This window comes from Pleurodeles waltl, chromosome 6, assembly GCF_031143425.1.
Source record: "Pleurodeles waltl isolate 20211129_DDA chromosome 6, aPleWal1.hap1.20221129, whole genome shotgun sequence".
NCBI classification, from domain to species: domain Eukaryota; kingdom Metazoa; phylum Chordata; class Amphibia; order Caudata; family Salamandridae; genus Pleurodeles; species Pleurodeles waltl.
Window position 1 is genome coordinate 171909445 of NC_090445.1, and position 256728 is coordinate 172166172.

The window sequence follows — 256728 nt, forward strand, 5'->3', positions numbered from 1 at the left end:
CTGGGATTCCTCACTGGGGTCAGTAGCCATGACAGGTTGGGGTAAGCAGAGTCACCTGCAAATGGCGAGGGACAACTGTTAGACACACACTAACCTGTAGGGATATCCCCAGACAACCATTCCCACTGACTTGCTTCCAGGTGCTCACCTAATAGCCACACACAGTGCCTCTGGAGTTGACCCATCACATAAGGGATGCTACTATTCCGCAGGATGTAAGTGTCATGCACTGAGCCAGGGAATTTGGCATTCACATGGAAGATGTACTGGTCTGCCAAACACACCGTCTACATATTCATCGAATGATAACTCTTCCGGTTTCTGTACACCTGTTCACTCCTGCGGGGTGTACCAAAGCCACATGTGTCCCATCAGTGGCACCTATGATGTTGGGGATATGTCCCAGGGCATAGAAATCACCTTTCACTGTAGGCAAATCCTCCACCTGAGGGACAACGATGTAGCTCCGCATATGTTTCAGCAGGGCAGACAACACTCTGGACAACACGTTGGAAAACATAGGCTGGGACATCCCTGATGCTATGGCCACTGTTGTTTGAAATGCCCTACTTGCAAGGAAACGGAGTACTGACAGCACCTGCACTAGAGGAGGGATTCCTGTGGGATGGCAGATAGCTGACATCAGGTCTGGCTCCAGCTGGGCACACAGTTCCAGGATTGTGGCACGATCAAGCCTGTAGGTGATGATCACATATCTTTCCTCCATTGTCGACAGGCCCACCAGCAGTCTGTACATCGGAGGATGCCACCATCTCCTGCCATGTCCCGGCGGACTGTGCCTATGAAGGACAACATCGAGCACAGAGTCAACCAACTCAGAGGTACGTACCCACAGCTTACACAGAACACGAATCATAATCTGAAATTTGGCCTGTATGAGTGTTGAGGCAAGGCCTAGGTATGTGTGACGCAGTTAAAACTTAAGCCATGTGGGCCCCTGAAATGGCGGCTGCCTAACCTGTAAAGTGGGACAATGGGATGTGAGGTAACTGCGCTGGCGTTGTACACCGTTGTGGTAGGCGGTCGAAGACCGCGGCGTAATTCTGCATTGGTTAACATTGGACCCTATGGGTTCCAGGAGCCAATAACGATGTACGCCGGTGGTGACGGTACGCACCGCCGTGGGCGTGACCGCTATTTTCTATCTGTTCAATCACTCGATACCTGATCTTCGACAGGAGAGGACCTACACTGCAAGTGCTGCTGTGACCTCAGTCTGGAAGAGACAATGGCTCGTCCGTCTGGGGAAAGGGCCCCTGCCTTCACATCGGAGGAGTTGGAGAAACTCATGGATGGGGTCCTCCCCCAGTACACGCTACTGTAACCCCGCGCTCTGACGCGGCGTCTCTTTCTGTCCTCGCGGGTGGACCGAGCTACCGATATTCGGAGCGCCGTTCCCCGCGTTTTTTGACTATGCTTTCTGGGAAGCATATATTTCGCTCCCGGTCGCGCTACACTTACTAGTAGCCTTTTTTCTTCTTTTGTTGTTGGTGGTGGGTTTTTTGTTGGTCCTTTTGCCTGTCTCTATCCATGTTGTGTCCATCTTGTCTTCTTCGTGTTTTTGTCCCAGCATGCTCTGTTTTTCTTTTATACTACTTTCTTTTTCCTATACTGGTCGATGGGCTTTTCCCAATCCAAGATGGTCTTACTTCCCTCTCCTGTGATGTCACTTCCCTTTTCTCAGTATATAAGTCAGTCAGTCTTGTTCCTCCTTGCGTTGCAAACACTTCCTTCTGGTTGTGCTGTTCGCTCCTGTTCTTTGTTCCTGTTTTTTGCCTTGGGAGATTTTTGCCTGTTCTTTGTTCCTGCTTTTGCCTTAGGAGATTTTTGCCTGTTCTTTGTTCCTGCTTTTGCCTTGGGATATTTTTGCCTGTTCCTTTTTTCCTGCCTTTTACCCTGGATATTGCCTATTTTTGTTTCCTGTTGTCAAGTCCTGTTTTTTCTTGTTTTCCTTCAGGAGTTCCTGTTAGAAGTTTTTTCCCCAGTGTTGGGGTTTTTTTCCCTCTGGGACTCCTTCTGGAGGGTACGGTCTGCTTTGGCTTAGCCTGTCAGAAGACTTGGTGTATTCGCCAATCCAAAATCCAGAGGTGAGAAGTCCAGCACAGTACGTGACAGATTGCAACGCCAAAAGATTCTTCATTGCGAGAGAGCCATGGAAGATCCACAGGGAGAGGCGTCAGAAAATGCTCAAGCTATGTTACAGACTATCCAACAACAAGCCCAAGAGTTACAACAGTTACGGGCAGAGAACACTGCGCTACGACAGGTCTTGTCTTCCTGATCTCTGGTTTCTGCAGATGACCCAGTCCTGGCTAACTATTCCGCTTTCCTGACTGTTTTCAAACAAATGTTTGAGAGACCTGGGGTAGAAGCAGCAGCTGAAGAAGCCTTATGTGACATTCAGCAGGGTAATCAGGATGTACTGCAGTATATAACCCGCTTCAAACAGCTGGCAGCTGAAACCTCCTGGGTAAAACGCACCTTCGTAACCCTTTTCCGCCGAGGCCTGCGTGAAGAAATTAAAGATGAGCTTGTACACTCTTCTCCAGCTTGTTCTTTGAAAGAATTAATGGATCAATCTATGAACATCGAGTATAGACTTCGAGAGCGCAAGATGGAAAGACGTAGAACTAGAGCTCCATACCAGTCCGGTACCTTCCGTGCTAGCAGTCGGCGAACGGAAGATAGTCCATCTGAAGCCTCTCCACCTCCCCATGAAGAGCCCATGTAGATAGATCTGGTTCGTGGGCCATTGACGGAGTCAGAAAGGGAGGAACGACGACGAAGGGGACTTTGCCTATACTGTGGTAAGGCTGGCCACCTGATCCGTAGTTGTTCGGTACGTCCCTCAAGGCCTTGGATGCCATTCAAGGAGCCTAGATATTTACTAAATTAGACTTACGGGGTGCCTATCATCTCCTTCGGATCAAGGAAGGAGATGAATTGAAGACAGCTTTCCGTACCCCTTTTGGGCACTATGAGTATCGTGTTATGCCCTTTGGACTGACCAACGCCCCTTCTGTTTTTCAACGATTTATGGATTCAGTGTTCTCTGATGTACTCAATCAATATGTAGTCATCTATTTGGATGATATCTTGATATATTCCCGTGATCCTGAGCACCATGTAGATCATGTCCTGCAAGTCCTGGAAAGACTCAAGAAAAAACAATTGTTTTGTAAACCTGAGAAGTGTGAGTTCCATAAATCTGAAGTAAGGTATCTCGGGTTTTGTATTAATCAACACGGAATATCCATGGATCCTGACAAGGTCAGTGCCATATTAGATTGGCCTTCTCCAACGTCCATTAAAGAAACGCAATGTTTTCTTGGTTTATCAAACTTTTATCATCAGTTTATTCAGAACTTTGCCCACCTACAAAGTTTCATAATACAAACAATTGAGAAAGAGAACCTGAAGAAGGGTTTCATTTGGACCAAGGAGGCTGAACGTGCGTTTCAAGAATTAAAGACAGCCTTTACCCAAGCACCCGTGTTGCGCCATCCTGACAATACCAAGAAATTTTTCGTCGTGACTGATGCCTCAGACAGAGCTATTGGAGCAGTTCTGCTGCAGAAGCAAGACAATGATGGATTGGAACATCCTATCTTTTATCTGTCTCATATTCTATCAGAGGCTGAACAAAATTATTCTGTACTGGAACGAGAACTACTCGCTCTCAAAGTAGCTTGTAAGGAATGGAAGCATTTCCTGATGGGTTCCAGAGAGCTTTTTGAAGCTAGGACTGATCACCGTAATCTCCAGTGTCTTCGGAGCTTTCAGTGTCGCAACAGTCGCCAGGCTCGATGGGCTTTCTTCTTTAGCCAGTACGATTTCGTGATCACGTACATACCTGGTTCCCAGAATTTAGTGGCAGATGCCTTATCCCGCAGATATCCTGACATAGCCCAGAACTCCTCTCCACATCTTATTGAGTCTAGCAGGATCATCGGAGCTACTCAATCTTTTCAAGAACGCATTCAATCCGAGTACCAGTTTCTGTCTGCTTCAGAATGGGATAGAGTGACTCCTTTTTTTGCAGAAGAAGGACAACTACTTCTATCATCAACATGCTCTTTTCCTACCTACCAAGAAAATACAGACAGAAGCCCTGCAAATGTTCCATGATTCTCCTATAGCCGGTCATCGAGGTATAAGGAAGACCCAGGAGCTGCTTCAGCGATCTTTTTGGTGGCCTTCGCTAAAGACAGACACTGAAACCTATGTGTCATCATGCCCAGTCTGTGCCCAGAATAAGACACCCCGAACTAAGGTGGCAGGTTTATTAAGACCTTTACCGGTTCCTTCTGCTCCTTGGTGTACTCTATCCACGGATTTCATATGCTCTTTACCTTCCTCCTCTGGTAACCAAGTAATCATGGTGACCGTAGATTCATTCACCAAGATGGCCCATTTTTCTGCCTTGAAGAAACTACCAACGGCCCCAGAAATGAGTCGCATTTTTCTACGGGATATTTTTCGCCTCCATGGTCTTCCTCAAGAGGTCATTTCGGACAGAGGGCCTCAATATGTATCACGTTTCTGGAGAGCCTTTTGTGCCTTCTTTAACATTGAGATTTCTTTATCCTCGGGTTTCCATCCAAAAACGAATGGGCAAACTGAACGAGTGAATCAAGAACTTCAGCAGTATCTGAGATGGTACTGTAATGCCACACAAAGCAATTGGTCGGAATATCTTGCTCTTGCCGAGTTCTCCTATAGCAACACAATACATAGTGTGACCAAGACCACACCCTTTTATTGTACTTATGGATTTCATCCGAGGACTTTCACTACTGTTTCTCGAACATCCTCTTCTGTGCCTGCAGTCACTTCTTTTTCACGACAGATCTGTCGAATCCAGGGCCTACTTCACACAACTCTCCTAGCTTCGAAACAAGCTATGAAGCGAAAGGCGGATCGTTATCGGCAAGCCGCACCTTTGTATCAAGTGGGCCACAAGGTATAGCTCTCTTCCAGATTTCTACCATCCCGGTTTTCCACCAATAAGTTCAAACCACGTTTTTATGGACCCTTTTGAATTTCGCACATCCAGAATCCTGTAGTTGTGCGTCTCTGCTTACCTCATACCTGGAGGGTTCATCCTGTTTTCCATGTGTCCCAGTTAAAACCCTTTGTTCCTGATCCTTACCATCGCCAGTTCCAACATCCACCTCCTCTTTCTATCAACGGACAGCCTGAGTATGAAGTCCAGGAGATCTGTGATTCCACAATTTTTCGACGCAAACGACAGTTTTTGGTCCATTGGAAAGGATACCCCCTCAGTGACTGTTCTTGGGAGGATGCTTCCTCCGTCCATGCTCCCCGTTTGGATCGCCTTTTTTTTTACAATCATCCTGACAAACCTGGTGCCTCGGAGAGGGGACCTACTGTAACGCCGCGCTCTGACGCGGCGTCTCTTTCTGTCCTCGCGGGTGGACCGCTCTACCGATATCCGGAGCGCCGTTCCCCGCGTTTTTTGACTATGCTTTCTGGGAAGCATATATTTCGCTCCCGGTCGCGCTACACTTACTTGTAGCCTTTTCTCTTCCTTTGTTGTTGGTGGTGGGTTTTTTGTTGGTCCTTTTGCCTGTCTCTATCCATGTTGTGTCCATCTTGTCTTCTTCGTGTTTTTGTCCCAGCATGCTCTGTTTTTCTTTTATACTACTTTCTTTTTCCTATACTGGTCTATGGACTTTTCTCAATCCAAGATGGTGTTACTTCCCCTTTCCTGTGATGTCACTTCCCTTTTCTCAGTATATAAGTCAGTCAGTCTTGTTCCTCCTTGCGTTGCAAACACTTCCTTCTGGTTGTGCTGTTCGCTCCTGTTCTTTGTTCCTGTTTTTTGCCTTGGGAGATTTTTGCCTGTTCTTTGTTCCTGCTTTTGCCTTAGGAGATTTTTGCCTGTTCTTTGTTCCTGCTTTTGCCTTGGGATATTTTTGCCTGTTCCTTTTTTCCTGCCTTTTACCCTGGATATTGCCTATTTTTGTTTCCTGTTGTCAAGTCCTGTTTTTTCTTGTTTTCCTTCAGGAGTTCCTGTTAGAGGTTTTTTCCCCAATGTTGTTTTTTTTTCCCTCTGGGACTCCTTCTGGAGGGTGTGGTCTGCTTTGGCGTAGCCTGTCAAGCGGCACCGTGGCTACTAGAAGGGGTCGCCCTTATCTGGGAGTATCCAGGACCTGTAGAAGACTTGGTGTATTCGCCAATCCGAAATCCAGAGGTGAAAAGTCCAGCGCAGTACGTGACAGATACTCTACGGTCCTCCAGACAAACAGGTAAGTACACTGGGAGCATGCTGTATGGGCTATGCCTGTGTGGAGTGGGGTTTGATGAAAGATGGGGGGGAGATTGAGGCGTTCATGAAATGACGGTGAGTGCATGTGCCACATGGCAAGGGTAGGGATGGGGGCCAATGACTGTGACGGTGCAGTTGGTAATAACTTTCCTTTTTCCCCTGTACAATTCATGTAGGTCAGCGCCCACCAGAAGATGGACATCTGGCGTGCCATCGCCAAGGACGTCCGGACCCTGGGGGTCTATCACAGACGGAGCACCCACTGCAGTAAGAGATGGGAGGACATTCGCCGCTGGAGCAAGAAGATGGCGGAGGCCCAGCTGGTGATGGCCTCCCAACGTGGGAGGGGTGCCCGTCGCACCATGACCCCCCTGATGTTCAGGATCCTGGCAGTGGCGTACCCGGAGTTGGATGTGTGCTTGAGGGCATCACAGCAACCACAAGGGGGTGAGTACACTCTCATTCAGCTGATTTTGTGCGCAGTAGAGGTATCTGTGGGGGGAAGGTGGGCTGTGGGTTTCCCTAGGCCAGGGCAAGTGTGCTAGTTAGGTACCCTTGCTCTGGCAGACCCTGTGGCACCCCACCCCACCTGTGTACAGTGCCAAGTACACCTAGCCAGGCTCCTGTGACATCCATGTGTGCAGATGTCAGCTATAGCCTTGTAGGCCATGTCCCAGGGATTGAACAGTGGACCCCAATTGCGTGGCGTAGTGCAGGGGGCTTCTGTGTCTGTCGTGTCCACCAACGGTAGTGGTAATGCATGCACTCAACATGTCTTTCTTCTGTCCTTCCCCCCCCTTTTTGTGGTCTCCATGTTCTTGTGTGCATTAGCATCATCAGGCGGAGGAGCAGTGGCACCAGAGCAGGAGGGAGCTGTATCCCACATGGCCCTGGAGGGCGAGTCTATGGACTCGGAATTCACCAGTGGGGCGGAGGGCGAGGGGAGCTCCACGGCGGGGACAGGAGCTAACACCAGTGATACAGACTTGTCTTCTGATGGGAGCTCCCTTGTGGTGGTGGTGACATCTGTGACCCCCGCATCTACAGATACAGCCGCCACCCACCTTACCAGCACCGCCCTCCTAGCAGCCCCTCAGCCTTTGCCCCGTGCCCGCTCACCCAGGAGGGTGGGCATCACCTTCGCCCCAGGCACCTCAGGCCATGCCCCAGTCACCCCTGCTGCCCTCAGTGAGGAGGCCATTGACCTCCTCAGGTCCCTCACTGTTGGGCAGTCTACCATTTTGAATGCCATCCAGGGTGTAGAGAGGCAGTTGCAACAAACAAATGCATTCCTGGAGGGCATTCATTCTGGTCAGGCGGCCCTTCGGCGAGCTTTTCAGACTCTGGCCTCAGCACTGATGGCAGCTATTGTCCCTGTCTCTAGCCTCCCCCTCCAACTTCCTCCACCTAGACCCAATCCCCTGTAGCTCAGCCTATCCCAAGCTCACCATCAGACCAGCATGCACACACGTCAACACACAAGGGAAGCTCCGTCAAACATAAGCACCACACATCACACAGGCACTCTTGCAAGCATCACACACATGCAGACACACCAACATCCACTGCCTCCACTGTGTCCCCCTCCTTCTCGTCTCCCTCCTCCCTCCCAGTCTCGTCTCCACTCACACCTACATGCACTACATCTACAGCCACCACTTCCATCACCAGCAAACACACCACCACACCCCACTCACGTGCAGTCACCAACCCCATTACCATTCACACGTCCCCTGTGTCCTCTCCCAGTGTGTCTGTGACGCCACCTCCCAAGATACACAAACGCAGGCACACACCCAACCAACAGCCATCCACCTCACGACAGCCTACAGCGCATGCACCTTCACCCAAAGTCACCAAACGAACACCTCCTACAACCACAACCTCTTCCTCCACTCCCAAACACCCTCCAGCTACCCGTCCCAGTGTTCCCAAGAAACTTTTCCTGGCCACCCTTGACCTCTTTCCCTCACCTCCCCCACCCCGACTCTCCAGGTTCCAACCTAGCACCTCAGCCACAACATCTCCGGGACCAGTGGTGCCTGTAGTCACCGGATTCTGGAGTGCACCAGGCAGCAGGGCAGCCAGTGTGGCACGGAGCCACAGCACGGACAGTCCCCCACCTGTCAAGCATCAAAAGTTGGCCAGTGCCCGGCGGGAGAGGGGGAAGACTCCAGCCACCAAAGCCGCTCCCAGGGGTACAGGTGGGATTGTGGAGTCAGCTGCGACACCTTCCAAGGTGGGGAAGGGGCACAAGAAACTCAGTAAGTCTGTGAAGAGCAGCACGGCGGAGAAGACCGCCATCATCCCCACTGCCCAGGAGGCCACCGCCATCAGACCCGCTGCCCAGGAGGCCACAGCCAACACCAGCCCGGCTGCCCAGGAGGCCACCGCCAGCACCGGCCCCACTGCCCAGGAGGCCACTGCCATCATCCCCGATGCCGAGGAGGCCACCGCCATCATCACCGCTGCCTAGGAGGCCACCGCCACCGCCAGCACCAGCCCCGCTGCCCAGGAGGCCACCGCCATCATCCCCGCTGCCTAGGAGGCCACCGCCAGCGCCAGCACCAGCCCCGCTGCCCAGGAGGCCACCGCCATCATCCCCGCTGCCCAGGAGGCCACCGCCAGCACCAGCCCAGCTGCCCAGGAGGCCACTGCCAGCATCATCCCCGCTGCCCAGGAGGCAATCCGCCAGCATCATCCCTGCTGCCCAGGAGGCCACTGCCAGCACCAGCCCCGCTGGGCCAGACAGGACCGCCAGCACCAGCCCCGCTGGGCCATAAAGGACGGTCAGCACCAGCCCTGCTGGGCCAGACAGGACATTGCCGCCACAAGCACCGCTGAACAGGACACTGCCGCCACAAGCACCGCTGAACAGGACACTGCCGCACAAGCACCGCTGAACAGGACACCGCCGCCACAAGCACCGCTGCCAAGGACACCGCCGCAACAAGCACCGCTGAACAGGACACTGCCGCCACAAGCACCGCTGAACAGGACACCGCCGCCACAAGCGCCGCTGCCAAGGACACCGCCGCAACAAGCACCGCTGGCCCATGAGCGCCAAGGGCACTGACGCTACTGAGTCCGTCACAAGCAGGATGAAGCACTCTGGGCACAAAGCCCCCTCCAGAACCAGTGGAGAGATACATCCACTACCTCAGTCCTTGGCAGGATGAAGCACTCTGGGCACAAGGCCCCCTCCAGAACCAGTGGAGATTTATATCCACTACCTCAGTCCTTGGCAGGATAAAGCACTCTGGGCACCAGGCCCCCTCCAGAACCAGTGGAGTGAGGCATCCACTACCTCAGTCCTTGGCAGGATGAAGCACTCTGGGCCCAAAGCCCCCTCCAGAACCAGTGGAGAGATACATCCACTACCTCCGTCCTTGGCAGGATGAAGCACTCTGGGCACAAGGCCCCCTCCAGAACCAGTGGAGATTTACATCCACTACCTCAGTCCTTGGCAGGATGAAGCACTCTGGGCACAAAGCCCCCTCCAGAACCAGTGGAGAAAGACATCCACTACCTCAGTCCTTGGCAGGATGAAGCACTCTGGGCACAAAGCCCCCTCCAGAACCAGTGGAGAGATACATCCACTACCTCCGCCCTTGGCAGGATGAAGCACTCTGGGCACAAAGCCCCCTCCAGAACCAGTGGAGAAAGACATCCACTACCTCAGTCCTTGGCAGGATGAAGCACTCTGGGCACCAGGCCCCCTCCAGAACCAGTGGAGTAAGGCATCCACTACCTCAGTCCTTGGCAGGATGAAGCACTCTGGGCACAAAGCCCCCTCCAGAACCAGTGGAGAAAGACATCCACTACCTCAGTCCTTGGCAGGATGAAGCACTCTGGGCATCAGGCCCCCTCCAGAACCAGTGGAGTAAGGCATCCACTACCTCAGTCCTTGGCAGGATGAAGCACTCTGGGCACAAGGCCCCCTCCAGAACCAGTGGAGCCTGTTATCCACTTGAGAGACTGTGGCTTTGCACACCCCTGGATTGAACAGTGGGCAAACCACCCACTGTAGAGACTTGAGAGACTGTGGCTTTGCACTCCCCAGGATTGAACAGTGGGCAAACCACGCACTGTAGAGACTTGAGAGACTGTGGCTTTGCACTCCCCAGGATGGAACAGTGGGCAACCCACCCACTGTAGAGACTTGAGAGACTGTGGCTTTGCACTCCCCAGGATGGAACAGTGGGCAAACCACCCACTGTAGAGACTTGAGAGACTGTGGCTTTGCACTCCCCAGGATTGAACAGTGGTCATGTGGCCCCCTCGTGGATTTGGTGTCATGCACTCAACCGGCTGAGGTGCCCCCCCTTTCCCTTCCCCCTGAGGTGCCTGTTTTATTGCTATCTGATTCCCCTGCAGTGTTCTCTCCGTCATGTTCGGGGATTGAGTGTGGGCCTCGCCCATGCCGTGTGGGCCCAGTGTTCCACGGACTTCAATGGAGCACTACCTGGACTACTATTCTTGGTGTATATATTTGTTAGTAATGTATATATATTTTTGCGTACTGGATTTTAATATATTACAATGGTTACACTCATTTCCTTTTGTCTTTGCATTCTTACGGGGGATTTGGGGGGTGTAACTGTAATGTATCATGATGTATTAGTGTGTGTGTTGTAGTGGGTGAGGGTGTTGCGTGTGTCTCTCCCTGTTTTTCCCTCCCCCTCCCCTGTGTCGTAGGTGCAGTACTCACTGTGGTCTTCGCCGCCGGCATTCGTGCTCCTGGTAGAGGAGCAAGAAGATAAAGGCTGGCAGGATCTGGAGCTCAGGTTCCATGGTGTCCTGATTCCTCGTGGGGTGTGTAGAGGTGAGCGTTTTCCCTTCGAAGTTTCCGCTGTGTTTTTGTTCGTGGTGAATCCACCCCGGAAAAGGTGACGGATTGGTAGGTTGTGATACTGTGGGTGGTACATTGTCCTCCGCCTGTCTGTTGGCGGTGACCGCCATGCTGTTTGTTTGTACCGCCATGGCGGTCGGAGTGTTAAAGTGGCTGTCTATGCTGGCGGTTTCCGCCACGTTCGTGATTCCATTTTTTTTTCCGCCGGCCTCTTGGCGGTCTTACCGCCGCTTTAACACCGACCGCCAGGGTTGTAATGACCACCTATATATTGCTAAAAGGGGGCCTTCTGATTTGGGGTGGCATGATCAAGGAAACGTAAACATGAGGTTAAATCCTAACAGTTGGGAGCCTGTAATGATTGTTGATGATAATGAAGAAGTAGGAAACAGGATGATAGAAAAATATCCTAAGGTTTTCTCAAGAAAATTTACGGAGTTTGTGCATCACATTGTGTTAAAGGATGATGCACATCCAAAAATTCTCAAAGTTAGAAACATTCCTATTTTTTTAAGGGAGGAAGCACAAAATGAGTTTGATAAATTGTTAAAGGCTTACAAAATAAAAGAAATAGAGGCGTCTGAATGGATTTCACCTGTAGTTATTGCCAGATGCAATAATGGCAAAATCAGTTTATGAATTGATCTGTGCTTTCTCAATAATAATTGTGGTTGACAAGTTTCCACTTTCAAAAATCTCTGAAATGTTTGCTTTAGTTAATGATTGAAGAGGCCCAGGGAGAGGGAAGAAGAAGGGAGTAAGCTGGAAACCAAGAGAGGAACAATTGGACAGCGAAATACCCAGCACAGGCCAAATCTAACAGTCAGATCAACCACAGTGATTAACCTAAGTCAAAGAACATTAAAGGCCACTGAACAAAAGGCCCTGGAGAAGGGCCTTGGTTTTGTTCCCACACCAAAACTAGATATCTTTAAATGGAAAATCAGACTTAAGACCTTCTTCCTAGAATATCCTGTTGCCAACACAGGACAAGAGAGAAGTACTGGGCTACGACCTAAATCAAGATTCACCCCTCCTAGTCACCAAATGCCGCCGGAGGTGCTTGGCTTCGAGAAATCAGTGAGTCGAAAAATCGACAACGTACGACAGAATCCCACAGATGTCTTCCAAAATATAAGTACCCAGGAACTAGCAGCCCTACGAGAACTTACTAATGACACCTCGATAACAGTCAAACCAACAAACAAAGGAGGTGCCACGGTGATAATACCAACGGCCATGTACAATGAAGAGTGCTTACGTCTACTAGAGAACACTCTGGATTATAAAAATCTGTCTAGAGACACAACACAGGAGATCAAAGAAGAAATAGCCTTCTTAATAACTAAAGGCTTAGACAATGGATGGCTCACTAAGCATGAGGCAGCCTTCCTTAACCAAGAGAACCCCAAAATACCATATTTCTACATTCTACTGAAAATACATAAAAACAAGCACCCCCCCAGGGAGGCGAATAGTATCCGGGATTGAATCTGTCCTCGAGCCCCTCGCAATTCTGCGACTGGTTTCTGCAACCATATGTAAAACAAATACCAACATACCTAAAGGATACCAAAGATGTACTTAATTTATTAAACAGCCTAGAATTTAACAAAGAAAATGAATATTTGATAACTCTAGACGACGAGTCCCTGTACACGAACATTCCTCAGGAAGCCACCCTTGAAGTCATCTGCAATCTTTTGAATAACAGTGCTTGGGACTATATACCACCCCCAGAGTTTGTTTTAGATCTTGCACATACAGCACACACAAGAAACTTTTTTGAATTCGACAAGAATTTCTATCTCCAGGTACATGGGACCTCGATGGGCAGCACCTTTGCCCTGAGTCTAGCCTGCCTGTATGTAGGCCACTTTGAGAGAGAATTCGTTTTGACTGAAGAAAACCCATACTATGACCAAATCAGGATATGGAAACGTTACATTGATGACATTTTCCTGATCTGGAAAGGCACAAAAGAAGAAGAAACTACTTTTGTGACTTGGCTAAATGCTTTAAATCAGTTTTTGAGATTCACATCAACAAAAGGTGACCCAGAGATTTCCTTCCTTGATCTCCTCATCTCTGAAAAAGACGTCTTCCTAAAGATGGATGTTTTTTACAAACCAACTGATAGGAACAACTTACTACAATTCCAAAGTTTCCATCCGCACTCTCTACAAGAGAACCTACCAGTGGGCCAATTCCTGTTCCTACGGCGTAATTGTACAGAAATGACAGACTACAATAAACACGCCAAGAAACTTACCAATAAGCTATTGGCTAAAGAATATCCCGCCCATCTCATGAGAAGAGCCGAAAAAAGAGCCTCTGTAAGAACCAACAAAAAGGATAGTATAATCTGTGTAACAACCTTCAGTCCTGTACCTAACACAGTGAAAAAGATAATCAAAGAAGATTGGAAAACCCTAACTTCAGGAGGCCCTCCCTTCGAACCCCTTCTCAACGCTTTCAAAAAAGGCAAAAGCATTCACAACATGATTATCCATACTTGACCACTAGACAGGCCCCCTGTTAACAAACAAGGGACCCTATGGCACTTACCACCACCGAAAGGACACTTTTCTGGCGGCAAGTGTAGTGTCTGTCAATTTACAAAGAAGACCCTCAAAGTAGAATTGGTCCTACAGACACCATGGGAATTGAGGAACCTCACCAACTGCAACAGCAAAAATGTCATCTATATGATTAGGTGCCCGTGACGACTCATGTATATTGGCATGACCACCAGGAGAGTGGGTACACGCATCTGCGAACATCGAAGCACTCAGATGCAAATGGGATGCCACCCGCCTAACAGAACATTACATCACCAATAACCACAATCCTGATGACATGGAGTGGTTTGTCATCGATAAACTTAACCATCTGATCATGAACTTGAAGCAAAAATTGCTGTTCTTTGAACAGAGATGGGTGTGGAGCCTACATACAGACACCATGGGTCTGAATGATAACATTCAATGGTCTGCTTTGTGAAACCCCTAGGTTCTCCTTGCCAAAGTCTTCTCCCCCTTCCATTATCTCCCTTTTCTTTCTTTTCTTGCTCTATTACCCACTCTCTCTCTCTTCCCCCTTTCCCTCTCTCCTCCTTCTCCCCCCCGTTTTTCTTCTCTCTCCCCCTCCCACCTTTCCCCCCAACTCCCCCTTTCCCTTTCCCCCTTTTCCGCCCTCTATTCCTTTTTCTCTTGTTTTAGGGTCCGTTCTGTTTCTTCCTTTTCCTTCTGCCCTTAAAATTTCTACGTTCTCTCCTTTTTCCTTTCATTCATTTTTCTTTCTTCTTTCTCGTGCCTTCCTTGTCTGTTTCCTCTTCCTCCCCGCTTCCTTCCCACCTACCTGTCCCACCCTGCAGATAATTTCCTCTTTCTCTTTCTTTTTTCTTTCTTTTTTTCCCCGTCCCACTTTCCCCCCCCTCTCACTGGCTGTCTCCGTTCAACGGAGCTCGAGCGTGTATGCCTGGTCACGTGACTCAGATGCTTCAGAAGTAGGGCGTGTGATCGGCTCGGTGGCTATGGCAACTGCGAGGCAAGCAAGCCTCGGAAGGCAGGTACTACGTTTCCCAGCACTCCGAGGCCCGGTTGGACGCATCTCGTCTTTCAGCCATTTCCGGTCCCTCAGCCATACACGGCAACAGGACGTCCGTCCTGCGGGGCACCTGGAAACAATACTTGTTGTTACGAGCGCGACTAAGTAGCACCAATTAGGTTTATTTGCCTTAAATAACCGGCGCACCCGCACTGCAGCACTTGAGCGGCTGGAACACGGACCGCAGGTGCATCTACCGGTTGAGTCCTTTGGAGTTGTAAGTTCTTTTATTCCCCCAGGGGGGCCCCCTTTGACATTTCCACCCTAGAATGGCTTTTCCTGACCTGAGGTAAGCACCCTAGTATGCTCACTTCATGCGTTTGTTTTCTATTTTAGACTTGTAAAATTTCAGCATAACACAAAGTGAATCAAATCAAATCAAATCATTAGCATTTATAAAGCGCGCTACTCACCCGTGCGGGTCTCAAGGCGCTAGGGACAAAGGGGGTGGTTATCGCTGCTCGAACAGCCAGGTCTTTAGGAGTCTCCGGAAAGCGGAGTGGTCCTGGGTGGTCCTGAGGCTGGTGGGGAGGGAGTTCCAGGTCTTGGCCGCCAGGAAGGAGAAAGATCTCCCACCCGCCGTGGAGCGTCGGATGCGAGGGACGGCGGCGAGTGCTAGGCCAGAGGAGCGGAGGGGGCGGGTGTGGACGTAGAAGTTGAGGCGTCTGTTGAGGTATTCCGGTCCCTTGTCGTGGAGGGCTTTGTGTGCGTGGGTGAGAAGTCGGAAGGTGATCCTTTTGCTGACTGGGAGCCAATGCAGGTGTCTCAGGTGTGCGGAGATGTGGCTGTTGCGGGGTACGTCGAGGATGAGGCGGGCTGTGACCCGGAAAAGTGACCCTTTTCCTCTAATGACGGTGCATACATTTTCTCCCTATTTTACTAACTAATTTGCGAACCTGCAATGGCCTACCCTTAGCTCTTTGCCCTTTTATGTTTTATGTTCAAAAGCTCCATTTACCAACCATCTGGACCCTGCTCCGTCTTTCCCACAGAGTGTGACTATAAGGGGTAACCCCCCTCCGTTAAATTCCAGACCAGAGGCTAACCCCCTTTTTCTCGCAGGGTAAGTCCACACCTATAGGCCCCCTGCCCCTAGGTCCCTCAGTTTCTCCTGCTTGTGTATGTGTCTATTATCCATGGCATGTCTCTGACACCTTTAGTGTGCGGTGGTTTGGATTGAAGTGGCACTATTACCTCACAACTATTTACCTTTTTCTTTTTCCTCTTAGGCCTCCCACAAAAGTATTCAGGTAGGCCCCATAAATATATATTTTTTGAGCACTTACCATATCATTGAGCATGTAATCTTGCTCTCCATGCTGTAGGGATCACCGACCCTGATGAATGCCCAAGACCTTCCAGCTCTTAGAGCGGGCAGAAACATGTTGGTCCCCTATTTTTAGACCCCTTGAGTCATCATTCTCAATGGAGTCTCTACCCTTGTTTTTATTCTTACCTACAGACACCTACATTAAAAAATCCTCAAACAAAACAGGTGATTTGTAAGGTAATTTTATTATTATTCACAAATCTTTATCTGGATCCCTTGTATTATCCAGCTAGATCAAGTCTCAGCACTCCCTCTGCGGTTCTTTTAACAACGAGGTTGAGTCCGCCCAGCTAGTATCATCTTACCTGGGTGGGGCTAGGTGGTCATATGATGAAGCATGACACTATAATGTGTGTGAGACCACCTAGTCCGTATAGGGAACTCCCTCAAAGGTACAGCCACTCTTCACACTCATACCTTTCCTTTAGATTATGCGCCCAACTATCGCTTCCTGAACAGGGCCATAAAAGTCCACTTCTCTCTATCAGCACCCCACACCTTTTGTGTGTTTACACCTTAATGGTTCACATCAATTGATTTATCTGCAGCTTATCATCAAATATCCCTTCATGAAAATAACAGGAACTTTACCACTTTTATTACTCCTATGGTATGCTATCAATACAAAAGAATGCCTTTTGGATTAGCATCTGCTGCAGCATGTTTCAGAGATTAATGCATCATTATTTGGTAAAATGAAAAATGTAAAATGTTTTCAGTACAATATTCTAATTTAGGGCAAGAAACGACAAGAACATGATGCCATTTTAGATAATGTATTGAGAATCTTAAGTGACAGGAATGTAACTGTTGAATTGTCTAAATGCATGTTTGCTGTAATTTCGGTGACAAATCTAGGCCATGTTTTGATTGAGGAAGGTATTTCACCAAAACCTGAATTGATTGAAGCTGTTAGCAATGCCCCTGCACCAATGGACATAGAAGAATTGAGATCTTTCCTAAATGAGGTGGAATTTTGTTCAAAATTTGTCAAGAATTTTTCAGGGATGAAATGGCCGTCAACCCGCCTGCCTCACCCACACCCCACAACATCATATTACGACATTCCTGCCAGTCAGCCCGGCGGGAACAATGCTACATTATTGGTCTCGGCTCCGAGGCCAATACCGTAGCACACCAGCACCCTTGAAATGCGCACTGTTTGCAAAGAAGGTTGTGCTCGTTGCGAGGGTGAAGGGCAGGGGGGACCCTGCACTGCCCATGCCATGGACAGTGCAGGGGCCTCCTGTGGCCTCCGGCACAGCCTTTCCACCAGCCTTTTCATGGAGGCTGAGCTGCCATGAAAAGGCTGACGGAAAAGGGACTTGTGGTCAGCATGGCAGTGCTGAACTCAGCACCGCTGTGGCTGAGCACAAGTCCGATTGCCGTCAGCTTGTCAAGGACCATGTTCCTAGCGGGGACGGCGGTGCCATGGAGGTTGTAATGTGGCAGTTAGACCTCCTGGTGTTCGGCTGTATGACTGCCACTACAAGTCTGGCGGTCCTTGGACTGCCAGACTCGTAATGAGGCCTACGTTTTTCTGCTCTCCAGATAGTCAGAATGAATTTGAGTACATCAGGAATGCTATTGTCCAACCTCAGGCTTTGAAAAATGTTGACTTTGGAGAACCTAATTACAGTGGATGTTAGTAACAAATGTTTAGGGGGACTGCTCACAAGAAGATTCTAAAGGCATAGAAATGACAATAGCTTATGCGTCTAGAGCATTGTCACCATTGAAAGAAAAGTTCTCAGTCATAGAGAAAGATACACTTGATTGTGTATGGGTATTAGAACATTTCAGGTCTTTTTATTTGGGGCAAATCTTACACTGTCAAAACTGATCACAAACTGTTGGTTAAGGTACTAACAATGGATGGAATATTTATGGTTTATACATGGATAGCGGAAATGTCCAAGAGATTGAAAGATGTCATTTATAGATGTATGTACATGGCAAAAGCAACTTTATAGTAGATTTTTTAATCAGATTGCATTGGATATTAAAGAATGTGAAAAACAGGAATTAAATGATTTCCGCATGGCGTTGGTTCACGTTCAAGGTGTAACTGGCATTAAGGAAGAAGAATGGAAATAGACGAGTTCATCAGAGATACCTTATTGAAAAGGTTAACACAATTTGTGGAACAAGGTTAGCCAAAGAAAGCAGCTTTACTTACAGAATCAAGACATTTTTGGGAAGTTAAGGATGAATTAAGTGTGGAAATTAAAATTATGTAAACAGGAGATAGAGTGGTTCAGCCAGATACTTTGAGGTAGACAATTGTAACCTTGAGTTGGGAAGGTACCTGAGGGATTGTCAAAACTATGCAAATTGTTAAAGGATGGCATTGGTGGTCAGGGTTAGGTGTGTTTGTGGAGTGAATGGTTAGAGAATGCATTGCTTGTTCCAACTCTAATAAATCTTTAAGAACTCTTTTACCTGAATGTGTGAACCAATTGTTTCAAACAATCCTTGGGATACGCTGGCTATAGCTATCATGGGTCCTATTGGAGAGAGGTGGAAATATGCTATTGCCTTAAATTATATTTTCTCAAGATGTCCAATTATGAAATTAGTGGTAAGGATTGACACTGAAGGTGTTTAACATTTTAGATGAATTCTTCTTGAATGAATGGTTACTGATTCAAATAATTAGTGACAATGGTGTTCAATTCATGTCTAACAAAGTACAAAACTATTTTGACAACATGGGAATAAAACATAGAACCACTTCACTTTATAATCCTAGTGGAAACTGAATGATTGAATGCTTCAAAAGAGTGATAAAGAATACTCTTCAATTGGCTGTCAAACCTGGAAGTGATTGGGAAATTCAGGGTTTTAAAACCATTTGGATGTACAGAACTGCAGTTTGCGAGGCTCTTGGTGGTACCACTTTTTGCAGTCATACAAGGTAGAGAGGCCAGAAATAAAGGAAATCTGGAATGGTTAGCATGTTCTTCCACAGGGGAGTTTTCCTTGGAAAACATTAGAAAGAAAATTGGTGAAACCCATTAAATGTACAAAAAAATAATATGATTTAAGGAAGAACACTGAAGATACTATGGTTGAAGTGGGAATGATGGTTAAGGTAAAGAAACTTTGGAAAGTTAAGAAAGGTGAAAGTCAATTTACTGAACCTTTGAAAGTCATCAAAGGGTTACATAATGCTGTCATGCTGAGTGATGGCAAAGTTTTTAAATCTGAAGAGAAGAGCAGTGCTTAAAGGTGAAATTGTAAATAATGAAAGTGTCCCCAATAATGATGCTAGATTGGATTGGGAATTTGAAAAACAAGATATTGTTTCCAAAAGAAGAAGGATAGTCAAGAGGGACAAGCTGAAAAACAAGTGGATACAGTGGGTAAGATTGAGGAAAGAGAAGAAATGAGAAGGCAGGATGGAAATATGACCTATCATAGTCAAGAAGGGGAAAGTCATGAAGGAGATACTATTGATAATAGTGAAGTAGACAGAGATGGCAGGACTGATTAGGACAATGGAAGAATGGTTGAATCTAGTGTGATTTATAAGGAAACACAAGTAAGGAATAAACCCAAATGGTAAGTGGATTATGAAATGATGTAAAAAGTTATCATGCTTTTGTGTTCTTTTATTATTATTATTTCGGCGATGTTGCAGTTCTTCTATAGTAGAGTGTACATAGTTAGTTTTGTTTTTGATGAAAATGTGTTTTATTTTTGTTCGTTTGTAAAGGAGAAATATGTGTTATGTCATTCTTATTTTTGTATTATGGCTCGTGCTCTGTAGTGTTGCTGTCCCCTTGACAACTAGGATTCTAGACTCAGAAGTGAGAGAAGAAACCAGCCAAACAGAGGTTGTTATCTTCTTAGGTGCTCCTAACTACAATAAATCGACAGCAATCCTTCCTGTTACGAGTATGCTTTACCAGGGGACTTCAGCTGGCGTGTGACCAGAGATACCAGTATATCAACCAGGTTGTGCTTGCGTCAGGAAGGTACTGAACGTTTCCAACATGGGTCTTTGATGCAAGATGCCATTCAAATACGCTCGGCCATTGTCTGACTGCCTGGAGCGGTCTATCCAACTTTAAGAGTAATTTTTATAAAAGAATGGTACAGATTAAAAATAATTGTTTCCCGTTCCCGGCATGTGCTACTGGTCGCTAAAGTGATTCCAGAGCTTTAAATGGGAATATAGAAGTGCAGGTACTCACTATTTAGAGTACTTGATTACTCCTGAGAAGTGCCACTACACTCCTATTGTGTTACAGCAGTGCTGAGAAGTGCAGATACTCTCCCTTTGAAATGAAAGTGCAGGTACTCAGTACCAGAGAATACTTCCCCATTCAAAGCATAGGTGATTCAAGGTTATCACAGAGTGGTTCTCTGCACCCCCGTAAAATAGAGACAAATCCTGACAGATGGGGAAAAAACTCATCCAAATGTGTCACCACCAAATCTGGAAGCAATCAGGAAGACTTTATTTTGTATTTTCTTCGTGGGCATGTGCTATAATGCTATTCATTACGAAAACACTTGAGGGTAAAATTGGTAGACTGCTATATTGTCATAAAACTTTGCACCTCAAGTCTAAGAGCCTCACGTTGCGAGGTTAGCGTTCTGAAACAACAACAAATGGCCAGTCGCAAAATCAGTGGAAATCATTTTTTTCTGTTTACAAATTAAACTTTGGTGCACGCCAACTTCTGTGCCCCCCCTCAGGGGCTCGAGCACCCTTCACGTGCTTCTGCCGCGTACACTCTGAAAAGAAAGCTCGCTGAGCTCCCCGGACAGAAAATATATTATCGTAGCAAGGTTTGTGGGAAGGAGGGAGGAGACAGCGATTATCTCCAGCCCACAAGCGTGTTTCAGTTTTACAATCGAAACAGAAAGTAAATCGAGTTCAGCCTAGAGGGCGAGGCACAACAGGAAAAGTACAGACGAAGCGAACCCACCAGAGGCAACACACGGTAAGGCAAAATTAGGAGATTCCGCACTATGATTGGGTGGGGCAACAGGGTGCGGGTTCCTCAGTTCAAATGGAAACTTTTAACTCTGAAAAAAACGTTTTCCCAGCTCCAGCTCGTTTACATTTTTGTGTCGTATTTGTATTTCCTCCGCGTCTATTGTTATCGTTAATTGTCATTTATATGGAAGCGGTGTCTGTAATCTGGGAATGTTGAAGATTACATGTAGATATCCTTTTAGGGCAACGCCTCGAGATTCAGTTTTGGATGGTACACATATTTTCTAAAAACATAGTTTAGAATAGGTTTGCTCATCAAAGCTTTGTGCAACTAGGTAAAAACCAATCACGCGAAACAAACAAAGTTAAGTGGGGAGTCGGAGTCCAGGAAAAAGCAAAGGTTTCGCGACTCGATCATTTCAACCTTTTCAGTGTGTTCCTTCTTAGTAGGAGTAAGACCAGTCCTCTGTTTTGTGTGTGAAATATTTGCAGTTTTGAATTAATGACGGGAAAGAAATCCATAACATTATGCAAACACAGTGTTATCAACTACTTAGTTCATCTGGCTTGGGAGAACTAAAATGCCTGTGGTGTGTGTGTGACAGATTTTATAACCGTAACCTATGCTTTCTTGCGACTTTAATGACGCGCAGGTAGGTAGTCTTTCCATGACTGACATCCTGTGTGTCTTTTTTCACTTGCTTGTGGAGGGGTCCAGGGCTGCGGCAGTGTGGCCAGGGCCCTATGTGCCCTCTCAAATATGAAGAATTTTGAGAGCCTTTCAGGGAGGACCTTTGTAATTCAGTGTTAAAGAACATTTCAGTGGATTGTCCCTCCGCCCTCTCTGGAAACCCCATGAATCATAGGTTATTCTGGCGGGAACGCTCTTTTGCATCCTCCACTCAGTCATCTAGGCGACCGCTTAAGTCAGTTCGTAGCAGGGTGACAATATATCTAACATTTCATCTTGGGAACTCTGGATCGCCACCATGAGGTCCACCAATTACAGGGACAAGAGCAACATTCCCCCACCCACAATCCCCCCCCCCCACTCCTGTGTGGGATGGTTGTACAGACTGGCTCATCCCTCCTTCCTCTCAGTGCGGCCCTTCTGAGGATACGGGGTGTGTGTATTTGACAATTTTGACAATCTTATTGGTTTGAGCAAATTTGGGTGCTTTGTCTTTCACCTGGTTACAATAGTCTGTCCACAGGTTCAGTGACCATGCCTTACACACATACATGGGGGGGCATTGTGTAGGTGAGCTCCATTTGCACACAGAGATAAGGAGAGGGCCAAGGCCACTGCTCACGTTGTCCATGGGGTCAGCAGAGCGAGTCGTTGGGAAACCACCAGGTTCCAGCCCCTCCAAGAGTCGGGTATAATGTCTCAGTCCACTTTTTGGAGGAGTTACGAACAAATATGTCCCTAGGTTCAGTGCCAGGCAGGTCACTGCCACCTCAGTGTGATGCAGCGCAAATGGAGAGGGCCGGAGAGAATGGGTCAAGTTCCAACAGGTAACCCTCCCCCCCCCCCCCCACAGGGAAGGCACCATTCCTCTAAGCCGCATTGGGGACAGTGCCCTCCTCAGCTCCCCACATCCGCTAGCAACCCATGGGGGTCTGCATGCTGTCACCAAGGCCCCAGGCAGGGACCTCAGGGGCTGGGCCTCTGTGAACATACATGGCACCCCCACAGAACAGGGACAACGTAGGCAGGGTCTCTTAGGCCTCCCATGGAAAGTCTAGCATGCCCCCAAGCACTATTGCAGGTTACCTGTAGATGAGTTATGGTGAGTCCCTGGTGCTTCCTGCAGGGCATCTATTTGGGGGAATGATCATTGGATGGCTCGGGCCCCAGCTGCAGCCATCCCGTGGTGTCCAAAGGCATAGGCAGTCCCTGCAGGACCAGGGTGAGGCAGATACCACCCTGTGCAGGGCAGACAGACGGCCAGCAACAAGTGACATGCACCGCAGGATAATGGCACCAGAGGAACCATACATGCACTCCCCGGGCGGTGCGCAGCTCCCCAGTCTGCAGCTAATCTAGGGGTCAGTGGGCCTGCCAGTTATCCGCTGCCCCAGAAGGTCTTATAAAAAGTCCTGGTGGCTCCTGTGCAGGACCCTGTACCGGGCTGTTTCTCCCAGAGCTCACAGCCGTAACCGGCCTTTGATCCATAAAGAGCCTTGCTGGAACAAGCCCCAAAGGGCTCCAACACCCCTCTGGGGATCGCTAAACAAGCATCATCATCAGGGAGGGGGCCCTATACCATGGGGCCACCTCTCACCTCTGGAGTGTCTCGTAGTCTCCCAGGCCGGAGTGGAAATAGACCAATGGCGCCGTGTCTCTCAGCCGCAAGGCCACCCCTCTGCAGTCAGTTGCTCCAGCCGGCCCGGGATTTGCACTCTACTGTGGGCATGGGGTTATGCACCATGGCCAGGGAAGGTCACAGCTGCAGGATGGTTAGGGATTGCGGCAGGATATCTTCGGCTCCGGCAGGAGCACTGGTAGGCACGTTTACATGGCCATCTTGCTTGGCCACACCCCCAGCTCCCATCTTTTACGTCACAAGGGGCTTCCACCAGCCACTTACGTCAGGTCCTAAATTATTGCAGCCTAATTAAATTATTGCAGTGCAGTTCATTTAGCACCTGGGTTTGGCCGCTGGCTTGAGAGTAAATTTAATCCAGTGCCTTCTGGTAAAGGGGACCTCTTTATTGTTTATTTTGAATGAAAGTGTTTGTAATCTTTATTATGTTTGTGACAGCACATTGATTGTGAAACGTTTTGGTGTGTGAGCTCAAGGTAAGATGTGATGTGGGTAATGGCAACAGAAAACAAGCCATCCAATCCCCAGTTCCTCCTCCTCTTCCAGGGCTGGGAAGGGGTGTACAGAACTGGAAAGGAGATGTGCCCTAGCGGCTAGAGCTGCCGACTGCTGAGGATGGAATCCTGGCCTCAGCTCAACATCTTTCGACTCTGGATAAATGACTTAATCTACCTATGGCCAAAAAAATGTATTTTAGTCTGGTTCTCTTTTAAAGTGATGTATGTCCTTGGGCTAAGTTTACATTATATCAAAACTTAAAACAAAAAGAAAATAGTCAAGGAGTGTTGCTTACAACTTTAGAATTTGTGAAGGAGCTTAACAGTCATTTAGTTCTTCTCATATGTTTCAACTTCAGTTCTAGGAGGTAAGACTCCTCAAGAATCTCACAAAGTAGATAACTTGGCTATCCTTATTTCTTTTGTTTAACCTTTGCTGACATAGATTCTACTCCCACCTGTAGTGGTAGTAAACTTCTCAATAGTTCTACTGTAATCGAAGAAGTGAACATTACCTGTAAGTAATTGGAAAGTTTATACATAAGTCCCTTGTACATATATTCTGCTGACTGAGTCTACACTAGCACTGAGAATGCCTTACTTCTTCTAGCACATAAAACTGCTAATCTCAAATTTGCCTATCTCATCCATGCAAAATAATTTGACAACAGAGATATTTTCAAAGAACAAATCTAATCTGTAGAAATATATGCCATATTTTTTGCACAAAAGTAATATGTTCATCATGCACGTATAGGGCAAATCTCTGTTTGAGAATGCCACAAAAAAATAAAAACTGCATTTTTAATATATTTCTCTAGAAAATGTTAACTTTCAGCAACAATGTCCACCTAGTGTGACGGTCTGCAATCTATGAGCTAAGGCATCCGTTTTCTTTTGTTGATCGCTCATTGGGTGGCATTTGGTTCCTCCTGACTTGTCAGTAAAGAATCCATTGATGGTTTCTTCATGTCTAGTTCAGCATTGTCATGTTACCACCAAACCAACACAATTGTAATAGCAAAGTAAGGTATACTGTGTTCTGGGTAGGAAGCCTAGTGGAGGAGGAAATCTGTAGTGACCAATTGCGGAGAAGGTTACACTGGCATAGAAGGTGCAAGATTAGGTGACATTGAACTGGCCAAGCAAGCAGCAACACACAGTGTGACGAAATGAGAGAATTTGGACTGTGACGGGACCTATAAGGGTCTAAAAAGGTCTGGGACTGAATAAATCAAATCATAAACATTTATAAAGTGTGCTACTCACCCGTGCTGGTCTCAAGGCGCTAGGGGGATGGGGTTACTGCTGCTCGAAGAGCCAGGTCTTGAGTTGCCTCCGGAATGCGGAGTGGTCCTGGGTGGTCCTGAGGTTGGTGGGGAGGGAATTCCATGTCTTGGCCGCCAGGTAGGAGAAGGACCTCCCACCTGCCGTGGTGCGGCGGATGCGAGGGACGGCGGCGAGAGCGAGGTTGGCGGAGCGAAGTTGACGGGTGGGTGTGTAGAAACTGAGGCGGCGGTTGAGGTATTCGGGTCCCTTGTTGTGGAGGGCTTTGTGTGCGTGGGTGAGGAGTCGGAAGGTGATCCTTTTGTTGACGGAAGCCAGTGCAGGTGTCTCAGGTGGGCGGAGATGTGGCTGTTGCGGGGTATGTTGAGGATGAGGCGGGCGGAGGCGTTTTGAATTTGTTGCAGACGTTTCTGGAGTTTAGCAGTGGTTCCTGCGTATAGGGTGTTGCCGTAGTCTAGACGGCTCGTGACGAGGGCGTGGCTCACGGTCTTTCTGGTGTCGGCAGGGATCCAACGGAAGATCTTTCGGAGCATGCGGAGGGTGAAATAAAGAAACTAAAGAAACCTACGGCTGACCCAAGCGACCTGAAAAACTTCCGCCCCATCTCTCTTCTACCTTTCCCAGCCAAGGTAATAGAAAAGACCGTCAACAAACAGCTGACCACCTTCCTGGAAGACAACAACCTGCTCGACCCTTCACAAACCGGATTCCGAACCAACCACAGCACGGAAACCGCCCTCATCTCAGTCACAGACGACATCAGAACCCTGATGGACAACGGTGAAACAGTCGCCCTCATTCTCCTCGACCTCTCGGCTGCCTTTGACACCGTCTGTCACCGCACCCTAATCACCCGCCTACGCTCCACCGGGATCCAAGGCCAGGCCCTGGACTGGATCGCCTCCTTCCTCGCTAACCGCTCCCAAAGAGTTTTCCTCCTTCCGTTTCGCTCAGAACCCACCAAGATCATCTGCGGCGTACCTCAAGGCTCATCGCTCAGCCCGACACTCTTCAATGTCTACATGAGCCCCCTCGCCGACATCGTACGCAAGCACGACATCATCATCACCTCCTACGCCGACGACACCCAACTTGTACTCTCCCTCACCAAGGACCCCGCCAGCGCCAAGACCAACCTACAAGAGGGTATGAAGGACGTCGCAGATTGGATGAGGCTCAGCCGCCTAAAGCTGAACTCTGAAAAAACGGAAGTCCTCATCCTCGGCAACACCCCGTCCGCCTGGGACGACTCCTGGTGGCCCACGGCCCTCGGCACCGCACCGACCCCCGCAGACCACGCCCGCAACCTCGGCTTCATCTTGGACCCTCTTCTCACCATGACCAAGCAAGTCAACGCCGTGTCCTCCGCCTGCTTCCTCACTCTCCGCATGCTCCGTAAGATCTTCCGCTGGATCCCCGCCGACACCAGAAAAACCGTGACCCACGCCCTCGTCACGAGCCGCCTGGACTACGGCAACACCCTCTACGCCGGGACCACAGCCAAACTCCAAAACCGCCTGCAACGCATCCAAAACGCCTCGGCCCGCCTCATCCTCGACGTACCCCGCAACAGCCACATCTCCGCACACCTGAGACACCTGCATTGGCTCCCAGTCAGCAAAAGGATCACCTTCCGTCTTCTCACCCACGCACACAAAGCCCTCCACAACAAGGGACCGGAATACCTCAACAGACGCCTCAGCTTCTACGTCCCCACCCGCCCCCTCCGCTCCGCTGGCCTCGCACTTGCTGCCGTCCCTCGCACCCGCCGCTCCACGGCGGGTGGGAGATCTTTCTCCTTCCTGGCGGCCAAGACCTGGAACTCCCTCCCCACCAGCCTCAGGACCACCCAGGACCACTCCGCTTTCCGGAGACTCCTAAAGACTTGGCTGTTCGAGCAGCGATAACCCCCCCTTTCCCCCCTAGCGCCTTGAGACCCGCACGGGTGAGTAGCGCGCTTTATAAATGTTAATGATTTTGATTTTTTTTTGAGGAAGCAGGAGGATGATACGGCGTTGACTTGTTTGGTCGGTGAGAGGTGGGTCCAGGATGAAACCGAGGTTGCGTGCGTGGTATGAGGGGGTTGGTGCAGTGCCAAGGGCCTTGGGCCACCAGGAGTCGTCCCAGGCGGTCGGGGTGTTTCCGAGGATGAGGACTTCCGTTTTGTCTGAGTTCAGTTTCAGACGGCTGAGTTTCATCCAATCTGCGACGTCTTTCATTCCATCTTGCAGGTTGGTCTTGGCGCTGGTGGGGTCCTTGGTGAGGGAAAGTATCAGCTGAGTGTCGTCGGCGTAGGAGGTGATGATGATGCTGTGTTTGCATACGATGTCGGCGAGGGGGCAATACAGTAGTTTGCATGGCTCTGAATTTAGTAATATGTTCTTAGGGGTAGTTTGTTAGTATCTGGGTAGATGGAGCCAAGCCAGCAAAGTCAAAAAAGGCTGTACCCAACCAGCAACCTCAGTTGGTTTTGCTCAGGGACAAGCAGGCAAAGGTACAGACAGCTTGCCATTTTTATTTGCTAGAACTTGATAACAATGATGCACAAAAGACAGGTATTACTTAAATGTCTATAACCTTGCATATTTTGTTTCATTGTCCAGTTAATGCATCTTCTTGTGTTTTGTTTCAGGTCATAAGTCAAACATGGAGGATATGGGTGAGGTAAGCATTTATGATCAGCTTGCTTGATGTGTACATGAAGACAGAAAGTCTTCCACTTATGTAAATAGAGATATTTTGATGCCCTGCGACACTACTGGAAAAACATGTACTAGACTAGGGCAGCTAGTGGCTGGGCCCAGGCTACAGCATGTGTGTATTTTAAAGATGGTCTGCTGGAATACTTTGCACAGCAGTAATTTATCTACCAGGTAAGTGTGAGTAGCCTTCATTTTCCATGATCCATGATGATGACACTGTTTTTACCTTCTAATAAGCAGCAGAGCACTGAACATTCAGTTGATAATGAATTAAACAAATGGTGTGTTGTTATCCTCTGGCTTTCCTTTTCAGCATTTGGTGTACCTAGGATATGAGACCTACCCACAACATGGTGTTTGAATAAAATATTGCAAGCCAAGTATCCAGGATTCAGATGTTAGAACCCTTGTAAGGATTACAAGGAATCTGTTAATATACAAGTGAAAAAATACACCCAAAATTGCCTTAGGCTTCTAGAGAAAATTTACTTTACCATGCGTGTTATATAAATAAACATGACATATAAGTAAAAAATATACCTTGGTTGCTGAAGTATTTTGCAGAGCAACCAATGAAAATATCACACTAAGGTACTATATAGAAAAATAATATGTTTAATTATACAGACAAAATCATCTGAATGATGGTCCCCTGAGCTATTAAACCACAAGATGTTGAGGGAATCAAACCTTCGATTCACTTTCATTGCTAGTTCTTCAGAGTAGTGCACTTTGACTGAAAGTTCAGGTAGGACCTGCATTTTAATGTTGTGAAACACCTTCATTGAAAGGCTGAAATGTATGCAGCAGGCAGTGATGTGTGGGGGGTGGCGTTAATTAACAAGGTTTCTTGGTCTGGTGTGGTTGGATGGTTCAACTAAGGGTGGGTAGTTAGGCTTTTGGCAGGCAGCAAGCCCGTCCCATGGCTTCAAGATTGTATAATGCATTGTGAATGATTTGGTCCAGGCAGGGCTTGCACTTATCCTGCCAAAGTGTTGTATGACACTCTTCTGACCATTGAGCCATGGTCACACACTCTCTCCCCCTTTAACTAAATCAGCCTGGCCCTGGGGAGGTGGTGGGCCCTGGGGCTGTAATGGGCCAAGGAGGAGGGGTCCGTGTGCCCCCTCTCTTTCCATCATTAAGATTGGTATAGCCCTGGGGAGATGGCATTCCCCGGGGCCGAAATCGGCTATGGGAAGGGAGGGGCCGCATGCGCCCCTCCCTAACATAATTATTATAATTTGCCCCCGGGACTTGGTCCACCCAGGGCCCATGGCTTATACAAGCGCACGGACTGTGTTTGTTTTCCCAAAAATTGCAATTTTCTCAGCAAAAATTTTAAAAATGCTTTTTGGCCCAGGTGGCATCCCTGGGGGACCCCACCACCAGGCCTAGGGGTCAGAGCACTCCTACCCTGCACCCTTCTCTTTTTTTGTTTTTTATTTTTTTGGGGACTGAGCCGAGTCCGAGTGCCAGAGTGGCTTTCTGGTTGAAGTGCAGGCAGCCAATCAGACCTCAGCATGAGATCTGTTGGGGCCACGGAGTATCAGCATTCCTAAATATATATATATTTTTTTAATAACTCAAAAACTACTGAATGGATCTACACCACATCACAGAAAGGGCTCTTTCTGGACTAAGAGCTACAGGGAGCTAGCTGTATGCCAAATTTGGTGTAATTCCATCTAGCAGTTCAGGCTGTAGTCGTGTTTAAAATCCCTATGAGGAATTGCATGGGGAAAACTTTTTTTAAAATTCCCCCACCTTTTTCTCGGCCCTGCTTCACGAAACACCCTGAAACATTCAACACAGCAGCTGAATATAGGTGCATAGTCGTCAAATGGATCCAAAGTTACTGGCAAAGCAAAAAGAAAAATGTTTTCTATTGATAATAGGTCCTAGCTATAACTACCTACTAATGAACAACAGTAGGTTACACACACGTAACAAAAGTTAAAGTGGAGTTATACGCAAGGAAGGTAGTAACATTTTAACTTATTGAGAATTTGTTTTACTGAAGAAGCACTACCGCTTAAAAAAACAAAAAACACTGACATTTGTAAGTTATTCATTACTGACATAAGTATAACATGCACTGCCATAGATTTGAGAAGTCATTAGTGATGTAATATGTCAGATCATAAGAAGTGCATCACATGGTGCAAACTATACATGTCAGTTGCTTAAAACTGGTGAATTTAAATGTTTTTTTTGTTTTTTTGTTGTTGTTTCTAACCGGTAGTGCGTTTTTCAGTGCGTAGCAGGGGATTGGCTTAAGCACCTTGTCTGTGGCCAAGCTCTGCAGCCAACCACCCCACAAGCAGCCCACTGGCCACAGACCTGCACCCATAATTTTGTGTTTTTGTTTTTGTTTCTTTGTCCTGCTATGGGACTACTGCAGGAGCACACAGAAGTTGGGGGCACCCCAACATTTTTTTCTGAAAACAACTTGACCCCAATGTAGATCCATCTGGGACAAGCACCCTACCCCCTCAACAAGGGTCGGTGTATCCCTACCCTGTCCCCTTTATATGTGATTTCTCTACAATTTTCAGGACACGGGGACTGAGTACCCATGTCCTGTGATGGTGGCCTTGACATTTTCATTCATGTTATGGTTAATTGTGAGTCCTGCTGGAGTGAGCAGGGAGAAAGCAAGTCAACATGGAAAAAAATACTTTTAACCAATCAGATCGCTCCAATTTCAAAATTTGTGGTCCTGCATGAGTACCACATGATCAAATGTCAATGCCTCTATACATTTTCAATCTTAATTTCTCAAAAACTAGTGAACAGATTTATGCTAAATCACAAAAACACACTTTCTGAATAAAGATCTAGCTTTGTAATTTGGTGCAATTCCGTTTAGCCATTTTCTGTTTATTATTGTTGATTTGTTCCTTGGAAAGTGCATGGAAGGGAGAGTTCTAGGACCACCCTTTTGCTCAGTCTCCGCTTGACTGATCACCCCAAGCTTTCCAGGAAGGAGCTGAGGTCAGTGAATGTTTTTGGAAGGCTTTGTGAAGTTTCATCAGATGGTTGCACAGTTATTAACAAAATAAAAGCACTCTGACTCACTCATAACATATTTTACATGTACTTCCTCTGACACTCGTGTCACCAAAGCCCCTCTGCAGCTAATCAACTCACCTACTGCATGACTCACAGCCCAATTTCAGCAGGATGAGCTTCGACACCCGCACACCGTTCAAGGGAGGGATCAGTACAGCTGTTGCATGCGGATGTCTGCTGCTTGGAGCACTGCCTGCGCTCATCCAGTGTGCACACCCTAATCAATTGCGCATGACCATGATTGACCACCAGCACCGACTCATCACTTAGCCTGCTTCCTGGCCCAAATGGTGTACCCTGATATGTAGTGGTGAAGGGTGTGCCTGCAGTACCCCTGGCCTCTCTGCCCACTGCACCCAGTGTGGAGAAGTGTGGCTCAATGGTTAGAGCGGCAGACCCTGATGCAGAAATCTGGCCCAGGACCAGGGTTCAATTCCTGCCTTGGCGGGTCTTGGGCTCAATTTCCTCGGACCTGATAATTCTCGCATCGGTGCCTAATCTAATTCATGGGTCCCACTCTGTAACTCTGGGCAGTAGCTTGCTTAATCTCCACAACGGCCCCAACAGCGCTGGGATGCCTGGCTTCACCTTGGAGTTTGCCCAGGAGTGGGCACCTCACAGGGAAAAGCCAGGAGGGGTTCCACAGCGGTATGCGTACAGCGCCTTGAGACCCCAACGGGTGAGTAGTGTGCTATACAAGTACGAAGTTTAAAGTGTCCTCTGTGAACACTGAGCAATAAATCCTACTTGCTGTAACAACTAGACTGCCCAGGAAAATAAGTCAACTAAACAGTGAGACCTTTCCAAATCATTGCTATTCCCATTGTGGCCTTTGTGTGTGTGGGTCTCCCATTTATTCATACAAAAAGCAATGCTCAGTGTCAAGCTTCTCACACAGTATTATTCAATCAGAAGGACTAATAAGCAGCTGAATTCACTTCAATCAGTACTTCCACCATTATCATAAAGCTACTTGGGACCAGGATTAATTCAGGCATTCCATCTAACTGCCTTTTTAATGCAGAGTATTACCTCCACTGCAGGGCTTTACCATGGATTTATTATGAACAAGGATCTATCATGAACAGTTGTGGCTGCCAAGGGGTTTTCCGATCTTGGATTTTATTCACTGAGCAAGTAGCACTGCCATTTACATTCACATATCTAATCTTGTTTTATCAGCACAAATTCTGCTGTGTATCAGTGAGTTTAGTGAAATTAAATCAATGCTATCTTGTTCATGGCCTTTCAAAACTGTCTGTGAGAATCATCTTATCTAGTAATAGCCTTCAAGCTATGAAATCCACTACCTCCATGTGTATGTTTTAAATATAGCAAACAAAATTTAAAATCAACATGCTCATTGTAGACCCTAATCCCTAATAGTTACATCAAGCCAGTAAAAGGTGACCTCCGCATTCATCATAGACCTCTAGCTCGGGAAAATACTTTCACTCCTTCTACCTCATTGTCATTGATCTCTAGCAGCTTGAAGCACTTGTAACTTTAATAATGCCTTGATTGCCATCAAATCAAATCAAATCAAATCATTAACATTTATAAAGCGCGCTACTCACCGGTGCGGGTCTCAAGGCGCTAGGGAAAAAGGGGGGGGGGTTATCGCTGTTCGAACAGCCGGGTCTTTAGGAGTCCCCGGAAAGCGGAGTGGTCCTGGGTGGTCCTGAGGCTGGTGGGGAGGGAGTTCCAGGTCTTGGCCGCCAGGAAGGAGAAAGATCTCCCACCCGCCGTGGAGCGGCGGATGCGAGGGACAGCAGCGAGTGCGAGGCCAGAGGAGCAGAGGAGGCGGGTGGGGACGTAGAAGCTGAGGCGTCTGTTGAGGTATTCCGGTCCCTTGTCGTAGAGGGCTTTGTGTGCGTGGGTGAGAAGTCGGAAGGTGATCCTTTTGCTGACAGGGAGCCAATGCAGGTGTCTCAGGTGTGCGGAGATGTGGCTGCTGCGGGGTATGTCGAGGATGAGGCGGGCCGAGGCGTTTTGAATGCGTTGCAGGCGATTTTGGAGTTTGGCTGTGGTCCCGGCGTAGAGGGTGTTGCCGTAGTCCAGGCGGCTCGTGACGAGGGCGTGGGTCACGGTTTTTCTGGTGTCGGCGGGGATCCAGCGGAAGATCTTGCGGAGCATGCGGAGGGTGAGGAAGCAGGCGGAGGACACGGCGTTGACTTGCTTGGTCATGGTGAGAAGAGGGTCCAAGATGAAGCCGAGGTTGCGGGCGTGGTCTGTGGGGGTCGGTGCCGAGGGTCGTGGGCCACCAGGAGTCGTCCCAGGCGGACGGGGTGTTGCCGAGGATGAGGACTTCAGTTTTTTCAGAGTTCAGCTTTAGGCGGCTGAGCCTCATCCAATCTGCGACGTCCTTCATACCCTCTTGTAGGTTGGTCTTGGCGCTGGCGGGGTCCTTGGTGAGGGAGAGTATAAGTTGGGTGTCGTCGGCGTAGGAGGTGATGATGATGTCGTGCTTGCGTACGATGTTGGCGAGGGGGCTCATGTAGACATTGAAGAGTGTCGGGCTGAGTGATGAGCCTTGGGGTACGCCGCAGATGATCTCGGTGGGTTCTGAGCGAAACGGAGGGAGGTAAACTCTTTGGGAACGGTTTGAGAGGAAGGAGGCGATCCAGTCCAGGGCCTGGCCTTGGATCCCGGTGGAGCGGAGGCGGGTGATTAGGGTCCGGTGACAGACGGTGTCAAAGGCAGCCGAGAGGTCGAGCAGAATGAGGGCGACTGTTTCACCGTTGTCCATCAGGGTTCTGATGTCGTCAGTGACTGAGATGAGGGCGGTTTCAGTGCTGTGGTTGGTTCGGAATCCGGTTTGTGAGGGGTCGAGCAGGTTGTTGTCTTCCAGTAAGGTGGTCAGCTGTTTGTTGACGGTCTTCTCTATTACTTTGGCTGGGAAAGGCAGAAGAGAGATGGGGCGGAAGTTTTTTAGGTCGCTCGGGTCGGCCGTAGGTTTCTTTAGTAGGGCGTTGACTTCGGCGTGTTTCCAGCATTCGGGGAAGGTAGCAGAAGAAAAAGAAGAGTTGATGACGGTCTGGAGGTGCGGGGCGATGATGTCGTCGGCTTTGTTAAATATGAAGTGCGGGCAGGGGTCCGAAGGGGCGCCGGAGTGGATAGAGTTCATTATGGATTTGGTTTCTTCCGTGTTGATGTGGGACCAGTTGTTGAGGGTGATGGCCGTGGATGCCGGTTCGGTGGTGTATGGTTGGGTCTGGTGTCCGAAGCTGTCGTGGAGGTCGCTAATCTTGTGTTGAGGGATTCGCACAGATCCTGTGAGGGCGTGACGGCGTTGGCGTTGGCGCTGGGGTTGGAGAACTCCTTGACGATGCGAAGAGTTCTCTGCTGTTGTGTCTGTTTTTGTCCAGTCTGTCGGTGAAAAAGTTCCTTTTGGCAGCACGGATCAGGTGGTGGTGTTCGCGGGTAGCGTTCTTGAGGGCGGTCATGTTGTCAGCGGTGCGGTCCTTGCGCCAGGCTTTCTCAAGGGCGCGACAAGTTTTCTTTGATTCTTTGAGGGTGTCAGAGAACCAGAGAGGTTTTTTGGTGTTGGTCTGTCGATGCGTGCGTTTGAGGGGAGCAAGGATGTCTGCGCAGTTGGAGATCCAGTTTGTGAGGTTGAGGGCTGCGTCGTTGGGGTCGGTGGTGAGGGTGGGTTGGTTGGCAGCGAGTGTGGAGAAGAGTTGCTCTTCGGGGATCTTGTTCCACTGTCGACGAGGGATGGGTTGGGTGCGGAGGTGGCGGGTCTCGCGTCGGAATGTGAAGTGGACGCAGCTGTGGTCGGTCCAGTGTAGGGCAGAGGCGTGGCTGAAGAAGACGTGTTTGCTGGCGGAGAAGATGGGGTCAAGCGTGTGTCCGGCGATGTGGGTGGCGGTGTTCACCAGTTGTTTGAGGCCGAGGTTGGCGAGGTTGTCGAGCAGGGTGGTGGTGTTGGGGTCGTTGTTTTGTTCCAGATGGAAGTTGAGGTCACCTAGGAGGATGTAGTCCGGCGAGGGCGTGCGGGGAGATGAAGTCGGCGATGGCGTCGCTGAAAGGGGCGCGTGGCCCGGGAGGACGGTAGACGAGGGATCCTCTGAGGGTGGCCCTCGGATCGGTGCGAATCTGAAAATGCAGGTGTTCAGCCATCAGTATTGCATCATAATTGAAAGGTTATAATTCCAACAAGCTAGTTAGTCAACAAATTTCCAGCAGAATGTTACCAAGCTAAAAACTATAATTCATGACTAATTGCCTTCTATAGATTCAGCCTGTCTTCCACTAGCAAGTGTCCTAAATGTTCCGTCCACCCCAACTTTGCCAAGCCATTCCTTTACTTTCTGTGATGAAGATTGCATATGCTTCTTCTTCTCCCTGCAGACATTGTACATGGTGCCTTCACCAATGAGGTTGAAAGTGAAAAATAAACTGAGAATGAGCTTATCCTGGATAATGGTGTCTACTTACAGTACACTGTGAAGACCTGATTTCAATAATTTTCTATCACTATATATATATATATATATATATATATACATATATATATATATATATATAACCTTTCTCATTCTCTGAATTACAACATCTTGACTAAATATCAAGGCCAGGGTAGAGGAGATGGAGCTGCTTGCCAACCCCAATTGAGTTTGATACAAGGTGCTTCCTATGATTCATTGAAGCTGGTCACAAACCTAACCACTACAGTGATCACATCTCTGACATCAAGGTATTCCAGCTTCTGGTCCTCCCCAATTCAAGGAGAAACAGGGCACATCCTATGAAGCATTCATGTTAGACATGAACCAAACTGACACAATGATCATAGCTGTGACACAAACCTTCAGCAGTCTAGTCATTTCTGCACTCTCCAGTGGAGTGATCTCCTATGCACTCAAAACCCTGATTATCATGTCATCAGATCCCAACGCCCTGAAGTTTTTTTGTTAGGTCCCTCTAAGTGAAACTGATTGTCAAAAATCTTGCAGTTCAGCGGGAGCTCTCTGGTTGATCACAGAACTAACTTACCAAACTTTTTACCACTTACTTACTGACCAGAAGCCTCAGATCAGCTAAGAGATATGACCTGTATACCCACAATACTTTATACAAGAGGTTTGATAGTTTAACATTTCATGTGGTGGGGTCTACGATCTAGACGATCTATCTACTATTTCTGACGTGAAGATGACTTTCAGGTTCAGTAAATACTTAAATACACACCTATTGTCAGTAGCATTTGGATAATCGAATCTTCATCAAGATGTTCCTTCTAGGTGGTCCATGATCCCCTGACTGGTCATTTAACCAAGATACCTTCCTCACTCCAGGTCTCGCTTCTTATAAGCCTTTACCATATTTCAGGACAAATGGCACAAAAGGTGTTTTGGGTAAACTCACCCTTGCGGATGGACTATTTGATTCTACAGCACCAGGTTTTTGTACACCAATTGTTTAAATTTCTGTATCCAAAATGGCATGGGCTAGCAGTCAGTCATAGTATATCACTTTATAATACCCCTTATATAAATAAAAATGTATTGTCTGAAGTACCCATTGTAAATGTACCTACATATCTCTCAATTCTTGTACGTTTGCTTCGTATCCTGTTGCTATGTATAGCGTTCTCCTGAATGCTAGTATTGTGCTTTATAAATACACCTAATAAAATAAATAAGGTACACGTTATCTTGTTAATGCAACATTGCAGATATCTCAACTTAGAACTTAATATTATCAGGGTGTTAATTCTGCCCAGCCTGTAAATGTTTAGTAATTTGAGTAGCAGACAATTTTCCACAATGCATTTTTATTAAGACATCTCATCATATTACATGAAACTGTAGTGATAATACTTGGATATGAAGGATTGGGAGTCACCGTTGATGCTCGCTTACATCAGTTAAGTCAGTTGTCTCCACCGGCTTATCTCAGAAGCAATGTGTAAAGCATTGCACATAACACACAAAAAGACACCACACCAGTTTTAGAAAAATAGCCAATATTTATCTGTTTAAAACAAGACCAAATAGAATAAAAATCCCACATACAGTAATAAAAATATAAATTCTGCAAGATTTACTCTAAAATACAGTTCCTTGAAGTCAATAGCGCCACCTGGGGTTATCACAGCGTCGTGATCAACCAGACCAACAGTTCAGGCCGGCTGCGGCGTCCCAGGCCATCTATGGTTTTGGAAGACCTGCAACAGAACCTTCGATTTGTAGGTCGTCGTGATCCTCGCGGTGAGCTCCGGAGAGCGGCGACGCTGATGTCGCGGTGTCGGTGCAGGAGTCGTCGGGCCCTTGAAGTTACACGTGTTGCAGATCGAACTCTGGCCTGATGAAGTCAGGAGCGCTGGCATGGATGGCGTCAGGGCTGTGGTGCGAAGCGGGACGATGCAACGTGCGGTGCCCACAGGTCACGGTGCAGGCAGCAGCTCGGTAATGGCATCCAGTGGAATTGGTGAGACCGGGGCTGCGGTGTGAAGCGGGGTGGTGCAACGTGCTTTTTCCACAGGTCATGGTGCAGGCAGCGGCGTCATCATTGCAGAAGCGCTGTTGTCGGTAGGCCCAAGCCAGTGGTGCAGGACGGGATGGTGTTTCGTGACCCTCACAAGCAGTGTCCACAGGCCATGGTGCCGGCAGGGATGCCTGGTGACAATACTGGAGTCGATGGTGCTGGCGTCGGTGGAGCGGGGCTGCGGTGCGGGACGGGACGGTGCTTCATGCTCCTCACGAGAGGTGTCCACAGGCACCGGCGCTGGTGTAAGCAGGAGCGTTGTCGCCGGGGAGGCCCAGGCTGTGGTGTGGGCAGGCGATGCCGGAGTGGGGTCCCTGAGGTCGCAGTGCGAGCAGCGGCTTGGTGAAGTCGTCTGATGACGGCGTCAGTGAGACCAGGGACGTGGTGCGAAGCAGGGCAATGCGACTCCGTGCGTTGTCGGCACGTCACAGTGTGGCTAGCGGCTTCGTTGGCTGCGTCGCAGTGGTTTCTCCTCTTGAACAGCACAAACCACACAGTTACCAGTGCTGCAGGTTGAGGAAACTAAAGGCTTTTGGTGTCCCTGAGACTTCCAACTGGAGGCAAGCTCTACTCCAAGCCCTTAGAGAACTTTCTCAAGCAGGACACACAGCAAAGTGTTCATCCTTTGCACTCTTTTCAGGCAGCAACTGAAGGCCAGTCCGGCAAAGCAACACTGCAAGGGGACAGTACTCCTCTTTCAGGTCTCCAGCTCTTCTCCTGGGCAGAGGTTCCTTTTGATTCCAGAAAGAATATAGAAGTCTGGGGTTTTGGGTTTTCTTAAACCCTGTTCTGCCTTTGAAGTTGGCAAACCTCAAAGCAAAGTCTCAAGAGTTTGCAAGATCTTTCCTTGTCCAGGCCAGGCCCCAGACACACACCAGGGGGTCGGAGACTGCATTGTGTGAGGGCAGGCAAATTTCTTTCAGGTGTTAACGACCACTCCTCCCTCCCCTCTATCTCAGATGTCTCATCAGGATATGCAGGACACACTCCTGCCCCCTTTTGTGTCACTGTCTAGAGAAGAGGTGTGAACATCCCAACTGTCAAACTGACCCAGACGGGGAATCCACAAACCGGCAGAGTCCCAGAATGGTTTTAGCAAGAAAATGCCTACTTTCTAAAAGTGGCATTTTCAAACAGACAATTTAAAAACCAACTTCAATAAAAGATGTATTTTTACATTGTGAGTTCAGAGACCCTAAACTCCACACTTTTATCTGCTCTCATGGGGAAACTGCGCTTTAAGGATATTTAAAGGCAGCCCCCATGTTAACCTATGAGAGAGATCAGCCTTGCACAGTGAAAACCGAATTTGGGAGTATTTCACTGTTAGGACATATAAAACACACTAGTATATGTTCTGCCTTAAACATACACTGCACCCTACCCCTGGGGCTAACTATGGCCTACCTTAGAGGTGCCTGTAGTAAAAGGGAAGGTTTAGGCCTGGCAGGTGGGTACACTTGCCAAGTCAAATTGGTAGTTTAAAACCACACACACGCACACTGCAGTGCCAGGTCTGAGCCATGGGTACATGGCTACTAATGGGGGTGGCACAACCAGTGCTGCAGGTCCACTAGTAGCATTTAATTTACAGGCCCTGGGCACCTCTAGTGCACTTTACTAGGGACTTACCAGTAAATCAAATATGCCAATCATGGATAAACTAATCAACAGTACAATTTCTATAGGGAGCACACAGAGACAATAAACCAGCAAAAACAGACCTGAAAAAATAGGAGGAAGAAGGCAAAAAGGGCCATTTCCAACACAACCCCCTCACAGCCTAAAGCCAGGGTAGGTCAATCAATACCTTGCTGGACTTCCCTGCTCAGGGCGATAGAACCTGGACAATGGCCCACTACTGCAGGAGCTCTTGACAGTTCTACGCCTCTGTGAACTCAGGTTGATCCCTCGGTCAACACTCTCAGGGCCCACTGAACTAACCTTGGGGGAACTCTTCTCCTCATCTGAGAACTCCATCTGTGCAGCACCTAACCTAACCTTGCCCACAGATGCATCCCAGTAGGCAGACAGTACCACCAAAGCCAACAGTGTGATGTGGCCCATTCCACCCCTATGGTCTGACTTCAGTCCTCCTCCCAGGGAAAACTCTGACCACAAGGATAACAACCAATAGAGGGCACTGAAAGCTGTCAGGGTCAAGAGCCAGGCCCCAGGCCATCCTAGGGTCTCTAGCCTCTGTGGTTTTAAAAAGTGGGGCCAGCAACCCCAGGTGACTTTTACCCTTTTTCTACTTCACCTCCCACCAGTTCAGTAGTGGTGTTCTAAGACTGGTCACTCACCTTTGGGTCTGTACTTTCAGGCTGAGCAGAAGACAATGGTGGGCTTTCCCTCCTCCTGTCCCTCTTGCCGGGGTCCTGTACTTTCCACCTTGGAGTGGTACCCCCAGACAACTGAACTGTGAGGGCACCTCTGTGGGCCACCTCTCCCAGTTCCCCTGACACCTGGGGGAACTCACTCCCCATAAGGCAGTTTACGGGCATCTGGGGACTGACTATGGCGAGCCTCTGGGTCACCTTGCCACCCCACCCCACTCTAGGGATACCAGGGCAGAAGAAGTCCTGCCCATGGGCTGGCGTCTCCTACACACCTGACCGGTGTACTGCTCTGGGGAGACAAGCCTTTCCACCATCATGGTGCGGCTAACACCACTGTCCCTTGGAGCAGTGACTGGGACCCCATTCACTGTCACCTTGTGAAAGTGCCAACTCCCACCCTCAGGGATCACCAACTCACCCTCTGAGTCCACCTCCAAACTAAGGGATATCAGGGCATGATCTATGACCTGCCCCTGGGGGCTACCTCCCCCTAAGGCCACATTGGTCACCTCGGTAGAGGGACCACCAGTGGGGGTTCTCTTAGGACAGACCGAGTCCCCTTGCTTGTATCCCAGCTGGAGACACTCAAAGCACCAGGGTTGAAAATGGGGTGCCCTGGGCCACCGCCCACCAGAACCGCCCTCCTTCCTTTCAGAAGGGACATGGGACCCCTTTTCTCCCCCATTATCCTGGGACCTGTCTGTCTCTTCCTTGACCTGCCCCTCCTTCTTCCGTTGGGGACCCTGCACACCCTTGGCTGGGTCTTCCACATACACCTTTTTGTGGACCCTGGTACTCACCTACCAGTCTGCCTCCATAGCAAGCTTTCTGGGGTCAGAAAGCTTACTATCTGTCAAGTGCTGGCACAGCTCTGCAAAACACGGACTAGACAAGTGCTCCCACACAATTAAGTTGTACAGCCCCTGAAAATGTGTCACATTACTGCCCTTCACCCAACCTTCCAGTGATCTGCAAAACAAATCTACACATTCCAACCAGGTCTGGGACTCAGTTTTCTTACTCGGCATAAACTGATCCCGGTACTTGTCAGGAGTGAGACCGTACTTAGTGAGAAGGGCCTCCTTCATGTCAGCATAGGTGAGGTTATACCCATTACACAAAGCTAGCAAGGTGTCCCTCCCCTCCTCTGTGAAATGGTTCCATAAACCGGCTCCCCAATTCTTCTCCAGGACCCCATTCATATGGATAGATGCCTCATATCCCTGAAACCACCTCTGTATGCTATGCTAAAACCAAGCGCTTTCTCTACACATTATAGAATTTACAAAATAGAACAATGTGTGTTTTGCTCTGTGTCGACACATTACTACAGGGACAGTTAGTTAGGTTTAACAACCAGTTGTTTGTCTTAGGAAAACTAGTTAGTTGATGGAAAATATCCAGCCTGAGATGGGTTGCATTGGACATTATGGACCAGTATTAAATAAGGTTGCATATACCACATCTAACCAGCTCATTCAAAACTTAGTGGTCTCAACTGTGTTTAAGGTATGTAAATTTGAACAGGTTTCCAAGGGGTGCAATTGATGGCCTCATTTTCTATGACCAAGAGAAAACCGACTTAAAATATCTGCTGTCCTCCTACAAGCCCAAACATCCCTTGCAAGCTAATAGGCAGCTATTAAGTGAGTGATCTTTCCGCCACACAGCTGCAAAGCTCTGATACATGCTCCTCTTGACCATCAGAACATTATGAAAACACCTTGCCTTCAGAAAAGTTCTCAAAACTTTCTTTTTTGCATAGATTCCTTTTCTCTTTCTTTGATCATAATGTGGCTTTAGTGTCAGGAATTCTACGGGTGTCAGCACACTTTATAAATTCAATAATAACATCTGCCAGTTGGTATAAGTGAAGCCTCAACACATTGTGCAGTTCCATATGTACGCAGAGGATATCACTTCACATACAGTGAGCAAACACAAAGGCCACCTCTCGTAAAGGTTACCAGCTGTCTACAAAATGTAACATCTGATTAAATAGAGTTACCTCTGCCCAAATGTTTCAGAAACCTGATACCCTCTGAGTGGGCTCCTCTCCAGTTTCGTCATTTAATAGTCTGTGGAAATTTGCTGCCACACCTGGTCCATCTGATGTAGTTAAAAAGCTTGGATTCTGGTTGGACCCAAATCCTACTGCAAAAGTGATTAAAACACCAATTTCTACCTCAGGTTGCTGAGAAATTATCTCCATGTTACACTTAACATCTCACTTTGAACTGATCAGGGACTGGGTGATATCACTAAGAATATTACAACATTATTTACAGATTATGTGAATACGGCGACAACAAAACCAGGTTGCTATACTCTGGTTCATCCTTGAGAGATAGGAACACATCACCCAGCCTGAAACGATCCTTTTCTCTGCACCGATTTTGATGCTTGGCAGGACCATGGCTGAAAATACTTACAACCAGTTTTCCTTAACTATACAGTGAGTTGAAATCTGAAGTCCAGAAACATTAACCTGATCTTCGAGGTCAGGTTCAGCTTTTAGTCACATGTAGGCAAGACCATCAGGTGATAGACGCGTATCTATGGAATGGTCTAAGTTGCCAGCCATATCTGCTTTATTGAAATAAAAAACATAAACACTCCACTTCAAAGACGCCTTTGCAATCTACTAAGACATTTCTGGAACTATCACAACATTTTAAAAAGAAACAGGAACCCACTAAATCCAGCCTGAACTTTGCAGAGTCCTGGATCCCGTAACCTAAATAGTCATGGATTTGCCGTGAAAGGCATTACCGCTGCATTTACTGGCCCAATTCAGATTGATGTAGTAAAAAATCCCACATCATGATCTCTAGCTCCCAAGACCACCCGTACTCGCAAATTCCTTAAAGTGGGCATTCCAATAGCCAAGGTCTGCAATTTAAATTACCTAGGCATATTAATCAATGCTGCCCTAAAATGGGACAGTTTACTTGCACAAAGGGCACAGAAGCTTGGAGTAGCCTTTAAGGCAGACTTTGGTTTTGCAGGTAAGCTAGGCCACAACCGCATTAAAGAGTTGCTTTTGCTGTACAAAAGTAAATGCATCCCAATTGGGACATATGGGGCAGGAGTCTGGTGTTGTGCTAATCCAAGAAGTCTGCAAGCCCTAGAAAACAAATTTTGTGTCGACTGTTAGCCTTCCCAAAACTACTGCTAGTTATATTGTGCGCACAAAATTGGGGATTCATTATCTGGAGGATCACATGAGAATTGCACCCTTGCTTTTGTGGACCGAAATGTGGTCCTTTGCTGAGACAGGTTTTTCCTGCCTGGTCCTGGAGGACTGTGTCAGGCTACACAATATATCCTTAAGTCCCTGGGTAGCATATGTTAAACAAGCATTTCTGGACATCGGGAAGCCTGACTACTTCAACTTAGCCCGTAGTACTTATACCAACATCAAGCAGGAGGTTAAATCTTTATTCTACAAGTCCTGAATCGAATCCAGAATAGCTAGGTCACGAGCCATGGACACTGGCTCTCAGTACTTAAAAAACTCTACCACCGACTCAGTGGAATCATATCTATCATGGATTACTCCTCCTGAATACAGATTCTCCCTGTCTGGGTCAGTTTGACAGTTGGGCTGTTCACACCTCTCCTCTAGATAGTGACACAAAGGGGGCTGGGGTGTAGTCTGCATATCTTGATTAGCCATCTGTGCTGGAGGGGAGGAGTGGTCACTCACACCTGAAAGGACTGTGCCTGCCCTCACACAATGCCGTCTCCCACTCCCTGGTGAGTGTCTGGGGCGTGGCCTGGACAAGGAAGGATCTTGCAAACACTTGAGACTTTGCTTTGAAGTTTGCAAACTTCAAAGGCAGAACTGGGTATAAGAAGCAGACCCAAAATCCCAGACTTTTAGAATCTTTCGGGAATCAAGAGGAACCTCTGCCCAGGAGAAGAGCTGAAGGAGGAGTACTGTCCCTTTGCTGTGTTGCTTTGCTGGACTTGCCTGCAGTTGCTGCTTCTGCCTGAAAAGAGTGCAAAGGGTGAACTTTGCTGCGTGTCCTGCTTGTGAAAATTCTCCAAGGGCTTGGAGCAGAGCCAACGACGCTGCTTGCCTGCACCGTGACCTGCAGACGCCTCATGGAGTCGCATTGCCCCGATTGGCACCGCAACCCTGGTCTCACCGACAACTTCATTGGGTGACTTCACCGAGCCGCTGCTCGCACCGTGACCTGTGGGCCCTGCACTCCGGCGTCACCTGCTCACACCGCAGCCTGGGCATCCCCGACAACGTCACCCCTGCTGACACCGGCGCTGCTGCCTGCACTGTGGCCTGTGGACACTGCTCGTGAGGAGCACGAAGCACCGTCCCGTCCTGCAGCCCTGGTCCACCGACGCCAGCACCATTGGCTCCAGTGTCGTCACCAGGCATCCTTGCTTGCACCGTGGCCTGTGGACACTGCTCGTGAGGGTCACGAAGCACCGTTCAGTTCCGCAGCGCTGGCTTGGGCCTACAGACAACAGCGTTTCCGCAACGCCGCCGCTGCTGCCTGCACCATGACCTGTGGACACCGCATATTGCACCGCCCCACTTCACACCGCATCCCTGGTCTCACGGACGCTGCTGGATGCCGTCACCGAGCCGTTGCCTGCACCGTGACCTGTGGGCACTGCACGTCGCATTGTCCCACTTCGCACCGTAGTCCCAAAGCCATCCCTGTCAGCGCACCTGATTTTCATCAGCATGGAGTTCGATCTTCGAGGTGCGTGACTTCAAGGGCCCGACGACTCCTGCACTGATGCCAGCGACGCCGCTCTCCGGAGCTCACCGCGAGGATCACGACACCCTGCAAATCCAAGGTACCGCAGCTGGCACGCGACGCTGAGGCCAGCCTGAACTTTTGGTTTTGTTGTTCACGATGCCGTGATAGCCCAAGGTGGAGCTATCGACTTCAAGGAACTGTATTGTTAAGTACATCTTGCAGCATTCATATTTTTATTACTGTATGTTGGATTTTTTTATCGTATTTGGTCTTGTTTTATATAGATAAATATTGGCTATTGTAAGGAAATGCCTCCTTGGCATGGTTACCCCCTGACTTTTTGCCTTTGCTGATGCTATGTTTTGTATTGAAAGTGTGCTGAGACCTGCTAACCAGGCCCCAGCACCAGTGTTCTTTCCCTAACCTGTACTTTTGTTCACTCAATTGGCACACCCTGGCATCCAGGTAAGTCCCTTGTAACTGGTACCCCTAGTACCAAGGGCCCTGATGCCAGGGAAGGTCTCTAAGGGCTGCAGCATATCTTATGCCACCCTGGGGACCCCTCACTCAGCACAGACACACTGCTTGCCAGCTTGTGTGTGCTGGTGAGGACAAAACGAGTAAGTCGACATGGAACTCCCCTCAGGGTGCCATGCCAACCTCACACTGCCTATGCAGTATAGATAAGTCACCCCTCTAGCAGGCCTTACAGCCCTAAGGCAGGGTGCACTATACCATAGGTGAGGGTACCAGTGCATGAGCACTGTGCCCCTACAGTGTCTAAGCCAAACCTTAGACATTGTAAGTGCAGGGTAGCCATAAGAGTATATGGTCTGGGAGTCTGTCAAACACGAACTCCACAGCACCATAATGGCTACACTGAAAACTGGGAAGTTTGGTATCAAACTTCTCAGCACAATAAATACACACTGATGCCAGTGTACATTTTATTGTAAAATACACCCCAGAGGGCACCTTAGAGGTGCCCCCTGAAACCTTAACCAACTACCTGTGTAGGCTGACTGGTTTTAGCAGCCTGCCACACTCGAGACATGTTGCTGGCCACAGGGGGAGAGTGTCTTTGTCACTCTGTGGCTAGTAACAAAGCCTGCACTGGGTGGAGATGCTTATCACCTCCCCCTTGCAGGAGCTGTAACACCTGGCGGTGAGCCTCAAAGGCTCACCCCCTTTGTTCCAGCACCACAGGGCATTCCAGCTAGTGGAATTGCCCGCCCCCTCCGGCCACGGCCCCACTTTTGGCGGCAAGGCCGGAGGAGATAATGAGAAAAACAAGGAGGAGTCACTGACCAGTCAGGACAGCCCCTAAGGCAACCTGAGCTGAAGTGACTCTGACTTTTAAGAATCCTCCATCTTGCAGATGGAGGATCCCCCCAATAGGGATAGGAATGTGACCCCCTCCCCTTGGGAGGAGGCACAAAGAGGGTGTAGCCACCCTCAGGGCTAGTAGCCATTGGCTACTGCCCTCCCTGACCTAAACACACCCCTAAATTCTGTATTTAGGGGCTCCCCTGAACCTAGGAACTCAGATTCCTGCAACCTAAGAAGAAAAGGACTGCTAAGCTGAAATACCCTGCAGAGAAGACACCAACTGCTTTGGCCGGCCTGTCTCCCCCCTTCGGAAGAAAACTGCTCCAGCGACGCTTTCCCCAGGACCAGCGACCTCTGAATCCTCAGAGGACTGCCCTGCTCTAAAAGGACCAAGAAACTCCCGAGAACAGCGGCCCTGTTCATCCAAGACTGCAACTTATTTTCCAAAGAAGCAACTTAAAGACAACTGCATTTCCCGCCAGAAGCGTGAGACTTGCAACTCTGCACCAGACGACTCCGACTCGACTGGTGGAGAAACAACGCTTCAGGGAGGACTCCCCGGCGACTCCGAGACTGTGAGTAACCAAAGTTGTCCCCCCTGAGCCCCCACAGCGACGCCTGCAGAGGGAATCCCGAGGCTCCCCCTGACCGCGACTGTCTGATTCCCAGATCCCGACACCTGGAAAAGACCCTGCACCCGCAGCCCCCAGGACCTGAAGGATCGGAACTCCAGTGCAGGAGTGACCCCCAGGAGGCCCTCTCCCTTGCCCAGGTGGTGGCTACCCCGAGGAGCCCCCCCTTGCCTGCCTGCATCGCTGAAGAGACCCCTTGGTCTCTCATTGATTTCAATTACAAACCCGACGTGTGTTTGCACACTGCACCCGGCCGCCCCCGCGCTGCTGAGGGTGTACTTTCTGTGCTAACTTGTGTCCCCCCGGTGCCCTACAAAACCCCCCTGGTCTGCCCTCCGAAGACGCGGGTACTTACCTGCTGGCAGACTGGAACCGGGGCACCCCCTTCTCCATTGAAGCCTATGGGGGTCATTCTGACCCTGGCAGCCGGTGGCCGCCAGGGCCACCGACCACGGGAGCACCGCCAACAGGCTGGCGGTGCTCCCACGAGCATTCTGACCGCGGCGGTTCAGCCGCGGTCAGAAGCGGAAAGTCGGCGGTCTCCCGCCGACTTCCCGCTGCTCGGGGGAATCCTCCATGGCTGCGGAGCGCGCTCCGCAGCCATGGGGATTCTGACACCCCCTACCGCCATCCTGTTCCTGGCGGGTCTCCCGCCAGGAACAGGATGGCGGTAGGGGGTGCCGCGGGGCCCCCGTAAGAGGGCCCCACAGTGTATTTCAGTGTCTGCAATGCAGACACTGAAATACGCGACGGGTGCAAACTGCACCCGTCGCACCCCTGCAACTACGCCGGCTCAATTCTGAGCCGGCGTCCTCGTTGCAGGGGCATTTCCTCTGGGCCGGCGGGCGCTCTTTTGGAGAGCGCCCGCCAGCCCAGAGGAAATGTCTGAATGGCCGCCGCGGTCTTTTGACTGCGGTGCGGTCATTTGGCGGCTCCCGCCGGGCTCAGAATGAGCCCCTATGTGTTTTGGGCACCACTTTGAACTCTGCACCTGACCGGCCCTGAGCTGCTGGTGTGGTAACTTTGGGGTTGCTCTGAACCCCCAACGGTGGGCTACCTTGGACCCAAACTTGAACCCTGTAGGTGGTTTACTTACCTGCAAGAACTAACAATTACTTACCTCCCCTAGGAACTGTGAAAATTGCTGTGTCTAGTTTTAAAATAGCTATATGTGTTTTAATTGAAAAGTATATATGCTATTGTGATTATTCAAAGTTCCTAAAGTCATTACCTGCAATACCTTTCATGCAAAGTATTAAATGTAGAATATGAACCTGTGGTTCTTAAAATAAACTAAGAAAATATATTTTTCTATACAAAAACCTATTGGCCTGGAATTGTCTCTGAGTGTGTGTTCCTCATTTATTGCCTGTGTGTATGTACAACAAATGCTTAACACTACTCCTTTGATAAGCCTACTGCTCGACCACACTACCACAAAATAGAGCATTGGTGGTATCTCTTTTTGCCACTATCTTACCTCTAAGGGGAACCCTTGGACTCTGTGCATACTATTCCTTACTTTGAAATAGTGCACACAGAGCCAACTTCCTACAGCTATTTTTCTAAAACTGGTGTGGTGTCCTTTTGTAGTGTTTTCACTTATTACTGTGTGTTATGTGCAAATGCTTTACACATTGCTTCTGAGATAAGCCTGACTGCTCGTGCCAAGCTACCAAGGGAGTGAGCAGGGGTTATCTGAGCGGGTATCTCCCTTTTCCTGACTAGAGTGAGTGTCCCTACTTGGAAAGGGTGCAAACTGACTGCCAATTAGGGGCCACATTTCTAACAACTATTCTATGTATAGTAATAGTTTACATAGGATGAAACTTATTTTTTATATTTGTTTTATATAACTGTTTTATTTCGTTCAGAATGATGATGGTTTTATATGCTCTTATTTTCGACAGTGACTGAATAAAGTATTTTGACTGACTGACTACACGACCTCGCTCTTTGTCCCTCTTTTTAACAATTATACTTTATTGTGTGTACCCAGTAAGATTGTTGCTAAAAAATGCTGAATTTCTCTGTTCTCCCCTAATATTTTTCATATATTACTTTTCTGATGTTTTACAGTTTTATTTGGCTTTATGAAAAATATGGAATATAATGTATTAAACTTAAAAAAAGGACATACTCTGGTTAGCCGGAAGTTACACATTCTAGGAATTAAACAGACGGAGTGGGCAGACATGGTAGTGAGGTGCCTTGGTTAGAAACGAAAGTTTACAGCAAACATTTGCAAAACTGATGACAATGATGAATATGTGCACATGCATCATTAGGCATGTGTTTGTGTCATTATGCTAGGTTGGCCCCAGTGGGATCATGTATACATATACATGCATATCCAAATACATATGTCATGATGTAGTGTCCATTTTGTTTTTTTAATTTACAGTTCAGGAGGGCGGACATCTGTCTTGGAGCGGTAAATAAAGAAGGTATAAAAAGGGCTCCAAAGCACTTTTTCTTTAACCCCTGCGGTGCCTTGGACGAGCTGGTCTCGCCCGTGGCCACGGTTCCAAGTGCCGGGGATGAGACCAGCTCGTCCTTCACCCGACCAACACCCTCCCCTCAGGGATGGAAGGTGAATCACCCCCCCCCCCCCCCCCACACCGAAGCCCCCAGTGACGTCTGATGACATTAGCACGCAATCACATGCTGACCTCATCAGAGGTCACCTCCAATCGTGATGCGGAAGAGAAATGCTAAGCATTTCTCTTCCGCTCGGGAGAGGGGGCAGGCAGAGACATTGAAAAAAAGGAAAGGCTTTTCCTATCTTTCGATGTCATTCTGAACATTTCTGCTGCCCGATCGCAATGTGATTGGACAGCAGAAATGGCCATTATTTTTTGTATTTTTTTCATATAAAGGGAGCGATCCCTTAGGCAAGTGGGCAGATGGGGCAATTACCCCGATCCACTCCCTGGGAGAGGGCAGAAAGCCTACTAAATGCCAGGGAACTGAAAAAAATATAGTGGGCTAGTGGCTACCAACCAGTAGGGGCATGGTTATGCCCCCACCCCAACTGAAGGGGGTAACAGTCTTTTTAGCTCTCCCCTAAACACTAAAACATGTTCTCCCACGGCAAGCAAGAGGACATTTGATTATTTTGGGTTTTGGTTTTACATTTGGGCCATGAGAACTTGGCTAACTCTCAAAATCGTCACACTTGGAATGGTGAGGGCTGCACTTTTTGGACTTTGGGACACTGCCATGTAGAAAAATCCACAAGACCTAGACACATCTGAAAACTAAACATCTGGGTCCAGGATGGTGTGCTTCACATGGACCCTCCACCATTTTCTTACCCACAATGCCCTGTAAACCTCCAATTTTGCTGGAAATCACACATTTTTCCCACATTTTTGTGATGGAACCAGAATCTGCACGAATCCACAAAATTCCTACCACCCAGCATTGTAGCATCTATACTGATAACAATTCTGTCCCACTTGTCAGCCTAAAAATATATTTTTTCAAACTGCCCTTTTAGATCGCTTTGGTTCCCCCTCAATTTCGACATGTTTTTGGCTCTTCCCTGTCACAGTCACTTGGTCCACCTACACAAGCGAGGTATCATTTTTATTGGGAGACAGAGGGGAACGTTAGATGGTAGGAAATATGTCCGGTGCGGTGATCCCACACAAAAATGTGGCAAAAATTTGATTTCTTTTTTCTTTTTGCTAAATTTGAGCTGTGCTGTGGATTCTGGGTACAAAAACACTGGGGGATCCACACAAGTCGCACCTCCCTGGACTTCCTCGGGTGTCTAGTTCTCAAAAATGTTTGGGTTTGGTAGGTTTGCCTATATGGCTGCTGAGCCCAGGACCAAAAACGCAGGTGCCCACCCACAAAAACAGGTAGTTTTTTATTTGATAATTTTGATGTTTTCAAATAATGTTTTGGAGCATTTCCTTTCGTGGGCACTAGGCCTAGCCACACAAGTGAGGTTCCATTTTTATCGGGAGACTATGGTGAACGCTGGGTGGAAGGAAATTTGTGGCTCCTCTCAGATTCCAGAATTTTTTGTCACCGAAATGTGAGGAAAAAGATTTTTTTTGGGGCCAAATTTTGAGGTTTGCAAAGGATTCCGGGTAACAGAACCTGGTGAGAGCCCCACAGATCACCCCATCTTGGATTCCCCTCGGTGTCTAGTGTTAAAAAATGAACAGGTTTGGTAGGTTTTCCTAGGTGCCGACTGAACTAGAGATCAAAATCCACAGCTAGTCACTTTCCAAAAAACACATCAGTTTTCAATGTAAAAATTTGATTTGTCCACGTCACGTTTCCTGTCGCGTGCATTAGGCCTACCCACTCAATTGAGACTTGGGGGAACACAGAATAGCAAAACAAGAGTTACTGCCCCTTGTCTTTGTCTACATTTTCTTCCAAATGTAAGACAGTGTGTAAAAAAGACGTCTATTTGAGAAATGCCCTGTAATTCACATACTAGCATGGGCACCCCCGAATTCGGAGAAGTGCAAATAACCACTGATTTTTAAGACCTTATCTTGTGCCCATTTTGGAAATACAAAGGTTTCCTTGATACCTACTATTTTTCACTCTTTATGTTTCAGCAAATGAATTACTGTATACCCGGTATACAATGAAAACCTATTGCAAGGTGCAGCCCATTTATTGGCTCTGGGGACCTACGGTTCTTGATGAACCTACAAGCCCTATATATCCACGCAACCAGAAGTGTCCAGCAGATGCAACGGTATATTGCTTTAAAAAAATCTGACATTGCAGGAAAAAGTTAGAGTAAAACATGGAGAAAAATTGCTGTTTTTTCACCTCAATTTCAATATATTTTTATATCAGCTGTTATTTCCTGTATGAAAACCTTGTAGGATCTACACAAATGTCCCCTTGCTGAATTCAGAATTTTGTTTACTTTTCAGAAATGTTTTGCTTTCCGGGATCCAGCATTGGTTTCACACCCATTTCTGTCACTAACTGGAAGGAGGCTAAAAGCACAAAATATAGTAAAAAAAAATGGGTATGTCCCAGTAAAATGCCACAATTGTGTTGAAAAATGTGGTTTTCTGATTCAAGTCTGCCTGTTCCTGAAAGCTGGGAAGATGGTGATTTTAGCACCACAAACGCTTTGTTGATGCTATTTCAGGGGAAAAACCACAAGCAGCCTTCTGCAGCCCTTTTTTCCCTTTTTTTTTTTAACTGAAATTTTTATTGTAATTTGGCTAATTTATTGGTTTCCTTCGGGGGCACCCACAAACTCTGGGTACCTCTAAAATCCCTAGGATGTTGGAAAAAAGGACGCAAATTTGGTATTGGTAGCTTAAGGGGACAAAAAGGTATAAGAGCCTAAGTGCGAACTGTCCCAGATAGCCAAAAAAAAAGGCCTGGCACCTAAGGGGGAAAAGGCCTGGCAGCGAAGGGGTTAAGAAGCAAGTTGCAGCTGTTGGGCCCTCCAAAACAGAGAAATTAATACAGCAGAAGGGTTTGAGGGGGGCAACAGTGGAATGTGCGGGTGGGAGATAAAGGTAAACTCCAATGACTGTCTGGTGCAGAAGGGGACAAGAGCAAAGGAAAAAGCTGTGTGGGAATGTTTATTTGAAAGACCCCCAAAAATAATAAAGAAATCAGTGGAAAAAGGGGCAGGAGAAGCTGCACAAGAGTTTTTAGGGGGAAAAGCATGATGAGCATTTGGGACAGATATGTGAGCAGAAAGTAGAGCACTGGAGAGGGAAAGAAAACACATGCACTGTTATGGGGTACTAATAGCAAAAGAAAAAAGCATTTGCAATGCAATGGGTCTAGCATTTGTGAGAGGTAGAGCTATTGGCATTGTAAATGACAATGTCTTTTACCCATATATTTTAGTTTGGAGTGTAAATGTAAAATGTAAATTGTAAATTAGCACTTGTATAGCGCACTACTCACCCGTTAGGGTCTCAAGGCGCTGTACTCATACCGCTATGGAACCCCTCCTGGCTTTTCCCTGTGAGGCGCCCACTCCTGAGCACCCCCAGGGTGAAGCCAGGCATCCAAGCGCTGTTGGGGCCGTTGTGGAGATTAAGCAAGCTATTGCCCAGAGTTGCAGAGTGGGACCCATGAATTAGATTAGGCACCGAGGCGAGAATTATCTGGTCAAGGGGAATTGAGCCCAAGACCTGCCGAAGCAGGACTTGAACCCTGGTCTTGAGCCAGATCTCTGCTTCAGGGTCTGCCGCTCTAACCATTGAGCCACACTTCTCCACTGGAGTGGAGTGGATGTATTTGGTGTGGAGTGGAATTATGTGGGTTGGATTGGAATTGTTAGTTGTGGAATTGTGTATGGTGGAATTGTGTGGTGTGGAGTGGATTTGTATATTGGAGTTATGTGGCATGGTGTGCATTGGAATTATGTGGATAGTAAATAGGTGGTATTGAGTTTACCGGAATTATGAGGATTGGGATTGTATGTCATGGAGTGTAATTATATCAATCAATCAATCAATCAATCAATCAGTGATTTGTGTAGCACAGCTTATCACCCATGGGGTTCCAAGACGCTAAGGGTGCCGATCAGTTGAAGAGCCAGGTCTTCAGGTTCTTCTTGAACTGATTCAGCATGGGGGCCTGCCTGAGGTAGGTAGGTAGTGTGTTCCAGGTCTGCGCCGCAAGGTAGGAGAGGATCTGTCTCCCACTGTGCTCTTCCTGGTTCTAGGGGTGGTGGTGAGGGCAAGTAGAGAATATCAGAGTTATCTGACGCTGTTGAAAGAAAGGCGGTGGTTTAGGTAGGCTGGTCTGATATTGTGCAGGGCCTTGTAGGCATGTGTCAGGAGCTTGAAGGTGATTTGTTTGTTGATGGGTAGCCAGTGCAGTTCTCTAAGGTGAGCAGAGATGTGGCTGCAGTGGGGGATGTCTAGGATGAGTCTGGCTGCTGCGTTCTGAATTCTCTGGAGTCTTGCTTAGAGCTCCTTCGTGATACCGTTGTAGAGCATTGCCATAGTCGAGTCTGCTGCTGACAAGTGGATGGGTGACCGTCCTTCTTGCCTTGGTGGGGATCCACCTGAAGATCTTCCGGAGGAAACTGAGAGTGTGGAAGCATGAAATTGAGATGCTGTTGACATAGTGGGTAATGGAGTCCAGGTTGCATGCATGGTCGGTAGGTGGGGGGCGCTTCCAAGGGCAGCTGGCCACCAGGGGTTGTCCCAGTCGGAGGGAGTGGGAGCCAGGATGAGAATCTCTGTCTTGTTCTAGTTCAGCTTGAGGCAGGAGTTGGTGACTCCTCTCATTCCATTGTGGAAGTTGCTCTTAGTTGTTGATGGTTTGTTGGTGAGGGAGAGAATTAGATTTGTGTTGTTGGAATGGAGACTATGTTGAGGCTGTGCTCTCTGATGATTTTGGTGAGCAGAGCCATGTAGAGGGTAGGGCTCAGGGAGGAGCCCTGGGTTACTCCACAGGAGGTTTCTGTAGGTTCTGAGAGGAACAACAGGAGTCTGACTCTGTCAGTCCTTCTGGTGAGGAAGGAGCAGATCTACTCTTTGGCCTTGCCATGGATTCTGGAGTTGTGAAGTCTGGTTCATAGGGTGGTGTGGGATACAGTGTCAAAAGCAGCGGAGAGGTCGAGGAGAATGAGGGCAGCCATGTATCTGTGGTCCAGTATGGTGCAGATGTCATCTCTGGCTGCAAGGAAGACAGTTTCGGTGCTGTGGTTGCTCCTGAAGCCGGATTGGGAGGTGTCCAGGATGTGGTTTGACTCGAGGAATTGTGGGAACTCTCTGTTGATGGCTTTTTCGGTTACCTTGGCTGGGAAGGGGAGACGAGAGATGGGTCTGTAGTTTTTTAAATCTCTAGGATTGTCAGATTGTTTCTTTAGTAGCGGTTTGATCTCTGCATGCTTCCAGTCATTCGGGAAGGTGGCGGTTTCAATGGAGCGGTTGATTGACTGGCATAGGGGCGATGGTGGCGCTGACTCAGTGGAAGATGTGGTGTGGGCACATGTCCGAAGGTGCCCCAGAGTGGATAGAGGTCATGAGCTTTCGGGTGTCTTCCGTGGAGATGGGGTCCATTGGCTCAGCGTCGGCTGGGGGTGTGGTCTGAGGTGGTGCTGGGGAGAGGTGGAAGTGTGATTTGGCTCTCAAACCTTTCGTACATATCCTCGATTTCCCAGTGGAAAAAGGTGGTGAGGTTGTCACAGAGGTCTTGGGAGGGGGGGGAACGTCTCGCGGTGTCCGAACTGGAATTAGTGAATTCCTTGATTGCGTTTAAAAGTTCCTTGCTGTTGTGCACGTTGGTGCTGATGCGTTCCTGGATGGCGGCTGTTCTGGATGCTCTGATACGTTGGTGGTGTGCGGCGACTGGGTCTTTGTGTGCAGTGCGATCTGCCATGTTTTTGCATTTTTGCTTGTTCACCTCTGAGAAGCACCTAACCTTTGATGTAAGTAACTAATTCCTCTGGTTCAGCCCACTGTTGCACTCTGTATCAGCTGCCACTAAACACAGGCATGCGTACTCCATTATTTAATGCTCACCTTATGTTTCTTTCAGCACTTCTTGGTCCGTAGACACGTTTTGTATGACGATAATGTTGTGCACACAAGCTCTTTCATGGCCACCTCGGTTTTGGACCCATGTTAGTTCTTTCTGGTTTTGTGGTATTGTTTTGCATACATGAGCACTTTTATAGTTATTTTGTCCTTGGACGCATGTGAGGTTTTTTGTTTTTAGCATGAACACGTTTACCTTGTTTGTTCTGTTTGTTGCACAGTGGCACTTTTATTCTTTTTTCAATGACACTAAGAGCACTAGACATTTTTCGATCTGGTTTGTTAGTACATTTCATTGGGTGTTCAGTGGACAGTGTTACTCTCCCTTTTGTGTTAGGACTGCTTGTTTCACACCATTTTATTATTTTTTGTGTATATACAATTGTGATATCAGTCTTGTTCTCCTAAATTCCTGTTTTCTGGGATTCGTATTCTAGGAAATATTTCCTGTGATGAAGGGCTTTGCCCTAAATGCAGTGGGTTATGCACACTAAATATTATGAAGAATATTTGAGTTGTTGAATTTTGGAATTTACCTTAAATAATTTATGAAGCTGTAGAAATAAAGTGGATCAAGAAGAACTTCTTTGGTTTTGAAACAGATAAGTCTTGAGGTGTTTCCTGAAGGTAAGTAGATCCCGTGTCTGTCGCAGGTGGGTGGGAAGAGTGTTCCACGTCTTTGCGGCGAGGTGGGAGAATAATCTGCCACCGGCAGTCGTTCTGTGGATGCGTGGGACGGTGGCGAGGGCAAGGTCAGTGGAGCGAAGCTGTCGGGTCGGGGTGTAGAAGGAGAGCCGTCTGTTGAGGTATGCTAGTCCGGTGTTGTGCAGTGCCTTGTGAGCATGGGTGAGGAGTTTGAACATGATTCTCTTATTGATGGCCTTCATTCTTTCGTGGAGGTTGGTTTTGGCGGTGGCAGGGTCCTAGGCGAGGGAGAGGATCAGCTGGGTGACATCGGTATATGAGACGATGTTGAGGTTGTGAGATCGGACGATGTTTGCAAGCGGAGCCATGTAGACGTTAAAGAGGGTCCGGCTGAGGGACGATCCCTGGGGCACGCCGCAGATGATTTTGGTGGCTTCAGAGCGGAATGGAGGGAGGCGGACTCTGTTGGTTCTGCCTGTGAGGAAGGAGGTGATCTATTCCAGGGCTCTGTTGTGGATCCCTGCGTTGATGAGGTGTGTGCATAGGGTGTGGTGGCAGATGGTGTCGAACGCGGCCGAGAGGTCCAGGAGGATGAGGGCTTCGGTTTCGCAGTTGTCAAGTATGGTCCTGATATCGTCTGTGGCGGCGATGAGGGTGGTTTCGGTGCTGTGGTTCCTGCAGAATCCGGATTGGGACGGGTCCAGAGTGTTGTTCTCCTCGAGGAAGGGGGTCAGTTGTTTGTTGACAATATTCCCGATGACTCTTGCCGGGAAAGGGAGCAGTTAGATGGGCTGGAAGTTCTTGAGGTCCTTTGGTCCACCTTGGGTTTCTTCAGGAGGGCGTTGATCTCTGCAGGTTTCCAGCTCTCCGGGAAGGTGGCGGTCTCGAAGTAACTGTTGATGATCTTCTGGAGTTGGGGTGCGATGACGGAGCTTGCTTTGTTGAAGATGTGGTGAGGGCAGGGGTCGGATGGTGAGCCGGAGTGGATGGTGTTCATGATTTTGATGGTGTCATTGACGTGGGTCCAGGAGAGCAGGAGGCTGGTGTGGCTGGGGGGCGGTGAGTCTGTGGTGTCGGTGGTTGACGGGGGGTCGGGGTATTGAAGCTGTCATGGATGTCTGCGATCTTGCCGTAGAAGAAGGTGGATGGGGAATCGCAGAGGTCTTGTGATGGCGGGATGTCGTTGATGTTGATGTTGATGTTGGTGCTGGGGTTGGAGAGTTCCTTCACGATTTTGAAGAGCTCCTTGTAGCTGTGTGCATTGTTGTCGATGCGTTCTTTGAAGGCTGTTCGTTTGGCACTTCGGATGAGTTGGTGGTGTCTGCGGATGGCGTTCTTGAAGGCTGTGTAGTTGTCCGGTGTCTGTTCTTGGCGCCACTTTTTCTCGAGCCTTCAGTATGTTTGCTTGGAATCTTGGAGGTCGTCAGTGAACCAGAAGGTCTTTCTGTTGGTGCGTCTGTTAGAAGGTTTCTAGATCAGGGTGAGAGTGTTGGCACAGTCGTTGATCCATTGCCTGAGTTTGCGGGCTGTCATGTCGGTGGTGTCGATAGGTGGGTTCCGGGAGAGGGTGGTGATCAGCTGGTCTTAGGTGACCTTGTTTCATCTGCAGTGGGGAATCTGCTGCGGGTGATGGTGTGTTGTGGGTTTCTCGAAGGAGAAATGGATGCAGCGGTGGTCGGTCCAGTGGAGTTCGTGGTGTGGCTAAAGGAGACAGGTTTGGTGGTGGAGAAAATGGGGTCGAGCGTGTGTCCTGCGGAGTGGGTGGGTGTTGTGATGAGCTGCTTGAGGCAGAGGTTTACAAGGTTGTTGAGCAGGGTAGTGGAGTTGTTGTCGTTGGTGTTCTCGAGGTGGAAGTTCAGGTCCCCGAGGAGTATGTAGTCTGTGGATGCAAGGGCGTGCGTGCTGATGATGTCGGAGTTGGAGTCGCTGAACTGCTGTTGAGGTCCGGGGGGGGGGGGTCTGTAAATGAGGGCCCCTCTGAGAGTGGTGTTTGGATCAGTGTGGATCTGGAAGTGCAGGTGTTTGGTGGCGCTGAGGGTGTCTTCGGTGCTGGTCATGATTCTGAGGGTATTCCTGTGGACGAAGACGATGCCTTCTCCTGGTCTGTTGGTGCGGTCCCTACGGGTGACCTTGTAGCCGTCTGGGATAGCTATGGCAATGTTGGACTCTGAGGAGGGGTTCATCCAGGTCTCGGTCAGGAAGGGGACGTCTGGGGAGGCTGGGTCGAGTAGATTCCAGAGTTTGATGGCATGTTTGTGGACGGAGCGGGGGTTGAGTAGGATGCATCTGAGATGGTTGCGTCGTGCCTTGGCAGGTGAGTCGCTGGCGTGGAGGCTGGTGAAGGTGCAGTTCCCGCAGGAGAAGGGTCTGTGGGTGAGCTGCGGAGTGGCTTGATGGCAGGTGGATGAGAGGCTGGCGTTGAGCACACGGAGGGTGGTGATGTCGTATCGGATTCGAGTGCCGCAGCGGTGAGGAGTTCTGGCGCTGGGTGTGGTCCAGGCGCGGACGGGCACAGATGGGCTTGCCTTAGATGCATTAAGTAGGGAGGGGGAGGAGAGGACAGCTGGGAGGGGGGGGCAGGGGCTGAAAATGGCACCAAAAAAGGGGGCGGGCTGCTGGTGCAGCAGCGACGGGAATGCAGCACAAGAGAGAGGAGGGGCAGCATCGGCGGGGGAGAGAAACAGGGGGAGAGCGAGAGAGAGAGAGTGCAGGGGAGAGAAATACGAGGGAAGAGTGTAACGTAGAAGCGAAAGGCAAAAGGAGCACAAAAGGGACAGACACGGAAGAGAAAGCACACAGAGAGCAAATCAGGAAAAAGGAGAGAGGTAGAGTGCAGCCTAGTAGGAAAGCAGAGCTCTCCCACTAGACACAAGGGATGAAGCGCAGGCAGAAGCCTGCGTGTGGAAGAGGGCCTTGAACTCCTGACAGAGGTCAGGAGTTCAGAGGAACGAGGTCTCTACTTACGGGTGGAGCTACGGGAGGCAGAGCAGTTCACTGACCAGGTCAGTGGTATTGCTCGTCCTACCGCGTAGTGGCTGCCATTAAATAGGGAGGGGGGTTAGGAGAGGACAGTTGTGAGGCGGGAGCAGGGGCAGAAAACGGCGTAAAAAAAAGTGGTGGTTCCGTGTGGGCAGCAGCGGCAAGAATGCAGTGTGAGAGAGAGGTTGGGGGCGGGGCCGCAGGGGCAGCAGCGGTGGGGGAGAGCGAGGTATTGCTCGTCCTACCGCGTAGTGGCTGCCATTAAATAGGGAGGGGGGTTAGGAGAGGACAGTTGTGAGGCGGGAGCAGGGGCAGAAAACGGCGTAAAAAAAAGTGGTGGTTCCGTGTGGGCAGCAGCGGCAAGAATGCAGTGTGAGAGAGAGGTTGGGGGCGGGGCCGCAGGGGCAGCAGCGGTGGGGGAGAGCGAGAGTGAGAGAGAGAGCAGAGTGAGGGGAGAGAAAAACGAGGAAAGAGTGTAATGTAGAAGGGAAAGGCAAAAGGAGCACAAAAAGGAGACACTGAAGAGAAGGCACACAGAGAGCAAAACAGAAAAAAGTAGGAGAGAGGCAGAGGGCAGCCTAGTAGGAAAGCAGAGCTCTCCCACTAGACACCAGGGATGAGGCGCAGGCAGAAACCTGCGGGTGGAGGAGGGCCTCAAACTCCTGACAGAGGTCAGGAGTTCAGAGGAACAAGGGCTCTACTTACCAGTGGAGCTACGGGAGGCAGAGCAGTTCACTGACCAGGTCAGTTAAATCTGTTTAATTGGATGAAATGATGTAGATCCAGGTCACTGAGAAATTACCTAAGATTAAAGCGTTTTTGAAGACGTGCTGTTGGAGATAACTAGATGTAATTGTGTTCAATCAAGAACGCTGCTGCCTTTCTCGCCAATTGAAAGCCTTATCCAAATGTTTCAATTAACTTTCACAGCTTTGCACAGCTATAAACTTTATTTTTATACATGAGGTTAATTACGCAACTCTAAATGAAGCTTTTTAGACATATGTACTGTGCCTTTGGTTTCCACTGAGTAGTTTGGAATATGACCCTGTTCTTCATTAGTCTAAAGTGAGCACACCACAGCTGGCAGATGTTTGCACATGTGCACCTGACCTGAACACACTTTGTTTAATGCAGAAATTGGTAGTTGTAAAAGACAAGACTAGCAGAGTAAGTATGGAGTGCCAGACATGTTGAATGTGATGTCCACGGTGCACTCCAAAGGGGCCTGTCTATGTTAGATGAAGTGTTCCATGTAGAGTTGGAATAAGGCTGTGATTCAACGACTTATGTGAAGCCGGTGCCTGAAAATAGCACCATTAAAGTAAATTATTTTTAGCTGTTTGACCAAAGTTTCACCTACCTGAGATCTCACTTGTGGCTAAGTTGGTAGAGAGGAACCAAAATCCACAAAAAGGTGCCAGTTGCTATGCCCATATGCCTCGATCCACAGCCTAGGGTAGCAAATTAGGTGTCAAACAATAGTAGACTATAGAATTGCTGGAGGTAAACAAGATAACTTTGACCTCACAGTATCCATAGTCACCTCTCACCTATAAGCATACCTTTAAAGTAACCCCCACCATGCTTTGACTTTCAGTCAGGATCTAGGCACCAAAGCCGTGGTGCTCGATGTTTCAGAGCAACTTTTGACAATGTCTAAATTTCATGCTATGTAAACAGGTTTATCAGAAAACAATTTGGTCCGAAAAAGGAAAACCAAGGGCCTGATTTAGATCTTGGCAGATGCAGTTACTCTGGCACAGATGTGACGGATATCCGGTCCATCGTATTACGGTTCTATTATAATCTATGGAAATTGTAATGGTGGCTGGAATAACTGTCACGTTTGTGACAGAGTAACCCGTCCACCAATATCTGAATCAGGCCCGAGTTTCAGTGTACTTTCAGCTTTACGTTGGTTTAAAGTGGGTTGCAGATGAAATACATGTGCTCGTTGTTTGGAATGCCATGCATGGCCAGGCAGCAGACTACCTTACAAGGGTTCATTAAACGCAGAGAACCCTGCGCTCTTCCATAAACCAGAACACACCAACTGGCAACACAGCAGCCTTGAAGGAAAGCGCTTAAATAGAGCCAGAGTAGTTCTTTGGAATCAAATATCCAACGACTGTTGAAATACAAGTGTGTCCAAATTCAAGTGCCGGCAAAGAAATAATTTCACAATCCATTACGCTGAATGTTCCATGTATCATTGTGTGTCATTGACTTCACTCCACTTCTCATGTATGTTTTCATTGGCTCAAATGAATCGGTTTACCTGTTTTTCGTGCCTTTTCACTGATATCTACCGCTAAATGTCTGTCTGTAACCCCTGATGATATCATTTATTCATGATGTATTTTCTGTTGTCTGTTTCTATGCACTATTGTTATTGAATTATTTTGTATGTAAGGACTGTGAAACTAGATTCGTTCCTGGCCTTTGATGTATAATATAAATCAAATAAACACAAATATAAATGGATATTTGAGAAATTCGTCAGTGAGCCAGTTAGAGATACATTTTGGTAAACTGTTTTGATGGAAAAGTACAAGCAAGCTATTTCAGATGCAAAAATGTATGCTTTCAAATTAATGCTGTGAACCAAGAGAGATTGAGGGGTTGAACCATTTGTTAAGACTAGTTAATAAATGCTGCACATGTGCATACATAGGAGGAGGTTTAGATGTATGGAGTGCTGGTAGAGTGCTGCGTGTGATAGTGGATCAGTGAAGTGGCTTTTTATCTTAGGCTGCCAAGTAGACAGAAATATTAGTATATGTTTAATAAATGGCTCTATTTACTTATTTGATTCAGGTCATTGTTTTCTTGTACATTATCCCTCCCGGCTCTCTTTATGTAATATTATGACTTTTGAACTAAGTGATGCACATTGCCCACTTTGTTATTTCTTTATAAACTGAAATGTTTCTTGTGTGTTGTACTCTCGTGCTAGGCCTATGATACTGGCGGCTCCACACGCTGTGGAATTTTGAATGTCATGGTGTATGATGGTCTGTCCTTGATATGTACTTTGCAAGGCATGTGTTGTGTCTCTCTGCGTTCCTGGAAGAATAAATATCCATATTCTATCTTTACTGCCAGGCCTCTTAACTTAGTTACTTGTTTCCTTGGGGAACATCCTAGCACCAAAAAAGTCTAAAAGGCTTGACGTTTTCCTCTATTAATTACTGACTAGCAACATAAATCCCTAGCTGTACCTTCTTTTCACAAGTACTGCTTCCGCATCTGTGCAACGAGACAATACCTCATTCACTGTAGGCACAGTTCACCTCTCACCCCACACTGATTTTCATACTAATTACAGATCATTTTTGTGGCTCTAACTCGCCCAAGTTTCTTGGTAATAACAAACGTTCTTGATCAATATCCCTATTAGGAGCAGGCCTTTCAAATATAAGTTCAGTGCAGCAGTTGTATTTTCTTTGGAGTTATGTTTCTAGCTATAGGGTGCTAAATGCCCCTATTCATTTATTACATATTTTTTAGATGGCCACTGTCTCACAATAAGTATAAATGTAAGCCCATGCACATTGCCACCCCTCTGTGTTATTGCCACTTGGAAGTTGATTGTTTTAAAGTGTTGTGCGACACTGTCCATTTGTGTCCATCTTACCTCAGTAGAAGCCTAGACCCTTGTGGAGCCTTAGTTGTAACAGTTTGTGAATGTGGTTTTGCATCAATGTGAGGAGAACCTAACCTGCATTGCCGAAGACATCTGCTAATGATGTCCTTCAATTATTTCTTAATTTTACAAGTCATTGGCGTAGCTTGAAGAAAACGGCAAGTGTTAAGAAAAGTTATCTTTTTTTAGGAATTTGTTCACATCAATGGAGCCAGCGGAACATTGACGGCAGACTCTCTCAAGAAGGAAATAGAGAAATTAAAGGTATGGAGTGGTAGCAGTTATTGCAAAGTTAAGAGTTCAAAGTGCTATGCTATAGATTACGTGCTAAACACTTGTGCTACCTTCAAGCTGCTTGCAACAACTGAATATCTTTGCAGTGGATATAGAGGATTGAGAGGAAAGTTTAACTGGTATGTTTATTTCCTGTGTATTCTTGTGTTAGAAGTGATTTTAGTCTTACTCTTGGCTGGAATGTGGCCAGATTAGAGGACATTCGATATGATGTAGTAGGGGAGGGCTGCTCTTCCTCATCCTTGTATCAGTCACTTGAAATAGTCTCCCCAGTTACCTCAGTCTGTTCTTCAAATGAACTGTGGCTTCCAAAGAGCCTTAAGACCTGCCTTTTGTAGACTTCCTGATTCTGCTGTTTGCTATGTTTATGTGCCAAGCAACACGTCATGTGCTTGAGCCAAACCGCCAATGTCATATTATGGGGAAAAGTACCGTCAGCCTGTTGGCAGTACTTTTCTCCATTTTACCGCCATCCGCCGGGGTTGTAATGATGGCCTATATGTGGATGACCCACATGAAGACTGTATATACTACTTATACCCAAATCACAAGACCAGAGACTGCAAAGTATGTAGGACATTTTCTACAAAGACTTTAAAGGAGAGAGAGGGTCGTCTTCTTTTGTGGCTACAAAAATGTAAATCTGGCCATCCAGCCTCTGACAATGACAGTGCCTCATCTTCTATCTCTGTCACAAAGACGCCTTTTAAAAGACATAATGGGGGCTCAGATATTAAGGAACCTCCTAAAAAGGCTCTAAAAAAGTAATCTGAGGGCTCTTCAAAAATTCGCAGCCCTGCCAAGAAAATTTAGTCTGGAACTCCTTATAAAACCCAAAAAGAAAACTCTCCCTGAGCCCCCAACGCCACCTCTTCAAATTAAACAAAAATTCAATCAGCCAGGATCTGTGCCGTCATCTGTGGTGTTCTCATCAACGACCCTATCATCGACAGTGACATCAACCATAGTCACTATTTCAGTGTTGACGACAGCGGCCTCAGGATCCTCATCAACAATGATTTCATCCTCGGCGATGGGGCGGCCCATCTCGTCACCACAGATTTACTCGCCGTCGTTTCATACCTCGTCTACGACCCTCCCATCGCCGGTCTCATCTATAGACCTCTTGTTGATGGCCCCGCCGACGATACCTCCAACGACTTTTCTGTTGACAATTCCTCCGTCCATGATACTCCCGTCGACGGCACCTTTGTTGACAATGCTCCCATCAACGATGCCTCTGCCGCCGACGCTACTGTCTATGACAGTGACTCTTCTGTCATCGACGATCAAACAAATGCCTGCAAAAAGGCAAAGACCATCTTCATTGCCTCTTTACCCATTGATGGAACATACACCGCTTACAAAGATGTCCAAGACTCATCCAACGTCATCCATAACATCCCCAAGTAAGATATTAAGGCTTTTACCATCACACCTCTTGGATGATGATTCAGATGATGACAGTGTATATGGAGCGGCTCTAGAAGTCCATTCCAATTACGTGTTAAATGCCAGGAATATTCTGACGATGACTCTTATTATGACCAGCACTACTATGAACCACTTCCTCAACAACAGCAGAGGGAAATGGTATGTTTGCCCTCCGGTCTGGTTTCAGATCTCCAAACCATGCTAGCAGATTATAAAGAATGCTTCCACCCACAGCCTACAGCCATTCAACAGCCAGTGGTTTCCGCACCAAGTATTCCACAATCGCTACACCTCCAGGTACAACCTACCACTCAGCACATTTCTCTGCAGAATTTGCACCCACAAATCCATACTTCATCAGATGATGAAGCTGAAGACGGAGAAATACTTACAACACAGGATGAGTGGGATGAATACACATTGCCAACGCCTGTCTCTCCAGGGCCACCTTGTGTCAAGTCCCCTCCAAAGATGTTGGTACCTTTCATAATCTATTGGAGAAAGCTGCCACACGATTTGAATTACAAATGCCCACAGTCCAGCAAGATTGTTCCTGTACAACTTTAAAGAACATCATAGTCATCAGAGCTATCCCAATAATAGACCATGTGTGAAATCAGGGTTTGAAAATAATGCGTAACCCTGCTACTGTACCAGCGGTCTTGCCTAAGTTCAATAAAAAGTACAAAGCAACGGATGACGTCCCGCCTGCCTGTCAGGTCGCCCAAAGCCGGATTCAGTCATTTCCCAAGCAGCCCAAAGACGTTCCAGAAACCCTTCTGCACTTCTGACCGTGTCCCTGGATAAAGAAGGTAGATGCCTTGATAACACCGGAAAAAGATTCTCCTCAGTGTCTGCCATTGTGGTGTATGCAGCAAACTCCTTTGCGCTCTTTGGCAGGTACGATAGGCGACTATGGTCGGAGATCAGTCCCGATCTTCCAGAAACAAATAAATCAGAAACTTGGAAAATTCTTCATAGATAATAGACTGCGCACTAGACATTGCCGCTATGGGTTTTAGACTTTTCGCTGGATCAGCAGTGTTAAGGTGCCAAGGTTGGCTTAAAGCCACTAACTTTCGGCCCGAAGTCCAAACGAAGATTCTGGACCCTCCTTATGATGGGGAAGCCCTTTTCGGCAAGCATGTCGACGACGCCCTCCAGACAATCAAAGCATACACGGATACTGCCAAATGGCTAGGCTCCCTACAGTATAAGAAAGCACCCTTTCGAAGTGCCAGAGGCAGAGTGCAGTCTTCCTTTCGTGGAGGATACCAGCAATGAAGGTACCCAGCTAATTCCCATAACTTCCAACCTACCAAACCCCAATATCACCAAAGACAACCGCCTGCAGCGGCATATAGCAGGCCTCCTCACAGAGGAAAGTCTGTAAGACAAGCCAAAGATCCCTCCCGCAGGCAATGACAACCTCCAAATGCCGGCTACCTCTCCTATTTCACTGAAACACCGCCTTCATCATTGGCGTCAGATAACAAACGACAAGTGGGTCAAAAGACCGCGGCGGCCATTCTGGCTTTCCCGCTGGGCCGGCGGGCGACTGCCAAAAGGCCGCCCGCCGGCCCAGCGGGAAAGACCCTGCAACGAGGATGCCGGCTACGAATGGAGCCGGCGGAGTTGCAGGGGTGCGACGGGTGCAGTGGCACCCGTCGCGATTTTCAGTGTCTGCAAAGCAGACACTGAAAATCTTTATGGGGCCCTGTTAGGGGGCCCCTGCACTGCCCATGCCAGTGGCATGGGCAGTGCAGGGGCCCCCAGGGGCCCCACGATACCCGTTCCCACCATCCTCTTCCTGGCGGTAAAAAACCGCCAGGAACAGGATGGCGGGAAGGGGGTCGGAATCCTCATGGCGGCGCTGCAAGCAGCGCCGCCATGGAGGATTCCCTGGGCCAGGGGTAAACCGGCGGGAAACCACCGGTTCCCCTTTTCTGACCGCGGCTTTATCGCCGCGGTCAGAATGGCCCAGGAAGCACCGCCAGCCTGTTGGCAGTGCTTCCGCGGTCCCCGGCCCTGGCGGTCATGGACCGCCAGGGTCGGAATGACCCCCAGGATTCGGTCACTTTCTAGAATTTATACATATGCCCCCGTGTGCACCCCCTCCCAAGCACATCAAAGACATCTCCATCTTCTCAATATAGAAATTGAGGTGATATTAACCAAAGGAGCAATAGAATGTGTACCCTATACCCAAAAGGGAAAGGGTTTCTATTCTCGCTTCTTCCTAATCAGGAAAAAATCTCGTCTATGGAGATCCATCCTAAATTTAAGGGAGCTGAACAAGTACCTGAAAAAGCAGACATTCTGCATGATGACATTGAAAGACATCTTGCAGCGTCTCAACAGAGTAGACTATATGGCTTCCCTAGACCTGCAAGACGCCTACTTCCACATACCTATCCACCCAAAACACAGGAAGTTCCTAAGATGTATGGTAGCCGGCAGGCACTTTCAATTCAGGGTGCTCCCTTTCGGGCTCAAGTCCGCTCCTCAGATTTTTACCAAGTGTCTTGCCCCTGTTGCAGCATATCTAAGGCGCAAGCGACATCAACTTTTTCCATACCTAGATGACTGGTTAGTAAAGGCTTCCGACATCCAGTCAGTACGCAGCTCTCTCAAGGCGACCTTACTCCTTTTCAAACAACTGGGCCTCACTCTCAACCAAGAAAAGTCCCAGCTCCAGCCATCCACCAACATAGTCTTCCTGGGCACCATACTGGATACAGTCCAAACCAAAGCTTATTCAGCAGTGGACAGACAACACAAGCTAGTCTAGCTAGAGAAAACAATCCAACAAAGAAAGTGCCTTTCAGTTCAACGCTAAAAATCATTGCTGGGGATGAAGTCATCTTGCATCAATCTTATTCCCCACTGTCACCTTCATATGCGTCCACTTCAGGAGGAGCTAGACAAACAGTGGAAGCAGACACAAGCCTTCTTCGAAGACACAATACAACTAACCCCCCGTATGACAGCTTTTCTCAGTTGGTGGAAAATATCCTAGAACATTTCCAAAGGTCTATGCTTCTTAACCCAGGTCCCTCCGCTAACTATAACAACGGACGCATCAATGGTGGGATGGGGTGCATGTCTGTAGGACCTTCAAGTAAGCGGCAAGTGGCCCCCCTCTCACACCACTCTTCATATCAACCCTCTCGAACTCAGAGCAGTGTATCTGGCATTGCAGGCCTTCCTTCCAAGAATCCAAGGCTCTTCAGTGCTTGTCCAAACGGACAATATGACCACCATGCACTACATCAACAAGCAAGGAGAGACTCAGTCGCATCTAGTATCCAAAGAAGCACAGACCATTTGGTGCTGGTGCTTTTGACACTCAGTGCACCTAAAAGCAGAGCACCTCCCGGGACTGCAGACCACCACTGCGGATTCGCTGAGCAGGCTAAAAACATCCCCCCACGAACGGGAATTGAACCAGGAAACGCTGGACAGAATATTCCTCCAGTGGATAGAAACAAATCTGGAGCTGTTTGCGACATCCCAGAAAGCCAAATGCAGATTTTACACAAGTTGGCATCACCAACGGGGATCGTGGGGAGATGCCTTTTCGATAGCATGGTCATGGATTAATGCTTACACTTTTCCTCCGATTCCTCTCCTCACACGAGTGATCAGCAAAATCAAATTGGAACCCTGCCAAATAATCCTAATTGCTCCAGCCTGGCTGCATCAACCTTGGTACACGGAGCTACTACTGCTGTCGTCTTGTTCACCCATGAGGATAACACCTATTCCGGAGTTGCTAACCATCAATCAAGGTCAGGTGAGACACCCGGATCCCGAATCTCTCAATTTATCTGCATGGCTCCTGAATTCAATGAGTTCGCTGTAAAGACAGCCTTGCTAAGGTGCGTGCAAACAGTACAAGTAAGACATACCAATTAAAGTGGAAACACTTCTGCATGTGGTGTCTCTAAAAACATACACCCCCTTTCTTCCACTCTGGAACAAATCTTACCTTACCTATTTCATCTAGCATGCTCAGACCTTGTCCATGTGTCCATCAAGGTTCACTTGGCAGGCATTTCTAGATACAGAAGAATATCTGGTGAACCATCCCTCTGGTTTCACAGGCTTCTAAAAAATTTTTTTGAAAGGTCTTTTTTGGTCTTTTCCTCCAGTTAAAGCCCCTCCTCCAGTTTGTCTGCTTAATACAGTCTTGGGCCAGCTAATGAAAGAACCATTTGAGCCCATCCATAAAGCGGACATCAAATACCTCACATGGAAAGTATTGCTCCTCTTAGCTTGAACATCTGCTCGCAGAGGCAGCGAAATACAAACAATTACAATCCAAGAGCCTTTTCTGCAGTTTATCTTACGTACCAACACTAAATTTATCCCCAAAGTACCATCGGACTTTCATATTAATGAGCCAATAGTACTGAAGTTCTTCTTCCCACAACCTCAAACTGGAGCAGAAAGATTTCTCCATTCTCTTGACTTGAAAAGATGACTCAAGTTCTACTTACACAGAACAAAGTCAATCAGGAAATCAAACCAACTCTTCATAGCCTTCAGTGCACCCAGAAGAGGGCATCCAGTTACTAAACCGACTATTTCCAAGTGGCTCTCGAACACAATAGACTTTTCCCATCAAAAGGCTGGTCGACCTTTGGACAATAGAGTACGTGCATATTTCACTAGAGCGGTTTCCACCTCTTGTGCATTGTTCTCGGTCGTATCCCTTCCAGATATATGCCGAGCGGCAACATGGAAAACGGCGCATACTTTCACAAAGCACTATTGCTTAGATGCTGAAACGCTCTGAGTTGCAGCGGTAGGCCAAGCAGTCCTTAGACATTTGTTCCAATGAAGGTGAGCCATTTCTTTATTTTTGCCATCCACTCCTACCATTTAGTACCACATTTTCTGTATAATAATAAATTTGCTTGTATAATATAAATATCAGGCATGGATTTATCTAAATGCTGATACTCTCACATTTATGGTAGAATGTTGTTATTACAAATACAGAAAATGTGCTAGTCGCTGCTTGCTATTCTTATTCAAGCATGTGAATCTATGAAAGTTCCAATACTGGAGTAAGAAATAAGTTACCTACCTGTAACGGCCCACCCACCTCCCCTGCGGAGCTCACCTTCTCTTTTCTCAGTGTTTCTTTAATATTGCAGCACTTATGCTTGGAAAATCTGAGGGAAGGCAGCTCCTCACAGGAGGCTTCTAGAGGGCGATGCAACCTGATTGGTTGAATTTTGAGTTTGGGTCATTTTTACAAAATGACTGTGATTTGTTACTGAGCTAAAGGACTAGTGCATGTAATGTATGTATACATTTAAGCACATCTTTTATATTACACCGGGGACTCCCATCTCGACGACGGGGAAGTAACCAAGCATGTTAACCTATGAAAGTTTCCAATACTGGAGAACAACAGTTACAGGTAAGTAACTTATTTCTTCATGTTGCATGTCATATGCAAACCAGAGCTTCTCACCAGCAAATATTTATAAACATCAAAGTTAAACAACACATCCTGTCAACCGAATAAAAAAATAAATGAGTTATTAAAAAACACGTTTTCTATTCCTCACTCATCTTCACCCCATCATTTACCTAACTGCAGTGACCTCAGTCAGGATAAAAGCACCACTCCGCTCACCATGTACCAAGTACACAAAAATACTTCCACAACTCTTTACATTGTGATTGAACATCCTTTCAACCATTCCTTGCCACGGTGTAGCATGCTAAGTGTCCACTAACATGTTCTGGTGTCTCTTCAGAGGTGTGTAACACTATAAATTCCACTACAATAAATTTTAAAAAAGTTAGGCCAAAATTCACTATTTTTATTGCTCTAGATAATAATACATTTCAATAACTAATGTTATGTGTATGGAGGCAACTTTTATACAGTACTCACAAACACCGACGTGTTGCTTGGCACATAAACATAGCAAACAGCAGAATCCGGAAGTCTACAACAGGCAGGTCTTAAGGCTCTTTGGAAGCCACAGTTCATTTGAAGAACAGACTGAGGTAACTGGGGAGACTATTTAAAGTGACTGATGCAAGGATGAGGAAGAGCAGCCCTCCCCTACTACCATCATATCCAATATCCAATGTCCTCTAATCTGGCCACATTCCAGCCACGAGATCAAGGCAGGAGTTCTTTTTGCTATAGTGTCTTTCACTATTGCCCTTATCAGCTCTACAGAAGGTTTGGTCCAACCTGAAATCCTCCCGACTCTGGGAGTGCAGCTTATCTTTTCCTCCAGGTAACCAAAGCCTAAGAACCAAACAAAGAAATAAATTGTCTTCAACCTAAGGAGAACTTGATTTAGCACACTTAAGCGTACTCACCATAGGCATCCACTGCTAAAGTCTTTGTCTTCATAAGCATGGGGATGGGTGAGCCATTAAAAGCTCGAGCCTGAAGCCAAGCTGTGGCTCGGCTCGAGGTCTTGCTGGAACCTAAAGCCCATAAAGCTAAGCTTTCATGTGGCTTATGCATGCCTCTCTTCCTCCACCCAGGATGTGGTGTTATGGTTAGAGCTGCCGCCTATGCACCTGGGGAAGCAAGTTTGAGTTTCTGTGTCAGTTCAGCATCCTGTGATTCTGGGCAAATCACTTGATCTCCACGTGCCTCTAAACAGTGCACGTGTCCTTGTGTACTGTAACTGGTGTTCATGTAGAGTGCACCAATGTCTTTTGGTTGAGTTTGTGCAATATTTTAAAAAGTGCTTTCAATGGTAAAAACAAAGCCTCAACATAAGGAAAGACAAATAGGTACCCTTTTCCTGGCTGATTTGTACAAAATGAAACCAGAAAATTTTGATAAATCGCAGCTTTCCTGCTTCAGTAGAGTGATCTTATACAAATATTTTATTTCACCAAAACTCTTTTTTTTTTCTTGTATGAAGGCACTTTCAGATTTATGAATTTAGATTACCAGTTGTACAAAACTTCATCTTCGTCTAAGTACTTCTAGTTGAAGTGTTATTATGTGCCCTGTTAATGTCTAAAGCTTCCATATGTTAAACAAATATACTTTTTAAATTTTGAATATAATTTATTATATTTTGCGTGATGTTTTTTGTATGGTAAACAGGAGGCCTCAATTTAAGTTGACTCCAAAGATGACTCCTAAATGATTAACCCTCTGTAGTGCCACACTTTCCACCTTAACAAGTTTTAACTTAATTCGCTCTGGGCCAATTGACATTATTTTCAAATTGGACACATTTCCAGTCCTAGCTGTTGTGTATAGCTAACATAGTTGGTCAAGAAACGATCCAATCCAATCGCAGTCCTAGATAACAGGATGGTGTCACCAGCATACAGCAAAAGGGCTTTTCTTACCATTGATTTTTGATGGGCCTGCTTGTACAAAGGTAAGCTCACCTCCGGAAAATTGATGTGTAAAGTAACCGAAAAGAGGGGAAGCACACGTCCTTGGTGAACCGCTTTAACAATTTCAAAAGTAGCCGTATGTTCCCTCGGTTGACCTTAGCGAAGAGTACAGCTGTTGTGGGAGTTATTGGAGTTCTGATTTAACCCACACACTAGCTAGCCACTTTTCACCAGAATTTGTACCTGTCAACCAGTTTCAGAGCAGTTGACACGTCCAGGTGAAGCCCCTTGTTATTCTTCTTTGCATATTTTGCAATCAGAAAGGATAAATTGAGGCACTGTTAATTTGTCGCCAAGCTTTCATGGGAGCCCAACTGAACCCATGATAGCACTCCTGCCCCATATTACCACTCTTTTAATCTTGCCAGAAGTGTTCTCTAAAGGAGTCTAAGGGAGGAATCTAACAGGGATAACATTTCCTAAATACACACAGCAAAGTTGTTTGCCCAAGTCGTGGGGATCTACACAGTGGTCCCACAAACATGTTAACAGGCTACTAGATGTCTTTTTTCCTCACACGCATCAACACTCTCCATACCTGTCTGTTTCCTTACTGTAGTCATAATAAGCAAACATGCATGCTCAAAACTCCACTACAGGCTTGGAGCCTTGTCCCAGATGTTACACGTCTTTTAAGTTGAGTATTCTGCAGTTGTACTTGTTGCCAGTTGTAACCTTTCTATGAAACCAGATTTCTTGAGGCATTAGTAGTCTGCTCTGTGATGCTCAAGATTCTGCACTAAACACAGGTCCATGGATTTGCACGATGTACTTTATGGAGGAGTTGTCTAGTGGTTTGTGCAGTGAATTGTGAAATGAGATGTCTAGGTATGAATGCATTGTACTGTGAAATGTCAGACACTGGGCTTTGACCAATACACAGTGTGAGTGATAATAGACGCTCATGGGGAGGTCACTGTACTGTGAATTCAGATGCCAAGAGGTTTGCGTAGTGTAATGTGGGCTCCTGGCCTCAGGGGTTAGTGCAGAGTACTGTGGGCTTGGAGGCTGCCCTAGGGTTGGTGTGGAGCTCTGTAGGCTTAAGTCTCAGGGTTAGAGCAGTGTACTGTGTATTCAGATGCCAAAAGGTTGGTGTAGTGCAATGTGAGCTCATGTGGTCGTGGGGTTGTGCAGTGTACTGGGGACACAGAGGCTGCCCTAGGAGTGCTGTGGAGCTCTGTAGGCTTAAGTCCCAGGGTTAGAGCAGTGTGCTGTGGGGTCTGATGCTCTAAGATTAGTAGCCCTATACTGTGTGCTGAAACGGTTAGGGATTAGCGCGGTGTATTTTGGGGTTAGATATGTATGGGTATGTTAGTGCACTGTATGGCTCTGGTGCCCCCGTATCAGTGAAGTGTACAGTGGGCTGCCATGCCCCAGGCTTTGTGCAGTGAGAGTGAGATCCCAGTGGTGGTGTACTCCATGACTTCAGATGCTTAGCGGTGAGTACCATGTAATGTAGGCTTACATGCTCAAGGGTTAGCGCATTGTACTGTGTGATGGGATGCCGGGGGGTTGGAATGATCTACTGAGGCTTCAGATTCTAATTGGTAGTGTAGTGCACTGTGTGAAAAGATGTCATCGGGTTAGTGTGGTGAACTGTTTGATTATATGCTCAGGAGTTAGTGCAGTGCTCTATGGGATCATATGCTCCGGGGTTAGTTCAGTGCACTGTGAAATCAGATGATTAGTGGTAGTGCAGCGCACAGTGTGATGGGATACCATACTCCCTGTATAGTGCACTGTGTGTTCAGATGCTCCTTGGTTAGTACAGTGCTCTGTGGGATCAAATGCTCCGGGGTTAGTGCAGTGCACTCTAGCATCAGATGATTAGTAATAGTGCAGTGCCCAGTGTGATGGGATGCCGTACTCTGTATAGTGCACTGTGTATGCTCAGGGGTAGTGTAGTGCACTGTAAGACTGGATGTCATGGAATTTGTATAGTGCACTGTGGGCTTAGATGCTTCGCGGCTAGTGCAGTGCACTGTGAGATCCGGTGCTCAGTGGTTAGCGCAGTGTACTGTGGGATCAGATGCTCAGTGGTTAGAGCTGTGTATTGTGGAAGCAGATGCTCCGTGGGTATTGCAGTGTACTGTGGGATTGGATGCTTTGGGGTTAGTGCAGTGCACTGTGGTTAGTACAGTGCACTGTGGGATCAGATGCTCTGGGGGTAGTATAGTACGCTGCAGGATTAGATCCTCTGGGGTAGTACAGTGCACTGTGGGATCTGGGGTCAGTGCAGTTTACTGCATCGTGGTTAGTGCAGTGCACTGTGCGATCTGATGCTTCGGGGTAGTGCAGTGCACTTGTCGGTTCCCTTGTCCAGCATATGGCTAAATGAACGGTGTGGGCACAAACTTAGAATATTCCAGTATGCTGATGTCTTAACTTGGCATTAGATTGTCATTGTAATTTGATGAACAGTTTGGATCATGTGCTCTAATAATCCCTTTCTTGCCCCTAGGCTGCGCATGCACAGTTTGAAAAAGATAAAAATGAGTTGGAAACGGCAAGAGATGAAGCAAAGAAGGTAGAAGAACAGCTGAACTATAAGTCCGAATTACTGGTCAAGAGGCTTATGGATAAGAAACAAGAAGACATGGAGCTGGAATCTTCTTTGGAGGTTCGTCCTTGGAATGTACAGTCAGGGGTCTGATGTTTAAACACTGCAGGAGGACAGCATATGACATTGTGACTTGAACACCAACCCATCTGCATGCTAGTATGGTTGCCAACAAATTCAGAGATCTACAAATAACCATTGCTCCTTAACTCCATATCTGGTGCCCATTTCAGAATTACATAGGTTTTCTTGATATCCATTTTTCACTAGACATATTTCACCATATGAAGTAATCTACATTTAGTACATAATGAAAAACCATTGTAAGATGCAGCTCATTGTTTGGCCCTGGGTATTTTAGGTTCTTAGTCAGCCTATAAACCTTATATAACCCCATAACTAGAGGGTCTAGCGGGCGTAATGGTATATTGCTTTTGTAAATCGGGGATCATGACCAATAGTTGCAATTGAAAACGCCACTAATGGCCTTTTTTCCTACTCATTTTCAATATTTCTTTATTGCACTGTTAACTTATATGGGAACACTACACCTATGACCCCTTGCTGGGTTCAGAAGTTTGTCTACTATTCAGAAATCTATAACTTTCCTGGATCACTCTTGGGTTTCACAACAATTTCCACTAGAACCTGAATGTAGGTTGAAAGCACAAAAAATAAGAAAAAAGCTTCATCTTTGAAAAATGCCAAAACTGTGGTTAAAAAAAAAAAAATAGGCATTTTGATTCAGCTGTGCATGTTCATGAAAGCTTGGAAGGTGGTGACTTTAACACAGCAAACCTTTTATGGATTCCATTTTAAGGAAAAACACACTTTTTGTGGAGCATTTTATTCCTATTTTTCCAAAAAATCTCAAAATGGGACTGTATTTTGCCTATTTTCCTGGTCCCCTCAGGGGAATCCACAAACCCTGGGTACCTTTAGAGTCCCCAAGATGTTAGAAAAAGGACACAGGTTTGGGGTGTGTTAGAAATTGGGTCTTTAGTAGACAGAGGTATACACCCTTGTCCAAGTAGGGACCACAATCCTAGTCCGGATAAATCACAACATAATCCAAATTATCTGGTGCTCACCCTCTGGTAGCTTGTCATGGAGCAGGCAGGTTTAACTTAAAAGGCAATGTCTAAAGTATTTGTGCAATAACTCAGACAGTAACACAGTGAAAACACAACAAAAATACACCACACAGGTTTAGAAAATTAGATAATATTTATGTAAATCAAATAAGGTAAAAACAATGAAAATTCCATGTACACAAGCAATGTTATGATTGTTTTAAAGATTAAGGCGGTCATTATGAACACAGCAGTAAACACCGCTGACCGCCGTGGTGGTGGTGAACAGAAGACCACTGTTGGCGGTGAATAGAAACCCGCCATATAATGAACCAAAATCCCGAACCCGCCAAAAATCACCAGTCCACCCGTCACCGCTAGGACCCTGTTGGCGGAAATGCTGGACCTTCCACCCCGCCACCGCCGAGCACACTCACATCCCGCCCTACAAATAATGATGCACAAATCACCTTGGTGGTCAGTGGAAGTCGAACGACCATTGGCGGTGCCAACCGCCACGGGCGGCAAGTGGACCCAACAGCAAGATGTGCACACATTGGATAAGGTAGAAACCCACACACCTGACACACATCCACAACACCATAAAACACTCACAGACACACCCCACAATCCTTTGCAATGAAACTAGGCCAACGAAGATAGAGAGCACCAGAAGCAGGCACCGAACGCCACTATACACAAGTCTTACACCAACCCACAGAGGAGCACCCTCACCGTGATTCCAGCCCTGACACCATTCACCACACACACCATGTCACCCCCCAAACATCCACGCTTCACAGAAAGGGAACTAAGGACCATGGTGTATGAGATCCTGAAGGTGGAGCCACAAATATTTGGGGCTCAGGTGCAGCACATACCCATCGCCAGGAAGATGGAGCTATGGTAGACCATTGTCAACAGGGTCTATGCAGTGGGACACCATCCACGCACCAGGGACGACATCTGCAAAAGTTGGAACGACCTGCGGGGGAAGGTCAGGACCATGGCATCCAGGCACCACATTGCAGTCCAGAAGAGGGGGGGAGGACCAACACTACCCAAATACACAGACTGGTAGGAAAAGGTACTGGCCATCCTGCACCCTGAGAGACTCGCTGGAGAAATGGATTTGGGTAAGTCATCTACATTTACCCCATATACATCACACCTGGAATGCATGCACCACACCACCCCACTCCTCCAACACCCACCAGGACCACTACCCCACCCAGGCCACAATCACCACATCCAGTCCCCCTGCATGCCCACAAACCCACTAACAGGGCCACGTCCTTCCCCCTGTGCAAAGCCACCCACCCCTGCAAGGATTCACAATGACACTACGCCACCCACAATGTAACTCCACATCCTAAGCAAAATGCAGTACAAACCTTACAAAGGCACCCTGCATGGCCCCAAAATGTAACACCTGCACAAAACAGCCCAGCCCTGTGCACCCCATCTGATCATGCATTTGTAACAGACATGTCCATTTGCCCCAACAGGCACCACCACCCATGCTACCCTGACAGACCGGACAGGGAGTGCTAGTGCCCCCCAGGGAGACAGAGGCACCTCACAGGACACTGGGGATGGATCCCTGGACATTGATGAGCAGGCTGCCCCCTCACACAGTCCTGGACTGTCACCATCCAGAAGCCCCACCCAGGATACCACTGACACCGCTACCACCCAGGCAAGAACATCAGCCCAGGACAACTGTCCCCCACACCAGTGTATCCAGGCCACAGACTGGTGGAACACAGGTACAGAGGCCGCAGTCACCCCCTACCAACAGGCAGGAAGACGATGGCCCCAGTACAAGTGGCACCGCCAGACCTGTGCAGGGGACACAGGCACAGGGGGCTAGGCCCAGTGGGAGGGCATCATTGGCCCAGGGGAGAGGCCACAGAACGGATGCTGCAGCCCAGGACGTAATATCTTAGGTCCTGGGGGGCCTACCAGCATACCCAAGACAGATTGGCCCAGATAGTACCCACCCTGGAGCATAGTCAGAGGATGCAGCAGGAACACCACCAAGAGGCCATGGAGCAGTGGAAACTTCACAACGCCACAATGGCCAGCATAACAGGAGCACTGTTTCAGCTGGTACAAACCCAGTCTGAGACCCACACAGGACAGGAGGCCCCCACTACAGCACAGGAGACAGACCGGACAATGACAGCATCAGCCGCAACATTCCACAAACTACCCTCAGAGAAAACACAAGGAACAAGCATGTCATCCACTCTAGGTCAACAGCAGGCGCCCAAACGGACCCTCAGGCCAAGATATGGGATTGGAACCCCTGCCAAAAAAAAGGCCCCCTCAAAGAAGTGACTCTGCAACAATCTGCCCACCAACCATCCCATACAATCAACCACCAAACAGTGCCAATAATCAATAAGAACTCATGTAAGCATTGATGGACCCATCGATTCTTACAACAAGGCTGCCACCATGTTGGCATTGAGGACAACCACCCATGACCAGCTGCCACTGTAATTTGCACTAGTCAATCCCTGCCCCAAATAAAACACATATCATACATGTAACACTGTCCCCTGTCATAATGTGTGAACAAAGTGAAGTATGGATGCAACTGGCTGATAACTACTTTATTTGTAATGCGTAGCATGAAAGTACACCTGTGTGCCTAAATGTTGTCACAAAAATAACCACTAAATTGTATTTGTTACCATGCAGACCAGTTGCAAATAGTAGATTCAAACCCCCCCCCCCCCCAGGATGACAAACCACAATGACAGTATGTTTCACAAACACCAATGTCAGCCCTTAGTCCCACATAGTTACTGGAAGTAGAGTTGTATCAGTTGGGTACTGGAATTAACATCTTCCCCTTCCTCATCATCACCATCACTCTCCTCCCCTCTCTGAGGAAGCTGGTCAGGATATACAGCACCATCCACCTGCAAGAGAGGGATAGAATTTATCACTGCCATTTTGTGGAGCATGCAGCAGGCCACCACTATTCTACACACCTTTTCAGGCCCATAGGCCAGGGAACCCCCAGAGATATGTAGACAACGAAACCTAGCCTTGAGGAGACCTTTTGTGTGCTCTATCACCCCCCTAGTACGTCCATAGGCCTCATTGTAATTCCTCTCTGCATCTGTCCCAGGATTCCTCACTGGTGTCAGGCGCCAACGCAAGTTGGGATAGCCAGAATCACCTAGAAAATTGTGCAAAACACAGCAGTCATTATCAAGCCTCTGAGTCAGACAGCCTGGCTGTCTGCTAGGTGGCAGTTACTGACAGAAACACCTACCTATTATCCACCCTCTGTCCTCTTGTAGTTGTTCCATCTTGTGTGGCACACTACTGTTCCTCAGCACAAAGGAATCATGGAATGAACCGGGGAACATGGCATTCACATGTGAGATGTACTGGTCTGCAGTACATACCAATTGGATGTTCATGGAGTGAAAGTTCTTTCTGTTTCTGTACACCTGTTCACTGACTCTTGGGGGTATGATAGGTATGTGGGTGTCATCGATGGCACCTATCACATGGGGTATGTTTGCAAATGCATAGAAGTCAGATTTGATGGAAGGGAGGTCAGTACTTTGGGGAAACCTCACATAGGACTGAAGCTGTCGTACAAATGCATTTAAAAATCTTGTCAGTATCATGCTGAACATTGGCTGTGAAAATCCTGCACCCGTGGCCACTGTCACTTGAAAGGAGCCCGTGGCCAGGAAATGGAGTGCAGAGAGCACCTGCACTTCAGTAGGGATGGCATGCTGATTACGATTTGCCAGAGTCAGTGCAGGATCCAGTAATGCACAAAGTTCGAGAATAGTTGCACGGGTGAGCATGTAATTGATTATGATGTGACGCCCCACCATGGTCTGCAAATCAACAAGTGGTCTGTACACTGATGGGGCCCTTCCTCTCCACAAGGGTCGGTACCTAGGAGGGATTTAAAACACGTGTGAGGAACACACATACATAGGCACACATTGTCATTCATTGCGACTGCTGACTTGATTGTAGGGACTCAAAAGTCAAATCTGTTTGACAGAATTTCATCTAGACCATAATGAGTGAACAGGGTTTGTTATGTGTGGTATTGTTAATGGTCACATGCATAGGTGTGTTAGGTGAACAATAGGGCCTGCGTTGTGCAGATATCATTTTTATTAATGCGTAGTTAAGGGCAAAATGTCTGCCCCCTGTATTCCAGAACTATCGTTGTGGAAGTGACCTCATACCGCTAGCGGTTGACGTAACAGCGTAAGGCGGTGTTTACCACTGTTCGCACAGTAATTGGTTAACATGGATGCCAATGGGGAATCCTGGCGTATCATGATCGCCGCCAGCGGTGACAGTGCACACCACTGAGGTTCGTACGCAAATTCATCACCACAACTTCACTTGACTCCCTGATCTCGTGTGAGCAGGTACTCCACTGAGTGTACTGCTGTGTCCTGCCTCTTGTCATGGAAGTGGCTCGTGTTGCAGGGGAGAGGGCCCGGCCTTCTCCCAGGAGGAATTGGAGAGGCTAGTGGAGGAGGAATTGGAGAGGCTAGTGGACGGGGTCCTGCCCCTATACACCAAGCTCTACGGATGGCCAGAGGTACAGGTGAGTCTGGAGTTTGGGGGCAATGGTTGTATGTAATGGATGGTGTTGGAAGTACATATGTGTGCACCTCTGACCCTACATGGGCCCTGGTTCATGCCATGCTGTGTGCGTATGTCCTGTAAGTCTGTTTGTACGGTCCGTCCCATGGTGTACGTATAGCCAGCTGTACATAATTTCCAAGTGCCTGACCTCTGTGTTACATTTCTGTGTGTCCCTTTTAGGTCAGTGCCCACCAGAAGAGGGTATTTTGGCATGCATCGCCAAGGAGGTGCGGACCCTGGGGGTCTACAACCGGCGGAGCACCCACTTCAGGAAAAGGTGGGAGGACCTGCGGCGCTGGGTGCAAAAAATCTGTGAGGCCCAGCTGGGGAAGTCTTCCCAACGTGGAAGGGGTGCCCGTCGGGCACTGACCCCCGTCATGCTACGCATCCTGGCGGTGGCGTACCCAGACCTGGATGGGCGCTTGAAGGCTGCACAGCAGTCACAAGGGGGTGAGTACACATATCACAATCTTAACCCTTGATGGGTGTGGGTGTGTGCATTAGGGTTTATGCTGCTTAGTTGCAGGGACTCTGACTGAAGTCTGTCTACATGATGGCCCCCGTAGGGTGTAGGGATGTTTGGGTCAGGTCTCCTACACGTCGGGTCCTTAGGTAGTTCAGGGGATGGGTGTAGAGCAGGGTTCTGGTCACTGGTCAGGGGCATGGCCATGGGCATAGTGGAATGTGCTGCCTGTTGACCCTTCTGGGCGGGTGTATGTCTGGCCACTATGTTCACTCCTTCAGCTATTTACAAGTGTCTCTCCTGTTTTGTCTCCCCATCCCTGTTCTCTTGTGTTGTTTGTGTACATCAGCATCATCTGGCGAGGGAGCTGAGGCACCAGCGAGTGGGGATGCATCGGCCCAAGGACCCTCGGAGGCAGAGTCATCTGACGCCAAGGGGACCAGTGGGTTGGAGGGCGAGGGGAGTACCACAGGGGAGGCAACTACCACTGGAGGTAGTGACTCCGATGGGGGCTCCCTGGCGGTGGCGGACCCTAGTGGGCACACGTCTACAGTATCATCTTCCGCCACCCCCCCCCATGCCATCAGCGCCCTCCGATTTGCTCCCCACCGAGTTGCCCGTGCCCGCTCACCCAGAAGGGTGGGCGTCTCCTTCGCCCCAGGCACCTCCTCCCCTGCCCCAGTCAGCCCTGCTGCCCTCACAGAGGAGGCTATTGACCTCCTGAGAACCATCTCTGTAGGGCAGACACCCATCGTCAATGCCATCCAGGGGCTAGCATCAGAGGTGCAGCAGACAAATGCCTATCTGGATGGCATTCCCGGTGACGTATCTTTTTGGAAGGCAGCCAGTTTCCCTGGTCATTCCGTCCCCCCTTCAACTACCTCTACCCCTTCCAGCACCCCACTCCCTTCACCCGTCCAAAGCACACAATCTGACACGCAGGCACACATCTCAACACACAAAATGAACACTTCTAAACACAAGCACCACACCTCCCACCACAAGCATTCACACAGCCAACATACACATGCATACACAGCTACATCCACTTCCCCTAGTGTGCCCACCTCTTCCGCCTCCCTGTCTGTCCCCTCTACATGCACACCCCCAGGCACTGCACCTTCAGTCACTGTTGCTGAGCCTATTCTTGCACTCACCACAATAGCAGACATCCAGACATGCACCCCAGACACCACACCTGCATTCACCAAAACTACTGTAGTTGACAAATGCAGCACACTCACCAGAGTTGCAGACACCCACACAACATACATCCACCACACCTCAGCATACTGTCCATTCACCTGCACCCACAACACGCACCCCTACACCACTTTCGTCCGCACCCTCTACCTCCACGCCCTCCTCCAGGCCCAACCCAATTGTTCCGAAAAAACTTTTCCTCTCCTGTGCTGACCTCTTCCAACCCACTGGCCCACCCCGTCTTGTCCCTAAGCGTGCGCACCTCCTTGCCCTTTCCACTCCTTCCACTTCACAGCCCGCCCCTGTCTGCCCTTCACATTCCCATGCCCCTTCCCCAGAGAGAAAGAAGCCCCGTGCAGAGCCAAGTCCATCTGGCTCCACCCGGTCGAAGCACACACCCCCACCTTCCAAGGCCAAACCCCCTCCACCTTCCGAACGCAAGTCCAAGCCCCACCCCCATCGCAAATCACCACCCCCTGCCCCTGTTCCCTGAGGTGCCTGGATGCCCCAATGTTGCCCCATTAGGTGGAGTACCGTGCACTTTTGGGAGTCAGGTTGGGGCCATTGTAGCCCAAACACGTCTGGCACTATGGACTGGCCATTGGCCTTGTTGTGAATAGTTACCTCTGTGAGCTGCAATAAATATTTATATGTGGCCTGTGTTTTGGCGGCACACTCTTGAACCCTGGTCTCACGTTTCATTGTTTGTGGGTGTGGGGCATTTGTATGTACTATGGTCAGGTTGGATTTGCCTTGTGTCGGGTAAGTACCTCTTGTTGTGGGGTGTATAGGTTGCACTGCTGTGAAGGGTTGTGGGTGCGTTGCAGGGTGGGTGGAATGGGTGGGTATGTAACTGTGCCCTTTCTTCCCTTTTTTAGTAAGTTGCAGTATTTACCGTTGTCGTCTTCGTCTGCGGTCTCGGTCGTGAAGGTATATGGCAAGGAGCAGGGCTGGCATGATCTGCAGCTCTCTATCCATGTCTGCTTCGGCGCGTTGTGTGGGCCTTCGGTGAGTGTTTCCTTATATTTGGTTCGTTTCTGCCTGGCTTTGCGTGGCGGTTGTTCCCGCCCCGGAACTGATGGCGGTCTAGTGGTTTATTATTTGATGGACAGGTTGGGCCTTTCCGTCGGCCTGTGGGCGGACTCTGCCATTGTCGTCGGCACTCCTCTGCTGGCGGTTGGTGGTTTTCAGAATGCCTGTGTTTCAGTTGGTTCATTATTTGGCGGTCCGGACTGCTCCTCTGTTGGCGTTTTTTACTGCCACCGCCGGCGACGCAGTTTGGACCACCGTATTCATGATGGGGGCTTAAATCCCACTAAAGCTTTTATGAACTCAATTGTTCCAACTGTGGCGATCACGGCTTCTTTTCGTAGTCGTTCCCAATAATCCGATGCCACAGGTGCCGGTCACTGAGTCGCACGGACCCCCAGGCACAGTACCGTTGAAAACGAAGAAACAAAGACATTGCACAGAGTCGGGGGGATGAAGTGTCACTGGAGCTGGAGCAACGTCAGTCCCTTACGTCGTCCTGGAAGGCCAGGCATCATTTCTGCACTGCAAGGCAGGGGAGGCGAGGCGTTCATTCTGACCGGTTGCAGGGGGAGCTGGTGCAGCGTCCGTGGCGAGACGCCTGTTCCTTGCGACCTGGCTGGGTCGATGAATCCAGTCGGTCAAGACATGATGAGTCGATTTTGCAGTGTCGCGATCACACCATGTGACGTCAGCAGCATCGTGGCAATGTTGGTCCTGCTTTGATGTAATCAAGAATACAGTTGGGCTTGTGAATTTCGGCCAAGTGACCCCAAACCGTGACAGGGGAAGTGCTCTCACCGTGGATTGTATTGAGAACATACACATCATGCCTATCATAGAACTTGACTGTGAGGAGTTTGTTGGAGCAGAATGCAAGTACTCTGGGATTTTTGGAGCTGCCTTCAAACAGTCTACTGTGGGAATCCTTTGCAGCAACATCAGACTGTACCGCATGCCACAGTGCTAGCTTTATGGAGCTCACTGAACAACTCTACACCGTATAGAAGCTCTCCACATAAAGGTTATAACCTTTATAAAGGAGTAGCTGGAAAAGCTCCCATCAAATCTTTGCCATGCCTCCTAGCATTGGATGACAACTTACAGGGTTTAGAGCGGAGTCCTTCCCTGTGTACACTCTCAAGCTATGTAAATGGCCACATCTGCCATGACAGGTTCCTTGGAATCACTGTAAGATGAGTCATTGGATGCAACTCCGCCAACTGGAACATCACTTAAAGATTCTTCACCATGTTCCTTTCCTTTACATGCTGTGTCAGTATCTGACCCTGGCTCAAAGCTGTTCTCCATAACTAGAGTTAGGTCCTGGACAGCTGGCATTCACCAAGACGCCATTTTCTGCTGAGTGGCTAAAACCTTCCTGCTGAAAGACTGTCCTACATAGAAGGGAGAAGTATGGTTCTAAATCATTTGGTAGGTCTGTGAAATGTGTGTAACAGTAAATAAACAAAAAACACTTCTAATTTTCACTGCAGCTGCAGGTTCTCCAAAAACACTAAGAAAAGACAAAAAAAGACATAATACTACTTCATCTTGCCACAAACCCAAAACCACAGCATAATTCTATCATGACTTATGCAAAACGCAGGGAGTTGCTTGGCCATTGCCAGTATAAAAGTAATTTCCTGAAACCAAAAATGTACCTTTGATCTCAGGAAGCACACATGCACATGGTAGCCCCTATGACTTTGTGTGCAGGTGTGATTCTTGTGAAACTCACAGTGCTATCACCAGGTTCACTAGAATTTGCCAGAAGAGTACCAAATAATGCAGCAGTGTTGACTAAATGATGCAGCAAGAAAATGCTGCATATTTCGTGATAGAATGACTTCATTATTTTGTGATTTGTAAACCTGGTAATATTGTCTGGACAAAAACTTCACCTCATTAGTACAAGTTTAGCAACCAGATGCAGAAATAAGCAACTGAAAGATGACCAGTCAACCTTTGCACAAGGCTTTCCATTGCATGCATCTGTTTGAGCAAGAAAAACATTTTTAATTTTTACCATCTGCAGGTAATTCAGCAGATGATAGATTATGTGTCAAATGCACCAATTTTTTTTTAATAAGTGATGGTTTACCCTGGGGAAGGAGGAGTCACACGTGTGGTGTGTGTGTGTGTGTGTGTGTGTGTATATATATAAATATACATACATTTTGGAGCTCCCTACAAACAGTCTACTGCGGGAATCCTTTGCGGCAGCGTCGAACAGTACTGCATGCCACAGTGCCAGCTTTATAGAGCTCACTGAACAACTCTACACAGTATAGGATATATATATTTATATGTTCGGTGGCATGTGTAGCTGCAGATTCACATGCTGTGCATTATCCTGCCATCTAGTGTTGGGCTCTGAGTGTTACAAGTTGTTTTTCTTTGAAGAAGTCTTTTCGAGTCACGAGACCGAGGGACTCCTCCCTTTCTGCTCCATTGCGCATGGGCGTCGACTCCATCTTAGATTGTTTTCTTTCCGCCATCGGGTTCGGACGTGTTCCTCTTTGCTCCGTATTTCGAATCGGGAAAGTTAGCTAAATATCGAAAATTCAGCGGTATTGTTCTCGCTCGGTACCGGGTTAGTGTTATCATATCGGCACCGATCGCAGAAGCGCTCCGGCGGCCCATCAGCGCTTCTGCTCTTCAGCGGGGCTTTGCTCTTCAGCGGGGCCTGGTCAGCCCGAACGCATCCATCGATGAAGACTAATGGATCGGACCCCCTTCCGCTTCTGTCCGAAGTGCCACTCGAAGTATCCTTATACAGACCAACACCTGGTCTGAAATCTGTGTTTATCACCAGAACACAGGGAGGATACCTGTGAGGCCTGTCGAGCGTTTCGATAAAAAAAGACCCTTCGTGATCGACGAGCGAGAAGACTACAAATGGCGTCGACACCGAGAGAACAACTCGACGCCGAGGAGGAGGAAAGAATTTCCATCCAGAGGACGGACTCTGACGATTCCGAAAGTGAGCGAGCCACGACGATGCAGAAAACAGTGAGTAAAACTGCCCCGTCCAAAACTCACACATAGATCGTTAAGGCCAAGGGGACGCCACCGCCAGCAGGCCATGGCTTAACCCGTCGAAAAGAAGGTGACCAAACATCAGCACCCAAAAAGGCCAGAGATTTGCCTAAGAGTTCCGACTTCGGTCGAGATTCCGGCACCGAACGATCTCGACCCCGAGAGTTCGACTCACCCAAGGTGAGAAAAATAACATCAGAACCGAGAAAGACTTTATCGGAAACATCGGTACCGAAAAAAGCGGCTTCGAAGTCAAAAAGAAGCTCTTACGCAGAAGAGCAAGGACTTTCCAGCCAAATGCATGAAAAACACAGATTTGAGCAGGAAATAAGTATGGTTGAGCCAGACCATACGCAAAGGAGGTTGCATATCCAGAAGGAAACTGGAAAAATACAAACTCTTCCTCCAATTAAAACAAAAAGAAAACTGGCATTTCAAGAGTCAGAAATGCAGCCAAAGGCGAAGGTGGCCAGAGAGAAAACACCACCACCAAGTTTTTCTCCACAACATTCCCCACTACACTCACCATAGTTGTCTCCGGTGGGAACACCTCCTATGCAGTCACCTACGCATACGCATACGGGAAAGCGCGAATCACCTAAGCAATCCGGAGGGGGCAGGAGCCCAAAACCCAGCGTCCAATTAGAAGGGCAGGAGCCCTTTAAATTCTCATCGCGCTCCCGCCGTCGCGGGAAAGCGCGAATCACCTAAGCAATCCGGAGGGGGCAGGAGCCCAAAACCCAGCGTCCAATTAGAAGGGCAGGAGCCCTTTAAATTCTCATCGCGCTCCCGCCGTCGCGGGAAAGCGCGAATCACCTAAGCAATCCGGAGGGGGCAGGAGCCCAAAACCCAGCGTCCAATTAGAAGGGCAGGAGCCCTTTAAATTCTCATCGCGCTCCCGCCGTCGCGGGAAAGCGCGAATCACCTAAGCAATCCGGAGGGGGCAGGAGCCCAAAACCCAGCGTCCAATTAGAAGGGCAGGAGCCCTTTAAATTCTCATCGCGCTCCCGCCGTCGCGGGAAAGCGCGAATCACCTAAGCAATCCGGAGGGGGCAGGAGCCCAAAACCCAGCGTCCAATTAGAAGGGCAGGAGCCCTTTAAATTCTCATCGCGCTCCCGCCGTCGCGGGAAAGCGCGAATCACCTAAGCAATCCGGAGGGGGCAGGAGCCCAAAACCCAGCGTCCAATTAGAAGGGCAGGAGCCCTTTAAATTCTCATCGCGCTCCCGCCGTCGCGGGAAAGCGCGAATCACCTAAGCAATCCGGAGGGGGCAGGAGCCCAAAACCCAGCGTCCAATTAGAAGGGCAGGAGCCCTTTAAATTCTCATCGCGCTCCCGCCGTCGCGGGAAAGCGCGAATCACCTAAGCAATCCGGAGGGGGCAGGAGCCCAAAACCCAGCGTCCAATTAGAAGGGCAGGAGCCCTTTAAATTCTCACCGCGCTCCCGCCGTCGCGGGAAAGCGCGAATCACCTAAGCAATCCGGAGGGGGCAGGAGCCCAAAACCCAGCGTCCAATTAGAAGGGCAGGAGCCCTTTAAATTCTCACCGCGCTCCCGCCGTCGCGGGAAAGCGCGAATCACCTAAGCAATCCGGAGGGGGCAGGAGCCCAAAACCCAGCGTCCAATTAGAAGGGCAGGAGCCCTTTAAATTCTCATCGCGCTCCCGCCGTCGCGGGAAAGCGCGAATCACCTAAGCAATCCGGAGGGGGCAGGAGCCCAAAACCCAGCGTCCAATTAGAAGGGCAGGAGCCCTTTAAATTCTCATCGCGCTCCCGCCGTCGCGGGAAAGCGCGAATCACCTAAGCAATTCGGAGGGGGCAGGAGCCCAAAACCCAGCGTCCAATTAGAAGGGCAGGAGCCCTTTAAATTCTCATCGCGCTCCCGCCGTCGCGGGAAAGCGCGAATCACCTAAGCAATCCGGAGGGGGCAGGAGCCCAAAACCCAGCGTCCAATTAGAAGGGCAGGAGCCCTTTAAATTCTCATCGCGCTCCCGCCGTCGCGGGAAAGCGCGAATCACCTAAGCAATCCGGAGGGGGCAGGAGCCCAAAACCCAGCGTCCAATTAGAAGGGCAGGAGCCCTTTAAATTCTCATCGTGCTCCCGCCGCGCGGGACGCGCGCGGGCGGCGCCCGGGCGAAGCCCGGGCCAAGGGCGGGCCCGTCCTTGCCCGTCATTGCCAGGAAGAGCCAGGGCAGGGCCACCCCCCTGACATTTTGTAATAGGTAAAGGCTGCCTGAAGGAAGCACCATATGGTGCTGTGGGTGGAGTGAGGCACCCAGAAAGATCTTCATCAGTTCGGAACTCCAACGCCCTAAACAGGTTCCACAGATACAGGACTTGGGCAGTGGCTGACAACTATCTACCCACCCGGACACCTTCTCAAACAGAGGTGATCAGCCCTTCATGCCCCTTAGATATCTCAGCACTCCCTAACACAAACCTCAGCAGAGCTAAACAGGGTGAGGAAAAGAGAGGGAGAGTGCTCACAGGAAAAAGATTGCAAAACTTTTGAACAGGATCTGAGTGTCCTACCAAAACAAGATGGGTAGACGGAAGGGAGGGATACCTTTGGAAGAGGCAGGCAATAATAAGACCTTAGACGGCTTCCTCCAAAAAGCGGTAGGGGCACTAGAAAAAGAAATTGAACTGGTCGAGCGCCGTCTAACTGCTCCCCCATCCTTCTTTTCACCAGCTTCACAGCCCCCCTCTGCAGAACCACCAGCACCAACCACCCTCACAATCCAAACACTCAACGCAGAACCCTTGGACAGAACCATACATTCTTCGGGATCTACCCAGCCTATGTCAATCAGGCCTACACCCTCCCCAAATCATGGCACAAAGGGCAAAAGGAAACGGGTGGAGACGAATCTAAAGAACAAACGGGCCCGTGTCCTGGACCCCTCTGTCCATACCGTTTCTACCAGATCTAAGGATCATATACCTGCCCAAACTACCAACTATGGCAATCTGGATATTACTTCTATCACAGACTTTATTAAAGATGAGCTTCTAAAACAACTACATCCTATAACAATCCGTCTATTAGCCATCGAGGAGAAACTCGATGCCCTCATTAAACCCAGCCAGCCAATCCCCCCTTCCCCATCGGGCTTGCACTGCTTGCGACAACACCCTATCCTTGGCCCCCCTGTCAATGATGCCAGTAGTCCCCTTCTCCCACCACCTACGGTTCACAAGCCAAAACCACCTTGCTCTGACACACTACATCAACTAGCGAAGCTTTCTACACCTAGTCTGGCTAATTTCCCTAAAACGTGGTACACAAAGAGCGATTCCTCTTACCTAAGGCGGACTGGTGAAATTGCCCCTTCCACAAACACGGGCGCCAAACCCCATAGAACCCACCCAAATATCCCAGTAGATCGGATGCGCAGGGACTCAGGAATCAACATGGGAACTTTACATCTACCTCCAGAAGCCTGCCCCTACGTGCTTGTTATTACGAATGTCCCTAAGCTCAAGTCCATCATCCCCGAATCATTCACAGAACTGAAAAACAAAGTTATTCATTGGTTGCATAAACATGCTAGATTCGCATTCCATATGATACCCTCAATATTAATGGTGAGGAGGGTGGGTTGGGTGGGTCCACTCAAAAACCCTGGTACTGGGGACTGTATTGTTATTAACTTTAATGCGCCCTCCCTCGTCGATCAGCTTTCCCTAAATGCATGCCATCTCAACCCCCTAGGGGGGGCCACTTCACTTTGCAGGCTTCAGGCCTTTTACCCCCATAAACCTGCACCAGGCTTCAAGGGGGTGACAATGACATCCAGAGATTTTCCTAGGGCTCAGATGCCAACTGATTTCCAGCCAAGTTGCAATCCTGCCTCGCCCACACTCTCCGAAAACGATTGACTATCACACATGACTTTTCTTAATTCCCGAGGTTCAAGCAACTGGAACAAAAACTATCCTATAGCTGGGAAAAATGAAACTCATAAAACAGGGCAAATCAACTGTGGGGCCGAATATACTCCCATTAGCAACACTAGTGAGTCTACTCTAACCCCCGCTCTCGCCCAGTCAGACTATCTTAAATCTTCTGAAATTCATATCGAGGGAACAGATAAGGAGCGCTGGGTGATTGAGATTAATTTAGCTACAGACCCACTAGATCACAGCAAACCCGCAAACCCACCTCTACTCCAGGTTTCTGATTGGCTTAGACCACCCCCTGTCCTAGATGGGGCTGGAAGCACCCTAGACACGACCGAGAAGGGCATATTGCTTCCCCACGGTACCCTAGCCCCGAGAGAGAATCCCGTGGCTGAAGCTCCCCATAACAAACCAGATGGCTTAGATACCATCCTCAGTTGGAACATTGCCGGATTGGAGAGTAAAATGAACAACCCTGAATGGGGAAAATTCATAGACAAACATAAAATATGTCTCTTCCAAGAAACATGGGCGCTGGAGCCTAAATATAGAATCGGTTACAAAAGCTACTGGGTTCCAGCAAATAAGGTGAATTCAGGGAGACCCTCAGGTGGCCTGCTAATATGGCTCAGCTGTTCTCTCAAATGCCAAATTGAACCAATTGACTTGGGCTGCCCTGATCTAATGGGTCTATCAATACCATCCCTTAGAGAGAAACCACTTTTAATAATTAACATCTATAATAGGAGCCTGGGCAATAAATATGAGTCCAACGCACTGACTATTTTAGACAATTTTCTCACCGATAAATCACCCACTCATTTTATTCTCATTGCCGGAGATTTTAACACCACTTTTGAACCCTACTCACTGGCCCAGGAACTATATAAAGATGAAGATGCTCATTGGGGCATCCCCCAGCTGGTGTCAAGCAAAAGACCTAAAATCAACAGACTATCATACCAGCTCATGGACATTACATTGGCACACGGTCTCCGGGCTTGCAATGGCCGCTCCCGTTCGGATCTTAACCTTCACCCCACATTTAAACGTGGGTTGCAGAAGAGCCAGATTGATTACATCTTGCTCGACATCCGCCTTTGGGGTCACATGGTCGATATGAACATCACAGAACATGAGGAAAGCGACCATGAACCATTGATTTTATCACTCAGGAACCTACTACCCCTACTTGAAGCCTCCTGCCCCAAGTCCTATAGTCAGCAGCTCGCACTGACCAACAACAGGCGAAATGTTAGATGGAAATCCCTGAACACTGACATAACCACTTTGGCAAAAGTGTACTGGCAGCTGGCGGATCATATGGAATATATACTTCAACCCACGAAAGATAGTGGTGGGCTTATAGCAGCCCACACACTGTTTTTTAACTCTTTAAAAACTCTACTTACTAAAGAGTCGGCAACAGAGCCTAAACAGAACTCTAACGCAAGATGGTTCAACACTGCATGCAGAGAAGCACAGCATAAGTTGCTGAGAGCCCTAAGAGGTGGCCAGATGGATTATATAAGGGAAGCTAGAAAAGACTACAAAAAGGAACAAGGTAGGGGATGGGATGAATCAAGATGGGTCCTCCTCCTGGAATCTGCTAAAACAAACGACACCACGAAGTTTGGGAAATTGGTAGCTGATGCCAGCAATGAACCACACCGTTCGCCTGGTGCCTCAATACTCCCTGCAGAATGGTCCGACCATTTTTCCCAATTATACCTGGGGACCACCGATGCTGCTTCCCGGGATCTGATCCATATCATGACCTCCGAGACCCCCAAAATTGAATTCACTTTGGCAGATACCAAGGCTGCGATTGCCTCAATGAAATGGGGAAAGGCCCCCGGCCTTGATAAAATACCAGGAGACCTTTACAAGTCAAATCCAGATGTATGGGCCCCATACCTAAACCTCATTTCAAACGAGATAGCTGCTGGAGCACCTGTTCCGAGCTCCTGGTTGGGAGCAGAGATAGTCCCCATTTTTAAGAAAGGCGACCCCTCTAACCCTGCCAACTATCGCCCAATCTCCTTACTCGACAACTTCCAAAAAATCTATGCAAAGCAAATTTTGTCCTGTCTAGAAGACTGGATTTTAGAAACAAACGCCATCTCTGATCTACAAGCAGGGTTCAGACCAGCAGTCAGTACTATAGATCAGGTACTAAGATTTTTAACAATAAAATGGAAAACTGTAGAAATAGGAAGGGGTAACCTTTACGTAGTTTTTATTGATCTCAGACCCGCGGTCGACCTGGTCCCCAGAAACCAGTTATGGCTGACGCTAGCCAATATGGGTGTCCCGCACGGCCTTCTGAAACTTATTACCCGCCTACATGAAAATACCTACGCCCAAATCAGGAACGGCAAGAAGGGTGATCTCACAGAACCAGTGGCTATTGAGAGGGGAGTTAGACAGGGGTGCGTCCTGGGCCCAACTCTCTTCCTATTATACATAAACAACTGCATCAAGTACTTAGTAAACTGCACAAATGATTCTCCCAAGCAGGCTGGAACCAAAGTCCCCTGCCTACTCTACGCAGATGACACTATTCTTTTGTCTAAATCACCCATGGGAATTCAAAACTTGGTAAATCAGTTTGGTGTTTACTGCAGAAATTATGGATTAGACATAAACCATAAGAAAACCAAACTTATGATATACAGCGCCCCGAACAAGAAGCTCAGCGCAAACATAAAGATGGATCTGACTCCCCTGGAGAGAGTAATGGAATATGACTACTTGGGCATTAGACTATCCGACAAGGGCAGCTGGGAGCCAGCCATAAGGAAAGGGGCACTAACAATTAGCCAAAGATGTGGAGTAATAGGACGCAAAGCTAGCACTGCCACAAGCCCCCCTCTGATCCTTATCTCTGAAATATATAAAGCACAAATCCGTGCTGCGGCCCTATATGGAGCAGAACTTTGGGGATTACATAGACAGATGGATACTCTCCAAACCAAAGAAAACAACTTCCTCAGACACATATCTAGACTGGGGAGGGGCACGCCAATGCTCCCCCTCAGACTGGACCTGGGCTTAAATAGTATCAAAGACATAGCATATCTAAGACCACTCCTGTATTGGGTCAGACTATGGAAAACAGACGAACTTGAACCCTACAGGGCAGCAGTTAAAGAACTATTACCACCTCATCACGGATGGGAAAAGGTACGGTGGCTCAGGGAGATGAAAGCGGCATGGACCAAACTAAGTCTATCCCACTACTGGGAGAACCCCGAGATGATTCCTGGCAGTGCTAAACGCCTGATCAAAGAACATTATTGGGCAAAAATCAACGAAGAATCTCTCGGTTCACATGTGTCAGGTCGGCTGACAGCTGAATTCCTGCTGGTCAAACACGTTCCCTTCCCTGAAAGCTCCCTGGATCTACCCATACCAGCCCGTGCTCGCTCTCTACTACTCCAGCTCAGGTACGGGACATTGGCGGTTAATAGCTACACGGCTGGTTGGTCGACTAACAGTTCCCCATCGGACAAATGCATAAATTGTCATTTATGCAAGGAAACAGCTGAACACATCCTATTTTTCTGCCCTCTGTACAAAGGTCCCCGAGGGAAGTGGATTATTCCCTTGTGCAGAACACTCCAACCACTATCCCGCAACAGTCTATTCAGAATATGTAAATACGACACTTCCATACTGATAATCAGCGCTTTTTCTAAATATCTGGCAGCAGCATGGAAAATTCGTAATAGGACTATTCTAGATTTTAACTCACTGTTTGAAGAGCTGTCTTGAAAACAGTAAATCAGCATCCTGTTATATCAGCCTTGGGCTCTAATTGTAAACCGCGACTTATTGAGCACAAAAAAACCGTATCTCTGAATAAGTGCTATATTGAGTTATTTTAACTAAAGTGTTTTATAAATTTAAAATTATACTTAATTTTATAATTGTCAAGATGCAATTTATTGGATTAATTAACCCAAAAGAACTAATTAACCTAGAGCATCATCTACCACTGTCTGACTTCTTAAATTTTTTAATCAGTTTTACTGTCTGGAGTTTCAATGCCTGATTTTATATAGAGATGTGCCACACAACAGCTTTTACGTTATCATTATTCTACTGTTCAGGGTTATGTACAGGGTAAGATCCAGAGACTATTCCGAGCACCTCTTTCACCCCTCCTATTTATGTAATCTTTCTCAGGCAGCTACTGGACCCCTACTTTTTTTACTATTGTTCCTTTTATTGTGTACTGGTTTATGGTTTTTATCTTTCTGTACGTATGTATATATTTTTTTAAATCTTTTAAATGGCCCAAATTTGGACCGAATAAACTATTGATTGATTGATGCATACAGGGATGACGCAGGATGATCCTGATGCATGGGACCTGTATGATGCACCAGTATCAGACAACAGTCCGGACTGTTACCCAACAAAGCCGTCACCTCCAGAGGACAGTACTGCATATACGCAGGTACTATCAAGGGCAGCTGCGTTCCACAATGTAGCAATGCACTCTGAGCCAATAGAGGATGATTTCCTGTTCAACACCCTGGCATCCACCCACACTTCCTACCAGAGTCTGCCAGTGCTCCTGGGCATGCTCAAACATGCAAAACAGATATTCCAGGAGCCAGTTAAAGGAAGGGCTATCACGCCTAGGGTGGAGAAAAAATACAAGCCTCCCCCAACGGATCCTGTGTTTATAACACAGCAACGTACACCAGACTCGGTGGTTGTAGGAGCAGCAAGAAAGAGGGCAAACTCTCAATCGTCAGGAGACACTCCACCGCCTGACAAAGAGAGTAGGAAGTTTGACGCAGCGGGCAAACGAGTGGCAGCACAGGCAGCCAATCAATGGCGGATCGTAAACTCACAAGCCCTACTTGCTCGCTACGACAGGGCACACTGGGACGAGATGCAACACATTATACAACACTTGCCCAAAGAACACCAGAAACGTGCCTAACAGGTTGTGGAAGAAGGACAAGCAATATCTAACAACCAAATAAGGTCCGCATTAGACTCGGCAGACACGGCAGCACGAACAGTCAACACTGAGGTAACCATTCGCAGGCATGCATGGCTACGAAGCTCTGGATTCAAGCCAGAAATCCCACAAGCAGTGTTGAACATGCCTTTTAACCAGGAACAATTGTTTGGGCCGGAAGTGGACACAGCAATTGAAAAATTAAAGAAGGACACGGACACGGCCAAAGCCATGGGCGCGCTCTACTCCCCACAGGGCAGAGGCACATTTAGAAAGACACAATTTAGAGGGGGGTTTCGAATGCAAACACCAGAGCCTTCCACCTCGCAAACCAGACCCACCTATCAGGCACAATACCAGAGGGGAGGGTTTCGTGGCTCATATAGAGGTGGACAATTCCCAAGAGGAAGGGGAAAGTTCCAGACACCTAAAACAAGCCAAACCAAACAGTGACTTCAATGTCACTGAACCCCAACACTTAACACCAGTGGGGGGGAGACTTACCGCATACTATCAAAACTGGACACACATTACTACGGACGCATGGGTCCTAGCCATTATCCAACATGGTTATTGCATAGAATTCACAAATTTCCCGCCAGATGTGCCCCCAAGGGCACACAATATGTCCAAACAACACTTGGACCTATTACAAATAGAATTCCAAGCATTATTACAAAAACAAGCAATAGAGTTAGTACCCAACCATCAGAAAGGAACAGGCGTCTACTCACTATGGGCCTCATTCTGACCCTGGCGGTCTATGACCGCCAGGGTGGAGGCCGGCTGAAGCACCGGCCGCGGTCGCCCAGCCGGGTCCGGCGTTTTTCCGCCGGATTTCCCCCGGCTGGGGGAATCCTCCATGGCGACGCTGCTTGCAGCGCCGCCATGGGGATTCCGACCCCCTTCCCGCCAGCCTGTTTCTGGCGGTTTTCACCGCCAGAAACAGGATGGCGGGAACAGGTGTCGTGGGGCCCCCTAACAGGGCCCCACAAGGATTTTCACTGTCTGCATTGCAGACAATGAAAATCGCGACGGGTGCAACTGCACCCGTCGCACCCCTGCAACTCCGCCGGCTCCATTCGGAGCCGGCTTCATTGTTGCAGGGCCTTTCCCGCTGGGCCGGCGGGCGATCTTTCGCCGGCCCAGCAGGAAAGTCGAAATGACCCCCTATATTTCCTAATTCCAAAGAAGGACAACTATATTAGACCTCAGAACACTGAATCTCTTCATCAAGTTGGATCACTTCCACATGGTAACACTTCAAGACGTGGTTCCCTTACTAAAAAAGGAGGACTACATGTCAACATTAGATCTCAAGGATGCTTACTTTCACATACCCATCCATCCTTCTCACAGAAAATACTTAAGGTTTGTAATACACGGCGTACACTATCAATTCAAAGTGTTACCGTTCGGGATAACAACAGCCCCAAGGGTATTCACAAAATGCCTTGCAGTAGAAGCCGCTCACATAAGGAGACAGCACATGCACCCTTACTTAGACGACTGGCTAATAAAAACCAACACTCAACAACAGTGTCTTCTTCACACGCAATACGTTATAGAAACTCTACACAAACTAGGGTTTTCTATAAATTACCAGAAATCACATCTGCAGCCATCCCAAATACAACAATACTTGGGAGCAACACTCAACACACAAAAAGCGATTCCCACTCCAAGTCCACAAAGGGTCTAAGCATTCCAAAATATAATATCAAGCATACAGCCAAACCAACACTACCTAGTAAGGTTTGTAATGAAACTTCTAGGCATGATGTCTTCATGCATAGCCATTGTCCCAAACGCAAGATTACACATGCGGCCCTTACAACAGTGCCTAGCAAAATAATGGACACAAGCACAGAGTCAACTCCAAGATCTAGTGTTGATAGACCGCCAGACACACTTCTCGCTTCAATGGTGGAACCCTATAAATTTAAACCAAGGGCGGCCATTCCAAGACCCAGTGCCTCAAGATGTGATCACAACAGATGCTTCCATGATGGGGTGGGGAGCACACCTCAACAAGCACAGCATACAGGGACAATGGGACAATCAACAAAAACAACTCCACATAAATCATTTAGAACTGTTGGCAGTGTTTCTAGTATTAAAATCATTTCAACCACTAATAGCCCACAAACACATTCTTTTCAAAACCGACAACATGACAACAATGTATTATCTCAACAAACAAGGAGGGACACACTTGTCACAACTGTGTCTCTTAGCACAAAAAAATTGGCATTGGGCAATTCACAATCACATTCCCCTAATAGCACAATACATCCCAGGCATTCAGGACCAGTTAGCCGACAATCTCAGTCGAGATCACCAGCAAACTCACGAATGGGAAATTCATCCCCAGATTCTACAGGATCACTTCCTCTGCTGGGGAACACCAAACATAGACCTATTCGCAACAAAAGAAAACACAAAATGACAAAACTTCGCGTCCAGGTACCCACACCCTCAATCCAAGGGCAATGCACTATGGATCAGTTGGTCAGGGATATTTGCTTATGCTTTTCCCCCTCTCCCACTCATTCCTTATCTGGTCAACAAACTTAGTCAAAACAAACTCTTACTAATACTCATAGTACCAACCTGGGCTCGCCAACCGTGGTACACAACACTGTTGGACTTATCAGTAGTATCTCACATCAAGTTACCAAACATACCAGATCTGTTAACACAACACAAACAACAGATCAGACACCTGAATCCAGCATCGCTCAATCTAGCAATCTGGCTCCTGAAGTCTTAGAATTCAGACATTTAAACCTTACACAAGAGTGTATGGAGGTAATTAAACAAGCTAGAAAACCTACGACAAGACATTGTTACGCAAACAAATGGAAAAGATCTGTTTACTACTGCCACACTAATCAGATTCAACCACAACATGCCTCCACAAAGGATATTGTAAGCTACTTATTACACTTACAAAAGTCTAATCTAGCATTCTCTTCCATTAAAATACATCTCACTGCAATATCTGCCTATCTGCAGATTACACATACAACATTGCTTTTTAGAATCCCAGTCATCAAAGCATTTATGGAGGGACTAAAAAGAATCATACCCCCAAGGACACCACCAGTACCTTCGTAGAACCTTAATATTGTATTAACATGACTCATGGGACCACCATTCGAACCCATGCACTCTTGTGAGATGCAATACTTAACTTGGAAAGTGGCATTCCTAATAGCTATCACATTACTTAGAAGAGTAAGTGAGATACAACCATTTACTATTCAAGAACCCTTTATACAAATACATAAAGTGGTTCTCCGTACAAATCCCAAATTCCTACCAAAGGTCATATCACCATTCCACGTAATCCAAACAGTGGAACTCCCAGTATTCTTTCCGCAACCAGACTCAGTAGCCGAAAGAGCCTTACATACATTAGACTTAAAGAGAGCACTAATGTATTACATTGACAGAATAAAACTATTTCGTAAAACAAAACAATTGTTTGTAGCCTTCCAAAAACCTCATGCAGGTAATCCTATATCCAAACAAGGCATCGCCAGATGGATAGTTACATGTATTCAAACTTGCTATATTAAAGCAAAAAGAGATCTACCTATTACACCAAGAGCACATTCTACTAGGAAGAAAGGCACCACAATGGCTTTTCTGGGGAATATACCTATGATGGAAATTTGTTAGGCAGCCACCTGGTCTACGCCTCATACATTCACTAAGCATTACTGTGTAGATGTGTTAGCAACGCAACAAGCCACAGTAGGACAGGCATTATTTCAGACAACTTCAACTCCTACAGGCTAAGCCACCGCATTTTTGGGGCGATTACTGCTTATTAGTCTATGCACAGCATGTGTATCTGCAGCTACACATGCCACCGAACGGAAAATGTCACTTTACCAGTGTACATCTGTTCATGGCATGAGATGCTGCAGATTCACATGCGCCCTCCCACCTCCCCGGGAGCCTGTAGCTGTTATTAGTTGAATGAAAATTGTAAATTTGTAAATAACTATTATTTTAATACACATTATGTACATACATACCTACTCCATTGCATGGGCACATCTAATATACTCACAACTCCTGCCTCACCCTCTGCGGGGAAAACAATCTGAGATGGAGTCGACGCCCATACGCAGTGGAGCTGAAAGGGAGGAGTCCCTCGGTCTCGTGACTCAAAAATACTTTTTCGAAGAAAACCAACTTGTAACACTCCGAGCCCAATACTAGATGGCAGGATAATGCACAGCATGTGAACCTGCAGCGTCTCATGCCACGAACAGATGTACTCTGGGTAAGTGACATTTTCCATATATATATGCACCAAGGGGATCAACCGATATGCTGAGGGTAGAAGTCCTACCTACATTTCCCTTTCTCTTCATTGAAATGTGTGATTTCTCCTCTGGGCCACGATCAGCCCACAAGGAAAATACACATTTAAAAAAAAAAAAAAAAGTTGGGCCTGTTCGCCAGGACAGTTTTTGTTGTTGTTGTTTTTTTCTACTTTTCATGGTGGCACAATTGTGCCCCCCCCCATCCCCCCCCATGGAGAAACCACATATATTTTTTAAATTATTGCCCTCCCAGGTGCGGCTGTGATCCACAACAAGGAAACCATTTCAGGAAGGCATCGCTGAAAGGGGGAGACTGTCTCCTTCCAACAATGCCTCCCTGAAACCTGTGAATTCATTGTGGCCTCCAAAAATCCCATTGCATAACAGAGAGATCACTCATTTGCTGGTTCCTTTGCCTCCATTGGGGATCATTGAGGAGCAGTGCCCCTTGTGGCTGAAGTGGAAGTGATTTCACTTCACCCATGCTCTTTAAAAAAAAAAAAAAAAGGAATCCTTCATTGCAAGCACTTGGATGTTTCTTTGAAGCTCTCTACAGTATTGGCCAGTGGCCGACAGGCACACTGGGAAGGGAGTGGGGGTAGCGGCCATTGGCCGACACCCACACTTAAAGGGTTAAAACCCCAGGATATTAAGCTCTTTTGGTTAAAATGCCAGAAATGGCCACTTGTCAGCTGTGTTTTAAATTTTTACAAGTTGATTACTCCATATAAAAAAATTACTTGTTTTTTTTGGGCGTAAATCAAATCAAAACTCTGCACACTTTCTTTCTGGGGATTTACTCTTTCACTCACATAATGCAACAGGCATTGGCAATGTGAATCATTTTTTCTTACATGTAATAGTAAGTTTTATACTGATCTTTGCCACCTTCCATAACACAAGTAATAAGTTAAGCACAAGTGGCAGTTGCAGAAGGAACAGAACATGTTTCTTTCACGCATATAGGACAAGCACAGCACAGGTAGCTAACACACAAAAGAGGGAGTGAGAGACGGAAAAGGCTGTTGTATGATTTCCATAAACATGAAAAGTACAAAACCCCTGTAAGAAACAATCAAACCTCTTGTTCATTTAACATACATTCATGTACCCTTGTAGTGTAAGGGATTCTCACTTACCAAGTGTGGAATGCTTCATTAGTGGGTTCCATATCTTGCAGTAGGAAGTATTCTTAAGTCTTTTTTACCACAAGATAAAAAAGGACCCCTCATGACAATTTTGTTAGTGACCCAAGAGGCAAATCCGTTATCTTGTGCCACCTGTACAAAGTATTTATTGCTGCTATAGATGACGTAACATTATTGTCAAACCACATATACAGTGTACATCATGAACTGAAGTATTTCAAGGTGCTGTCAAACGTGATGATTACAGAAAAGGAGGCAGAGGGAAGAAAATGAATTTTGAAGGATCTCACAGTGTGGTCAAACTGAGAAGCTCAGATTAAAACTAGTATTTCTGGGTCAGAGCCCTCAGCTACTTCATTCCTGTGGTCCAGCAAAACCTTCTTACTGGCCTGAGCATGTTATGCAAGTGCATTCAAACATCCTTTGTGTTTTTATAATATGAGGTAACAGCATTGGAAATACCCCTTCTTGTAGAACAGGTAGAACTTGCGCAGAAACAGTGCAAGCTTTGTAACTTCAGAGGACAGGTATAGCTAGCCACAGCATCAGCACATACCTTTCCCATCACAGGACAGGTACAAATCTGGCGACAGCAGTGCTAGCTTCACTTCCTCACAGAAATGGGCCAAAATGGCAGTAGCAAAGCAAGCTTCCCTCTCTCACGGAGGGCAGTACATGCAGTCATCCACTTCCTGCTAGTTCTAGCTTTAATCATTCACAGAAAATATAGTTAAAGCATGAGTGACATGCAGGTTTCAGACAGAGCTCTGGATCAGTTGCTTAACTCACTGAGGTAATGTGTAGACAGATGTGAATTCTGACCCCCATTTTAGTTCGAGCTTTTGAGACTTGTTGTATATACTTCAGTATATACTTCTTTGTGCAGTTAAATCCTGCCCACTGCTTTGCATTTGTTTGTTTCAATGTTCTTTAAAAATCCTTGCCTGCTATTGGTCAATCCTTCCTCTTTGTCCCTCCTTTTTGTCTTTTGTTTCCCGCCACGGAACAGGGACCAAGTACTGTATCTTTATGCTTTGGTTGTTTATCTATTCGTTTGGGGTGCTGTTTTTTATTTCTTTCCTGCTCCTATTACACTGTGGGTGCGTGTTCTGCTTCGGGGGCCTGTATTTAATTGCATCTTCGCTCCCGCCTCTCCTTCCGCTGTTGTTGCTGCCATTCTTCATGCACCTTCTGCTCCGTTGTTTGCTCTAAAGGTTCCTCCAAAGTAACTGAGTGTGCAATGTAATTAGTGTTTTTGTTTATTTAATAAAGCATAGTTTATATTCACAGTCTATTTCCCTTTGCAAATAGCACTTCAAGGACACATAAAAACATGCTGTCTGCGGCCATCTACTGGTCATATATTCACTGTTTGGATTTGTGAGGCTCTGCATGTGGGTGTAATTTAAACAAGATCCTGCTCGGCACTGACTTGTGAGCCTAAAGGCATTTTTGCTTTTCAGAACATCATTTTTTGCATTATTACATTTGATGCTAATCAAAATACTCTCAAGGAGCCTGTCTGAAATCACATAGGTCAAGCCTCAGTTTTTTTCACTTTGGAAGACTGCATTTAAAAATAAAAAAAATTAAGAGGAAAAAACATGGAAAATGCTTTCAGAAACGTTTTAAAGTTAACTTTTGAGTGAGCACTTAAGTGCTGAGAGAAAGACAAGAGAGGTTTTGGGTAATTTCAGAAATGTGTTGCTTTCACTTTGATTATATTCCTACACAGAGACAGGGTACCCGTGGCATGGTACAGCATTTCCTATGCTGCATCTCCATGATACCATACTCCATAAGAGCTGCTCGTCTCTGAAGCAGTACAGAAGCAGGGAATGGCCTGTGACAGAATGTGGTCCAAAAGATATGGTAAAGAAAGCCCCGCCCCTATAATACAGCAACTGTTGTCCCTCCACATTCCCCACCCTGTATCTCACTGACCCTCACTTTATATTATTTTTGCAGACGGCTTGAGCAGGTGCCATCCCCCGCTCCCACCAAAACCAGCATCCTATGGACTCTATCATCCGATAACATCGAGAGCACCTGCAGACCACATTACACCGTCTGCCACATGCCCGCTATCAGATAGTTCTTGGCACACTGAACCCCCTCTCAGCATAGCATTCATGGCACATCCAGTATTAATCACCTTCTCTGTCCCCTATCTGTGCACAAAGAGTTCCCTTTACATAAATATCTGTCCCCTGCATTTCCAAACATTCATGGACATATTATGGCTCGATTGTTTCCCGAAATATCTCTGTGTCGCTGGGTCTAATATGTATTTGGGATTCACGTTTAGAGGCTGAATTTGATGGTCACCCCCGACTTGCTAAACTGGCATGTGCCAAGAACCTTCGAGTTGCAGGCTTCGACCCAGTTTTAAGCTGATAATAATAATGGATGACCAAAAAAAGGGAGTGTATGGCGCTACTCGTCAGGAATCGTTGTGTATCAATTAGTTCTGGTGGTGCACTTAAAAGGAGGTCATCCTAAACTCCTTACACTCAGTGATAGGTCACTGCTAACAAATTTGTTTTATATAAGGCACACATCCAAAACTAAGCCCATTATGAATCAATGTTCATACTTTTATTCTCCAAATTTCAGAAACGAATATTCATATCCAAGTTCTTCAGTTCTTCAATTTTCCAGCTTTTAATTGTGGATAGCCATAAGTTTTAAGCTGCACACTGTTTCCTAAATAAAATAACTCAGTATGGTAAATACATGACATTTTGTATATAGTGCTTTCATAGTTATTTTCTTCTTCAAAGCGCTTTACGTAAAAGGTGTGCCATTGCCAAATGTAGTGGTTCTCTTTTGATCGACACTGGAAGGGTGAATGGTAGAGTCGGCCCTGCCAGCTTTGCACTTGTGACCTGCAGCTGTTGTTTCTCAGCCGCATGTGCTTAACTTGCTGCGAGAGGGGGCAGCTCTTCTCTGTGAGTTGCCAGGTCCAGCCTGTTTATAGTGAAAAAATAATAATAACTACATAGCTACCACATAACTACAGCACAATGGAGAAAACAAAAACAAATTATCGCAAAGGTGAGAACTATTGGCTTTGAAACTGCTTGTTGCTGAAGTGCTATTCCAAGTGAGAATCCTGAAAGTCCTGCTGATGTCATTTAGGGACCTGCTGTTTGTGATGATTCTTTGGTGTTCCAAAGTATTAAGCTGTAGCCATCACCTACTAGGTCATTGTTATTTGGAGCAGCTGCACCACAGCGTAACTAACCTTGCTCAAGACAGGCAGTCAGGTACCAGTCTGTACGAAAAGGTTTGGAGTGCACGTGCACCAGTCGCTGTGACATCCCAGGCTCAGTGCTGCACCTGTTCAAAATGTTGAGGGCCTCCACTGATTACATGACTGTTGCACTGAGTGGGATCTCCATAGGTCATCACTCCGCTAAAATAGTAATGGTTCGGTGTTTCTGTACTTGAAATGACCGGGCCCAGAAACGGCGTAGCTGGTTTTACTGGGCAGGCAGAAGCCCCATTCATAATACACGCTTTCTAATACAATATTATACAAGGCCACTTCATTAATGTCATCTGCTCAGTTCTCTTCTGGAGCAAGAGGAGAGAGGGCTTTGCAGCGGAGCACTGATTGGGAGGGGGAATAAGCAGGAGAAAGTTGAATGGAACACAGAAAACACAATCTACTTTAAATGTAATGGTTTAACACATTAAAATGTGGCCTAACATTCATGACATAATCTAGACTTCTATATGAGTTAAACATTATGTTTCAGGAGCAATCTCATCCGTTATTCAATTGCAAATCTATGCATCATTAAAACTGTAACATTTTAAAAACAATTTGCCCACCATGTTTGAACATTTTACATATTTTGAAAAACATAACAACATGTAACTAGCAACATAATTGTACTGGGCTCCCTTAATATCAAAGATTTGGATCATAATAAAGAGTACGGAAAATAGCAACAAGGAAGTTTTTATGACATAGCAGGTAAGAATTCCTAGACAGTGGAGGCATTGCTCTATCTGGGTATGATACTGTGACCTTCTAAAACACACACACACCCTTCTGTGACTTCAATCCCTACCCACTTGACTCAGACACTTCAGCCCTCTGCTTTTGACAGATATCCAAGTGGGGCGATCACATATATTGTCACGAAACCTAGACATCACATTGGAGGTTGGTGCGTTGCATGGGAAATAAGGTGGACGGGAAAGTCCCCTGCAAAATGGGTGTGTACCCATGCCCCAAGTGCCGCACTGCATGCCTAACTGGTATCCCAACTTTATTTGGCCCTGGCATCAGATTAATCGTGTGTGTGTGTTTGCAGCGGTCTAGGCCTAGCTTTGGTACTGTGCGGTCCAGAACCTGTTCTGTAACCTGTAGGGGCACACCAGGTACGCACTCATAGCGGACATTGGACTACTGTCCATGGCTTCGGTGAATCACCTCAAGTGGTTGTGACAACATACCTTGTTTTGTGACTCTTTGATGTGGACAGACCTTTCTCTCTTCACAGAGAGGCAGTGGTCTACTGACTTCTCATTCATAAAGCTCCAGTGGTATGGGAGTCCCAGAACCTTGCACTGACATTCTGTGTGCGTGTGCGCAGTTGGTGTGTAGTACAAATATGGTAGTAGCAATCTGTGGATGGTAGGAGTTCTCAGGTCTGTTATTCATGTTGTATCCACCTGCTTTAGCTTGCCATGATAGAGTATGAGGGTATCTTCTTTCAGACAACAGAATGTATTACCTGCATTCCTGAGCTGGAGGGTGAAGACCCAGCCACTAAGGAGGTTGACCTTGTTATCAAAGGTCTGCTGATTACTTGTTCCTGAGCACTGGCATTGGTAGATGGTTGGTAGGTAGTAGGCATGAGGCGTGGGGCTGCAGTTTCTGTTGTTCAAGGTGAATAAGGTTCTTGGCAGGGCCTGTCCTTTGTTTGTCCCAGATTCTTTCTTTACAAAGGCTCATGACAGCCAGGTGCAGAGATTACACACATAATTGTATCCTTCTTTTGGCTACCGACATATTCCTTCCTGTTGTGAGAGCCATCACCTTAAACAAAGTTTATATCTAAGGAACAGCTAGAAAAAGACATTTGAAAGAGAAACCGTCCAAAATGGTACTGAAGCCTTAGATAGTTGGTCCACGTCCTCTGTCTGGAAAATATATATAAAAGTGTCTTTTAGTTCCAAGTTATTAACCGAGGAAGACCGTGCTCCACAGAGTTCTTTAAGAGCTGCTATGTAAACCTCATCTCCCAGAGGAAAGGGGACATCACTTGAAGTGTACACATTCTGCTGGTGCAGCTGAGGGGCCACATAGTGCTTAGAAACCTGCCTGCTTTTTGAGGGATAAGGAAAGTGCCTAGCTCTGCAGGAGGAAAGACTGTCTAGGAGAACACCCACTGAAAGCTGACTAACAGCAGAGTGAAGTCATGACCTGTGCTATGAGCGGGTTTCCCACTCTCTCGCAGATTTTCGTGTATGAATTGTGCAAAGATATTGCAAGAGCAATCTACCTGGATCCAAAGAGACTGATGCTGCTGTAGTCCAGAAATGAAGCCTCCTTGCCGCGGATGCGGACATCCTAATCTGCCTAGAGACTGCAACTGTTGAAGACACACTGTAAAGAAATGGCTCCCTGTTGCAGTTACCCCCCACTTTTTGCCTGATACTGATGCTGACTTGACTGAGAAGTGTGCTGGGACCCTGCTAACCAGGCCCCAGCACCAGTGTTCTTTCACCTAAAATGTACCATTGTTTCCACCATTGGCACAACCCTGGCACTTAGGTAAGTCCCTTGTAACTGGTACCCCTGGTACCAAGGGCCCTGATGCCAGGGAAGGTCTCTAAGGGCTGCAGCATGTCTTATGACACCCTAGGGACCCCTCACTCAGCACAGACACACTGCTTGCCAGCTGGTGTGTGCTGGTGGGGAGAAAATGACTAAGTCGACATGGCACTCCCCTCAGGGTGCCATGCCAACCTCCCACTGCCTGTGGCATAGGTAAGTCACCCCTCTAGTAGGCCTTACAGCCCTAAGGCAGGGTGCACTATACCACAGGTGAGGGCATATGTGCATGAGCACTATGCCCCTACAGTGTCTAAGCAAAACCTTAGACATTGTAAGTGCAGGGTAGCCATAAGAGTATATGGGCTGGGAGTCTGTCAAAAACGAACTCCACAGCTCCATAATGGCTACACTGAATACTGGGAAGTTTAGTATCAAACTTCTCAGAATAATAAACCCACACTGATGCCAGTGTTGGATTTATTAAAAAATGCACACAGAGGGCACCTTAGAGATACCCCCTGTATTTTACCCAATTGTTCAGTGCAGGACTGACTGGTCTGTGCCAGCCTGCTGCTGAGAGACGAGTGTCTGACCTCATGCGGTGAGAGCCTTTGTGCTCTCTGAGGACAGAAACAAAGCCTGCTCTGGGTGGAGGTGCTTCACACCTCCCCCCTGCAGGAACTGTAACACCTAGCAGTGAGCTTCAAAGGCTCAAGCTTCGTGTTACAATGCCCCATGGCACTCCAGCTAGTGGAGATGCCCGCCTCCTGGACCCAGCCCCCACTTTTGGCGGCAAGTCCAGGAGAGATAATGAGAAAAGCAAGGAGGAGTCACTGGCCAGTCAGGACAGCCCCTAAGGTGTCCTGAGCTGAGGTGCCTCTGACTTTTAGAAATCCTCCATCTTGAAGAAGGAGGATTCCCCCAATAGGGATAGGAATGTGACCCCCTCCCCTTGGGAGGAGGCACAAAGAGGGTGTACCCACCCTCAGGGCTAGTAGCCATTGGCTACTAACCCCCCAGACCTAAACACGCCCTTAAATTTAGTATTTAAGGGCTTCCCTGAACCTAAGATTTTAGATTCCTGCAACAACAAGAAGAAGGACTGCCTAGCTGAAACCCCTGCAGAGGAAGACCAGAAGACAACAACTGCCTTGGCTCCAGAAACTCACCGGCCTGTCTCCTGCCTTCCAAGGAACTCTGCTCCAGCGACGCCTTCCAAAGGGACCAGCGACCTCTGCATCCTCTGAGGACTGCCCTGCTTCGACGACGACAAGAAACTCCCGAGGACAGCGGACCTGCTCCAAAAAGACTGCAACTTTATCCAAAGGAGCAGCTTTAAAGAACCCTGCAATCTCCCCGCAAGAAGCGTGAGACTTGCAACACTGCACCCGGCGACCCCGACTCGGCTGGTGGAGAACCAACACCTCAGGGAGGACCCCCGGACTACTCTACGACTGTGAGTACCAAAACCTGTCCCCCCTGAGTCCCCACAGCGCCGCCTGCAGAGGGAATCCCGAGGCTTCCCCTGACCGCGACTCTCTGAAACCTAAGTCCCGACGCCTGGAAAAGACCCTGCACCCGCAGCCCCCAGGACCTGAAGGACCGGACTTTCACTGCAGAAGTGACCCCCAGGAGTCCCTCTCCCTTGCCCAAGTGGAGGTTTCCCCGAGGAAGCCCCCCCTTGCCTGCCTGCAGCGCTGAAGAGATCCCTTGATCTCTCATTGACTTCCATTGCGAACCCGACGCTTGTTCTAACACTGCACCCGGCCGCCCCCGCGCCGCTGAGGGTGAAATTTCTGTGTGGGCTTGTGTCCCCCCCGGTGCCCTACAAAACCCCCCTGGTCTGCCCTCCGAAGACGCGGGTACTTACCTGCAAGCAGACCGGAACCGGGGCACCCCCCTCTCTCCATTGAAGCCTATGCGTTTTGGGCACCACTTTGAACTCTGCACCTGACCGGCCCTGAGCTGCTGGTGTGGTAACTTTGGGGTTGCTCTGAACCCCCAACGGTGGGCTACCTTGGACCAAGAACTGAACCCTGTAAGTGTCGTACTTACCTGGTAAAACTAACAAAAACTTACCTCCCCCAGGAACTGTGAAAATTGCAGTGTCCACTTTTAAAATAGCTATTTGTGAATAACTTGAAAAGTATACATGCAATTGAAATGATTCAAAGTTCCTAATGTACTTACCTGCAATACCTTTCAAACAAGATATTACATGTTAAATTTGAACCTGTGGTTCTTAAAATAAACTAAGAAAATATATTTTTCTATACAAAACCTATTGGCTGGATTTGTCTCTGAGTGTGTGTACCTCATTTATTGTCTATGTGTATGTACAACAAATGCTTAACACTACTCCTTGGATAAGCCTACTGCTCGACCACACTACCACAAAATAGAGCATTAGTATTATCTATTTTTACCACTATTTTACCTCTAAGGGGAACCCTTGGACTCTGTGCATGCTATTCCTTACTTTGAAATAGCACATACAGAGCCAACTTCCTACACACACCATCATTGAGAACTTGTCCTGGAGGCGGGAACTGCTATCCAGAGCATGTGTGTGCACCCAGCTGAGGAAACTGCCACTGCCTAAGATGAGTGCCACTGCGCAGGCCTACGTTACTGACGCCATCCAGCGGTCCCCATTCCAGTGCAATGTCACCACTGCAGCTACAGCAGAAGTGAAGCTGCCACTTCAGGAAGGGGTATTTGAGCCAACCACTGCCTCGCCGCTTGAACTGCAAGACCCTCCAGCAAGTAAAAGCAGGAGTTAGCCAATGATCGAAATGAGATGGTAGAGGCACAGAAGAGAGTCTGCTGCCTAGAATTAAGACTTTTTGCAAAGGAGTGAGAAACGCTGAAATGACTTGCGCATCTGACCAGTAGGATCACTTGAAGAAATCTGCACCTTTACCTAATTAATATCTCTGTCCACAGGGACTGTAGCTCTTAGAAATCTCCTAGAGCGGGGCATGAATACCAGAGAAGGGTGTTAACACCTTACTGAAGATGATGACTACGGATACATCCCCGTAATTGTAAATCTTATTGAACTATGTAGTATTTTGTTTTGGTTTAAGATTAAACTACTTTTGAAGATAAGTCCTGGTCTGGGCAACACATTACTTCGTCTGTTAGTTGTCTGTTGGGATCTGTGCTCGAGCACTCCCACACCTCGCCCCTGGGAAGCCTTGGACTCATCTTCCTCCCTGCACTGACAGTCAAGTACGGAAAAGGTTGTACGTGGCCCAATTTCAGAGGCATAGTAGGACAGACCCCAGGACTCCAATAATAAATTACCTCAATCACATGGCAGGGTTACGTTGAAAAATGTTATTGTCATAATTAATACTAATCAACAGCAGTATGTTTTACCAATTCTAACTAAACAGCAAGTAAACATGTAAAACCCATTTAAACAAAATAAAAAAATAATTACTGCTTTCTGACTTTGACCGCAAGCTTAATTAAAATCACATTTTTTACAGAGTGAATTTATCAAGAGAAGCACAAGTAAGGGTTTGTATTCGTTTATTAGTTCCTCAAGCAAAAGTGCAGTTTAATAATTTGCTTGCTCTCACTCATTTCTGGGTTCTTCTTCCTTAGACCCTTCCTTTCCATGCCCTTTGGAATTTGCTTTTAATTGATGGCCCTTCCTTCCTGCAGTCTCCTTGGCGTGGCCTTGCACTAAGGTTATTGAGGTGATCCTTGTTTGCTGCTTTGGTAACTTTTGTTGCTGCTCATTAGAAGTTTGATACAGTTCAGTGGAATGTGGTCATCCACTAGTGCTGGAAGTGAGCCTTTGGTTTTTGCCCTGAGAAGACTGTTCTTTTTTCTTTCTCCATTTTGGTCTCTGAAAAGGAGCACTTCGTCCTTTATTCCTTTGGCATAACAGTCACTCTCTAAAGGCTCTAGGGTGGTCTGCTGTTACATTACATTAATTATACTGCAGATGCTTGTTTCATCACCATCCACTTGTTTGAATGCTTAACAAATTTGTAATGTTTTTTCAAACACTCCCTCTGCGGTTATTAGGATTTGAGGTGCTGTGAAATTGTGTAGTGAGTCTTGGCATTGCTGCACTTTCCTTGCAGAGCAGAGTATTCATTGGCGATTGGTGGAGTTTATGACGGATCATGCCCATTATCAGCAAAAGTCTATTCAGTACCTTCCATGGAGCTCGATTTGGGTTCAGACGTCAGAGAATTTGCTCCTCTTACTAGGGTCATGTTTGCTTTGTAGTCAGTGCATGGCAGGCCTTTTGTTGACTAGATTGGTCAGTCTTTTGGTTGCGAGCAGGCCTTTTGATGACTAGATTGGTCAGTCTGTCTTTTGGTTGCAAAACGCTTTCTGGATTTGATTGTTTGGCATTTTAATTTTAGAGATTCGATTTAGCACATACAGTCTATTTTTATCTTTAGGTGCAATAGGATTAGAAAATTATTTGAGAAAACTAGATTGAAATAAATTAAAAGTGCATGAAGAAAGACTAGCAACAAATCCTCTTTGAAAAGCCGAGATCTGAAACACACAACATTATGAGGCAGACATTTGGATTGAGGCAGAGAATTTTTGGCACTTGGTACAGATCACATGAAATGAGAACAGGCTTACTAGAAGTTGGGCTGAGAACTCATGGGTGAGGTTGAAGCCTTGGAATAAGGCAGACACCCTACGGACTAAGGGAAATACATAATGCATTGAAGCATTTGTTGGACCTATCTGAGTTTAATGGACAAACGTTGGGAGGAGGCGGGCATGCCTTGTATTGAGGCAGTGATCTCATTAAATGAGAGCTAGATCAAATAGAGTGAGATCAAAATTGCTAGGAGTGAGGCTGAGTACATTTAGGATCAGGACTAGGTCTTAGAGCGTGATGAAGACACCCATTAAATTGAGGCAAAGGGTCCCTAAAGCAGACCTTTTAGCAAAGTATTCAAGTGACTGTTTCTTTCCAATGATATCAATTACATTAAACCTTCTTTTTGTGCTTTTGTAGGACAAATTGTTGAAGGCACAACAGGAACATGACATGTTGATTAAAAAACAGCAGGATCTGCAAAGGCAACTGGAAGAAGAGGAGAGAAAGAAGGCAATACTTGATGAAGAAATGGAGGTAAAAAAGTTGAAAGACTGAACAGACTTTGTAATGGAGATGTGATTACGCAATTGTAGGAAGTTGGCTCCTTATTTAGTGGCCCAAAAAGAGGTACACTGTGTAAAGAGTCCAAGCAAACCCCATAGGAATTACAGAGGCACAAATGCACCCAAAATACTCTCTTTTGTGGTAGTGTGGGCGAGCACATCAGAGGGTAGTGCTAAGAATGTAAGCTACACAAATAGGCAGTAAGTGAGACACACACTCAATAAAGAAAGCAGACACCAATTTATAAAAAGTAACACATACCTTTATATAAATTGTGATACCAAGATCATTGGAATCAGATGAGTACTTTTCAAGCTATGAATTTTTATAGTTTTCGAAAGTCAACTGCATTTTTCTGTGGCTGCATTGTTAGCCTATGGTAGAGAAAACATGTACGGCAAACAAGTACTCCACAACAACTTACAGGACTGTTCTCCAGGACCTAAGGTGAGTATGGGGCAAGGTCTAAGGCCACACCAACAGGTCACCTTTGGAGGCACTTGTACGTCTGGGTGCAGAGGTGTCAGGTGTCCCATTCAATTCAGTGGGGATTGGTCCGGTTACTAAGTTGCTGCATGGTTGAACTGGAAGTTTAGTCTGGGTCAACTACCAAACTGGTTCAGTTCTTGCGATGCTTGGGGACATATTGACACCAGTGATCCTCTTCTCTGTCTGGGGCGGCTGGGAACAGAGGTCTCTTGGACCATCAGGTTTCTGTCACAAGTGTCGGTATAGGGGGCCCATGGAAACAGACTGCAGGGGTGGACTGGGGATCCAGTCCAACTGAGCCAACAAGTGGGCTAAGGTCTCATGTGGATTGGGGACGTAAGGACTCCAGTGGTCCTCTTCACCTCCATCCGGGGCAGCCACGTGCAGGGGTGCAGTGGACCGTCAGGTCTCCGCCACTGGAGGCTGTCATGGTTGAGGGGGGCCTGCAGACAGAGGATGCAAGTGCCGTGTGGAAGTCCACAGTGGGCGAACTCACGGTGGGCTTCATCTCTGGAGGGTCTGGGAACCACGCTAACACTGGCCCACTTCAGCTTGGGCTAGGTGGCTCCGGTGCAGTGGTGATGTTCGGTGTCATGTTTTGTTGGTCCTGGATCCTCACATGACTTCTTTGGTTGCCTGTAGATGCAGGGAAGCAGTTCCTCTGCTCCAAAGGAGTTCTTGTTGATTTTTTAAGCACTGGCAGCTCTCCCAGTTTCTTGGAGGCTGCAGCGACGGGACAGGTCAGTTGCTCCACAAGGGTCGGGTGCAGCAGGCTGGCTGGCAGGGTTTATTCAATCAGTCAGCATTTGTATAGCACAGCATTGTCACCCATAGGGGAATCTGGGCCCTGTGGGTGCAACATCTCTGTCAAAATGCAAGTCTTGAGTTTCTTTCTAAAGTCCGCAGGTGAAGGTGCCATTCGAAGATCGAGGGCAAGTCGTTCCAGATCTTGGTGGCAATGTAGCAGAAGAAGCCGCTTCTGCTTCAGTTTTGCAAGTTTGGGGGGGGTGAATGGGCTAATGAGGGCCTTGTAGGCACGTGTGATGATCCTGAACTGGTATCTTTTTTGGATGGGGAACCAGTGGAGGTTTCTGAGGTAGTGGGAGATGTGGGTCCTTCTGGGGTGGTCCAAGATGAGTCTTGCTGCAGCATTCTGTATGTGTCTGGAGTCTTCTGAGGACCTGGGTGGAAATACCTGCATAGAGTGCATTGCCATAGTCGAGGAGGCTGGTGATGAGGGCTTGGGTGACGGTCTCTCTGTTGTTGACTGGCATCCATCTGAAGATTCTGCAGATCATGCGAAAGGTGTGGAAGCAGGAGGAGGGGACTGCGTTAACTTGTCGTTTCATGGACAGTTCGCTGTTGAGGATGATGCATAGGGTGCATTTGTGGTCTGTTGGTGTGGGTCTTGTTCTGATTTCTGCTGGCCACCATCTTTGGTCCCATATGGAGGTGTTCTTCCCGAAGATTAGTACTTCTGTATTGTCGGAGTTGAGTTTAAGGCATTTGTCTCTCATGCAGGGGCTTTCGTTAGTCATTGCACTGCAGAAGTTAGTTCTAGTTTTGGAGGAGTCTTCGGTGAGTGGTAGGATAAGTTGTGTCATCCATGTAGTAAGTTATGTTGAGGCTGTGGGATCTGACATGACTGCAAGGGGGATCATGTAGGCGTTGAACAAGGTGGGGATGTGGGATAGGTTGGCACCAAGTCAGTTGTGCTCCTCGGTTCTCTGATCAGCAGGCTTCTTGTCCACTCCTTTTGTGTATATCGAAGATTTGATGTCCTGGTATCGGGGTACCCCTAAATACTCAATTTAGGGCCGTTAAGGGGAGGGAAGGGTAGTAGCCAGGGTGCTACATACTCCTGGGGTCACCACACCCCCTGGATGACCACTTCCGTTAAGGGAGTGGGCATCACCCAGTCCCAAAGATCCTAATTCCACCACACACAAGATGGTGGAATTTCTAAGGCTGTGCTCACTTGCAGGCTGATCACCCTGAAGGTGTGTCCAGCCTGCAATTGCAAAACACCTCCTGCATAGCTAATTCTCCTGCCTGTCCAGGTGCCCAATGGGTCCTGGGGCAGTGGGTCGGCATCTCTCTTCTGAGAGAAGCCAGGGCTGAAGACCAAGGGCGGTGGGCTTCTTTGAAGCTCCCTGCCTTGTAATGCAGATTTGCAGGTCATCCTGTTGGTAAGGGTGTGTTAACACCTCTGCCGGGGCAGGCTTTGTTCCTGACTGCCCGAGAGCAAAGGCTCTCACACTTAGAGGTCAGAAACTTGCCTGTTGGTGGCAGACTGGTCAGTCAGCACACCACTAGTTGGTAGGTTTTCAGGGGGCACCTCTCAGAGTGCATGTATTAATAAAACCGTAACTGGAAACAGTGAGGGTTTATTAACATGAGATGTTTTATGCCTAACATTCCTAGGTTCAGTGAAGCCATCGTGTAGCTGGGGAACTCGTATTGACTAGTGTCCAGCACATGTATTTAAAATGGCTTCTCTATTCACTTACCATGTATTGACAAACACATAGTAGGGGCATATTTGCTCATACATATATGTCCTCACCTCTAATGTAATGCACCCTGCCTTAGGGCCATTGGGCCTGCTGTAGTGGTGACTTACAACTATTACAGGCAGTGTTAGGGGACATGGCACATACGTCTGTGCCATGTCGTGCTTTCACTTTTTGGAGCACCTTGTCACACACCCTGCAGTGGCAGTCTGCATGAGTTTGGTGCTGGGCTCCTTAGAGTGGCACAAGTTATGCTGCAGCTCTTGGGGGGGGCTCTTTTGTACCTATACCCTAGTTACCAGAGCTACCATTTACTGGGGACTTACAAAAGGTGCTAAAGGCCTGGTCACTTTGGGATCAAGTGACCAGTGGTCTTGTTTTTGGTAAAGGAACACTGGCACCCAGTGCACTTCAGTTAATGTTGCATCAGAAACCAGGCAAAAAGTGTGGGGGGGGGGGGGGTTGTTCAACCAGAACCAAGTTTCCTATAGCTATTTAAAGAAACAGATGGATATCCATGCCAAAATGTTTTTTTTTACTATTATGAAAATGGAAAGGAATGTGAAAGCAGGACACCCTCTTTTAATTATGTGATGTTTGCACTGTGTAATCACAAATTGCAATACTTGTACATGGAGAAAAGTACATCTGGGCCGTAATTCATATTACAGAATCTCAATGCAATGTGGGTGCCAATCGAGAAGAATTTAAAAAGGAGAAAGGAATGTTAAGTGTGGGACAAAATAAGGTAGATATTGTTCTGATTTTGTTGTATCAGAAAAAGGCTTATACATTATGCTCAACTGACTACCAAATGCCATTCGTGGCATAACAACCCCTCTAAAATTATATCCATGATCTTACCCCTGAATAACTGATATCATTGTTAGCTAAAATTACATTGAATATGCTCAAGTAATCACGAAAAGGTATAATACTTTGTGGTGAGGTTATTTTAGGAAGCTTTTATGGGCATGTTGTTTTAGCCATAGCCTGCAGTTTGTGCCCTTTAGTCTAATAACATTTTGTTCTATTCATTTTATTTTCTGAGCAGAAGCTTTATTCTGCTGTGATGTTTTATTTATTTTATCGCTTACACTTTTAGTCTAGGAACTGTTTTCATTTTTCTTAGTCTGACATTCCCGTTCTGTACTATGTTCAAGGCTGTGCCCAATATTGTTGTCAGTACAAAGTGGAACACCACAATCTTTGCCACTGCTCATGAAACATATGTGTTCTTAGGTTAGGGCTGTTTTCTTAGAACACCAGCTGTTTTATTATAAAACATCCCTCTGCTCCCTGTACATTTGAGGGAGAGTTCCAGCCAGAAGATTGCCACTGCATGCCGTTGCTTCTTCTGCCTCCATGGGAGAGGACTCTCAGTAGACCAACAGCCCTTTTTGCTACTACCATATTCAGGTATGGGGGATGATGTCTTCCTAGGGATCCTGAAGGGTGGATTAGGACTATCACTGCTGTGCTCTAGTAGTACCTTAGTGGCGTAGATAGGAATTCCAACATGTTACATTCTGACACTATGGTGGGACTTCTCTTATGTTTCACTTCCCTTGTTACTGAGTTGCTATTATTATGTTTTATCATCCTAATCATTGCAGTACATGCCATTTTATCTAAAACGCAGGTGATTCAATACACTATATTAGACCAATTTCTGCTTCTGTTTGTCTTTTCATGTGTTCGATGAATGTAACTGAGAGAAAAGGATGAGATATATTTCACAACGATTTCCCTGAGATATCAGAATGTCATGCGCCACTCTGCCGCAAATCAGCCCCAATTTTGGGTGCAAGCGAGGTACTTCTAGCTGACTGGAAGAGTGAGGCCAACAGTTGTCACACTGCCTAGTAGTGCTGCCACCCGAATCCAGCCGTCTCATTTAGTATAATGAGAGCCAACACAACAAATTATTTAGTTAGTGGTGCCTGAGTGAAAATACTGAGTGGTCCAAAGATAAAAGATGAAGGCTTATCATAATCCCACAGTTGACAAGGCAATTACGAAAAACCCATCTAATTTATTTACAGAAGTGGATGCATCATGTGTATGTGTACCAGGGCCATTGGGTTTATTGTTCTAGATTCTGTGTTTGATCACATTGAAAGTATTTTAAAATAAATGGATATAGAGTTTTGTTTCATTAATTTACTGGTGACACTCTATTTGCGTATTCATGTAGATGTGAGCTGTACCTCTAATGGGAAATGCACTGAATCATTCAGCTACTGTTTTAAGAGAATAACTTTTTATGTGTGTGTTGCTCATTCCTTCTCCAAACTACTTTAGATCAGGTCATATTGTAAATATCAGAAATCAATAGTGAAGATACCTGACCAGATGGCCTTGATATACTACGTACAACAAAATAGCATGTGTGGGGGTAGAGGTGTTTACTACTTGTCATCTGGCTACCTCATCTGGCACTCAATGACATCTGTGAGGGGACTTACTTTGTTATGACAAATATGTATATCCACACCCCCATTTCGAAACACACTAAATGACAATGTGGTCTGTTTGTGGTATACTTTGTCAATGGCAGTACTTATATAGAGGGGTCCTGGCCCTGGGTGAATGGGTCAAGAAAATGAAAGTGGATGCCGACATAGGTAGGATTCCGCTGCATGTTTACGGAAGCGGTGGACTACACTTTATGCAAGTTGTGGATGTGCATATCTACAGTGTTGTTCAGTACTAAAGAAAGGGGTACTTTATCTACAGTGAGAGCCAAATGTTAGGAAAGTTGTCCATCAGCCACCTTCCTCCTGGAGGAGTGGGAGGAATGTGGCTGACGAACAGAATGATGGTGTTCATCTCTTTCCTGATTAGGATGGATGAGAGGGCCAAACTTAGCTAGAGTGTCATGTTGTTCCACTGAATTGATAACTTTGAGTACCATCCTTCAAGCTCATAGTTATGTAAGTGAGAGTTTTCTGGCAAAGTCAACTGTTTTTTGTTGGTATGGATCACTTTCTAGATTGTCTTCAATTTGATATATGTCAGGGGGTGCAGCCAGGAACGTTCCTTGAGCCAGAAGGTAAATGGATATGTTTGCATGTGCCGTGGTAAGGTGAGGAGCTGCATGGAAGAAGAAAATAAATATGTCATGGTAAATTTTGAAAGGCCATTCATCCTGGCATTACTCCATTATTCTGTGAAAGGACTAAAACTGTGAAGCTAATGATGTGGACTGGAATGTGTGGATTGATGCTACAAAGAGGCTGATATGGTACTGTGCAGTCTGATTTGCGTGTTTTTGAAAGTGTATGCAAGGATTGAGGTAGAAACTCAAGAGGAAGACATGAACCACTAAGCTGCATGAACTGAAGCCATTCTTTGATCTAGGGTAGAAGTGGGCCTCTGTAAATGAGAATGAACTCCATCGTCTGTCAGACATCAATCAGCCAGTGCTAACAAATACACCAAGAGATATATTTACGTGCCATCAGTATATTGATGCACATAAGGTCTTCTTCAAGCGGTAGGATTTTTAATGGCTTCTTAAAAGGGCAGAAAAAGTCAACTTGTCTTAGATTGTATTTAGAAATGATTTGTGCATATTTGCCAGGCAGCACACATGGAACAGACCAGGCTGGGGTCAGGACAGCAGGCGGGGGGGGGGGGGGGTTGAGGACTGGGAGGCTGCATGTGGGTTACTCCCTAGGCCCAGAATTTCTGCTACAGTAGCCATCATTGAAAGCTTTTCACAGAGTAGCATTGTTCTTGTGCAGATATTTACGTTATGGCTTTGCCATTTGAATAGCGCACAATCTGCCATGGGTGTGACATCTCTTATGCCATCTGTCAAGCTAAAGGATTGCTCACTTTTAAAGAATGCTCTTTAGAAATCCAAGTACAATACATTAGCTCACACTGCAAACTGGAATGTCACATTAAGCTCCTAATAAGGTGAAGGAACTGATAAAGGAACTGGGGTAGTCAGCGAAATTGGTTTGCTTTTGCCCATGAGGGCACCATTTGATTAGAAACTGGATTTCAAAGCAGGTCTTTTTATGCTTAGTTTGTAACTTAGCTGCCAGCATTAATTACCTCCTTCCCCCCTCTCTCTTTTCTTTCATTTACCATATAAAGTGAAAATGATGAACACATTTTCCAGTTTGTTTATGGTAAATTGATAGTAGCCAAGTTTGTGGACACTATGGGGGTCATTACGACCCTGGCGGATGGTGGAGAACCGGCGGTAAGACCGCCAACAGGCTGGCGGTCTTACCTTGGGGAATTATGACCATGGCGGTTACCGCCATGGTCATCTGCCGGTTCTCCGTTCCGCCCGCCGGGCTGGAGACCTGGGTCTCCAGCCCGGTGGCTGTCACTATACCGCCGGCGGTATTTGGACCCGGCTTACCGCCGTGGATTTCCAGCGGTTTGAACCGCCATGAAATCCATGGCGGTAAGCACTATCAGTGCCAGGGAATTCCTTCCCTGGCACTGGTAGGGGTCTCCCCCACCCCCACCGACTCCCTCCCCTACACCCCCCACCACCCCTGCCACCCCCCAAAGGAGGCAGGGCACCCCTCCCCACCCCGACCCCCAACATCACATAACTCACACATTCCCGACACGCATGCTGGCACCACCAACACACACCCCGACATACATGCCAACATCCACACACACAGTCAGACACGCACACCCACATTCAAACATACACGCACACATCCATACAGACATACCCACAGACATATACGCACTCATTCCCATACACACAACACCCCCGCAAGCATACACGCACTCACACACCCCCTCTACATACACACACCCCCATGCACGCACACAACACCCACCACCCCCTCACCCCCCTCCCCTAACGGACGATCGACTTACCTGTTTCGTCGATCTTCCGGGAGGGGACGGGAGCCATGGGGGCAGCTCTGCCGACACCACACCGCCAACAGAACACCGCCACTGCGAATCACAGGACGTGATTCGCTGGGCGGTGTTCTGTTAGCGTGGCGGTGGAGGTGGAGGCTGTTGGCGGCTCTCCGTCCGTAAAGGGACGGAGAGCTGCCAACGGTCATAATAGGTCGAGCGGCAAACCGCCTGCACAGGCGGTCTTCCGCACGGCGGTCCCTCGGCGGTCTTGAAAAAAGACCGCCAAGGTCGTAATGACCCCCTATGTTTCTGGGCACGAAGTTCTGCCAGGCACTGCCTCTCCTACAACAATGACTATGCTTGTAAAGTATTTAATTGTAACACAAATCCTTGACCAGCTGTTCTAAGCTTTAGTGAGGACGTTCATGCAATGCAAACGACAATGTTGTACAACTTTCACATGTGAAAGTATTTTTTGCACTTACTATTTATGACTGCACAACACTTGCATCACCTTCTAACAAGTCTGTGCTTATTTTGGAACAAGGAGCCATAATCTGTAGGTAGAGTTCTGATGCAGACTCATCGAGTGGCCAAAAAGATTTCAACAATTTAAAAAATGTTTTAGAATGGGCTACTCAGCTCAGGCCTAACTACAGATACACATGTGTTACTTCTTGAAGAAAGCAAATGGTAAGAACTTGGACCCCTGAGAAATTCTTTACTACCTATGGCTTCAAAATGAGCCCCAACCACTGAGAACACCATTCCAACCAAGCACTGCCTTGTCACATAGTGCTTCACATTAAAATGGAGCATGACAGTGCTACACATAGTTACAATTGTAATATAAATATGAGATGTGTTCAAATGTTGATATCTGGAAATATGAATTTGGGATGGGTGTGGAAGAATATGAATATGGTTATGAAAGAAAGTGGGTGTGAGATAAATATGGGTGTCTTAGTTTATATAACATGGCGGAGTACGTAGGAAGGTGTGTGAATAGGAATCTGGGTGAATATGAATGTGTGGTCAAATGAATAGAATGTGGATGTGTACAAATGTGATGAATATGAATGTTCGTCTGAGTAAATAAGAGTATGTCAATGTGGATGTCCAAATATGAATATGGGTGGTGCGACTGTATATGAATATAGGTCTGTATGAATGAGTGTGCATTACTATGAATGTGTGTGTATACAAATGTAAGGTGTCTCTAATAGGTTTAAGGGTGTGTATGAATGTGGGTGAATTTGAATATTGGTGTGCATCCAAACCCTCATTACATTTGTGTTGCAAAGAAAGGGATACAAAGGAGAATCATTGTGGTCCAGAGGTTTAGTGAAGCTTCTCGAAAAAGTCCTTGCATAATAGAGAGTGCTGTGTTTATAGAAATCTCCCTCATAAACATTTCACCATATGCAAAAGTTATGCAAAAGTTACTGACTTCAGTAAATACATCTGTTCATTTTAAGATATGTCTTCATGGTATTTTAATCCAATTTGTCTTTCTGAAAACATCATGCCTATGGTTAATCATGTAAGATTTACTTAACCATTTTACTTTATATTTCTCTTCTGGACCTGTTCGATAGCAGTCATGCATAAGATGAAGACAGTCAGAACCCCTATGGTTCTACTAAATGCTACAGACATGTTTGAACACCCTTACTTACTGTTTTTGAGAATTTTTCTTTTTATTGAGTTAATTTTAGTATGTGACCAGAAAAGTCACAGGCAGGCTTGAGGTAGGTTGTTGTGTTGAATGAAGTAACTAAAAGATGGAGACACAGTTGTTATTACATAGCTACCTGGTATTGCACCACCACTCTACCCATATTGTGCTCAGTAATCGTTCCAAACCTTTTATTTTTCAAAATTATCTCTTTCAGATCACAAATGTGAGGCCGGAGAGACAAGTGGTTTTTAAAGGTGCCCTCCGGGAAGGGAAGACAAAAAACGGTGGCACCGACATAAGGCCTAAAATAATGTATCCGATGTCTGGGGGGACTGCGTTAATCACCTTCGAAAAGGCAGAGGGTAAGGACGATGGGTGCTCCAGAACATAAGCCCGTGGTCCAACGGAAACCTAACCTTAGGCACTGAACTTAAAAACTGTCCAAATAGAACCCTCTGTTGTATTCAGTTATGTTTGGAAGGACACGGGCTCCTTCAGGCAGATACAGTGGAATGTTTAACCCTTTTGGTCTCTGCACCAGGTCTCTATTCACTGTCCCCTAAAACATGATCGTAAGTTGAATAATTCACTTGATATGTTGGTATGTCATTCTAAGTCAGCATGCACAACGAAATTAAACCCATATAAAATCCTACAGGGCAGCGTATGGAGTTAATACTTAGCTGGCGAGACCTGGTGGCATCCTGCTGATCATGGTTTTGAATCCTAGCAGTCACATAAGTTAGTATCCTTTAGTTTTGTAATAGTTATATCTGTTATCCTCTCTTTTCCAGTGTTAAAGTACACATTTTTATAATTATTGAGCTGTAGGATGGCTTGGTTTGTGTTTTGGGCTAGATAAGTACATTTGTTTGGTCAATATATTTACTATCAATGAAAGTGTACAGGTTTGAAAAGGAAACTTGAAGACAGAATGTTTGGGTTACACTGGGTGAGGGCAAGTGGCCTTAGCTAATAATAGTTTTTGCTACCTGTCTTCAGTTGCAGAGAGGGTGATTGAGCGGAAGGAGCACAAAATCCAGATTGACGAATGCTTCATGCGAGTCCAAGCCAGTGCCGTTGAGCTGCCAATGCCGTCTTCCATCGAGGTAAGTCTCCTTGCCTTCAGTTGCAGTTTGTTTATAATGTAATTTGCAGTTAACAAATACATTTTCTGTTTACATTGATGGCCTTATGTACCAGACAAAGGTTTTTTCCCCCAATCGTGATCTGGAAACTAGGGTAGGTGAGCAAGTAATCTGGCACAACAATTGTCTAGTTGGGGCTACATAAGCACATTCACAGTAATTGCCTTGCGCGTAAAGCAGAAGAAATCATAACGATTTTTGAACACATGAACGAAATGGATTTGAAGACAGCATTTATTTTTTCCACCTAATCTTTACTAAAGAGAAGTTCTCTGCTCAAACTGTGCCAAGATTTAAATGTTGATACTATTGCTCTTGAGTTTGTTGGCACACATCCATCAACAGCACATGAGAAAACCTCGAAGTTCTCCGCGGTCGTATCTGCATTCCTTCCTAACTTCACTACAATCTGGTTCTCAATAGAGTGCTTTTAAAAGCTGTACTCCAGGGGCTCAGCCATGTTATCAAGGCTGCATACATATTACCTCGGATTACCAGAGGATCTGCTTAGATGGTTTGGATTGCAGTTTATCTTCTATGCCAGTGACATGCAAGTGGGTATAAAGTTTGATCAGTCATCAGTCGCCTGCATGAGGTATCAGAGAATTCTTGTCAGTGCATGGAGGCTAATTGCATTTTGGTAATTCAATGCAGAAAATGCTGTGATCCTGTTGCATTGAAAAGAGCCTTCCTCTTGGACCTCTGGTGAACATTGATGCGCAATTGCCTTGAGTCTGTGACTAGAGGAAGGCCCTTTGTTATGTTTGAACAAGGATTAACTTGTGTTGGTCAGCAAAGTCTATTTTTCACAGTTGTAAGGGCCGTGAAACTTTTTGGGTTTTGTTCCTTTGTTTCAGATTGCAGGAACCTGCATACTCTCTCTCCTTGATTATGGGCATGCTCTTCATGTTGGCTCCCTCACACTGCTCTTAAAAAGCAGCATGGTGTCCAAGATTTGCAGCTTGTCTGGCAACGAAACTTCGTTAGTCCACCCATGTTAATGATGCGTACAAAGCCTTGCATTAACTCCTAGCCAAACAACACATTCTGTTCAAGGTTCTTTGCATCATTCATCAAATCTGTTCAAGGCTTTTCTCATGCCACTTACCAGTTAAACAGATTGAGTCACATCGGCAGTTCACAGCTGTTGCTACAAGTTCCTTATTTTGTCAGAACTCAGTAGGGTTGTCGGAAACTTGCAGCGGCTTGACTAAAGCTATTCAACTCGCCATCTTTACACATGCTATTTCTGATCACCTAACTTTTTCCAAGGCATTACAAATATATCTCATCTGGTGATTGGCTTTACCTTAGATTCTTTTGGCAGGGTTACACTAAAGGTGTAAAAGTGCTTGAGAAATAATCCTACATCAATTAATTAATCATTTAGTGGGAAGTGGGATGTAATGGGTGCCCGTGTGACCCCATACCATACCACTGCAAGGAGATGAGAGGAGTGTTTGACAGCTGTTGGGAACCTTTGCACAAAAGTGATGTCTTCAAGGCCAGTACAGTATGTAAAATGTCAAGTGACTGACTTGTGAAGAGAAGCTGCAGATAGTCAAAAGCAACTGAAAGTTTCAATGCCATCTTTAAATATTTTGTACCATGAAGTATTAACATATGTTTTATTGCTTCTGAAAAACACTTTATTTATAATGGAACAAAATGGCAAGAGCTCGATTTATATCTTGCTTTTGTATGCTTAACTTCATTGAACTGCATTGTTTCGTTGAATGTCCTTTCTTTCCTATATGAATTGTAAAATGGGTTCAGAACATCCACCTGTGCACGCAGCCCTCAACGGTTGGTGTTGGATGTGGGGTCTAGAACTGTTTTGATGCAGGGTTGGATACAAAGTTAGTTGAGTGCAAGGCCTCGCACAGGCTAAGGCCGATGCCCCTGCAGCTGTTATTGTGTAGGGCCACAAGTGGTCTTCCATTGTCTCCCCCACTGATGTTCTTACGTCCAGCCCCTACATGTCAGAGGCTGTGGCCTTATGCAGTCGGTGTTGGATGCAGGGTCTAGTCTGTGGTGAGCTCCACAATTAACCATGCATCCAGTCTCGCTACACACATTTTTCGGCCAGGCATGCTGGAGTTTGGACAAGGGGCCTGGAATGTGGCCTGGCTTCATTCCCAAACACAACTTTGGTGTATTTTCTTTTATTTCAAATTTTCTTAGGTATAATTTATAAATTTCCTTAAATGTCCAAATATGTGTATGCAAGCTTCCTATCTGCAAAACAAGGTTTATATTCTTAAACAATAATTGATCTATGCCTTCCCGAATGCACCCTCACTCTTTCTGTCTTTTAAATTGTCTTACTGCTGGCTTTTTCGTATATTCTTTTTTTGCATCTCAAGAAAAATTCAGAGATCAATGGCGGTTGTAAATTTAACTAACAAAGTGTACAAAAGTGTTATCCCGTGTCAGGCATGGCTGATACTTTAATGCAAATATTTGAAAAAAACTTCTGAATGGATCAAACCACAAAACACACAGTTTGAACGAAGGACATGTAAGTTTCTGTAGTCTTTGTTGCTGTACAGGAGAGCAACACTTCCTATGGGAACTTGAATAGGAAAAACGTTTTTTTGACCCCCACCTTAACCTTTTAGATAGATCTGCATGACAATTTCTATGCCGAAATGTATGGTTTGGATGTTTTGATTTTTTAAGTGTGAACCTGTGTTACGGGGGGCAAGCCCCAATGAGGAAAGATGAGGGAGAGGACAGGGGTATGAGGATGAGCTAATCAAAGAGGAGACTTTAGTTTATCTGATGTTTGTTCTTTGAACAGATACGTTTTCAGGTTCTTCCTGAATTGTAAGAGAGTTGGTGCTGCTCTGATTTTGGAGAGGATGTTGTTCCAGATCCTAGAGGCATAGGCTGAGAAGCCTATTTTCTTCTTTCTGCACTGGTGAGTCTCTAATCTGGCAGTGCCAGGGTTCCTGGTCTGGCTTTGCCCTCCAGATATTATTAGTTAATTAGACAGGGATATTGACGCAGAGGGCCTTGAAAGTGATGCATCTGATTGTGAAGATGATCTGGGCTTGCAGGAGAAGTGGGTTTTATTATTTTAGTGCAAGAGTGATGTGGTTGGATGTCTTCAGCCCTTTGGTGAGCCATGCTGCTGCATGAAGAATGCCTTTGACAGGAGCATAGGTGACCTCAGGGACGTGTTAAGAGGCGAGAGGATTAGGGCTTTGAATATTGTTCTGAAGTCTTCTGTGAGAAAAGATTTCACGTTAGTAGGATAATGTAAGAGAATAGCAGATTTTTATGAGATTCATCAGACTGATCGAAAGTAATAAACAACAAGGATTTTTCCATGAAGAGTACATCCAAACCATAACTACAAAGTGGCTATAGCTGGCTTTGTTTTTTGGGTGTGATATGAAATGCCTTACTATCACCTTTTCTGTTACTTTCAAACTTCGTATCTGGATTGTAACCTGCTAAACGTGGTTCTGGGCAATAAGTTTTAGACACACTGATTCCATGAAGGCCACAATCATCCCCCTACATGGGAAATTTTGTGCCCTTTGCTGTTTTATCTGCATCAAGCCACAGCACGCTACCCCCTTCTGCTACTCTCCTTTACTTCAGACACCCTAGCCATGGTTACCTAGACTAACTCTAGAGATTTTTACCCAGAGGAGAAGGATTAGTAGCAGGTTACTCAGGATCTATAGAGTATGTGAGTCTAGCATGAAGTTCTAGATGCCTCATTCGGAGACCTTTATTTTGTTGTTCCACTGTAAGGTTGGACATGAAGTTGTGTAGATCCCCAAGAAAAGGATTCTTCCCTTTGTTGAGGACGGGAAGGGATATCTGTTATAATGCAGCCCTTCCTCTTCTTCAGGTGAATTGGAATGCCTGGGTAGCTTTCTGTGAAATCTTTTCACCAAGTCTTTTTTGACCTTCTGAGGGGACATTGTATGCTTTTAAAGTGATTTTTATTGTACCGCACGGTTCTAGATTACTTCGAGGCTGTGGCCATATCTTTATGAGTTTCTGTTCAGATGTGAATATGCCAGTGTTCCTCAAACTTCCTTTGGAATTTTGCCCAGTTGTTTTGGACCTTGTACCCAATGGGCATTTCTTGTCTGCAACTTCCACCGAAGAGATGGTTGCAAATTACAAAGAACCTGCTATTGCTGTCAGAGAACTTGCAGGGTATTCAGGATCAGGGGCCTTCCCTACTCAAAGGGCTCCCGGGATCAAATATCCATGGAGTTTTCTTTATTTGGCTATTGGTAAGGCCATATAGGTTCAGCTATCTGGAGAAAGCCCGTCTTCCTTTCCTAGCTGAGTGAGTGATTGCCTTGAAAGTTAGTTTCCTTGGTCTTCGATATTCCACAATTATAATATGTTATGCTGATTCACTGCACATTCACAGAGTTTGCAAGTGAGTCAGGATTGTAGTTTACTGAGTATGAGACTATATTTCGTGCCTACCCCCACAATTTCTCTATCTCCTTCTGGCTTTTTGATTGATATCTTGCTCTCCTATTTGCTTCCGTTTGGAGTCTCACATACACTTTATTTTGCTGGGTATGTTATCTTTCATGGCAAGATCACTTTTCTGAGTTCTTTTGTGTGTCGTCCTAAAAAGTCCTAAAACTAGCATATATGGTTTAAACCAGGTCCTCTCACCACCTTTATGTGGATGTTGGTAGTTCTCAGACACATGAAGATTTGATATATTGTTTTGTGAGCATAGACAATTGCCCTGTTCTTCCTTGAGAAGATATTCTCTTAGAAAATTTAATTTAGTCGTCCATTCGTTCTGTTCTTTCTCACATGTAGCAGTGAGCCTTTCCAAATTATGTAGTTTATCTCTCTCTTCGTAGACGTCCCGTTTTGGAAACTAGGTGCAGATTCCTCAACCATGTGTGAAAAGGTAATTCTTGCTCCTCCCAAACGTCTTTTTTGTTTGTAGACAAAGACCTGGTGAATCATTTTATAGTATGGAATGCTGGGACTAAGGCACTGGAACAATTTACTATTTTTATCAACACCATCTCTTTGCTAGTCTACATTTATAAATAGAAAACTATTACAAATCTGTACAACAAGCTAGCAGATGCTGATCTGTGAACCACAGGTAACTTGGAGAACAGACCATGATTATATATCCTGAGAATCAGTACAGTGAAACGTAATTTTAACACTTGATTTAAGACAATTCATGACTGCAAAACATAATTCTTTGTATCTTCAATGTAGATGTCACATCTTTATTGGTAGTCAGGCCATCACTTTGTAAGACACAGCCAATGTGCGTTTCATGGATAAATATGTGCTTTATTTGGGCACCAGGAAACCACAAAAATATCTGGGTGCTTGTTCGAAGTGGGAGGAGGGGTGAAAGATGCAGTATAAGAGATTTTAAGGATAATGATCTAGATGCTGCCTCCTGAAAAATCTTCTGAATAACTCTTGTTCAGTGATCAGTACAGAGAAAATTAAACATCCTTTAACATATGCTGTTGTTCGATCTCATTCATATGGGGGAAATGATTCTTCCATCACACTGCTGATGGGATGGATGAGCCTTTAAAAAGGTCAGAAGTCATCAGCACCATTGGTTCTTTATCTGCAATGCATACATCTGCTCATCTGTATTTATACTGGATAGAAAAAGCAGTGAGGATGCTTCCAAAAGATGACTTCAGGAACTTCCTGTCGCTGCTGCTCCCCGTGCCGCTACCAACTGCTCAGTCTCCTCCGACAGTCATCACAAAAGCACAGGCTCCCAATCCAGATGCTGCTCTCATGCTGTACCAAGCATGAGAGCAGTGCCGGGATTGGCCTGAGCAGGCTGGTCTGACGCTTGCTCAGGCACAGGGAGCATGTGCCATTTCTCCAACCCGGCTGTGTAACCAGTAACAAGAAGCTTGAGCAGCATAAAGGGGAATGGAGACTGTTAACCAGCAAATGAACATGGAATAGAACAAGAATTGCTTAATATGCAAATATTGTTTCTTAGACCTTGCCCTTCCTCACCACCATAAGCTTTCAAGGCTTTAATGTCACCCAGGATGCATGCATGATGTCACATCCCCACCCCATAACATTTTCATGATTTAACATTTATTGATGGTTCTCTTGGAGGAAGATGCTATGTTCTGAGGAGGTGTCTCCACTATGGCTAAGAAAGCTGCTATAGAGCTGTGTAGCGTTTAGGTCATGTGATGCAAGTCATTTTCTTCAGAGGAAATGTGGTTTCTCCTGTTGCATTTTAACTTTCAATGCATTCTGTAAACAGCCACATCTTCCATTTTTCCTGAGAAACGTTGAACATCAGATCTACTTCTAAATTTCTCTAAGTGAAGGCATGAAAATTTAAAGGGGTGCTACTTTGTGATCTGCTGTGCAATTGTTTAATTGAACCGCTTTGTACTAATCATAAAGACATGAATGGAGCTGAGATTCTGTGCTGGGCATGGCAAACAGTTATGTATTGCTTGTATGTGGTATCCTAAAGCAGTTTGAGCATGGCCCAGAAGATTGTAGGTTCAATTGGGTGCCTGAAATGTGCTGTTAAGATTGGGATTCTGCAGAAGCTAGAGACCAACACAAAACGAAGGCTTATAAGCATATGCTCATGCCTTTGAAAAAAAAAAATTGAGGCCCTTCGTTCTGTGTTGGTTTGCAGCTTCTGCAGTTTCTGAATTTTTTAGATACTTTCGAGTTGTTAGCCTTGGAAGATCTACACAAAGCTTGCCTTTTGGATGTAAAGGAAACTGTTATACTAGCTTCTCCACATTAGCAGACCCCACCAAAAACTACCTTTCTTCTTCATTTAAATGCCCTGCCCTACCTGCCTGATCATCTCGTGCCACAGTTCTCTAAAGGTGGCATCTGTGGGAGGTAGGCCTTCTCCAAAGTCATTACTGTCATATCTCTTAAGGAGGAAAGCACACAGCAGTCACAGCAAATGTATAAAACACAGGATCTGTTCTGTAATCCAGTCATAGGAAAGGTCAGGATCTGGTAGCTGGCAGCTTCCAGCAATAAAGTATCAATTGGTCCATAACTGTGAATCTTTCTTATCATTTTTTTAAATAAAACCAATCTGCTTAATTCAACACAGTCATTCCACACTAATTCTCTGTATCTTAACTGTAGATGCCACATCTTTATTAGTAGTCAGGTTATCACTTTGTCAGAAAAAGCCATCATGTTAATGGCTCTAGGCTGAATCACCATGGTGTCTAACTAAAGACACCATCATATAAAAAGAAAGCTATAATCATTTCTTCCAGTACCTAGTATGTGGTAATGATTATAGGCTTGTTTTTTCATATTTATTTTTAGAATTATGGAAGTATTTTTGTTTGAACTTCTTATGCTTTTATAGATACAAAACACAATGTCAACGGTTTCACTGTAATTAGTTAAACTAATGCTATAACATTTACTAATAGTCCTTTGGCCAATATTAAATATACAGCAGGTCTTTGGTGTCTTTTTTGGGAAACAGCCTTGTATAGGGCAAATAGGTCTTTACTAATTTACCTCCACGTAGCACAGCTGCTGCTAGGAGTAAGATCTCAACCTGTGTTCTTAATAGAGAACTGTTGATAAAGCAATAGGAGAAGAACATATTTTGTATCTATAACCTGAAGCAGGTACGAAACTTTACAACCTTTTCCAATCTGAACTGCAGATCTCCAAAATGTTGTTTTCTCTAGTGGAATGGAGCAACCTTACCCCACATCCAATTTTCACCTATGCAGGCTACACAGACCATGCACTGCTCTGGTTGTGGTAGACACAGTTATCATGTTTGCAGCTTTGTATTAGTGCTCTCCTGATTTATCTGCAACTCCTTGTTCTTGAATGAAGGCTGACGATCCTACAATCATTGTGCAGATAGGGTCTAACTGACTGGAACGCCAAACACTGTAGCCCTTGTACTGAGCACCTTCAACATTTAAAAAATTAGGGAAAAGGTGACAAAATAGGAGGGCAAGTGGAAGCAAGGTAGAAAGAAAGATAAGTAAATAGAAAAGTGTAGGATGGAAAGTTAGACATACTGTGTGGTGGTCTGGGTGACGTAAACTACTTTTCATTGTCTCATGCTTTTGGAACCTTAATTCAGCGCCTTACTTCTTTTCCTGCACCACGCATGTTGTTGACTTGTTTTGTGACATTTCTGTATAAGCATTAATAATATTGATACTAGTGCAATACTTTAAACTTTATTTGAAGGACCAATGTTTAGTATCTGCTTTCTGCCTTCTATGTAGATTGATATGCATGTGTGCAACTTTAGAGTCATGGTGTCCAACATCCCAGAGGACATACCTCAAGACCGTATCATCGACAAATTGGAGATTTTCTTCAGCAAGAAGAAAAATGGAGGCGGCGAGGTGGAAAAGTGCGAGTTTTTACCAGATTCGGGGCAAGTGATCATTATCTTTGGTGAAGAAGGAGGTAGATTTTCATCTATATTTTGATTCAGGTGCTGCAAGAGACATTGCACGCGTGTCTGTTAACATACAACTGAAAGGGATTCTTGCAAACTCTTCAAAAGATAAATCTAACTAAAATTGACACCAACAGGCACCCCTTTTCAAGTGTTGTACTTTGTTTGATGGTCCCTTGACAAGATGCACAAAGTTACCACATTTGCTGCACTGGAAACCATACCCTCATGCTCTAGTTGTTGGAGGGCCAATTCACCAAGAAGCTAGAAATTGCTATAGCCTACACTTACAATGAGTATATGTTAGTAATGGGGTCTCTGGTTGGCAGTGGTTTGCATCCTGTCCAAGTAGGTACCCTCACTCTAGTCAGGGTAAGGGAGCCATACAGCTAAAATAACCCCGGCTCACCCCATTGGTAGCTTGACACGAGCAGTCAGGCTTATCTCAGGGTCAATGTGTAAAATGTTTGTACATGCACATACACAGTAACACAGTGAAAACACCACAGAAGTACTCCACACCAGTTTAGAAAAATAGCCAATATTTATCTGAGTAAAACCAGACCAAAACAACAAAATCCAACCTACACAAGTAAAGATATCACTTTGGAAAGTTTTTAATGCGTCTTATTCCATAGTAATCAATGGTTATATCTTTTTAGTACAAAGTACCTGGGATGCATCCAAAACAAAGACAATGCAGGCCGCAGGGGAGGTGAGGCACCGAAAAGCAAAGTGATGCGTCTGTTCCTTACTGTGCAGGGGAGGTGATGCATCGATTCTTTCCTCACAGGAAAGGCACTGCATCAGTTCCTTACTGGCAGGGGAGGTGATGCGTTGATTCTTTCCTTGCAGGAAAGGCAATGCATTGAATTTCTGACACGCAGCCTCGGTTCCTTACTGCTGTGCGGGGCGGTGAGAAATTGATGCTCCGGGGATGATGGGTGGACAATCCAGATGAGCTTTGTTGATAGAGCCACAGGGAAACAGGCGTGCATTGATTCTGCAGCCACGAGACAGGCTCTGCATCGATGCGCCAGCCACAAGACGGGCGCTGCGTCAATTTTTCTGCCACCGCGCGTCAGTCTGTGGATTTCCTCCTCTAGGTCACCAGCTTACACTTCCAGTGGCCCAAGGAATGTAGTTGGCACCACTTGGAAAGTCAAGACTCTCAGCAGAAGAACCCATGTACTTTTCAGATGAAGTCTTTGATGTTCCTGAGACTTCTTAACAGGAGGCAAGCTCAGTTCAAGCCCTTGGAGAACCTTGGAAAGCAGGATGTAGAAAGCAAAATCCAGTACTTTCACTCACAGGACAGGCAGCACACCAGCACAACAAAGCAACAGGCAGAATGGCAGTCCCTCCTATAGCATCCAGTACTTCTTCCTGGCAGAATATCCTCAGTCCAGAAGTGTTCTAACTTTGTGGGGTCAGAGGTCCAGTACTTATACCCATTTCTACCTTTGAAGTAGGCAAACTACCAAGAAAAGTCTTTGTAGTGCACAAGACCCTGTCTTTCCAGTCTTGGCCCCAGACACACTCTAGTGGGTTGGAGACTGCTTTGTGTAAAGACAGGCACTGTCCTATTTGGGTGCAAGTGTCATTCCTCCCATCACTCTAGCTCAGGAAGACCCATCAGGATATGCAGGGCATACCTCAGCTCCCTTTGTGTGACTGTGTAGAGCAAATTCATAAACAGCACAACTGTCATCCTGACCCAGACGTGTATTCCACAGACAGGCAGAGGCACAGAATGGTTGAGCAAGAAAATGCCCACTTTCTAAAAGTGGCATTTTCAAACTTACAACTTAAAAAACAACTTCACCAAAAGATGTATTTTTAAATTGTGAGTTCAGAGACCCCAAATTCAATGTTACTCTATGGGAGAGATAGTCCTTGCAATAGTGAAAAACAAGTTCAGCAGTATTTCACTATCAGGATATAAAACACACTAGAACATGTCCTATCTTTTAAATACACTGCACCCTGCCCATAGGGCTGCCTTGGGCCTACCCTAGGGGTGATATACATGTAGTAAAAGGGAAGGTTTGGGCCTGGCAAGTGGGTGCACTCTCCAGGTCGAAACAGCAGTTTCAACTGCACACACAGACACTACAGTGGCAGGTCTGAAACATGTTTACAGGGCTACTCATGTGGGTAGTACAGTCAGTGCTGCAGGCCTACTAGTAGCATTTGATTTTTTACAGGCCCTGGGCACACATGGTGCACTTTACTAGGGACTTACTAGTAAATCAAATATGCCAATCATGGATAAACTAATGTTCGGTGGCATGTGTTGCTGCAGATACACATACTGTGCATAGTCCGCCGTCTGGTGTTGGGTCGGAGTGTTACAAGTTGTTTTTCTTCGAAGAAGTCTTTTCGAGTCACGAGACCGAGGGACTCCTCCTACTTTGGTTCCATTGCGCATTGGCGTCAACTCCATGTTAGATTGTTTTTTTTCCGCCATCGGGTTCGGACGTGTTCCTTTTCGCTCCGTGTTTCGGGTCGGAAAGTTAGTCCGAATCAACGGAAAATTTGTCGGTATTGTTTAGTTCGGTATCGGGTTAGATTAGAATCGACGCCGAATCTTGAAGAGCTCCGGTGGCCCTTCGGGGTAATTTCGATCCCCCGTCGGGGCCTGGTCGGCCCGACCGCATGCAAGATCGAGACTGATGGAACGGACCCCGTTCCGATTCTGTCCTAAATGCCACGGTAAATATCCCTATACAGACCAACATTTGGTCTGTAACTTGTGCCTGTCACCCGAGCACAAAGAAGAAACGTGTGAGGCCTGTCGAGCGTTTCGGTCGAGAAAAACGCTCCGAGACCGAAGAGCCAGAAGGTTCTAGATGGCGTCCACACCGACAGGACAACAACGGTTCGAGGAAGAGGGAGAAGAAGAAACATTCTCCATCCACGAATCGGATTCCGAAGAATTCGACGTCGAAGAAACCGTGAGTAAGACGTTGAAACAAGCATCACACAGAAAAACAGACAAGGCCCAGGGGACGCCACTGCCGACAGGCCATGGCTCAACCCATAAAGTAGGTGACCGTCCATCGGCACCGAAAAAGGGCGAGCTGGTGCCGAGATCGTCCGACTCAGGTCGAGACACAGGCACGCAGCAATCTCGGGACCGAGAAACTGCCGCAGAAAAGGGTCGACACCGAGGCAGCAGCACCGAAGCTGCTCGGCACAGAGATAGCGGCACCGAAGATGGTCGACGCCAAGAAGGTTTGACACCGAAAAAGAGGAAAATCTCTTCGGAGCCGAAAACAACAAAAGACACGGTTTCGGTGCCAAAACGCCCAGCAACCGAACCGAAAGCCAGTTCCTACTCAGAGGAACACTCACTGTCCTCCCAACTTCAAAAACACAGATTTGAGGAGGAATTACAAACAACAGCTGTAGACCACACGCAAAAGCGGATCTTTATACAAAGTGGTACAGGGAAGATCAGCACCCTTCCCCCAATCAGAAGAAAAAGGAAACTAGATTTCCAACAACAAGAAAAAACACCACAAGCAAAAGTGGTGAAGAAGGTAACTCCACCACCCTCTCCACCACCGGCAACTCATATATCACCGGCACAGACTCCGTCACAATCACCAGCTCATACCACCATGAGCCAAGATGACCAGGACGCATGGGATCTTTATGACGCCCCAGTATCGGACAATAGCCCTGAGTCGTACCCCACTAAGCCCTCACCACCTGAGGACAGTACAGCGTATGCTCAGGTGGTAGCTAGGGCAGCAGAGTTTCATAACGTATCGCTACATTCAGAGCCTATCGAGGATGACTTCCTTTTTAACACCCTGTCCTCCACCCATAGCAATTATCAAAGCCTTCCTATGCTCCCGGGAATGCTAAGGCACGCTAAACAAATCTTTAAGGAGCCAGTTAAAAGCAGAGCAATAACCCCAAGGGTGGAGAAGAAATACAAGGCACCACCCACAGACCCTGCTTTTATTACATCACAACTGACACCACCAGATTCAGTTGTCGTAGGAGCAGCTCGTAAAAGAGCCAACTCGCACACATCAGGCGACGCACCACCTCCTGACCAGGAGAGCCGAAAGTTTGATGCAGCCGGGAAAAGGGTTGCAGTACAAGCTGCAAATCAGTGGCGCATCGCCAACTCGCAGGCACTCCTAGCGCGATATGACAGAGCCCATTGGGACGAGATGCTGCATCTCATCGAGCACCTCCCCAAAGAATTCCAACAACGGGCAAAACAAGTGGTTGAAGAGGGACAAAACATATCCAACAACCAAATCCGTTCTTCTATGGATGCAGCAGATACAGCTGCAAGAACTATAACTACTGCTGTAACGATAAGGAGGCACGCATGGCTGCGCACATCCGGCTTCAAACCTGAGATACAACAGGCAGTGCTCAATATGCCGTTCAATGAACAACAATTGTTTGGACCAGAAGTGGACACTGCAATTGAAAAATTAAAGAAAGACACTGACACAGCTAAAGCCATGGGCGCACTCTATTCCCCGCAGGGCAGAGGCACATTTGGCACATTTCGCAAAACTACTTTCAGAGGAGGGTTTCGAGGTCAAGCCACACAAGCCACCACCTCACAAACAACACCGTCTACCTACCAGGGACAGTATCAAAGGGGAGGCTTTCGGGGCCAATACAGAAGGGGCCAATTCCCACGAAACCGGGGAAAATTTCAAGGGCCCAAAACCCCTCAAAACAAGCAGTGACTCACAAGTCACTCAACCCCTTCACACAACACCAGTGGGGGGGAAGACTAAGCCAGTTCTACAATTCTTGGGAGGAGATAACAACAGACACTTGGGTCTTAGCAATTATCCAACATGGTTATTCATAGAATTTCTCCAACTCCCTCCAAACGTCCCACCGAAATCACACAAGATGTCCAAACAGCATATAGACCTTCTAGGACTAGAAGTTCAAGCATTACTGCAAAAAGACGCAATAGAATTAGTACCAAAAACACAAAAGAACACAGGAGTTTACTCACTGTACTTTCTAATCCCGAAAAAGGACAAAAGTCTGAGACCAATATTGGATCTCAGGACACTAAACACCTACATCAAATCAGACCACTTTCACATGGTCACGTTACAAGACGTAATACCACTACTGAAACAGCAAGACTACATGACAACGTTAGATCTAAAAGACGCGTATTTCCATATACCGATACATCCCTCGCACAGGAAATACCTAAGGTTCGTATTCGAAGGAATACATTACCAATTCAAAGTGTTGCCATTCGGAATAACGACAGCACCAAGAGTCTTTACAAAATGTCTAGCAGTAGTAGCTGCACATATCAGGAGGCAGCAAATCCACGTGTTCCCGTACCTAGACGATTGGTTAATCAAAACCAACTCGCTAACAAAGTGTTTACACCACACAGATTATGTTATACAAACCCTTTACAAACTGGGTTTCTCCATCAACTATGCAAAGTCACACCTTTTGCTGTGTCAAACACAGCAATACTTAGGAGCGGCAATCAACACAACAAAAGGGATAGCCACTCCAAGTCCACAAAGGGTTCAAAATTTTCACAAGGTGATACAAGCTATGTATCCAACACAAAAGATACATGCAAAGATGGTCTTAAAACTCCTAGGCATGGTGTCCTCATGCATAGCCATTGTCCCAAACGCAAGATTGCACATGCGGCCCTTACAACAGTGCCTAGCATCACAATGGTCACATGCACAGGGTCACCTTCTAGATCTGGTGTTGATAGACCGCCAAACATACATCTCGCTTCTATGGTGGAACAGTACAAATTTAAACAAAGGGCGGCCTTTCCAAGACCCAGTGCCACAATACGTGATAACAACAGATGCTTCCATGACAGGGGGGGGAGCACACCTCAATCAACACAGCATCCAAGGACAATGGGACGTACATCAAAGAAAGTTTCATATAAATCACCTAGAATTGTTAGCAGTATTTCTAGCGTTGAAAGCATTCCAACCAATGATAACCCACAAATACATTCTTGTCAAAACAGACAACATGACGACAATGTATTATTTAAACAAACAGGGGGGAACACACTCGACACAGTTGTGTCTCCTCACACAAAAAATATGGCATTGGGCAATTCACAACCACATTCGCCTAATAGCACAGTTTATTCCAGGGATCCAGAACCAGCTAGCAGACAATCTCTCTCGGGATCACCAACAGGTCCACGAATGGGAAATTCACCCCCAAATCCTGAACACTTACTTCCAAATTTGGGGAACACCTCAAATAGATCTATTTGCAACAAAAGAAAATGCAAAATGCCAAAACTTCGCATCCAGGTACCCACACCGGCAATCTCAAGGCAATGCTCTATGGATGAATTGGTCAGGGATATTTGCGTACGCTTTTCCCCCTCTCCCTCTCCTTCCATATCTAGTAAACAGATTGAGTCAAAACAAACTCAAACTCATACTAATAGCACCAACATGGGCAAGACAACCTTGGTATACCACACTACTAGACCTGTCAGTAGTACCTCATGTCAAACTACCCAACAGGCCAGATCTGTTAACACAACACAAACAACAGATCAGGCATCCAAACCCAGCATCGCTGAATCTAGCAATTTGGCTCCTGAAATCCTAGAATTTGGACACTTGAACCTCACACAAGAATGTATGGAGGTCATAAAACAAGCTAGAAGGCCATCCACTAGACACTGCTATGCAAGTAAATGGAAAAGATTTGTTTGTTACTGCCATAATAATCAAGTCCAACCATTGCATGCATCTCCAAAAGATGTAGTAGGATGTTTACTACATCTACAAAAATCAAATCTAGCTTTCTCTTCCATAAAAATACATCTCGCAGCAATATCTGCTTACCTGCAGATTACTCATTCAACTTCCCTATTTAGAATACCTGTCATTAAAGCATTTATTGAGGGCCTAAAGAGGATAATACCACCAAGGACACCACCTGTTCCTTCATGGAACCTCAACATTGTCTTGACAAGGCTCATGGGTCCACCTTTCGAACCCATGCATTCTTGTAAAATGCAATACTTAACGTGGAAAGTTGCATTTCTCATTGCCATCAGATCTCTAAGAAGAGTAAGTGAAATACAGGCGTTTACCATACAAGAACCATTTTTTCAAATACACAAAAATAAAGTCGTTCTAAGAACAAATCCAAAATTTTTACCAAAGGTTATCTCACCTTTCCACTTAAACCAAACAGTGGAATTACCAGTGTTCTTCCCACAGCCAGATTCAATAGCTGAAAGAGCACAACATACATTAGACATCAAAAGAGCACGAATGTACTACATTGACAGGACAAAACTAATTAGGAAAACAAAACAACTATTTATTGCCTTCCAAAAACCTCATACAGGAAATCCAATTTCAAAACAAGGTATCGCCAGATGGATAGTAAAGTGCATCCAAACCTGCTATCTTAAAGCAAAGAGAGAACTGCCTATTACACCAAAGGCACACTCAACCAGAAAGAAGGGTGCTACTATGGCCTTTCTAGGAAATATTCCAATGACCGAAATATGCAAGGCAGCAACATGGTCTACGCCTCATACATTTACTAAACACTACTGTGTAGATGTGTTATCTGCACAACAGGCCACAGTAGGTCAAGCCGTACTAAGAACTTTATGTTCTATGGCATCTGTCGCTGTAGATACGCATGTTTTGCAATAGCTCGCCATCTGGTGTTGGGCCGGAGTGTTACAAGTTGTTTTTCTTCGAAGAAGTCTTTCGAGTCACGGGACCGAGTGACTCCTCCTTTTGTCTCCATTGCGCATGGGCGTCGACTCCATCTTCGATTGCTTTTTTTTCCGCCATCGGGTTCGGACGTGTTCCTGTCGCTCCGAGTTTCGGAACGGAAAATTAGCTAATTTCGGAAGATTTTCGTCGGTATTGTTGCGTTCGGGATCGGCGTACTTAGATTCAACACCGCATCGAAGAGCTCCGGTGCCCTTCGGGGTAGTTTTTCGATCCCCCGTCGGGGCCTGGTCGGCCCGACCGCGTGCTGAAGAACGCCGATGGAACGGACCCCGTTCCGTTTCTGCCCCAAATGCCACAATAAATACCCCTATACAGACCAACACTTGGTCTGTAACCTGTGCCTGTCACCTGAGCACAGTGAAGACACCTGTGAGGCCTGTTGTGCGTTCCGGTCCCGAAAGACACTCCGAGACCGTCGAGCCAGAAGACTTCAGATGGCGTCCGCGCCGACAGCCCACCGAGAGTTCGAGGAGCAGGAAGAGGAAGGTACCTTCTCGATCCAAGAATCGGACTCCGAAGGATTCGACGATACACAAACCGTGAGTAAGACGTCGAAAACCACACAGAGGAAAATTTACAAGGCCCAGGGGACGCCACTGCCATCAGGCCATGGCTCCACCCATAAATTCGGTGACCGACCGTCGGCACCGAAAAAGGCCCAAACAGTGCCGAGATCGTCCGACTCCGGTCGAGACACTGGCACGCAGCCTTCTCGGGACCGAGAAAGTGCTGGAGACAAGCCTCGACACCGAGATGCCGGTGTGGACACGGCTCGACGCCGAGACAGCGGCACCGAAGAAGATCGACGCCGAGAGGTTTCGGCCCCGAAAAAGAAAAAAGTCACCTCGGAGCCGAAAAAACACGCAGACAAGGTTTCGGTGCCGAAACAAACTGCAAGCGACCCAGCTTCAGGCTCTTATACAGAAGAGCACTCGCTAACCTCCCAAATGCAAAGCATAGGTTTGAGGAAGAGCTACAATCAACTGATATGGACCATACGCAAAAGCGTATCTTCATACAGCAGGGGACAGGAAAAATAAGCACCCTTCCCCCCATTAGAAGAAAGAGAAGGTTGGAGTTCCAAACTGAACAGACACCACAACCAAAAGTGGTGAAAAGAGTTACCCCACCACCCTCTCCTCCGCCCGTGCTTAACGTCTCACCAGCACGAACTCCATCACACTCCCCAGCTCACACCACCATAAGCCAGGGTGACCAAGATCAAGACGCATGGGACCTATACGACGCCCCAGTGTCAGATAACAGTCCGGAGGCATACCCTACGAAGCCATCTCCACCAGAAGACAGCACCGCGTATTCTCAAGTGGTGGCTAGAGCAGCACAATTTCACAACGTAAGCCTCCACTCAGAACAGGTCGAGGATGATTTTTTATTCAACACACTCTCCTCCACCCACAGCTCCTACCAAAGCCTGCCTATGCTCCCTGGTATGCTCCGGCACGCGAAAGAAATCTTTAAGGAGCCGGTCAAAAGTAGGGCAATCACACCAAGGGTGGAAAAAAAGTATAAGGCGCCTCCTACAGACCCGGTTTTCATCACTACACAGCTGCCACCAGACTCTGTCGTTGTAGGAGCAGCTAGGAAAAGGGCCAACTCTCACACATCTGGAGATGCACCACCCCCAGATAAAGAAAGCCGCAAGTTCGATGCAGCTGGTAAAAGAGTCGCAGCACAAGCTGCAAACCAGTGGCGCATCGCGAACTCCCAGGCACTACTTGCGCGCTATGACAGAGCCCACTGGGACGAGATGAAACATCTCATTGAACATCTGCCCAAGGACTTACAAAATAGGGCAAAACAAGTGGTTGAGGAGGGACAGACCATTTCCAACAACCAGATCCGCTCCTCCATGGACGCTGCAGATACAGCTGCACGGACAATTAATACATCTGTAACTATCAGAAGGCATGCATGGCTCCGAACGTCTGGATTTAAACCAGAGATTCAACAAGCAGTTCTCAATATGCCTTTTAATGAAAAAGAACTGTTCGGTCCAGAAGTGGACACAGCGATTGAGAAACTCAAAAAAGATACGGACACCGCCAAAGCCATGGGCGCACTCTACTCCCCGCAGAGCAGAGGGAATTACAGCACATTCCGTAAAACACCCTTTCGAGGGGGGTTTCGGGGTCAGAGCACACAAGCCAGCACCTCACAAGCAACACCGTCCAGTTACCAGGGACAGTATAGAGGAGGTTTTCGGGGACAATATAGAGGAGGGCAATTCCCTAGAAATAGAGGAAGATTTCAGAGCCCCAAAACCCCTACTACTAAACAGTGACTCACATGTCACTCACCCCCTCCACACAACACCAGTGGGGGGAAGAATAAGTCATTATTACAAAGCATGGGAGGAAATCACTACAGACATTGGGGTTCTAGCAATTATCCAACATGGTTATTGCATAGAATTTCTACAATTCCCTCCAAACATACCACCAAAAGCACAAAATTTGACAACACACCATTCCAATCTCCTGGAGATAGAAGTGCAGGCACTATTGCAAAAGAATGCAATCGAATTAGTGCCAAACACACAAATAAACACAGGAGTTTACTCACTGTACTTTCTGATACCAAAGAAGGACAAAACGCTGAGACCAATCCTAGACCTCAGAGTAGTGAACACTTTCATCAAATCAGACCACTTTCACATGGTCACACTACAAGAAGTATTGCCATTGCTAAAACTACACGACTACATGGCAACTTTAGACCTCAAGGATGCTTATTTCCATATACCAATACACCCATCGCACAGGAAATACCTAAGGTTTGTATTCAAGGGAATACATTACCAATTCAAGGTACTGCCTTTCGGATTAACTACCGCACCAAGAGTCTTTACCAAGTGTCTAGCGGTAGTCGCTGCACACATAAGAAGGCAGCAAATACATGTGTTCCCATATCTAGACGACTGGCTAATCAAGGCCCATTCGTTAATACAGTGCTCAAATCACACAAATCATATCATACAAACCCTCTTCAAACTAGGGTTCCCCGTCAATTTCACAAAATCCAAAATTCTGCCGCGCAAGGTACAACAATACCTAGGAGCCATAATAGACACATCAAAAGGAGTAGCCACTCCAAGTCCACAAAGAATTCGAAATTTCAACACCATCATACAACGCATGTATCCAACACAAAGAATACACGCAAAGATGGTACTACAACTCCTAGGCATGATGTCTTCATGCATAGCCATTGTCCCAAACGCAAGACTGCACATGAGGCCCTTACAACAGTGCCTAGCATCACAATGGTCACAAGCACAGGGTCACCTTCTAGATCTGGTGTTAATAGACCGCCAAACTTACCTCTCGCTTCTGTGGTGGAACAACATAAATTTAAACAAAGGGCGGCCTTTCCAAGACCCAGTGCCACAATACGTAATAACAACAGATGCTTCCATGACAGGGTGGGGAGCACACCTCGATCAACACAGCATACAAGGACAATGGAACGTACATCAAACAAAACTGCATATAAATCACCTAGAACTTCTAGCAGTTTTTCAAGCACTAAATGCTTTCCAACCAATCATAGTTCACAAATACATTCTCGTCAAAACAGACAACATGACAACAATGTATTATCTAAACAAGCAAGGGGGGACGCACTCCACGCAGTTAAGCCTGCTAGCACAAAAGATTTGGCGTTGGGCAATTCACAACCAAATTCGCCTAATAGCACAATTTATACCAGGGATCCAAAATCAACTCGCAATCTCTCTCGAGATCACCAACAGGTCCACGAATGGGAAATTCACCCCCAAATCCTGAACACTTATTTCAAACTCTGGGGAACACCTCAGATAGACTTGTTTGCGACAAGGGAGAACGCAAAATGCCAACACTTCGCATCCAGATACCCACACAAACAGTCCCAAGGCAATGCCCTATGGATGAACTGGTCAGGGATATTTGCTTACGCTTTTCCTCCTCTCCCTCTCCTTCCTTACCTGGTAAACAAACTCAGTCAAAACAAACTCAAACTCATATTGATAGCACCAACTTGGGCAAGGCAACCCTGGTACACAACGCTGCTAGACCTATCAGTAGTACCCTGTATCAAATTGCCCAACAGGCCAGATCTGTTGACACAGCACAACCAAAAGATCAGACACCCAGATCCAGCATCGCTGAATCTAGCAATCTGGCTCCTGAAATCCTAGAATTCGGGCACTTACAACTTACCCAAGAATGTATGGAAGTCATAAAACAAGCCAGAAGGCCATCCACCAGGCACTGCTATGCAAGTAAATGGAAGAGGTTTGTTTGCTACTGCCATATTAATCAAATACAACCATTACACACAACTCCAGAACATGTAGTGGGTTACTTGCTTCACTTACAAAAATCTAACCTGGCTTTCTCTTCCATTAAAATACACCTTGCAGCAATATCTGCATACCTGCAGACTACCTATTCAACTTCCCTATATAAGATACCAGTCATTAAAGCATTCATGGAGGGCCTTAGGAGAATTATACCACCAAGAACACCTCCTGTTCCTTCATGGAACCTAAATGTTGTCCTAACTAGACTTATGGGTCCACCTTTTGAACCCATGCACTCCTGCGACATACAGTTCCTAACCTGGAAGGTGGCATTTCTCATCGCCATTACTTCCCTAAGAAGAGTAAGCGAGATTCAAGCGTTTACAATACAGGAACCTTTTATACAACTACACAAGAATAAGGTCGTCCTAGGGACCAACCCTAAATTTTTGCCAAAGGTTATTTCACCGTTCCATCTAAATCAAACAGTGGAACTTCCAGTGTTCTTTCCACAGCCAGATACCGTAGCTGAAAGGGCACTACATACATTAGATGTCAAAAGAGCATTGATGTATTACATTGACAGGACAAAAAACATCAGAAAGACTAAACAACTATTTATTGCATTTCAAAAACCTCATGCAGGAAACCCAATATCAAAACAAGGTATAGCCAGATGGATAGTTAAATGCATCCAAATCTGCTACCTTAAAGCTAAACGACAGCTGCCCATTACACCAAGGGCACACTCAACCAGAAAGAAAGGTGCTACCATGGCCTTTCTAGGAAACATCCCAATGCAAGAAATATGTAAGGCAGCCACATGGTCTACGCCTCACACATTCACCAAGCACTACTGTGTAGACGTGTTATCCGCACAACAAGCCACAGTAGGTCAAGCCGTACTAAGAACATTATTTCAGACTACTTCCACTCCTACAGGCTGATCCACCGCTTTTGGGGAGATAACTGCTTACTAGTCTATGCAAAACATGCGTATCTACAGCGACAGATGCCATTGAACTGAAAATGTCACTTACCCAGTGTACATCTGTTCGTGGCATCAGTCGCAGTAGATTCGCATGTGCCCACCCGCCTCCCCGGGAGCCTGTAGCAGTTTGGAAGTTACCTTCAATTATTTATATATGTATCATCTCAACCTTAAATAGGTGCATACTTAGTCACTCCATTGCATGGGCACTATTACTACAATTCAACTCCTACCTCACCCTCTGCGGGGAAAAACAATCGAAGATGGAGTCGACGCCCATGCACAATGGAGACAAAAGGAGGAGTCACTCGGTCCCGTGACTCGAAAGACTTCTTCGAAGAAAAACAACACCAGATGGCGAGCTATTGCAAAACATGCGAATCTACTGCGACTGATGCCACGAACAGATGTACACTGGGTAAGTGACATTTTCATTCAAACTACTTCTACTCCTACAGGCTGAACCACCGCTTTTGGGGAGATAACTGCTTACTAGTCTATGCACAGCATGTGTATCTGCAGCAACACATGCCACCGAACTGAAAATGTCACTTACCCAGTGTACATCTGTTCGTGGCATTAGTCGCTGCAGATTCACATGCCCCCACCCTCCTCCCCGGGAGCCTGTAGCCGTTTAGAAGTAGATCTTAAACATTTGTACATTTGTAAATATATTACATTAAACTTTAATTTTGCACATACGTATTCATTCCATTGCATGGGCACTATTACTAACATACACAACTCCTACCTCACCCTCTGCGGGGAAAACAATCTAACATGGAGTCGACGCCCATGCGCAATGGAACCAAAGTAGGAGGAGTCCCTCGGTTTCGTGACTCGAAAAGTCTTCTTCGAAGAAAAACAACTTGTAACACTCCGACCCAACACCAGACGGCGGACTATGCACAGCATGTGAATCTGCAGCGACTAATGCCACGAACAGATGTACACTGGGTAAGTGACATTTTCATTCCAATACATTTGGATAGAGAGCATATGCACTTTAGCACTGGTTAGCAGTGATAAAGTGCACAGAGTCCAAAAGCCAACAAAAACAGGTCAAAGAAAATAGGAGGAAGAAGGCAAAAAGTCTGGGGATAACCTTGCAAAAAGGGCCAGGTCGAATAGTATAGATTCCCCACACCTATATCTCTTCAAATAAGCTCAAATCATACACCAGGGATGTTTATTGTGGCCATTGTTTTCCATGGCATACACCTTTATTCCCTCCTCTTATCTGTGTAAATCTGGTGATGGTAAGGTTAGGGGAAATGAGTGAAATGAGTTTTGAGTGTAACCATTTATGTGAAGCCTTCCTTTTCTCCAAACCTCCACACTTGTCAGCATCGATTATCTTTGGGTCTTCTAAGTATAGGTGTAGACGTGCATGGTAGTGTGACAAAGGCACTATATATTTATAAGAATGCTCACAATGCTAGGACTGAGCGCTGAATGCTAGGACTTGATGTTCTGAGGCCCTCCCTTTTCTTTCTTTTTTTTGTTTTAATAGTTTGTTAAATAGCGGAAAAATATAGTTCGATGGCATGTGTAGCTGCAGATACACATGTTGTGCATAGTCCGCCGTCTGGTGTTGGGTCGGAGTGTTACAAGTTGTTTTTCTTCGAAGAAGTCTTTTCGAGTCACGAGACCGAGGGACTCCTCCTCCTTTGTTCCATTGCGCATGGGCGTCGACTCCATGTTAGATTGTTTTTTTTCCGCCATCGGGTTCGGACGTGTTCCTTTTCGCTCTGGGTTTCGGGACGGAAAGATAGTCAAAACTTCGGAAAACTACGTCGGTATTGTTTCGTTCGGTATCGGGTTAGAATAGTGTAAAGAAATGGCTCCCTGTTGCAGTTACCCCCCACTTTTTGCCTGATACTGATGCTGACTTGACTGAGAAGAGTGCTGGGACCCTGCTAACCAGGCCCCAGCACCAGTGTTCCTTCACCTAAAATGTACCATTGTATCCACAATTGGCACACCCTGGCATTCAGATAAGTCCCTTGTAACTGGTACTTCTAGTACCAAGGGCCCTGATGCCAAGGAAGGTCTCTAAGGGCTGCAGCATGTCTTATGCCACCCTAGAGACCCCTCACTCAGCACAGACACACTGCTTACAAGCCTGTGTGTGCTAGTGAGAACAAAATGAGTAAGTCGACATGGCACTCCCCTCAGGGTGCCATGCCAGCCTCTCACTGCCTATGCAGTATAGGTAAGACACCCCTCTAGCAGGCCTTACAGCCCTAAGGCAGGGTGCACTATACCATAGGTGAGGGTACCAGTGCATGAGCATGGTACCCCTACAGTGTCTAAACAAAACCTTAGACATTGTAAGTGCAGGGTAGCCATAAGAGTATATGGTCTGGGAGTCTGTCAAACACGAACTCCACAGCACCATAATGGCTACACTGAAAACTGGGAAGTTTGGTATCAAACTTCTCAGCACAATAAATGCACACTGATGCCAGTGTACATTTTATTGTAAAATACACCACAGAGGGCACCTTAGAGGTGCCCCCTGAAACTTAACCGACTGTCTGTGTAGGCTGACTAGTTCCAGCAGCCTGCCACACCAGAGACATGTTGCTGGCCCCATGGGGAGAGTGCCTTTGTCACTCTGAGGCCAGTAACAAAGCCTGCACTGGGTGGAGATGCTAACACCTCCCCCAGGCAGGAGCTGTAACACCTGGCGGTGAGCCTCAAAGGCTCACCCCTTTGTCACAGCCCAGCAGGGCACTCCAGCTTAGTGGAGTTGCCCGCCCCCTCCGGCCACGGCCCCCCACTTTTGGCGGCAAGGCTGGAGGGAACAAAGAAAGCAACAAGGAGGAGTCACTGGCCAGTCAGGACAGCCCCTAAGGTGTCCTGAGCTGAGGTGACTCTGACTTTTAGAAATCCTCCATCTTGCAGATGGAGGATTCCCCCAATAGGGTTAGGATTGTGACCCCCTCCCCTTGGGAGGAGGCACAAAGAGGGTGTACCCACCCTCAGGGCTAGTAGCCATTGGCTACTAACCCCCCAGACCTAAACCTTAAATTTAGTATTTAAGGGCTACCCTGAACCCTAGAAAATTAGATTCCTGCAACTACAAGAAGAAGGACTGCCTAGCTGAAAACCCCTGCAGGGGAAGACCAGAAGACGACAACTGCCTTGGCCCCAGAAACTCACCGGCCTGTCTCCTGCCTTCCAAAGATCCTGCTCCAGCGACGCCTTCCAAAGGGACCAGCGACCTCGACATCCTCTGAGGACTGCCCCTGCTTCGAAAAGACAAGAAACTCCCGAGGACAGCGGACCTGCTCCAAGAAAGGCTGCAACTTTGTTTCCAGCAGCTTTGAAAGAACCCTGCAAGCTCCCCGCAAGAAGCGTGAGACTTGCAACACTGCACCCGGCGACCCCGACTCGGCTGGTGGAGATCCAACACCTCAGGAGGGACCCCAGGACTACTCTGATACTGTGAGTACCAAAACCTGTCCCCCCTGAGCCCCCACAGCGCCGCCTGCAGAGGGAATCCCGAGGCTTCCCCTGACCGCGACTCTTTGAATCCAAAGTCCCGACGCCTGGGAGAGACCCTGCACCCGCAGCCCCCAGGACCTGAAGGACCGGACTTTCACTGGAGAAGTGACCCCCAGGAGTCCCTCTCCCTTGCCCAAGTGGAGGTTTCCCCGAGGAATCCCCCCCTTGCCTGCCTGCAGCGCTGAAGAGATCCCGAGATCTCTCATAGACTAACATTGCGAACCCGACGCCTGTTTCTACACTGCACCCGGCCGCCCCCGCGCTGCTGAGGGTGAAATTTCTGTGTGGACTTGTGTCCCCCCCGGTGCCCTACAAAACCCCCCTGGTCTGCCCCCCGAAGACGCGGGTACTTACCTGCAAGCAGACCGGAACCGGGGCACCCCCTTCTCTCCATTCTAGCCTATGTGTTTTGGGCACCACTTTGAACTCTGCACCTGACCGGCCCTGAGCTGCTGGTGTGGTGACTTTGGGGTTGCTCTGAACCCCCAACGGTGGGCTACCTTGGACCAAGAACTGAACCCTGTAAGTGTCTTACTTACCTGGTAAAACTAACAAAAACTTACCTCCCCCAGGAACTGTGAAAATTGCACTGTGTCCACTTTTAAAACAGCTATTTGTCAATAACTTGAAAAGTATACATGCAATTTTTATGATTTAAAGTTCCTAAAGTACTTACCTGCAATACCTTTCGAATGAGATATTACATGTAGAAATTGAACCTGTGGTTCTTAAAATAAACTAAGAAAAGATATTTTTCTATACAAAAACCTATTGGCTGGATTTGTCTCTGAGTGTGTGTACCTCATTTATTGTCTATGTGTATGTACAACAAATGCTTAACACTACTCCTTGGATAAGCCTACTGCTCGACCACACTACCACAAAATAGAGCATTAGTATTATCTCTTTTTACCACTATTTTACCTCTAAGGGGAACCCTTGGACTCTGTGCATGCTATTCCTTACTTTGAAATAGCACATACAGAGCCAACTTCCTACATTGGTGGATCAGCGGTGGGGTACAAGACTTTGCATTTGCTGGACTACCCAGCCAATACCTGATCACACGACAAATTCCAAAATTGTCATTAGAAATTCATTTTTGCAATTTGAAAATTTTCTAAATTCTTAAAAGTCCTGCTAGGGCCTTGTGTGTTAAGTCCCTGTTTAGCATTGTCTTTTAGAGTTTAAAAGTTTGTTAAAAGTTTGAATTAGATTCTAGAAACAGTTTTAGATTCTTAAAAAAGTATTCCAACTCTTAGCAGAATAATGTCTGATACAGAGATGCAGGTGGTGGAACTCGACACCACACCTTACCTCCATCTTAAGATGAGGGAGCTAAGGTCTCTCTGTAATATAAAGAAAATAACCATTGGCTCCAGACCTACCAAAATTCAGCTCCAGGAGCTGTTGGCAGAGTTTGAAAAAGCCAACCCCTCTGAGGATGACTTCACAGAGGAAGAAATTAGTGACTTGGAGGGCAATTCCCCCCTTCCAGTCCTAAATAGGGAGACCAGGGCCTCTCAAGCCCTGTCTCCAAAAATGATAGTCAGACATGTTGCTGCCCTCACAGGAGGGTCCAGCATTTCTGAAATCACTGAGGATGCTCTCAGTGAAGATGACCCCCTGTTAGCCAGGATGGTCAAAAGATTGGCTTTGGAAAAGCAGCTCCTAGCCATAGAAAGGGAAAGAAAAGAGATGGGCCTAGGTCCCATCAATGGTGGCAGCAACCTAAACAGGGTCAGAGATTCTCCTGACATCCTAAAAATCCCCAAAGGGATTGTAACAAAATATGAAGATGGTGATGACATCACCAAATGGTTCACAGCTTTTGAGAGGGCTTGTGTAACCAGAAAAGTGAACAGATCTCACTGGGGTGCTCTCCTTTGGGAAATGTTCACTGGAAAGTGTAGGGATAGACTCCTCACACTCTCTGGAAAAGATGCAGAATCTTATGACCTCATGAAGGGTACCCTGATTGAGGGCTTTGGATTCTCCACTGAGGAGTATAGAATTAGATTCAGGGGGGCTCAAAAAACCTCGAGCCAGACCTGGGTTGATTTTGTAGACTACTCAGTAAAAACACTAGATGGTTGGTTAACTGGAAATGAAGTGTGTGACTATGTTGGGCTTTATAATTTGTTTATGAAAGAACACATTTTAAGTAACTGCTTCAATGAAAAGTTGCATCAGTATCTGGTAGACCTAGGTCCAATTTCTCCCCAAGAATTGGGAAAGAAGGCAGACCACTGGGTCAAGACTAGGGTAACCAAAACTTCCACTGGGGGTGACCAAAAGAAAGGGGTTACAAAAACTCCCCAGGAGAAAGTGGGTGACATTAGAAACAAAGAAAAAGAGTCCTCTGTAGGCCCCCAAAAACCAGAACAGGTGGGTGGGCCCCAAGACACAACCCAAAACAAAGGTGGGTACCAGGGTAAGAACTGGGATGCCACTAAGGCATGGTGCCACAACTGTAAACAGTCTGGGCACCACACCAAGGACACTTCTTGTCCCAAAAACAAACCCCAGAACAAAATTCCAGGGGTAACCAGTGTAGCCATGGGAGATGACTCCTCAGATGAGGAGGTCTTCCTAGCCTTCCACTGGAAACAGGGCCCAACAGGTGAGTTGGAGATTCCAGAGGGAAGTAGACACTTCCACCACCTACTGGTGAATGGAATCCCAACCACTGCCCTGAGAGACACTTGTGCCAGTCACACTATTGTGCATGACAGGCTGGTGCTCTCAAACCAGTACATCCCAGGTGAGACTGCCAGGGTAAGAGTTAGCCTAGGCAGGGTCACTAAGAGGCCTGTGGCTTTAGTGCCCATAGAAGTGGGTGGCACTCTTAGCTGGAGAAGGGTAGTAGTCAGTACAGACCTCCCCCTTGATTGTCTCCTTGGAAATGACTACCCAGAGGTTAGTCAGAGCTCAAGAGAGGAACTGGTCCAGTGCCAGTCCTCTCCCAAGGATTCTGGAAGTCCTGCCTCTGCAGTAAATGCAAGCAGGCCCCAGAAGAAGAAGAAAAGAAAACAGAGTAGGAGGGGTGGACAACCTTTAGCCAAGGTTACAGCAAGCCAAGGAGATTCTGCTCCAGTAGGGGAGAACTCCAAAAATGGCCCTGATAAAGTCCAACCTGACCCACAAGAAGTCCTGGCTAGTCAGGCAACTGTTAAACCTGAGTGGGTGGCTCCTCAGCTAACAGAAGAAAGAGTGGAAGAAGGGTGTTTACTACAAGATGTGGTAACCCCCCACTCCAATACAGCAGACAGGCAACCTGAACCCAAAGAAGCCTGTAACTTAGCCCCTTCCCTTTTAGGTGAAGAGCTAAAGGTGTGGTTCTGGGCACTGACAGCTGTCAGTGGCCTCTGCTGGGTGTTAGCATTTATGGCTGCACTATCCTTAGCATGGTGGTCTGACCCCATGCCAAATAGCAAGTTAGGCCCCCTGACCCTATTGGTCATGGTGGGGTTACTCCAGCTCTGGGTAACCTCTCTGGGTAAGCTAGGGGTAACCCTGGCCAAGATAAGGTTAGCAGAGGTGGATACCTCTAAGACCAAAATAGAAAGAATGGGTGGAGACATTGAAGAGGCAGACAAGAGGCAATTCAGACTAGGTCCTATCACTGTGGAAGTAGGTCAGTTCCCCAAAGGGAATGACCTGAACAGAAGGATGTAAGGCAGAGTAGGCCCTGCAACTAACCAGCCTATTTCTCCTACTCTTCCTCGCCTGACAGACTAGGAAGACTCTCCCAGCTTGGGCTGAGTCTCCTGGCCTGTGGGCTGGGGGGGGCTTGTGTAAAGAAATGGCTCCCTGTTGCAGTTACCCCCCACTTTTTGCCTGATACTGATGCTGACTTGACTGAGAAGAGTGCTGGGACCCTGCTAACCAGGCCCCAGCACCAGTGTTCCTTCACCTAAAATGTACCATTGTATCCACAATTGGCACACCCTGGCATTCAGATAAGTCCCTTGTAACTGGTACTTCTAGTACCAAGGGCCCTGATGCCAAGGAAGGTCTCTAAGGGCTGCAGCATGTCTTATGCCACCCTAGAGACCCCTCACTCAGCACAGACACACTGCTTACAAGCCTGTGTGTGCTAGTGAGAACAAAATGAGTAAGTCGACATGGCACTCCCCTCAGGGTGCCATGCCAGCCTCTCACTGCCTATGCAGTATAGGTAAGACACCCCTCTAGCAGGCCTTACAGCCCTAAGGCAGGGTGCACTATACCATAGGTGAGGGTACCAGTGCATGAGCATGGTACCCCTACAGTGTCTAAACAAAACCTTAGACATTGTAAGTGCAGGGTAGCCATAAGAGTATATGGTCTGGGAGTCTGTCAAACACGAACTCCACAGCACCATAATGGCTACACTGAAAACTGGGAAGTTTGGTATCAAACTTCTCAGCACAATAAATGCACACTGATGCCAGTGTACATTTTATTGTAAAATACACCACAGAGGGCACCTTAGAGGTGCCCCCTGAAACTTAACCGACTGTCTGTGTAGGCTGACTAGTTCCAGCAGCCTGCCACACCAGAGACATGTTGCTGGCCCCATGGGGAGAGTGCCTTTGTCACTCTGAGGCCAGTAACAAAGCCTGCACTGGGTGGAGATGCTAACACCTCCCCCAGGCAGGAGCTGTAACACCTGGCGGTGAGCCTCAAAGGCTCACCCCTTTGTCACAGCCCAGCAGGGCACTCCAGCTTAGTGGAGTTGCCCGCCCCCTCCGGCCACGGCCCCCACTTTTGGCGGCAAGGCTGGAGTGAACAAAGAAAGCAACAAGGAGGAGTCACTGGCCAGTCAGGACAGCCCCTAAGGTGTCCTGAGCTGAGGTGACTCTGACTTTTAGAAATCCTCCATCTTGCAGATGGAGGATTCCCCCAATAGGGTTAGGATTGTGACCCCCTCCCCTTGGGAGGAGGCACAAAGAGGGTGTACCCACCCTCAGGGCTAGTAGCCATTGGCTACTAACCCCCCAGACCTAAACACGCCCTTAAATTTAGTATTTAAGGGCTACCCTGAACCCTAGAAAATTAGATTCCTGCAACTACAAGAAGAAGGACTGCCTAGCTGAAAACCCCTGCAGGGGAAGACCAGAAGACGACAACTGCCTTGGCCCCAGAAACTCACCGGCCTGTCTCCTGCCTTCCAAAGATCCTGCTCCAGCGACGCCTTCCAAAGGGACCAGCGACCTCGACATCCTCTGAGGACTGCCCCTGCTTCGAAAAGACAAGAAACTCCCGAGGACAGCGGACCTGCTCCAAGAAAGGCTGCAACTTTGTTTCCAACAGCTTTGAAAGAACCCTGCAAGCTCCCCGCAAGAAGCGCGAGACTTGCAACACTGCACCCGGCGACCCCGACTCGGCTGGTGGAGATCCAACACCTCAGGAGGGACCCCAGGACTACTCTGATACTGTGAGTACCAAAACCTGTCCCCCCTGAGCCCCCACAGCGCCGCCTGCAGAGGGAATCCCGAGGCTTCCCCTGAGCGCGACTCTTTGAATCCAAAGTCCCGACGCCTGGGAGAGACCCTGCACCCGCAGCCCCCAGGACCTGAAGGACCGGACTTTCACTGGAGAAGTGACCCCCAGGAGTCCCTCTCCCTTGCCCAAGTGGAGGTTTCCCCGAGGAATCCCCCCCTTGCCTGCCTGCAGCGCTGAAGAGATCCCGAGATCTCTCATAGACTAACATTGCGAACCCGACGCCTGTTTCTACACTGCACCCGGCCGCCCCCGCGCTGCTGAGGGTGAAATTTCTGTGTGGACTTGTGTCCCCCCCGGTGCCCTACAAAACCCCCCTGGTCTGCCCCCCGAAGACGCGGGTACTTACCTGCAAGCAGACCGGAACCGGGGCACCCCCTTCTCTCCATTCTAGCCTATGTGTTTTGGGCACCACTTTGAACTCTGCACCTGACCGGCCCTGAGCTGCTGGTGTGGTGACTTTGGGGTTGCTCTGAACCCCCAACGGTGGGCTACCTTGGACCAAGAACTGAACCCTGTAAGTGTCTTACTTACCTGGTAAAACTAACAAAAACTTACCTCCCCCAGGAACTGTGAAAATTGCACTAAGTGTCCACTTTTAAAACAGCTATTTGTCAATAACTTGAAAAGTATACATGCAATTTTTATGATTTAAAGTTCCTAAAGTACTTACCTGCAATACCTTTCGAATGAGATATTACATGTAGAAATTGAACCTGTGGTTCTTAAAATAAACTAAGAAAAGATATTTTTCTATACAAAAACCTATTGGCTGGATTTGTCTCTGAGTGTGTGTACCTCATTTATTGTCTATGTGTATGTACAACAAATGCTTAACACTACTCCTTGGATAAGCCTACTGCTCGACCACACTACCACAAAATAGAGCATTAGTATTATCTCTTTTTACCACTATTTTACCTCTAAGGGGAACCCTTGGACTCTGTGCATGCTATTCCTTACTTTGAAATAGCACATACAGAGCCAACTTCCTACATTGGTGGATCAGCGGTGGGGTACAAGACTTTGCATTTGCTGGACTACCCAGCCAATACCTGATCACACGACAAATTCCAAAATTGTCATTAGAAATTCATTTTTGCAATTTGAAATTTTTCTAAATTCTTAAAAGTCCTGCTAGGGCCTTGTGTGTTAAGTCCCTGTTTAGCCTTGTCTTTTAGAGTTTAAAAGTTTGTTAAAAGTTTGAATTAGATTCTAGAAACAGTTTTAGATTCTTAAAAAAGTATTCCAACTCTTAGCAGAATAATGTGTGATACAGAGATGCAGGTGGTGGAACTCGACACCACACCTTACCTCCATCTTAAGATGAGGGAGCTAAGGTCTCTCTGTAATATAAAGAAAATAACCATTGGCTCCAGACCTACCAAAATTCAGCTCCAGGAGCTGTTGGCAGAGTTTGAAAAAGCCAACCCCTCTGAGGATGACTTCACAGAGGAAGAAATTAGTGACTTGGAGGGCAATTCCCCCCTTCCAGTCCTAAATAGGGAGACCAGGGCCTCTCAAGCCCTGTCTCCAAAAATGATAGTCAGACATGTTGCTGCCCTCACAGGAGGGTCCAGCATTTCTGAAATCACTGAGGATGCTCTCAGTGAAGATGACACCCTGTTAGCCAGGATGGTCAAAAGATTGGCTTTGGAAAAGCAGCTCCTAGCCATAGAAAGGGAAAGAAAAGAGATGGGCCTAGGTCCCATCAATGGTGGCAGCAACCTAAACAGGGTCAGAGATTCTCCTGACATCCTAAAAATCCCCAAAGGGATTGTAACAAAATATGAAGATGGTGATGACATCACCAAATGGTTCACAGCTTTTGAGAGGGCTTGTGTAACCAGAAAAGTGAACAGATCTCACTGGGGTGCTCTCCTTTGGGAAATGTTCACTGGAAAGTGTAGGGATAGACTCCTCACACTCTCTGGAAAAGATGCAGAATCTTATGACCTCATGAAGGGTACCCTGATTGAGGGCTTTGGATTCTCCACTGAGGAGTATAGAATTAGATTCAGGGGGGCTCAAAAAACCTCGAGCCAGACCTGGGTTGATTTTGTAGACTACTCAGTAAAAACACTAGATGGTTGGTTAACTGGAAATGAAGTGTGTGACTATGTTGGGCTTTATAATTTGTTTATGAAAGAACACATTTTAAGTAACTGCTTCAATGAAAAGTTGCATCAGTATCTGGTAGACCTAGGTCCAATTTCTCCCCAAGAATTGGGAAAGAAGGCAGACCACTGGGTCAAGACTAGGGTAACCAAAACTTCCACTGGGGGTGACCAAAAGAAAGGGGTTACAAAAACTCCCCAGGAGAAAGTGGGTGACATTAGAAACAAAGAAAAAGAGTCCTCTGTAGGCCCCCAAAAACCAGAACAGGTGGGTGGGCCCCAAGACACAACCCAAAACAAAGGTGGGTACCAGGGTAAGAACTGGGATGCCACTAAGGCATGGTGCCACAACTGTAAACAGTCTGGGCACCACACCAAGGACACTTCTTGTCCCAAAAACAAACCCCAGAACAAAATTCCAGGGGTAACCAGTGTAGCCATGGGAGATGACTCCTCAGATGAGGAGGTCTTCCTAGCCTTCCACTGGAAACAGGGCCCAACAGGTGAGTTGGAGATTCCAGAGGGAAGTAGACACTTCCACCACCTACTGGTGAATGGAATCCCAACCACTGCCCTGAGAGACACTTGTGCCAGTCACACTATTGTGCATGACAGGCTGGTGCTCTCAAACCAGTACATCCCAGGTGAGACTGCCAGGGTAAGAGTTAGCCTAGACAGGGTCACTAAGAGGCCTGTGGCTTTAGTGCCCATAGAAGTGGGTGGCACTCTTAGCTGGAGAAGGGTAGTAGTCAGTACAGACCTCCCCCTTGATTGTCTCCTTGGAAATGACTACCCAGAGGTTAGTCAGAGCTCAAGAGAGGAACTGGTCCAGTGCCAGTCCTCTCCCAAGGATTCTGGAAGTCCTGCCTCTGCAGTAAATGCAAGCAGGCCCCAGAAGAAGAAGAAAAGAAAACAGAGTAGGAGGGGTGGACAACCTTTAGCCAAGGTTACAGCAAGCCAAGGAGATTCTGCTCCAGTAGGGGAGAACTCCAAAAATGGCCCTGATAAAGTCCAACCTGACCCACAAGAAGTCCTGGCTAGTCAGGCAACTGTTAAACCTGAGTGGGTGGCTCCTCAGCTAACAGAAGAAAGAGTGGAAGAAGGGTGTTTACTACAAGATGTGGTAACCCCCCACTCCAATACAGCAGACAGGCAACCTGAACCCAAAGAAGCCTGTAACTTAGCCCCTTCCCTTTTAGGTGAAGAGCTAAAGGTGTGGTTCTGGGCACTGACAGCTGTCAGTGGCCTCTGCTGGGTGTTAGCATTTATGGCTGCACTATCCTTAGCATGGTGGTCTGACCCCATGCCAAATAGCAAGTTAGGCCCCCTGACCCTATTGGTCATGGTGGGGTTACTCCAGCTCTGGGTAACCTCTCTGGGTAAGCTAGGGGTAACCCTGGCCAAGATAAGGTTAGCAGAGGTGGATACCTCTAAGACCAAAATAGAAAGAATGGGTGGAGACATTGAAGAGGCAGACAAGAGGCAATTCAGACTAGGTCCTATCACTGTGGAAGTAGGTCAGTTCCCCAAAGGGAATGACCTGAACAGAAGGATGTAAGGCAGAGTAGGCCCTGCAACTAACCAGCCTATTTCTCCTACTCTTCCTCGCCTGACAGACTAGGAAGACTCTCCCAGCTTGGGCTGAGTCTCCTGGCCTGTGGGCTGGGGGGGGCTTGTGTAAAGAAATGGCTCCCTGTTGCAGTTACCCCCCACTTTTTGCCTGATACTGATGCTGACTTGACTGAGAAGAGTGCTGGGACCCTGCTAACCAGGCCCCAGCACCAGTGTTCCTTCACCTAAAATGTACCATTGTATCCACAATTGGCACACCCTGGCATTCAGATAAGTCCCTTGTAACTGGTACTTCTAGTACCAAGGGCCCTGATGCCAAGGAAGGTCTCTAAGGGCTGCAGCATGTCTTATGCCACCCTAGAGACCCCTCACTCAGCACAGACACACTGCTTACAAGCCTGTGTGTGCTAGTGAGAACAAAATGAGTAAGTCGACATGGCACTCCCCTCAGGGTGCCATGCCAGCCTCTCACTGCCTATGCAGTATAGGTAAGACACCCCTCTAGCAGGCCTTACAGCCCTAAGGCAGGGTGCACTATACCATAGGTGAGGGTACCAGTGCATGAGCATGGTACCCCTACAGTGTCTAAACAAAACCTTAGACATTGTAAGTGCAGGGTAGCCATAAGAGTATATGGTCTGGGAGTCTGTCAAACACGAACTCCACAGCACCATAATGGCTACACTGAAAACTGGGAAGTTTGGTATCAAACTTCTCAGCACAATAAATGCACACTGATGCCAGTGTACATTTTATTGTAAAATACACCACAGAGGGCACCTTAGAGGTGCCCCCTGAAACTTAACCGACTGTCTGTGTAGGCTGACTAGTTCCAGCAGCCTGCCACACCAGAGACATGTTGCTGGCCCCATGGGGAGAGTGCCTTTGTCACTCTGAGGCCAGTAACAAAGCCTGCACTGGGTGGAGATGCTAACACCTCCCCCAGGCAGGAGCTGTAACACCTGGCGGTGAGCCTCAAAGGCTCACCCCTTTGTCACAGCCCAGCAGGGCACTCCAGCTTAGTGGAGTTGCCCGCCCCCTCCGGCCACGGCCCCCACTTTTGGCGGCAAGGCTGGAGGGAACAAAGAAAGCAACAAGGAGGAGTCACTGGCCAGTCAGGACAGCCCCTAAGGTGTCCTGAGCTGAGGTGACTCTGACTTTTAGAAATCCTCCATCTTGCAGATGGAGGATTCCCCCAATAGGGTTAGGATTGTGACCCCCTCCCCTTGGGAGGAGGCACAAAGAGGGTGTACCCACCCTCAGGGCTAGTAGCCATTGGCTACTAACCCCCCAGACCTAAACACGCCCTTAAATTTAGTATTTAAGGGCTACCCTGAACCCTAGAAAATTAGATTCCTGCAACTACAAGAAGAAGGACTGCCTAGCTGAAAACCCCTGCAGAGGAAGACCAGAAGACGACAACTGCCTTGGCCCCAGAAACTCACCGGCCTGTCTCCTGCCTTCCAAAGATCCTGCTCCAGCGACGCCTTCCAAAGGGACCAGCGACCTCGACATCCTCTGAGGACTGCCCCTGCTTCGAAAAGACAAGAAACTCCCGAGGACAGCGGACCTGCTCCAAGAAAGGCTGCAACTTTGTTTCCAGCAGCTTTGAAAGAACCCTGCAAGCTCCCCGCAAGAAGCGTGAGACTTGCAACACTGCACCCGGCGACCCCGACTCGGCTGGTGGAGATCCAACACCTCAGGAGGGACCCCAGGACTACTCTGATACTGTGAGTACCAAAACCTGTCCCCCCTGAGCCCCCACAGCGCCGCCTGCAGAGGGAATCCCGAGGCTTCCCCTGACCGCGACTCTTTGAATCCAAAGTCCCGACGCCTGGGAGAGACCCTGCACCCGCAGCCCCCAGGACCTGAAGGACCGGACTTTCACTGGAGAAGTGACCCCCAGGAGTCCCTCTCCCTTGCCCAAGTGGAGGTTTCCCCGAGGAATCCCCCCCTTGCCTGCCTGCAGCGCTGAAGAGATCCCGAGATCTCTCATAGTCTAACATTGCGAACCCGACGCCTGTTTCTACACTGCACCCGGCCGCCCCCGCGCTGCTGAGGGTGAAATTTCTGTGTGGACTTGTGTCCCCCCCGGTGCCCTACAAAACCCCCCTGGTCTGCCCCCCGAAGACGCGGGTACTTACCTGCAAGCAGACCGGAACCGGGGCACCCCCTTCTCTCCATTCTAGCCTATGTGTTTTGGGCACCACTTTGAACTCTGCACCTGACCGGCCCTGAGCTGCTGGTGTGGTGACTTTGGGGTTGCTCTGAACCCCCAACGGTGGGCTACCTTGGACCAAGAACTGAACCCTGTAAGTGTCTTACTTACCTGGTAAAACTAACAAAAACTTACCTCCCCCAGGAACTGTGAAAATTGCACTGTGTCCACTTTTAAAACAGCTATTTGTCAATAACTTGAAAAGTATACATGCAATTTTTATGATTTAAAGTTCCTAAAGTACTTACCTGCAATACCTTTCGAATGAGATATTACATGTAGAAATTGAACCTGTGGTTCTTAAAATAAACTAAGAAAAGATATTTTTCTATACAAAAACCTATTGGCTGGATTTGTCTCTGAGTGTGTGTACCTCATTTATTGTCTATGTGTATGTACAACAAATGCTTAACACTACTCCTTGGATAAGCCTACTGCTCGACCACACTACCACAAAATAGAGCATTAGTATTATCTCTTTTTACCACTATTTTACCTCTAAGGGGAACCCTTGGACTCTGTGCATGCTATTCCTTACTTTGAAATAGCACATACAGAGCCAACTTCCTACAAATAGAATCGACACCGAATCGTGAAGAGCTCCGGTAGCCCTTCGGGGTAATTTCGATCCCCCGTCGGGGCCTGGTCGGCCCGACCGCGTGGAACATCGACACTGATGGAACGGACCCCGTTCCGATTCTGTCCTAAATGCCACAATAAATATCCATATATAGACCAACATTTGGTCTGTAACTTGTGCCTGTCGCCCGAGCACAGGAAAGAGACGTGTGAGGCCTGTCGTGCGTTTCGGTCCCGAAAAATGCTCCGTGACCGGCGAGCAAGAAGATTGCAGATGGCGTCCACGCCGACAGGACAACGAGGGTTCGAGGAACAAGGAGAAGAAGAGGAAGCCTTCTCCATCCATGAATCGGACTCGGACGAATTCGACGTCGAAGAAACCGTGAGTAAGACGTCGAAGCAAGCACCACACAAGAAAACAGATAAGGCCCAGGGGACGCCACTGCCAACAGGCCATGGCTCAACCCATAAAGTAGGTGACCGTCCATCGGCACCGAAAAAGGCCGAACCGGTGCCGAGATCGTCCGACTCCGGTCGAGACACAGGTACGCAGCAATCTCGGGACCGAGACAGTGCTGCCGAAAAAGATCGACGCCGAGACAGCGGAACCGAAGCTGCTCGACGCAGAGACAGCGGCACCAAAGATGATCGACGCCGAGAAGGCTCGACTCCGAAAAAGAGGAAATACTCCTCGGAGCCGAAAAAAAGGCAAGACACAGTTTCGGTGCCAAAACGACCGGCAACCGAACCGACTGCCAGCTCGTATTCAGAGGAACAATCACTGTCCTCTCAAATGCGCAAACACAGGTTTGAGGAAGAGTTGCAGACCACTGACGTGGACCACACACAAAAGCGGATCTTCATTCAAAGTGGGACAGGGAAAATCAGCACCCTTCCCCCAATCAGGAGAAAAAGGAGACTCGAGTTCCAACAGGGACAAACACAACAAACAAAAGTGGTTAAAAAGGTAACCCCACGACCCTCTCCTCCACCTGTGACTCATATATCACCGGCACAGACTCCGTCACATTCACCGGCTCATACCACCATGAGCCAAGATGACCAAGACGCTTGGGACCTGTACGACGCCCCAGTATCAGACAATAGTCCTGAGTCGTACCCTACCAAGCCCTCACCACCTGAGGACAGCACAGCGTATGCACAGGTGGTAGCTAGGGCAGCAGAGTTCCATAACGTGTCGTTACATGCAGAACCTATCGAGGATGACTTCCTTTTCAACACCCTCTCTTCCGCCCATAGCACCTACCAAAGCCTGCCTATGCTTCCAGGAATGCTAAGGCACGCAAAGCAGATCTTCAAAGACCATGTCAAGAGTAGAGCGATAACTGCAAGAGTGGAGAAGAAATATAAAGCACCGCCCACGGACCCTACTTTTATCACCTCACAGCTGCCACCAGATTCAGTCGTGGTAGGGGCAGCTCGCAAGAGAGCCAACTCGCACACATCAGGTGAGGCACCACCTCCGGATAAGGAGAGCCGCAAGTTCGACGCAGCTGGGAAAAGGGTCGCAGTACAAGCTGCAAACCAGTGGCGCATCGCCAACTCTCAGGCGCTCCTAGCGCGATATGATAGAGCCCATTGGGACGAGATGCAGCATCTCATCGAGCATCTACCCAAGGAATTTAAAAAACGGGCAAAACAAGTGGTTGAGGAGGGACAAAACATCTCCAATAACCAAATACGCTCCTCTATGGACGCAGCGGACACAGCTGCAAGAACAATAAATACCGCAGTAACCATTAGAAGGCACGCATGGTTGCGCACATCTGGCTTTAAACCGGAAATACAGCAAGCGGTGCTCAATATGCCGTTCAATGAACAACAATTGTTTGGTCCCGAAGTCGACACGGCAATTGAAAAAGGACACTGACACAGCCAAAGCCATGGGCGCACTCTATTCCCCGCAGGGCAGAGGCACTTTCGGCACCTTCCGCAAAACAACCTTCAGAGGGGGGTTTCGGGGTCAAGCCACACAAGCCAGTACCTCACAATCAACACCGTCTACATACCAGGGACAGTACCAAAGGGGAGGCTTTCGGGGCCAGTACAGAGGAGGACAATTCCCTAGAAACTGGGGAAAATTTCAAAGTCTAAAAACCCCTCCAACCAAACAGTGACTCACAAGTCACTCAACCCCTTCACACAACACCAGTGGGGGGAAGACTAAGTCAGTTTTACAAATCTTGGGAGGAGATAACAACAGACACTTGGGTCTTAGCAATTATCCGACATGGTTATTGCATAGAATTTTTCCAGCTCCCTCCAGATGTCCCACCAAAAACACAAAATATGTCCAAACAACATATAGACCTTCTACAACTAGAAGTTCAAGCATTACTGCAAAAGGACGCAATAGAATTGGTACCATGTACACAAAAAAACACGGGAGTTTACTCACTGTACTTTCTAATACCAAAAAAAAGACAAAACACTGAGACCAATCCTAGATCTCAGAACACTAAACACCTACATCAAATCAGACCACTTTCACATGGTCACGCTACAAGACGTGTTACCACTGCTAAAGCAACAAGACTACATGACAACCCTAGATCTAAAGGACGCGTATTTCCACATACCGATACATCCCTCGCACAGGAAATACCTAAGGTTCGTATTCAAAGGAATACATTACCAATTCAAAGTGTTGCCGTTCGGTATAACAACCGCACCAAGAGTATTTACAAAATGCCTGGCAGTAGTAGCTGCACACATCAGAAGGCAGCAAATACACGTATTCCCGTACCTAGACGATTGGCTAATCAAGACCAACTCCCTAACAAAGTGTTCACACCACACGGATTATGTCATACAAACCCTCTACAAACTCGGTTTCTCCATCAACTATACAAAATCTCACATTCTGCCATGCAAAACACAGCAATACTTAGGAGCAACAATCAACACAACAAAGGGAATAGCCACTCCAAGTCCACAAAGGGTTCAAAATTTTCACAAGGTTATACAAGCCATGTATCCAACACAAAAGATACAGGCAAAGATGGTATTAAAACTCCTAGGCATGATGTCCTCATGCATAGCCATTGTCCCAAACGCAAGACTGCACATGAGGCCCTTACAACAGTGCCTAGCATCACAATGGTCACATGCACAGGGTCACCTTCTAGATCTGGTGTTGATAGACCGCCAAACATACATCTCGCTTCTATGGTGGAACAGTATAAATTTAAACAAGGGGCGGCCTTTCCAAGACCCAGTGCCACAATACGTGATAACAACAGATGCTTCCATGACAGGGTGGGGAGCACACCTCAGTCAACACACCATCCAAGGACAATGGGACGTACATCAAACAAAGCTGCATATAAATCACCTCGAATTGTTAGCAGTATTCCTAGCGTTGAAAGCATTTCAACCCATCATAACCCACAAATACATTCTTGTCAAAACAGACAACATGACAACAATGTATTATCTAAACAAACAAGGGGGAACACACTCGACACAGCTGTGCCTCCTGGCACAAAAGATATGGCAATGGGCAATTCACAACCACATTCGCCTAATAGCACTATTTATTTCAGGGATCCAAAATCAACTAGCAGACAATCTCTCTCGAGATCACCAACAGGTCCACGAATGGGAGATTCACCCCCAAATTCTAAACACTTACTTCAAGATTTGGGTAACACCTCAAATAGACCTATTTGCAACAAAAGAGAACGCAAAATGCCAAAACTTCGCATCCAGGTACCCACACAGGCAGTCTCAAGGCAATGCTCTATGGATGAACTGGTCAGGGATATTTGCGTACGCTTTTCCCCCTCTCCCTCTCCTTCCATATCTAGTAAACAAATTGAGTCAAAACAAACTCAAACTCATACTAGTAGCACCAACATGGGCAAGACAACCTTGGTACACAACACTACTAGACCTGTCAGTAGTACCCCATGTCAAGTTACCCAACCGGCCAGATCTGTTAACTCAACACAAACAACAGATCAGGCATCCAAACCCAGCATCGCTGAATCTAGCAATCTGGCTCCTGAAATCCTAGAATTCGGACATTTAAACCTCACACAAGAATGTATGGAAGTCATAAAACAAGCTAGAAGACCATCCACTAGACACTGCTACGCAAGCAAATGGAAAAGATTTGTTTGCTACTGCCATAATAAGCAAGTTCAACCATTACATGCATCTCCAAAGGATGTAGTGGGATACTTACTACATCTACAGAAATCAAATCTAGCCTTCTCTTCCATAAAAATACACCTGTTCCTTCATGGAACCTCAACATCGTCTTAACAAGACTCATGGGCCCACCTTTTGAACCCATGCACTCTTGCGAAATGCAATTCTTAACGTGGAAGGTTGCATTTCTCATTGCCATCACATCTCTAAGAAGAGTAAGTGAAATTCAGGCGTTTACTATACAAGAACCTTTTATTCAAATACACAAAAATAAGGTAGTCCTAAGAACCAATCCTAAATTTTTACCAAAAGTTATTTCACCGTTCCACTTAAATCAAACGGTAGAACTACCAGTGTTCTTCCCACAGCCAGACTCAGTAGCTGAAAGGGCACTACATACATTAGACATCAAAAGAGCATTAATGTACTACATTGACAGAACAAAAGAAATTAGGAAAACAAAACAACTGTTTATTGCATTTCAAAAACCTCATACAGGAAACCCAATATCAAAACAAGGTATAGCCAGATGGATAGTTAAGTGCATCCAAACCTGCTACCTCAAAGCAAAGAGAGAGCTGCCCATTACACCAAGGGCACATTCAACCAGAAAGAAAGGCGCTACCATGGCCTTCCTAGGAAACATTCCAATGAACGAGATATGTAAGGCAGCAACATGGTCTACGCCTCACACATTTACTAAGCACTACTGTGTAGATGTGCTATCCGCACAACAAGCCACGGTAGGTCAAGCCGTACTAAGAACTTTATTTCAGACTACTTCCACTCCTACAGGCTGAGCCACCGCTTTTGGGGAGATAACTGCTTACTAGTCTATGCACAACATGTGTATCTGCAGCTACACATGCCATCGAACTGAAAATGTCACTTACCCAGTGTACATCTGTTTGTGGCATTAGTCGCTGCAGATTCACATGGGCCCACCCGCCTCCCTGGGAGCCTGTAGCCGTTTGGAAGTTATCTTCAACATTTGTACATTTGTAAATATATTACTTACACCTTATTTGGTACATACTTATTCAATCCATTGCATGGGCACTATTACTAACATACACAACTCCTACCTCACCCTCTGCGGGGAAAACAATCTAACATGGAGTCGACGCCCATGCGCAATGGAACAAAGGAGGAGGAGTCCCTCGGTCTCGTGACTCGAAAAGACTTCTTCGAAGAAAAACAACTTGTAACACTCCGACCAAACACCAGACGGCGGACTATGCACAACATGTGAATCTGCAGCGACTAATGCCACGAACAGATGTACACTGGGTAAGTGACATTTTCATTTCTGATCTTGATAGGGATCCTTTTACCATACAATGTGTGTGGTTAGCATGCTAAGGGGTTTTATGTTTATTTTATTCCACTAAAGTACATTGCTGTTCTTTGCTTGGCCTGAGGAGACACTTCTCTTGATAAAAATCATTAGTTGATTACATGACTTCAATGCCATTTTGGGCACATGTGGGCATGGTATGTTTAAGCCACCTTCTTCTGAAAGTTCTGATAAGTAGGTTGTTGTGAGGTTAGAAAAGAGCTACTGTGGAGGCAGTGCTTAGCAGACTTTGTTTTACATTCGCTGCTGCCTCAGAACATTGCCTTCACTCTCGGTCAGTATCCTGTATGACTTACTTTCGCAGTCTTAACTGACTCCTCAGCAAAGAAAAGTTTTCAGATCCTAACTTTGTAAATCAGAATTTTGCATAAAAACTAGAGTTTCTCTATATTCTGAGCATGTGTTGCATTGTATTGAACTATTTTCATAGTACTCCATACCAATGTTGTTTCACCAACATGTTTCCCGGTTAGTACAATAAGAGGCTACTCCAGTAAATGTGCATGGTTAGTTGAGTGCCACCTTTTGATATTGCCAATGTGGGATTGTGTGAAAGTGTTTTTTGAATTGTGTTTCAGGAAGATTAATTGGAACTGATGTTCTGCTACTCACAGTGCAGACTATTAGACAAGAAAGCAATGAGGTTCATCCTAATTATCACTTGTATGTCATAAGGGATAGTCATTCCAATAATGAAATAGCTGCATCACAAGTCAGCAGACTGAGGGTGTGTGTACAATTTAATCTAAAGGAAACTGCAATATTAAGATGTGAATTGTGTTTCCTTGTCTGATATAATTGGTTGCCATTAAAAATGATATCTCTGCATTTCAGTCTTAACTTTGGATTATGTTCTATTTCCGTTCAATGGCAGGAAATAATTTGAATCTTCCAGAAATTTATCTGTTACTAGAAAAAACGGCCATTAAGTCATCATATAAACTCCTGAAGAAGACACCCACCTTTATCTTGCTGACAAGAGCACCATCTCTGATGGTCTCTGCACAGTCACATCAAGGACACTATCATCCGAGAGACTAAAAGGTATCAAAAAGAAAAAAAAACGAGGCAGCAGCCCTTTTCCATCTATGCTACCAAGATCTGGAACAACATCCCAGTTTTCAATAGGGCTGCCCCAACGCTGCTCCATTTTAGGAAAGAATTGAAGACTGATCTCCACAAAGTACAACACAATAATAGTACATTTCAGCTCTCAGAACCCAGCTACTTTGCATAGCAGTTGTTGACTGTATGTTTGACCCTGTACAGCACTCTGCTGCCTTTTACTTAGGTTTGCACGTTAGAAATACAATGCTAAGACTGTACCAGTTTCACTGAACACAAGAGACTATACAGTCATAAAAGGATGTATTACTCTAAGTTTTTAACAACAGCTATGTATTGTGCCTGTTGGTGAACTAGTTCAGTTTCCCTTCATCATGTAGTGAACTTGTTTGTTGTGTTGTGTGTTCAGTTCTGGTCTTGTCTCTTAGCTCCTTGGACACTCCAGTCGCATGTTCAACCGTTTAGGACATAGAAATGGATCAGTGTAGTAGGGGCATGGTTTCTGCACTACTTGAATGTGCCTAGGCCCCTAAGGCAGCCCCTGGGCATACTGCTTTTTAAGGATTTCAGAGGGTAAAGACCCAAGCCATTATGAACAGCATTCAAGGAGTTGTTGGAGGTCTTCAAGCCCCACAAGAGTAGAGTTAGTTAATGTTTCCACTGCAGTTTGTTGAGAACCATTGCAGACTGGTCATGGTCGATATGCTCAACATCCATTGTCTTTTTTAGTGATATTCAAAATGCAAGAGCTATTTTGTACTCTGGGATGATGGCTAACTAACCCCCTGTTGTCACAAATGCAATGTGCCCTAAGTTCCGGGGGGAGTTCTAGAGTCTTCTAAGGGATCAAAAAAAATGGACAGAAGTTACATTGGGCATAGTGCTGCTTCATTGGAGATTGGAGAACATATCCGACAAAATAACATGAAATCTGACCCAACTTGGTCCAAATCCACTCCTGGCCACAATGTCCCACAAGGGGACTGGCTCTCAGAATAATTGTGGTTTCCAGATGGAGCTGTCCCTTGCAAAAGCTCTATATGTGCGAGCGAAGATATTGCAAGAGTCATTGCTCACTAAACTTGGTAGGCCGCTTGGAGGTTGATAGCCTGAATTATCTGCTAACAAGGAGTTCATCAATACACTGAAGGCAGATTGCTTGAGATCCTAGTCATCCTAACCACTGTAAGGAGGAGGGTAAACATTGAATACATTATAATATTGATATATTGTCTAAAGGTGAAAATGCCACAGATCACACATTGAAATACCAAGTCACAGTGAAATACTTATATTACCTCTGCAACATGGTATAGGCTCTTAATACGTTTGGGTGGTGGTTTTGGTCTGAAGGAATACCGAGTGAAGATGATCATCTTCCCCAAATTTGCACATCACCCCTTCCCCTCTGCCTCGGAGGCACATGCCGACCCTACACCGCATGCCGGAGAACATCACCAGACACATTAGGACTGGGGCCTTGTCAAGCACTGATGCTCCCCACATATCCGCAAGCGATGTGCCCTAGGTAGCATGACACAAGAGATGCCACCACTCAAGAGTTTAAAGGTACACATAATCGAACCATAATTGTGAGGGACACCGGTAAATTTGATTGACACCAGGCCAGCTATAAGAGTAATATAGAGACAACCTAAAACCTACCACTTTGATGATGATGTAGCTGCTGCCTTGGACAGAAGTGAAAAAGAGTTTGCACCTTGATTGTACTTTTGCATTGTTAATGTACGCACTTTGGAGTAACCACAAAAGTAATATTTTTATTTTTGCTCTCTTCATAGTGTTTTTGTAGAATTCTGTTGTGTTCTGTGAAAGTACATTTTGTTTTCAAGTGAAATCACTTGTCGGGCAATATATTATAGTTGCTCTTACTGGCTTAAATGAATTCTGACTCTGTACCCCATATTACCACTTTTAGGAAAATATAACCAGATGTATCTTGCTACCCTGAAAGTCAAGTGCTAAAGGAATGTACTTGATGTCTAGTTTCGGGTCCAACAGTATAGCAAGTCACAGAAATTCAAAGGTAAAACGCTATTATTGCTTCAGTGAGCCCAGTATCTCCTGATTGCCTGAGACTCCTCAAAAAGTTCCCAGACCATTGGTTCAAGTATGGTCAGCCAGCCAGGCGAACATTTGCAGCAGAACTTCTTCATTAAAAGTTTGCCATCCTCGTCATCTTGTATCAGCCGTCTTTTTTCGACAACACAGCTTCTGCCTCCATGCCTGGAGTGGTTGGTCAGATGAAAAGAGTGACCGCAGTTGCAATCATGCCACAAAGGGAAAACTGTCTTCGTATTCAGGAAATAAAAAACTTGAATGTGTCTTGTACTCTGCAAATTTACTCACTGTTCGTGGGGGACATTTGAGTACTATATGTGACATGGCATGGTGTACAGTGCAGACCCAGACAGAACAAAAACAGTGGATGTTGTGCTGAGTGAGGCATCCTACATAAGACAGCCACTTCAACAGCATTTCCAACAGTAAGGATTCAGCAAAATATTTTCCTTATAATAGGAGTATGGCACCAGAAACACCACCATTGCTCACCTTGAAGATAAGTGGGGGGGATGGGGGAATGCTACAGGTGAGTAATTGCAACTTTTACCAGTTAATGGTGATTGTGCTGTGAAAAAGTTTGACTAGATGTCCTGGGTACTGCTTTGGAAGCTTAAAGAAGCATAATATGAGTTTCGAGTTTTGCCACATTAAAAAGATTTTTGGTTCTACTGCATAAAAAAGTCTAGATTGGATTACGGACAAATTCATTTTGCAGCAGATTTCCGTCTGACTCTGTTAGATGGTTGCTTAAAAATTATGAAACTCCCTGCATTTGAATATACTTTTGTAAGCAGGTTCCAAAGCACATTATTTAGGCAGCTGTATTAGCACCTAGGCTTAATGTGTCAATAATCCCTAAAGGAGAGTGATGTGCTAATAGTTTCTCCTTTCATCAATTTGCAAAGGAAATGTAGAACCTTTCCCACAGGATTCTGCTTTCAAATTTCCTCTCAAATGATGATTTGAGACTGTAGCCTTTAGGTTGCAAAAAGTCTCTGCAGTAATGCCTAAAATGACACCTATCGAGCTATCTGACGGGCAGTGACTTACTAGAATAGTCATAGAGCTACTATATGTCCATGGCTAAACACAAGTCAGTATACTACAAACAGTAAATACAATTAATATTCACTGAACATTCTTATCTACACTGACAAAATACAATAACAGTTGAGTTATCTTCCAGGCTGGTGGTTACCAAACAAGATATCCACTGGCCTGTGTTGCCAGCAGTAATTTAAGATACAATATACAATAGGTTGTCTTGCCTGCATTCAGTAAATATGTTATCTAATAAACTTGTCATGCATGCATTATGTGATAGCCACAACAATATCTTACCATTTGTGGCTAAATGCCATAAATACTGTGATTTGTTACCACTAATAATGAAATATGACATACAGTGTACTATCTTGCAAGCAGTGGCTACATTTGATGCCCATACAACATTTGTTCCATGCATTAACTAAAGAAAATACATGCTCAGCCACCTTACTGGCAAATGTCAAATAGAATACACATTGTGCTCCATCAATAATGTATTACACAAGGATCCTACACTCAATTCCTACTGAACTGTTTTATTGGCAGTGATTTAATATGATCTAACTAGAATTATGATGTATTTTAGATTTTTATAAATAATTGATTATCCTTCACTCATCACTAGCATTTGAATCTTCATTTCTCTGGTTATTATATAGTACTTTAAATAGTTCAAGTTTAGGCCTGACACTGGTTTAGCAGTGTAGCGAAATCCATCTGTAGCTTAGTATTTAAATTTGTAATGCAGGTTTTGCTTACTTAAATGCTTTGGTAGAAGTGGGACATGTGTATTCAACTAGATAAAAGCATTAGAATGTTATAAAAAAAATAAGGTGCATCCCAATTTTGTTTTGTATTACAAATTGCAATATTATTAACTGCATGTTGCCAATATATGTTACTGAAACTGATGTTTTAAGAACAAGAGAAAAGATAGAAGTGACCAAAGACATAATAATAATGTGGGAAACAGTAGAAAAAGCATGTTCTATAATAAGACCAAAATTAAACCATTTACAATCTCTGTTTCTTTCTTTCTCCATCTTCTTCTCTGTCTCTTCTTCATCACAGTGGCACAGCGCCTGACATCCAAAGGAGTGCACACTTTCTCTGTGGAAAATAAAACTTATCAGTTGAAAGTGACGCCATATGTAAAAGGTGAAATCAAAGATTTGCAGGTGGGTTGGCCAATCTGCTTCACTTTCTTTTAGCAAATATGTATACAGTTTACTATGTACAGTACAATTATGTGCATATTTGTTTACCTTTTATATATTTGTCTTTGTGAGACCATCCATGCTGTGATATAGGCCACATCTGCCTTAACTCTAAAACAGTCAGACCTGTCACTGCCACGGCATACAGGCTGACCCTGATAGATTTGCGTGTAAGTTGCAGAAACTTCATGTATCAGGGCATTTGTGGCTATTGATACATCTGCTTAGCATAATCCTAGTATTAGGCTCGGATGTGTTGCAAGTTGTTTTTCTTCAAAGAAAGTATTTAGAGTCTCAAGACAGTGTGACTCTTGCTCGTAATGCACATAGTCATCGACTCCATTTTTAGGTTGTTTTCTTCCACTGTCAGGTTCGGACGTGTGCTATTCTGCTGTGGTTTGACACCGTTGTGCTGCACTTTCTCAGTTTATTCATGCTTTCTGTCGGTATCGTTGTCGGCCGCGGGCCTCTCTCTCTCTCTCTTGGGTTTGGTTTGACAACTTCAATGTCGTCAGGACGACTCTCATTAATTCCAGCCCCTCATGGGCCTTTGCTCTTTGTGGCGTTACTTTGATCCTTAGGAATTCCCTCACACCATGTACACTCAGTAATGGAATGGATGCCCTTTTGTTTCTGTCCTTTGTGTCTTACTTAGTGTCTTTGCACCAATCTCCACCAGGTCAGTAATCTTTGCCTCTCCCCTAAACACAATGAGGCCAGATGCAAAGCTTCTTGCTCCTTCGGATCCAAGAAGAGTTTACGCAGCTGTCGGGCTTGACATCTCAAAATGTCTTGAAGGAGTGCTGACGATACACCTGACCTGTTCGGTCCAGAGTACATCCAAGATGAACACTCTACACAGGCATCAGCTGCGGACAAAGGGACCCTCTCCCCCAGCAACAGCTCCAGCTCAGAAATCGAGATGCAAGATCTGCCTCCTGCTCAACGAGCCATGAGTACTGTGCCCCCACCACTTCCACATTGATCCTAGCAAACCACCACATAGGATCGCCGACCTAAACACATTGCCGGGCCACCACTGCCTTAGGGCCGTGGTCGGCACCGACCGTCGTCTTCAGACGTACGTAGCCCTAGCTTGGCGTTGGAAAAAAACATTGAAGCCATCTGCTTCGGAGCTGACCACTCCCATCTCAGAGTACAGTTGAGCTACAGAGGTGCAAACATTTCTGCATTGAAACACTGGCCCCTGTCGGCAAAGAAACCTGCCCCGTTAGAGCTGAGATCTTCTGAGCCGAAAATGTTGGCTCTCACCAAAACTGTCCATGAATCGGGGTCTGTGGAAACCCTGCTTCAAAGAGTGCAGGTGGAGATAAACAAGTGGCAGAAGCATATCATGATCCATCCAGACACAGGCCAGATAATTACTAGACCCCCACACACTGGTGTGTGCTTAAGCCTTCCAAAAGGCAGCTGTCCTTTGAAGAAGCTTTGCACTTTCTAACTCCAAGCAAACAGAGGAAAAAATGGACATGTTCATAAGTCCTTTACAAGTTAGCCCACCACCTATACCAACTGCACACCATTCACTCTCACCACCTGCTTTACCAGCTGCCCCTGCATCATATGTGCCTGAAAGATCATCACATTCTTATTTAGGGGGAAGAGACGATGGGGGTCCTTTTGATATCCCACCACAGGATGACACATGGGATCTTTATGACAGTAAACCACTAGCGGATACATACCCTGATCTGTACCCAGCAAAATCATCTCCCCCAAGTGACACTACTACATAACACCACTTGATTGGTAGGGCTGCCGCCTTCTATAAGGTGCAATTACACAATGAGCCTCTAGAGGAAGACTTCCTATTCAAAACACTTTCCTCCACACTGTGCTCTGCACCATACCTACATATGTTAAAGGGTATGCTATACAACCCTGACACTTTCAATGTCCCTGTATGATCTAGGGTGATAACACCAAGGGTAGACAAAAATTATAAGGCGTCCCCTTATGACCCGCTATACTTCCATGGTCAACTTCCACCAGACTCTTTTTAGAGGTAGCAACTGCACACAAAAGAGCCAATTCCCAAACATCTGGTGAAGCCCCTCCACCAGATAAGAAGAGCAAGAAAATAGATGCAGTTGGAAAAAGAGTAGGCACACAATCCACCAATCACTAGTGCATCACAAATTCCACCGGCGTCCTCTCTAGGTATGTTAGAGCCCACTGGGACAAGATGGAGGAACTCCTCCTATACCTACCAGAAGAAACAAAAAAAAACAAGCCTTGCAAATAGACTTTGAGAGAAAATTGATACCCAACACAACTATATGTTGTACCCTGAACGCTGCGGATACTGCAACTAGGGGACTAAACTCCAGTGTTTTACTACGCAGACATGCTTTGCAGGTCTCGGGGCTTAAACCCAAGGTACAGCAAAACCTACTGGCTCTCCCATTCGATTGTGAGCATTTATTTTACCCTCAAGTACATACATTACTAGAATAAAATCGAAAAAGACAGTGTGACAGCCAGAGCCATGGGAGCTCTACAGACACCTTACCACCATGGCTCCTTTCGCCGCTCATCCTCCTGTGGAGGGTCCAAAACCACCTCTGCTTAGACTTCCACCTCATACCAGTGGCCACAAACACAAACCATCTCACCTAGAGGATACTACAGAGGTTCAAATAGGAGTAACAACTACAAATGCAGAGGCAAGGGTGGATTCACCATACCATCCCCCACAACCACCAAACCATAACTTACCTCTCATTTCCCCCACTCACACAACCCCTGTCAGGGGTCTACTTCAAGGGTTCTTATCACCTGGCAGAACATCACCTCCGAGCAGTGGGTGTTGAATATTATTCAGCATGGTTTTTATCTGAAGCAAACTTACACACCTCAAAACATTACACCTCACACAATCCCCACAACATCAACAGTTGTTCATGGGAGAAGTATACACACTCTTTAAAAAAAGAGCTGTAGAACCCATTCCATTCCACCAATAGGGCACAGTAGTCTTTTCACTATCCCTTTTTACCAAAAAGGACAGGTCCCTGAAATCAGTCTTGGATCTCAGACCCCTAAACAAGTACATTCTCTCAGAGCACTTTCACATTACACTTTTCAAGATGTCTGGTTATTACAACAAGGTGACTTAATGGCTGCACTCAACCTCAAAGACTCCTTCCTCATATTCCTATTCACTCTGCACATCTCCAGTGTCTAAGGTTTGTAATAAATGGTGAGTATTACCAGTTCAAAGTGCTGCCATTCTGAGTCACTACCACGTCCAGGGTCTTTATCAAATGTCTTGCTGTAGTAGCGGCTCACCTGCACTGACAAAGCATACCTAGATGACTGGCTCAGGTCATCATAAACCTACTTCACAAACTAGGTTTTACAATCAATACCTTAAAATCCCACCTCCAAGCCCTACAGATCCAACCTTACCTATGGGCAACTCTCAACCCAGAAGTAGAAATAGTGGCAGGATAAAATCATTCCAGACACCCACTCCCCTGAGGACAGTCACGCATGTCTTCAGTATGATGGTCATAGTACCTCATTCCAGACAAACCATGCATCCGTTGCAGGAGTGCTTAGCCCACTATTGGACTCAAGCAGAGGGTCAATGGGAATTTCAAGTGTTGTTCGGGCATCAAGCTTGCCACTCTCTGCAATGGTGGAACACCAACAAGGTGTTAAAAGGACGGCATTCCAAGTCCCAGGTCCGCAGAGAACCAATAACAACTGACACCTCCATTACAGGATGGGACGCACACTTGCAAGATCTAACTGCCCAGGGCAGTGGTCACCCACTCAGTGACATCTCCCCAAAATCACCTAGAGTTACTAGCTGTTCTCTTAGCGCTGAAAACCTTCCTTCCTAATCTGATAGGCAAGGTTGTCCTTATCAAGATGAACAACATGCCATTCATGTATTACCTCCAAAAGCAAGGGGCAACAATTTCCTATTGGAAGTGGGCAACGGCTTTGCAGATCTCTTCATTAGGAGGCATTAGCAAGTCCACGAGTGGGAACAAAACCCATAAGTCCTCCTCCAGTACTGAGGACAACTGCAAGTAGACCTCCTGGCCATAGCAGAAAAAAACGCAAATTACCCAAACTTTACCTCCAGGTTTCCACATCCACAGTCCAAGGGCAATGCACTATGGATGAGTTAGTCAGGGATATTTGCTTATACTTGTCCACCTCTCTCACTGCTTCCGTTTGTAGTTCACAAACTTCGGCAGACATCTCTCACCTTCATCCTGGTGGCTCCCACATGGGCACGTGAACCATGGTTCACCACACTCCTTGAACTGTCAGTAGTTCCCCACTAAGCACTGCCAAACAGGCAGGACCTTCTCACTTGGAACCATGGAGAAATCAGGCAACCGGATCCCAGATCACTCAACCTTGCGATCTGGCTCCTGAAAACTTTGCATTTGGTTACCTCAGTCTCCCACATCAGTGTATGGACTTTCTCAAAGAGGAGCGCAGGCCATCTACTCGGGGCTATTAAACTGCTAAATGGAAACATTTAATTCACTATTGTCTTTCCAAACATGTTGATCGCTTAGCAGCCGAGGTACAAGGCATTTGTCTGCTACTTGTTTTGCTACTTGTTTTAAGTGCACACCTCTGGTGTAGCCTTTACATCTATGAGGCTACACCTAGCAGCGGTAGCCGCATACCTACAGAATAGGCAACACACGTCCCTTTTTGAGAATTCCAGTCCTCAAAGCCTTCCTGGAAGGTCTTTTGAGTCATCCTTCCTCAGGTGTCACCAGCTCCCACATGGAATCTCAGTATTGTATTAATAGGACTAATGGGCCCTCCATTTGAATCCTCCCCCCCCCACACTACTGCTCCCTCCATTTTTTACCCCGGAAGGTAACATTCCTGGTCACTATCACTTTGCTTAGACGTGTCAGGCACTAATTTCAGAAGAACCTTTCTTCCAAGTACATAGGGACAGGGCTGTGCTCACAATTCCATCTTACTCAAACTATTGCACTTCCTGTATTCTTTTCCCCAACCTTACTCAGTTTCAGAAAGGGCTTTACACATGTTAGACTTAAAACAAGCTCTCATGTATTGCATTGACAGGACTTAATAATTTAGGAAAATACAACAACTATTTGTTGCTTTCTCCAAACCTCACTAATGAAGGGCCATTTCTAAATCAGGCATTGCATAATGGATTGTTAAAAGCATCCAAACATGCTATATTAAAGCTAAAGGAACTTTACCCACTCCTCCTACAGCTCACTCCACTTGTAAACAAGCATTTGCAATGCAATGGGTCTTACTTTTGCTTGAGTTAGAGCTATTAGCGTTGTAAACTCCTAACCGGACTTTTCTTGCCACATAAACTGAAAATGAAAAGTAATAGAATTTCACATAAGGGAGCCGATTTAAAGCGCCACACCATGAGCGTGAAGGTGACTAACCAGAACAAAAAGACTAGTCCTGTTTCACCTTTGCATAGTAATAAAAAAAAAAAAAGTGCGATCACGCTGTGTAAAACCTTGAATTTGCGAAGGAGCATTAGGATAAACAACGGAATTAAACTGGTAGTCATGAAAAGCGCTTGATTACTGCCCAGCGAGATCACGCTGCCTACGAAATCAAGGGAAAAAGTAGTCCATAAACCATACAGAAAACATGGAGCCCCGTATGTTTTCAGTAGTTAGCCAGTGTGCTCGGGGAGGGCTAAACACCAGAAAAGGCATGACATATGCATGCCTTTCGCTAATGAAATCAAGCGAATTTTAAAAGGCAAGCCCACGAACCAACGAAAGTGATGGTTGTGACATGGGTGTGGTTAAAAGCCCACAGAGATTACAACAGTGACGGAGCGCTTGCATGCTCGACCCTAAAAAGGAGAATCCATGGCCTTCCTAGGAAATATACATATATGTACATATGGCTGACATATGTAAAGCAGCTATGTGGATTTACAAAACATTACTGTGTAGTTGTACTGGTCCGTCAACAAGCCAGTGTGGGCCAAGCATTTTTACATGCACTATTTCAAACATCTGTAACTCCCACATACTAGACACCGCTTATGGAGGAGGACTGCCTTACAGTCTTTGCTAAGCATGTGTATCTACAGCCACACATGCCTCAAACAGAAAATGGTACTTATCCATTAACCATCTGTTTGTGGCATGTAGTGCTGTAGTTTCACATGCACCCTCCCTTGTCTCTGGACACCTTTGCTTTTTACAGTTACTTGCACCATTTCCCACAAGCTCCCTTCACATGGACATCCCTCTATACTATGCTTTGCTTCGCTTTTCATTCTCACCGGCCATGCAGGAAAACAGTCCAACAGTGGAGTCCATGGCCATGCACATTCCCAGCAGGAAGAGGAGTCACACTGCATGGTGGCTCGAAAGACTTTCTTTGAAGCAAAAAACGTGCACACATCCAAGCCCAACACAAGATGGCAGGATTATGCCAAGTATATGAATCTACAGCACGGCATGCCATGAACAGATGATTACTGGATAAGTAACATTTTCCTTCTGGTCTTTGTGGCAGGTGGTGACCGAGAGTGGAAGACTGAAGCTGGGGTACTAATGTTTCTTGGGGGCTGTATTTGGCCCCAATAGCCTGTAAAGCAATGTGAACATTAGCCTGGAGATGTAGAGCTGGCAGGAATGGGCAAAAAAGGGTGAAGAAATGGAGACCTAGCAGGTGTCTCCTTTGCTCTTACTTCCTTTTTGCCCGTCAGCAACCTCTATGGAGGTGGAGAAAGGATTATCACCAATACCCCAATTGAAGCCTTCTGTAGTACAGGTTCCAAGGATAGGAAGGGCAATGGATCACTCCTGGATGTGCTGAGTGTAGGGGAAGGACTTTCTACAAGGATTTTTTTTTTTACCCATTGCATACATGCCAATAGACCCGATTTTGTTTTTCTCCCAGCTGAAAATGCCTCTGCTTCAATAGAAGTGAACGGGGCAAATACATTCTCCCAAATACATTAGTATTATTTTCTTTTAAATGTCCCACTTTCCTCTTCTTAAACGTTGGCATGTATGCATTGAGAAATAAGTGCATTTGCAGAGGAGGTTGCCTTTTTCCTGTTTTAAGTTCTCTGCTATAGAGAACTCCACTCGAGGAAAATACGCGTCATCACAAACAATTCACAGTGATGTTCTCAAAAGAACTCCTACAAACATGCTCCTGGCCTAGACTTCCAGGCATATGTCTAAAAATCTTAGTGAATAGGAAAACAAACTGAAACATTCATCTCAGGAAGAGGCATAAATCTCTGTACTTTTCTGTTCATTTCATGATTAGGGCCCACCATGTTTAAAATATAATTTTTTACCAATAGTTTAAGCAGAATATCAACTACCACAGTATTCTGGAGGCAAATAACTACAGATAGGTATAGATTTATTATTCTTAACCCCATAGCTGTGCGCCCGTCCTTACCTACACATACTTGCATGAACAGTATTGTGGTAGTCGATATTCTGGCTAGGGTAGTTTTGTAGGGAAATGCTTTTGTACTTGATAGTTGGAGGGAGGATATACCGGTAGTGAGGATCAGGGGCTCAGACCAGCAGCAGTGTGGTCTTCGGGGGGCAGTGCAAGGTCACAGCATCCAGGTAAGAACACTTCTTAAAAATCTGATCAGTGTCTAAGACTCACTTGCACTAGTAAGTTGGCTGTTGATTTGGTTGCAGCTGAGTCATTGCTTAATTTGAGCCAGTGTTTGCAGGTAGGGGCCACCAGCACTTATTTTTGGGGATCAGCACTTATTTTTCTGTATCAGACATTTACATAGAGGAGGAGAGCGATAAATGGAAATATAGAGGAAGTGAAAGACAAAAAAAACTGTCACAAAAGGAAAACACAGGGACCTGTAAGAGTGGGATAAAGAGAGGGAGTATCTGGTAGTGGATTCAAGAGGTATGAGAGGTATTGATGACTACACAGCTTTGGCATGCTGATATTTAATTGCACCAGCTGCAGGATTCCAAGCAGAGTTTTGGGCACTCGCATTCCTTTACACATATAGCATTGAGCTGTGTCATGACATATATAAGGTAGGCTAATAACAGCCATCATTGAGCTTTATTGCTATATTATCGACTGAAAGGCCAGATGATAAAATCAAGAAAGTCCTGCCATAATGTGTAATTGGAAGTATTCTCCTTGGTGGCTCTTTTAGTGACTTTAAGGGACTCCCACATGATATCCACTACTTCCTCTTTAGTCTCAAAAATATCTTCATAAAGTTGTTTGATACAGCACCCTCGGCTCTCATATTGATGCACTGAATAAATCCCCCTACTACTAACTCACTTCTCAAGAAAACACTGCCATTCCTACCCAGACGTGCCACTCTGCTTCTTCTATGTGCTCTTGTAAACTCGCTCATAGATTACTGCAACTCATCCTACCTTGACTTGCCATCTTACCAGCTCAATGGACTTTAAAAAGCCCACAACGCTTGGGTATGTCTCACCACCAGCTTGAACTAAAACCAACATATCACCCATTACTGTAGAATTCTCCACTGGCTTCCAGTACAAGTCAGGGTCTTCTTCAAGACACTTGGGTTCATCTTCAAATACCTCAATGGCTCAGCACCTAACTGCTCAAAAACAATATAATGTATGTCCCCCATACTCTGTTTCAACACTCACACCCTGCCCTACATTCCTAAATCTAACTGCAAATCATGTGGAGACAAATGTTTCAGTGTGGCTCCACCCTGCCTGTGTAGCAGCCTACCCCTCCACCTACAAAACACCAACAACAGTATTTAATTAAGGTAACAACATAAAACCCACCTTTTCCAGTGTTGACCTTTGTGCTCCTTGCTTTCACCCTCTCTCTAGGGCCCAGAAGGAATTCACTTATGCAGTGTGTGCCTTAGAAATGTGTATACCGACGTAAATAAGTATGCTGTGTGCAGCACACACTGAGACTGCAGTCTCAATTTGGGGTCCGGCAAATAGACCAGATAGTCATGGATAATAGACCAGATAGTCATGGATAATAGGGGGTGATACGAACATTACCTTCAGTGGTACTTTAAGTAACAGAAGCCAGCCCATAAAGATTTGCTAGTAATTCCTGAGTATGTTTGACTCACCTCTGTGTAGAAGTAGAAGCCCCTTTCCTTTCCATGTTGGGCTTTTCAGATTTTTATTCTTTTACTCATATTGTGTTATCTGCCCTGGCTCTATCCTAGTAGTTTGCAGTTACCTTTAAACTCATGCAATGCTGTTATTATCATTTAGCAAAAGTTCTGATATATAACTGGACAAAATCTAATTTTGTGGTTCTTTGCACCCAGATGAACATTTCAATGAACATGCTGGCAAGGAAAAGGGGAATGTATCTACTTGCAATCATTGTTTTGTATACTTTTTAAAAATAATTTTAGAAATAGCTTGAAACCTCTCTGTTTGATGGCATGTGTAGCTACACATGCTTTGCATAAGTCCGCCATTTAGTGTTGGGCTCTGAGTATTACAATTTGTTTTTCTTCACAAGATCGTATCCTCCATTCTGTGATACTGCGCATGGGCATCAAATCCTTTGTTGGTTTGTATTCTCTCCTCCGTCTGGTTCGTACGTGTTTCCTCTCGATCCAGTGGCTCTCGGTTCGGTATCTTCTGAACTTTATTTTAACTTTCTATAAACGTCGGTATAGTTTCAATCGCGTATCCTACTCTTTATAGTAGGTCCGATTTCGATCGTCGGGGTCAATTTCACACCCTTACGGGACTCTGTTTTGGTTCTGTTCTAGGTGTCATGCCAGATTTCCCTACACTGTCCAGAATTTGGTGTGTAATCTGTGTCTGTCTCTGGAGCACAGGGAGGAGACCTGCAATGCCTGTAGATCGTTTTGATCAAACAAGACTCTCCGGGACTGAAGAGCGCGTCGATTGGAGATGGCATCAGAGTCAACGGTAGACACACTTAACAGCTTTGGAGAAGAGCATGTGCAGGAAGAAGCAGGACAGCACACAGCCATCTCTATTCGAGATTCGGACTTGGATCGAGACTCTGATGTTGACAGTCAGTCCATTCCCCCGGCGCAGTACGCGAGTACATCAGCCCCACCACACAAAAGAAAGACAATTAAAAATACTCCTGCATTGGTCATCGGTCCTCCACTGCCCTCGGGCGATGGTTGGAGCTGAAAAATACATTCGGATGACCAACCTTTGGGTTAGGCAGCGAAAATACAAAAGACCAAAATGCATTCAGTACAGACCAAACAGACTGGTACATCTGTTTCAGTACTGAGCCGAAAATCGGGCATTTCCACCTCAGAGCCTAAAAAATTACCACCAGTTTCTGAGCCAAAATTTTCAGTCTGAGTCAAGCATTCCGTGTCGAAACCTTCAGAATCAAAGTCCCCCAGCAGTAAACATTCTGCAGTTATTGAGAAGTCACCTGCAATAGAACCTATATTAGAGGTTATAGACGCTAAGGAGCGCAAACTTCACATACAGAAGGAAACAGGAAGGATCATAGCCTTTCCTCCTGTACCAATTAAAAGGAAACTTACATTTCAGGAGACTTTGGACACTTGGCCTCCGCCTAAGAAAGTCTCTAAGGAGAAGGAGAGACAGAAGGCTTCACAACAACCTCAGCCTTCACCGCCACATTCTCCTTTTCTTTCTTCTACCCCACCACCACCGTCCTCACCTAAGCACTCTACACAGTTCTCTCTACAGACATCATCTGCATAACCTCATAGGGATGACCTAAGTGATGTTCAAGAAGATGTAGACCCATGGGATATATATGATCTGGATCCCATTCTCCCTAATGACCCAGATTTATACCCAGCGAGGCCATCTCCCCCTGAAGATACCACAGGTTACAATCAAGAGATAGCTAAGGATGCTGCTTATCACAATGTACAATCCCATTGAAGAGGACTTTTTGTTTAATACCTTGACATCTACACAATGAGTATCAATGTCTCCCTATTCTTCTAGGCATGCTTAGACATGCTTCAGACATTTTTAAGGAACCCGTCAAAGTAAGGATAATTACACTCAGGGTTGATAAAAAGTACAAACCTGCACCCTTTGACCCAGTTTTTATTAGAACACAATTACCACCTGACTCTATAGTTGTAAGTGTGGCAAGAAAACGTTCCACTAATCAGTCTACAGGAGATGCTCCTACGCCAGACAAACAAAGTAAAAAATGAGAAGCAGCAGGTAAAAGAGTGGCTACTCTGGCTGCAAACCACTGAAGGATTGCAATTTCCCTGGCACTCCTGGCAACGTACGGTAGGGCCCACTTGGATGACATGGAAGAGATGTTGTAGTATCTTCCAGTGGAACATCAGAAAACAGGGCAACACATAGTAGCAGAAGGACAGGCTATCTCTAATAATGCAATTAGATGTGCTACTGATGCAGCTGATACAGCAGCAAGAGGGGTCAACACCAGCATAGTAATCAGGGGACACACATGGTTAAGATCTTCAGGTTTTAGCAAGCTGTATTAAAAGTGCCCTTTGGTAAGGAACACTTATTTGGACCAGAGGTGGATACCACCATAGAGAAGCTTTAAAATGAATCAGAACAGCTAAGGGTATGGGTGCACTATAATCTGTAATCTGTAATCACTGTAATCACACCTACTAGAGGCACTTTTTATAGGCCACAATTTAGAGGTGGTTTTAAACCAGAAACCACAGACCCATCCACCTCGCAACAGAAACAGGAGTCACACTTCTATAACAGAGGTTAATTCAGAGGTTCTTACAGAGGATCTAATAACAGAGGTTCCTTGTCCTCAACAAAACAGTGACTTCTTACGAATCTCCACAGCACACATTTCCTGTGGGAGGAAGACTAGTAAACTTTTATCCACAATGGTACAACATCACCACAGATCAGTGGATTCTGTCAATTATCCAACACGGCTTTGTCTAGAACTCATATCCATTCCACCAAACATTCCTCCTCATTCCCACAAACTCTCTCAAGACCATCTCAGTCTGTTGAAGGAGGAAGTACATTCCCTACATCCCAACAAGGGTCTGGAGTGTATTTACTTAACTTACTCATACCCCAAAAGGACGGTTCATTAAGACCAATTTTAGATCTCAGGGCTCTCAATCTATTCATACTCTCGGAGCATTTCCATATGGTCACTGTACAGGATGTTATTCCCCTATTAAAGGGATTACATGACAGTATTAGATCTCAAAGAATTTCCACATTCCCATACATCCAGCACATCCCAAATATCTAAGATTTATCATTGCAGGAAAGCACTACCAATTGAAAGTACTACCATTTAGGGTAACAACAGCTTCACGGGTATTCACAAAATGCTTGGCAGTAGTGGCAGCATTTCTCAGAAGATAACACATACGTGTTTTCCCATACCTAGACAAATTGCTCATAAAGGCCAATACCATTCAAACTTGCCAACAAAACCCTTAGTACACTGTCTATCTTCCACACAATTTAGGGTTCACAATAAATTACCTCAAATCTCATCTTCAACCATCACAAACACAGCCTTATCTGGGAGCAATTCTAAACACTTGGTCAAGCTTTTAAAAATCTCATCTCTCATTTTAACCGAATCATACTTACACAGTGAAGCTAGTGATGCAACTATTGGGAATGATGGCTTCCTGTAAAGCCATAGTTCCCCATGCAAGACTACACATGTGTCCAGTGCCTTTCTCAACAGTGGTCTCAGTCACAGGTCATCTTCGGGATTTAGTGTTGTTGTACCGCCAGACTCACCGCTCTCTGCAATGGTGGAATCCCACCAATCTTTCAAAAAGGTGGCCACTGAGTCATCGCACAGAGTTTAAGGGGGCTCACCTCAGCAAACCTCACCATACAAGGGAAATGGGATCCCATTCAGCAGACTTATCGCATAATTATTTGGAATTGCTAGCAGTATTCCTAGCACTCAAAGTATTCCTTACACAAATCTCACACAAGGTAGTGTTAGTACACACATACAATATGACAACAATGTATTACCTGCAAAAACAAGGGGGACACACACTCATCTAAATTGTCCCTTCTAGCTCAGACAATTTGGAAGTAGGTGAGTCACAATCTCATTCAATTACTGGCAGAATATTTCCCAGGAATGAACAATCAGTAAGCCGACCTTTTAAGCAGGACGCAGCAACAAGTCCACAAATAGGAAATTCACCACAAATACTTCAAAAATACTTTCAATTATGGGGAACACCATATAACTATTTCTTCACCACCATAGACAACTCAAAATGCCAAAACTTTGCGTCCAGATGCCCATAAGCTTAGTCCAAGGGCAATGCTCTATGGATGAATTGATCAGGGATATTTGCTTACGCCTTTCCGCCTCTCCCACTCATTCCATTCCTAATACGCAAATTGAAACAAACATCACTCACCATGATTCTTGTAGCCCCCACATGGGCACGTCCGCATTGGTATACAACACTGATGGATCTGTCTGTGGTTCCACATCACAAATTTCCAAACAGACCAGATCTTTTGACTCAAAAGAGAGGTCAAATCACACATCCAAACCCAAACACACTCAATCTTGTGATATGGCTCCTGAAGTCATAGAGTTTGGTTACTTACAACTTCCCTCTTAATGTATGAACATTCTAAATGAAGAACGCAAACCTACAACTAGACAGTTTTATGCTGCAAAATGGATTTTTTTTGTATATTATTGTCAACCTAAATATATTGATCCACTTAAGGCCTCAGTACAAAGCATTTGCCCTCATTATGACATTGGCGGTAAATCCCGTTTACCGTCATGGTGATGGTCACCAACTTACCACCGCAGCAGCGGATATCCGTTCCCCATATCATGACACACACACACCAATCCGACAGAATCTAGCCACATAGACAAATCCGCCAGTCCAAAGGTCAGTGCTAAAGTGGCGGTATCAAAACCCACAACGTTATGCCAACAGAACAACGCCCACCACGTTATGACCCACGAATCACCACGGTGGACATTCAAAGGCGGTAAACCATTGGCGGTACATACCGCCGCGCTCTCAGTGGACACCCACAGACAAAACACCACCACATTGGACAATTCAAACAACACACACCTGACACCCATACACACACCACACCACTATAAAATACATACCCACATTACCCACAACCCTTTACGATTACAAATCATTGCCACCAGAGACAAACTAAGACCACTGAGACAACTGGAGCCACACACCACTCACACCGATACACCACTCACGCACTCCACATCACACACCCCAACACATTACCCAACACACCCTCACCAACATACCTCCCAAAACACCCATGGCATCACAAAGACACCCCCGTTTCACAGAGAAGGAGCTAAGGGTCATGGTGGAGGAAATTGTCAGGGTAGAGCCACAGCTATTTGGAGCACAGGTGCAGCAAATATCTATAGCTAGGAAGATGGAGCTGTGGCGGATAATCAAGGACAGGGTCAGCACCGTTGGACAGCACCCCAGAACAAGAGACGACATCAGGAAGAGGTGGAACGACCTATGGGGGATGGTACTTGCTATAGCAGCAAGACACCAACTTGCTATACAGAGGACTGGCGGTGGACCCCCACCTCCTCCTCCACAACTCACAGCATGGGAGGAGCAAGTCTTGGCAATGCTGCATCCTGAGTGCCTGGCCGGAGTTGGAGGAGGACTGGACTCTGGTAAGTCAACTTTCAACAATTATCACCCCCCTACCTGCATGCCATCACATACCCTCACCCTCTCTCCCATCACTCCGCTACATCCCACACATTCCACCATCACATCTCACATATCCCAATGCCAAGCCCTGCATGCTGTAGCAATGCATGGACCGCCCTCAAAGCCCTGCATGGACACTCATCACTAAAGCATGCACTGCATAGAGAACTAACAATCCCACCATACACTAACATACACAAGTGAAAGCTGGCAGGGCAAAACCAACCATAGAGGGGAAGCCAGGGATGTACAGTATGTCATACACATCAACCATAACACATCATTTACATCCCCACAGGTACCCCAGCCAATGTCACTGGAGAGGAGGTGCCAGCACTATCCAGTCCCCCAACTGAAGAGGCCCACAGTGATGACAGTAACTCTGGACTTCAAGATCTGGACAGCCTACCTGGCCCATCAGGGACCACTGGACAGCCGGTTACCCAAGCCCGTCACAGACCACCACAGAGCCTCCCTCTTCAGGAAACACCACCACAGCACCTACCCAGCGTACCCACACCTCTGTCCCCAGGACACGTCAAAAAGCAGTGTGTCCACCTGTACAGGGACCCCAGACCACACCTCAAACCCAAGACAATCAGGGACCTGGGGGTCAGTGGCAGCGGGCACACGGTTCAGGGGACAGAAGCACAGCCAACAGGGAAATTGGGAGGAGTGCTGAGCGCCAGGGGGAGGGCAGGCCCAGGGAGCCGACTCTCCAGGAGGCACTCTCTGAGATCCTGGGAGCCTACCAACATTCCCAGGACACGAAAGGGCCAGATCCTGGACAACGTGCAGGAGAACAGGCGACTACAGGAGGGACAGTACCAGGGTATCAGGGAAGACTTGCAGGCCATCCACAAAACCCGGATCTCCATAGCAGGGGTGCTGGCAGACATGGCCAACATTATGAGTGAGGCAGTCTTACACCAGTGGGCCCCTGCCTCTAGCCAGCCATCCACTTCTGCTGCTGCTAGTGGCCAGGAGGCCCCGCCACAGAACTTACAGGCCACCAGCACCCCTCCACCTGCAGAAGGTGAACCACCCCGCAGCCATTCCCTGAAATCCAGACAGAAGCCAGAGAGATTTGCCAAGACCCCCGCCAGGAAATGAGACTCTCCTGATTGTCCCCCTTGTGTCCCACTCAGTCACCCTGTCCACCTTGAACTGCCATTGCTCCCCTTCCTATGTCCCCTTGGACAGTGCACCTGTGCTACAAACAGACTGGAACAATACCCCGGACTTTCCTCCATCATCAACTCATCCCATTGCACTTTTCCCCCAATATGTTAGCCCTTCAATAAACACCCTTTAAAAAAAAATTATTCTGAGTATGTCATGTATATCAAATATGTATTGTTTCCAAACAGGTACAACCATTGCAAATTAACTGTACATAGAATGAGCATAGAATTAATGACCTGTAGCTGGCTGTAGTGATCACACCAGGAGTATTTGTCATATCACCAACATCAGCAAAATGAATATCCAGAGGGAACAGTAAGTGGGCATTGAATTGGGAAATGCCACACAGAATACAACCAAAGTCACTGAAATGTAAAGTTACACTGTCTTTCCTGTGTGTCATTGGAAGTACTGACGGATCACAGATGTTCTGTTGTCCTCATCTTCATCCTCTGCCTCTTCATCCTCACTGTTCACAGGGTCCACTGCTGCCACAGGGGCATCTCCAGTCTCCTCCTCCTGCAGAAAAGGTACATGTCGTCTGAGGGCCAGGTTGTGCAACATGCAGCATGCCACTACTATATGGCAGACCTTCTTGGGTGGGTAGCACAGGGATCCACCTTTTTGATGGAGGCACCGAAACCTAGCCTTCAGGAAGCCAAAGGTTCTCTCAATTATCCTTCTGGCTCGCCCATGTGCCTCATTATAACGTTCTTCTGCCCTTGTCCTGGCATTCCTCACAGAGGTCAGCAGCCATGATCGGTTTGTGTAACCAGAGACACCATCAATTATTGAGGGGCAACATTTTGCTACACACCATCCTATATGGCCCACACCATACCCATACACCAACATATACTGGGTGGGAACCAGGGCTCACCTATAAGCCACACCCTGTGCCTCTGTAGTTGGGCCATCACATTTGGGATGCTGCTATTCCTCAGGACAAAGGCATCATGCACTGACCCAGGATACTTAGCATTGACGTGGGAGATGCACTGGTCCGCCAAGCAAACCATCTGCACATTCATGGAGTGGAAACTCTCACAATTCCTGAACACCTGTTCATTCTGGCCGGGGGTGGGGACAAATGCAATATGTGTTCCATCAATCGCCCCAATTATATTGGGGATATGTCCCATTGCATAAAATTCTGCCAGTGCCAAATCCTCAACCTGAGGGAATGCAATGTAGCTGCACATGTGTTTTATGAGGGCAGACAATATTCTTGTCAGCACTAGTGAGAACATTGGCTGTGACATTTCTGCTGCCAAGCCCACTGTCACTTGAAGAGAACCAGTTGCCAGGAAATGAAGTACTGATAGCACCTGCACAAGGGTGGGATCCCAGTGGGGTGACAGATAGCAGATATCAGGTCAGGCTCCAATTGGGCACACAGCTCTGTGATTGTGGCCCTGTCCAGTCTATAGGTGAGTATTATGTGCCTGTCCGCCAGTGTAGCCAAGTCCACCAGGGGTCTGTACAAGGGGGTATGTCTCCATTTCCTATTCATCTGCAGCGGTAGGAATCTATGGGACAAAAGAGTGAGGAGCCTGTCACAGACTGAACAATGGAGCCACAACAGTAGTTTGCATTCTGTGAACATGTAATTGGTAAGTGTGATTTGTCCAGTATGTGCCTAGTTCTCCTGTGATGCAGCATTATTCCATAGGGCTCCCTCCCTCCCCCCAAAATGGCGTCTGCCTGTCCTGTGTGGAGGGACAGGTGGAAGTGAGGTAGTTCCGCTAACATTGTGCGCTGTGTCAGTCGGTGGTGGGGAACCGCCATGCAACTCCTCATTGGTGAATATTGGGCCCTATGGGTTACAGTGGCCAATGGTGGTATGCACCGCCGCAGATGTGACCGCCATTTTCTATCATATTCCTCACTTGTTACCTGACTCTCCATAGGAGAGGACCTACACTGCATGTGCTGCTGTGACCGATGTCTGGAACCTACCATTGCCCGTGTGACCGGGGAAAAGGCCCCAACCATTACTTCGGAGGAGTTTGAGCGACTGGTGGATGGGGTCCTACCCCAGTACGGACTGCTGTATGGGCCTCCAGACCAACAGGTGAGTACTCTGTGGGCACGACGCATGTGGCATGGATGCATGGAGATGTGTGTGAAGGCATTGTGTAGGGGGGATTATCTGTTGGCAGTGTACATGTTGTGGGATGGGCTATGTGTGTGCCAATAGTGATGGAAACGGGTATGGTGGGCCATTCGTATTACTGGCTGGACTGTTTGTCTAATGGTGTTCTCCTGTCTGTATTGCCTCTGCAGGTCAGTGCCCATCAGAAGAAGGGTATATTGCGTCCCATTGCCAATGAGGTGTGGACCCTGGGGGTCCATGGCAGGTGGAGCACCCACTGTCGCAAATGGTGGGAGGACCTGAGATGCTGGGCACGGAGGACCGCGGAGGACCGCAGAGGCCCACCTGGGGATTGCCTCCCAATGAGAAAGGGGTGCCCATCGAACCCTGACCCCACTGATGGCCCACATACTCGTGGTGGCCTATCCAGAGCTGGATGGGCACTTGAGGGCAACACAGCAGCCACAAGGGGTGAGTACAGTGGCTATCATTACAGCTTATGCCTGATGGGGTGGTATCCGGGGGGTGGGTGTGTGTCAGTGGGTGCCCCTAGGCCAGGTCAGATATAGCAGCGTAGGTCCTCTGGTTCCTAGGGTCTGAATGGAAAATGATGGCTATCTAGTTTGTTAGCATCCACTACTGGCCCGGGATGCGTGGGTCCCAGGTGTGCGGCAGTTGGTGGTGTGTGCCCCTCCTCATGCCTTGGAGCCTAGCAATATCACTGATAGTGCAATGCATAGTGCGTAGGCCTGTTCCCTGTGTGTGAGGGTGCTGTGTATGCCAATGGTGGTGTTGGTGCAGTCATTGACCCAGTGTATCCTTTGTCTCTCTCCCTCCCACTTGTTTTGTCATCCTGTCCTTATGTGCATTAGCATCATCTGGCAGAGGCGCAGAGGCACTGTCGTCGAAGGGAGCTGCATCCCACAGGACCCAGGAGGCAGAGTCCACCGACGCTGAGGGCACCAGTGTGACGGAGGGCGAGGGGAACACCACGGCAGAGACTGGAGGGGACAATACAGACTCTAATACCTCCTCCGATGGGAACTTCCTTGTGGTGGCGGACACCTCTGTGACCACCTCAGCTACAGGTACAGCTGCCGCCCCCATACCAGCACCGCCCTCCCAGCAGCCCCTCAGCGAGTTGCCCGTGCCTGCTCACCCTGGAGGGTGGGCATCTCCTTTGCACCAGGCACCTCAGGCCCTGCCCCAGTGAGCCCTGCTGCCCTGAGTGAGGAGGCTATTGACCTCCTGAGATCGATCTCTGTAGGGCAGTCAACCATTGTGAATGCCATCCAGGGGTTGGCATCCCAGATGCAACAATCTAATGCATTCCTGGAGGGCATTCACACTGGATTGGCGGCCCAACAGAGATCGATTCAGGCTCTGGCCTCCTCTCTGATGGCAGCCGTTGTCCCTGTTTCTGCCGTCCCTCCTCCAAGTTCCACTTCCCAGTCCCATTCTCCTCAACCCCACCCATCCCAAGCACACAGCCTGACGAGCATGCACACAGGACAACACCCAAGAGTGTCACAGGAAAACACGAGCACCACACTTCATCCCACAGGCATTCACACAAACATCATCCAGTTGCAGACACAACATCCGCTATTTCCACTGCCTCCCCCTCTTCCTCCTCCTCCTCCACCTCCCACCCAGTTACGTCCACACTCACACCTGCATGCACTACATCATCATCCACTACCTGCATCATCACCACACCAAGCAGAACACACACCTCACTGGCAGACACCGCCACAACAGCCATGCTCACATCCCGTTTGTCCTCTCCGACCGTGTCTGGTCCCCCCCTCCTAAGGTACACAATCGCAAGCACTCAGACACCCAACAGCCATCCACCTCACAACAGCATACAGCCCATGCACCTGCACCCAAATCTAGCAGACAAACACCTCCAACAACCACTCCCTCATCCTCCACTCCCATTACTTCTCCCTCTTCCCGACCCAATGTCCCTAAAAAGCTTTTCCTTTTCACCATTGACATCTTCCCTACCCCTCCTCCCCCCACCCTGCACGTATGGCCAGGGTATCAAGAACCCAGCCAACCACCTCAGCCACACAGTCCACGGGCCCACTTCCATCCGTACCTACTCGTGGTGGAAAGGATTCCAGGCCACAAATACTGAAGGGGAAGGAGCCTGCGCTAGCCAGCGGAAAGGGGAAGTAGCCTGCACCAGCCGGCAGAAAGGGGAAGGAGCCTGCACAAGCCAGCAGAAAGAGGAAGGAGCCTACACCAGCCAGCAGAAAGGGGAAGGAGTCTGCACCACCCAGCAGAAAGGGGAAGGAGCCTGCACCAGCAACTGTCACAGAGCCCCCACCACCATCTGTGGTTGTGCGGCCATCAGTGAGTGCAGGGGCTGAGCAGGAGGCTCCCACTACTACCACCACCACAGTGCAGCCATCGCAGGGTGCAGGGGCTGAGCAGGAACCTCCCACTACCACCACCACAGTGCAGCCATCGCAGGGTGCAGGGGCTGAGCAGGAGCCTCCCACTACCACCACCACCTCCACAGTGAGGCCATCGCGGGGTGCAGGGGCTGAGCAGGAGCCTCCCACTACCACCACCACAGTGCAGCCATCGCAGGGTGCAGGGGCTTAGCAGGAGCATCCCACTTCCTCCACCACCACCACAGTGCAGCCGTCACCACCGGCAGACGCAATGTGATCCAGCCTCCATGTGCTGCTGTGCGGCCTGTCCTCTCCAGGACCAGTGGGGATGATACCCACCCGAGAGACTGTGGCCTTGCACTCCCTAGGACCAAGCACAGGGCATGTTGCCCCCTCCAGAACCAGTGGAGATGACACCTACCCGAGAGACTGTGGCCTTGCACTCCCCATGATCAAGCACAGGGTACGATCCCCCCTCCTGAACCAGTGGTCTTGTTTCTGCATCCGACTGATGTGCCCCCCCCCGAGGTGCCTGCCAATTTGTCAACTGATGCCCCTGCAGTGTTCTCTCCATATTGATGCAGGTAACAAGTGGGGCCTTGGACTTTGCCATGTGGCCCACGCAAACTGAGGACTGGGCAGTGTTCCTTTTTTGTACATTTGTACATATCTGTCACTCATTACAATCAATTTAGTCAATTCCTTTTGTCCTTGCATTATTCAGCCGATTTACGGGGATTAACTTGTTTTCTTGGGCAGATGGTTGTGTGTATGGTGTGTGTCGGGTGTGTGTATGGTGCGTGTGTTTGTCACTCTTGTTCCCCCCCCCTTGTGTGCTAGGCGGCTGTACTCGCCATCCTTGTCGTCTTAGCCGGCGTTGGTGTTCGTGGTGGAGTATGACATAGAATATCATCAGGAAAACTTGCTGTTCTGGTTCCATGGCGGTGTGGTTCTTCCCTGTGTCTCCAATGGTGAGTCCTTTCACTTCTGTAAAGTGTTTCCAACAGGCTTTTTATGGCGTTAGCACTGCCTCGTAAAAGGTGGTGGATTGTCTCATCATAATATGGTGGGCGGAACTTTGACTTCAGCCTGGCTGTAGGCGGCCACCGCTGTGGTGCCTGTTGTTTCCGCCCTGGCGGTTGGTGTGGTACATTGGCTGTCTTTCGGAGATCTTTCCGCCATGGTCATAATTTGGCAGTAGTTACCACCAGCCTATTGGCAGTATTACTGCCACTTTATCACCGACCGCCAGGGTCCTAATGAGGGCCATTGTCTATTATTTGTTACATTTCGAAAAAGCAAATATAGCACATTCTTCTATTAGGCTTCATTTAGCAGCCATAGCTGCTTACCTCCAAAACATACAACATGTTTGTTTATTTTGAATTCCTGTAATCAATGCGTTTATGGGAGGCCTTAAGAGAGTTATTCCACCCAGATTTCCTCCAGCTCCTGTATGGAACTTTAACGTTGTACTTACCAGACTTATGGGTCCACCATTTGAACCCATGCACTCCTGTGCTTTACAGTTTCTTTCATGGAAGTTTGCCTTTTTAGTAGCTATAACCTCTTTAAGAAGAGTTAGACAGACACAAGCGTTTACTTTAGAAGAACCCATCTTCCAAATGCACAAAGACAAAGTAGTACTTAGAACAAATCCAAAATTCCTACCTAAGGTAGTTTCGCCTTTTCATATTAATCAATCAGTGGAGTTAGCAGTCTTCTTCCCACAACCAGACTCAGTTGCTGAAAGAGATCTCCATACCCTGGATGTTAAAAGAGCTCTTATGTATTACATTGGCAGGACAAAAAGTTTTAGGATATTGAAGCAACTATTCGTAGCTTTTCTTTTCAATGCCCCACAAGGACAATCCAATTTCAATGAATGGATTAGCTAGATGGATAGTCAAGTGTATCAAAACTTGTTATTCTAAAGCTAAAACACAACTACCAGTAGTTCCTAAAGCACACACTACCAGGAAAAAAGGTGCCTCCATGGCCTTCTTAGGAAACATTCCAGTAGCAAGTATTTTTAAAGCTGCTGCTTGGTCTGCACCACACACATTTACTAAAGACTACTGTGTAAATGTTCTAGCTCGTCAATAAGCAAATGTTGGCCAAGCAGTCCTTAGAACACTATTTAAGGCTACTCCAACAGGCTAGCCACCGCTTATTTGGGAGGGGACTGCTTTACAGTCTATGCAAAGCATGTGTCTCACAAAAACATCTCCACTAACTCAGAGGTCAGTTGAACCCCATTGTCTGTGAGAATAGATGAAAGGAAAACTCTCCCTCTCAAACAACTCTTCCAGGAAACATATTACATCTTTAGTTTCCACCAAATTCACTACTTTAATCTCAAGCCATTTTGAGTACGTCTATGCAGACGATAGCATATTGATCATGTGACTTCATTCTCACTGGACCAAGTATAGCCAATGCTAGATCCACCCACGGTCCCGCAGCCTTTTCCCTTATGATCATTGGTTGTTTCCTACATTTTAACACTTTGTTGGACCTTGCACCACAACAATAAAGTGATACAAAAGCCATGTCAAAACAAGACACATATTGACAAAACCAAAAGACTTGCAAAAAATGTCTGATCGTTTGGCTTTGCCAATACTTGTTTATTTTCATGCTTCCCATAATCTTGTTGAAAATGGCTACACTGATTTTCTATTAGGAATATTTTTGGGAAATAATATGCATCAACACATTTCACTAAATGATACTTCCAAAAAATAGCACCTGAAATTTCATAGTAGAGAAACGTTTTTTTCCTAATTCCATTTTTTCTGAACATTTTATTTTGAAAGCAAAGAATCATCGCTCTTACTTACAAGCTTCTACTAACACTTGCATCTACTTAGAGAGCATTCAGGGAGCATTATACTTAGCCTCATATTGTTAAACTTTTCAAACGTGTGTACACTTTTCTTTTAACTAGAACCACTGTCAGTAGTGAAGTGTGACCTTAAAATGTTTATTTACAGCACTCACCCTAATAATAAAGGCTTTTTATTAATGGACCATAAATAGAAGTTTGAACAGCATTAACATATGAACAATCCCTACTATAGCAGACTGCAGACAGTTCCTTCTCTGTAAACTGGCAGCCAAAGGCTGCTGCAGGGGGTCGGCCTACTTGTCCCCCTTATGGTGGGCCCTCCTAGCACAGAGAAGAGGGTGCAGGTACCTGTGTGTGAGGGCACCCCTGCACTAGCCCCCCACGAACTACAGCTCCATTTTCCTGGACTTCGTTAGTGTGGGGAAGCCATTTTATTCATGTACTGGACATGGGTCACTACCTATGTCCAGCTACATAATGGTAAGTCCGAACATGGGCATGTTTGGTATCAAACATGTTGGAACCATACCCCAATACTGGTGCCAGTATTGGTTGTATGATTCCATGCACTCTGGGGGCTCCTTAGAGGACCCACAGCATTGCTCCTACCAGTTTTCTGGGGTTTTCCTGGCAGCCCGCGCTGCTGCCACCCTTCAGACAGGTTTCTGCCCTCCTGCTGTTTGAACAGCTCAAGCCCAGGAAGGCAGAACAAAGTATTTCATTTGGGAGAGGGGGGCAACACCCTCTCCCTTTGGAAATAGGTGTTACAGGCTTGGGAGGGATAGCCTCTCCAAGCCACTGGTATGCTATGAAGGGTACATTTGGTGCCCTCTTTGCATATACTAGTCTGCACCAGTTAAGGGACCTCCAGGCCCTGCTGTGGCGCGGAACTGGACAATGGAAAGGGGAGTCACCACTCCTCTGTCCATCACCACCCCGGCGGTGGTGACCAGAGCTCCTACTGTAATAAAGAACCTTTATTTTCGAAACACTGAGTGTTTTCTTTCATGTATGTAAGTGCTGTGTGAATATAGTGGTATTGCAACCATAGATAAGGCTTGGCTGCTCGTCCACAGCTACCTCTAGAGAGCCTGGATTCTAGACACTGCCTACACTACACTATTAGAGGATACCTGGACCTCGTTTAAGGTGTAAGTACCTTAGGTACCCACCACACACCAGGCCAGCTTCCTACAACCTGTCTGCTACCTTTTGTAGGTCAGTGTGCAGCAGAATAACGTCTATGGCCATGGCTTCAATCTTTGCCTGGGTAAGTGACATTTTCAGTTCGATGGCATCTGTCGCTGTAGATACGCATGTTTTGCATAGACTAGTAAGCAGTTATCTCCCCAAAAGCGGTGGCTCAGCCCGTAGGAGTGGAAGTAGTTTGAAATAATGTTCTTAATACGGCTTGACCTACTGTGGCTTGTTGTGCGGATAACACGTCTACACAGTAGTGCTTGGTGAATGTGTGAGGCGTAGACCATGTGGCTGCCTTACATATTTCTTGCACTGGGATGTTTCCTAGAAAGGCCATGGTAGCACCTTTCTTTCTGGTTGAGTGTGCCCTTGGTGTAATGGGCAGCTGTCGTTTAGCTTTAAGGTAGCAGATTTGGATGCATTTAACTATCCATCTGGCTATACCTTGTTTTGATATTGGGTTTCCTGCATGAGGTTTTTGAAATGCAATAAATAGTTGTTTAGTCTTTCTGATGTTCTTTGTTCTGTCAATGTAATACATTAATGCTCTTTTGACATCTAATGTATGTAGTGCCCTTTCAGCTACGGTATCTGGTTGTGGAAAGAACACTGGAAGTTCCACTGTTTGATTTAGATGGAACGGTGAAATAACATTTGGCAAAAATTTAGGATTAGTCCTTAGGACGACCTTATTCTTGTGTAGTTGTATAAAAGGTTCTTGTATTGTAAACGCCTGAATCTCGCTTACTCTTCTTAGGGAAGTAATGGCAATGAGAAATGCAACCTTCCAGGTTAGGAACTGTATTTCGCAGGAGTGCATGGGTTCAAAAGGTGGACCCATAAGTCTAGTTAGGACAACATTTAGGTTCCATGAAGGAACAGGTGGTGTTCTTGGTGGTATAATTCTCCTAAGGCCCTCCATGAATGCTTTAATGACTGGTATCTTATATAGGGAAGTTGAATAGGTAGTCTGCAGGTATGCAGATATTGCTGCAAGGTGTATTTTAAAGGAAGAGAAAGCCAGGTTAGATTTTTGTAAGTGAAGCAAGTAACCCACTACATGTTCTGGAGTTGTGTGTAATGGTTGTATTTGATTAATATGGCAGTAGCAAACAAACCTCTTCCATTTACTTGCATAGCAGTGCCTGGTGGATGGCCTTCTGGCTTGCTTTATGACTTCCATACATTCTTGGGTAAGTTGTAAGTGCCCGAATTCTAGGATTTCAGGAGCCAGATTGCTAGATTCAGCGATGCTGGATCTGGGTGTCTGATCTTTTGGTTGTGTTGTGTCAACAGATCTGGCCTGTTGGGCAATTTGATGTAGGGTACTACTGATAGGTCTAGCAGCGTTGTGTACCAGGGTTGCCTTGCCCAAGTTGGTGCTATTAATATGAGTTTGAGTTTGTTTTGACTGAGTTTGTTTACCAGGTAAGGAAGGAGAGGGAGAGGAGGAAAAGCGTAAGCAAATATCCCTGACCAGTTCATCCATAGGGCATTGCCTTGGGACTGTTTGTGTGGGTATCTGGATGCGAAGTTTTGGCATTTTGCGTTCTCCTTCGTCGCAAACAAGTCTATCTGAGGTGTTCCCCAGAGTTTGAAATAGGTGTTCAGAATTTGGGGGTGAATTTCCCATTCGTGGACCTGTTGGTGATCTCGAGAGAGATTGTCTGCGAGTTGATTTTGGATCCCTGGTATAAATTGTGCTATTAGGCGAATTTGGTTGTGAATTGCCCAACGCCAAATTTTTTGTGCTAGCAGGCTTAACTGCGTGGAGTGCGTCCCCCCTTGCTTGTTTAGATAATACATTGTTGTCATGTTGTCTGTCTTGACGAGAATGTATTTGTGAACTATTATTGGTTGGAAAGCTTTTAGTGCTTGAAAAACTGCTAGAAGTTCTAGGTGATTTATATGCAGTTTTGTTTGATGTACGTTCCATTGTCCTTGTATGCTGTGTTGATCGAGGTGTGCTCCCCACCCTGTCATGGAAGCATCTGTTGTTATTACGTATTGTGGCACTGGGTCTTGGAAAGGCCGCCCTTTGTTTAAATTTATGTTGTTCCACCACAGAAGCGAGAGGTAAGTTTGGCGGTCTATTAACACCAGATCTAGAAGATGACCCTGTGCTTGAGACCACTGTGATGCTAGGCACTGTTGTAAGGGCCTCATGTGCAGTCTTGCGTTTGGGACAATGGCTATGCATGAAGACATCATGCCTAGGAGTTGTAATATCATCTTTGCTTGTATCTTTTGTGTTGGATACATGCGTTGTATGATGGTGTTGAAATTTTGAATTCTTTGGGGACTTGGAGTGGCTACTCCTTTTGTTGTGTCTATTATGGCTCCTAGGTATTGTTGTACCTTGCACGGCAGAATGTTGGATTTCGTGAAGTTGACGGTGAACCCTAGTTTGAAGAGGGTTTGTATGATCTGTTTTGTGTGATTTGAGCACTCTATTAACGAATGGGCCTTGATTAGCCAGTCGTCTAGATATGGGAACACATGTATTTGCTGCCTTCTGATGTGTGCAGCGACTACCGCTAGACATTTTGTAAAGACTCTTGGTGCGGTTGTTAATCCGAAAGGCAGTACCTTGAATTGGTAATGTATTCCTTTGAATACAAACCTTAGGTATTTCCTGTGCGATGGGTGTATTGGTATATGGAAATACACGTCCTTGAGGTCTAAAGTTGTCATGTAGTCGTGTAGTTTTAGCAATGGTAATACTTCTTGTAGTGTGACCATGTGAAAGTGGTCTGATTTGATGAATGTGTTCACTATTCTGAGGTCTAGGATTGGTCTCAGCGTTTTGTCCTTCTTTGGTATCAGAAAGTACAGTGAGTAAACTCCTGTGTTTATTTGTGTGTTTGGCACTAATTCGATTGCATTCTTTTGCAATAGTGCCTGCACTTCTATCTCCAGGAGATTGGAATGATGTTTTGTCAAATTTTGTGCTTTTGGTGGTATGTTTGGAGGGAATTGTAGAAATTCTATGCAATAACCATGTTGGATAATTGCTAGAACCCAAGTGTCTGTAGTGATTTCCTCCCATGCTTTGTAATAATGACTTATTCTTCCCCCCACTGGTGTTGTGTGGAGGGGGTGAGTGACATGTGAGTCACTGCTTAGTAGTAGGGGTTTTGGGGCTTTGAAATTTTCCTCTATTCCTAGGGAATTGCCCTCCTCTATATTGTTCCCGAAAACCTCCTCTGTACTGTCCCTGGTAACTGGACGGTGTTGCCTGTGAGGTGCTGGCTTGTGTGCTCTGACCCCGAAACCCCCCTCTAAAGGGTGTTTTACGGAATGTGCTGTAATTCCCTCTGCTCTGCGGGGAGTAGAGTGCGCCCATGGCTTTAGCAGTGTCCGTGTCTTTTTTGAGTTTCTCAATCGCTGTGTCCACTTCTGGACCGAACAGTTCTTTTCCGTTAAAAGGCATATTGAGAACTGCTTGCTGAATCTCTGGTTTAAATCCAGACGTTCGGAGCCATGCATGCCTTCTGATAGTTACAGATGTATTAATTGTCCGTGCAGCTGTATCTGCAGCGTCCATGGAGGAGCGGATTTGGTTGTTGGAAATGGTCTGTCCCTCCTCAACCACTTGTTTTGCCCTATTTTGTAGGTCCTTGGGCAGATGGTCAATGAGATGTTGCATCTCATCCCAATGGGCTCTGTCATAGCGCGCAAGTAGTGCCTGGGAGTTAGCGATGCGCCACTGGTTTGCAGCTTGTGCTGCGACTCTCTTACCAGCTGCATCGAACTTGCGGCTTTCTTTATCTGGGGGTGGTGCATCTCCAGATGTGTGGGAGTTGGCCCTTTTCCTAGCTGCTCCTACAACGACAGAGTCTGGTGGCAGCTGTGTAGTGATGAAAACCGGGTCTGTAGGAGGCGCCTTATACTTTTTTTCCACTCTTGGTGTGATTGCCCTACTTTTGACCGGCTCCTTAAAGATTTCTTTTGCGTGCCGGAGCATACCAGGGAGCATAGGCAGGCTTTGGTAGGAGCTGTGGGTGGAGGAGAGTGTGTTGAATAAAAAGTCATCCTCGACCTGTTCTGAGTGGAGGCTTACATTGTGAAATTGTGCTGCTCTAGCCACCACTTGAGAATACGCAGTGCTGTCCTCTGGTGGAGATGGCTTCGTAGGGTATGCCTCCGGACTGTTATCTGACACTGGGGCGTCGTATAAGTCCCATGCGTCTTGATCTTGGTCACCCTGGCTCATGGTGGTGTGAGCTGGGGAATGTGATGGAGTTTGTGCTGGTGAGACGTTAATCACAGGTGGAAGAGAGGGTGGTGGGGTAACTTTTTTCACCACTTTTGTTTGTGGTGTTTGTTCACTTTGGAACTCCAATCTTCTCTTTCTTCTAATAGGGGGAAGGGTGCTTATTTTTCCTGTCCCCTGCTGTATGAAAATACGCTTTTGCGTATGGTCTACATCAGTTGAGTGTAGCTCTTCCTCAAACCTATGCTTTTGCATTTGGGAGGTTAGCGAGTGCTCTTCTGTATAAGAGCCTGAAACTGGGTCGGTTGCAGTTTGTTTTGGCACCGAAACCCTGTCTGCATCTTTTTTCGGCTCCGAGGTGACTTTTTTCTTTTTCGGGGCCGAAACCTCTCGGCGTCGATCTTCTTCGGTGCCGCTGTCTCGGCGTCGAGCCGTGTCTACACCGGTATCTCGGTGTCGATGCTTGTCTCCAGCACTTTCTCGGTCCCGAGAAGGCTGCGTGCCGGTGTCTCGACCGGAGTCGGACGATCTCGGCACTGTTTGGGCCTTTTTCGGTGCCGACGGTCGGTCACCGAATTTATGGGTCGAGCCATGGCCTGGTGGCAGTGGCGTCCCCTGGGCCTGGTAAATCTTCTTCTGAGTGGTTTTCGACGTCTTACTCACGGTTTGTGTATCGTCGAATCCTTCGGAGTCCGATTCTTGGATCGAAAAGGTTCCCTCCTCTTCTTGTTCCTCGAACTCCCGGTGGGCTGTCGGCACGGACGCCATCTGAAGTCTTCTGGCTCGACGGTCTCGGAGTGTTTTTCGGGACCGGAACGCACGACAGGCCTCGCAGGTGTCTTCACTGTGCTCAGGTGACAGGCACAGGTTGCAGACCAAGTGTTGGTCTGTATAGGGGTATTTATTGTGGCATTTGGGACAGAAACGGAACGGGGTCCGTTCCATCGGCGTTCTTCTGCACGCGGTCGGGCCGACCAGGCCCCGACGGGGGATCGAAAAAATTACCCCAAAGGGCACCGGAGCTCTTCGATCTTAGACGCGGTGTTGAATCTAACTACGCCGATCCCGAACGCAACAATACCGACGAAAATCTTCCGAAATTAGCTATCTTTCCGTTCCGAAACTCGGAGCGACAGGAACACGTCCGAACCCGATGGCGGAAAAAAAACAATCGAAGATGGAGTCGACGCCCATGCGCAATGGAGACAAAAGGAGGAGTCACTCGGTCCCGTGACTCGAAAGACTTCTTCGAACAAAAACAACTTCTAACACTCCGGCCCAACACCAGATGGCGAGCTATGCAAAACATGCGAATCTACAGCGACTGATGCCACGAACAGATGTACACTGGGTAAGTGACATTTTCAATCTCCGGCTTCTCTGCACTTCCGGTCAAGTCTGTGGGTCAAGTCTGTTGGTCAAGTGCTGGAAAGGGGCTACTATCCGGAGTCCAGCTATAGAGGTGGGGCCTCCCCAGGGCTTCTCTGGAGGCTGGCATGGCTTGGGGAATAATAGGTGTCATGGATGCTCAGGCGTCTCTATGGTGTCTTGACCCCAGTCTCCTTACCTTGTTCCTACTATGTGATTCGTGGTAGCCCTCCGATCTGTTGCTGTGTGTGTGTAGGTACTCACTCCAGGTCAGTCTCTGCAGTCCAGTAGGGCACACCACTCGGGGTGTGCAGCACCACTTTCGTTGGGGTTCCTCCACTGCTCACCCCAAGGCCACCTTCAGTCTGTCTGGAATGTGAGGTCCTCCAGCTAGATGTGGTTAATGTATGATCAGCAGAATCTCCGTTCTCAGGCCCTCACGCTGGTAGCGCCCAAAGAAGGGAGAAGGTTGTCCCTCCACCAGAGCCACCACCAATGCAGGAGCCCACAACTGAGGTCTGACTTTGTAGAGGCAGCAGCCATGGCCCTGCTTATCTCCGCGCCACCAAGTTGGGAGCATCAGCCTCTCAGGGAATGTTCTCACACCATCCAACCCACCAGGGGAGCTTCCCTAGCTGCTAATTCGCACAGATGCTCAATGGGAGGGAGGGACTTCTGGGGAGGTACGTGCCCCCACAAGCCTGGGGCCCATCCAGGGGTCATTGCATGCTCAAATATGATGTTAAGGCCTCAAACCCACCACCATGCATTTCTTAATCAGCCTCTCTGGTCCCTGAGCTCAACTAGTGGGGGTGCCCTCCTCCTCCAAGTACTTCCAGATTGGCTGTCGGCTGGACAGGGGAGGTGCATTCCTCATTTTACTCCCATGAGCGATCTCGCTGTGATCCTACCATCTCTGCCACAGTATAAGGATAGCACCTCACCAATGTGGCCTCTCCACGCTGCTCATTGTGGGTACGGTAAGATTGCTGCACCGCAGATCTCAGCATCCAGTCACTCTGTACTCCTGTGGCCCGTCTCAACTCCACTTGCCCTGGGAATGGCCATCTAGGATGGGAAGGGACGTCTTTATGGGGGGGCAAGGGACAAAAATTGTGCCTTGTGCCGTAGGCAAGCCCTTTGCCAGGTCCCACTGCCTCCTAGGTGCGACCTTGCCCATGATCCAATCGCCACCACTGTTGGGCTGGAGCAGTGCAGCACAAACTCGTCCTCAATTTAAGTCCCAATCTATGCCCTGTGCGGCGATCACCTCTCTGGTCACTTTTGACAGCAACCAGTCACCGACATGGCCCTCACGGACTGTGTCAGTCCTGGGGAGGGCTAGTGCAGGTAGTCAGTAGTGTCAGCAGGCTGACTGGGCTCCATTAAGTAGGATTATGCATGGGTCCAATTCGGAACTCGCTCAGTGAGCGTCCGATGTGGCCGCCATCTTGGCCATGCTCCCCTCCTATGGCACATTAAGTTGGGAAAATGCATTTAGGGACCCCTCTTCCTTTTTTCTCGGCCCCACTTAAAGGATTATCCCAAAACTTTCTAGAAAGGAGCGCAGTTGGATGACATTTTTTCGTGGAAAGTTTTGTGAAGACTCGTCAAACAGCACCAAAGTTATTAGCAAACTAAAAAATCTATTTGTAAATAAGTGTGGGCCTAACTTTAACTACACAGATTTATATCTCTTATGAGATGTTAGTGCTCTGTTATTCTCAGCCGAGCACATACAAGTAACAATAGTATGGTCTCTGGGGCTATCTAAGTCACCATAATATCACTGGATTTAGTTGACTTTTGTATAATAATTGGAAAATCTTCTAGATTGGCATTAACTGCAATGTGTAAATCCTTGGGGATATATATTCTGCTGATTTTACCTGTCTAAGATTATTATTATCCATCATTATTTCTCAGTTACCAGTCCATTTCAAGCTTTAACCACTCATTTAAGTCATCAATCTGCAGAAATGATGCCTCTCATATTTTATTTACTGGGGTTATTCGGTAACCCAAGCTTTGAGTGCATTGGAATCCACTTCCATACTCTTGGCCAGAGCATCCAACTTATCCGGTGGCATGGCTTTTAGATCAATAAAAGTCCTTACTATTGTTTTACCTTCAGATGAGTAAAAAGATTAATACTACTTTTTTGCCTCCAAACTGTCTGGATTTGAAAAAAGGGCTAGGAAGTTGTGGCACCCATTGCAGACGCCCACTACTTTCCTTCTGAAGGGAAAGTGGATATGGGATATATCAAACTACTACACTCACTCTCACCTCAGGATAAAATGCGGTTAGAATGAGAGGAAAAGAAACACCTTAGCGGGTCCCACCGATCTGGTCTTACCTTGATGCATAGACAGTACACTACTCCACCAGGTGTCAGCTATAGGCTTCTTATGTATGCAACTCTTAGTAATAAAAATAGAAAATACACGTTAAGGCCTTAGTCACAATGTTTTGAACTTGTTTGCCATTTTTCTCAGTTGTAATGCATGCTCATCTGATGATCCAAGGACGAGGCAGTTGATGACCCCAGAGAGTTGCAAGATCTTTCTCCAGAATTAGGAGCACCAGCACTTCACACATGTACAGAACACTAACAAACATGGTAAGCAAATAAGAAAAACACTATTCAAGATAACGAGGGAGCAGTTGAAGAACTAAGGGAAAAGAACCAGGAGGGGGTAGGGAAACAAAACAAAAGTGAGAGGGAACTCTAAACTAAGAGCAAACTTTCAGCAGTGGGGAGCCCTACAATGAAAGAAGTTGCTAGGCAGCTTACTCCACCTTACTGATACTACTTTAGTTAACTTGGAAATGCCCACCCAGCTTCTCCTGCTGGTAGGTCATCTCTCTCTGACCTGGCCCCTCTTCCTGTTCTACCTTCCCAGCCTCCACAGGCTCAGTCTCCACCTTCACCATACATTCCATTCTGATCTTCACTTTACTGCTGCTTTCTGTTGTTTCTCTTGCCTCTTCACCTTCCTTCACTGGCTTTAGTTTCAGACCCCACCTTAGTTCTTCAGGTGGAACCTTTAACTCTGTAATTGTGAGTAAGCATTTTGTATTGATCTCATAATGAGATTATTTTAAAAGAATAAGGGGCCGGATTCACAAAACACTGGTCACAAATTAAAACCAATGTGGAATTTTGCCACCAAACCTATGTACTAATAGTTGGGTTCACAAAATTATAAGTCATAGTGAGTTGCAATCTAACTTACCTCATCAGGATTCTGGAAGCTGGTTGCAAATTGCAACTCACCACGATTGGTGAATGTTTCAGGGATGGTGGCCTACTGAGATCTTCCATCTCATCTATAGGCCTTCAGGCTAGAAAAAAGGAATTCTCAAAACTCCTGGCCACTTCATCCAACTGACATGTCCACAGCACTCTCTTGGGTGACTTTAACCTCCCAAACAACACTAGCTCAAAAAAAGCAAGAACTACCCTCTTCACCCTCATTGACACACTCAGCATGGTACAGTATGTCTTCCAACTAACACGTTCCATAGGCCATGTCCTTGGCCTTGTCTTCTCCACATTACCAACACTTCAATGCAAGCCCAGTGCCCTGGACTGGACCAACCACTTTCCTATCCCCATCTTTCTGCTCAGTGTCCTACCAACAAACTAAGGTCAACACAAAAGATAAGACCAAACCTTTAGAAACTTCAAAGACTTCCGCAGTAACAACCTAATGTTTGAACTCATCTCTCACCATATCACCTCCACGTACAATGCCAACACCTTTCTAAACAACTTCAACACTTTTTGGAAAAGCTATGTGAACATCCACAGCCTAGTTTAAACATGTAAATGCAAGCTAAAGCCTTCGGCACCCTGATACTCTAAGAAACTTGCTAACAATAAATGATCCACCCGTAGACAGGAAAAAGATGAAACAAAAACAGAACTCCTGATGCCCTCTTGATACTGATGTCTCTATGTGCAACATGCAGACAGCTCTTCACATCAGCCAAGCAAAGTGCTATACCAGAACCATTGATGAAGCCACCAACAGAAGCGGAAGACAATCATCCCCTACCGGACCCACCTACTCCTCACTCCACAGAAAAGTACAATGCCATAAACCTCTTCATCAGTGACAAATTATAAAGACTTAAGCTGCACATTGAGGACATCAAGCCTGTTTCATCTCTAATACCCACCCTGTTCCTTAGAATCCCATAGTGGTCACCCTTCAAAGCCCTATCTCCTGCTGATCTAATCAACATACTCATCTCCTTCAAAGCCTCTTCTTATGAAGACGACTTACCTTTGTCCTTTATCAGAGCTGTATCTGGGGATGTTATCTCACTTTTACTCCTAATTTTCAATGCCTCACTCACTCAAAGCTTCTTCCCAGAAGTTTTCAAGGGAGATCAGATGTTCTTGCTAGCTACGTTCACCTACCAGTCAACAGCAAGTGTGTTGAAAAAAAACTATATTCAGCTCCAAGATCACATTAATGAAACCCATCTTCTCACAGCTACCAACCTGGCTTCAGATGTGCAGCCACATAGAGACCACTAACCTACACATTGTAGACAATGCTCTCCAAACCGCAGATGAGGATGACTGCCTTCAGCTATTGCTGACAGAAAGCTGACTCCACATCACTCTGTTGGAGCTTGTCAGCCACCCATGTGTTGGTGAAGGCTTTCCATTAAGGGAGGCTGATGCAGGTTCTCACTGACAGCAATAATGTGATGTACTGCAACAGGCATGGCGGAATGGGGTTCTGGGTCCTGTGCTGTGCCAAGAGCCTATTTGCATCTGGAGTTGGCTGGACCTTCAGGGTATATCTTTTGTCGTGAACCACCTAGCAGACTCTGTGAATGCCTGGTGGACAAACCCAGCCTACGGCACGTGGTAGATACCGGAGGGCAACTACATCTTGAGGTGGCACAGGGAATCCTCCAACAATGGGTTAAATCTTTATGTCACCGCTGAGAATGTCCTTTGTCAAAACCTTTGCATGTAGGAATTCCCAAGAATTCTCTCTCTCGAGGTGATGTATTTACTGCTGCCTCTCCTACCCTAAATTCCCCAAAGAATCTGCAGGTAGAAGTATCCATCAGCAGAGAAAGTTGCTTACCTTCAGTAACACACCGTTCGATGGCATCTGTCGCTGTAGATACGCATGTTCTGCAATAGCTCGCCATCTGGTGTTGGGCCGGAGTGTTACAAGTTGTTTTTCTTCGAAGAAGTCTTTCGAGTCACGGGACCGAGTGACTCCTCCTTTTGTCTCCATTGCGCATGGGCGTCGACTCCATCCTCAATTGTTTTTTTTCCGCCATCGGGTTCGGACGTGTTCCTGTCGCTCCGAGTTTCGGAACAGAAAAAATAGTTAATTTCGGAAGATTTTCGTCGGTATTGTTGCGTTCGGGATCGGCGTACTTACATTCAACACCGCATCGAAGATCGAAGAGCTCCGGTGCCCTTCGGGGTAATTTTTCGATCCTCCGTCGGGGCCTGGTCGGCCCGACCGCGTGCTGAAGAACGCCGATGGAACGGACCCCGTTCCGTTTCTGCCCCAAATGCCACAATAAATACCCCTACACAGACCAACACTTGGTCTGCAACCTGTGCCTGTCACCTGAGCACAGCGAAGACACCTGCGAGGCCTGTCGTGCGTTCCGGTCCCGAAAAACACTCCGAGACCGTCGAGCCAGAAGACTTCAAATGGCGTCCGCACCGACAGCCCGACGGGAGTTCGAGGAACAGGAAGAGGAAGGTACCTTCTCGATCCAAGACTCAGACTCCGAAGGATTCGACGATACACAAACCGTGAGTAAGACGTCGAAAACCACACAAAGAAACATTTACAAGGCCCAGGGGACGCCACTGCCACCAGGCCATGGCTCAACCCATAAAATCGGTGACCGACCGTCGGCACCGAAAAAGGCCCAAACAGTGCCGAGATCGTCCGACTCCGGTCGAGACACCGGCACTCAGCCTTCTCGGGACCGAGAAAGTGCTGGAGACAAGCCTCGACACCGAGATGCCGGTGTGGACACGGCTCGACGCCGAGACAGCGGCACCGAAACAGATCGACGCCGAGAGGTTTCGGCCCCGAAAAGGAAAAAAGTCACCTCGGAGCCGAAAAAACACGCAGACAAAGTTTCGACGCCGAAACAAACTGCAAGCGACCCAGCTTCAGGCTCTTATACAGAAGAGCACTCGCTAACCTCCCAAATGCAGAAGCATAGGTTTGAGGAAGAGCTACAAGCAACTGATGCGGACCATACTCAAAAGCGTATCTTCATTCAGCAGGGGACAGGAAAAATAAGCACCCTTCCCCCCATTAGGAGAAAGAGAAGGTTGGAGTTCCAGACGGAACAAGCACCACAACCAAAAGTGGTGAAAAGAGTTACACCACCACCCTCTCCTCCGCCCGTGATTAACGTTTCACCAGCACAAACGCCATCACACTCCCCAGCTCACACCACCATGAGCCAGGGTGACCAAGACCAGGACGCATGGGACCTATACGACGCCCCAGTGTCAGATAACAGCCCAGAGGCATACCCTACAAAACCATCTCCACCAGAAGACAGCACCGCGTACTCTCAGGTGGTGGCTAGAGCAGCACAATTTCACAACGTAAGCCTCCACTCAGAACAGGTCGAGGATGATTTCTTGTTCAACACACTCTCCTCCACCCACAGCTCCTACCAAAGCCTGCCTATGCTCCCTGGTATGCTCCGGCACGCAAAAGACATATTTAAGGACCCGGTCAAAAGTAGGGCAATCACACCAAGGGTGGAAAAAAAGTATAAGCCGCCTCCTACAGACCCGGCTTTCATCACAACACAGCTGCCACCAGACTCTGTTGTTGTAGGAGCAGCTAGGAAAAGGGCCAACTCTCACACATCTGGAGATGCACCACCCCCAGATAAAGAAAGCCGCAAGTTTGATGCAGCTGGTAAAAGAGTCGCAGCACAAGCTGCAAACCAGTGGCGCATCGCGAACTCCCAGGCACTACTTGCGCGCTATGACAGAGCCCACTGGGACGAGATGCAACATCTCATTGAACATCTGCCCAAAGACTTCCAAAATAGGGCAAAACAAGTGGTTGAGGAGGGACAGGCCATCTCCAACAACCAGATCCGCTCCTCCATGGACGCTGCAGATACAGCTGCACGGACAATTAATACATCTGTAACTATCAGAAGGCATGCATGGCTCCGAACGTCTGGATTTAAACCAGAGATTCAACAAGCAGTTCTCAATATGCCTTTTAATGAAAAAGAACTGTTCGGTCCAGAAGTGGACACAGCGATTGAGAAACTCAAAAAAGATACGGACACTGCCAAAGCCATGGGCGCACTCTACTCCCCGCAGAGCAGAGGGAATTACAGCTCATTCCGTAAAACGCCCTTTCGAGGGGGGTTTCGGGGTCAAAGCACACAAGCCAGCACCTCACAAGCCACACCGTCCAGTTACCAAGGACAGTATAGAGGAGGTTTTCGGGGACAATATAAAGGAGGGCAATTCCCTAGAAATAGAGGAAGATTCCAAAGCCCCAAAACCCCTACTACTAAACAGTGACTCACATGTCACTCACCCCCTCCACACAACACCAGTGGGGGGACGAATAGGTCATTATTACAGAGCATGGGAGAAAATCACTACAGACACTTGGGTTCTAGCAATTATCCAACATGGTTACTGCATAGAATTTCTACAGTTCCCTCCAAACATACCACCAAAAGCACAAAATTTAACAACACACCATTCCAATCTCCTAGAGATAGAAGTGCAGGCACTATTGCAAAAGAATGCAATCGAATTAGTGCCAAACACACAAATAAACACAGGAGTTTACTCACTGTACTTTCTGATACCAAAGAAGGACAAAACACTGAGACCAATCCTAGACCTCAGAGTAGTCAACACTTTCATCAAATCAGACCACTTCCACATGGTCACACTACAAGAAGTATTGCCATTGCTAAAGCTGCACGACTACATGGCAACTTTAGACCTCAAGGATGCTTATTTCCATATACCAATTCACCCATCGCACAGGAAATACCTAAGGTTTGTATTCAAAGGAATACATTACCAATTCAAGGTACTGCCTTTCGGATTAACAACCGCACCAAGAGTCTTTACCAAATGTCTAGCGGTAGTCGCTGCACACATCAGAAGGCAGCAAATACATGTGTTCCCATATCTAGACGACTGGCTAATCAAGGCCCATTCGTTAATAGAGTGCTCAAATCACACAAATCATATCATACAAACCCTCTTCAAACTAGGGTTCACCGTCAATTTCACAAAATCCAAAATTCGGCCACGCAAGGTACAACAATACCTGGGAGCCATAATAGACACATCAAAAGGAGTAGCCACTCCAAGTCCACAAAGAATTAAAAATTTCAACACCATCATACAACGCACGTATCCAACACAAAAGATACAAGCAAAGATGGTATTACAACTCCTAGGCATGATGTCATCATGCATAGCCATTGTCCCAAACGCAAGACTGCACATGAGGCCCTTACAACAATGCCTAGCATCACAGTGGTCTCAAGCACAGGGTCACCTTCTAGATCTGGTGTTAATAGACCGCCAAACTTACCTCTCGCTTCTGTGGTGGAACAACATAAATTTAAACAAGGGGCGGCCTTTCCAAGACCCAGTGCCACAATACGTAATAACAACAGATGCTTCCATGACAGGGTGGGGAGCACACCTCGATCAACACAGCATACAAGGACAATGGAACGTACATCAAACAAAACTGCATATCAATCACCTAGAACTTCTTGCAGTTTTTCAAGCACTAAAAGCTTTCCAACCAATAATAGTTCACAAATACATTCTCGTCAAAACAGACAACATGACAACAATGTATTATCTAAACAAGCAGGGAGGGACGCACTCCACGCAGTTAAGCATGTTAGCACAAAAAATTTGGCATTGGGCAATTCACAACCAAATTCGCCTAATTGCACAGTTTATACCAGGGATACAAAATCAACTCGCAGACAATCTCTCTCGAGATCACCAACAGGTCCACGAATGGGAAATTCACCCCCAAATACTGAACACTTATTTCAAACTCTGGGGAACACCTCAGATAGACTTGTTTGCGACAAGGGAGAACGCAAAATGCCAAAACTTCGCATCCAGATACCCACACAAACAATCCCAAGGCAATGCCCTATGGATGAACTGGTCAGGGATATTTGCTTACGCTTTTCCTCCTCTCCCTCTCCTTCCTTACCTGGTAAACAAACTCACTCAAAGCAAACTCAAACTCATATTGATAGCACCAACTTGGGCAAGGCAACCCTGGTACACAACGCTGCTAGACCTATCAGTGGTACCCTGCATCAAATTGCCCAACAGGCCAGATCTGTTGACACAGCACAACCAAAGGATCAGACACCCAGATCCAGCATCGCTGAATCTAGCAATCTGGCTCCTGAAATCCTAGAATTCGGGCACTTACAACTTACCCAAGAATGTATGGAAGTCATAAAACAAGCAAGAAGGCCATCCACCAGGCACTGCTATGCAAGTAAATGGAAGAGGTTTGTTTGCTACTGCCATATTAATCAAATACAACCATTACACACAACTCCAGAACATGTAGTGGGTTACTTGCTTCACTTACAAAAATCTAACCTAGCTTTCTCTTCCATTAAGATTCACCTTGCAGCAATATCTGCATACCTGCAGACTACCTATTCAACTTCCCTATATAAAATACCAGTCATTAAAGCATTCATGGAGGGCCTTAGGAGAATTATACCACCAAGAACACTACCTGTTCCTTCATGGAACCTAAATGTTGTCCTAACTAGACTTATGGGTCCACCTTTTGAACCCATGCACTCCTGCGACATACAGTTCCTAACCTGGAAGGTGGCATTTCTCATCGCCATTACTTCCCTGAGAAGAGTAAGCGAGATTCAGGCGTTTACTATACAGGAACCTTTTATACAACTACACAAAAATAAAGTCGTCCTAAGGACCAATCCTAAATTTTTGCCAAAGGTTATTTCACCGTTCCATCTAAATCAAACAGTGGAACTTCCGGTGTTCTTTCCACAGCCAGATACCGTAGCTGAAAGGGCACTACATACATTAGATGTCAAAAGAGCATTAATGTATTACATTGACAGAACAAACAACATCAGAAAGACTAAACAACTCTTTATTGCATTTCAAAAACCTCATGCAGGAAACCCAATTTCAAAACAAGGTATAGCCAGATGGATAGTTAAATGCATCCAAATCTGCTACCTTAAAGCTAAACGACAGCTGCCCATTACACCAAGGGCACACTCAACCAGAAAGAAAGGTGCTACCATGGCCTTTCTAGGAAACATCCCAATGCAAGAAATATGTAAGGCAGCCACATGGTCTACGCCTCACACATTCACCAAGCACTACTGTGTAGACGTGTTATCCGCACAACAAGCCACAGTAGGTCAAGCTGTATTAAGGACATTATTTCAGACTACTTCCACTCCTACAGGCTGATCCACCGCTTTTGGGGAAATAACTGCTTACTAGTCTATTGCAGAACATGCGTATCTACAGCGACAGATGCCATCGAACTGAAAATGTCACTTACCCAGTGTACATCTGTTCGTGGCATCAGTCGCAGTAGATTCGCATGTGCCCACCCGCCTCCCCGGGAGCCTGTAGCAGTTTGGAAGTTACCTTCAATTATTTATATATGTATCATCTCAACCTTAAATAAGTGCATACTTAGTCACTCCATTGCATGGGCACTATTACTACAATTCAACTCCTACCTCACCCTCTGCGGGGAAAAACAATCGAGGATGGAGTCGACGCCCATGCGCAATGGAGACAAAAGGAGGAGTCACTCGGTCCCGTGACTCGAAAGACTTCTTCGAAGAAAAACAACTTGTAACACTCCGGCCCAACACCAGATGGCGAGCTATTGCAGAACATGCGAATCTACTGCGACTGATGCCACGAACAGATGTACACTGGGTAAGTGACATTTTCATTATGGTGGATACTCAATCTAACCTCAGTTTCCTCACTGTCCTCCCACCGCCCTTTTTGTAGAATGGTCTCTTTTCCCATCTAGGAAATTGACAAAATGATTTCGAAATGCCAAAGAAGGGAGGTTCCATTCTTGTTAGTGAGAACACATTTCTCTGTTTTCTATGTTTACAGTAGCTCACCAGTTAAAAAAAGTGCATCAGAGGTCAGATACGGACAATGCACAAAGACAGTTAGCAAAACAGGAGGCTGGAGCTCACGTCAGGATATAGGGCGGGGGATAGTAGAGGTGATGAAATGACAAAGGGGAAATCCCTGTGTTGGCTGCAAAAAAATAGATCTGTCAGCCTGGGGAGGATTGGGAAAATAAAGGAGAGCTTAAGGGGTGGGTTAATCGTAGAATAAATAAAATACTATATAAAAGAGGGGGGTTGCATTGCTTCGACAGGCAAACACTGGGAGCAGCAGTGGCAGGTGAGTGAAAAACAACCCTGTGAGCAGTGTTCACCCATAATGGTTTTCTTGTGGTTCATTTTTCAGCTTGATGAATGGTATTTATGGCGAAAATAAAGGGGAAACAAAAAATATAGTCTTCCGAACTGGTTTCACCATTTTTTTTTTTTCTCTTCAAAATCACATACAACTCGGTGGGTATTTACTCCTGATCTATATTGAGACTGCAGAATATGTTTCACAAACGAGCCCGACCACCTGTAGTTGGAGCTCACATCCTGTCACTGAGAACTTTTTCGCCTATTGGAGAAAGGGTTGTTTTTATTGATATATTTTAAATTCTTGACATCTTTCTTCCTTCATCATAGTTAAGAGATTCCATTTGTCGAAAGACAGTACTATTAACCGGGATTCCTGACATCATGGATGAGGAGGCCTTGCAGGATGTGCTGGAGATCCACTTTCAGAAGAAGAGCAATGGAGGGGGTGAGGTGGAGCTCATACATTACGTCCCCCTCGGCAAGGATGCAATTGCAGTCTTCGAAGAGGATGTGGAGTAGCTCTGGCTGTACAGGAAGAAAGAGAAGAAAGAAAGCCAAACCTTTCTGGAAAAGACAAGTCTATAATATGTCTTTGATGAACAAGTCTGCAACTGATAACTAATATTTGAAAAATGATCCCTTAATAATCAAAATATAGGTTGAAATGAAGGAATGTGCTATCAGAGTCTAGTAATGTGTTGAAATGAAGGAAGATGCTATGAAAGCCTAGTACCTTTTTTCCCCATTAAGACTGCATGCAATGTTATTACTGTAATTTGGCAGCACAAGACATAAAAGCAATGTATAGAACAGGGTTCTGCAAAGTCGGTCCTGGAGAGCAGGGTTCATGAATGGATATGTACTTTTCAGGTGAGGCCATGTGTCATATCCCTTGGGCTTTGACCAAGCAACAGAGATGCACGTGTTAAGCACCACTTGGCTATTCTCCAGAACACATTACATAATCCAAGTGGAAATTGTACAGAATACAGTTGCACAGAAAAACAGTTCAGCTTGGCTCCTCACCATGTTTACTACTAAAGGTTTTCAGGCTTTCAGTGACATTTTCTGTTTTATTTACCGCTTGCATTTGTTGTTATGATAAACATGCACATATGGATCGACCCCAGAGCCAATGCAAAAAGGAATGACATTCTAGAACAGGATTTATCCGGATATAAGGAATGCACCCGATGAATATGTGGATAGCTATGTATGTTGCTTTCTTGTGAAGGTTGTTTTAAGACTGGCCGATCGGCTTTAGGGTCCTACCTCTTTCTTTAGCATTGTACCAGAAGAGCCACTTTAGGTCTTTGTTCTAACTCTGGCATAAATTAGGTGTGGGTATTTGGCATGCACACATTGTGATACTGGGGTGTGATATTTAGCGGGAGCATTATTTTTAGACTCCAGAATAGGGGATAAAACCATAATTGTGTGTTTTTTCTCCATTTAGCAGTTCACAGACACAAATTGTGCAATATTTGCCATCAGGATTTTACCTGGCAAAAGTCTTTTAGCCACAAAGCTTTGGGTTCTCAGTTTGTACACCAGTTGTATTCCCAGTAGGAGATCTGGACATCGGATTCTAATGAGGGCCTAATAATCTCCATGTCCAACTTTTAATGTAGGCCTTGTGGTTTCTGCATATACCTTGACTATCTGGGGTGTACATGAGGAAATAAAGGGCATACAGGGGCACAGAGCCAAACAAAGAACTAAGGGCTGTGCTATAGGGCTTATTGTGGTTTTGATTCACTGAAAGAACAGGTGGGACTGGTGTGATTAATTGGAGGAATAATGGTATATACCAGATCCACAGATCATCAGCTAGTAGAGAGGACAACTCTTGAGGACAAATCTGCTGTACAGAAGATTCTTCACTTTTAGTACAAGATCCTAGTCCTGGGCGCACGCTGGGACTAGCTTAAGAGCAAAGGCTGTGGATATATTTCAGATGCCTTATGTCCATCACCAAAATAAAGAATTGTGTTGTACTTTTAAGAAAGTTAAAGCAGGAGCAATGTACTTACCTAAGAATGGTGTTGGGGACTCACCAAATAACAGAGTCAGGTGCGGCAAGGTGCATGTGTTGCTGCTTTGATGCGAAGCACTGTGAAAGCCATGAGGAACTTTCTAAAGCCAATGGTTGAGTGCAGAGTCCAGTTTCTTTATCAATGTCTGAGACTATGTGGTTTGATTCGAGCCATACAGACTGTTTTTTGATCCATGCTGCATCCAATGCTGAGAGGTTTGGCACATTTTGCCATGTGACAGGCGTGATTGCGATACTGGAGTTTGGGTTCAGTTTTTTGACCTGCTGTTAGTTAGTGTGACCATTTGGGCCATCAATCTCTTGGAGTATATCATAAGTTTTTCTGTAAACAGATTTCTTTATCCTGAAGAGACTCAGTGGTTGATTTCCCAACTAGTTAAAACATCAACAACTTCTTCATATTATGATTGACTTTAGGACATGCTTTGGGCCAAGCTATATTGAGTTAATATCGATGTTAATAAGTCTAGCTAGCACCTTGTGTATGTGCACGACACAACTGAATCTTCTTAGATTAATCCAATATAAATATTGTATCACTTGCTAAGCCATTGTCCATACATTTCAATGATACAAAGTGTACTATAGTGTGATTGCCCAACTTCAGGGGTGAGCACTAGGATTAGCTTTCTTCCCTGTGGTCATTCCTTTGGGGCCGTTGTTTCCCATACCCTGCTTAAGCTTTGCCATTTCTTAGCTTATGTCTACTGAGTAAATTTAAGCATAACTTTGAAATTATGTGAGCGCCTGATAGTCTCAATGAGGCAACACAATCACAAGCAACATTGTAATCCATCAGACTACTTCTGGTTTAATTTAGCCTATTGTCGATCTTGCTGTTGAGCCACGTGCTTGTCAATTTTTCTATTTTGTTTTAAACATTTTCTTTATTGGTCTATGTTGGGTGAGACAAAGAAGTGAATACGTTAATAAAAAGCTGAAAATAAAAAAATGGTTATCATGAGGAGACGGTAAAATCAGATGGTCTTTGCATTGGTTGTCCTGCAGGAAGAATGAACATGCAAATTGATGGTAGTGATAATTAAACAAAAGAAGGAGGTACTTATCAAGACCATTGGATGCTGCTGTTTTTTACATGAGTCCCGATATAGTGTGGAGGAGAAAGCAAATGCTGGAGTTGCGGACTGATTGTGTTTGGCAGCAGAGGAGGCATTTGTGGAAAACATCTTGGGTAAAACTCGGGAGCAAGGCTATTGTTTGTGGAAGTGATTTGCAAGTGATATTTAAAGTGCTGGGGACAGTATCAGGGTGGACAAGGATTCACCCGCCCCAGATTAGTGCCCATTCAAAACAGATGCCTGTTTCATATTCTTGTACCTGTTTGAAAACTTATTCTCACCTTCCCTACCCACCTTAACTGCATGTAATAAAAGAGTTGAAGTTGTATGGTTGCGTCGTCATACCTCATAATTAGAAACTGGTGAAGTATAGTACCTTACGGTTTTGTGAAGACGCATTACTCACATATATGATGTGAAGCAAATCATTGAATTCTAATAAGAAGCTCATTAAAAAACGGTCTGATCCCACCAGCAGCAGCACGTGTTTTCATTTTCAGAACTGCAGGAACCTATCATGAAGGGGCACAACTATCAGAGGACTGGGGATCTGTTAATCTCACTTTCTGAAGCAAATATAAATGTAAACCCTCCATTGCAGTGATCCTTAAGACATGTCCATAGGTACAGCAAAGATGATATGCAGATAATTTAACAAAAACGGCCAGTGAAAACACTCAGCAGCAGCATCTCAAAAGAGGGTTCTTTATTAATTTATTCAGTGAACATTGTACACGTTGCATGCACATCAAAGGGCAACTTTATTTTAAAATGTTGATTGAAACTGGCCGTAGGTATGTCTATCAGTAACCAGAAAATTGAGTTTGCAGTGGTATTAATGAAGGCATGGACCTCATTCCTTTACCTGGTTTTCACATTAAACTGTAAACATGCCATCTGACTGCCACTTGACGACATTTATCAATCCGCCGGAAGACGTGCATCGAAAGCCAATTGAAAGTCCATGTACGGAGGTAACACTTTGCAGAAGGTGAAGAAGGTAATTCCGGGAGATGATTGCGTTTGGTTAAATAAATTTTCTCTTTGGTACACTCGGTTATGTCTCCAGAGGGATCCGAAATCATTGTTTTTAGATTTCAGCCATTGTACGCTGCTTCTCCTCATATGAAGGCCTAGGCCGGCTCCTGATCTGCACCTGCCGTGCCTAGGTGAGGAACCTTTATCTTCTGAAAGTGGTCGAGGGAAGCTTATGAACTCACCAACCATTGAGGTTCAAGAGATAAATGGGTAAGGAGGTTTCGAAGGACACTCGGAAAAGGTTTCCACAACAAATTTGCCTTTAAGATGTAAATCTCTGATAGGGTGAGCTTAATGGTTAGTATTTTAAGTAGAGGTCTCGAGTTTTTAGTAGACTCGAAAATATCTTAGACGTAGCAATACTACTTGAATATGTGTTTATTGCTTCTAGTCATGCAAGCGGCTGTACTTTATTGCCTGAAGTTATATCCGTAGAAAGACTCGCTGTCCAAAGCAGAACGTTTGTTCTGGCTCAATAAGGCAGAGCAACACAAAAAAGTATGAACATGAAAAGAAGTAACTTACCCGTTGAGGACCTTGACATAAAAAATATTGCTTTGACACCAGACTAGACACCTGGGAACTGTGTGAGGGAGGTGGTGGCCTCACAGTTTGTCCCACTTGTGTTAAATGATGTTATGTAATTGAAATGTAAAATCAAGGACATTAATGAATCATTGGGCGTTACTCTCTTATGACCAAATAAATTAATTTATGACTGTTATTACCATCAAATATCTGACTTTGTCATTTTTACACAGTGGAGAGACTCACATCCACAGTTAATGACACAGTGTCGCCGTTCGAGAAAATTTGGTCACTTTGTTTGACTTCCATAAAGCAGCAGGACTCAGCATCGCATACCCACCGAGCCCCAAGAATGCTTGAGACGGCTGGTTTATTTGTTTCCCTAGGTCAGTGGTTCCCAACCTGTGGTCCGGGGACCCCTGGGGGTCCGTGAACCCTCCTCAGGGGGTCCGCGACTGCTTCGAAAATTAAATAATATTAACAAATTAGGTCCCCAGCTTTCAGTAATGACTTAGTGGGGGGTCCCTGGATTCCAATAATGATTCAGTGGGGGTCCCGGGGCTCCAGTAAAAATAAAATGGGGGTCCGCAGAAGTCAAAAGGTTGGGAACCACTGCCCTAGGTGATTGGCGAGGGCACTCCTGGGGAAAAGAGACGCATGGATGAGCTGGGAAGGTGCTTAGTGGTCTTTTCAGCTCCTATGTGTGTTCGTTGCTCATGGCGACAGGCGGGTGTGGGGGGTATTTGGATACATCCCGGAGGGCTCATGAAGACTGTACAATCTCAGACCTTGCACCCAATCTACTGCTATACTTACTGTATGAGTCCTCCCAGCTGTATCACTTACAAATGTAAGTCTCTGTCCTATGTCCTTCCATGTGTTTGTTGCAAACTGATATAAATAAAGTTGTTAAAAAAAATGACTGTCAATTCTCCTCCTCTTGGCAAATTGTCAAGCCAGCTCTGACCTAATAACAGGGAAAACATAAGTAGAAGTCTCATAAATGTTGTGCATTTAGGCCCTTGTGGTTCACACTCACTCATGTGATGTGCAATCTTCCTTCCACTTACCATAGGCAGAGGCATTTCCTTGGCATTTAATACACAGAAGTGGCCTATCCCTAATCTGGGGCGGCACACTGCCAGCAGTAGGGTAAACAAAGGCATATCAACTGGTGTGTGGTGTATCTCTCCTAAGCTCCTCAACGGTTCATTTTTTAGTGGACATCACCTGTAGTCCAGTGCTGGAGAACAGAAAACATCTTCCATGACTATGGGTCAGTGTTGGGAGCAGGGTCCCACCCTATAACTTAAATTCTTCAGCCGAAGTGGTAACCCTAGCAATAATGACTTTTACCACTTACTGACTGACCAGGATTTATCTGGCACAGATTCTACTGACTGCTCTCCTTCTTCTGGGTCTCACTCATGGTAAAAATGGGCTGGGGCTCGAATGGCCCCAGGTAGCTTGGCCACATTGGCTCAGAGTTGGGCAAGTTCCAGACTCATCAGTGCTTTGGTCCATGAGGTTCGAGTTAATCCTCAAGAAGCGTGCCTACTGCTACCATGGTCATCCTCTAGACAGATGTTTAGTCTTTCCTACTCCAAGCGGGAATGACACAGCCAAAGCCCAACAGGGCTACCTGTGGGCCGCACACCAGTGAGCCCTTCCGGCTAATGAGAGTGAATGGATGAATGAAGAACGGACTCTGGAGTTTTAAGAGATCTGGTCTCTACACCCTAAATCATAAACCCATACAGTTATATTTATGTTTAAAAGGCGCCCTTCCATATGCTTGAGGTACCACACCCCAGCAATCCACTAAAAACGACTTGCTCCTAACATATTAATAATTCCAGCATGTTTGGTCTTTAATTTTTATGTGACCAGCAACCCTTTGGCGAACATTTCTCATTCATCGCCCTTTGAATTTGAGCAACCATGGGGATCTCTCAGTTCAATTACACATCGAATCTGGTTCTGCAAATGTTTCCATATCTAACAATAGGCTGGGATGCACGGCAACCTTATGTATATACTGCTGTGCAGCTACAGAATGCAGTACAATAATGACGGCATTGTGAGAACAATATTGTTCACTGGAGAGTATTAGAACAATAAGTGGGATTTCCACTTTGAATTGAACCATGACCTAATTTCCCTTTCTAGCATTGATCAATATATGGCAGTCACATAATCTTAACACCACCTCACTGGCTCCCTCAGGCATCTCTACAAGATGCTAACTTGTAAACCCACTAAATCTATGGATAGTCCTAGTGGGCACTCGTCCGCCTCAGGATTCGTCTGCTTAATACAAATAGGCAAGACAAATAACAAATAATCACATTTGTTTAAGGGGAAATTTAAAATGTTAGAGTATGACAGTTTTATACTTTTATTTTCCTATGGTGCGGCTGTGGTTCCCAGCTGGCGAACAACCAACCAGAGTTTCTCAACGGGGTCGTTGGTTTGACAATACTGTTCAAATCTGTTTACCTCTCTGCTATAAAAGCTGAATCACTCCATTTCTGCGGTATTGAAATTAAGACAGATTACTAACTTTAAATATTCACCAAGAGCTTGGCCAAAACTATTGACCAGCAACTAAAACAGCAACAATCCCTATATATTCTTATAAATCTCCACGTTCTGACCTTGCACTGGCACTGAGACCTCCCCCACTTGCTGGGCCTTTGGGATAATAATCTCCATTTTGTTGATGAGGGTGTAGCCTTCCTACATGTTCTTCTCAAGTTCTGTGCAGCCTTTTTTGTGGTGGACCATCACACGAGGGGGCTGCAGACAGCACGGTTAATGGTTTCACGCCTTCGTGAATGGTGGCTCACAACAGTAGAATTGTTGTACTGATCCAAGACCAGTAGACTGAACTTTGGCTTTCTGCATAGGTCATTGCTTTCCATTTTCACATAAGCAGTTGGGGCTGCTGTTAACTCGCAATTAAACTACTGAACTGCACCATATTTTGGGCTCCCTCACTTCCTACTATGCCCACTCCCAACAGCACAGAATGAGGCTGTGTGAGAGAATAGGTTCCAAACTGCCACCTTTGCACCTGTTTACCTTCGGAGAAGAGAGACTCTGGGCTCAGGTAGCCCTCAACACCTGGGTGAGCCTAGATGGTTGCAGTCACGGGTATGCAAATTGGAGGCGTAGGACAGGGAAACTTGGACATTGGCGTTTAGGTGCATTCTTAGAGCACTGGTGCAGACAGGCCTGGAGTGCAACTGAAAGTATTTGCTTCCATTGGCAGGGCAGCGACCCAGAATAGAAGTATAGGGAGCCGACCTGTGGCATACCACAGAGATGTTACAAACCCTTGGAATGTGAAAACCCTGTTATACACTTACCAGAGCTTTCCAAGATGAGACACTTAGGGCCAGATTTACGAAGCATTTTTCAGGTTGCAAACTGCCCACCCGGCTGTTTGCAACTGGAAAAATGCTATGTCCTATGTGCCAAAGCAAAATGCGACTCTGTGACTTGTTTACCAAATCACATTTTGCTTTTTGCGATTTGATATTAGGAAGGGGCGTGTTTAGGGCGTTACTTCCTAATACCGAATTGCACTGGTACGTAGGAATGTTTTGCTACTGTGAATGTGGTTGCAAAACATTTGCAGTTACCACCAACTTCAAGTTGGTGGTAACCCATTTGCAAATGTGAAGGGGTCCACTGGGCCCCCTTCCTCTTTGCAAATGGAAGCGTAAATATGTTTAAGAGCAGGCAGTGGTCCCCTGTAATTATCTATGTAACTGACAAAAGTACAATTATCCATGTAAAAGGGTCGATGTCATGCAAAGCGCTCAATTACTGCCCGAGATCATGCTACCTAACAAATAAAAAGAAAAAGTAGTCCAGAAACCATATGGAAAACATCGAGCCTCATATGTTTTCAGTAGTTGGTCGATGCACTCTAGGAGGGCTAAACACCGGAAAAGGCATGACGTGTGCATGCCTTTCACTAATGAAATCAAGCTAATTTTAAAAGGCAAGCCCACGAACCAACCAAACTGATGGGCGTGGTTAAAAGCCCACAGAGAAATTACACGAGGGACAGAGCTCTTTGTGCACTAAACCCTAAAAAACTGCTTTATTTGAAAGCAGTCACAGACATGGTGGTCTGCTGTCCCCAGGTGGCCACCATCCTTGTGAGTGCGGCCATTCCCAATGGGGTCGCAAAATGTGACTCACCTCATAAATATTCATGAGGTAGGTCTTTGCAACCCCATTCGGAATCACAAACAGTGTCTGAGACACTGTTGGACATTTTGTTTTGCAACAAAATGTCATACATTTGGCCCTTAGTCACAAAGAAAAGAAAAGCAACTTTATAAAGGAGGAGAGGAATGGGAGGTTCAGGACATGGACCCTGAGTTTAGGTTTCGAAGAAAAACACTGTTGATGCAACCACAAAGTGAGGCATCTTCCTCAGGCACCCCCAATGCAATCCCTATATAAACCCAGAAGAGAAGGGTCAGTGAGTAGAGGCCCTGGAGGTTGTGACTGATGACTACTCTCTTACCAAGGCAAGTAAACACAGGGGTTATTACTGTGAGCTTTGGAAGGGACTGGACCATGTATGTGACTGATCAATAGAAAAGAAGAGAGATTCTATAGATTTTAATTGGATATCTATATAACACTCTTTGTATCTGTCCAATCTCAAATCAAGCATGGGGATTATGTTACAGTGGTGTCAGAAGAGGGATTGGAGATCCTACAGATGGAGAACCTAATACAAAAGCTCACTGAGGGGCAAAAACAACTGAATTGAACACTGCAAATAAGCCAACATGCCCAAGCCAATGAATGGCCTGGTTTTCCAGCCAGCAATACAGATGCAAGTAGCTGCTGATGAAAAAACAATACAATTGCTCTTCTTTCTTGATAAAATATTTCACAGTTATATTTTTACTGTGTTTGAGGCTGTAGCCTGTAACACTGCTTGGCACCAGGAAAGATGCAGCTTTTACATCGCTCCCTTATTAACCATCGAAATACAATTGGCTTATGAAGTTGAAAATGCAGAAGGCACAACCAGCTAGAAAGAGATCAAGAGAGAGGTGTTGCAATGCCTGTGGTACAATGATCAGACATATCAAGTACAATTTTGAAACCTCCACTTGAAACCCTCTTAAACACTGTAACAACTAATTTTTCAGACTGCAGAGAAATGGTTCTGCACAGCCAGCTCCTGTAAGGAAGAGTATAAGATAAACTGTCCCTGGAAAAAATATAGACAGCCCTTATCACTGCCTATACAACTATGGGCGAAGCTACTGTATACCCATGATACCCTAGTTGGGGACATGGATATCTGGCATCGTTTTACCAGGGAGTATCTAGAGGGAAAACAAACCTGATAGCCCTTGTAACCACAGCAGGAACTAATTATTCAAGACTTCCAAGCAAATGTGGAGCAAAGGAAGATGGCAATAAAGGTGGAGGAATAGTCAAAGAAGAGCCAACCGAAAGATCCATTGTAGGGAGTCAGACAACCATTAGAACTCCAGTGCTAGGACTGTGGCGAATGCGGACACATAAAGAGCAGCTCTCCCTCCAAGAACAAATTTAGGACTGTGAAGGTAAATGTTGTTGAAGTACATCATGGTGAAAATCTGACAACGAGCTATCAATACATAGCTATACATATGAAGAGCAAGAGTCAATGGTAAATTGACTGCAGTGTCTGAGGATAGTGGATGTTTGCAGATAGTCCTCCATGGGTCCAGCAGTTCTCACCACCTGTATTCGAAGGGACACTAAAACATATTAAATTAAGCCTATACAATTACAGGTCGACTTAATATTTTGTCTGCAAGGATGAATACCCCCACCCCCTTCTCTCTGAACTAATAGAATTGGGAAGTGACATCCCAAACTGTAGTTCCCTATTTTGTCCCTCTGAGGAACGGTACTTTTGATGGATAGAGGCCCTGTTCTCGTCGGACAACACAGGATTAGTCAAAGAAAGAAGATGGAAAAGGAGAAATCAAGTCTGAGAAGAGACTATAAAGAAATACTACTGATGGCCACACAAACTGGAACCCCCTTAATAAACTGAACATAATCCACTGTGCAGTGTTTTGGTGAGAACAAACAAAACATGATACTTTGAAATATGTCTTCCTGATAGACTGATAAAAGCCTAAAGATAGTACCTTCCAGACTGTACTTACAAATAAGAAATAACTTAGTTTATTGGATAGGACTGGGTAAGGAACATCCCACCATGAGAAACTTACTGGTTCCAACAGTGTTCAGGCAAGTCTAGTACAACTAGCCTATAACCACTTTACAGAAAGGCACAATGCAACTTAAACCTTAATGGTTTTACTGGCTTGGGTGTATGCTGAGGCAAAAGCCTATTTTAAGAAGTGTCCTGTGTTAGCTAACATATTTAATGGGCTGATTTCCATCCAGTCTCTTTTCGTTATCAATATTCAGTTTAGTAGAACCTAGAGAACCTTCTAGTAAAGGCAAAGGTTTAGTCTGATCATTGTATACTATGCAACAAGATATCCAGAGGCTTTCCTCAAAGAGGAACCACAGTTGCTCAGGTGTCTGACCAAAAGATTCCTTTCTTTGTTCGAGTGGGTGTGTGCCCAATGAGATCAACATAGATGAAAGGAAGAATTTTATGTCACAGTTGATGGTTCAAGTATGCATGGTCCTACGTATCAATCATATTTAGTCTTTCGTATTCCATCCACAGATCGATGAATTTAATTGTGTTATAACCAGATGATTAAGTAGATGATAAAAAAAACTATCAGACCAGATGGCAAAAAGTGGGATGCGGCAATCCAGCAGCACTTCTTAGTCATTTAAGAGTTTTGGTTTGGTTGAATTTTTATTTAGCTATTCTTTTTACTGCTCCACTGTACGCGGTTCACCTTCCCAGAGATGCGTGCCGAAACTCAGCCCCATTAATTTTTCTTCAGTCTACTGCATGACGCATTGGGGTGCCATTTTAAGTTGGGTCGGATTGTTTTCATCTCGTGAGTGTGTTGCCATGACAGCATACTTTGAGTTAATGGACTTCAACTGATTTGCTGAGCGTTGTCAGGGTCCCCTTGTTTTACGCAATTTGAGATTGTTTTGCCAAACAGTAGATTTTTTGGTTTAACAATTTAGTCCATTTTTTCAACAGTGACAGATAGAGCAGAAGCCCCACAATTACCTGCTTTTGAAAACTGAGGCGTCTAAAAAGATGAAACATCCTGTTAAAAGTAGTTATAATGTAAATAAGGAGAAAAGAATCTCTAAAAAGGGTGATCAATGTACCCATTTGGTATACGATAGCCCTCACGCAACAACTGAATGTGGTGTCCTGAGCATCACAAAAAAGAAAGGTGCCTTAGTGGCACAAATGGTGGACAAGGGTCCTATAATTTGGATGAGAAGCTAGATGATAATGAGGGCATGCAATTTGACAAATATGTTTTCAACCCAGAGGAGGGTTTTTAGATTTCAGAAAGTCTGGATGATGACTTAGTACTTCGACGTGATTAAGAATACCCTGGTTGAGGACATGTTTAATCCAAATATGATAAGACTCTTGTATCTCCAAAATGTATTAAGCTTTGGTTGAGGAAACCTTTAGAAAGGGAGACTCTCAAAGCCTCAAATTTATAAAGGCTGAGTGTTCTAGACTCTTTATGGATAACAAGAACTGTAATACTCCTAATCTGGACCTACAGAGGATACCCTTGCTTTTCATTATGGGAAAAGAGCCAAAAAAGGGTATTGAGCTTTGCTTAAGTCAATGTCAAGACAAATTACTAGATATTCTGGCCCAGTTGGATTGTATTTTAGATATGGCTGAGCAGGCACAATAAAAGGATATGGTCTTGTTCAGGGGTTGAAGCCAACACACTATCTACATGCTTGGAAATGCAAATTCTGGTCTAATAGAGGACAGCAGGAAAGCTGCACCTATGGGGATTAAACCTAAATTAGCAGATTTAGCCAAAATAGGGAATCTAATGATGATCCAAATGGTCTGCTCTTTGGTGAAAGATTTGTTAGGTCCTTGGGCAAGTACTTCTCTACTTTTACTGCCATAGCAAGGCCCAAACGAATATGAGATGTTTTCAGCACAAGTTTTTGAAAGGGCTTACAGCAGGGGGGCTGTCTGCTGTGACTGCAGAGGTCACAGTATTATTCCCAGAACATTAGAGGATACTGGAGGAATTTCCAATCCACCATGGGCTTCTTTCTGCAAAGAAGGAGATCTGCATGATCCTTTGGAAGTAGGTGTAGATCAGAAAGTCAGGGTGAGTTTGAACATTTCTGTTAGTTCTTTCCAAACAAAGGTGGGAGGGTGGTTGAATTGTTATTCACAATTGGGTGGAAATTACAAAATACCCATGGGTTTTGGAAATGGCAAGAGGTTTCGAGACAGACTTTTGGGAAGATCCTTTTCAAAGATCCCAACCAAGGGAGTTAGTTTTGGACAGGGAGCAGATGGACTTAGTAGATTCGGAGGTTTCCCAAACATTAGACAAAGGGGCAATTTCAAGAATTCCAGATTCAGAAGATGGGTTTGTGAGCACGTTTTTTTTTGTTTTTGGTAAAGAAAAAAGACAGAAGGTGGTGGCCAGTCATAAATTTGAATGATTTAAACTACATTTGAGTGTGCTGGCATTTCCTGGGTGATTCCATCTTTTGCAGTAGAGGATACGGTTGTAAAGTTAGATTTAAAGGAATTTTATTTCACATTATCTAAGGATGTAGATTCTCAAAAGTTTTTAAGTTTCAGATGGAGAGGACTTTATACCAATTTAGTTGTCCACCTTTTGGTTTATCTTGAGCTCCTTGGTGTGTCAGCAACATGCTACATCCAGTTGTTGCCTTTTTAGGAGAAAGGGGTGAATATCTGATAATTTATCTGGATGACATATTGTTATCTTAGGAGAAGAAAGTGCTGCTAAAGCTTCTGAAGTGAACAAAGGTCATTTTAGAGAGCTTAGGATTCACTGTAAATGTAGACAAGTCAATGAGGGTTCTGTTCCACCTCGGAGCATGGAGTTATTGGGGTTTCAGGTGGATACTTTGACTTAGTTGCTTTTTCCTCACAGAGAGATAGAAAAGACAAGGAAGGAGGTAAACTTTATTTTAATGAAATATGTAGTAAATCCAAAGTATTTGGTGAGGGTAATTGGTCTTTTATCCTCCACTATTCAGGCCATTTCTCCAGGTACTCTTCATTACAGAGTTCTTCAGAGACGGAAGACCTTAGGTCAAGCAAAGTTTTGTGGTATGCAGATTCAATGTCCCTTTCCTTGGAGCCACAAGAAGACTTGGCGTGGTTGTTGAACAATCTCAAGATTTAAATTGACAAAGCCATTTTTGGGAATGTCCTGATATTTACTTTAGAGACGGATGCCAGCAGGATGCAAAAGGATGCTTGAACGATCTGGAGTCTAGAGGGAGGTGGTCCAGGGAAGAACAATGTTTGCACATAAATTGTTTGAAAGCTAGTAGGATTAAAGGCACTGATGAGTTCAAGGACGTATTGTTTAACAGTGTGGCGTTGATACTTAAGGATAATATTTCAGCAGTGTCCTACATAAACTGCCTACGTTGATCAAAATCAAAGCAGTTATCAAATTTTGCCAACGGGATCTGGTATTTTTGTTGGGAGCAAACAGGTTTCTTGAGGGCAGAATACATTGCAGGTTTGCTAACTTAGAAGGCTTTTCGGGAAGATTCTGAAATTGTGGTTGGGGGCAATAGGTGGATTTATTTGCAAGCAGGTTCACAAATACTTTGGATGAGACCTGATCCCAGAACAACAGCAGAAGAAGCTTTTCCTCATGACTAGAGGATAAATAGGGGATACACTTTTCCTGCATTTGCAATTATTCAGAGAGTATTATTAAAAGTTCGGAGAGAGATGCAAGACTCTCTTTTGGACTTCTCAGGTCTGGTTTCCAGGGTTAAGGGCACTAGCAGTAGAGGAGCCCTGTTTGATATCCGTTTCACAAGATTTACAGATGGTGCCAGAAAGAGGGAAGCATCCCTTGGTAGTAGAAGGGAATTTGAACCTTGCTTGGAATAGTTCAGGGGCTCTATAAGATCCTTTGGTCATTCAGAAAAAGCTGAGGACTTATTGGATGAATCCTGGGCACCAAATACCAGGAAAGGGTACAGGGGAGTTTGGAAAATATGATGTAGTTGATGCATGGAAAGGAATTTGGATCTCGTGGATGGTCCTGGCATTGTTTTAGCTGAATTGTTAAATTCAGTTTTATCCTACAGAACCATTCATTGTTATATATCAGGTGTGATGCCTGGTCATGCTTTTGTAAATGGCTATGCTATAGGAAGTGATGCTTTGGTCCGTTGAGTGATGATAGGAATTAGGCCTAAAAGACCACCTAGATCTTGCTATGATTCCTTATGGGATGTGAATGTAGTCTTCATTTTATTCATACTCTAGTCAGGTAATGTTTATCTTTCTTTGAAACAAATATCTCAGAAGCTGGCAACTTTATTTTGCCTAATTTGTTTTAGGACAGTATTAGACGTTAAAGCTTTGGAGATTTGTAACAGGTTTTATACACCTGATGGTGTTCATTTTGATATATGGACTAGGACTAAGACTAAATCAGAGAGTATTTATTACCTATTGTTGCACAAAGATGTGTGTGAATAATTGTATGAGAGTCTATGAGCAAAGAATGTTGGAGTTTAAATATGATTATGAAGTACACTTGTTGATTTCCTAGGCAATATCACCTGTTACAATATGAAGGTGGATGAGGTCAGTAATGAGAGAAGCAGGAGTAGTTTTATCAAAGTTTGGTGTACATTCACGTAGGAGTGTTATGGCTCATTTTTCTGTGCAAGAGAAACTCTTACAGACATTTTAAAAGCAGCTGAGTGGTCAAATGTTATTGCGAAGTTCTGCCTGAGGCCAGTGGAGCATGTGAGTAGTTTGGCAGAGGAAAGCTTTAAACATGGATAAGAATAGCCTCTGGTCTTGTAATGAAATGGTGATTGTCCAATATAGAGAGAACCTTGATTTCATTAAAGACACAGAGGCCAGCATTATCCCACCTGCATCTTTCAATTTAGTGGTAAAAAAAGAGGATAAGGAGAGAGAATGAAAATGTGTATTTGAATTCTACTTTATATAAAGGAGTTATTTTTATACTTGCTTTACTTGCTCTATAATACCTTGTGGTGAAGTTACCGATTTATATTTTACTTTTGCAGACACCAGTTTGTGACAGAAGATTGGTTAATGGAACTGAGAAAATTAATTCAAAGCTAAATGATTTTGTGTTTCATTGCAGCCTATAGAGGAATGTGGTTGTGTGACAGAATTGTATGTACTCTGTTTGAAGATTCCAGAATAGAACTTAGGCCCAGATTGAAGAAAAGTGGTGCTTCATTACATGAAGCATCACTCTTATTGCACCACCCTAACACCACCATGTGTGCGCAATATTAATGATACGGTGCACCATGGTGTGCATTAGAATCAATAGTGTCATCATTTCTGACGCTGTTGTGGTACTTTGCGGGATTAGAGCCAAAAATGTTGGTGCTAATCCTGCAAAGTACATAGAGGCCCATTATAAACAATGGTGTGCCTCAATGTAGAGCCTGCACTGAGCAGCATTAAAAATGACGAGAAAAATGACGCAGTGGAATCTCATAGATTCCACTGCGCCATTTTCCTGGGCCTACTAACGGAGGAATGCCCCCATGCATTGCATCAAATTGTAAATTTGCCACTGCATTTTTGCCAACCTAACGCCACATTAGCATAAAAAAATGACACTAATGTGGCACTAGGCCTTTCATAAATTTGGGCCTAAAGGTTTTGCGATATTTTAAAGTTCATTAAAGGGCTGCATGTTGGGGCTGCAATAAAAGGTATATGCATGATTGTAGCCTCTGTGTCTTTCATGAAATCAAGATTCCCTCTAGATGCCAATTGAAGAATCACTGATTTTGTTAAGCTATCAGCCATGGAATATATTGAGCATAGCCCAAGAGGAATTGGAAGGGGAAGACAATGCCTCCATTCCTTTTGTTGAGCTATTCACTGAAGTTACAAAGCAAACAACATAAGGCCTTCAGAGAAACAGCAGCAGTTAATTTGGAGAAAGCCAAAGATCACCAAGAAAAACAGCACAACAATGAATCCATACTCTGGACCTTCGAACCAGGTCTTGATGTTTTTGTCAACATCTGTACATCAGTTACTTGTGGTAAGAAATTGGGATAGTGGTTGAGGGGGTTTTAACGATACTGAAGCAGCAACCACAATCCGTGTCAGGGTGAAGTGACAAGCAAACCCCAAATTATCATGTGCTCAACCCACTGGTAGCTTGGCACAGAGCAGCCAGGTTTAACTTTGAGGCATATTTATGCAGCAGTTCAAACAGTAATAAAGTGAAACACAACACAAGAAACATCCCACTCCAATTTAGAATAATAGAGTAAAATTTAATAAAACGTTAAGACTAAAAATTCCAATCAGATTTAAGTGAAAACAAAGCCAAAAAAAACACAAAATGCCAACTGTGGTTATCTGGTTGGGCTAGACTGGGATAAAGTCACAGGTTCAGGGCAACTGCGATGGAGCCCACTGAACAAAGTACCTTAAATCCTGGTTGCGAAGCATTGCACAGTATTGCATTGGGATCTGTTGCATGCACAGTGGCGATTCTAGGGAGCTGTCATGGCGATATGAGATTCTTGTCTGGAAATACGTTGCTCAGCGGCAGTTCCAATGAGTTGTGTGGGTGATGCAAGGTCCTTGCTTGGGGATGCGTTGCACAGCTGTGGGTATGCGAATCAAAGTCCAGCATCTAAGATGCATTGCTCAGCTGTTCCGATAACGAGTCTTGAAAAGCAATGCGTTGTGCTATTTTGGTTCTGCTAGGATCACAGCTGTGCTGGCAGAGCACCTTCAGGCCACTTTCTTCCAAGTTTCCTACACTGGGGTGGCACCACTCAAAGCTGGCAGAGTCCAGGTGCTGGGTTTCAGGTTGTGGGTGCCTGTTTTGTCCCTAAAGCTCTGATCAGGAGGCCAGGCAACTAGGCCTTGAAGTCACTCTGGTGGTCTTGGGTCAAGATGCAGGTCTAGTCCTCTGTCCTCAGGCAGGAGGGCAACAGGGCATTACAGCAGAGCAGAAGAGTGGTAGTCCTTCTTGCAGCAAAGCAGCACAACAGTCCTTCTAAGTCTTCCCCAGGTCCAGATGTGTCCTGAAAGATGGGTCTGAGAGTCCAATATTAATACCTGGTGCCATCTTTGAAGTAGGAAAAGATTCTCAAGGTTTTCACCCATAAGTGTTTGGAATTTCCTGTCTCCCTGCCCTCAGAATATCTGGGGTCACAATAGACTAGTGGCAAACCCTTTCTGAGTATGCTCAGGCAGAACCTTTGTGAACTGTAAGTGTGGTAGGTGACAGCTCCTGCCTCACAAGTCAGAGATGACCCATCTTGCCAACACCTATGTCCCTTTGTCTCACTGTCTAGGAGTAATACACAAAGACCAACTGCCAGCTACATCTAGTCATGTGACCCAAGGACAGACTGCAGGTACCAAATAGTTATGACAAGAAAATATCAATTTTCTAAAAGTAAAAAGAACAGATGATGGATGGGACGTTGAACGATTCAAACATTCACCCCCAGTCACAGAGCTGGGTTTAATCCATTGTTCTTTTGCTTACCATGTCAACCCAGGTTGGACCCAGCCGTATGCAAATCAATTTTGAATCCTCATGGGAACAGTCCAGCAGAACTGCCAAGCCACGTCCTCCCTGGCCTGGAAACAGGCATCCTGGGACCATTTTCAGGATATCACCCCACATCAGCCAGGCTAGCTTGAATCCAGTGCCACAGTGAGCAAGGGACTTACGCCTTGGCATACCCTTCACACTTGGAGCGACAAAAGCAAAAAGAACAGATGATGGGCGGAACACTGAACAACGCAAACATTCACCCCCAGTCACTGATTTGGGTTGAATCCATTATTTTTTTGCTCACCAGCTTGGACCCAGCGATATGCAAATCAGTCTTGCCCCTGCTCCCCATGGAAACAGTCCATCCCGAACTGCCAGAACAGGTCCTCCCTGGACCAGAAGCAAGCATCCTGGGACCAGTTTCATGGTATCACCCCTCCTCAGCCTGGATAGTTTGAACCCAGTGGCACAGTGAGCACGGGAGCCATGTCTGGGCATACCCGTCCTACTTAGGGTGACAAATGCAAATAGAACTGATGATGGTCGGAACGCTGAACAATGCAAACATTTACCCCCAGTCACAGATATGGGTTTAATCCATTATTTTCTTGCTCATCACGTCACCCCAGCTTGGACCCAGCCACATGCAAATCAGTCTTGCCCCTGCTCCCCATGGGAACAGTCCAGCCTGGACTGCCAAAAGTAGCATTTTAGAATTTGGGTTAAAATCAGAATTTACCATTAAAGATGGCTTTTAATTACAATTATTTATACACCAAGTTCCCAATTGAAAGGTATCACCTATTAAATGTAATGAGGAAACCCAATGTTATCCTACAGGAGAGGTAGGCCTTGCAGTAGTGAAAAACGAATTGAAGAGTTTTTTACAACCAGGACATGTAAAATTTGAAAGTACATGCCCAGCTTTTTAAATACACTGCACTCTGGCTTCTAAGGGTGACTTATATGTATTAAACAGGAAGGTTTGCGCCTGACAAAATTTTTTGTTATGCTAGGTCGAAATGGCAGTTGAAACTTGCACACACAGGTTGCAATGGCATGTCTGAGATGTTTTAAAGGGCTACTTAAGAGGGAGCCACAGCAGCATTTAATTTACAGGTCCTGGGTTCATGTGGTACTACATTAGCAGGGTCTTACAAGTAAATTAATTGTGCCAATGGGGACTAAGCCAATTTTAACATGTTTAAAGGAGAGACACAAGCACTTTACCACTGGTTAGCAGTGGTAAAGTCGCAGAGTTCGAAAAGCCAACAAAATCGGTTTCAGAAAACGGGAGGGTGAAAGCAAAAAGTTTGGGGATGATACTGCTAAATAGGCTAAGTCCAACAGTCGCACAATAGCTTGGGCCCAATATTGTTTTGTAGGCTGTGGACAAAAAAACTTACCAGATCTCACAACTTCATCAGAAACCAACAACATATATTTATCATGTAAATCTTTTAAAAATGGTAAGAACCTGACTCCCTTTGATTAAAGAGATTCACAGTGGACACCATCAGACAATTGTGAGATCGGTTGTGAAGGTTTTTGCAGGATTTACTAAGCTGGTCAGAGTCTAGACCAATAAACCTTTCTCAGTTTTAGGCCACCGGTTCCCCTGCAGAACAGATGCAGACACAGTAAATTGATGAAAAAATATGATAACTGTTCAAGTGGAATACATTTTTATTTTACATATGAGGTCACTGTGAAATTATTCAGACGTACAATGCCGTTTGACAAAGTGTAAGAGTTGGTGGAGGAAAATCTGCATTCAACTTGTGGCTCAGTCTTCTATAATGAAGAGGGAAAGACTCCCCTTAACAAAGTCCATTCATGATTAACATTGTAAATAGGAATTGCATACAAGGATATATAAAGTTCCAGTGCTTTTATTACAAATAATAAAGTCTGCGATAAAAGTTTTAGTAGGAGTGGGTGGAATTGTAAGCATCTTCACTTGGTGTGTCGAGGCTTTGAACCTTTTTTTCACCGCACTGTCTGTTCAAACATGCTGCTTGTATTAGAGGGCTCGAAGTTCATAGCTCTACTTTTTAGCTTAAGGAGAGGAGTCGGGCAGTTAATAATCCTTTGCACATGTATGTATTATAACAAAAACAAAATGCTTGCATATATCTGTTTTTCTTTAAATCTTGCTCAGGGATTTGTAATATTGTAATATTCAAACACAATAAAGTCACACTTTGGCCTGTCCCATACACAGAGGACGAAATGGCCTTCCTCCAGAATTTCCTGTTCAAAGCTGTGTGATCAAGCACAGCCTAACTGTTTGCAACCAGTGGATCCAGGGAGATACCTTGTGGACTTCAAACCACTCTACGCCTTCACATCATTTTTTAGACAGCCCCCCAGCATGAAACATTGTTTTCTGCGGTTGGAGCAGGGACATGACATAATAAGTATTCCCAAAGCCAATAAGTCTCACCTTTGAAAGACATCAAGCAAACGTTTGGGATTGCCAACGTTTGTTGCCACTGTTGAATGGCATAACCAAAAAGAAAAAAAAACGGTTATTGCAGATGCTGAACAGCTTGAGTGTCAAACCCCGCTCAGTGCGCCACAGGACAAAGAGGGGCTACTAGGTGCAAGTTGTGGGGTTTTCGGTTGTTTTCCTCTGGTGTCCTAGGACCTGTTCTACTACGTCCAAGCAAACTAGATCAAGAACAACCCATTCCACCCTTGACTCTCAGGGTAGCTAGGGTGAGTAGTCACTGGCTTCTCAGGGATGCAGTATGAGTCCTTGAGGTGGTGTGGCCAGGCCAGCCCAGCCAAGTTGGTGGACGCAACTTGCTCGCGCTCCGTCCATCAGCCCACACATCGACCTCCATCCTGGTCAGAGACTCTGTAACGTACCTGCCCGGGGTGCCTAGAGACCGCTACACCACTGTCTGCTGCAGCCTTGACCCCTCCGATGCCATATTCCGCCTTTGCCCCACTACACTATCGGCCTTGCGTCCCTGAGCTCTTGGGCGGTCGGCTGGGGACAGCGGGGCTGTTCTAGCAATCTTGTGCGAGAAACCCTTGCTTCCCCCGCAGTGCATCTGGATAGCTCCCCATCAAAGCTCGGAGTGTACCTGCTCCTGTCAGAGCTGCTGCCAATAGCACCTGCTCGGTGTTTCACCACGACGGGCCCCTGGCCGCGGAGGGGGCCCACACTGCATCAGCATACTGGTGCTGTGAAAGCTGGCCCTGGGGGATGCCATACTGGACTTCGCTGTGCGCTAGGCAGCACTCTTGCCCCTGTCTTCACCACTGCACTAGGGTGCACTAGGACGACAACATGTACAGCGTGGGTCGGCTGTGGCCTCGGGCCTGTAGTCCGACCCTGCTGTGGCTATCAGCCAGCTGGCCTGTGGCTGGAGGCCCTGCTACCCTCATGGCAAACCCAGGCTGAGCAATGGCCCTCCCTCCTGCTCTAAAACTCCACTCACCCCCTTTGGGGCTGGAGGTGAGTGACACCATATGCCACTCTCTTGGGAGAGGGCGGCCCCTTTGAAATGCTGCAGGGGGCCTGCAGTTCAATGCTGAGCAGCGCTGGGAAGGTCGGCCCAAAAGAGCACACTGTAAAGGCCTACTGGAGTGCCGGGTGGCACCCGCATACCTTTACCTTTTGGGTCTTCCCCCACTCCGTGCCCAGATCAGGGTGCGCAAGGGGTGTGTGTCAAGCAGTATGGTCAGGAGGCAGCCCTATGATCTAAGGAGGCCCATTGTTGCCAATGAATGACACCAGTGGATGTACTGCTTGCTGCTTATGCACCGGGCCTGGTCGGGCTTTCGCCCTCTGCTGTGTTCTTGACTCATGTATACCCTTGTTGATGCTGGTGTCGGGTGGTCTTGCTGGGCACCTCCATGTGACAGGCTCCCGTGGTGACGTAGGGGACCCTGCGCCTACCTGCCTACTTGCCTGCTTGACATTGTCAGAGCCAGCCCTGTGAGAACTGCTCTAGCACCTGCCCCAAAATCTGGCAGTGTCCTAACACTTCAGGTTTCAACCCCTCCCTGCTTCAGCACCTGTCTCGATGCATGTGTGGGGTGACTGCCACACAACACATGCTAGAGGCTCCCTTACAGCTTGAAATCCACCTACAGTGGTGCACTGGACGGCCTTTTGGGCCTGGGGCCCCCGATCCCTACACTGCTTGGGCTGACACAAGCAGTGAGTTTTCTCCTCACTTTCCTCTCATCTTTCCGTGTGGTCCATACCACAGAGCCACAGATTTCACAAGAACCAGTTGACTGAGCCCACAAACCTTTTCCTCCTGCTCACTCAAGTCGGTTCTTAAATCGAGGTGCAAAAGGGGCGACTTCTAATTGTGTGCATCCTGGAAGCACTGCCTGAAATGTTGTAGACTGCCTGAGGGACTCTGGGACTCGTAAACTGCAAGACCCCTGTTAAGTACCATCACCACCCCCGTCCTCACTTAGAGATTGCTGTCCACAACACTGTGCCACCCTGCTCTGACGGCAACGTTTCTGAAGTTACTTGGACTCTTTTTCCCCACCCCCCCTGTAGCTCCGTGACCCTTCTGGCCCTGCCTGATTGTTATCCAGGGCCTTACAATGTGTCTGTCTCTTGCTTCCATTGTAGTATTGAACATGGTTAGGCTGTGCTCTGCCAAGCCAGCGCTGCCTTCACCTACTGTGGACCCACCCTCCATCATTCCAGACACACAGGAATTGGGTGCTGCCCCATAGCTCTCAAAGTTGGACAAGGCCTTGGCTGACATTGAACACCCTCGGGTCTCCATGGAGACCATACTTGCATCCCTAGCCACTGAGTTTAGCTTCCTACACAAAAACCACTGCAAGCTTGCAGATAAAGTTTATCTGGTTACCCTGCAACCACTGATGACTGACAACCAGGCGGCAATCCGAGATTTGCATGAGCGAGTTTGAAATCTTGAAGACAGGGCGGAAGATGTGGAGGGTCATTTGTGGAGGACCAATGTATGGATCCAGGGACTGCTGGAGAAAGTTGAGGCTCAAGATCCCTTTTGTAGCTGGAAACTTTGTTTAAGTCATTTACCTCGAGGTCAGATCCCTTCTTCTACAATTTAGGGACATTGACGCTATCCTGTGAGCAGCCACACAGACAAGTATACTCCGTGGGGACGACAAAGTCATCCTGGTGTTCCTGGATCACACCTGTGTGGTCCAGCTCCAGCGCTCCGCCTTCTTTAAGGTCAAGCATTGCCTTCGCCAACTGGGGGTACAGTACTTGTTACTGTTCCCGGCTCGCATTAAGATTACGTTGAACAGGACATCTATGTTCTTTACAGGCCCTAAAGAAGTCTGGGATTGGGCAGACAGCTATGACAGAGCCAGCACCAGAACAAACAGGGCCCCCCTCGCTCCACCCAAGCCATTTCAACAGCATAAGGGCAGATTGCAAGTGGCGGCCATGCCCCACACATCCCCAATGACATCTCCTGGTCTTGAACAGATTATTGAGGACCAAACTGCAGCTAATCTTGGGGCAAGTGCTGGTGCCATGGACAATGAGAAAGGCCTCCAAATTTTCAGATCTAAGGATGGAAAACCTCTCCCCCACCCAGACAACTCCCACAGAATTCCCAGAGCCCCTGCTGGTGACCTCTCAAATGGCTCACAATCTCATCTGAGTTTCCTTTCTTCCCTCCTTCCTTGGCCACTGTTTGAACTTGACAGGTGGTGGTCATTCTAGTATTATTATGGTGTTTTTTTTTCTATTTTTATGTTCAAAGCTGTATTGAAAGCACATCACCAAATACACAGACACCGTTAGAGAAAGACACTGTCCTCTGCCACACCCTGATTGGTCTCTCTGTGTTTCCCACACTATACGCTGGTGGTGGATGGGCCACACTCATTTATGCTTACTGTTTTTTCCCCTACTCACTGTTACAGCGGTTCTTTCTGGGTTCAACACGACTCAGCCCTAGTTATACAGGGCATACTGGATACCACACTACACTCCCAAATCAGACCGCACCCCCGCGATACACTAGAGTGTCCTTTTTTTTGAGTTTGTTGAGTTTGGGCACACTACCGGTTGTGGTGGACTCTACAAGTTGGTTTCCCCCTATTTGCCAAGTTTCTTTTCTTCCTTACCCCTTGCACTCATGATTAGCTATGGCAGGCAGGCAGGCAGGCCTTACATCTATTGCAAGACTTCGGCTGGATGGTCCTATAAGGTTGAGGTTGCCCCGGGTGGTCACTTTCCATGCGCTTTACACATAGCTCCCCCCACAAGCAGTGGCTTCCTCATCTGACTCCTTACTTTAAATGTGCACGGAATGGACACTGCAAGGAAAAGATCTGCCATCTATTCATATGCCAAACATCAACAGGCACACATTGTCCTTTTGTAGGAGTCACATATAACGAAAGAGGAACTAGGATGTCTGCATAAACACTGGGGGGACATCACACGCCACCACCTGCTCTGCATATGCACGAGGCCTCCTGATCTGGATACAGCCTGTTTCCCCTTCCAAGAAGTCAACACAATTGTAGATAGGGATGGCAGGTACGCGCTCCTAGAAGGCCACCTGGATGGTCGGCCCATCCTCATAGGGAGCATTTATGCTCCCAACGTGAATCATGCAGCCTTTTGGGACATCCTCTCCACCATAGTAGCACACAAAACTCTGATGCCCTGGCTACTGGGGGCTGACTACAACTGTGTATTGAATCTACACTTAGAAAGATCTCACCATCCTTTACCGAGCTACCCCCTTATGTGCAGGCTGACTGCCTTTGGAGTTGGGCACAACACTCTTAAATGCATGGAAATTACTCCTCTGTTAGGCCAAAATCTACTCCTTTCATTCCCTACCCTACAACCTCTGTGTGTGCCTCAACCGTTTTCTTTGCTCTACTTCCTTGATACCCCTTGTCCATCACTTGGTCTACCTGGGGCGCTCTGTCTCGGATCACAATGCCCATGTCATGGACCTGCAGTGAATGCCTTCTCACCCACTCACACTGACATGAAGACCCAGTTTTCCGTGAATTACAGGAAACCCAAATCTGGCGATATTTCACCGAAAACCATGATAAAGCATGAATGGGACAAAATCAAGGTGGTGACGAGGGGTACCTGTATGCAGGAGATTGAGGGTGTCGGCAGGAATTTAGACAAAGAAATAGTGGAAGACGAATGACTACTCGCCGAATTGGGCAGATTGTGATCCCATGACTATACCACACTTTGTGGATGCAAAAACTAACTACATGGTTCTTTTGGGAAATTTGCAGCACTTTAAGTTTAAGCCGCATGCAGCCAAGGTCCATAGGGAGGGTGATAAATCAGGCCACCTTCTGACATGGCTGATTCGACAGGAAGCTTCCATCAGCCCCATAACAGAGTGGCCACATGCTCAAGTACCAATGGCTGCACACACAACGAGATCCTACAGGCAATCCGTACCTATTATTCATTCACCAAGTGGTGCTGCCCGTCCCAGAGGACGCACCAAATGCTTTTTTTGGCAGATATTCTTCTTCTGCTCATTGCTGACACTGTTGGAATTTTCTTAGATGCAAAGAGCACTCAAAATGAGGTTGCGCAGGTGATCAAGGACCTGGGCCTGTAACAAAAGTCCGGGCCTGAACAGGTTACCACTAGAGTATTATTCTACTTTCTCCTCACTCTTGGTGCCCTGACTTGCAGAAATGTACTACGTAGCCTTCCATATTGGCAAACCCCCAAAGTCACTTCAGAAGTCCTTCCTAGTTTCTATTCCCAAGTCTGACAGAGACCCCACCCACCTGGGGTCCTACTGACCTATTGACATCCTTGGTGCGGATTGTAAAGTCTTCGTGATGATCCTTCCCACCCAGATCCTCCCAGAGCTTGTACACTTGGACCACAAAGCTTTTTTCCCAGGCTGTAGTACCTCCCAGAACATAAGACACCTCTTCCATGTGCAAGAACGAATCCAGGGTTGCTTCCCACACGCAGCTTGCCTCATATTGGACCTGTAGAAGGCATTTGATAAGTTGACATGGTATTATCTATTCTTAGTACTGACCCACATTGGTATCAGGGAAAGGTTACTTGCCTACACCGGGCTGCTTTACAACAAGCCACCCTCTCAGTTTGCATGGGTCGACTTACCTCTTGCCTTTTTCCAGTAGGCCGTGGTACCAGGCAGGAGTGCCCTCTGTTCTCCCTGCTCTTTACAATGGTAATGGAGCCCTTGCCATTTGCTTGCACAGGGAAGGCCGGTATGGGGCATACCTCTCAAGCACAGGATGGTGTATCTCTTTATGGGGACAATCTACTCTTATACTTGCGAGACATGGAATCTGATCCCTCCCTGCTTGGCAATTCTTTGTCAGCCTTTGCCGAAGCTGTGGGACTTCGGGTTAATTGGACAAAATTGGTGATCTATCCTCTTTGCCCTGGCCAACCGCCATGAACAATACTAGGGATGTGCAGGGAGCTCCGCTCTGCTGGCAGAGCTTGCAGAGTTTTTGGAACTCCGCTAGGCCCACCATAACTGGGTGGCAGCGCGCACTGGAGCAGAGGCCAGAGGGAGGCAGCCCCTGCACACTGGAAGACGCAGGTAAGTCCTCATCTCTTTTTTGTTGTTTGTGCACACTGGTGCACAAACAAGGACTGAAACAGCAGCATTCTCTGCCTACGTCGCTGGCCTGCATTCACGCCAGGGCCATAGGCAGTGAAAGCTGCAGTTTCAGGCCTGTTGTGCACTGGCCTGTCCCGTGTGCAGTGCACACAGGGCAGGCTGGTGCACAACAGGCCTGGCAGCTTTTGCTGCCTATGGCCCTGTCCTGAATTTAGCCCAGGGCCGTAGGCAGCAAAAGAAGCTGCCATTTCAGGCCTCTTGTGCACCGGCCTGCCCCATGTGCACTGCACAAGGGACAGATTGGTGCACAAGAGGCCTGAAACAGCAGCTTTCACTGCCTACGGCCCTCTCCTGATTGCACCTGATCTCGCAAGCTGACCAGGCCCGACCCTGCTTAGCACTTCGGAGATTGGGCGCATTCAGGACTCTGCCGGTCATGGAACTCTGCCTCTGTGGAATTCCACTGAGTTTTTTCAACTCCACTGAATTCCGCAGAGTCAGACTCTGTGAACTCCGCCCAGGTCTAAACAATACCCCTACAGCTTTACTGTTATGGGGAGGCTATCTGCTATTTGGTGGTCTGTCACTATCATACCCCACTTGACTTTTACAATTTTCACATTACCTTTCAGACCCTTTGGGGCACACCAGAAGCAGAAACTACCACACATTTGGTATTACAAGCCATACTTACTATGGGCGATGGTTTTCACCTGATCACATAGCTGTATAATGCCATTCACGACCTTGCAGTTACTCCTCTCACAGCTTTACGGCATACATGGGAAGCTGATTTTGGTAGGGCACTTCAAGACACAGAATGGGAACAAGCATTAGAATTTCGTCAGCAGGTTTCCCAGAACTCCTGGTTCAAAAACATCCAGTTCTATCTGGTACCCAGAGCGACCCTTACTCCAGCCAAATTAAATCACTATTTCCCAGACACGCAAATGAGCTGTCCTAGGTATCACACCAGACGCGGACCTCATACATATGCAGTGGTCCTACCAGGCCCTACAAGACTATTGGTAGTCGGTACATACCACCCTATAAGAGGTCACGGAACAGCTGGATCTCCAAACATGGGAAGCATGTGCCCTATGCATCTTTAAGCACAACAAGCAACATGAAGTACACCCACTTCGCAACCCTGGCACTCCCCGCCAAAATCTCGCTCATGCTCCAGTGGGATTCTCGAACAGCTCCACAAGTGGCGGCTTGGCATAAGGCGATGCACAAGTTGGGGGAGGCACGAAATAGAAAGCCGACTGTTATGAAGAAGTCCGGCACCTCCACAGGTGACCTGTTTCTCCCCAGTGGGCTACCCTTCTCCAATACTTCCTACAGGAGGTGGGGGACAATCATCTGACACATGCAAGGGAATGGCCCTCCCATCTGGGGATCTGGCTTGCTCATTGCTTCCTACTCTCTCTACCCAGTGCGATGGGGATGGCTCCTTAAGGGACCTCTCACTTCTATTTCCACCCCTCCGATACCTGTGAACCCGTCCAACTGCTGTCGACACCCGGACAAACTTGCTACCACTACTTCAACCAGTACACCCGCTAAAGTCTATAAATGTACTTTTTTTTTTTACCCCTCTCGGCCTGCCGTCGCTGTCTTCCTTACATGCCATTTTCTTCCCCCAGTTTCTCACCTTGTCCCCAGTCCACAACATTTGTACAATACATCAGTAGTATTCACTAGCACAAATAACATGACTGTCACGATTTTTATTGCAATCTGTATAGCCTGGGTGTACCAATTTTTGATTTGGTAGCCTACATTGTGTACCAACTAGCAAGGTAACATCAGAAGGCATAATACATTGCAAATGTTGTCTATACTTAAAAACCCAATAAATACATTTTTTGTTAAATGGGTGCTTGAGGTGGAGCTTTGCACTCAACCAATAACCCCAAAGTCTAAAAAAATAAATTACTTTCAATAACAAAATTGAACTAAATCTTGCAGAATACAAATGACATACATGTTAATGTCTCTGGGTATGATTTGTCTGTGTGGCTCCCTGTCCAGTGGGTTCCCGCCCTTTGTGAAATGTTTATATAGCTTGAATTAAGTGCAGGTACTTCCTTTCCTTGCTGGCAGTCAAATGCACATGTAAGATTTCTTCTCTTGGGGGCCCTAGTGGGCCCGCAGCAAAATGGCCGCACAGTTGTGCCGCTCTGCCAGCCAAGCACCAATATCCATTAATTATACTGCCATCAACCTGTCCTACACCGGGGAAATTACAGATCTGTTTCCTGGGAGGTCAGGACGTGCTGCTAATAGCCTTTAAAAACAGATTAGGAACAAGATCATGCCTAAATCTCACCTGTGATGGTGGAGACGAGGGCCACCCTGCTGGATGAGGCGCAGGCCACGCCGTGGGCCCAGCGACGGACTGACGGACTGCTAACCGGAGCCTGTCTGCGTGGTTTAGCTGGGTGAGGATCGAGCTTGTGGTGGAGCTTGTGGTTTCTTAGGTCTGTGAAGCAACAGACCACCTGACAGAGGCCGTAATGATGAGGGCGAGTCCAATTAAGTTTAATTGGATAGCCCTGGATGTTCAAGGTGCAATTCACCTCCGACCTGCAGTGTAATGGTTTGCTCTGGGGTTAAACAGCAACAGTATAAATAAAGTGAGGCGTGGTCTAAAAAGGGCAGTGGCAGCCGCGTGATGTACGGACGGCTCAACAAGGAGCCTATCTAGCGATCTGCCGGGGCCTCTTAGGACCACGTGGGCTAAATCTTAAAACTCGTGTCCGAGTAATTATTTATGCGCTATACGCTCACATCGGTGCCCTGCCAGTCGGGAGCGCATTGCACCTCTGGCGGCGGCCGCTTCTCCAGTGGTGCTCGTGCCGCGCAAGTGTGCCGCCTGTGTCCCAAAGTGAAATTGGACTGCAGAGTGCTGCCCCCCAGCGAAGGGAGGCCCAGGAGTGCCGCCAAATGACTGCCTGAAACCCAAATCTCGGCCTACTACCGACTGACTGGATTGGAGAGTGAAGGTGGATACAGCTGACATCCTCGTGACTACAGTGAGCCTTTTATCTGATTCGGTGGCCCCACACGATTGATGCCCTGAGCCGCCCCGTTCCGGCCGGCCCTCATACTTTGCACAGGTTAGAATTCTCCCTGCAGATACACTGAACACTTCCTCTGACACCAAGGAGGGTATTAATACTTTGGGGTCTATCCGCTGTCACGCTAGCCTGGCCACCATGTCTGCCATACCACCAGTAGAGCCATTCATAGTCGAAGGTGCCCCCTCAGCACAGGCCCCCAAATGGAAGGAGTGGGTAGAAAGAGTGCCAGCCCCGACCCTGACCAAGGCCAAAGTGAAGGTCTATGCCTACGGACAAAGCACCCCCCTAGCCCTGTTAGGGGTGTTCCAGACCAGCATTACTCATGGCTCGAAATCCATCCCGGCCAGCATCTATGTAACGGAGGAAGGGCAAGGAATGCTGCTTGGCTGTAAGGTGGCAGAAGAACTGGGAATAGTTACTTTTGCGTTCAGCATTCATCAAGAGTCTGTGGCGGACCTGCTAGCCAGAAACGAGGAAGTATTTGAAGGGATCGGGTGCCTCTGTGGCCGTGAAGTCAAACTACACATCGACAAAACTGTTCAGCCAGTAGCTCTCCGCCACTGGCGAGTGGCTTTCCACCTTCAGCCACAGGTGGAAAAGGAGCTGGATCATCTTGAAAAATCCGCCATTATCGAGAAGGTATCCGGGCCTACCCTGTGGGTGTCACCCATTGTGGTAGCGCAAAAACCCAAGCAGCCGGGGGGAGGTCCACATATGCGTGGACATGCGCCTCCCTAATGCCGCCATCAAAAGAGAGAGGCACCTAACCCCACCATTGATGACATTCGCTGTGGTTCTCCAAGCTCGATCTTCGATCAGGATACCACCAGTTGGTACTAGACAAATACTCCCGCTACAGCACGATGTTCTCCACACATGTCGGGCTGAGTAGGTACAAGAGGCTGAGCTTTGGGATATCCAGCGCCGCTGAAGTATTTCAAAACGTCATCCAGGAGTTGTTGGCTGATCTGCCGGGGACCATCAACGTCAGTGATGACATCCTCATCCATGCACCCACAATCGCCGAACATCGCCTTCAGAGTGTGCTTCAACGCATTCGAGACTCAGGACTCACCTTACACCGCCGCAAATGTGAGTTTTTGAAGGACAGGATTTAGTTTTTTGGATACACCTTTTCAGCGAGCGGTGTTGCACCTGATCCGGCCAAGGAGAATGATATCAAAGTTGCACCACCTCCCAATAGCGTCACAGAAGTAAGGAGCTTCTTGGGGATGGTCAATTTCTGTGGCCGTTTCATTAAAGATCTATCAAATCTTACCCATCCTCTTCGGAGATTAACCAAAACCTCTGAATCGTGGAACTGGGGGTCGGATGAACAAATTGCGTTTGAAGCCATTAAAGAAGTGCTGCCCAGCGAGACCACTCTAAGGTACTTTGATCCGAAAAAGAACACAAAAATCGCTGTCGATGCCGGACCGAAGGGTTTGGGCGCCGTGCTACTCCAGGAAAAAGCCGAAGGAATGTGGTCCCTATCGCGTATGCCAGCAGATCACTCACCGAAACTGAGCAACGATACTCACAAATAGAGAAGGAGGCAATTGCGGTGCATTGGAGTTGCAAACATTATCATATATACGTCTATGGCCGCCCATTTTTCGTGAGCACTGATCACAAGCCACTCCTGCCTCTGTTCAATGGCACCGCTTCAAAGCTGCCGCCGGGAATAGAAAAATGGATGCTACAGCTACAAGACTACAGATGTAGGCTACAGTATCACCCGGGGTCTGAAAATCCCGCGGACTACTTGTGTAGGCATCCCAGGGCAGCCTTGGATATGGAGATGTCCGACGCACAAGAGACGGAAGAGTACGTCGGGTACGTGACGGACCGGTCCCGACCACTACCCATGTCAATGACCGACATTGTCCAAGGCACCATGAAGGATGAGTGTCTACAAAAGGTGTTGATGGCTGTTCAACACAACAAGTGGCACTCATTAATGAAGCAATTGCCTCTGTTGAACTCTGACTCACAACGTATTCTCAGGAATTTGTTTAATGTGAGAGACAAACTCACGACAGATGATGGAGGATGTTTGCTACGAGGCAGTAGATTGGTTCTTCTATCGTCTCTCACCAGCACTGCTGTAGAACTGGCACACAATGGCCATCAGGGTATGGTCAAGACTAAAAGTTGTTTACGCTCAAAAGTGTGGTTTCCTCTCATGGACGAACAAGTGGAGAAAGTGGTGAGATCCTGTGTCTGGTGCCAAGCAACTGGAGAATTGCCAAGGCCCGAACCCATCAAGACTGAGCCCGCTCCGAAAGGTCCCTGGATATCGGCGAGCCTTGACTTTGGCAGTGTGCCGGATGGGTGCCACACCATGGTCATAATTGATGACTTTTCTAAGTATCCTGAAGTGGAGATTATCTCGTCCCTTACGGCCGATGTGGTGATTTCTGATCTAGAGAAGGTCATGGCCACCCATGGCCTGATTTCTGAGATCAAAATGGACAACGGTCCCCCTTTCCAAAGTCGTGAACTGTCAGAATACCTAACCAACGTTGGTACTCGGCATCAGAGGATCACCCCGAGATGGCCTCAGGCCAAAGGTGAGGTTGAAAGGTTCATGAGGACACTAAACAAGGTTATTCGCATTGCTCATGCGAACGACCATACGATAGACTATGCCATCTTCTTGTTTCCACGTAACTACCGACAGACCCCTCATTCCACGACCAACCGATCTCCGAGTCATATTACATTTGGGAGAGTTTCGACAGACTTGATACCTCACCACCCGTCGTGGATACCTCCGGCTCTCAATCCTGATCAAGCCCAAGAACGACGATTTGTTTCTAACCAGCGCGCCAGTATGCACCGGCGATCGGCTCCATCTGATCTCACAGTGGGTGATGCTGTGTTGCTAAAGAACACTTCTCCGGGCAGTAAGTTCTGCACAACATACAGTCCCAACCCCTGGGTGATCATTCGCAGGAGAGGTTCTGCTGTGGTGGCCCGTCGAGGAGAAGAAATTATCACCAGGAACGTATCTCTGTATAAACGATTCTACCCCTCGGGTGAGGTACATCCGGGTGACCCGTTTGACCTTCAGGACGACGATCCTTTGTTGCTTCCAGCTAAGAATGGTGACGATCCTCCAGGTCACGCTGGACATCACGAAGGATCATCCAATTCAGCGCCAACGGAGTCTTCAAGTACCCCTCTGGATCCTGGTCCGGTACTTGGTCGGGTCGATGCCATCAGATACAATCTACGCAGTAATCCGTGCCCGCCCATCCGTTTACGTGATCATCTAGTGGACGAGTGAATTGTCCTGTGTTGCCTTGTTGGTTTTGTTTTGTTTGTTATCTTTTTGAAGGAATGTGGTGTCTTAGGTCTGTGACGCAACAGACCACCTGACAGCGGCCGTAACGATGAGGGCGATTCCAATTAAGTTTAATTGGATAGCCCCAGATGTTCGAGTTCCAATTCACCTCCGACCTGCAGTGTAATGGTTTGCTCTGGGGTTAAAGAGCAACAGTATAAATAAAGTGAGGCGTGGTCTAAAAAGGGCAGTGGCAGCCGTGTGATGTACGGACAGCTCAACGAGGAGCATATCTAGCGATCTGCCAGGGCCTCTTAGGACCACGTGGGCTAAATCTTAAAACTCATGTCCGAGTAATTATTTATGCGCTATACGCTCACATCGGTGCCCTGCCTGCTAGCAGGACACCACAGAGTTCACAACAAGGCACTGTCGCCCGTGTAGGTGCATCAGGGGCTGGCGGAGTCGGAGCGGCCTGCATTGTCATCCTCGTGACCTAAGGTGTTAAGAATTCCTGTACCGGAGGGCTGCGCTGGCTTCTGCTGGCTCGGCGGTGCGGCCCGCTGGACTAGCAAGAGTGGCCTGCTGGGGGCCGCCACATGTGAGAGTCATGTCGACCCTGCGGGCCTGGAGCAGACGATTTAGGGATGCAGCAGCTGGGCAAGCTGCCCAGGAGGGAAGACAAAGGCCTCTCCACAATCCTGGGACCAGAGCTCCAGAGTGAAAGGGTGTGACACATGGCCCCAACTGATCTCTCTGAAGGTGAAGCATGCTGCAGACAAACTCAAAAGGGAGGTAATTGCTGGAGGCCCTGGATTGTGAATGGGGGCCCCTCAGATTACAAACAGATTATGCTATTCTGGGTTACTTGCTAGACTGCATTTATATAGCACTGTAGATGGTGCATGGATAGTCTGCCACACTGCCACATCTGAAAAATAGGACCCCCCTGAGGCGAGGGGCCTGCTGTTGCTTCCTGTGGCATCTATAAGCCGGGGTGACCCATATGTATAAGAACTACAGATGACCGAATTGTACTTGAGTCAAGTACGGCTTCTGGTCAACGCCGTCCCCTGGAGCACCACCAGACATAGACTTGAGCATGTGGCAGAGTGGTTCGACAGAAGGCTGCTGGGCGCTATACAGGTCACGAAAATGGGGAAGTCTGACAAAACCCAATCAAGGCTTACGTTTGAGTCCAGAAGATCTGTGAAAACTTCCCAAGATCAACTGCCTAACTACAAAATGGCCGAGGATGCTCCAGGTGCAACTGCTCTATAAAATACCCATATAGCTATGCAACAAAGCCTCAAGTCCATTGCCGGCAAAATTGACTCACTCAATTTGCGAATTGACTACATTGCCGCCAAATTGGATAAACAATCATCGCACATTACTGAAGCAGAGCAGCGGATTTCTGCAGCCAAAAATGGCCTAAAATTGTTAAACACTAAATGCCATAAAATGGCAAAAGTATTAACGGTAATTCAGCGAAAAATTAAGACTTAGAAGCCCGCTCCAGCGAAATAATCTCCATATAACAGGGGTACCCGAGTCCACCAATACAGGCCACATGGAAACATTTGTTGATCAGATGATTATGGATGTCTTTAGTAAAGACAGTATGTCACACCTGTTTGTGGTGGAAAAGGTGCATTGATCCCTGATGGCACAACCACCACAGGAGCCCCTCTGATCCCAATTATTGCAAAACTGCTCAACTATTGGGATTGTAATATGGTCCTTAGCCTGGCACGGCAAAAGAAGGACATAAAATACCAAAGCAACACAATCTCATTCTATCCGGATTTTACAGTGGCGGTTCAGGCGGCACTAAAAGAGTTCATACCAATCAAGAGACAACTACAAAAAGCTGGAATATCTTATGCCATTTTATACACAACAAGGCTCCACATTGACCACGAAGGAAAGCAGAGGATTTTTACGACTCCCAAGGCAGCAAAAGACAATCTAAATATTTTCACCCCCTGGAATCAGTCTTCGCCTGCAGGATATAGAACAGAAGAGAATGAATAATCGACATAGGTGCTGGTGATACTCTCTCCTCCCCGGGGGACTGGGGTGGAGGAGACCTATGTGAGGCACCAGACCGGACTCCTGACTTTGCTGGGAGCTATGGCCAGCTGACCTAGGTGGGTCTACCTAGATGGTGTCTTATTGTTTGCCCGGTCACCTTCCTTTCACTGGAGGGGTTTTGGGAACCTGGCTGCCCCCGAGAGGGTGCACCCCACTTTGATAAGTACTCCCTTTTGTTGGGTTCTGTATTGGTATGTTGGGCGGGGATTGTTGTACTTTGTTGTAATGAGCTTTGTCTTTAGCAAAATTGGGATCCAGAAGTGGGTGAGGGGACTAGTATTTGTTTCTTATATGTTTGAATGCCAATGCACTGTTTCCAGAGTAACCAATATCATTTCATGCTGGAGCTGCAATGGACGAGATGGTTCTTAATTTAAAAAAATGCAGACACCATGGAGCGGCAAGGAGGTCAACTAGCGCTATTTGCCTGGAATGTTAGAGGTCTCAACAATCCGCGCATTGACAGGCAGGTTCTTTCTTATTTGGATAGATGGCGTTTCTACAAGAAATATATTTGACGCATGGGACAGAGCAAACCATAGGGAATAAATGGTCAGTATGTAAGCTGGATTCTTGTTACTCAGCGTATTCCAAAGGGGTCATGATTCTGGTGAAGAGGGGGGTGGCATTTACAGTGTTGCATACAATAATTGATGATCAAGGGCACCTAGCAATCATACAAGGCAATATATGGAGCACTCCTGTTGTGCTGATAAACACATATGGCCCAAATATTGCAAAGTTTTACACAACAGTGTGGCAACACATTCACACGTTAGCGGTTACACATATCATTTGGGGAGGGGGCCTTAATACTTACCTGGACCCAGAGGCAGACTGTTCTGCAGTGACTGACTGCACGGTAAACAGGGGGCCAAGGTTATCAAGGACGGCCTTGAGGAATACGGACTGACCGACGTCTAGTGCTTGTGCAATCCGGGAGCAAGAGAGCGCACCTTCATCTCCTCAGTTCACAGGTCATGGTCTAGGCTCATGGTCAGGTTGATATCCTGGCAACTGTGCATGTGGGTGGCGAAAGTTAGAAATCTGCCTAGGACACTCTCAGGCCATGCACCTGTATTGCTGAAATTAACACTGTCCACCATGTCAAAATCACCATACATTTGGTGGTTTAGTCGGACGGCCCTACTAGACTCCATCTTCAAAGAACGGTTGTGATCTGCAATAATTGAATACTTTGAAACAAATGTAGGCTCAGTGGAGAGTTCAAAGTAACGATCAGAGGGGTGAGCATTGGCATGTAAGCAGGGGTGTTGAAGTCTATCCGAGCAAGACTAAGAGCGTGATCCTCGATATGCCACCTTAGCTAGTATTAGAGACCACCTAACCACTTACAACAAATAGGCGGAGCAAGAATTACAATTCCTATCTAAACCTAACATAGCCAGGGCATATAGAGAAGGAGGCAGACCTGGAGGAAGCTCAGACAAGAAAATGTGTACACAGAAGGAACAGAATCATATCATCAACCACAGGGAGAACAAATGTGATACAATTTCTATACTAGAAGTCTTCCAGAGCTTTTACACTGACCTATACTGAGATCAGGTGTCGATAATAGACGAGAACATCAGGGCATATCTAGACACTATTAGACTAGCATGGTTATCGGATAGACAGCAGGAGTTTCAACTGTAGCCAATTATGGTAGAGGAGGTTAGGGTTACCTAATGGTAAGGCACCCACACTAGATGGCCTAGGTGGTGAATTTTATAAAGAGTTTGCTGATCAGTTGGCATCTCACATCCATGCCATGTACGTTCACCAAAGACTGCCCCCGTCCCTGTGTGAAGCAATAATAGTGACACTGCTGAAGCCTGGCAAGGCACCCAATAACTGCGAATCATACAGAGTGTTGTCCCTTATTAATATTGACACAAAAATACTTGCTAAAATAATAGCCACTAGACTTCAGCCGCTCCTTAGTAAACAGGTTTTACCGGACCACTCCGGGTTTGTCCCCACGAGATCAACCTCCCAAAACTTGTGCACCCCATTTGCCTTATTGCACTAATTCAACCCACACCTGCCGACAGTGGCGGTCTTACCAGACGCCGCTAAGGCATTTGACTCTATTGAGTGGGGATACATGTTCTAGGTTCTGGAAAGGATGGTCATCCCAGGGGCCTTTCTGCGCTGGACCAGATTATTGTATACTGACCTGGTTGCTCGCATCAAGGTTACAATCACATTGGCTGCATCTCTATTAGGAGAGGGACTCAACAGTGGTGCCCTCTATCACCTTTTTTGTTTGCTTTAACTATTAAGCCACTAGCATGTGTCATACGACAGAGACATGCCGCATCTGCATTGAACTTTATGTTATGCCATATTAGCATATCATTATATGCAGATGATATAGTTTTATGCATAAAGGACCCCTCGATCCACCTATCAGCCGCCATCAGAGAATATGTTAGATTTGAAGGCTTTGCAGGTTTGAGTATCAATTGGCAAAAATCGGTTATACTTCCACCAACACCAAGCACTGTAGAATTTCCACTTGAGTTACCCCTACAATGGTGCACTGAACTGGTTACATATATGGGGATTACAGGAAACCTGAACTAGTGATAAGGTTTAATTATGGCAGAGCGGATGATGCACTGGAAGATCAAATAAGCCTGTGGACGAGGTTGTCATTGTCACTGGCAGACAGGACTGCAATTATAAAGATAGTAGTCCTACCTAAATACTTATACCTGTTCCTAAATATTTGGATAGTGCTGCCGCTGTATTTTTTTCAGAAACTCAAGGGACATCTGTTAACACTGGTATGGGCCAAGGATTGGCTGGGACACACTAACACAATCATATGAAAGAAGCAGCTTTAATGCATCAGACTTTCACCGTTATTATTTATGTGCACAGGCCCACTTTGCTCACTATTGGTATGTGCCACATGACAATATACCACATGTCGCCGGTGAGCATGATGACGCTCATCCGATTCCACTTTGAGTGCTGCTGCTCCATAGGCCGGAGGGTATAGCACGTACAGAATTTAATACAGTGCATTACACAACTGTGGCTTGGAGTGCATTGGGACATAGGGCCGGAAAACGTCCGTTAAGTATGCCGATGCTGCCATTAGGGCAACACTCAGTGATCTTGGTCACTAGAGAGGACACCTTGCTGAGGCAGCTTGGACTACACACTATGGCCCGTATTTATACTTTTTTAGCTCCGCATTTGCGTCATTGTCTGACGCAAAAGCGGCGCAAACGTACAAAATACAATTAGGGCCCATATTTATATTTTTTTTGTGCTGCATTTGTGCCGCTTTTTGACGCAAAAGCGGCGCAAACTTACAAAATACAAATGTATTTTGTAAGTTTGCGCTGCTTTTGCATCACAAAATGACGCAAATGCGGCACTAAAAATAAATAAATATGGACCTAGGAGTGCCACCTTCATTGGTGGTAAATTTGTAAGTCTAGAGGATGTGACGCAGGCGCAGTACTGCACCCGCTTATAGCTTTTAGATATCTTCGGCTAAATGCGGCCTTCTGTGTGCACCAACCACAATTCCGTGAGGAGCCTGCGACTCTGACGCCACTTCAGATCTTCTTCACCAGTGATACACGTAGACATTTGATAACCAAATTGTATAGTGCAGCACAAACTGACTGCCCACAAGAATTGGAGACCTGGAACATTGCGCTGGATGAATCTATGACAATAGCAGAAAGGCAATATTGTTGTGCTCAGCTACATACCCTTGCATCTAATTGCAATCTGCGTATTATACATTTAAAGTTTTTAAATCAATGATATTACTCACCAGCCAAACTGCTTAATTTTGGGTTGCGGGCACATGCTAGATGTGCGAAGTGTGGTGGGAAGAATGGCGGACTTCTTGCACTTGGCTTGGCATTGTAACCTCATATATAAATATTGTACTCGGGTTACGGAGTCATTAATGGCCATGATTCTAGAACAAGTACCTTGTAAGCCTGAGATGTGCCTCTTGGAGTGGGTCAGGAGCCCACAGCCGTCCAATCGCAGGTTTGTGGCGGTGGCGTTGATGTTAGCCAAGAGGAAAGTGGCGCTGCATTGGGAAGCTCATGCAACACCGATAGTAAACAATTCGATAAGGGATATGACATACTGTAAAACACAACTGGAACTATATGCTGAGAACTACCAAAAGCATCACGCCCTAAAAACATATGGAGCCCTTTAACAACCTATTTACTTTCCACTCCCGATGAACTGTAGCATTCACTGTATTTGGCACCCGATTGGGTATTGTATCGTGTCCAATTAAATATATTGTTATGTTTGACATGGTATATTTTACATATCCTACGAATTGCTGATTAGTGACTGTAATGTTACAATTTGTGATGTCACTTTGTGCTGTTAACAATAATAAAATGTTATTAAAAATATATATGTTCCCCTGCGATATATGGATGGCACATTTAAGTCTTGTATGTCCCTTGCAGAGTCAGGTGGTCCTTTGTGAGTATACTGCACGTGCTGTGGCAAGTTTACCGTGCAGTAGAGGGAAGCCCGGTGCAGAGCAAGTCTGTTCACGTGCCTACCTAGTCCCAATCTTTTGAGTCTGCTGCACCTACACAATTGTAGATCCAGCTGCAGCAGTCTCAAATGGATGCAGTGATGTGGCCATGCTTGGCTGAGAACACCAGGGTGGCCCATTTGGCCCACAGGATCTCACTAGTTTGCTCTCTTGCAGTCAGCTCTCTCTAGATGTCCTGCAATCATCAAGGGCATCTCTTCTCCTGGACAGTCTCTCCTGCATTGCCAGACTGCCCCTCCTCAGCAGGCATGCTTTTAAGTGTGTCCAGGCAGATCTGCAGGTCTTCCATCAGAAAGTGCAACCTTCAGGCCATGTCTCCTCACCTCTGGGAAGCAGTCAAACCCCGGTTGCACTGCAGTTGATTGAGTACTCTGGGGAGCAGTTCCTTGCCTACTCTTAAAGGACTTGGAACTGGAACAGGGTGGGGGGTTTTGGGCCCACTTTGGCACACAGTTTCTAGAGCAGCAACACACTTCGCCTGTCTGGGAGTACATTTCTTACCCTCCGTCTTGTAGAATGCTAAGCTAGAGGCTTCCAAAATACATACGATTGACCTCCAATTACTTAGGCTCACCTGAGTAATTGGAGTTACAGGCACATGTATTACACATACTTAACCACCCTGGATGCCAACACAAAGGACTGGGCATACACACAATAGGGGAGCTTTAAACAAGTGGTCCATTAGGCCTTATTCTTACTAACACAGATAAAAAAGTCTGTTCCCTTTATTGTTCTTTTACAAAATGCGATATGTTTCCACCACAGCTTGATGCACTAAACTAGGACAGGACTTGTCTATCCAGAATGAGGGGATGCTTGGTGAGCCTCTCCAGATCACGCAATAGGTCCAGAACTTCACATAGTGAAGGATAGGCCTAGAGCTCTTGACACATATTAGATTAGTGTGATGCCAGGCCCAAAATAAAAGTCAGGGTGCCCGATAAAAATGCAGTTGGGCACTCACAGCAGGGGAACACACCTGTATACCATGCAGGTTCTGATTCCCATGCCAACATTCAGTGAAACCAAAAATGCCACAATGGCTGTGTGCAGATACATCACCACTAACATGCACATATGCACCATGAGGCTGTGGTGGTGTCTTTTTTTAACGTTCCAGGATGCCTACCGTGGAGTGGTAAATAAAAAAAACATAAAAGTATGCACAATTAAATTATAAGAGAAAAAGTGGTCCGTATCAAATTGCAACGGCCGGGCACCTGAAACCGAATATGAAAACTACTGATAGCAATTTAAACAAGCATTGGCAGAGCCAACAGATCTTGCCTTTGAGACTTACTGGCGCCGCCAATGTCTTTTATTGGTGCTGTGCATCATTGGCAGAATTGCAGATGCTGCACAGGAAGAACAAACACAAAAAGAAACATTTATGTATGAGTAAATTTAACAGTAAAACTTGGTGAATTTCAAGTCTGTAGTAGGTTGTCTCTGAATGGCGGTTTATATCAGAGGTTCAGGTCTTGAAACTCTTCATGTTGCCTATTTAGGCTTAGCTAGTTGCATGTCAATAGTCTTTCCACTGTGGTTGTACTTTTTCTCATTGTGGGTGTATTGTTTCCGCTCCAGCTTGTAATTGAAAAATATGGCCCTGTGTTCTTGCTTCCCTGCCTCTTTTCACCTGGAATAGGCCTGTTCCCATCTTGCACTGTATCTAATACTTTTGTGTGCAGAATTTGTTTTGTTGTGGCTGATGTTTCCCAGCCCAGTGTTGCTCAGTTGAGAAATAGTCTCTCTGTCCCGTGTTCCTTATTCCCAGTCCTCTCTGTCCCTTGTTTTCCCTGCCCCACCAGAATCTTCTCTAGGATCGTCTTTCTCCTCGGGAGTCCTCTCTGAGGTACTCTTTCCTCGAGGCTTCCTTATTCACTTCCCTCAAGAGTGATTGTCCTTGAGGTCCTGCTTGGAAAGGACGCCTCTGTTATAAAACCCTCTGCCCAGGCGTTGCCCCCATTGTACTTTATTTTACAACCTTCGTCTCCCTGTTTGATTGATTTTTCTCCATGTATCACGTCAATGCATGGATCTGTTGGTGCCCCCTCCTATCTCTGACGTAATGATTACTGTTATACAATACATCTCCTCGTGTTTATTTTGCTGCATGTGTCTGCTTTGTTTTGGAAAATGATGGAGTTAAAAAAAATATTTGGCAAATGCATTTCAGCCAAATGGACACTATCATATTGTTTCTGATTAGCTGAGTATTTACTTCACTTTCTGATTTAACTTTCCTGTTTTATGTGAAGCACTATAACATCTTAGGGTTCAGGTATGCTATGTCAGAGTGAAAATAAATACAGTTCAATATCTTCAGGTTGAGTTCGCATTTTATAAAACTGCAAAAAAAACTAAGTAAATACATTCCAACATTTCAGAACACCACAAAGGGAGATATGGAGGGAAAAAAAATAGGAGATGTAGTGCCCTCACCAGCCCAGGAGCATGCAAATGAACACACCACGCACAGGGCTCTGTAACAGATGTCTTTATTCCTCAGCATACGATCACACACTGCACTCCGATGATGTCATAATCGTTAATAACCACATCTTAACACCTCCCAGCAAGTTACATAATTTTTCTGTTGAGTCCTCCCAGAACGGCAAGGGTCCTAGGGCACAAAGTCTCATGACACTACATCTCCCACTTTGTTAAATAAAAAGTATAAACAACAGTTACATTACATTTCCTCAATAAGTCATCAAGGCGCTTGCGCTCGTTGGTCAGATCGAGTGGTATGAGGTGGTTGAGATGCACTCTGGTTGTGCACCGATGGAACAGCTTCTGATGCTTGATCTGGATTGTTAGGGATCGCTTCATTCATAATTGCAGGAGCTGATGAACGTCGAGGTAGGTACTTTAACTGTGACGACTCCCGTGTGATGGACTTTCCAGGACGATGCGCAGTCACCACATGTCCTTTGCACATCACAACCCTCAGACGATCAACAGCAAATGGAGAGTCTGTTTTCCGCTTTCATTTCTGCATGACCAGGACGGAGTCACCTTCATTGAAGACTCTTTCCTGAGCTTGTTGATGCCAATCGGCATATGTTTTAATGTTGCACTTTCGAGAAGTGTCTGTGATACAAACCCTATCATCATTTAAGGATCGATCCACTGTCCATTGTGGCAGTTTGGTTCCAGTGGCTCTCCCTAATAGCAAGGTGGCAGGACTCTCACCAGTTGTGGAGTGAGGAGTTGAACGATAAGCATGGACAGCTTGACACGGCCTGGTTTAACTTGCTCCGCTTCATCGACACTTGTTGAGTTATCCTTTCGGGGGTACCCATGGATCATTCCACAATGCCATTGGCTTGGGGCTACAGAGATGTACTCTTTTGGTGCTTGACATTTAGGGCCTTATTATGAACTTGACGGAGGGGTTTCCTCCATTACAAATGTGACGGATAGCCAGTCTGCCGTATTATGATCCCATTATGTTCTATGGAGATCGTAATACGGCGGACGGGATATCCGAAAGTGATAGAAAACAGTGCAAATGCAGATAGACAATAGTGACCCTAGGGTGAGCCCAAACCATATATTAAAAAAATGGAATTCGAACAGAGGACGCCCTCCTAGGTAAGTGGAATGTGTACAGGGGAGCTGGGGGTACTAGGAAACCCCAAAGGTAAGTACCACAGTGCCCCCTAGCGACCAGGAGGAAAGGAGTAAATTACTAGATTTTCCCCAACCCACCCAAAAAGAAGAAAATGAAGAAAATGCAACACCCAGACAAGACTGCAAGAAACCAGCAGTGGATTCCTGAAGAGGAAGACTTGTGGAAGAAGGGGACCAAGTCCAGAAGTCACAGAAGAGTCCAGGAGGAGTAGGAGCTATTACCCACCTAGTTGTGGAGGCAGGAGTTGGTCAATGGTGAGACGAAGGCAGTCAGGAATGCAGCTCTGGAGCAGGTAAAGAGTTCCTGGAGGATGCAGTCGACATCCCATGCCAGATGGAAGATTGCAGTCAGTCAGTGGCATGGAAAAGCCACCCATAAGCCTTGGCAAAGGCAGAAGTCGCGGTGAAGTAAAACTGGAGCAGCCGGGGACCAGCGAGGTCCAGGAGGACTTAACCCATGGGTAGAGTCCTAGGGGGGACCTAAGCAAAGCAGAGAGTCCAAGGAAGAGGCAGCCACCATGGTAGACCCACTAGACAAGGAACCAGTAGTCACAGAGGAGCCCACGCAGCACTACTGGAGAAAGGTCCCACGCCACAGGAGAAGCACGCAGAGGGCTGTGCATCGCTACACGAAGCCTGAAGATCCCTTGGAGGAGATGCAAACAAGCCTTGGCTGCTGCAAGAGACTCAGTGCATGGGGGTACTGTCCTGCGTGGGAAGCCAAGGGTTTACCTTCACCAAAGTTGAACAGCTGGCAGAGAGGACCAAGAAGACTACCCCAGACCACCAATGATGATGCAGGATCCATGCAGCTCAGGATGAGAGATCTACTTAGCTGGTCGTCATTGCAGTTGGTGCCTGACTCCTTCACTCCAAGGGAGATTCCTTCTTTTTTCTTGTGCAGACTGAAGACTTGCCACCCTCAGAGGATGCACAGCCGGGGAAATGTTGCAGAAGCTGGAAGGAGCAGTGGAAACAATGTTGCAAGCAGAGTCTTCATCGTGGATGCAGATTGTCAGTTCCTGGAGGATCCAGTTGCGGTTCCAGTGGCTAGAAGTCAAAGTAGAGGTTGCAGAGGAGTCCTGCTGGAATCTTGCAAGCTGAATCTGAGGACCTACTTGAGAGAAACCCTAAATATCCCTGAAAGGGGGGATTGGTCACCTGTCAGGACCACCTATCAGTGACCACCAATCAGGAGGGGGCTCTGACATCACCTGCCTGACCTGGCCACTCAGATGCTTCCAGAGGTCCCTGCCAACTTTGGATTCAAGATGACAGAACCCAGGGTCCCTCTGGAGGAGCTCTGGGTACCACCCCTCAGGTGTTGATGGACAGGGAAGTGGTCACTCCCCTTCCCATTGTCCAGTTTCGCACCAGGGTAGGGACTGGAGGTCCCTCAACTGGTATAGACTGGTTTATGCATGGAGGGCACCAAATGTGCCCTTCAAATCATACCAGTGGCTTGGGGAGGCTACCCCTCCCAAGCCATGTAACTCCTATTTCCAAGGGGAGAGGGTGTTACCCCCTCTCCCAAAGGAAATCCTTTGTTCTGCCTTCCTGGGCTTGAGCTGTTCAAGTAGCAGGAGGGCAGAAACCTGTCTGAGGGGTGGCAGCAGCATAGGCTGCCTGGAAAACCTCAGATGGCTTGTAGGGGCAATGCTGGGGGTCCTCTAAGGGGCCCCCAGAGTGCAAGGAATCATACTTCCAATACTGGCAACAGTATTGGGGTATGATTCCGACATGTTTGATACCAAGAGTGCCTAGGTTCGGAGTTACCATTATGTAGCTGGACATAGGTAGTGACACATGTCCAGTACGCACATAAAATGGCGTCCCGGCACTCACGAAGTCCACGAAAATGGAACTGGAGTTTGTAGGGGCACCTCTGCTACTGAAGGGGTGCCCTCACACACAGGTACTTGCACCCTGCCCTCTGGGCTAGGAGGTCCCGGCGTAGGGGTGACTTACAGTGACCTGGTGCAGTGACCTGTAGTGAAAAGAGTGCATGCACCCTTTCACACAGGCAGCAATGGCAGGCCTGCAGTTACACTTTGCATGGGCTCTCCATGGGTGGCATAATACACG

The 256728-nt window shown here is 46.5% G+C and overlaps 1 protein-coding gene across 1 annotated transcript; it reads left to right on the forward strand.

Annotated features, from left to right (window-relative positions):
- Positions 1-20946: 20946 nt before the first annotated feature.
- Positions 20947-214534, forward strand: IFI35 (interferon induced protein 35). The gene is made up of 10 exons (XM_069237757.1): positions 20947-21059; positions 27802-27833; positions 62441-62515; positions 73848-74006; positions 110584-110700; positions 120479-120626; positions 121267-121373; positions 129677-129863; positions 169218-169324; positions 211256-214534. The coding sequence occupies exons 2-10, from the start codon at positions 27816-27818 to the stop codon at positions 211445-211447; spliced, it is 1110 nt and encodes a 369-aa protein (XP_069093858.1). The 5' UTR covers positions 20947-21059; positions 27802-27815; the 3' UTR covers positions 211448-214534.
- Positions 214535-256728: the final 42194 nt, after the last annotated feature.

Excerpts from the sequence above, each read along its gene's own strand:
- IFI35 (XM_069237757.1), top strand. Across the intron at positions 110,701-120,478 it reads TACTTGATGAAGAAATGGAG|ATCACAAATGTGAGGCCGGA; the intron begins GTAAAAAAGTTG and ends TATCTCTTTCAG. Across the intron at positions 169,325-211,255 it reads GTGAAATCAAAGATTTGCAG|TTAAGAGATTCCATTTGTCG; the intron begins GTGGGTTGGCCA and ends CCTTCATCATAG.